The sequence below is a fragment of the Camellia sinensis genome, unplaced genomic scaffold, assembly GCF_055761805.1.
Source record: "Camellia sinensis isolate YWXY unplaced genomic scaffold, ASM5576180v1 Unanchor3, whole genome shotgun sequence".
NCBI lineage: Eukaryota > Viridiplantae > Streptophyta > Magnoliopsida > Ericales > Theaceae > Camellia > Camellia sinensis.
Window position 1 is genome coordinate 14,628,545 of NW_028129178.1, and position 285,109 is coordinate 14,913,653.

Genomic DNA, 285,109 nt, shown 5'->3' on the forward strand with positions numbered 1-285,109 from the left:
TAAGTCTGAAAAAAGTGCCTTTTTCGAGTTAGTTTTAAAACTGGGAGTCTTGTGCTAGTTTCGTAAGTTTTCACAACTTACATTGCTCCCTCCCGAGGTGTTTTAAGTGTTCTCGAGCCTTCTCATGGCTGTTACAAAATTTTGGCCACCGATGCCCTATTTTCAATCTTAAGTGTCATAAAAGTGCATTTTTTGACATAGTTTTCAAACTGGGAGTCCCGTGCTATTTCCGTAAGTTTTCACAACTTACATTGGTCCCTCCCAAGGTGTTTGATGTGTTCCCGGGGCTTTCTCGTGACTGTTACAAGATTTTGGCTCCCCAATGGCCTATTTTCAAGCTTAAGTTTGAGAAAAGTGCCTGTTTGGACTTAGTTTTCAAATCGGCAATCTTGTGCTAGTTCCGTAAGTTTTAGGTCCCGTCCGAGGTGTTTGAGGTGTTTCCCAGGATTTATCGCGACTGTTACACGATTTTGGCCCCCGATGGCCTATTTTCAAACTTAAGTGTGAAAAAAGTGTATTTTTTGACTTAGTTTTCAAACCGGGAGCCTCGTGCCAGTTCCGTAAGTTTTCACAACTTACATTGGTCCTTCCCGAGGTGTTTGTGGTGTTCCCTGAGCCTTCTCGTGACTGTTACACGATTTTGGCCCCCCGATGGCCTATTTTCAAGCTTAAGTCTGAAAAAAAGTTCATTTTTCGACTTAGTTTTTAAACCGGGACTCCTGTACTTGTTCCGTAAGTTTTCACAACTTACATTGCTCGCTCCCGAGATTTTTGAAGTGTTCCTCGGGCCTTCTCGTGACTGTTATATGATTTTGGCCCCCGATGGCCTATTTTCAACCTTAAGTGTGAAAAAAGTGCATTTTTCGACTTAGTTTTCAAATCGAGAATCCCGTGCCAGTTCTGTAAATTTTCACAACTTACATTGCTCCCTCCCAAGGTATTTGAGGTGTTCACCAGACGTTCTTGTGACTGTTACAAGATTTTGGCCTTCGACGGCCTATTTTTAACCTTTTGCTTTAGGGGGTTGGTTCACAGGTACAACCTTTGTAACTTCATGGTATACTCATGGATTGGCTAGTTCCTATTTGGAAGGCTGCAATTTCTTAACAGCCGCAGTTTCTACTCCTACTAATAGTTTAGCACATTCTTTGTTGTTTCTATGGGGTCTTGAAGCACAAGGAGATTTTACTCGTTGGTAAGTGTGAAAAAAATGCATTTTTTTACTTAGTTTTCAAACCAGGAGTCCCGTGCTAGTTCCGTTAGTTTCGACAACTTACATTGGTCCTTCCCGAGGTGTTTGGGTTGTTCCCGAGAGTTTTTGTGACTCTTACAAGATTTTGGACCCCGATGGCCTATTTTCAACCTTAAGTGTGAAAAAGTACATTTTTTGACTTAGTTTTCAAACTGGGAGTCTCGTGCCAGTTCCGTAAGTTTCCACAACTTACAATGCTCCCTCTCGATGTGTTTGAGGTGTTCTCCGAGTCTTCTCGTGACTGTTACACAGTTTTGGACCCCGATGGACTATTTTAAAGCTTAAGTGTGAAAAAAGTATCTTTTTTCACTTAGTTTTCAAACTAGGAGTCCCGCACTAGTTCTATAAGTTTCCACAACTTACATCGGTCCCTGTTGAGGTGTTCGCAGTGTTCCCCGGGCCTTCTTGTGACTGTTAACTGATTTTGGCCCACTTAAGTTAAAAACAAATAGTGGTCTAAGATATTTTGTTTAAGCTATTTTGTACCATGCAACAAAATAGCTAAGCCTAAACCTAAGCCTAACCTAAGCCTAAGACCTTGAGCTATAACTTGAGCTGAGGCTACAACTGTAGCTTGAGTTGTGCCTTGAATTTGTTGAACTGTGTGTTAATCCTCTTTATTTTGCTTTGCTTTTCATTTTCATTGGAATAGGTCATATCAAAACCTCAGGATAATAGTTTTCGTACCAATATGTGTGCCTTTCTTTTCAGTCGTACAACATGATAAGAGAGGTTTGAAACATAGGGACACGAGCATTTTGAGATAAAGGAACCAAACTCTGTCAACTTTAATAGCGTAGTCATAAGTTAAGTCCTTGTCCCAATGTTTATGTCATTTTTTTTCAAGCCTCTCTCTTAACTATATAAGATAAGATATTATTCACCCAAAAAAAAAAACTATATAAGATATTACTCACCTTGAGTAGGTTGATTTTCTTCCACAACGTTCGAACCTACACATTGCATATAAGCATACACATTGAAACATATTGTTTGAACCGAATAATTCATCTACTCTTTTCTAATCCAATTATTCATGATGGTTTCTTACTTATTAGTTCCTTAATGAGTCATAATTCATGCCTAGGAATGCTTAGAAGAAGATGGAAACGAAGATGCGAACACAAAACAACATCCCAAAATGTGCTGAAAATGACATGATCGCTCGAGCCACCAAATGGTCGCTCGAGCAGACTGCATGGATTTCAAAAATGCTGGGAAGGTTTGAAGTTGGCTTGAGCCAACACTCCATCGCTCAAGTGGTCCGATAACATACAAAGGGTTCGCTTGAGCCACATTTTGGTCTCTCGAGCGATTTGTAAAGATTGCAAAACTATTGGGAGCCCATGAAGTTCGCTCGAGCCACTAAACGGTCGCTCGAGCGGTCTGCAAAATTTCTAGGTACCAAGCTCAACAAAAATGGCTTCTAACAACTTTTCAAAACTTGGGGTCGTGCATGGTTTGTTCAAATACATGGAATAGTTTTAGAAAACTCAAATACAAGACCTTTGAAACATCCTTTATTCAAATCTTCATCAATTTGTCAAAGGTTTGAACTAAAATCCACGCATGCAAGAATTTCCAACTCTTCTCTCTTATTCTTCAAAAAATATGCAACGGTGCTTATAAATTCATGAGTTTCTGAAACAATATACAAGATATGAATTCACATGCATGCAAAGACTTCAAAACTCATACTTAGAATGATGAAATCAAAGATTAACTACTAAGAATGTACATGCAACTCATCTTCATGCTCAAAAATCCATTTTTTTACAACTCTCATGAAAGTAGCTCAATAACTTGATGAAATCATGACGCATAAAGGATTTACTACAGAAATTGTGTTCAAGATTCTTACCTAGAGCTTTGATTTCAGAAAATATGAGATGATCCTCCTTAGTTTCTTCAATCTCTAGCACAAAAATGGGTTTTTCTCTCTAAAGCTAGTCTTCAACTCTCACTCTCTTTCTAACTTGAGCTCTCAACACAAGGAGCCAAGGATGAACTCAATAAAACCAAAGAAATAATACAACATTCCCTCAACTCAGCAGAATACATATACAAACACTCTCACATCTTGACTCTCCTACACAAGATACGTGCACACACAACTCTTCTAAAGCTTCCAGCACAACACACACTCACGGATTTTAATCCTCTACACCCAACATTACAAAATTCTCATCTCATACTACACTAAATCTGATGTTGAATCAGAAATAGGATTAAATTAGATACTAATCATGTATTATCTTATATCATCTTAATTAAACACAAGTAGTCTTAATTAATCAAGGTTAGTATACAACTCAATTAACCCAAAATAGTTCAAATTAAGGCTCAATTTAATCACATGCGATTTTACTAAACTAAATCAATTTCTAATAAAAATTTTTCAAATGGTTCCAAAAATTCCAATTAGTCTATCCATGTGCTTAGTTTCAGTTTCTAAAAACATTTTGGCTATCAATTTCAGATTTAGAGCAGAAACCATGATAGATAATTTCCAAATCAGACAGATATGTACAAATTAATCACAAGGCACATATCACAGTTAATAAATAACATATAAGTAAATGAATATAATCATGATATGTATGTTGAGGTTATTATATCAGACTTGTAGAGGAAAATATTGGTTGCCTCAATTCACCGCTCAAGCAGTAACTCCACCGTTCAAGCGGTGCTTTATTTCTCCAAAACTATTATAATGTTTTTGGATTCTTCGACACAGATTATATGTCAACTTAACTCAACTCAAGGAAATGTTTGTGGTTTATTTGACACATATTGAGGAGCCCTCTTCACTAATGGTATCTAATTGAGCTCATTAGTTGTAGAGGCTCACTAGTCACTATGTATTTCATCATCATAGAACGAAAAAAGAAAAAGAAAAAAAAGAGAGAGCAATAAATGATAGGCATACTCCAAAATTCATCTTAAGCATTTGTCAAAAAGGCAATGCTATTATATGTAAGTTATAATATTTGTGGGGTTGATTATTACAAATGTCATAACTCAATTTGTTGGGAGTCAAAATTTAAAAATATTTATAAGGTATAACTAAAAAACGTTTGAATCATAACCAAAATAATGTCATAATCAATATTATAATGAGTCATGACTAACACTACAATAAATTATAACTAAATATTACAAAAATTATAACTAGAGATGCGTATGTATATACTATAAACTTTCCCTTGTGAAATATCTTTACCCTCTTTAATGAAGTGCATGACCAACCATCAGCAGTAGTTTGGAAGCAATTCTTTAGTAATTTTTAAAATTTTCAATTTTATTTTTGTTAATTTTAGTTTGGATTTTGATAAAAAGGTCACAGGGCCACCTAAAAACGTGTAGAAAGTATTTATTGTTTGTTGAAAGTGTGAATATTCGCACTTTAAAAAAAAATCGCATTATTTTTATTTAGAACAAGTGTAAAGTTTATTTATTTATTTTTTATTTGTTGCATTTCAAATATGTGAAATTTCACATTATTAGAAATTTAAATTTAAACTTTTTCAATTTAGAAACACTATGAAATTAGAAATTTAAATTTAAAATTTTTCAATTTAGAAACTATATGAATTTTAAAAATGTGAAATTTCGAAAGTTATACATTTTCATTCAAAAAGTGTATTTTTAAAAAAAAATAATTTTATATTCAATTGAGATATTTTTTTGATAGATCTTATCAAATAGTTTTAAAAAATGTAAATTTTATGAAAAATAAAGGTAACGGCCCAAATACTACTCTTAGTAAGGAGCTTTAGGCAATATTTGATCAATAATCAAGTAAGGAAAAATTGGTCTATAACCAATTATATATATGTTTTGTGCTATTAATTGTAAGATTAAAAAATTCATCAATTTTGTTAGATAATCATTGGAATCTAAACTGAATAATAAAATTTGCAACAAAATAATAAAATGTGAGTTTCATGTACCAATAATTCAAATATCATATTATAATTCATCTAATCAAATAAGGCAACTATAACAATTAAATTATTTAAATTAAAATAATAGATATGAAAATAAAATTTAAATCAAATTAGAAGGATAAAAAGTGTAATTAACACTTGTATTTATTTGATATATATATATATATATATATCAAAAATGCTTTAGACCACATGTGTTTTGTGCCTTGTTTTTTTTTTTTTTTTTTTTTTTCAATTGCCACCTCATTAATAGTGGTATTAGTGATGATAAATTAGTGTTCTATAGCACTGCTCTCTGTATATATATATACTATAGCATTGCTCTCTCTCTCTCTCTATATATATATATAAACATTATCATCAGCAGTTTTGTCTAAAACCCTTCTAAAGCCTCCTCCGCAGCTCGTGCTCTGTATTGGTTTGGGTTTAGGGTTTAAACGATCACTTGTCTCAAAACCCTAGAACGTGTTTGGTTGCTTAGAAAAATTTTCAGGTAAAATGGCACGACCTTCCAAGAAAATTTCAAACAAGAAATCTGAGCAGAAATTCCAGAAGTCATCTAAGAAATCATTCAAGCCCACAAGTAAAACAGACGAAACACAAGTATTGGCTATGCAACTCCAAGACGACGTCCCTGACTTCCCCAGAGCCACTGCCAGAGGTGGTTCGTGTATATATATATATATTACATGTATGTATGTATGTATGGTTTTAAATTTATTTATTGTTTTGTATGTGTTATTATTATTAGGTGGAAGAAGTTCACTTGGGAAAGAGGTCGATGAAGTTGATGGCGATGATGTTGATATGGAGTTTGAATCAGGAGAGAGGGAGTTGAATAATAATAATTATAAGAATAAGAATAAAAGGCTACAAAAGCGAAATCATTCAGCAGAAGAGGATGATTTGGGTTCTCTTTTTGGTGATGGCATTTCTGGAAACTACCTAGGTTTGCCAATAAGATCACCTTGAAGGTAAATATTTGTTAGATAATTGATTGTTTGTGTTTTAAGTTATTATATGTATGGAGATAGATTATTCTATCATTAGTGTGTACTACGGTTGGTTCTCTCGGATGCTATGCTATTGTTGACCCATCCTTGAATCATTATTATAATAGGGTTTTGATGTATAATTCATTCAAGTTTTCTTTTGTATTGTTGCTGCGACATCTGTTCTAAATGTCTGATTTTCCTAGTTTAGGAACTGGATACTCGAGTTATATGCTGAAAACAACAATGTGGTTTCGCAAGAAAACAAACAAACAAAAAAAATGGAGAGTAAGTGGGGGAATAAAAGAGGAAATGCATGAAAAGAAACAAGATTAGTAATGACTCAAACAATTGACAAGTTCGATTGGAGTTAGCCTATAAAATTGCATAATTACTAAGCTGAATAGGGAATTCACTGGGTGATGGAAGTAATAAGATGGTTGTTAACAGCCGTACTTAGGTGCTAATAGTGCTATTTCATTAAACTAAATTAAGTTACTGTATTTCCAGACTTGGTGAATTTTTGTTTAGTTGTTTGACAGGCCGAAAAACTGAAATCTGAGAACCTTTACATCTGTAATCTTGCCTTCACAATACTGAACTGACAATGTTTCAGCTTCATTCTCAGTTTGATCTATGAATTTAAGGTGCTTAGATTCCTTGAAAAAGGTACAAATAACAAGGGTGGGTTAACTTAGTTGGTTACCCTGGTACATTTCTATTTGAGAGGTTAGGGGGTCAATCCTTGCATTGAGCAAGGATTGATAATTTCTTCCCGCTCTTTCTTAATATTGTTCTCTTCTTCCCCAATATGGGGCATGTTTGTAGGTTGGTTGGTTGGTTAGGCTACTTGTTTCTTTCCTATTATAGGGGCTTTTCACTAGATTAGTTGTGGGGCTTCTATTCTATAGTTGTTGGACTATGTTTGCCCCTGATGTAATTCACTTCATATTGAAAAATTCTCTCTATCAATTGACCCAAAAAAAGAAAAAAGAAGAAGGGGGGAATGTTATATACATAGACACGTACATCCGTATGACTTGATCAAACTCAATCCATGTAAAATTTTAATTAATATATATTAAAGGGTGAATGAACCATGACCATAAAGTACTGAATACAAGGGGAGCTTAATTTCTAAAATTAAAGTTCTACTTGTGCTAAAATGGGAAAATAAAATTTACAAATCTGAGCCAGGTGGTTAGATTTTGTATTTCTTCCTTTAACTTGCCCCTGATTTCATGTGAAGTTAATGAACTACCCTGATGGAAGTTGTTGGATCAACTTAAGTGTCTAGGGTCTGCTAAACGTGTCAGCTGTGAGTCTTGTGACTACTTTTGCTATGCCCACTTGTTTTCTTCCTGATCATACTTTCTCCAACCCTACTTGTTTTCTTCCTGATCATACTTTCTCCAACCCTGATCATAATGTTATGATTGACTATATAGACCTTGTCCTGTCATACTATTTCATTTTCCCTTCTCTCGTTCCATATGTGAATGTTATCTATTATACTTCTTATTTATTTATTTTTGTGTATTTTCTTTCTTTATTTCTCTCTATTGAGACTGGGCAACCTGAGAATAGTACAGTGCGTGTAGACTTTATTTTGAAGATTTTAATAAAAATTGCATGAAATTTCAATAAAAGCCTAATATTGTTTTCAAAAATTCTTGTAATTATTGGTACTGCTACTTTTGTATTTCTAGCTTATCTACACTTTGAAGTAAACTTCATAGATGCCATCTGTTAATAATTTAGCATCTTAATTTTGGATATATTTTTTTTCCATATTAATTTGCTGTCTAATTTAAAGTTATGCTTTCTTTGTGCATTCCTAGAATATTTCTCCGGGAATGAAGCTTTGGGGAGTCATTGCTGAAGTAAATGAGAAAGATATCGTAATTAGTCTTCCAGGGGGCTTGCGTGGATTAGTTCGTGCAGGTGAAGCATTCGATCCTATTTCAGATAATAAAGTGAAGGTGGTGACTTGCTTCTTCTATAAAGAATATCCAAATAGTTCTTCCCTTGACATTTATTTTCTGTCTTTGTGCCATTATTATTCTATTGCTTTTGAACTAATTTTTCTCATTTAGATTTTCCCCCTCCTTCCGTACATTTATGTGTGCTTAAAATTGTTTGTTTTCATAATTTCAGTCTAAGAAGGTTTTATTTTCTATTATATCAGGATGTGGAGACTAATTTTCTTTCTAGCATTTATTATGTTGGGCAATTGGTTTCTTGCATTGTACTGCAACTGGGTGATGATAAGAAAAAGAGAAGGGGAAACGAAAGATCTGGCTTTCTTTGCGTCTTGCTTTGTTGCATAAGACCTTAACCTTGGATGTTATTCAAGAAGGAATGGTATGCATTTTTTCAAATATTTCATTGAAGATTTAATTTTTCTTTTTGCAAGAAAATGACTCTGATACTAATATGATACTTTCTTCTTATTTTTGGTTCCTTCCTGTTTTCATTCAACTTTTTTTGACCACAATCCTATAACAAATGAATATTAATTTTAATAATGAAAAATGTTACTAGTGAAAGGAAAAGGTGTAATAAAATATTTTGTGATGAGAAATTGAAATTTGATATTTTGTGAGTCGAGACATGTCACTTAAGACTAACGATGCCTTAACCTTAAGCCTAGGGCTTACAGACAATTAGTAAGGTACTTGTAATATGCTTATGTAAACGTGCTCAATATGCTCCTCTCTTGCGCGTCGCCTCCCTTGCTCTTGACGCCATGCTCGATGCCTTTTGTTTGGTGGTAGAGTGATTCTTTACTATAGTGTGTTTCACCTATGCTGCGTCCCCCCTTTTCCCCCAATGGCATCCAATGCTCCTACACTAGCCTAGGGACCTCTCTAGTAGAGTTTGTTCCACGATTACAGGGCAGTTGAGTAAGACCCTATGACCCTATGCAATACCTCTCAGGTCATGTGACTTGGTGGCTAGAATTAAAGGTTGATTAAGATGCTCTCTCCACTCTCCCTCGAGGGACTTGTGCTTTTGCTTGACTTAGAGAGCGAAAGAGATAGATCTCCAAAAGGAGATGACTCTATACCAAGATAAAGACATGTGATGTGCTTTGTAAACATCTGAAATCTGTGTATTGGTGATTTGGTGGTCCTAGTAGTTGAGGTCCCACTATTAATGAGGTGTTAGGATAGACAAAGGCAAACCACCTGTATCTTGTACCCACTTAGGCATATGTCCTTGCTTTTTTGTGATGTAGAATCAGTGCAAATTGCACTCTACTAACAGGAGTGACTCTTGTTCTCAAATGTATAGCAACAAAAAAAGTGCATGTGACTCTTTCAGTTAGTTTTAAAAAGCTAGATGAGTGAAAAAATACGAGGATTTTACGGTTTTAAAAGTGAAACAAAGGGTTGGGTTTTGAGATTGAAAAATATGAGTTTTGGGGATTGGTTTGGGCTTGTTCCTACCTTGTGAACAATATCCAAAAAATAGGAATACATGTTTATTTTGCAGTTCTTTATAGGGTTGCACTTGTGATGTGAGATGTTTGAGGGTTAAAGTGCTTTAAATAAATCTGGTTATTGGAATCACTTTTACAAGCCTTTGACATCGCACCTCGAGTTTGATTGCCACCACACCCTCTAGCTTGGCCACTCTCTCCTCTGATTTCTTGCTTATCTCCACAGCTTCTAGCTTTGCCTTCTCATCTGACGCAATAGAAGTCTTAGGCCAAGATGCCTCTTGCTCAGCCACCTTGGGGGTCCTCTTGGAATCCTCTAAAGTAGTCAAATCATCAATGATATGCATCCTTTGTACACATTGAAGAAGACAGTCAATTAGTTGCTAACAAGGGAGAGGAAAGACTTAAATATGTACAAAAACGCATTTCCACGGTTAGCATTTGGGCTATTCCCTTCATTATGTGGTTTCTTGAAGGAATGTTGTGGTTGGCCATGTCAAGTGGAAGAAGATCTTCGACAGATCGAAAGCCATCTCGCGTGAATTTACAACGGAGTTAGTGGTATTGATTAGTCGGCCAGTATGCATCAAAGGCTGTTCCCACAGCTCGGGCAACTCTTCGTTCCTTGGTCTTCAATATGGCATCAACTAGTTCTTCGCTAGTCTCCTTATGCCTCTTCGAGGACCTCTCGGTTTGGGAAAGGGGGGGACTTGTTTAGTTCAACCTCAGAATAAAATAAACGTTCTTCTCCTTCAAACAAATTTCTAAACAAGCCTCTCATACTACCTAGTCTAAGGAAAGGCAAGAGAGCTGTTCCTTGTGTAGATGTGGAATTGAGAACTTTGGTCTCCAAATCAAGCATCATTCTTTGCTTCAGCATGGTTATCTCCTTAGACAGTGCTATTGGGAGCTTGGCTCGAAGAACGGGTTGGAACAAAAGAAGAGGCACTTGTTATCTAATCGAGTTGATGCTTGTCTTTATGCTCAGGAGACTCTTGAAGATAATCAGTACTTTAACTTTCTTTGTGATAGTAAACCTATAGATTTGTATGTAACCGAGCAACTCTAGAGCTAAACGTTTTTTGTATTGAAATGTGGCCTTGATCGCTTCTACGTTCTCCGTGGTCGGCTGCCTCGTGTCAACTAGAACCTGAAAGGGGAACCAAACGAGTGACTTAGGCAAAATAATCAAGAATTTGAGATTAAAGGAGAGGTCAGTCCAAGACTTGGATGGCTATCGACTTGTGGTAGCCTCTCTATTTGGTCCTTAGTATCGGCTGAAAACTCCCAATTTCTCCTAACTTGAAGGAAGTCATCATTGTGCTTGTCCTTTATCAAAGAGCTTGGTAACTAGGTGCAACTCGGCCGATCAGACACACAAGTAATATGTAACTCGGCCGACCAAACACACAAGTAATATGTGCTATAATCCTTGTTGTGGAATAAACCATTGCAATGAAAGATGTCCCAGATTTCAAGGTTAAGTTTGAGCTTATGATTAAGGGTTGAGATTCCACAGACTATCCTAATGACATTAATAGAGACTTGCATCGAGGTAAGCATGACTTGATGGAAAAGCTGATGCAACCAAGTGTCTAATAAGAATCTAAGTCTGCCTTCAACAATGGATGCTATAAGGAAGGCGACTGTTGATTTGGTCCCTATCTGTTTAGCATCCATCATTGCCAACGATAATGTGACGTCATTAGCAACACTGTACTCATGATGGAATCGCATCATAGCAGCGGGAGTATCCACCTTACTCTGAAACTTGTCCATGGCGTTGAAACCTCACAAAGCACGGAAATAATAAACGGTGGGGAAATCATGGCAATAGTCACTAGAATCAATGGTGGACATCGAGAGAAACCAGAACAATATTGGAAATCTAAGGAACTAAGTGCGACTAGGAATCAAAGCTAGTGAGGAAGGACGACTTACAACAGATGGGCTTAAAGTTGGGGTTGGAACAGGCTTGTTGGAGCGGAATGATGGAATTGGAGTGAACAAAATCTGCGAGAGAGCTCTAGATCATTAGAAAGGGGAAGACCTTCTTGGAAGGAAGATGTAGTACTCATAGCTTTTGAACTAGAAGAGACATCCGAGTGTATTGGGAAACCAAAGGGTGTTATTTATTACTATCATTACTTGTTGGGGAAGATGAAAAAATACAACGGATCGTGTCACATTGAGCAAATCAAGCGGTTAAGGACAGGTTGGCTTCACCAATCGAAAAGCGCCACGTGTGCACAAGCAGTACACAAACGGATATTTGTGTCTGACCAGGGGGATGACTGAGCTAAGGAGGTAGACACTTAATATCACAAGGAGATTGCCCCTGAAGTTAGCTTCCTCTTCACTAAGTACCGGTGTTTTAAAAGGCGTTCGAGTTGCAATGAGGAGCAACCTTGCGCTTCGAACAGGTCAAGGCGAGGCGCAATATGGAAGGCGCAGCTTAGGTGCTGAGGCGAGGGCTCTTTTTTTGAGGCGCGAGGTGTGGGCTTTTTTTTGAGGCGCAAGACGTGAGCTCATACCTATTTTTCTACTCCAATTGTTGATTAAGTGCTTTTTTTGTGAGTATACCCACAGGGATTCAAAACTCTTCAATATAAAATGACAAAACGTGGTCAAAAGAGAGTGAAAAGTGATAAAAGATTGAATGTTATGCCTTATATCTTTCGTTGGATGTTATATTTCTAGTTTTTAGATTATTGAATGTTATGTTTAAAGATTATTGGAAATGGTTATGATTTCTAAAATTTTGTATATATTAGTTATGTTGAAAAGTTTGCCTATTTTATAATTTTGCTTTTCTTCTACTACTTGTGCTTCGCTTTGGTGAGGCGAGCGCCTTGCCTCGTGCCTTGTGCTTAGGCTATAGGAGACCTTGTCGCCTTGGTGCGCCTAGAGCCTTTTAAAACACTGCTAACTACAAGTGAAAGCTAAGGGGCAAATGAAGGTGGTTAATATGACCGAGGCAAGGCCTAGATTGGGCCGAACTCGTCACATGGGTTAAGCCCAACTAGCCTGCGTATGTGGTTAGATAAGGGCATAGGCCAAGTACACGAGATGGGCCAAACCTAGTCTAGCACCCTTGGATCGAGCCGAGCTTTGGGCTAAGGCTATGGCTAGGGCTAGGGCTAGATATCGTATATTGGAATTAGGGTTGTGCGTCGAGAATGTTAGAGTTGGTCCAGCCACTATTTGGGCCATGATAGGCAATGGCCGAGCATCTATAACTGGATCAGACCACTAAGATTATCATATTGGCCAAGCACAGAGTGGTTAGTGTGGAAGAGCTTGACCGTACAACTAAGGGAGCACTCCCAGAGAGAGAGGGCTACCTTTTGGACTAAGTAACAAGGCCTTGTCCTTGGACTCAACTCAAGGTTATAACAGAGGAATACATGTCATCAAAATCCCCAGGTGCTGGATTAAACAATTAGGGAAGAATCTTGCGTCACATAATAGGTGAGTTCACATGAAGGATGTGCCTAACAGCATTGTGGTTCCCGCACATAGGAATGATGATGACCAGTGCTAATTGTGGTAACCCTAGTCCTAGTGTTGTGAAAGGCGCACTTAGGCGTAGGGCGCAACTGGTGTCTTGAAGGGACCCAAGGCGAGGCACGTTGAATGAGTTGTGCGCCTTGGCCAGGCGCTGAAAGGCGCAAGGTGCAAGCCTAAGAGGGCTTTTTTTGTTTTTGCTTTTATTTCTGACGCTGATCTAACAGCTCTGATCTGTGTTCAAAAGGTTCTAACCCATAGGATTACAACTCATACAATACAACTCAACCCAAATCAGTCAACAACTTAAATCCCTAATCCATTGAAGAAATCTGTGTCGTCTTCTAGGCTCGTTTCTCTCGACTTCGACTTCGATTTCGATTGAGGACTTCAAAATCTTGAAGTCAGTTCTTCTTCTTCTTCTTCGTTAGTTGCTGTTAGGTGATTCGATTCAATTCGATTCGACTTTTTTTTTCCCCCTTGCTCTTTTTCTTCGCTGGTTGCTAGGTGACTTATTTTTTCTCCCCTCCTCCCTCCCCTTCTACTTTGTTGCTCTCTGTTTTTTTCTTTTCGACTTTGACTCTCTCTCTCTCTCTCTCTTCTTCTTCTTCCTCCTCTTTGCTGGGCAGGGTTCTTCTCTCTCTTCTTTTCTGTCTATTGCCGGGTTGGGTTTTTTTTCTTGTCATTTTTTTTTGCTTCTCTGTTTCATGGAATAATGCAAAAACGAGAATAATAGTTGTTTGTATAAGCAAGCACATGTCTTCTTTTTTTATTCTATGGTTTGAGAATTATTCGATAATTTGCCTTGGTTACTTTCTTCTTCTTCTTTTATTTATTTTTAATTTTTTAATTTTTTAAAATAATTTGTCTTAGTACTAGTATGAGTCATTAGTCTATGTTAATTTATTTATTTTTTACTAAGACTGCGTGCCTTGCTTCAATAAAGCCCGCACCTCACCTTGCGCCTTGCTCCTTGCGCCTAGGTCCTAAGAGACCTTTAGTGACTTGGTGCGCCTTGAGCCTTTAAAAACACTGCCTAATCCTCTATAGCAGAGGTATGCCAATACTCAAATTAAATCCTCCCTTTTCAATTACCCATGAAAAAATAAGACTCAAGTATTATTGCTACATTATTAATTATTATGTGTTCTTTTAGCTCTTTATTTGCTAGCTTTGAAGTTGTAAAATAAAAATTTTATTCCCTTATTTGCCTATATGACAAAGGAGGCTAGGTAAGGCACTCTTTTTGGTTTAATGTGGAGTCTGTTTCTTGCGAAATTGTGTTTGAGTTGAACACTCTACTCTTAACCATATCTTTTGTTTATCTCTCATGCTTATGTTCTGGTATGATTTTTTTTTTCTTTTTCTAATTGTGTATGATTTACAGGTTATCACTGCATATGTGAAGAGCATTGAAGACCACGGCTATATACTTCATTTTGGATTGCCTTCATTTACTGGGTTTATGTCGAAAAATAGTCAAGCTGGTAATCGCTAGTCATCCTAGCATATCCATTCTAGTCACTTTTTGTCCTTTAATTAATCTTTGTTACATCTTTTTTTATAAGTAAATATGTATTAGAAAAAAACAAAAGGGCAAAGGATACACAACCTGTATTCAAGAGTATCAAAGAAGGTTTGATGCCAAGTTGAGCTCCTGATGAAATCTACAGTAGACGAGGATTGACAAAAAATCTTTTACACCAACAAGGAAAACTATGCAAAAGACAAATCTTGAACATAAAAGTTGCTAACACTGTCATCATAAAAAATGCACCCATTTCTTTCTTTTCATAATACCACAAAATGTAGGGAGAAGCTTTCAATCAAGCTCTCTTTGTTCTCCTCCATTTGCAGCATTCCCAACTTTCCAACAACTCTCTTAATCAAGCAGGGATAACTCAAAGAACCCCAAAAATGTTCTAACAACAAATCCCAAAGCTCCCTAACCTTCTCGCAGTTGAGAAGCCAATGATCCAGAGCTTTGTTATCAGGATCTTACGATTCACGATTCGATTAACAATTTTTACAAAATCGATACAAATCTATGGATGAATCTATTTTGGAAGTGAGTCTCTAGTGAATCGCGCAATTCACAATTGATTTACAATTTGATTCACTTTTTATAATTCATGCAATTTTTGAAACTATCATGTTTGACATATTTCAATTTTTTTCTTCATTTTTTTAGTTAAAATGACATAATACAACTTCTCATAGGGTTTAGTGCGAAATAACCAATATATATACATGAATTTTTTTTTTTTTTAGATGAGGGAGTTTTTAATAGGATCCAATCAGATTCAGTCAGATCTAACATGTTTTTAATATTTTTTTCTCTCTTTTTTTTCTTTTTTTTTTTTTCCCCTTAAAAAAAAAGCAGAATGTATATTCTAAAAATGTTTAAGGTTAAAGTAATTTCCAATATGAATTCATCTATTGCTATTTCATTGAAATAAATATATTTTAATATTACATGGATGAGGTTAGTTAAACCTAATGGTTCTACAAGTTCGTTATTATTGGGTCATTGTTACTTGTAAAGGTATATATGATTATGAAATATCAACATCATTGTTAAGTTATTGTTTCTTGAAAATTAAGAGTTGATTTTAATTGAATAGATTGCTGAAATTGCAATAAAAGTATAGGGGACAAGTAGGGCTTGTTTAGGATAATATATGGTTAAGAGTTTAAGCATGAAAAGATGAGATTTGGCACTGTTTAGGGGTTGTTAAAGTACAGAAAATACAAAAGGGAAAGAAGGAGAAGAAGAAGATAGGTTACGGAATCACTCTTAGAATCTTATAGGCATTACACCTAGCATTTGATTGCATCACACAATCCGTGAAGAAGCTTCAAAAGCTTTGAAAATTTTCTTAAATATCAAATCTATTGAATTAGAAGACTTACATGACTTCATATAGACTTTAAAGACGTCCTATTCCAACTATAACAAGAAAAGTGAACTACTAAAAATTCTTTTACTTTCGAAACCAATTTAAGACCAAATAAGAAAATATGAATAAAATCCAATTCAGTAACTTGACCCACAGGCCAACCCCTACAACCCATGTTAGCAAATATGAAAATTACCAAAATACCGCTGCCTTAAAATCCTAGTAAATTAAAACTAGTCATAAAATAAGACTAATAATACTAGAGACATGATTATGTATCGATTTTTTTTTGAAATCATCCTAATTTTCAAATATCATCGCTTATTTAAATTTACTCTTCCTTGAGCATTTTATACTCAGCATCATGCTAGCTGGATGGAAAAGGCAATATCTATATAAGAGATTAGAATCACTCTTATTAAGGGTTCCCTAGCTTGCTTGCCTACATTGTGTATAGGGGGCTTTCATCATTTTTGCCTTTTTAATCTAGCCTTGTTGGGTAAATGACTTTGGATATTCGGAGAATAGAAAGACAATCTATGGAGAAGGGTGACAATAGAGGATGGTCTGACTTTGTCAAGCACATGAGCTTTGTGGTGATGGTCATAGTGACCTTGGATCTTCATAGTGTTGTTGTGAACTAGGAAACTTTGATAGCAGATTACATGAGACTCAGGAATGGTTTGGAAATATCTCTCATTAGATTGCTTTAGGACTAGTAATTGGAGGCTATAAATTATTTCTTTGAGCTTCTATACAGAATTACTGTTCATAGGAGTAAGATTGGTGGAATCATGGGAATGGGATTTTCATGGTAAAGTCATATTATTCTCTAACATTTGGTAGGGTGAGGATCTTATTTCCTTTTGAAGTGATTTGGGAGTTGGGAGCGCCAAAAAAGGTGGCATTCTTTGTATGGATGATTGCGTCAGACTCTTTTCTTACTATTGATAAACTAAAGAAGAAAGGATATGGGCTCACTAATCGCTTTATTAGTGTTGTGCTGCTTATGTTAGAAAGAGGAAACAATAAATAACTATTCCTTCTATTGATAACCTAAAGAAGGCAGGGTATATACATACCAATCATTGTCATTGCTTATATGAGAAAGAAGAGGAAACAATAAATTAGGAGTGTTAGCAGAGTGTCAGTGTCTGACATGACACTTCTTTCATAGAAGTGTTCCTACTTTTTGTGGATATATGGGAGCTTCTATTTGCACCCCAAAAAGTAGAATAGGCGCCCCAATTTAATGATATATTTTTTTATTACTATTAAGTCCCTATTTAAAATGACCAAAAAGTACTTGACTTTAGAAAAAGTGTAAATAAAAGTGTTTTGAAAACCCCATTCATCATCAGCCCCAATATTCATTTTCTCTATTCTTTTCCTACTTTTATCACTTTGCATCTTCATACCCAACCCTAACCCAACCCTATTTATTTTAATTCATCATTCTTGTATTCTATTTCATATTGAAATCAATCATGGACAATAAAGAAGACGTTTCCAAGCAATTTTCTATAGAGAAATTAAGTTTTTAATTGTTGTTCATCATTTTTCGTAGGTTAGTTTTCCGAATTGATTTGACACTGAGTATCCGAACAAACTTCACATGTTTGGAATTAAGTATCCGGACAAAATATTTTGTTCAGCACTGCGTATCCATATGAAACAACTGGCCGGAATAAACTTCACGTGTTTGGAATTAAGTATCCGGATAAATATATTTTGTTTGGCACTGAGTATCTATATGAAACAATCGGAATCAATTTTCTGTGGTTTGGGCTTGAGTATCCAAATAAACTTCATATGTTTGGAATTAAGTATGCGGTCAAATATATTTTGTTCCGCACTGAGTATCCATTTGAAACAATTGGGACCAGGTAGCCGCCGGTTAGGGGGTGTGCACGGTGCGGTTCGGGCAGCTTGAGAGTAAAATTATAAACCGAATGGCGGATTGACAGATTGATAGATTGGTAAATTGCGGTTTGAGTGGTTTTGGATAGATTGGCAGATTGAAGAATATTTTAGCCAATTATCAAGTTTTTGCATAATATAGAATACTAATTTGCATAATATTTTTCATATTTATGACACAAACTAATTTTACATAATATTTTTCATATATATAACTACTAATTTGTAATAAATTTCACATATTAAATATCTTTGACACTCATTTTTACTTTGATATTTTATTATAGGTTAAAAAATATATATGTATTAACTATAGCGGAGCAGAGCGGTTTCGAAGGCGGATTATAAATTTTAAAGTTTAAACCGCGGTTAGCAGATAATGTGGATCGATGCGGATCGGTGCGATTTTAACGGATTGGGCGATATTTTGCACAGCCCTACCGCTGGTAGATGTAGGAGTAGTAGTTTGCTTTGATAGACGGATTGCATTGAGGAGTAGAGAGAGACCCTCTTCGTCTCAGATGAATTTAGAATCCCTTTTCAATCGCTTGGAATTCCAGAGACTCCAAATATGGTTTTTGTTCCTCTGTTTATTGGTAATAGAGTGTACAAAGTAGATTTGTATAAGGTTTTAGAGCTTTTCCGATTAGGATAGGTATTATTTAGAGTGTCCAAACAAATAAATAAAATTTCAAATTTATTATTGGGGTGCTCAAAGTAATGGGGTCCTCAACCTACATTTTAGGGTGCAAATAGAAGCTCCCGTGGATATATATTAAAATATAGGGTAAATTACAAATATACCCCCTGAGGTTAATTTAAAATACGAATTTTGAAAATTACATTCCACCTCTTGAAGTTTTTAATTTCATAACAAATAGTCTCTTTTGTTAATAAATCATCAAATAAATTAACAGTTTTTAATGATGCCAGAAATTTATTTCAATTAATAATTCATGTAATTTTATTATTCTATAGAAGAGTAGTCAAAAATTTTATTTTTTTAGTTAATTCTGTTAAATAAAAAATTCTAACAAGAAGGTATTTGTAATTTTCCAAACTATAAGAGATAATCCATATTTTAAGTAAATCTTAGGAGGTGTATTTGTAATTTGCTCTAAAATATAATTATATTTATGAGAATTTATATGCTTAAGTTGAAGTTGCCCTTTTCCCACCCACCCCCTCCTGAACCTAATCAGATTCTACCTCCCCATTCCTAAACTCATCCCATTAAGGTTGGGATATTGTACCAAAAAAAGCATGGATGATTGTATCACGTGGTGGTTGTGGAGAGAGAGATGGATGCATGGTGGTGCAAAAATTAAAGATTTGTTTATTGCATAGTTCTCATTTTGGTATGAAGGATTTTTTTTTTTGTTTTTTTTTCAAATCCTCTTTTGCTCTAGTTAGTTGATAACAAGGTTTTAAAAAGCGGCCGCAACCGTTACGTAACGCCGTTACGTAACGGTTGTGGTGGTTACCGCCACCCGTTACGGCCGTTTCGGTGTTACGTAACGGCCGTAGCGGTACCGTAATAGCCGTAACGGTCCGTTACACACCGTTACACCCTTTTATAATATTCTGAACAACTTTCTTTTCCAAAAAAATAAATAAATAAAAGCTTACAAAAAATGAACAAATACTCAAGTGATCCAAATCCAAAGAAAAAAATCTTATGTGAATTTATTTCAAGGTTTCAAAATGCGTCGTTACGTAACGGTTGCAGTGTGATTGAGATTCACAAGTGTGGCGGCCGTAACAACCCATTATGCACTATTATGTAATGGTTCCAAATAGCTTCTTTCGAGAGAAAAAAATACTGAAAAGGTGAGAAGAGGGATAGAGAGAGAAGAGGGAAGATGAAGAGAGAAAATGGAGAAGTAAGAGATAGAGAGAGAGAAGATGGAAGATGAAGAATCTGTTATTGATTTGTTGAAGATAATGTTGCCAATTCATCTTGCAGGGAGGACTTCACTCAACCTTGTAATCTTTGTTTGAAAAAAAATAAATACTAATAATAATAATAAGTGTAATCATTATGTATTTGGCTTGATTAAAATATATATATATATATATTTAGGCTTTTATTTATTCTCTTTTTAGTTAGTAATTGATTATTTGTAAAATATCTAGAAAACATAACACTTATAATTATATATTAATACATATTTTATATATGCCAATTTTTGAAGAAAATTTTGCCACAACTTGTAATATGGATTTCTGACATATAAAGTCATTAATTATTAAAATAAAATGTAAAAAACTCAGTTGGTAGTGATTTAAAAATATGAAATATATTGGATCACACTTAAAAATTAACAAAAATTGATCAAAATTTATTTTAAAACCCAATAAATATGATTTTGGAAAAAAAATATGCGTATCGGTAAGTTTTTTTCAAATTGTGTGAAAAATAAAAAAAATTCACGGTTTCAATTACCGCAACCGTTACGCTACGGCCTTTACACCCTGCAACCGCAACCGTGCCATTGCTACCGTTACAGTGACCGCAACCGCTTTTCAGAACATTGATACCAATGTAATACAAGATCATATACTTTACCCCTTAATTATTTATCATTAAAATCTGTTCTATTTTGTTTCTTAAATTTTTTAATTTATTTCAATTTTATCATTTCTATAACATCTATAAAAGAATGAAAGCTGCTTGAATTTAACACAAAACGTCAAAATAATGAATCTAACACAAAACATCAAAATCATGTCCAATTGCCCAAAATTGCCTTTCATTTTTTAAGTTTAATTGTGTATGGTTTAAAAAAATTTGTAATCAAATTAAATTATTAAAATTATTCAATCAATTTGACCCAAATCATTTAAACACAATTTAGATGAATTTGGAATTACGTTTTTACATAATTTGTTCCTAAAAAAAATCATATAACATTATCAAAAAAATTTAACTTATCATAAATTTCTGAAACCCTAATTTCTGAAACCATAACCCTCATATTTCACAATTCAAAACCCTAACCCTAATTGAAAAATGATTTCACATTCATCAATTCAAAACCCTAATTCAAAACCAAATCCTTCATTTGTGATTTCACATTCAATAGAAAACCATAACCCTCATTTTCTCATTTCAAACATAATATTTAAATTTTTCTGAAACAGATTTCACACTTCTAAACAGATTTCACAAATTTTTAAACAGATTTCACAATTCAAAACCATAATTTCTCAAACCGTAATCGTAATTTCTAATTTCACCATTATAAACCCTAACCCTAATTTATGATTTATGATTTCACAACATTTTAACATTCATGAACCCTATTCTACCCACATTGTACCCACGTTCACATTTTCACAAACACAATAAACGCATAAAAATAGATCAACAGAGAGAGACATAAGCCATACCAACAAGAGAGAGCAACCCACGGACGGAGAGAGAGCACAGAGAGAGACTGAGAGCAAAATAAATTGAAAGACAGTGGCAGTTAATGCTGTGGATTGCATCAGTTCAGGCTACCCCGCAATTCTAAATTGAAAGACAGTGGCAGTGAGGCACGAAGGTGTTGGTTGTGATTGACAATGGATGATCCGGTGATTTGAGGCAGTGACAATGTGATGATGTTGATGCTGCTGACGGTTCATCAACACTTGAAACATTGGTGGTTTCCAACTGTTCGATGAACCTCTTGAATGAATGAGGGTGGCCAATGCCAGGATCTGACACCTAAATTGATGCAGGATCAATAAGAAAGAACGAAAAGAAAAGACGAGAAACATTAGGTTTGAACATTGAAGGAGTTTAGTTTCAGACATAGCAACAATCACCCTGGGCTTTTACATCAATCATAAGTCAAAACGATAATTATTAATTGTTTTCCAAGTCAGCTAAACCATTACATAAAAGATTTATTTATAAGCATGCCTAACTAATCCTAAACAAACTCGACTTCCTAAATAGATAAAATTCTTGGATAAATAGCTTGTAGATAAATAAAATTCATAGATAAATAGAACTTTTATTCTTATCCTTATCCCATGCATTCTCCATCACTTGAGTTGGACAATAAAGAGGCAATAGAACTTTTTTTCTTAAATTTTATGGCATGGTTATAGAAGTCACCCATGAGTCAGTATATCGGTCATTTGATGGTTTTGAGTCTCTGAATTTGTTTGAATTGGGTTATATAGGTTTTTTAGAACTTGATGCCTCAAGCTTTACATTTTGGAATCTTAATCTTTTGTTTGAATTGGGAGTTCTTTTAAGTCTGTATATAAGAGGTTGTGTCCTGGTGTGATGCAAGTGACATCCACCTTCAGCCTTGTGGCTCGGGTTCTAGTCATGGGAAAAATATGGGGGGAAGGTGTGCATTGGCCTCTTTGTGTTTATGGGTAGGTGTGTTAGCTTGTGCATGTTTTAATCATATTTTGTGCAGTTTGTTTAATTGATTGGAATTTCTTCTATAAGTATTACTGTTTCTTTCTCCTTATTCCTTTGGCCCCCATGCAATGGGAAAAAAAATAAAAAAGAGAGAGGAAGAAGAAAGAATTGTACCTGAAAAAAAAAAAAAGAATTATTATTTGTAGCAAATTTCTGATTGACTATTTGATGTTGTGTGTCCTTATCTGATTATCGAAAGAAACTAACTGATTGCATCTGACCCAGATCTGAGCTTGGTTTAGATCCTGGTGATGACCCAACTTCGCTGTGTCATGTTGAACAAGTTGTCAAATGCAGAGTTACAAGTTCTGTTCCTGCTTCACGGCGCATCAACCTTAGTTTTGTTATAACACCTGCAAGGTAATCTTTGACATCATTAGATGAAGTGTTTATTATTATAATTGGGTGCAAATTTTTCGCAAAATACCTAGCTTTATAATAAAACCATAACATAATTGAGCAGTCAGAATATTTTTTCATAATTTGATTCAATAGTTAATGCATGTTTGACATATAATGACACACAACTCACAAAGGATCAGGATCTTTTAACATAATCTGTGAAACCTTGAAAAGTAACTGAAAAAAAAAAGGAAAAAGAAAGAAGATATGATTTGTTTAGAATGATGAAACATATTTTTCATAGGAAAAGTGGTTGAAAATTTATGTCAGAAACAGTGCCTGGGTGTTGTAACTCGTGTGAAGGTTGTTTAAATAAGAAAAAAAAGAAAGAGATAAAGAGGGTGGAGAGTGAACAAGAAGGGTATGGGAGACCAACGCCATGGCTTCTGCACAACTCATTCATATTTTTCAGTCCTACCCTAGAATGGAAGGACATGATTTGCATTTTTGTAACTGGATACCTACGTGTGTAGTTAGTTGGCAGCAGAAACTGTATTTACTTGGTCAATAATTCAATGGCTACTATCTTTTGGTAAGGTAACTTGGTTGCATGAGTGTGAACTAATATTTGTATTACTTAGCAATTACCCCCTTTTTTTTTCCTCATGGAAAACTCGTTAGAATAGGAAATGTGCCTACTATTCATACATGTAATATGCATCCAATCTTATAGGAACCTGCACATTGTAAAAGAATTATGGACTGAAAATAACATTGCTTCATACGTGGACAGTTATCTTCTCAAACATTGTTTTGTGAGCCGCCTTCCTTAGAATGCTCTTTTATGCTTTGAACAGTAACACTCCGTTTGGATAGTGAGGTGAGAAAAGAAATGATTATGGTTTCTCACCATCTACCTTTCATCGATTTGGGTACGAGTGTCGGGTGCAGGTATATATTTAGAGGTCGGACTCAACAAACCTCTAAATGAGGGATACGCGGGTACGACTAAAAAGTACCCAAAAATTAGACACGGGTATCTGGATACGGTTAAACATGGATTTGCAAAAAAATATTTTGTATTTTTCTAATAAAATTTTATGTAATTTTTTGATAACATGGCGGTTCTATTATAATTTCTTCCCAAACCAAAAGTACCACACCTAATAATTTCTCTTAATAATATTTTTAATTTATCTATATATGTTATCTTTAATTGACATCTATATATATTATAAATAAAACATTATAACAAAATAAGAAATAACAAATTATGTTGAAAGAAACAAAAAATAAAAAATAGATGATTTGTTTGACTCACGAAATGGCCTTGGATAGAGTTGAGTGGAGAAGAAAGATTCATGTAGTCGACCCCATTTGATGGGACTTAAGGTTTGGTTTGGTTTGGTTATGATTTATTTTATAGATTTTTTATTATTATTATTATATATATATAATTTTATTAGTTTTTTTAAAAAAAAAAATAAATGATCTATTTTATTCATTATTATCTATTAAATAGATGATTTTATTAGGGTTTTATTTATTTATTTATTTATTATCAGAGAGAGAGAGAGAGAGTGAGAGAGAGAGAGAGAGAAAAGAAGAGGAGATAAATCGATTGAGAGAGAAGAGGAGATCGACAGAGAGAGAAAGAGAGAAGAAAATGAGACGAGACTCGTTGAAGACGAAGGGGAAGTTGAAGAGGAGATCGACAGAGAGAAGAAGAGATCAGTGTCTTCACCCTTTTGAAGTTGGCGACCAGGTTGTCTCCTTGCTCTCTCTTCTTTCTCTTTTGCAATTAGGGCTCTATCATATCTGTTTGTAAACAGTCGTGTCCCGGTCATATTCAGCACCCGTACTCGTGTTGTGTCATGTCAACACGGGTACCTCTTAAAAAACAGAGAGTTCGTGTAACGTAGCTCACCATTATATTTGGATGAATAAAAGAGAAGATAATGTGGTTTCTCACCTCTCTTGTTTGGATAGAGTAAATAAGAAAAAAGAAAGGAAAGTGTTGTGTTTCATTTTACTAAAATAACCTTCCATATTAATAAGCTATGTTTTTTCATAGGCAAATTTGGCTATAAACCCCTTTTACCTTCCTTTTATTGTTAAAAGGACTAAGAAAAAAATTATACTTTCTAAACCCCCTCATAATTATATAGTCTTGTATAAAGAACAAAATTTATTATTTAAATATTTTATTAGACTATTATACCCTCAACTAAATTTTCCCACTTTTTCCACCCACTCTCTCCCCACCTTCTCTATCTCTCTCCTTCCTCTTTCCTTTCTGACTTTGTTCTCCGCCGACGTGCTCCTCCTTCCAGATCTGAAGCTCTGTTTCTCGACAATTTTGGTAACTTCTTCTTCTTCGGCGATGATAGCAACGTCATCGTCATCACTCTCCTAGCCAAGTCCAATCAATTATCATGCGAAACTCCAGCGATCAACAATGCCGAAACCGATCTCTACAATGAACTCATCAAGAACATCAGGAACGAAATCAACTACGGGCCGAAAAATTGTCCTCCGGTGCCGGAATCGAAGGAGATCGTCTACAAGGAGAAACAGATCGTCTCTAAATTGAGGCATGTTTGGTGGAGTTGTTTGGTTATACATATTTTTTTAAACACAGATTTGAGTTTTGAATATATGTATATATATATATATATATATTTGTGTGTATGAGTGTTGTTGAACACATGTATTCTTTTCATTTAGATTTGTGATTGTTGATCGAGTTTTAGAAGTTTTTCTTCTCAATTAGATATGTTGATTTGTTGATTAATTTGTTTTGTTTTTGTTTGTTTGTTTGTTTGTTTTTTTATTTATTTTTGTTGTTTTTGATCTAATTTCATTTGACAGAACCAGAGTAAAATTTTACTCTGGTTCTATTGCGCTGTTTTTTGTTTCAGATAATGAGAGTAAAATTTTACTCTTGTTCTATTGCTCTGTTTTTTGTTTGAAAGAATTAGAGTAAAATTTTACTCTGGTGTTAGAATGACAGTAAAATTTTACTGTTAAGAGGTGGTCATTGCCAAACACTTCAGCCGCCACAAACACTGCCTTCGCTTTTTTACTTTTGTGCAGAGTAACATTTTACTTTTAGCTTCAGAATCTTACAGTTTACTCGTTTTTCAGAGTAAAATTTTACTTTTATACAGAGTAAAATTTTACTTTTGTGTAGAGTCTAACATTTTACTAGTTTTTCAGAGTAAAATTTTACTTTTATACAGAGTAAAATTTTACTTTAGCTTCAGAGTCTCACAATTTGCTCGTTTTTCAGAGTAAAATTTTACTTTTATACAGAGTAAAATTTTACTTTTGTGTAGAGTCTAACATTTTACTAGTTTTTCAGAGTAAAATTTTACTTTTATACAGAGTAAATTTTACTTTTATACAGAGTAAAATTTTACTCTGAAATACACTGTGAAGATGGCTTAATAGGAGAGCTGATAGATATGAGGGTAATATAGTAAAAGAAACAAGTTTTAAAATATTAAGGGGTTTGAAAGTACTTATATAATTCTTGTCCCTTTGAAAGACAAATTAAATAATGAGGGGGCTATCACCAAATCCCTCTTTTTTCATAAGGGTAATTTTGGTATTTTAGAAAAGTTTCATTAAACCAATTCCTTTCTCACCAAATCTCACCGCTTTTGGTGAGAAACAAAACATAAGTTTGGTGAGAATCCTTTTCTCATCATTTCTCACCTACTTAACCATCCAAACAAGTGAGCATCCAAAAAAAAAAAAAACTAAATTTATCGAGCGAGCATCAAGATGATGCAAAAGAATACAAAAAGAGCCTTGGCATGGGGTGAAAAACTAACACCTAAGCAATAACATCATCCAAAAAATCAAAAAAGAACAAACAAATCCGAACCTGTCCTCCTTTCCAACCAAACAAATAATAAACGACTCTAGCCAGGACACACAATGATGAACCTCTTGAAACGTTCGTCGATTCCGTTCCAACCAAACCAACCACATCAAACTTAGCGGCACCAACAACCAAACCCCCCGCCGCCACTGCCGACAAACATAAACACGTGCTTTGAGCCTCAATTTTTATATTAAAAAACCCTTAGGGATTGAGAAAAAGCCCTTGGATTGCAATATGGATATATGACTTTGGCATTGCTTTCAACGTAGTGAATTAGGACAACTTTGGGCCAATGATTGAAGCTATCAGGCAATTTGGTCCCGGTTTAAAATCAAAACCACTAAGGTACTATATGTTGCGAGTTTCTTATCTAAAAAAGAAGTGAATATAAATTAATGAAGGAAGATAGGTAGTATTGGATAAAGTAAGGTTGAATGTTATTTTTGAGAAATTTTTGGAACGTTGAATGTTATTTTTATGATTTTTAGAATATTGAAATTTCTATGTTTTTTGAAATTTTAGAAATAGTTGCTTATGTTGAAAACCTTGCCTATATTATAATTTTACTTATAGCCTACGACTTGTGCCTCACTTTGATGAGGCATGTGCCTCGCCTTGCACCTCACGCCTAGAGCTTTTTAAAACACTACTCTGGGGACATGCGAAGTATTTTTTTTTTCTCCCTTGCTTTAGTGCTTTTGATGTATGTTGGATGTTGAATGTTAATTTCTTTTTGCTTAGATTTAAATACTTCATATATCATCCATAAAAAAGATACAAACGACAAGTGTTAATTTAAAGGTGATTTATTTATTTATTTCAATATTGAATTAGTATTAGTTTTTGTTAATTTTGATTGTTTCCAGATGTAATATTAATCTACATAGAAAATTAAAATATATGAAAAATATTTTATTGCTTTTTCCCCGCAATATCCGTGTCCCCATTTTTTTAAAAATGAGCATGTCTTGTGTCTGCATCCTTATCTGTGTCTATGATTCTTTGCAAATGATAAATGAAATGGTTGGGTTGGGGAGTGGGGATTGTCTTTGTTAAGAGAAAAACTAAAAGTACTAGGGAAGAGGGGGAGAAGAAGATATATGTGAATACAGTAGAAGAGAATAAATAGCTCTATCATGTCCTGTTTCTATTCTCTTTATCTCTCTATTTCTCTATTCTACTTTCTCATATTTCTTTTATCACATTTGACATGTTTTGTTTGCTTCGAAACTTCTTGTTTCTTTTTCTTTACAAAATGGAAAAACACAAACAATTTTGGCTAAGGACTCCTAATGGGTCTCTAACAAATTGTTCCTGTGTATTTCGTAGTGTTTTGGTGAGTTTCAATGTGTTTTGGTGGAAACACTAGAATTTTGGTTTTCAACCAGTGTTGTGTTGGTTTCTTGGAAAACTGAAATGTTTCGGTCATTTTCATTGAAACAAAATGAAATCTTGTTCCTTGTCTGTTACATAAAATGTTGATACTCATAATCTACAGTCATGTATGGTAATGGAAATATATGTCAATTCCTGAATTGCATTTTTCACATTGAACAGTGTACTAATCTCAACTGAGATTTTCTACTGGCAGGGTTACTGATGATGATGTGGCCAAGTTGGGCACTATTGTTTCTAGAGTGGTTGAGCGAGTAACCCCTCATGCAGCAATAGTATGTGTCAATGCAAAAGGTTACACCAAGGGTACAATTTCTGCAGAACATTTGTCAGATCACCAAGGTATATTTTCTGTCTTCAAGAAGAAAGGGTTGTTTAAGGCTGCGTTCTTTCATTGTTTACTGACTTTCAAGGCACTGCTGCGCAGGGCTTGTGGGTTTGATGAAATCTGTCTTGAAGCCAGGATATGAGTTTGATCAACTATTGGTTCTTGGTACTCAGTTTCTTTCTTTTCAATACTTGTATCAAGGACACATCTTGTTTTCTCGTTAAATTGTTTTCCTTAGTTTTAATTTTTCTTTTGCTTTTGCTTTTATTATTATTATTATTATTATTATTTATGTTTTATGTTTCAATATGTACACTCTTTCTTATATTTTCAGTTTGTTTTATGCTTGTTCAAATAAGCCTTTTTATTATGACATAATAATGATACTGGTTGGTCTAAACAACTGGAAAAATTTTGTTTATGTTTATATGAATTTCAGTGAATGTCTATATCCAATAGGCCTGCAGGATTTTGAAAGCCAGTTTTTGTGCTTAGGATCAATTTCGTGTTATTTTTATGATTATTATTATTTCTTTAAACATGACAGTTAAATTAGGGCGAACAATTTAGTGGCCAGTATATCCTCTGGAAACATATTTATCAATTTGGTTTTTAGATCTGAGTTCAATGAATGCTGTACATTGTAGCCTGGTAGGCCACAGGATTGATATTTGTATAATTATATATATCTATTTGTAAATGAGTTTTAAAAATTGTGAGATAAACACACCATACAGGGGAAATAAATAAAAAAGGAAAACTGTTGAGGCAGCAACAATGGTTGAGTTCTTTGCTGATTGTGGAATAGGTGTTGGTTTCAACAGGTTTTAATGGAAATCAACACTCAACTTAAAATGAAAATAGACCTGCACAAATAATGATTTTGGAGTTGCTTGCTTTTGTAAGTACTTGTATTTAAGCCCACTTCCCCATGTCCCAACGGCCCAACATTGCAGGGAGAGAGTTGAACTTAATAAATTAATGCTATTATGGTTTTTGACTCTCTCTCTTTCTCTCTCTCTCACACACACACACACACACACACACACACACAGAGTTTTCCTTGACGAAGGTCTGGGATGCTATGCTTTTTTCTTATTTGCCCATTGTCTAATAGTTCCGATGTAATCCATATAAGGGACTAGAAAGAGTAAAATAAGAAAATTAGAAAAAATTTGTTGAAATTGACTTGATTTTAGGGTAGGGCCTATTTGAGACATTGCAATGGTCACATTTTTAGTCTTAGTGACATCTTGTTTTGTTGTTATCAGGTTGGTATGTTTGGATCAGTTTCTACATCTTTTGTTTGTTTTTTCAAATCAAAATATTTTCATATTTCTTAGTTTGCCTGACATCGGCTTTTTTTTTATTGGTCCATGCGATGTATTGGATCTTTAGTTGATGACTTTATACTGGTTATATGGATTGCACTAGCAAGCATATAAAATTTTAAATTTGGATTCTAAATCCTACCGAAGTTAGGATTCTATGTTACATTGACTAAAAAGAAACCAAATACTCATGTTGGACACCCGACACTTGGGCAATGGTGTGGGATATATGTCTGATACTTCTCATCGGACACTCCATACATATTTTTATTTAACACTGTTATTATATGTATATATTGTTGTATTATTGCTATAAAATAAATAAAATGCTTTTTTGACATTGTATGTTACATATAAGTTAACATTGTTTTATCTCATATAATAGATTAAAAATATAAAATATGACCTTTTATACCGAGTCAGTGTACCCTTAAATTTGAGGTTTGCTGGGTCTGACCTCTAGATACCCTCCCGCACCCGATACTTGTACCTGAGTCCGCGTAACATAGGTTAGGATTATCTACTAGTCTACATATAATACCTACTAGATGCATTCAGTTCAATAGAGAGAAGTTCTCGAGGAATTTTCTAGCAATTTATTAGGGAATGTGTGGTGCAATTCCAAGCCTAGGTCTGACCTTTAAGGATTTTTAAAATTGCCTCCTAGCATCTACTTCTACTGAAATTGTTTTTTTGGTCTTAGTTTATGACCCGTAACTACTTTTAACCCTTGTAAAATCTTCTCTGTTGAGCTTATTTGCTTTCCTTTTGAAATAATTAGCCATAGAAATGACACCAACTGTAATTGTCTGGGCACTGTTCACATCCTCAAAGTTTTGTATCTCTTTCTTGATTAAAGGCACCCAAACAAAATGTTTTTCTTTTGCTGTTTACCTCTTTTATTATTTTATGCTTCATTGAGGTTGTGTCCCCAAGTCAGTTGCTATTAGTTTGAACATTAAAGATTTATTAGTTTTAACATGGATAGTTCATTGGCCTTCAGAAATACATTCAAGATTTATTTTGCCCATTTGTTTTTGTATGTAAGAACAGAGGGAAGACAGTTGATCATCTCTTTACTGCTTGATTTAGTGAGCTATGGTCCCTTTATTTTTTTTCTCTCTTTGCACTCCCCTCCAAGAAACCATGATGAATTGGGACCAGCATTTGGGGAAGGGAATGGGTTCATTGAATTATCAGAGACTAGTATTAGGTGTTGGGAGGTTGTCAAGGGGTGAATACGTTAATGGAGCAGATGTTTGGAGTTGCACCCTTGCTGCTTGTGGGTGAATATCTGGAGAGGGGGAGAGAGCGAGTTTTTGGCAGTCATCATTTTTATTTCTTAGTCATTTTCTTCTTCTTGAAAGGATATTTCTTGTATTTATGCTTGTTTCCTGCTTAGATGCTATTAAATTTTCATTGCCAGAAAGTCTTTATGACAATTATGAATTGCTGATCCAAATTTTAAAATTTCCTCTTGAATGTTGTAGATGCTGAGAGCAACAATTTAATTCTCACCGCAAAGTATTCACTTATTAAATCTGCTAAACAACTTCCTGCGGAAGTTTCTCAAATTTGTCCTCACTCAGTAATCCATGTAAGAATTTATTTACTAGTTTATTTCTGAGCCCTGTTTTTTTCTATTTTTTTTTTATATATATATATATATTTGTAGGAAAACTCATCACATATTAATGCAGCCCCCTATTCTGCTGCATTTTTAAAAGTAATTTCTTAAAAAATATATATATTGAGGGAGAAGCTAGAGAATATGCATTGTTGGTTTCATTGGTTTTCAAAACAGAACTGAAAATGGCCAAAAAAAGAATGACATTATAAGATGATAGGATGAAAAAGAATGAAAAGTAAATCTTGTCAACCCCTTTTCACATTTTCTTCGTTTGTGTTTGCCTAAGCCCACCCCTTGTCTTCATTCTCTTCCAATCCTAAACCATTGCCGACCTTGCCCAATCTTCATTTATAAAATATTATACTCACACCTGCACTCTCCAACAAGAGAAAAAATTAAACTCCAGCTTGCCACTAGACTATTCAACCACTTAACTCCTCTATACAGTTCACACTCACTGTGTTCCCTTTGATTAACCCACTTCCCTTGCCAAACAACTGGATCATCATCTCCAACAACTTAGATTACCTACAGATGAAGCCCATGGAAAGTTGGAACTTAAAAGTATACGAAATATTATCAGCTGATGATGATGTAATGATTTCTTGAAATATGAGGTAATGATTTCTTGAAATAGCTGATGATGTTCACTGTACGCATAAAGTATATCAATTGCAAAAAAAAAAAAATGCACTGTTCAGGTCAATCGACCGGACGACCGGTGGGACAACGAGGCGTTTGACGTGTTCCCTGGGCCTTTTCGTGTCTGTTACACGATTTTGGCCCTCGACGGCTTATTTTCGAGCTTAAGTGTGAAAAAAATGCAATTTTTTATTTAGTTCTCAAACCGAGAGTCTCATGCTAGTTCCGTAAGTCTCCGCAACTTGCCTTGGACCCTCCCGAGGTGTTTGGGGCATTTTCCGGTCCTTCTCGTGACTGTTACCCGGTTTTGGCCCCCCCGGTGTCCTATTTCCAAGCTTAAGTGTGGAAAAAGTGTCTCTTTCCAACTTAGTTTTCAAACCGGGAGTCTCCGTGCTAGTTCCGTAAGTTTTCACAACTCGCGGTGGTCACTCCCGAAGTGTTTGAGGTGTTCCCGGCCCTTCTTGCGATTGTTACATGATTTTGGCCCCCTGATGGCCTACTTCCAAGCTTAAGTGTTAGAAAAGTGTAATTTCCGATCTAGTTTTGAAATCGGGAGCCCTGTGCCTGTTCGTTAAGTTTTCACAACTCAAATTGGTCCCTCCTGAGATGTTCGAGGTGTTTCCCAGGCCTTCTCGTGATTGTTACATGATTTCGGCCCGCTGAGGTTTATTTTCAAGCTTAAGTGTGAAAAAAGTACCTTTTCCGATCTAGTTTTCAAATCGGAAGTCCCGCGCTAGTTCCGTAAGTTTCCACAACTTACGCAAGTGTTTCACGGAATTGTTGGAGATGTTCCACAGGCCTTCTCGGGACTGTTACATGATTTTTTTGGCCCCCGATGGCCTATTTTCAAACTTAAGTGTTTAGGAAGTGCATTTTTTGACTTTGTTTCCAAACCGGGAGTCCCATGCGAGTATTTGGGAGGCTTAGCTTGATTTAGGTTGGAGTTTTCTATTTATTCGGGAGGCTTTTCTAGGAACAAATGAAATTACAATGGGCTTCATTTGATTGAAGGGTTGATATCATGTCTTTAACAAATTAGGAGCAATTGAAATAGGCGCATGCCTCGGATGCGCTTCGTTAATGTCATCTCACCTCAGGGATGGCAATGGATCGGGTTTTGAGTGTGATTTCTTGCTTTTAAACTTAATTAATTTAGTGATACAATTTTATACTTTACTTTACTATAAACCTGACAATTTTGACCTACCTACCGCTATAGTTTACCCTACCATGGCACAAATACAACCGGGCCGAGGAATTTTGCCATCCCTCAGGTGCACCTTACTGCACTTTGTGCCTAAGTGCGTGCCTAAGCACGCTTTTGATGGCATTGGCTTAGATTTTACACACATTCCATAAAACATACGGTGTCAATGATTAAGGATGTGCAGTCTACTACCATGTTGTGTTCTTAAGTATTGTTTTTTTCAACATATAGGAATTAGTAATGTTTTTTGTCAATTTTTTATAGATTATTCCTGATGCATCTAGAGAAGGGAACCCAAACTTAGATTAGGTTATTGACCATTGACCAAAATAAAATAAAGAGATTAACTTATTAGTAAGTTTTAGCATGTTGCACAAGATTTATAAGAATGTCTAAACATATGAGTGATGATAATGACGTATTTATGTCACGATGGACATAATGCTCTTCAAAAAATTTGATAAATATCCTTGAATTTCTGTAAAACATGGGAATAGCTAACGTGGAATATGATTTCAATTTTTAAAACATTCATGAATAAATAATGCAAATAATATTAATTTTTCTAAATTATTTCCAACATCTCACCAATTTAACCTGCATGGATAGCCTAGTTGTCAAAGGAGTGAACTCTTGGATGAGATATAAACTCAGATGCTTTGGGTTCAGCTCTTGCTGGCATCTAGACCCTGTCTTGGAGAGGTTCTTCATCATCCAAAAGGAAAAAAACCTCGCCAATTTTAAAATTTGGTATTGCTCCTCAGCATCTTAGGTAGACGTCCTAATTAGATACCTCTTTAAGTTTCAGCTGAAAATTCTTGGAATTACTTTATGGATTTAATGGCAACTACTGAACCTCTTCAAATTACTCGTCTCATTAATTTAGAAATTCCAAATTTGTTTTGGTTTCAGCTCTCGTTTCTTCTTCTCTGTTTCTTTCTCTCAACATCTTCTGCTTCCTTTGTCTCTCTCTTCTCTGCATATTTTTCTCTTTTCTGCATAGCTTAGCTTCGCTTCTTCTTCCTCTTCTTTACTGCTTTCTTCTTTTTCATCTTCCCAGCTGGTTTCTTCTTCCTCTCCTCAGCTGGTTTCTTCTTCCTCTCCTCTGTTGCTTTCTTTTTCTTCTTCTTCACTGATGTTGCTTCTATTCTCTGCTTCTTCTTTGAATCTATTATCTACTTCCCCGCGTTTGCTACTACTCCTACTACTGCTGATTTGTCTGTTCTCTACTGTAGCTGTTGTTTTCTCTTCTCCCTAACTGTTGTTGGATCTTTCCTCTGTCACTGATGTTGCCTTCTCTCTTTCTTCTCTACTGCTGCTGCTGATGATGATGATGATGAGGATTTCATCCGTGCCCAATTACTTAATTTGTTTACTCTTTGCTTGGTGCCACATATGTGTTTTGATGGAATTCCTGTGAGAAACCAGTTTACTTGTTTGGGAGTTTGGGCTGAATGTAGTAAAGTTCTCCATTTGAGTTATATCACTTGAAATTTTTTCTAACCAAAGTACCAAACTAAGCTAAATCCGAGAGTACATAGGAAGGAGAAACTTCGGAGCAATTTTTTGAAACGTAAACATCTCTTCAAACTCGAGATGGGTTTTCTTCGACAAGAGGGGTTTGATGTAATGTGGTCCCATAGGAAAAGATTAATTGCTGATTACTGGCATTGGATAAGCTTATTGCTGTATGTTTATTCCTTTGCTTTGATTCTCTGTTTTATGAACGTATCTCTGCAACATCTACATAAACTTGGGATTGTACACAGGGATGTAAAACCAGCAAATATTCTTGTAAACGTCATCACCATTTTCTAATTTGTTTTGTTTTGTTTTGTTTCTGATCTTTTTGTGGGTAAGATTTTGTGTTTCCTATTCAAGTGGTTGAATAATATGCTGCTGCCGCCTCTGTTTTTTTATTTGTTGGCAGCTTGACGAAAACCTTCGTCCACATCTGGCAGACTTTGGTTTAGCAGAGGAGAACTGGAGATCATCTGGAAAGCCAACTGGTGGTTTCCATAAAAAGAATATGGTCGGCACACTCATATATGGCACCTGAAATATTGAGAAAGGAGATACATAATGAAAAGTTAGATGTATATAGTTTCGGTGTGACAATAAAGTAAGAGTTTGACATAAAATTAATGTTTTTTCTATGCTCTCTGCCACTTTGAATTATAGCAAATCAAAATGCTGTTTTATCCTTTGTACCTGATGATGTTTTACGAGACGGACAAGAAGTTTTTTGAAATGCTATATGTTGATGACAAGTTAGTGATCGTAGAACTATGCTTTGATACTGAAATATATAGCCTGCACCTGTGCTTGTGGACTCTGGTAGCTCCAAAAGGTTTATTGAGTTTGCTCTACTAATTGTTGGCAGAAATTGCAGTCTTTAGTAGCTAGTACTTTGTCAGTTAACATTCTTGAGAAGTTGATGACAGATCCAATGATACATGTTGGACATTTCTTCATGTTAGATGCATGTCCAAATATGTCAATATTTTTTTAGATCCGGACACATTTTGGACACTCGGGGGACACGTGTGTCCATCACTTAGGAAAGGTGATAGGATTTTGTTAGTTAAATTAGTTATTGGACAAAATATAGTAAACGTTATTAGTGCTTACGCCCTCTAAGTAGGATTAGATGATTAGACTAAGAGAGATGATTAGATGATCAGACTAAGAGAGATTTTTTGGACCAAATGGATGAGGTATTACAGAAAATACCCGTATGAGAGAACCTTGTTATAGGTGAATATTTGAACAGCCATGCAGGAATAGATAAATTAGGTTATGAGAGGGTGCATGGTGGGTATGGTTTTGGTGAAATAATAAGACTGGAGAGAATATTTTAGTTTTTGCATTGGCTTCTGACCTAGAGGTAGCTAATACTATGTATAAGAAGAGAGCCTTTAAGAGTGTGTCAATTAGGAGCCAAATAGATTACTTTCTAGTAAGAAAAGTGGACCACTTAAAATGCAACAACTGTAAGTTGATTCCTAGAGAGAGCCTAACGTCTCAACATAGGATTTTTGGTATCAGATTTATGCTTTAAAGGGAAACACCAAGCTAGGAAGAATATTGAGCGCTGTAGGATGAGATGGTGGGTCCTAAAAGGGGATAAACTAGAAATATTTAAGAATAGAATGGACGATGAAGGTATTTGGGACTTGGAAGAAGATGCTAACATTATGTGGAACTCAATAGCCAATTTTATGAGGAGAATCTCAAGGGAAGTCCTTGGAGAGTCGAAAGGAAAGAGATCCAACTCTATGGAAAGGAGGAAGAGAAAAGAATATACAAACTTACTAAGATAAGAGAAAAGAAAATAAGAGATTTTAATCAGGTTAAGTGCATCAGAAGTGAGGACTCTAAGGTGTTGGTAAAGGATAAAGAGATTAAGAAGAGGTGGAAGAGCTATTTTAATAAGTTGTTAAATGAAGAACATGGAGGAAGGTCAAAAGGGGAGGAAGTAACCAGTAATAAGGAAAATCAAAACTAAGGCTTTAGGGCCTTTGAAGTGGAGATTGCACTTAAGAAGATGAAATTGAATAAGGCTTTAGGACCCAATGATATCCATGTTGAAGCTTGGAAATGTTTGGGTAAGAAGAGGGTTGCTTGGTTGAATAGGTTATTTAGCAAAATTTTGTTGACTAGGAAAATGGAGTGGTGGAAGAGTATTTTAGTGCCAATTTATAAGAATAAAGGAGATGCCTAGAATTGTAACAACTATAGAGGAATCAAGCTGATGTGTCATATAATGAAAGTGTGGGAGAGAGTAATGGAACGTTGATTGCGAGATATAATAGAGATGTCAGATAATTACTTTGGATTTATGCTCGATAGGTCAATAATGGAAGTGATCTATTTTTCAAGGAGAGTAATAGAAAAGTATAGAGCAAAGAAAAGATACATTTATATGTTTTTTGATCTTGAAAAAGCATATAATAGAGTCTCTCGGGATATAATCTAGTGGGTGTTAGAGAAGAAAAGAGTGACAAAATGTTATATTGATGTGATTAGGGATATGTATGAAGGTGTGGTGACCACTATTAGATTGTCGGTTGGAGAGACAAGTGAATTTCCAATTACTGTGGGGTTACACCAAGGATCAACCTTAAATCCTTATCTTTTTGCTTTAGTCATGGATGAGTTGACGAGAAATATTCAAGATGATGTGCCATGGTATATATTTTTTTGCAGATGATATCGTGTTAGTGGATGAGAGTAGAGGAGTTAACACTAAGTTGAAGACTTGGAGAGAAGCATTTGAATCTAAAGGATTTAGGATAAGCAGAAATAAGACAGAGTACATGGAGTATAATTTTAGTAATAGTAACGATGGAAATAGAGGAGAAGTGAATATTGAGAACCAAGAACTACCTAAGTGTGAACATTTTTATTATTTATGATCGATTATCACAACAACTAGGGAAGTTGGAGAAGATGTGGTTCATACAATTAAGACAGGGTGGCTTAAGTGGAGGAATGCGTATGGGGTACTGTGTGATAAACGAGTACCCACTAGATTAAAAGGAAGGTTCTATAGAATGACTACTAGAATAGCGATATTGTATGGGATAGAATGTTGGGCAACTAAGAAACAACATATAGATAAGATGAGTGTTGATGAGATGAGGATGCCAAGGTAGATGTGTGGCAAGACTAGAAAAGACAGAGTTAGAAATGAGTATATTCGTGAGTGGGTAGGAGTTTATACCGATAGAAGATAAGCTGAGAGATAATAGATTAAGATGGTTTGGTCATATACAATGAAAACTAACAGAGGCAGCAGTGAAAAGATGCAATATAGTAACGGTAGAGGGAAGTGTTAGGGGAAGGGGAAAACCTAAATTGACGTGGGCTAGTGTAGTAAATAGAGATATGAATCTCCTTAATTTGACTAACCAAATGGCTTTTGATAGACTCGAGTGGAGAATAAGGATTCATGTAGCTGACCCTATTTGATGAGACTTAAGGCTTGGCTTGGTTTGGTTTGGTTTGATTTGGTATTAATTAAAGTATTCATATGCATGGCATATAATAAATATATAAAACTATTTATTTTGCAGGTGTCCTTCACATGTTGCATCTTGCATTTTTTGAAATTTGTTGTGCTAGCGTGTCCATGTCATGTCTCTATCGTGTCTCTTGTCCATGTCCATACTTCTTAGAGTGTCTAATAATGGATTAAACACTATTTTCTTGGGCTGACTATTTTCATGTCGTACTTGTCAAAAAGCAAATAGAATGATTGGTCATCTTGATCATTCATGAATGCCTTAATTCACTTTATCTCACAAATTTCATTTCGTGGCAATGTAATAACAAGAAGGGTATGCATGTACTTTATATTGTTAGATTCGGGGATAACATTTCAATGCTAGATAGTATGTATAGACCAGTCTTTTGCTTTGTTATCTAGGTAGCTTATTTCTCTTATCTAGGTAGTGGAGTGGTGGCGATAGTAGTAGTAATGGTAGTCGTAGAGGTGAAGTGGCGACAGTGGAAGTAGTGGTGGTGGTGGAATGGCGTTTACAGTAGTGGTGAAGGTGGTAGAGGAGATGGGTGGTGAGAGAGAGAAATGAGTGAGAGACAGATAGAGAAGAGAGAGGAGAGAGAGAGAGACAGAGTGATGAGCGAGAGAGAGACAAAGTGGTCGTTAAAAGTGCATTTTCTTGTAGTGGATCGATAAATCGAGAGGGAGCTCAGTAAATAGAGAAGACGGGAGTGCTGTGAGCAACGCAAACACAGTGGGAGAGAGAGAAAGAGAAAGAGATAGAGAGTGAGAGACAGAAAAGAGACATAGAGAAAAGAGAGATGGATGAGAGAGGCAGAGAAAGATAGAGAGGAGAGATGAGCGAGAGACATAAAGAGAAGAGAGATGAACGAGAGAGACAGAGAGAAGGATAGAGAGAAGAGAGATGAGCGAAAGAGACAGAGAGAGAAAAGAGATGAGAGAAGAGATAGATGAGTGAGACACAGAGAGAGAGAGTCAGATAGACAAACGGACAGAGAGAGAAGAGTGATGAAGATGAAAAAATGGATGAAAAGATATAGACAGAGAGAGAGAGAGAAAGAGCGAAAAGAGATAAACGAGAGAGAGACAGAGAGAGATGAGCGAGAGAGATAAAGAATAAGAGAAGAGAAGAGAGAAAAGAGAGACAGAGAGAGAAGAGAGATAGCGAGAGAGAGAAGAGAGATAGAGAGAGAAGAAAGATGGACGAGAGACACAGAGAAAGAGAGAGACAGACAGACAGACAGAGAAGAGTGATGAGTGAGAGAGAGAGAGAGACAGACAGAGAAAGAAGAGTGATGAGTGATGAGTGAGAGAGAGAGAGAGAGAGAGATAAAAGAGACAGAGACACATAGAGAAAGAGAGAGACAGACAGACAGAGATGAGTGAGAGAGAGAAAGAGAAGAGAGACAGAGAGATAGAAAGATGAAAAAATGGGTGAAAAGAGAAATGTTCAAAAGAGTAAGACGACGTCGTTTTTATTTTTTTATTTTTTTTTGTAACAGAAAAATACCGTTGCATTTATTTAAACCATTTTATGACTATATATATATGAAGCCGTCTCAAAGCCACAATATATATATAGATATATATATATATTTTTTTATTTTTTAATTTTTTTTGCAACGGTACGTATTACAATCGCAAAAAACTCTTCCGTTTTCTTTTTTTTTTTTTGCGACTGCAGCTGGTACCTTTTTTTTTTTTGCGACAGCAATTTCTGTCGTCAGAAATACTCTTTTTTTTGCGACGGCAAGTTGTGCCGTCTCAAAAAGTCACATTTTTTTAGACGGGAAGTTGTGCCGTCTCCAAAAGTCACATTTTTTGCGACGGCAAGTTGTGCCATCTCAAAAAGTCACATTTTTTGAGACGGCAAGTAGTGCCGTCGCAAAAAGTCACATTTGTTGCAACGGCAAGTTGTGTCGTCTCAAAAAGTCACATTTTTTGAGACGGCAAGTTGTGTCGTCGCAAAAAGTTCCGTCTCATAAGCCCACTTTTCTTGTAGTGATACCATCCAGTGTTGTCTTGGGGATCCTTCGGTACTTGTGGGAGAAGGGAGACAATGGAGGACACTCACTTTCTTATGCCCCAATGTGCGGTGAGAAGGATATCCATGTGTTTGGAATCTTTGATGGTCATCGAGGTGCGTCATAAATTAAGAGCTACTTATTTTCATCCTATTGGTGTATTTGGTACCAAACTCAAGCAACAGTGGATTTTAATGAGAACTAAAGCTCATGTGGGTGATCACAATATTAATTAATAAACAATTGCTTGGGCATCACTTGAAGTGTTTCTTAATGAAACCAGAATGACATAATGAGCATTACAAAGCCCAACTATTACAAAATGGAATTGTTTTGGAAATTAGTTTTAAGAAATAAATGTTTAAATTCTTGAAGAATTCCTTTTTTTTTCTTTTTTTTAATAATTCTTTTTGGTTATTTCCAAACATAGCCTATGTGTCGTGCATTAGTTGCTCTAGATTACAATAAAAATGGCAAGATCAAATGCAGGTGCAGCAGCTGCTGAGTTTTCTGCTCGAGCTCTACCAGGATTTTTGCAAAGTCTTGGTTCCATAAAAAGGTTTCTTCCGTTCTATTATTCTTGTGGGCTCTTTACATTCTATAATCTATATATGAATCTAGTTAATAAGAAGTACATATTTTTATTTTGTATTTGATAACAATGCAGTCTGTCCGATGCATTACTAGAAGCATTTGTCAAGACAGATGTTGCATTCAGGAATGAATTGGATTCCCATCGTAAATCTAAGGGAGTTATTCAGAAAGACTGGCATCCTGGTTGCACAGCCATTGTGGCTCTTACAGTCAGAAACAAGCTTTTTGTTGCTAATGCTGGCGATTGCAGGGCAATGCTATGCCGAGCTGGCAGTGCTTATGCTCTAAGTAAGGTGAGATCGGACTTGATTTATCAACTAAATGACTGTGTAGTTGAAACATTCTATTAGAATAAAACATGGACCTTTTTAAACTTATTTTATTAAAAATTGTCTCCTTTGCTTACCCAAATGGGTTAAATTGTTCTCCAACTAATTCAACTTGATGCTGTAGGATCATGTTGCAAGTTGTCCCAAGGAGAGAGAACATATTATCAGTGAAGGGGGACAGGTCAAATGGCAAGTTGACACGTGGAGGGTTGGGCCTGCTGCTCTCCAGGTTTTCTTCTTATCCTTTGCTTAACGATATTCTAGAAAAATGTGTAGACTATTGTCTTCTAATATGGTTGTCTATTGTGAGGAAGTATATAATATAAACTTATTTGTTTCGTCAAATTCTTTTTGCACCAAGTGTTAAGACACATGGACCACCACTACAACCCATATCTAGGGATATCTTGAGCATTATGATTACCAAAAATACTTATGATCACTAAAACATGAGAGAAAATATAAAAGGTAAGGAGTTGGTCCTCGCATCCTACTCCAACTTCTGAGCGTAGCGAGGAGGCTCCTTGTGTCCTGCATCGGCTAGTAGTTATATGGAGGGTTCATCAGTTGTCACCATGAAGAGGAACATTATGCAAGTTGGGCTGAAAGCATTCGATGTGGTTGTTGATGAGGTTGATCGCAAGAAGATGTGGGTTGCGAAAAAGGGTACATCTCTGCAAAGATCCCTGATGTTGGGATTTGAAGTTCCTTTGTTGGCTCAAAAGAAGCTTCTTAATTCCTGAAGAGAGGTCTTTTGGGCAGTCTCAACCTCTCGGAGGGCGCATAGGCTTTTGGAGATCTAGAGACTGGTGAATAGGAGTGGTTGCGCCTTGAGGTTAGGATTTTTGGGGCAAATCAGTGGTAGGTTGTCACACCCCACCCCAATTTCATATTAGAAATCTAAGGCATGATGGTTAAGGGTTTAAGGCTAGTTAAGATTATTAAGTTAAAATAGTGAGATCTTCTATTGTAAGTTCATATTAGATTATTCACCCAAAAAAAAAAAGTTCATATTAGATGTGGACTGATTCAAAAGAGTAGGGTGATTAATGTATGTTTTAAAGCCTAATTTAGTGTTCAAGGGTTCAACAACAAAAATGGAAACGAATAGCAAAGCAAATGATTTAGATTTCAATAACCAGACTTGCTTCATATTGTGTGTGTTTATAATCCTAGTGTATAAAAGTAGCACACACCGAACTCTGTTTCCTCCCTACTCAAATCCCATTACATTACACGAAAGAAATAGTACAGGTACAACTTTCAGGTATATACATTACACTTTACAATCAGCTCACAACAGTACAGTAAAAAAATAGGGTAAATTACATTAAACATGACCTATTTTTGAGTTGCCCCCTTAATGTTTTAAAGGCAACACTTACCCCCTTTGAAGTATATGAATTACAAAAGTCATTAACACTGTTAACAGAAATTATTAAGTTACCCTTTTACCCTTCAATTGTATTGCTACCAGACTACCATTATCTTCTTCAACCACTACCTAATTTCTTCCAAACCCTATTCAAATCAATTCAATCCCAAACCCTTAATTCCACAGTGTCTCCACAATTCCGATTAACAAACACAACAAATTCATTTGACAAAGGGAGTAAAGTCAGCCACTGTGAATCACCACAACAATCCCATATTTTTGCAGGACCTAATGATCAACAAAGGGAGTGAAGTTTGGGGGTGGCAATGGAGATGGGGGTGTTGTTTAAGGGCTTGGGGTTTTGAACTCATTGAAGAGAGAGAGAGAGAGAGAGAGAGATGAGGGGTTGGCAATGGCTGCAACAGCTTACGGCAATGGCAATGGCAATGGCAACAACGGTGGTTGAAGACAATGGCCCACCTCTCTTCATCTCACTTGCCACATGCAACCCCTCTTCCAGCCTACACCAACTCCTTTTTTTTTCTTTCTTTAACCAATGGCATCTCCTTCATTGTTCCTCCCTCCTCCCATCTCTGCACCACCACCTAATTTCCCCCACCACTCACCACCTCCCCTTTCGATTCCCACCAAGCCGAAACCCCTTCCCCACAGCCTCCCTCCCACTGATCAAACACCCCAATACACTAAAAGCCCTATATTAATTCAACATATGTCCACTAAAATCCCCCCACCTAATCAACGTATCACCATCAAAACCCTCAATTCTTTTGCTGTGGAACTTTTTTATCAAATCATAATGGCTTGGCTAATAAGGGTCGTCTAGTTGGTATTAGCCATGAGAGTTTCTGGTTATGGCTTGGCATTTCTGGCCATGTAGAGTTGCTGGTTGTGTATATATATACGATGTATGTATATATAATAAGGCTTTTTTAGTCATAAATTTTTAATTACAATATGATACATTTATGCCAAATGACTACCGGTGTGATGACAGAAGAGGTGTGATGACAGAAGAGGTTTAGAGTTACAAAACAAAACTATAAGCGGGTTGAGTGTTGAATTTTTAAACATTGATTTTTAACTTGACAATGGGTCATAGTTGAGGGGGGTTTACTGTAATTTACCCTAAAAATATATATGTTGTTAGAATAGGAAATTGATAGAATAGGAAATTGATCAGAATTATCAATATAAAAGGGAATGAAGTCTAACTCATTCCCTAACTGTTTCTTTTCTCTAAACCTACATATGTGTATATATATGTATGTATGTATATATATATTAATATGATTTACCCTAAAACATTGATTTTGGTTCTCTGTGTGGTGTAGCTAAAATTAAATACAAGGTTGAGTATAGGAAGATTCATAGTTCTCAACCAAACTTGCTAGCATGTCCACCAACAAAGCACACCTACAGTAGGCAAACGTTTTTTCTTTAATTTGTTAAAGTTATATATTCCTTTATTTTTATTTTTCCTTCATGTCTTGGGAGGGCCTGAACCTTGCACCTTATCTTTTTGGGTATTAAGAGATAGCACTGAGCTAATAGCTGATATTTTATTTATTTTATTTTTTAAATTCTAAATAATGAATTAGAAACAAAAGGTTGGTTTCTATTTAATGAGGTTTCTGTAAACTAGATTTGAAAAATAAAGAAACAAGAAGAGGGTGGGTAAACAGGAACACATGGTCCCTGCCCGGCCCCACTCTTTGCCCGTGCTTCCAGTATTCAACATGATGTGAAAGCAATAATCAATAATTTGTGGTTGAATTTGAAGTTTATTAATCACATATTTTTTACAGGTTACACGGTCTATTGGTGACGATGATATGAAGCCTGTTGTAACTGCAGAACCTGAGATAACTGAGACCATACTGTATGTAGAAGATGAATACTTGGTAAGGTCCTTTGATCTGATAATCTTCTGTTATCTGGGGTTTGTTATTTGTGTGCTACGACAAACTAATAAATGGATTTGTGGCTTCTAAATAGACTTTTATGTACAGTTTCTAGGGAAATCAGAAATTTTCAATAACTGCAGTTGCATCTGCTTTAATCACTTTAAAAGCATTTGTTCTATATGCCATTACCAAACACAATTTTCTGTAGTGCCTGGATGATCATAGCACAATTCATGTTCTTACAATTTGAAATTTGTAGGCCCCCAATTTAGGAGGTCCCGTACTTGGAAATGTTATTAGCAAGACAATAGAATAATCCTGAGATATATTATTGAAGTTTGAAATCTGTAGCCTTACAGAACAAGATTTTCTCCAAGTGTTTCCCACAAACACTCCATTAATACCAATAGTTTAAAAACCCATTTACGAATGATGTGGAAAAGAAGTAACACAAGCTTTTAGAACAATAAACTCTTAAGAAGTTGAATTTAAACAACAAAGCTCAAATGCAAAAGAATATGGAAGTTGAAGCTCAAAACTTGAAAGATCTTGATGGGTATTACATTTAATCCTTCATCCCATGTTTGTAGACATGTAAAAATCTTGTTTTTATTGCCCTTCATCTCATTTTGGTCGTTCCAGTGCAGTAAATGCGTCTCTAGCAGTTGAAACGAAGTAGCTGTTGCATATTTTAGAATTTAAATTTTGCGAAGGAGTCAACTTATTTTGAATCTAGGTGAAATCTGAAGCTCTCAGAACTTTTCTTAAGGGATTCGATTTATTTTGTCAAGGAGTTGACTAATCCTTTTATCTGCACGACAATTGCAGTTCAGGGTCGACTCATTTATTTGAGGTCGACTCAAGACCTTCAATGTTTTTAAGATTTTCACGTGTTAAGCATCTCAAACTCATCCAAAACCCTTTCTAACTCCAAAATAATTTAGATAATGAACATTTAATCATAAAACAAATATCAAAGACTTATTTTGGAGCTTTTTAATCTCAATCATTACAGCAGGAAAAATGTAAAACTTTTAAAACACTTGTACTCCTTTTGTAATGAATTATTCATCAAATACTAATGACAAAATCATGTTACATTCTCATATTTCATTAAGCTATCCAATACCTAACACCAAAGGATATTGACAATTCAAAGTACAAGTTTAACATTTGCTAGCCACTCACTAATTTTGTATTGTGAAATATCAAACATATATCACTGTAAAACACAACCAACAAAAGCATCATAGACAATATCAAAACTAAACCATAGGTCTAATTTCTCTTTCATTTGAAGCATTTTGAGGCTTCTTGAATTCAACCCTTATTCTTTTGTTATGTTTACAGTTAAAAATAGAATACAAGTATCTTGGCAGACTAACCCCAAGGGGTTGGCCTAGTGGTCAAGACTTGAGCCTAGGGTGTGCTCCCTTCAAAATCTACTAAGTGCAAACAATTTCTCGAGACCAGTTCATATGGGACTTTGCCCGACCCCCCACTAGTGGATGTGGGATTGGTCTTCCGGAGTAGTCGGTCTAGTGGGCCAGATGCTAAGTTATCAAAAAAAAAAAAAAAAATTATCTTGGCAGACTTGTAATTATTCTAATTTGTATTATGCTTTTCGTTTGTTAGTGCATAACACAGGTAGGCACTCAGATCAAACTTATTCAAAAGAGATCGTATACCACAATTTGAACGATTATGGTTTATGCCTTTGTTTTTCGGTTCTAAAAATAAAAAAATTCTAGCGACCTTGCCCTATCTCTTCCCTCTCCATTCACACCTCATGGTTTCAAAGCATTGAAATAAGACAAAACAAGGAGGGTGTGGAACTACATGTAAAATGATACAGTCCATACCTAATATTTGGAAGATAACCTCTCTAGTATATTTGGGACTAGTTAAGTTTGAGATAATATTATAGTGTTAAAGATATCAGAATATATGAAGATCCATAATTGAAGGGATTTGATTGTATCTCCCACTATATATATGGTGTACCATGTAATCAAGAGGATTAACTAGTGTGAATAAAAGATGTAGCCCATAGGGCTTTGTATGTGTGGACGTAGGCCAAGATTGACTGAACCACATTAACTTTTTGTGTTCTTTCTTCTCTCTTTTCTATTTTTATTATCTCTTCATATTCAACTTTCTTGTCATATTACCAATATCAACTGTTAACACCTCCCTTCACATGCTTCTCATATTTTTGAACTTGGAGTTATATTATTTAGTTTAGTGATCTCTAAAAAATGATCTTTTGAAAAAAATTACAGTGGCTGAAAAGGGGGGTGGGAAGTAAAACCCTACATAATTTTGCGACCTTTATGCTTTTCCCAATAATTCTTATTTAATTCAAATGCATATGATGTATGTTTCATTTGTAATCAGACCATTTTCAAAATTTTGCTTTATTTATGACGGATGGTTGTGACTTGTTAGCATATCACATTTTTATAGAGAGAGTAACAATTTGTGTTCGACTGTCAGGTTATGGCTAGCGATGGCTCTGGGATGTTATGAGCAACGCAGAGATTGTTTGCATAATGAAGGACATAGTGAAAGAGCCTGGGATGTGCTCAAAGAGATTGGCAACCGAGGCTGCTGAACGTGGAAGCAAAGATAATATAATTGGTATTGTCGTTTTCCTGCATCCTGTATCTATTGCAGAGAGGATTTACTAGGTTTGATGGTATTCTCATACAAATTGTTTTGTATGTATGAAATTAATTTTAGTGAGACATGGAAATGAACCAGAGGTGGTAGGAAAAGGTTTACCTCCTCGTCTTGTGGAAATTGTATGCGTACATTTATTTTTACTGGGAAACTACACAAAGCATATGCTTGTATTATTGGATTTCAATGTGCATATATGGAATAATATTGCTAATAGATGTTTCATGTGTTCACAGTGCGCGCGCGCGCACACACACACTCTCTCTCTCCCCAAAAAGGCATGAACACTTCATTAAAATTAAACTGCACTACATGATCAAGGCAGGAATTTTTGATATGATAATACGATTCAAATCTACATGAATATGTATATGGCACAACTCGTTAGCACGAATATTAAATAGGTTGGATTATTGTCAAATTTGTATAGAACAAAGCTGACACGAATAATTGCTATAATGAAAAATTAGTTACATAGTTAATATTATTTCTATTAAAGGGTGTTATGACATTTTTTAATCTCTTATATAACTCCTATCTAACTAAGAAAAAAGCATGTAAAATAGGATTTGAAAGCTAATAAAGGTTTTGTTTTTGTTTTCAATTGAAAATTTATTTGTCTACTGTTTGAGTTAATTTAGTAAATATATATATATATATATATAATAATAAGATATTGTTTTTGTAAATTAAGAAAATCAAATTGAATTGAAATCAAATATTCTTATGAATAATTTCATTCAATATAGATTAGTTTCGTAAAAATTAAATTGTGAAGAATTTTTTTTTAATATTTTTTGTACACTCGATATTTTTAGCTTATGGTAAAAATATTTTTACATGACACATTAATACTATACAAATCGGATACAAATTAGAAATGACATGACACAATAACACGAAATAATACATGAGTTAGGTTATTATTAAGATAATTTTGACACATTCAAAATATCACGACACGAACACGACCCCGAAAGCATGCGAAGAAAGCAAGAAAACCTATATAACTATATTAGTAAAGCGTAAAGAGATTTTCTCTTCTTATTATCTTAGTATTGACCCTGAAACATTTGTACTAACTCAAATCCGGTTCATCCCTCTTTTGATTTATTAACTAGAGTTTCAGGCTTGTTGATATTATTATGGCCGTGAAAGGCCTCAAATGAGAGATTTTTCTTGCTTCACTCCCAGCATTGAAAATAGGCTCCTCAGCTTTCCGCTAGACCCACCCTCTAGCTGTAAAAATTAATGTCCGCCATTTATTTGTTTCATAACCATCACTACTATATCATAATCTAGGATCACAAAATTTCTAAACCAAGACAACTACTATACACAATTCTAAAAACAAAAAAACAAAAAATAACAACCACCACTATTCGTGATAATCAAACACAACTATAAATCATTAACCAAACATTCCTAATATTATTTTGGTTAATAAATTTGGTTGGAGATTTAGCAAATGAAAGGGAAAAAGTATGTAAAATACGAATAAAATATAGTTACATTTTATCGACATTTCACACAACTTTTTCTTTTTCTTTTCAAATCCTTACTAAAATTTATCAACCGAATACAACCTAAATATTTGGGGGAAATCAAAACAGTACACTTTTGGGATATTCTAAATAAATGCACTTTTTGACTTTTTATAAAATACGAGTTGGGTATGGGTTGGGTTTGAAGTGATGTGATAGAGAGGTGATATGACTTAAATAAGATGATATAACTTAAATAAGATAGTAACTTTTTGACTTTTTAATTTTTTTAGAGGATGACAAACAAGGACGGTAAGATTTTTCTTTACTCTAACCAGGGGCACGGCTATAGATTTTCTTGTAATTTTATTGTGCATAGCTTTAAACTATAAACGAACGAAATGATATTTGCAATGCTTTGTGATCGGGGAGAAGTTTGGTATTAAAATAGTTAAAAACTTATTCAAAAATCAAAAAGCTTAAAACTCATATAAAAAACAAAAACTCATTTTTTTATTTTTTTGCATATTTTCCATAAAAAATGAAATAAAAATTAGAGTCATTTACAAACACTTTCATTTTTCACTTCATATTTTAATCAAAAATTTACTAAAAATAAATCACTTCCCAAAAGAAAATTAAAAGATGGGAAGACGAGTAATGGTATTTGATTGTATTTGTACCAATGTAGTCACTATGTTAAACCACTTGCGTGGCTAGTCCTTTGGTCACTAAGTCTCTCTTAAGGAGAAATTTTGAGTTACACTCTTAGGAGTATAATAGGAGGCAAGACTTTAGTGTTTGTTAGGAGAAGGTGTGAGTTCAACTCCCTTAGATGTTAATCTAATAACTAATTACTAATTTTTGCTAATTAGAAAATAAAAAATAAAAGCAGAAAAACAATGAAAAAAGAAGGGTTGAAGATGGAAGAAAAAGTAAAAGGTGTGAGTTCAACTCCCTTAGATGTTAATCTAATAACTAATTACTAATTTTTGCTAATAAGAAAATAAAAAATAAAAGCAGAAAAACAATGAAAAAAGAAGGGTTGAAGATGGAAGAAAAAGTAAAATAAATGAGAAGAGAGGGGAAGGAAATAGCGAAAATATTGTACGTAAATATATTAAAATATACATTTTTATAATTATAAAAAAAAATTAAAAAAAGAATATCATTAAATATGCAATAATTTTCCCAATCAATATTAAAATAGATGTATATTTGCAAAACAAAAAATAGAAAAGAAAATAATATTATATAGATACTTTTTTCATATTATAGAACAAGTAGTGCTATATAAAAAATAAAAATAAAAAATTGTACGCAAATATTGCAATAAAAACAAAATAAGTAATTCTATATGGGTGTAATTTTTATCATTGTTACATCATTTTGAGAGTAAATTTTATATAAAAATTATGGCGACATATCATTTTTCTTGTAAAAACATTATGTTAATTTGGACCTAAACATCTAGAAATTCAAGAAATGACTAGTGTACACACCCTTTAAAAAAAATAATCACACCATAAGAATCTCTAATTCTGACCCTTAAATATTTGAAAATTAATGTGTCCATTTATGTGTTTCACAATTATCACCACTATATCATAATCTAGCATCACTAAATTTAAAAACAAAGACGACCACTACACTCAAATAAAAAAATAAAATAAAAATAAAAATAAAAAATTGTACGCAAATATTGCAATAAAAACAAAATAAGTAATTCTATATGGGTGTAATTTTTATCATTGTTACATCATTTTGAGAGTAAATTTTATATAAAAATTATGGCGACATATCATTTTTCTTGTAAAAACATTATGTTAATTTGGACCTAAACATCTAGAAATTCAAGAAATGACTAGTGTACACACCCTTTAAAAAAAAATAATCACACCATAAGAATCTCTAATTCTGACCCTTAAATATTTGAAAATTAATGTGTCCATTTATGTGTTTCACAATTATCACCACTATATCATAATCTAGCATCACTAAATTTAAAAACAAAGACGACCACTACACTCAAATAAAAAAATAAAATAAAAAAAAGGCAACCAATACACGTGATAATCAAACACCACTATAAATCATTAACAAAACATTCTTATGTATTTGGGGAAGAAAAAAAGATTGGGAACTCTAAATTAAGAGTTTTAATAGTTTTAATTGGTGTGTAGGTCTCATGTGATGTGATGTTTTGATTTTGCTTTTTTTTTTTTTCTTTTTTTTTATATTTCTCACATAATTAGTGCTCTTTTAGAACTCCCAAATTAAAGGGATGTATCATTACTGATTTGGGAAAAACCAAATCTGTACATTTAATAATGTAGAATTTTCTTTACTCTAGCAGGGCCCACAACTATAAATTTTCTTGTAATTTTATTGTGCATAGCTTTTAACTATAAATCAGCCAAATAATGTTTGCAATGCTTTTGTGATTGAAAAGAAATTGTTTTGTGTTAAAATAGTTAAAAACATATTTAAAAAAATAAAAAAGTTAAAAAATCATATAAAAAAATTTAAAATTCTTTTTCATTTCTTTTACACATTTATTCTAAAAAAAAATAAATTGAAGTGCTTTAATTTTCCAAATACTTTAATTTTTTCACATCATATTTTAACTTAAAAAATCACTTGACAAAAGAAAATTGAAAGATGGGAAGATAAGATTAATGGTATTTGGTTGTATTTATACCAAGTCATTGGTTAAACCATTAATCTAATCAAGGAGAGGGTGTGAGTTCTCCATGGTGTTAATCTAACAATTAATCACTAACTTTTGCAAATAAATAAATAAAAGCAAAAAAAACAATTAAAAATTAAAATTAAAGCAAAAGTAAAATAAATAAGGAGAGGGGGAAGGGAATGAGTGTAAAAATGGTCTGCCGGCCCGATATTCGACACAACCCGACCCCCCAGTCTAGGGCTTGGTCCATGCTTTTTTGGGCTTGACCTAGCCTGAACAGCCCAACCTGAGGCCCAAACTGTCTGACGCCCAACATCACTTGCAAGCTAAGCCCAAGACCAGGTCCAAACCCTGGCCCGAGGTCTGATTAACCCTAGGATTGGACTTGGGCCTAGGCCTAAATTTTTTGGAACTGGACTGGCCCCGGTCTGACCCTAATTTTTGGCAAGAGCCCGAGCAGGACCAAGCTAGACGGGCCAAGCCAGGCCGATTTTACACCCCTAGCAAAGGGTCGTTATCTGTATATCTATTTCTAAGAAGCTTTTGATTACATCATATAAATATCTCTTTCAATTTATACATAAAAGTCATTCTTTATAAGGTACAACTATGTAATGTATAAAAAAAATTAACTATCATCATCTTTTTTTTATTGAAATAACGCAATAGTGAAATATATATATATTAATCCACGATATCTCATGTTAGTTGTCCACTTCTAAATTCTCTTCTTTCTCTTTATCTTTTCTACATGACGGTCTGAAAGGGCTATGAATAACAAGAGACATCACATGCAAATGCTGTTAGGGTAATGCTAAAATATGTAGACCATATGCGCTTTTGTTATATATTTTTGTGATATATATATTACATATTTTTATGACAAATATTATATATTTTTTGCCTCAAAGTGGCCAAAAATAAAATGGGGTTTAAAAAGCACCAAATGGGCTTAAAGAGCACCAAAGCCCTACTGTTTGGCCCCATAACAAATTCGATTGTGCTCAGTAGGTACCCCTTCTTCCTAAAAGTTTGGGAGATTCTATTCTATGAGGTATACACCCATGAAAAGCAGAACTAATGGGAGCTCCATGGAGAAGAAGTGCGGGTGTTGATCATTTTTCATTTCCAAACCCTCTGGCTTCCAATGACACTGCCAACACCATCCCAACAGCTAGTCTTGTTTATCATCCATGTATCATATATAATATATACACATACATACTATATATATTGCAAAAAAATGCATGCCTGCCTGAGACCCAACCCGACCAGGCTCAAGGCCTAACCCCCCCAGGCTAGGGCTTGGGCCATGTTTTTTCTAGCCTTACTTAGCCCGAAGCCCGAGCTGCTTGACACCCAATGACAGCTGGAAGCTATTTTGGTGAAAATAACTAAATAAATAAATCAGGCCGAACACAAGCCTATGCCCAGGCCTGAAGCCCGATTACACCTGGGCATGGGATTTGACCTAGGCCTAGATTGTTACGAACTAGACCGACTCAATCTGGCCTAATTTTTTGCAAGAGCCCAAGCAGGGCCAGGTCAAATGGGCCTGGCTGGGATGATTTTAAACCCCTACTAAAGGGTCCTTATTTGTATATCTATTTCTAAGGAGCCTTTGATTACATCATATAAATATCTATTTACATTTCAACAGTGCTAGAGACCCCCACATGGGGGTGACCCTATCACCTCCACATACACGTGGTGGTCAAAGAGTGGAGAACAAAAAATAAAAAATAAATTTTTTTTGAGCCAATCAAAAATCAGTGGGGGTGGTGGGGGTCACCCCCACTGGAGGTCTAAGTCATTTTTTATTTACATTTATATATAAAATCCTTTCTTTATAATGTACAACTATGATAATGTATAAAGAAAATAAAAATTTAACTATCATAGCCTCTCTTTATTATTGAAATGACATAATAGTAAAATATATATACATATATATTAACCCACAATATTTCATGTTAGTTACCTACTACTAAATTCTATTTCTCCTCTTTATCTTTTCTACATAATAGTCTAAAAAGGTTATGAATTGACTGAGACATCACATGCAAAAGTTGTTAGGGTAAATGCTAAAAGGTGTGTACCATATACGCTTTTGTCATGTATTTTTGTGAAATATAATATTTATTTTTATAGTAAATGTTACGTATTTTTAGCCCAAAGCGGCCAAAAATCCAAAAAAAATAAATAAATAAATATCTTGAAAAGTACACCAAAGCATCACTGTTTGGCCCGATAGCAAATCTTGCTATACTCACAGGTACCCGTCCTCCCTATAAAGGTTGGGTGATTCTATTCTATGAGGCTCACAACCCATGAAAAGTAGAAGTAGTGAGAGCTCCACGGAGAAGAAGCGTGGGTGTTGGTCATTTTTCACTTGCAAAACCCTTTGACTTCAAAAGACACTTCCAACAGTATCCCAACAGTCAGTCTTGTTTATGATCTAGGTATGGTATATATTTATATTGCAAAACTGGCCTGACTAGGCCCGAGGCCCAATCCAGCCCAACCCTTTCAGACTAAAGCTTGGACCATGTTTTTCTTACTCAACCCTCCCCGAAGCCTAGGCCCAATGACACCTACAAGCTATTTTGGTGAAAGAAATTAAAAAATTAAAAAAATCAAGCTCGAACGAGAAATGACCAAAGCCTGTGCCCAGGCCCAAGCTGAGACCCGAAGCCTGATTATCCCTAAGCCTGGGCTTTGGCATGGGACTAGGTTTTTAAGAACTAGACCTACTTGGTTCAACCCGATTTTTTGCATGAGCCCAAGCAAGGCCAGGCTGTGATGATTTTATACTCCTAGGAACGGGTTGTTACCTGTATATCTATTTTCTAGGGAGTCTTTGGTTACATCATATAAATATCTATTTTCATTTATATATAAAAGCTTTTCTTCATAATGTACAACTATGATAATGTACAAAAATAAATAAATAAATAACTATTATAAAAAAATGACTTGTTAAATTTATTTAATTTTCTCCTTATGAAATATAACATAATTTTCACAAAGTTTAAGTAAGAAATTATATTCGATTAATCATATACTAAAACTAATTCAATTTTTTTTATCCACACCCTGGCCCTCTAGACATAATTTTTTATGCTGCCCCTACTAACATCTACCTTAATAGCTCATGTTAACAAACTTCATAAATCGAATGCTAGTCAATAATGGAATGCTAAGAAAAAGAAATGGAAAATTCACATAGAATTTGTTCAATTAAATACATATGGAGACCATGGACTTTTTGTAGAGAGTGATTAGACTAACAAAAAAAATTTGACATAGAATTTGTTCAATTGGATACATATAGAGACCACAGACCTTTGTATATAGTAATTCGATTAACAAAAGAATTTGTTCAATTAAATATCTATGGAGACCATGAACCTTTGTAGATGGTAATTTGACTAATAAAAAACTCACATACAATTTATTCAATTAAATACATGAGGAGACCAGTGACCTTTGTGGACACTAATTTGACTAACAAAAAAATTGAAATAGAATTTGTTCAATTAAATACATATGGAGACCATAGATCTTTATAGATAGTAATTTGACTAACAAAAGAATTGGCATAGAATTCGTTCAATTAAGTACATATGAAGAACACGAACCTTTGTAGACAGTAATTAGACTAACAAAAAAAATTGGCATAAAATTTGTTTAATTTTAGACGGTAATTTGACCAACAAAAAAAAATTGACATAAAATTTGTTCAACTAAATACATATGGAGACCATAGATCTTTATAGACGGTAATTTGATTGACAGAAAAATTGACATAGAATTTGTTCAATTAAATACATATGGAGACCACAAACCTTTCTAGACGATAATTTTTTATGCGACCTACAAAATATTGATATGGAATTGTTCAATTAGATGTATGCTATTAAGTATTAACCTATGTAACCCTTAGCTTGTTTATGGTTTGATTATCTATAAGGAATATGTGTAAATTTAAAGGTAATAAAAAGTTATATAATCTATCATAAGTGAAAATATTATGAGGGAAAGACTTTAACTAGGTTGCAAACGAGTAATAGTTTGTTCAACATTTGTTCGAAAACCTGTTCATTTTCAAAGCATATTCAAACTTGGTATATTTAAGTAACAAGTTTATCTCAAACAAATTTTTAACAAGTCAAATACGAGTTGAGCTCGAGTAACTTATTTGTTTTTATAGTGCACAAATATTTAACAACGATCAAACTTGGCTTATTTACATAACAAGTTAATCTTGAACAAATTTTTAACAAGTAGTAGAACAAGAGTCAAGCTCGAGCAATTTTTTTTAATAGTGCATAGTCGATAATAGGTTGTTTAAGATTGATTTGAAAACTTAATAAGATTTAAAATGTGTTTATAATTGGCTTGATTACATAAGGAGTTATCGAACGAACTTTTAACGAGTCAAATACTAGTCGAGCACAAACAACTTTCTTTGTTTTACAATCCTAACTTTAATTAATATGTAACAAAAAAAAATAGTTTAATTTGTTAAATCTAACTGGGGACTTTTACTTCCCTTTGGACTTGCCACTCTCCGAAACAAAAAGAGAAAGACAACTTATTTAATTTTTTAACTAAGTCCACGAAGAAGGAAAGTTACTACACCCACATAGAAAAGAAGGTGCAGAGAATACATTATAAGAACCCTAAATCTGCGAGAAAACTAAGAGCTAGTCGGAAGGAAAGAAAAGATATCCATTTGAATCCTTACTTGTGTACTCGTTGACAAAGTAGAATGATAACAAAAATAATACATGTAATTGACCTTACTCAATTGAGACACAACTAAGATTAATTTGGTTAAGATGTAAATTTATTTTCTTTATTGTAATATAAGTGATAAATAAGTTATAAATAAATTGGTAGATAGTACTAGCTTACCCATTACAACCCAACATTAAACATGCTACACATGTCAAATTAACCCAACACAATTTATTTATTAATTAATTAATTAGTTAAGTTGCTATTGAACTATTTTGTGTAATATATTTGTAAGTCAACATGACCCTACAAACCAGTTAATCGAACAGGCTTGACATTCCTAGACTATTCCAAATGAATCAAATAATTAAATAAATTACATATATGAAGAGTATTTTTTAAAGATACAAATTAATATTTGGTTTGAAGTATTTATTGTTGGAAATGGTTATAAAATTCTGGATAAAACCAGAATTTTTTCCTAAGTTCGGTCTATTTTTTAGGTGGGCCCCGAGTGTCGATTTACTCGGGTCAAAGTGGTAACGCGTTCTATGCCGCGTTGTGATTCACGTGGTATATTTGGTTGCTCAAAACCATTACCGAGTGAATGGGAAATTGAAGCCAAAGTGTGCTCCATGGAAATGGAGTTTTGGTGGAAATTCATTAAGGTTGTAAATTGGCTTGTCCCACATTGATTTGGTGGGAAGTTTTGAAAGGGTTTATAAGGCTTAGGGTGAGATACTTGGGGTGTGCCCCAAGGGGTACCCAAGTGTTTTAGAGGGAGAGGTTATGGGCAAAATGGGCTAGACCCATTGGACCTAAAAATCACCACACGCGCGCCGCCGTCCGTCCGGGCGGGTGCGTGGTGGGGTTGGGCTTCTAATCTTTTTGGGCCAAAAACATTTGAATTTAATTTTATTTTTTATTAAAATAAAATCCAAAATTCAAATTAAACTGTTTTGGATTTTTTGTTCATCCAAACAGGGCCCTTCCCGTTTTCAAACAGAAATAAACTGTTTTGGAATTAGTGCACACCCAAACAGGGCCCTTCCCGTTTTCAAACAGAATTAACAGGTTTCATACCTGTTCAATTCAAAACGAAAAGCCACCATAACATCTATAAATAGACTAGCCTCCCATTTGGATTTTACTAAGATTTTTCGTACTCCATCCTCTGCAAATTATATTCTTCATCTTGCTGCATTTTATTTCCGAAAGAAAGAGTGTAAACACTTAGTGTGTTCGTAAGGCAAACAATTTGTAGTGCTGCTATTGTTTGTGGTAGATCATTTCATCCTGAGAGATAGACGTCCAAATTCTGAAAGCACCGTGGAGAGGACGAATCTGTCTTAAGGACACAGTGTTTGTAAATGGATCAACCGCCGAAATTGGCCTAGATCTCCGCGATCCATTTGCAAAATAATTCAAACCCCCAATTATTTTGGCTTATATACAAAATTCCCGCCTGCGCTTGCCTTTTTCGAGTTTTAATCCTGGCCGCAGATCTAGGAGCGGCGCTTGCCTTTTTAGATTTTTAATCCTGGCCGCAGATTTGGGCGCGGAGCGGAGACACTAGCCGACAACACGCCTCAAAATGCGGAAGGGAGCACCAATCGGGGGACGACACGTGGCGCGGGGGGAGCGTCCCAGGTAATATTAGTGGGACGCTCCTGGGCACCTATATAACTCACTCCCTAACTCTCTTCCACCAGTATAGTTTTTCAGAGAGTGACTTGCGTCATCCGAGAGAGTAAGTGACGTCATCGAGAGTGAGTTATGGCATCAATGCGACGTCGTTTTAGAATCCAAAACAAGAACATTTTTCTCACGTATGCCCAATGTTCTATTCCTAAAGAGAGATTATTAGAGAAAATTAGAGCGTTGTTCACCACCAGGGGTCCAAATTATGTGAGGGTTGCACATGAATTACATGAGGATGGGCAACCACATCTCCATGCTCTTGTCCAGTTCCCATATCGTTTTCAGACGCAGGATCAACGGTTCTTCGACGTTACACACGATCGAAATAGTCGCCATTTCCATCCGAATGTACAGGGGGCATACAACCATCAGAATGTGCTGGAATACATCTCCAAACACGGGGATTACACGGAATGGGGTGAATTCCGTGAGAGGAGCCGCTGCGCTAACCAGAATAACAAAGACAATATATACCGGGATGCACTTGCAGCCGGCACCAAGGACGAAGCACTAGCAGTGGTACGAAATGGCGACCCAAAATGTTTCTGGTTAAATTATGACAAATTGTCATCAAATTATGACCGGATTTCATTTAATCCCCCATTGCCGTATGTTCATCCATTTACAGACACAGTATGGGTCGTTCCAGCAGCAATACAGCAATGGGTTGCAGACAATATAAGAGATGAAGCCCAAAGACCGCATAGGCCCAAGAGCATTATAATTGAAGGCCCATCTAGAATTGGGAAAACATGTTGGGCCCGGTCTTTGGGACCACATAATTATTATTCAGGCCACATCGACTTGAGGGACCACAAGAACGACGCTTTCTACAACATAATTGATGATGTGGCCCCACAATATTTAAAACACTGGCGCGAGTTTATTGGAGCGCAACGGGACTTTTTTTCAAATTGTAAATATGCCCGCCCAAAGAAAATAACGGGCGGGATCCCAAGTATTATATTATGCAACCCTGGAGCGGATTCCAGTTACAAAGAGTTTTTGGAAAAACATGAACACGCCGGGCTCAAAGCGTGGACGATCCGAAACGCAGAATTCTACACAATCGACGAGCCCCTGTTCGCCAGAGCCAATCAAGAAGAGGCATCATAATGCGAAGAAGAAGGCCCAACGCAGGAAGATATTCCACTTCCAATGCGGGTGTTCGTTATTCCACGTCAACGGATGTATCGAACCACATCCATTGGAGAGAGAAGACGCTATCAGGGGTCTTCTACGACACTTTGACGAACCCGATATGGTTCAGAGCAGTGGACTTCTCCATGCCGGGCAACGAGGGAGTGTACAAAATAGAGTGCCTGTTCAACTACAACCTCCGGAAAGCATTGGGAATCCGGACGTTTACAGCGACAATGTATACGTGGCTGACAGCCCCTGGTCGCAGAAGCCTCTCGGAGACTGTATTTACCCAGCTTATTGCACGCAGGATGAGGATCAAATTATCCAGCTTTGGGATTATTAGCCCTGTAAACTATTGTCTCGCACTGACCATTGTACTCGACGAGCTTTCATATTATGTAAAATATTGGCGATGGGACAATATTTATGTAAATTTTTATGATTAAATAAAAATGCAGTTTTATTGAATTTATGCGTCTTAATAAATTCCATTTCTGAGCAGGTTTAAGCTGGGTAAATGGGCTGTAATTGGTAAACAAACTAACGGCCCAATTACAACAATGAGGCCCATTTAATGTTTATTAGTTATTTTAAAATAGGCCCAGACATATGGTACATCAGCCCACTAGAGATAGGCCCATCAGTAAGCAACGCGGCCCAATAAACATAGGCCCAACCAAACTATGAAAGAAGTGGACACTAGAGAGAAGGCCCAAATTTTATTGCGATTAAGACAATTACAGAATAATAATTTACAATTATTTTTTATTATCTACACATCTAGAACCAGAACGCACGGGCTGATTTTCTGAAGGCGCGGTGATGTAGCAGACATCAGCGACGGAATATATGTCCAACGTCGCTTGGGTTTCTAGTTCGGAAACCGCTTTCATACCGGCGAATAGAGCATCTTCTTGCCGCTGTAAGGCGTTGATGAGCCGGATTAAATGTTCGGCGTTGTTTTCGCCGACGACCAAAAACTCTTTGTAACTGGAATCCGCTCCAGGGTTGCATAATATAATACTTGGGATCCCGCCCGTTATTTTCTTTGGGCGGGCATATTTACAATTTGAAAAAAAGTCCCGTTGCGCTCCAATAAACTCGCGCCAGTGTTTTAAATATTGTGGGGCCACATCATCAATTATGTTGTAGAAAGCGTCGTTCTTGTGGTCCCTCAAGTCGATGTGGCCTGAATAATAATTATGTGGTCCCAAAGACCGGGCCCAACATGTTTTCCCAATTCTAGATGGGCCTTCAATTATAATGCTCTTGGGCCTATGCGGTCTTTGGGCTTCATCTCTTATATTGTCTGCAACCCATTGCTGTATTGCTGCTGGAACGACCCATACTGTGTCTGTAAATGGATGAACATACGGCAATGGGGGATTAAATGAAATCCGGTCATAATTTGATGACAATTTGTCATAATTTAACCAGAAACATTTTGGGTCGCCATTTCGTACCACTGCTAGTGCTTCGTCCTTGGTGCCGGCTGCAAGTGCATCCCGGTATATATTGTCTTTGTTATTCTGGTTAGCGCAGCGGCTCCTCTCACGGAATTCACCCCATTCCGTGTAATCCCCGTGTTTGGAGATGTATTCCAGCACATTCTGATGGTTGTATGCCCCCTGTACATTCGGATGGAAATGGCGACTATTTCGATCGTGTGTAACGTCGAAGAACCGTTGATCCTGCGTCTGAAAACGATATGGGAACTGGACAAGAGCATGGAGATGTGGTTGCCCATCCTCATGTAATTCATGTGCAACCCTCACATAATTTGGACCCCTGGTGGTGAACAACGCTCTAATTTTCTCTAATAATCTCTCTTTAGGAATAGAACATTGGGCATACGTGAGAAAAATGTTCTTGTTTTGGATTCTAAAACGACGTCGCATTGATGCCATAACTCACTCTCGATGACGTCACTTACTCTCTCGGATGACGCAAGTCACTCTCTGAAAAACTATACTGGTGGAAGAGAGTTAGGGAGTGAGTTATATAGGTGCCCAGGAGCGTCCCACTAATATTACCTGGGACGCTCCCCCCGCGCCACGTGTCGTCCCCCGATTGGTGCTCCCTTCCGCATTTTGAGGCGTGTTGTCGGCTAGTGTCTCCGCTCCGCGCCCAGATCTGCGGCCAGGATTAAAAATCTAAAAAGGCAAGCGCCGCTCCTAGATCTGCGGCCAGGATTAAAACTCGAAAAAGGCAAGCGCAGGCGGGAATTTTGTATATAAGCCAAAATAATTGGGGGTTTGAATTAAAATAGGCCCAGACATATGGTACATCAGCCCACTAGAGATAGGCCCATCAGTAAGCAACGCGGCCCAATAAACATAGGCCCAACCAAACTATGAAAGAAGTGGACACTAGAGAGAAGGCCCAAATTTTATTGCGATTAAGACAATTACAGAATAATAATTTACAATTATTTTTTATTATCTACACATCTAGAACCAGAACGCACGGGCTGATTTTCTGAAGGCGCGGTGATGTAGCAGACATCAGCGACGGAATATATGTCCGACGTCGCTTGGGTTTCTAGTTCGGAAACCGCTTTCATACCGGCGAATAGAGCATCTTCTTGCCGCTGTAAGGCGTTGATGAGCCGGATTAAATGTTCGGCGTTGTTTTCGCCGACGACCAACAAGGACCAATGGCGACCCAAAATGTTTCTGGTTAAATTATGACAAATTGTCATCAAATTATGACCGGATTTCATTTAATCCCCCATTGCCGTATGTTCATCCATTTACAGACACAGTATGGGTCGTTCCAGCAGCAATACAGCAATGGGTTGCAGACAATATAAGAGATGAAGCCCAAAGACCGCATAGGCCCAAGAGCATTATAATTGAAGGCCCATCTAGAATTGGGAAAACATGTTGGGCCCGGTCTTTGGGACCACATAATTATTATTCAGGCCACATCGACTTGAGGGACCACAAGAACGACGCTTTCTACAACATAATTGATGATGTGGCCCCACAATATTTAAAACACTGGCGCGAGTTTATTGGAGCGCAACGGGACTTTTTTTCAAATTGTAAATATGCCCGCCCAAAGAAAATAACGGGCGGGATCCCAAGTATTATATTATGCAACCCTGGAGCGGATTCCAGTTACAAAGAGTTTTTGGAAAAACATGAACACGCCGGGCTCAAAGCGTGGACGATCCGAAACGCAGAATTCTACACAATCGACGAGCCCCTGTTCGCCAGAGCCAATCAAGAAGAGGCATCATAATGCGAAGAAGAAGGCCCAACGCAGGAAGATATTCCACTTCCAATGCGGGTGTTCGTTATTCCACGTCAACGGATGTATCGAACCACATCCATTGGAGAGAGAAGACGCTATCAGGGGTCTTCTACGACACTTTGACGAACCCGATATGGTTCAGAGCAGTGGACTTCTCCATGCCGGGCAACGAGGGAGTGTACAAAATAGAGTGCCTGTTCAACTACAACCTCCGGAAAGCATTGGGAATCCGGACGTTTACAGCGACAATGTATACGTGGCTGACAGCCCCTGGTCGCAGAAGCCTCTCGGAGACTGTATTTACCCAGCTTATTGCACGCAGGATGAGGATCAAATTATCCAGCTTTGGGATTATTAGCCCTGTAAACTATTGTCTCGCACTGACCATTGTACTCGACGAGCTTTCATATTATGTAAAATATTGGCGATGGGACAATATTTATGTAAATTTTTATGATTAAATAAAAATGCAGTTTTATTGAATTTATGCGTCTTAATAAATTCCATTTCTGAGCAGGTTTAAGCTGGGTAAATGGGCTGTAATTGGTAAACAAACTAACGGCCCAATTACAACAATGAGGCCCATTTAATGTTTATTAGTTATTTTAAAATAGGCCCAGACATATGGTACATCAGCCCACTAGAGATAGGCCCATCAGTAAGCAACGCGGCCCAATAAACATAGGCCCAACCAAACTATGAAAGAAGTGGACACTAGAGAGAAGGCCCAAATTTTATTGCGATTAAGACAATTACAGAATAATAATTCAAACCCCGTGTTGGTCGTCGGCGAATATTGCGATTAAAACATAGTTCCAGCAGCAATACAGCAATGGGTTGCAGACAATATAAGAGATGAAGCCCAAAGACCGCATAGGCCCAAGAGCATTATAATTGAAGGCCCATCTAGAATTGGGAAAACATGTTGGGCCCGGTCTTTGGGACCACATAATTATTATTCAGGCCACATCGACTTGAGGGACCACAAGAACGACGCTTTCTACAACATAATTGATGATGTGGCCCCACAATATTTAAAACACTGGCGCGAGTTTATTGGAGCGCAACGGGACTTTTTTTCAAATTGTAAATATGCCCGCCCAAAGAAAATAACGGGCGGGATCCCAAGTATTATATTATGTCAGGGCCCTTCCCGTTTTCAAACAGAATTAACAGGTTTCATACCTGTTCAATTCAAAACGAAAAGCCACCATAACATCTATAAATAGACTAGCCTCCCATTTGGATTTTACTAAGATTTTTCGTACTCCATCCTCTGCAAATTATATTCTTCATCTTGCTGCATTTTATTTCCGAAAGAAAGAGTGTAAACACTTAGTGTGTTCGTAAGGCAAACAATTTGTAGTGCTGCTATTGTTTGTGGTAGATCATTTCATCCTGAGAGATAGACGTCCAAATTCTGAAAGCACCGTGGAGAGGACGAATCTGTCTTAAGGACACAGTGTTAAACACTGGACTTGATCAGAAAAATTATTCATATAAATTAACCAAGTAAGTTGTTTAATTTAATTCTGTTTTTATTTGTTTATTTAATCAGATTTTAATTTTGTTTTTGTAACAAAATAAAATCTGTGTTTTTATTTATTTATTTTTATTTTGAGTTTGATTTTTGTAATCAAACAATTTCTCTCCTTTTCTTTATTTCTTTAAATTCTAATTGTTGTTGTGTACACAATAGAATTAAATCTGGTAAATACAGTGAAGATTGTCCAACATTTATTTCAAGGGAAAAGGTGTTTTGAGGTTATGCTCAGACACGTGGCACGGTATGATGCACTTAGATGTATGAATATGGTCCAAATAGGCTTTAAGTGATCTGGCATATGAGGGCGGACTCAAGAAATTAAATCAGAAAGACACTTATTAATTATTAAATTAAAAACTTTTACAAAAATATTTCACATAAATTTTTACGATTGACTTCAAGAAAAATAAAAAATAAAAAAAATAATGTTATTTGTAACTAGTTTATCATGGACCAAAAAAAAAAAAAAAAGTCGTGGATATAAGTTTTAAGATAAATTATATAATGATAAAGTAATTTTTATACCAAATATGAGTAAAAATTCAATATAATAGTAATATTGCGTCATCATTGACATGTGATATCACCAATCAATAGTAAAGAAATACATGGAGGATGAACAAAACATGTCAAAATGCAACTAACAATCCAATAAATTCCATATCTTTATTGAGATTAATTATTTTTCATGTCAATTATAATAGACATCACCACTATATTGAAATTTTCATAAACAATAATAAGACTTATTGTAGTCTCTTTATTTTCAATCAGAATAACCATTATTGTTATCATAATTTAAAAAATGTCATTGACATTTCACTCTAAATAACATTTTTATAATTTTTTTTATTTAAAGTATTTTTTTATGTTTGTAAAAAAAAAAAAAATCCAAAACTCAAGGGGGCACGTGACCCTTAGACCCTCTTTGCCTCCGCCGCTGACAACTACTGACAACTACCGATGTGGTTGGGCTTGTGGGGCTTACTACTGGAGGTCATTGAGATGGTACTAAAAGGCTAATCTGGCATATCAAATTATATGTGGTTAGTTGATCCTTCTTAAGCAGAGTGTACAAATATCGTTAGAGTTGTTAGACAGTGTTCAAGAAGCTTGAAAGGCTAGCCAAAATGCCTTTGGAAGGTTCCTAAATTACTGCTGAAGAAACACCTTTGGGTTCAGATGGAGTTGAGCACGATTCTTATGATGTTAGAGAGGCATGTTTAACGCCTACCATCCTCTATTTTCATCTACGAAAGTGTACAAGTGGTCTTACGCCTCAAAGAATGTGAATAATGCAGTTATTTAGGCTAAAATATAACATAATATTAACAGAATTAGCAGAAAAATAGCTGGTATAGTGTATTGTTAAGAACATATGTATAGAATATGTTACTGTTGAAAACTATAATGTAGTAGCAGAGATTTAGCTGTAAAACTCTCGTAGGAACAAAGAGACTAAGTTCAAAGATTAATTCAGATATAAAACATATGCAAAAAATGGTAAAAGGCTTTGTTTTGCTCAAAAAGAACTCTTAAAGCTAAATTTGTGAAGAACTGGAGCTTCTACTATGGAGATTTTCAAGAGAAAGAGCTTCCCCAATAAAGAAGAAGAAGAACCCCTTATTTATAGAGAAATAAGGCTTCTAAGATTTAGACAAATGTATAGACCAATAATTGCATATAGATACTAATATGATATATGCAAAAGTTTATTTCCATAATAGGAAAAGAAATTAATCTCACCATATATAGTAAATTTCAGGAGTAATAGTTGTCTGCCACTGCTACTGAACAAATTGAAAGATGGTTGAGATTACCTAATTAGACCTCCATCAATGAGAAAGTGACACTTAAGAGGTGACTACAGACACCTCTTTTTTGACCGACCCTAATACTTGAGCGCTTTCTTTTGATTACCCGATGATAAAAATAGGAATGTATTTCTCGCATAATTCTCAGTAAGAAATATAGAATTTATGTTTTAGTTCCAACCCTAAGTCTATTTTGGCCTAAGTGTTTAAGTCTTGTTCAAAACTCTCATTCGAAACCTTCTTTCCGCTCTTTGTTCCGAATATTTCGTAGTATTTCGAGGCTCACTTTTAAACTTCAAAATGAAACTTTTTTCTGAGGAAAACGAGCAAAGAACAGTGTAGAAATAGGAGGAAATGATGATAACTCTGTTGAAAAATCTTGTTTCGTGCAAAATAGTCAACCACAGCTAGCTTTTTTGGCCGGCCAGCCAATTAGTTTGCCAGCCAGCCAAGGTTTTTTGGCCGATCGGCTAATTTGCCCAGGAGTAGGGCAATTTCGACAAAATTCTTGTTGAAAGCGTATAGGTCATGCCATTTTAGATCTTTTGTTGATACATTCATGCACGATGTACACACCCACCCCCTCTATTATCCTCATTTGGCCTCTATTGTCAAAGGGTGATTGTCTTCTTCCCAAAAGAGAGCATCCAATACAACCACCCTTGTCACCCCATTATACTTGTCTCTCACCTTGTCTCCCACTTCCTTGACTTGGCCTTCCATCATTGGCTATATAGAGGAACAAAGGAATGAATGAAAGGGAAGAGGAATGAATTAAGAGAAAAAGAGAGATATATAGAGAGAAAGAGAGAAGTCTTCAACATTTGAGCTATAAGCTTCCATACACTGATATAGCATCTTCCATATATCAAAACTAGCCCAGAAATTCTGTAAGAGACATATTCTTGAGCATTAATCGAAAAGAGAGTGAGTGTTGTTGAAATTGAGAAAAACAGAAAGTTATATAACTCCCCACACACACACACTGTTAAACAACCCAAAAATACCATTCTAACTAGAATTTCAAATTTTCGAACTGAGAATTGAGAACACAATTCATAAACTTGAAAAGGAAGTTTGGAAATCAAATTCTTCTTTGGAAGGTAAATTTTACATAATTTTCATTTTCTTTACTTTCTTGCATTTTCTTTCTTATATTGCTTTTCTTGCTTCAACTTCATGTTATAAACCTGTTGTAAGTTAACTGGAAGTGGTTAGTTGAGCCACTTGCATATTTTTCATTTGTTTTTTTGGTGTTTGAACAAAATAGAGTTTTTGTCCTGATCTGATTGGCCGGCCGACTAACTTTTGGTCGGCTAGCCACCTCTTCTAGACAAAACCCAACAGCCTCCCGATGTCAAGAAAAACAGTCTCCGATGGTCTCAGAGGCCCCCTAAAGCTCCTATTTTTCTTTTATTTTAGTTAGAGAGAGTTGTGAGGATATTTTGCTGTAACATTTTTGTTGCTCTTCCCCCCAAATCTTATTTGTAATATTCAAAGCGTTGTAATAATTCCCTACTCCCACTTCATTCTATCACGTTCTTTTATTTGCTTTCCCTATCTGTACATATGTAGTATATCAAGCTTGTTATCATATCCATGCTTTGCATCCATGTTTTATACCTTAAGATCTGGCTAAATTTGCATATATGAGTTTAATCTTACTATGTGATTTTGTGCGCTATCTCATGTCTTGAGATGATTCATATGTCATATATTTTAGAAGTCGGATCTTTAGTTGAATTTCATGAATGAATTGCATTAGGATCTTGTATATAAGATCTTGTATATAGGTTCATGTATGTTTTATTAATTTTATTTTATAATTATTTGCAGGATGTCGGTAAATATGCAAGTTTTTGTGCTTTAACATCCCGCTTGTGTATTTTTCTTACTATGTTTAGTTAGTTGTGAAGGTGAAAGTTTAGTTAGTGTGAAGTGCAAGTTTAATTTGTGAGGGGTGCAAGTTGAATCTGTGTAGGGATGCAAGTCTAATTTATGTAAGACATGAGTTTAATGTATGTAGGGTGTAGGGTGCAAGTCTAATATGTGTAGGGATACAAGTCTAGTCTATGTGATGTGTAAGTTTAGTTTGTGTGGGGACAAATCTTACTTTGTGTGTGAGATCAAACATGGCCACTATTTTTTTTTTTATATTATTATTTCGGTTTGAGTTATTATTTGCGTGGTTTGAATTAATATATTTTTATTTACAATTGTATTATTCTAAACGTTTTCCCCTACCAATATATATATATATATATTAATTAGAAAAGTAATTTATTATTTATATTAACTTAAGTCATACAAATTATTTTAATTCTATAAATTTTTATATATTTTAGATTATTAATTTAAATTTTTATTAAATATGTGAAATATTAGTTGCATTTTAAAATTTTAAATATATTTTTAGAACAATATCAATTTTATAAAAATAGAATTTGTATATTAAATATTAAATATATTTCAATAAAATAAAATAAATTTAAAAATATAAAGATAATTTTTATTTTTATTTTTATTCAAAGAATGAGGTGAGTGTACGTGTGCTGGGATAGAACTAGGAGAAGATTATGAGAGGTCATGACCTTCTGTCTCTGTGAAAATTTTATTTTCCATAGTACTTCTAAATATATATATATATATATATGTATGTATTATTTTATAAATAAAATAGCATCTTAGTATAAAAGATATATACTTCATTCTTTTCTCATCTTTTATTCTCTATTATTTTTCTAAAAAAAAATTTATTCATTCTATTAGAGATTGTTTATATGATATTTAAATTTTTTTATGTGTATATGTATAATTTATATATCATATTGTACATATATGTGTATTTGTCTATACGGTAAAAAAATATTATTTATCTTTTAACCCCTGTAGTAATAAAATCCTAATTTCATCTCTGTATGAGAGAGAGAGAGAGAGAGAGAGAGAGAGAGAGAGTACGTGCAAGGCATATTAGTGAGTGTAAGAGTTAAAGGTAAAATCCATTTAGTTTAATTTTATAATTATGATTTAAGTGTAAAATTGTGATTTTAAGTGTGGAGTTGTGAGTTCAGTTTAAAAAAAATAAAAATTTATTTAGTTATGAGTTTTGAAAATATTTTTGATTTTTTGAATTTTGAATTTTGAAAAGAATTTTGAGTTTTGAAAAGAGTTTTAAGTTGTATTTTGAGTTTTAAATTTTTGAATTTTGAGTTGTATTTTGAAAATTTTCGAATTTATTTCTTTTAAATATTTAAAAACGTTTTAAGAAAAATTTATTTGTCATTTTAAATATTTTATTTCATTTTTGTAAAATTTTTAAATTCAAAACACAACTCCACACTCAAATCATAAGCAAACACATAACTCTAAACTCAATTCAAAAACTATTTTTAAAACTCATAATCAGACATATAACTCAAAACTCAAAACTCAATTCAAAAACTTTTTAATCAAAATATTTTTTTTTATTTTTATATTTTATTGAAAAATATTTTTTGTTATTTTTTGGGCAAATTACAAATACCCCTCGAGATTTGGTGAAAATATAGATTTCCCCTAAGGTTTGAGAAATTACAAATTGCCCCCTGAAGGTCAAATTTGCATAACAAATTAAGAGGAAATCTGTATGAAAATAAAAATCTCAGGGGGTAATTTGTTATGGAAATATAAATCTCAGGGGGCGGGATGTAATTTCTCAAACCTCAGGGGGAATCCGTATTTTCACCAAACCTCGATGGGTGTTTGTAATTTGCCCTTATTTTTTTAAGTATTGGCCAAATAATTTGTTATGGTTTAGATATATATATGGCCATCCAAATTTTTTTGAAATTAAAAAAAATTAAATATTTTAAAAAATAAAATCATTATTTTAAAATATAAAATAAAAAAATATTTTTTTAAATTTTTTTTAAATAAAATTTTAAAAAGAGTTTAGTTACGAGTTTTGAAAAAAATTTTAAATTAAATTTTGAATTGTGTGTTTGATTACACAATTGGAAAAGAATTTTGAATTTTTTTATTCGAATTACAATTTCAAAAGAATTTGGTTATCGGAATTTTTGTTAGAATTTTGAGGTGTGTTTTTGGTACCCAACAACGGCTATATCTTTTTATCCTCCTCTCTCCTCATTTGCGATTAAAGCTCGCATCCCGAACCCACTATCGCTCTCTTAACAGTTTTGGTTAGGGTTTCTCTCTCTCTCTCTAGAATCGACAGTGAGAACCCCTCCTCCTCCTCCTCCACTTTCTTCACATTCCCAACCAATCCGCCTCCATTCCTCGCCTTCTTCGGCAACGGAACCCCAATTCAACGTCCTCTCCGTTCTCTTCTCCCCAACGATAGATCCAGCATCGTCCCCCGTCAAATTATGTGAATTCACCATGTCTCTCACTCCATAAAGGTTGAAGATTCCCAAAACGGCTTCGAAGAAAGAGAGATTTGAAGAGAAACCTGCACAGAGAAGAGAGGTGAGAAGCCATGGGAGGGCAGGGAAACCCTAGAGAGAGAAACAGAGAGGGGGAGAGAGAGAGGGGGGGAACGGGGGAGGGGAGAGAGAGACGTTTAGGGGAAAAAAAATTTAAAAAAACGATTGGGAGGAAATCGCTTCTTCCTGCTGTGGCGGCATCCACCCGACCCGGATGTCGTCTGCGCTGATTCGGCGGCTGGGGATTGGGAGGTCACGGAACATGTCCATTTTCGCCACAATTGACAAGGTTAGTAATTTTACATACATAATATGTGCTATATATTTACATATATACATATTAATTGTGCCAAATTTAGTTGTTTGAATTCTCGACTTGTATCTGTAGAATTTGTGTGAAATTCTCGTAGAACATTCTGGTAGTCTCGTAAATTCCCAACTCTGAAATTGATTGCACTGTGGTTTCCTTTTCATTGATTTATTTATTTATTTTTCTTTTTTTCTTTGTGTCTGAAGGCAGTTTGCAAATATCTTTTATCTCTGTCTTGGCTGTTTAATTATTATTTAAGAGCTTGTTTAGTACATGATGTACATGATGACTCTAGTTTTGAATGATTCACCATATTAGGTGTCTCTATCTTTTGAAATGATCTTTGTTTAATTTGAAAGTGGTATTGCATTGCAGTTCTCTTTTTAGTTTGGTTTATACATTGTTTAACCCACATTACTTTCATATTCTGATCTGTTTTAGTGGCATTTGTTTTGTGTTTCTCTGGTACTTTAATTTTTTGGGAATCTTGAAACATTTATGTTTTTCATCTCAAAAGAATGATATGCTATGATTCTTTGAACGTTTTGGCTCATACTTGGCTGTTGAAGCTGGGGAGATCTTTAATTGTGCTGTGCTTACAATACTAGGCAGCATAGCCATATCATTGTGTTATTACTGCTTTTTTATGCGGAGGAAATTATTTATTTCGAGGCCTTTCTAGTTATGATTTTCTTATTTTTTAGATTGTGCTTTGATTTTCTGCATACGAGAATGGATACTATGCCCTGTTACTTGTATGGGTTATGATGTGGGTAATTTCATCCAGCAGATCAGGAAAGCTTTTGATCTTTGTTTTTATTTTTGTCTAATTTGTGTTCACTTTGATAATTTTCTCTGTTGACCATCTTGATGTTTAAAGTGTTGTTGTTTCATAGTATTAGTTAAAATGACATGAATGAAAAATGTTGTCTTCTAGTATTATTGTGAACATTCGAAGGGTAGTTTTTGACTCGCTAAAATGAACCTATTAAATTCCACAAATAGGGTCTTGTACCATGTTAGAGTTGTGCCGGCTTTTGTGATTGATTTTTGTGAAAATAGAACTGCTCTTTAAAATGCCATTGTTAGTGAGCCCCTCTTTGATTCGCACCATTTTGAATTTTTTTTTTTTTCTTTCTTTCTTTGTGTTTGAAGGCAGTTTGCAAGTATCTTTTATCTATGTCTTGGCTGTTTAATTATCAGTGTTAAGTATTTGAGAGCTTGTTTAGTACATGATGTACATCGAATTCTGTTCTTTTATTTTTTTAGCAAGAGAAAAAAAGCTCGATATATATATATATATATTGCATGAGAAGAACAACATGCTTTGTCCTCTTTTTGATAACCAAGTCTATTTATTTCATCCATGAAAGCCATTGACTTCCATTCTTAAATGAATGATCAAGTTATGTTGGCTTTCATTAGTGGGAGTTTTCAGAGGCCAACTGTTAATGGTGGACTGTGGAAGCATATGTGCCTTTGTTATTGATTTGTCTGATGTAACTCATGCTGTATTTCCATTTGCATATGAAGTTGGCAACTAAGATGTAGTGACTTGTGACTCCTCCCTCATCCTTGTGTTGTTTCGTAAATAATCCCACATTTGGTACTGCAAAAGTTGCTTAGAATAGCTAATCCCATGTGACCCCTTTACCTACATATGAGGGATTATTTTGTCCTAGGGGTGGGATAGTTAAACCGGGGATAACTCTTTTGCATGTGAATGACTAAAATGCCTTTGCCTGGCTTACACATTCGGGGGTATCTTATCTGCCTACTCCAAACCGAAATCAAACATAGCCGGTGTAAAGTGGTGATTGTGCTCCTTTTTTTGGCACCTTTCTAATATATTTACTTGTCAAAAAAAAGAGGGAAGAAGAAAGAAATGGGCCGGAGTCTTCAGTGATTTGTTTTTGGTGATGCATCTAGGAGCACAACAGGAGAATCTTTAATGGAGGTGTAGTTTTTATTTTGGAGTCGAAACATTTGATATTGATCCCTTTTTTGGATTACTAATGTGTTATGTCTTGATATTTTGAAAATTTCCTGTGTCGGCATGTTCGTATCATGCGTAGTTTATGGGCAATAACATGATCTTTACTGGTTTAGATAGTCTAGTTCCTTGAGTTGTTGGAGCTTCTGTATAATGGTGGCCCTAATTTTGTAAGTATCTCTTTTGAAAATGAGACTTTAAACAGTATGGTTTCAAAGCTTGGTCATATATGGCAATAGTGGACCAGAGTGATGGTCTCTATATTCATTTTAGCAGGGGAATTAGACAATGCATTTGACATCAAAGTTTCTTTGAATCTATTTTATCTGCACAGAAATGAAAATTCTCTTTGCATGGAATTAGCTGAATGTCTTTGCTTTCTAGTACAATAAAGCTTGGTTGCAAAACCAAAATGCTGATATTCATAAAAGTAAACTTTTCATAAAAAACTGAAAACTGCTCGTAAAATGTTTGGGATGGTTATTATTATTATTATTTTGAATTTATTGCCGACAGCAATATAGTCTAAAAAGAACAAAAGGTTATTATTCTTTTAGCCTTATTGTTGAGTTTTTAGAACCCAAAAGCATATGCATAAAAAATTCTCGAATTTCTTTGAGAATAAGTAGATAAGGAGAAGAGGTGAACCAATATCAGAATAACTGGAAGATCTTTTGGAATATTAGTTTCTAATTGCTATGACCTTTATTTTGAATTGTTTTACTTGTGTTAAAATGTTGAGTTCATATGACAATGTTATATTTTGTCTATGATTATTTTATAGTACAAAAGAATATCAGCTTTGAAACTGTTCTAAGTGTGCTTTTGCCGTAATAGCGCTGTTGGAAATTATTTTAATATGCATTAATAAATCTTCTTCTGTGCTTCAGGTGTTCACCTGTCTTTCAAAGTTTTTTTTGCTATTTCCATTGCATTTGCGGCATGTTTACTAGATATTCCTTTTTCGGAGTCTTTTTAAATGTCATGCTGCAACAAAATTTTGATCCTTGTGCATGATATTGCATTAGAAAGCATTGCAATTTTAGGCTATTTACCTTTGTGGAGATGTTTTTCTTCTTATTTTTGTGTCGATTTTTAATTAAGAATTTGGATTATCTTCTTTATTTTTATTTTGTATATTCTTTTCAATGATGACCAAAATTCTTTCAAACCTGATAGTCTCTTGTACAAACTTTATGAGAAAATAGGATTTTATAACAATGGAAAAAGGAAATGACAACTGCAATCCTTTGAATTTTTTTTTTGATAAATAATTTATCCTTTGAACTTTTCATCCTTGAGATCCCACTTATCTGCTAACTGGGGGTTGAAAAGTTGCATGGCCCATGGTTAGCCAAATTCTCCCCATGATTATTCTTAGATGGATGACGGTGGCATGAATATGCAAGTGGTTATTGGATTAGGAGTTGTTTCTGGATTTTATTTTTTGTTTTGTTGGAGATGCATTTTCTTTCTGTGTTTTCTTACTTGTAGAGGATGCCTCATCCTTGCCTCTTTTTTGATCTATTCAATAAATTCTGTTTTTGCTGATAAAAAAAAAAAAAAGTCCTGTCATTTGAATTCAGAGGTGGTTGATTGGTTTTGAATGGTATAATTTCTTCTTATCCTGATGTTTGTTGTTTTTTATTGTCTGAGGTGCATTCTTTACAGAAAGCTGTATAGGGTACAAGCTTCAGTTCACAAGTCAAGCTCACTTATAAATGGTGTAGAATTCAATTTATTTGATGAGCTTGCTAAGGCTTGGTTTGGCTTAGTAAGCCATGATTGCTTTGATGGTTTTATTTATATATTTAAGTCTTTATGTGGAATTTTCTTTGTACCATTTAAGTAGGAAAAGATTGATGCTACTTTTTTGCAGTGAAGCATTGTTAAATGAGATGAAGCCGGCCAAGTACAAGGAGCTTGAGCTTGGTTCAGTAGCATAGGAGCTAGGCTCAATCTCAGCTTAGACTTGTTTTGACAAGTAAAATTCATACAAAGCCGGTTTTTGGAGATAAGCCACTACTAATTCGATATTTCCTGGAGACGTTTCTTTGATTGACTTGAGTGTAGTTTTTGATTCTCTCTTCTTCTTCTTTTTTTTTTTTTTTTTTTTCACTTTTTATTTATTTTTTTACAAGATGTAGTTAAGAAGTTCAGCTTTTCTCTGCTTCTCTTTCTTTGGCTTCTTGCTTTGCACTGCAACTTTTCAATGAGAATCTTGAGGGTCCATTTGATTAGAGTAAAAAATATGATGGAAAACAATAGTGATAGATAGTGAAGTGAAAGAAAAGGTGAAAGGAAAATTTATTTTCTCATTTGCATTTGGTTTAATTTTTTGTGAGAAAGTTACAATAGTTGGCTACTTTAATGAGAGAAAAAAGTGACTGTATTTTTTTGTAAGAATCTAGAAGCAAAGTTGCCATTCTGGTGTGGGTTGTATAAGATATTTAACTTTGTTGTATTTTCCACCCTTCTCCTGCTAAACAAATACAAGAAATTAAATAGTTGAATTTTTGTTCTCTTTCCCCATCTTCATCCTGTTCAAACTCAGTCTGAGTGATTGTATGTTGTTTCTTCAGCAGTCACTTGCTTTGCTGACATCAACTGTTCGTTTGAAATTATTTTGCAGTTGTATCCTCCTAATGATTGGCTAGTGGGGTCATCCTTGCCCTCTAAATTCAGCCCAACCATTATTGAATCAGCACTCAATGAGCTTACCCCAAACAATGTTAGGTGAGTTCATTACTGCTCCGAGAAGCTCTAACTTACTATATTACTGATACATATGCTATTATTGACACGTCCTTCCCTTTATATATTTGTTTTGTCCAGGATGTACATTTAGTATCGATGATGCAAAATGTCCTTAATTTTGGCATTAGTAGACAGGCTAATGAAGTATCTGTTCAAAAACATGCTAATGAAGCATTTAGACTTCAGTTTACACAGAGCATACAAGATCACTCTGTGCATGCCTGCAATACTTGTTATACATTGCATGTTTGTTTTAGTTATTATTAGAGAGGTCCATTACATGCTATGAACAAATAACAGAGACAGGAGTTCGCAGCTCAGATAAATAAATGATTGTATGTTGTTCTTATATACCTACTTTATTGAAAAGACACATGGAAAATGCTTCATCTTCAGTTGGATCAGAAATTATCCAGAGAGTAATGTGACTAATAAAGTTTCTGATAGAATTGTTGTCTTTGCGAGTTAAATATCGTAAGTGTCAATATAGTCAATAATAAGACAATTTGCATGTCGCTGTGCATACAGGATCCAAATGCCATTGTTTCAAGCATACTCATAACATGTGGTTTGGCTGGCATAATATGAAAGCATGTTTAAGGTGAATGTTCATTTATTTCATCTAGAAATTTAGGATGCTAGGAACTATCCAGAAAGGATGGGAAAACTGAAATTTAGGCAATCAACAATGTCTTGCCTTGCTACTTGAAGGTTTGATTTCAGTAGAATATTCAAAAACTTGATTAACGTCTGCTAATTTGTCATTGGATTTTACAGTAATTATGGGTATTGTGAGTGCTCGATTCATCTTTCCCTCCTCTCCGTTTAGTACATAGCTAGTGTATTTACTGGTAAAACTTCATTAGTACACTTGCCCAAATGGAAGGTAATGATATTGAGGACATTTCTTTCACTTGGCAATTTTGATGTTGAATAGATGTTTAGACAATAATGAATACTTGTTGACTATGCTCTTATGTCCATTCTTGCCCAACAATTGTTGGGACACTTGCAAAAGTGTTCACCTTTATTGACTTAAGTACGTGCAGAAGTCCAAGGGCATTACTCCTCCTTGTCAAAGAATTTTTATATGGTTATTATTTTAGGTTAAGTATGCTATATAAGTGAATTCACTTTCATTATTGTACATCACATTCCATCCCACATCGTCTAGGTGGGAAAAGTTCCTGGGCTATATAAATGAGTTCATATTCCTTCCAAGTAACAACATGCTTTAAACCCTTGAGGGCCTAGCTTAAAGTGAACAATTGTTATGATTTGAGATGGGGGTGTTATAGTAGCAGAAGCTGTTAGAATATTTCCTTATTTCCTTATTTAGATTAGATTGTGATTGTGATTGTGATTGATTGATTGTGATTCTTTAATCAGTCAGTCAATCAATCAATATAAAAGGTGATTCCTTAATCAGTGCCTTAGGGCTTCCTTTTGTAATAGTTGATTGATTAATATAAAAGGTGATGATATCATAATCATCACTCAAGCTTTGTATTCTCTTAAATTATATGGTATTAGAGCCAAAACCCTAAAAACCGTCACTCACACAGCCGCTACCACCAACCAGCCATCACCTATCACCACCCATCCTGTATCGCTGGTCCCTGAGTCTCTGTCGGAACCAGCCAAGGTCCCATAGAGCTGTTTCGACTTCAGCCGAATGCCCCTCTGGCCTAGTCGACCCTCATGAGGGTTGTCCTAGCCTCTCTTTATGTATTTTGGCTCCTGTGGATGAGTGTTTGTGGGTTGCCCATCTTTTGTTGCCTCTGAGTCTCTGTCGGAACCAGCCAAGGTCCCACAGAGCTGTTTCTGGCCTAGTCGACCGTTGTGAGGGTTGTCCTAGCCTCTCTTTATGTATTTCGGCTCCTGTGGATGAGTGTTTGTGGGTTGCCCATCTTCTGTTGCCTCAAGTTTCTTTCCCTCTACCTATGTTACATGGACTCTTTGGAATTTAGAAGGTTCCTGTGTCGACACGACACGACACGGGTACAGGTGCGGGATACGGCTCCTTAGAAACGGATACGGCAGAAGAATCGAAAGAGAAGAGAGCAAGGAGAGAACCTGGCCTTCGACTTCAATCGGTTGCAGAGCATCGATCGATCTGTGAAGCTGATCGATCTGCGAAGCTTGATCTGCGAAGTCGATGTACTGTGCTTCGTCGTCTTCCCTTTTGAGCTCGATCTCGGACTCTCTTTGTCGTCTTCCCCTTCCGTCGTCTCTGCGAAGTCATTGCTCTACCAACCAATTTTCTAGGTCTTCCTCTTCCGTTGTCTCTGCGAAGCTAACACAATTTTTATTTCTATAGGTCTCTGACTTTTCTTTTTAATATAATTTGAATTATATATAATATAAATTATATTAATATAATATTATTCATATTATATAATATTATTTATTCAAAAAAATATTATATAATATAATATATCATAAATAACATAACTTTTATGCCTAAAATTAAAATAATTTATTTTATCATATATAATATAATTTATTTTATGTCTAAAATACTGTTTATAATTTTTATTTATTATTTATTTGTTATTTTTTTAATAAAATTTGTTATTTAAACTTTTTAAACTCATCTTCATATAATAAATATATTAAAAAATAATTATTTAACGTATCTCCATACCCGTATCCTAATTTGGATCCATATCCACGTATCCTTAATTTTTAATTTTAAAGTGTCCGACCCTTAGATACACACCCGTACCCGATACCCGCACCCGAGTCCGTGTAACGTAGATTACTATTAGGAATCTCTCTCTCTCTCTCTCTCTCTCTCTCTCTCTATTGATAAATACTATTAGGAATCTCTTTCTTTTGTTTCTTGATTGATTTTCCGGAAGAATTTAGCTTATGGGCTGATGTATAGTTTGGCCTTTTTCCCTCTTATGTAATTTTTGCCCGGGATTTCTCCTTGTGTCTCGTTCTGGATTTTATCTACCAGGAAGAGGAAAATTCTCCTTCATTATTCCCCCTTGAGATACAACATGAACAAAATAAAGTTGGTTGTCTTAAGGCTGGTCAGGTTGAATTCTCAGACTATTTAATCTTGGATTAGAAAACTTAGGCTGTCATTGATTTAGTAGTATTGGAGGGCTAACATCACTCATTATACTCCTATGTGTTGGAGGGCTAACAAGAATTTGAATCAAATGGAAATTGATTGGATGGGATTTTGGTGTGCTGAGAAGTTGATGTACAAATGCCTAGGAGGACTAGCTCCAACCTTCAAAATCACAATTGAAGAAATAATACCTATTGGGAGCAAATATCAATCATTTTATTCCTCCTTTGTGTCTGCTTAGCAAAATCATAGAAGAAATAATAATACATATTGGGAGCAACTAGAATGGAAAGAACCCTCCTTGTGTGACTTGACTGCTTAACAAAATCATAGAAGCAAAAATACATATGAAAGCAAGTCAAATCCAAACAAAAGTATAAAGAAAAATCTTAGCCACAACATGTCCAATTTTTTATAGGAAAACTTTTGACTTGAAGGATAGCTAAGGGACAAGCTTGAAAGAAAAAATCTTCCATTATATGAAAATTGTGAGTTTTCAATCAACTTTGTTTCCATCTATTAAAAAACTGAGATCTCAAGTGGAAGCAGACACCCAATCTATTAAAAAACTGAGATCTCATTTGGAAGCAGTCTCTAGGGATTTTCATGGCTCGAGCAGTGGCCAACGATTTTGCAAAGTCTAAGGTGGTTTTAACTTGGATTTTGGATGGGATTGGTCTTCAAGTCATCTCATTTATAAATACTCGTTCCATCCCCAACTGTTTGTCAATTTTCAGCATTCATGCCTTTTAGTAGGGTCAATAAATAATGTATTTTTTTTTCCTACAAATTGAAAGAAAGAATAAATAAAAAAACATAGATGATTTTTTTGGGATGTTTGGAATAGTTAAAATGGACCAGCAATTTCGTACGGGAGGAGAATTAAACTAGTTGTAACCAAAATAAATTTGTCAAATAAGAGAAGCATCCATATTCGCTTGCACTATCAATTGATTAATACATTTTAAGTTTGTTTTGGTGATTTCCTAGTCAATGGTGGATCGTGTTTAATTTGTGGTGAATTCACAGAGTATCATGGATGCTTGATACTCTACCAACCATTCAGGAACAAACATCACCGATTTCCAGTGGTATAAGAAACACGCTAACAAGTTTTAGGATTCAACACCTAAGGCACATGAACTGGGTTAGGGTTGGGTTGTTTCTATTTTTTTTTTCCCTTACTAATGGTGAATTGGTTGGCTACGGGGTCCTGTGGTTTTTGTCCGTTTTGATTTTCGACAGGAAGAAGGAAAAAAGAAAAGAAAAAGGGAATCCTTTTGCGTGTCTAATTGATTATTATATTGATTGCATAAAGCAAATTCGTACTGGTTTAATTGAATAAAATGAACAATTCATAATCTCTGTCATGTTATGTTATCAATCCTAAGCAAATTCTTTTCCATTTTGAGGGCTAAATCTCCTCTAGACCTTATTCAAGTGCCAAACAACATTTTAAGTGTGAAGCATTAGCACTTTATCTGAATCACTAGATCTTTAGCATTGTCAAATTAATTTTTTATTTGAAATGTTACTGCAATAGTCGTTTGACCATAAGATGTGAAATAAAACCCTGTTTATAGATGAGGGCTTATTAGGGTTATATTTTAAGCCTGGCTAAGAAAGATTTATACAAGTCAACTAAAATTTGGGATATACGTAGATTTTGTTCCCTAGGAATGGCACTGTATAGTTACCAAAAAGCATGACATTTTGCATTTGAACTTCATGAAACTTTCACTAGAGTAAATGTTCCCATAGAGTGGCTGCGATGATTTTTTCCACGGCAAAGCATGGCTGGTATTAAGGGCGATACATGTTAGATTAGCACAATGTAAGAATGGAGTGTCCGTGTCGTGTCCGTGTCATGTCCCGTGTCCGTGTCCGTGCTACATTTTGCCTCTGTCAGATGGCGTGTTTTATGCCAAAGTTTGTGTTAAGAGTTCTTGGACTCCAGTTGCTGGTCTAGAGTGAGCAAGTGAGGATGCAGTTTAAGAAGTGTGTCCTTAATGCCTCTTTTGTTGTCTATGGAAGGAGAGGTATAGGACTTCATTTCAAGGAGTGAGGTGTTTGTGACCATGGAAGCATTTTTTTCCCTTCTTTTAAGCAGTTTATTTGTGTGGCCTATAGTGGTTTGCTGCAATCATTGGACTTTTTTGGTTAATTCTAAAGATATTTTTTGTGTGTCATTTTTGCTTCTCTGCATGTACTCCGGTTTGCACCCTGTTGAAGCTCTTTTGGATTTTTCTTATTTACAAAACTATGTATATTTTTTGTTGGCTCTTCATGAGACTCATTGCCTTTTACGATTTTCTATAAAAAATGATCTTGTTAAAGTTGTAGATTGCTGTTTATTCTTCCATCCTTGGTCCATGCAAGTTAATACGGGACATTGGGACGTATATCACCTAAGTATGCATCTCTAAAAGTTCCCAACATGGTTTATTCAACAGGGAATGATCTCACAAGGTTGGATCTTCCTGTTTAAGTTAAACTACGTAAATTTTTTTTTACTTCTCTTGTCACCCTGTTCAAACTGCGTAAAAATGTTTTTACTACTCTTATCACTCCTTCCGTTTTTGAGAGACGCAACTAGTTGTTTTCTGAAAGTTAACATTGCAGATCCATTATCATTTGAATTGAGATTTTTTGGCATGGCAGTAAATGCAGTAGTTTTGACTATTAAGTTTCATACATTGTCAGTCTTATACTCTTGTTATGTTCTTTCGAGGCTGGCTATTATTTGGGATCAAATATTTATGCATACCATGTCCATTGAAGGTAAGCAAGGAACTAGTTATGTGCTAAGGCATAAACATTTTTTCATTAAAAGGAAGGCCGTAAACATAAGATTAGTGCGAATGTTGCTGCTAACTATAACATGTGTTTTGATTCATTCCAATATAGGAAGTGAATGCTTGGTAATAATGTATAAACTTGTTTCTAGATGATAGAATTTCCTGATCATTATCTTTGTTAGTAATTGATGCGTATCTACTTATTTTTCATTTCACGTTAGAATTGCAAGCTGGATTCATATGTTCGTTATTAATCTGTTACCCAATTATTTATTTTGCAGAAAGCAATTTGCAAGGACCCAACTGATTCAAAGGTTAGTATTGAACTACTCCTCTTCATGTATCATTCATTATTGTGTTAATTTTTTTAGAACTTTTTTTTTTTGAGTCGATAATCTATATTTTCTTTCTGAAGGCACTAGGGGAAGAAAAGGAGATAAAATATTGAATTTTATTTAATATATATCTATATTTATTTATTTTCTAGAAAATGGAGAGTTGTTTCAGCAATGACGTAATAGTCATATAAGCACTGTTGACTGGAAGTTGTTTTCTCAGCCGTCAATAATATGAATCTTATGATTCCAACGTTTATTGTAATCCTTTTCCTACATCCTATGTTTGAGTTGTTAGTTGGATGATATGTGGTTTGTACTCATTAATTGGGAGGGTCATGTCCTGTTGGAGTTCATGTTGCTGTAGTTGTGCATACTGAAAGGCTAGCATTGTGTTTCATTCTTTAGGGAAAACAAATTTTTTTGCAATGTGGTGTTTGTATTGGACATGAATGCCATTTTTCTTCTTCTTCTTCTTCTTCTTCTTCTTTTATCAAGGTGGTTGTGTTAAACACCATTTTGTAATGGATATTGACATGCCATTGTGTCCTTGATATGTGTTTCATGTTGCAGTATTTATCACATTCTAACATCTCACGTACGTAGATGCCTGAACCTCAGGCCTAGGTTTAATTACAGACCAATAGGCATAGTCAAAATTTCATATGTGGTGGTGTAGTATGTTTGTTCCTTAGGATTGATTGACATTTGTCATAGATTGGATATATTGATGATTCTAGTTTCCTAAAATCTATAATACACTATGCTGAATGTTTTCTTTTCTTCTGCTTTTCTTATATATATGATGTAGGAAGTTCCACCGCTCGATGTACCAGAACTTTTGGCATTTTTAGTTAGGCAATCTGGGCCATTCTTGGATCAAATTGGTGTTAGAAGAGGTAAGCAATTCTCTTGAGTTTTGATTTTGATTTTATAATGAAGTGATCAATAATATTTTGAACTTTATATTGATAAAATAAAGGTATATATAAATATATATATAGAAATACACATAGTTTAGTTCCTATTAATGGGGTTCTAGGCACAGAGCTGACCTTTAATCATTATGTACAAAGTAGCTGCCTTGTATTCACACTCACTACTTCAAGGTTATTAGGCCTGAATTTAAAACCACTAAACCAATCGTCCCCTTTAAAGTACACCCACTTCAGTCCCAATTAATGGAATATATATATATATGTTTGTCAAGATAATTTGTATTGAGGATGATTGATGTAGTTTCATATATGTCATGTGACAAAATCTTTGCTTCACAACTTTAGATGATCCTTTAGATAAGCTTTACTACACCAATTGAAACTAGTTTGCAATTCTTAGGCAGAAGTAAAATTCAGGACTGCAGCCTTATGTAATACAGATGCCTTACAATTGAAATTATCAGAAATGTGCTACAAATTTAAACACCAGAACTACATTACAAAATGGTTTTTTTCTTTATCAATGTATGATTGTCTGCTTTTTGCTATATTCTAGAACTATCTGATGCTTTAAGAAAATTAACGATGTGGATTTGGTATATAGAAAGGTTCAGGGGAATAACTGACCTGTTGGTTCCCCTTATTTAGATGGTTGGGTTATGTGAGTTCACAGGTATTAGATAAGCAGGCAACAAGTATCAAAACTTGAAATTTTTTATCTAGAACTGTCTTTGAGGGTCCGTTTGGGGTTGCTAGACCTATTTGAAGGTGCTTATTTAGGTACGCTGACAAAATTAGCTGGGAATGTGTTAGGCAAAGGTTGTTTAAAAAGTACTACAATTGGGTCACATATAGAATTATAACTTTTGCCAGGGGCCAAGTTTTAAAGTTAATATACTACAATGCAAGTATTTTTTTTTGTTGATAAATTCTTTTTTTGTTGTTGATAAATTCAATGCAAGTATCAGTGGGCCCAAAACAACCAATAAGCTAAGAGGCATGATTGGATGTTTTTCTGAAAAAGCTAACTTTTTGTTTAATTTGAAGTAGATCCACTTTAACCAAATGCCACAAATGGAGTTGTCTTGGTTCTAGTGTGGTTTGACTTGGAAAATTTTAAATTGTTCCAATTGACAATATGGAAGCAGCGTGTCATTTGGAGGTCTGAAGGGCTGTTCTTATATTAAGTATTCCACATGCTATTTGTAATATTTGGTTTATTTTCAAGGAATAGTTCCATGGTTTATAGCATATAATCCCTATTACTTAATTATTGACAAAAATGTTAGGACAACTAACAAGCATACCAACTAGACAAAATATTTGGTGAATCCCATACCAAGTGGTGGGACCTATGTACAAGCGCTCTGTTGGTATTTTTTTTTTTTAAGTGTTTCTAGCATTTTTGTATTATTGATAGTTCAGATGTTTCTTATACTCCAATGTACTGAACTCAGACTAATCATGGTTACTTGGGTTGAGGTTGGCAACATAGTTCCTCTTGCGTATGGTTGTTCGTAGAGTACACACACATACATACATATATATATATATATATATACATATATTTTTTTTTCAATTTTAGAATAACTATGTCCTTTCTCATGGTCTCAATTCTCTTTTTTTTTTTTTGTGTGTTTTTCTTCTGTAGGCACCTATAACTTAGTTTATGTTATTCCTTCTTGACAATATTTTATCCCTTCGTTGCTACTCTTAAACCATCCTGTGCTCCTTCACCTCATATTGTCTATGCTTCATGTTACTTGTAGCTCTAGAGAAATGTAGCACCTCATATTGTCTATGCTTCGTGCTACTTGTAGCTTTAGAGAAATGTAGTCATTTCTTATTGTTGTGCCCCCCTCCTGTCTGTGTCTGTGTCTATATCCTCATTTTTACATTTGCTTTTTATTGTCATCCAACATTTTGTACGGTATAGCATATGCCATGCAGCAGTCTTATGGAAATTTTCCATAAATTCCTATCCAATTACATGACTGCTTCAGAAGCACTTATCCACTTGTTATAGCTTTAGGACCATAATGAGCTGGAGCTGGCACAAAGCCTGCTTGTTCAGCCTGGAACTGGGGTTAAGCGTTAAATAATTTGGGGTTGAGGCAAGATACGTGTGCTTGGCTTAATTAGATTTGGTTCAAATTAGAAAGTTATAATTGGTTCAATAAGGTGTGTTGGTGATGTACAAGAAAGCACTTAATTAATCTGAACATTATGGATTAGTTCTCTCTCTCTCTCTCTCCCTCCCTCCACCAGACAAAGTGAATCAAAAGCATAGCAAGCAAACCAAATTGTATGTGTGTTTTCGACAGCCTCCAAAATATCCGTCCATCATCAAGGTGAACTACCATTATATCACCATCCTATTATCTCCAATTAAACCACCATTAATAACATAATCAACGATAGGTCACTACTCACATTCATGTCTCTATTCTTTGCTACCTACACTGATAGAGGGCTTCCTTCTTTATACTAAATAAGTATGTATGTATCTCTCTACTTGCGTATATTGATAGAGGGCTCGTGCTTAAGTGTTAGAAAAGTGTGTTTTCCGGCCTAGTTTTCAAATCGGGAGTCTTCGTGCCTGATCGTTAAGTTTTCACAACTCAAATTGGTCCCTTCTGAGATGTTCGGGGTGTTCCCTAGGCTTTCTCGTGATTGTTACACGATTCCGGCCCGTCGATACCTGTTTTCAAGCTTCAGTGTGAAAAAAGTACCTTTTCCGACCTAGTTTTCACACCGGAAGTCCTGCGCTAGATCTGTAAGTTACCACAACTTACATTGGTTTCTCCCGAGGTGTTGGAGGTGTTCCACGGGCCTTCTCGGGACTGTTACAGGATTTTTTTGGCCCCCGATGGCCTATTTTCAAATTTGAGTGTTTAGGAAGTGCATTTTTTGACTTAGTTTCCAAACCGGGAGTCCCATGCGAGTTTCGTAAGTTTTCACAACTCACGTTGGTCCCTCCCTAGGTGTTTTGAGGTGTTCCCCGGACCTTCTCTTGGCTGTCACCCGATTTTGGCCCCATCGATGGACTATTTTCAAGCTTAGGTGCGAGAAAAGTGCCGTTTCAGACTTAGTTTCCAAATCGGGAGTCCCGTGCTAGTTCCGTAAGTTTTCACAACTTACATCAGTCCCTCCCGGGGTGTTTGACGTGTTCCCCGGGCCTTCTCATGACTGTTACACGATTTTGGCCCCCGACGGTTTATTTTCGAGCTTAAGTGTGAAAAAAGTGCATTTTTTGATTTAATTCACAAGCCGAGAGTCCCGTGCTAGTTCTGTAAGTCTCCGCAACTTACCTCTTGGACCCTCCCGAGGTGTTTGGGGCATTTCCCGCTCCTTCTCGTGACTGTGACACGGTTTTGGCCCCCTCTCGGTGTCCTATTTCCAAGCCTAAGTGTGGAAAAAGTGTCTCTTTCCAACTTAGTTTTCAAACCGGGAGTCCCCGTGCTAGTTCCGTAAGCTTTCAACAATCTCGTCTGTCACTCTCGAGGTGTTTGAGGTGTTCCCGGCCCTTGTTGCGACTGTTATATGATTTTGGCCCCCAAATGGCCTACTTCTAAGCTTAAGTGTTAGAAAAATGTGTTTTCCGACCTAGTTTTCAAATCGGGAGTCCCCGTGCCTGTTCGTTATGTTTTCACGGCTCAAATTGGTCCCTCTTGAGATGTTTAGGGTGTTCCCCGGCCTTCTCGTGATTGTTACACGATTCCGGCCCGCCGAGGCCTGTTTTCAAGCTTCTGTGTGAAAAAAGTACCTTTTCCGACCTAGTTTTCAAATCAGAAGTCCCGCGCTAGTTTCCACAACTTACGTTGGTTTCTCTCGATGTGTTGGAGGTAATCCACGGGCCTTCTCGGGACTGTTGTAGGATTTTGTTGGGCCCTGATGGCCTATTTTCAAACTTAAGTGTTTAGGAAGTGCATTTTTTGACTAAGTTTCCAAACCGGGAGTCCCATGCGAGTTTCGTTAGTATCCACAACCCACGTTTGTCCCTCCCTAGGTGTTTTGAGGTGTTCCCCGGACCTTCTCTTGGCTGTCACCCGATTTTGGCCCACCCGATGCACTATTTTCAAGCTTAGGTGCGAGAAAAGTGCCGTTTCGGACTTAGTTTCCAAACCGGGAGTCCCGTGCTAGTTCCGTAAGTTTACACAACTTACATCGGTCCCTCCCGGGGTGTGTGACGTGTTCCCCGGGCCTTCTCGTGACTATTACACGATTTTGGCCCCCGACGGCTTATTTTCGAGCTTAAGTGTTAAAAAAGTGAATTTTTTGATTTAGTTCTCAAGCCGAGAGTCCCGTGCTAGTTCCGTAAGTCTCCGCAGCTTACCTCTTGGACCCTCCCGAGGTGTTTTGGGCATTTCTCGGTCCTTCTCGCGACTGTGACACGTTTTTTGCCTCTCCCCCGGTGTCCTATTTCCAAGCGTAAGCGTGGAAAAACTGTCTCTTTCCAACTTAGTTTTCAAACCGGGAGTCCCCGTGCTAGTTCCGTAAGCTTTCACAACTCGCGTCTGTCACTCCCGAGGTGTTTGAGGTGCTCCCGGCCCTTGTTGCGACTGTTGCATGATTTTAGGCCCCCGATGGCCTACTTCCAAGCTTAAGTGTTAGAAAAGTGTGTTTTCCGACCTAGTTTTCAAATCGGGAGTCCCCGTGCCTGTTCGTTATGTTTTCACGGCTCAAATTGGTCCCTCCTGAGATGTTCGGGATGTTCCCCGGGCCTTCTCGTGATTGTTACACGATTCCGGCCCGCCGAGGCCTGTTTTCAAGCTTCTGTGTGAAAAAGTACCTTTTCCGACCTAGTTTTCAAACCAGAAGTCCCGCGCTAGTTTCCACAACTTACGTTGGTTTCTCTCGATGTGTTGGAGGTAATCCACGGGCCTTCTCGGGACTATTGTAGGATTTTTTTGGGCCCCGATTGCCTATTTTTGAACTTAAGTGTTTAGGAAGTGCATCTTTTGACTAAGTTTCCAAACCAGGAGTCCCATGCGAGTTTCGTTAGTTTCCACAACCCACGTTTGTCCCTCCCTAGGTGTTTTGAGGTGTTTCCCGGACCTTCTCTTTGCTGTCACCCGATTTTGGCCCATCCGATGCACTATTTTCAAGCTTAGGTGCGAGAAAAGTGCCGTTTCGGACTTAGTTTCCAAACCGGGAGTCCCGTGCTACTTCCGTATGTCTTCACAACTTACATCGGTCCCTCCCGGGGTGTGTGACGTGTTCCCCGGGCCTTCTCGTGACTGTTACACGATTTTGGCCCCCGACGGCTTATTTTCGAGCTTACGTGTGAAAAAAGTGCAGTTTTTGATTTAGTTCTCAACCCGAGTGTCCCGTGCTAGTTCCGTAAGTCTCCGCAACTTACCTCTTGGACCCTCCCAAGGTCTTTGGGGCATTTCTCGGTCCTTCTCGCGACTGTGACACGGTTTTGGCCCCCCCTGCGTTCTTCTTCCAAGCTTAAGTGTTCGAAAAGTGTGTTTTCTGACCTAGTTTTCAAATCGAGAGTCCCCGTGCCTGTTCGTTATGTTTTCACGGCTTAAATTGGTCCTTCCTGAGATGTTCGGGGTGTTCCCCGGGCCTTCTCGTGATTGTTACACGATTCCGGCCCGCCGAGGCCTGTTTTCAAGCTTCAGTGTGCAAAGAGTACCTTTTCCGACCTAGTTTTCAAACCGGAAGTTCCGCGTTAGTTTCTACAGCTTAATTTGGTTTCTCTCGAGGTGTTAGAGGTGTTCCACGGGCCATCTCGGGACTGGTACAGGATTTTTTTGGCGCCCGATGGGCTATTTTCAAACTCAAGTTTTTAGGAAGTGCATTTTTTGACTAAGTTTCCAAACCGGGAAGCCCATGCGAGTTTCTTTAGTTTCCACAACCCACGTTTGTCCCTCCATAGGTGTTTTGAGGTGTTCCCCGGACCTTCTCTCGGCTGTCACCCGATTTTGGCCCACCCGATGCACTATTTTCAAGCTTAGGTGCGAGAAAAGTGCCGTTTCGGACTTAGTTTCCAAACCGGGAGTCCCATGCTAGTTCCATAAGTTTTCACAACTTACATCGGTCCCTCCCGGGGTGTGTGACGTGTTCCCCGGGCCTTCTCGTGACTGTTACACGATTTTGGCCCCCGACGGCTTATTTTCGAGCTTAAGTGGGAAAAAAGTGCATTTTTTGATTTAATTCTCAAGCCGAGAGTCCCGTGCTAGTCCCGTAAGTTTCCGCAGCTTACCTCTTGGCCCCTCCCGAGGTGTCTTGGGCATTTCTCGGTCCTTCTTGCGACTGTGACACGTTTTTGGCCTCCCTCCCGGTGTCCTATTTCCAAGCCTATGCGTGAAAAAGGTGTCTCTTTCAAACTTAGTTTTCAAACCGATAGTCCCCGTGCTAGTTCCGTCCGATTTCACAAGTCGCGTCTGTCACTCTCGAGGTGTTTGAGGTGTTCCCGGCCCTTGTTGCGACTGTTACATGATTTTGGCCCCCCGATGGCCTACTTCCAAGCTTAATTGTTAGAAAAGTGTGTTTTCCGACCTTGTTTTCAAATCGGGAGTCCCCGTGCCTGTTCGTTATGTTTTCACGGCTCAAATTGGTCCCTCCTGACATGTTCGGGGTGTTCCACGGGCCTTCTCGTGATTGTTACACGATTCCGGCCCGCCGAGGCCTGTTTTCAAGCTTCGGTGAGAAAAGAGTACCTTTTCCGACCTAGTTTTCAAACCGGAAGTCCCGCGCTAGTTTCCACAACGTACTTTGGTTTCTCTCGAGGTGTTGGAGGTGTTCCACGGGCCTTCTCGGGACTGGTACAGGATTTTTTACGCGCCCGATTGCCTTTTTTCAAACTTAAGTGTTTAGGAAGTGCATTTTTTGACTAAGTTTCCAAACCGGGAGTCCCATGCGAGTTTCGTTAGTATCCACAACCCACGTTTGTCCCTCCCTAGGTGTTTTGAGGTGTTCCCCGGACCTTCTCTTGGCTGTCACCCGATTTTGGCCCACCCGATGCACTATTTTCAAGCTTAGGTGCGAGAAAAGTGCCGTTTCGGACTTAGTTTCCAAACCGGGAGTCCCGTGCTAGTTCCGTAAGTTTACACAACTTACATCGGTCCCTCCCGGGGTGTGTGACGTGTTCCCCGGGCCTTCTCGTGACTGTTACACGATTTTGGTCCCCGACGGCTTATTTTCGAGCTTAAGTGTTAAAAAAGTGAATTTTTTGATTTAGTTCTCAAGCCGAGAGTCCCGTGCTAGTTCCGTAAGTCTCCGCAGCTTACCTCTTGGACCCTCCCGAGGTGTTTTGGGCATTTCTCGGTCCTTCTCGCGACTGTGACACGTTTTTTGCCTCTCCCCCGGTGTCCTATTTCCAAGCGTAAGCGTGGAAAAACTGTCTCTTTCCAACTTAGTTTTCAAACCGGGAGTCCCCGTGCTAGTTCCGTAAGCTTTCACAGCTCGCGTCTGTCACTCCCGAGGTGTTTGAGGTGCTCCCGGCCCTTGTTGCGACTGTTACATGATTTTAGGCCCCCGATGGCCTACTTCCAAGCTTAAGTGTTAGAAAAGTGTGTTTTCCGACCTAGTTTTCAAATCGGGAGTCCCCGTGCCTGTTCGTTATGTTTTCACGGCTCAAATTGGTCCCTCCTGAGATGTTCGGGGTGTTCCCCGGGCCTTCTCGTGATTGTTACACGATTCCAGCCCGCCGAGGCCTGTTTTCAAGCTTCTGTGTGAAAAAAGTACCTTTTCCGACCTAGTTTTCAAACCAAAAGTCCCGCGCTAGTTTCCACAACTTACGTTGGCTTCTCTCGATGTGTTGGAGGTAATCCACGGGCCTTCTCGGGACTGTTGTAGGATTTTTTTGGGCCCCGATTGCCTATTTTCGAACTTAAGTGTTTAGGAAGTGCATCTTTTCACTAAGTTTCCAAACCGGGAGTCCCATGCGAGTTTCGTTAGTTTCCACAACCCACGTTTGTCCCTCCCTAGGTGTTTTGAGGTGTTCCCCGGACCTTCTCTTGGCTGTCACCCGATTTTGGCCCATCCGATGCACTATTTTCAAGCTTAGGTGCGAGAAAAGTGCCGTTTCGGACTTAGTTTCCAAACCGGGAGTCCCGTGCTAGTTCCGTAAGTCTTCACAGCTTACATCGGTCCCTCCCGGGGTGTGTGACGTGTTCCCCGGGCCTTCTCGTGACTGTTACACGATTTTGGCCCCCGACGGCTTATTTTCGAGCTTACGTGTGAAAAAAGTGCAGTTTTTGATTTAGTTCTCAACCCGAGTGTCCCGTGCTAGTTCCGTAAGTCTCCGCAACTTACCTCTTGGACCCTCCCAAGGTGTTTGGGGCATTTCTCGGTCCTTCTCGCGACTGTGACACGGTTTTGGCCCCCCCCTGCGTCCTTCTTCCAAGCTTAAGTGTTCGAAAAGTGTGTTTTCTGACCTAGTTTTCAAATCGAGAGTCCCCGTGCCTGTTCGTTATGTTTTCACGGCTTAAATTGGTCCTTCCTGAGATGTTCGGGGTGTTCCCCGGGCCTTCTCGTGATGGTTACACGATTCCGGCCCGCCGAGGCCTGTTTTCAAGCTTCAGTGTGCAAAGAGTACCTTTTCCGACCTAGTTTTCAAACCGGAAGTCCCGCGCTAGTTTCCACAGCTTACTTTGGTTTCTCTCGAGGTGTTAGAGGTGTTCGACGGGCCATCTCGGGACCGGTACAGGATTTTTTTGGCGCCCGATGGGCTATTTTCAAACTCAAGTTTTTAGGAAGTGCATTTTTTGACTAAGTTTCCGAACCGGGAAGCCCATGCGAGTTTCTTTAGTTTCCACAACCCACGTTTGTCCCTCCCTAGGTGTTTTGAGGTGTTCCCCGAACCTTCTCTTGGCTGTCACCCGATTTTGGCCTGCCCGATGCACTATTTTCAAGCTTAGGTGCGAGAAAAGTGCCGTTTCGGACTTAGTTTCCAAACCGGGAGTCCCGTGCTAGTTCCGTAAGTTTTCACAACTTACATCGGTCCCTCCCGGGGTGTGTGACGTGTTCCCCGGGCCTTCTCGTGACTGTTACACGATTTTGGCCCCCGACGGCTTATTTTCGAGCTTAAGTGTGAAAAAAGTGCATTTTTTGATTTAGTTCTCAAGCCGAGAGTCCCGTGCTAGTTCTGTAAGTTTCCGCAGCTTACCTCTTGGACCCTCCCGAGGTGTGTTGGGCATTTCTCGGTCCTTCTTGCGACTGTGACACGTTTTTGGCCTCCCTCTCGGTGTCCTATTTCCAAGCCTATGCGTGAAAAAGGTGTCTCTATCCAACTTAGTTTTCAAACCGATAGTCCCCGTGCTAGTTCCGTCCGATTTCACAAGTCGCGTCTGTCACTCTCGAGGTGTTCGAGGTGTTCCCGGCCCTTGTTGCGACTGTTACATGATTTTGGCCCCCCGATGGCCTACTTCCAAGCTCAATTGTTAGAAAAGTGTGTTTTCCGACCTAGTTTTCAAATCGGGAGTCCCCGTGCCTGTTCGTTATGTTTTCACGGCTCAAATTGGTCCCTCCTGACATGTTCGGGGTGTTCCCCGGGCCTTCTCGTGATTGTTACACGATTCCGGCCCGCCGAGGCCTGTTTTCAAGCTTCGGTGAAAAAAGAGTACCTTTTCCGACCTAGTTTTCAAACCGGAAGTCCCGCGCTAGTTTCCACAACGTACTTTGGTTTCTCTCGAGGTGTTGGAGGTGTTCCACGGGCCTTCTCGGGACTGGTACAGGATTTTTTACGCGCCCGATGGCCGTTTTTCAAACTTAAGTGTTTAGGAAGTGCATTTTTTGACTAAGTTTCCAAACCGGGAGTCCCATGCGAGTTTCGTTAGTATCCACAACCCACGTTTGTCCCTCCCTAGGTGTTTTGAGGTGTTCCCCGGACCTTCTCTTGGCTGTCACCCGATTTTGGCCCACCCGATGCACTATTTTCAAGTTTAGGTGCGAGAAAAGTGCCGTTTCGGACTTAGTTTCCAAACCGGGAGTCCCGTGCTAGTTCCGTAAGTTTACACAACTTACATCGGTCCCTCCCGGGGTGTGTGACGTGTTCCCCGGGCCTTCTCGTGACTGTTACACGATTTTGGCCCCCGACGGCTTATTTTCGAGCTTAAGTGTTAAAAAAGTGAATTTTTTGATTTAGTTCTCAAGCCGAGAGTCCAGTGCTAGTTCTGTAAGTCTCCGCAGCTTACCTCTTGGACCCTTCCGAGGTGTTTTAGGCATTTCTCGGTCCTTCTCGCGACTGTGACACGTTTTTTGCCTCTCCCCCGGTGTCCTATTTCCAAGCGTAAGCGTGGAAAAACTGTCTCTTTCCAACTTAGTTTTCAAACCGGGAGTCCCCGTGCTAGTTCCGTAAGCTTTCACAACTCGCGTCTGCCACTCCCGAGGTGTTTGAGGTGCTCCCGGCCCTTGTTGCGACTGTTACATGATTTTGGCCCCCCGATGGCCTACTTCCAAGCTTAAGTGTTAGAAAAGTGTGTTTTCCGACCTAGTTTTCAAATCGGGAGTCCCCGTGCCTGTTCGTTATGTTTTCACGGCTCAAATTGGTCCCTCCTGAGATGTTCGGGGTGTTCCCCGGGCCTTCTCGTGATTGTTACACGATTCCGGCCCGCCGAGGCCTGTTTTCAAGCTTCGGTGAGAAAAGAGTACCTTTTCCGACCTAGTTTTCAAACCAGAAGTCCCGCGCTAGTTTCCACAACTTACGTTGGCTTCTCTCGATGTGTTGGAGGTAATCCACGGGCCTTCTCGGGACTGTTTTATGATTTTTTTGGGCCCCGATTGCCTATTTTCGAACTTAAGTGTTTAGGAAGTGCATCTTTTGACTAAGTTTCCAAACCGGGAGTCCCATGCGAGTTTCGTTAGTTTCCACAACCCACGTTTGTCCCTCCCTAGGTGTTTTGAGGTGTTCCCCGGACCTTCTCTTGGCTGTCACCCGATTTTGGCCCATCCGATGCACTATTTTCAAGCTTAGGTGCGAGAAAAGTGCCGTTTCGGACTTAGTTTCCAAACCGGGAGTCCCGTGCTAGTTCCGTAAGTCTTCACAACTTACATCGGTCCCTCCCGGGGTGTGTGACGTGTTCCCCGGGCCTTCTCGTGACTGTTACACGATTTTGGCCCCCGACGGCTTATTTTCGAGCTTACGTGTGAAGAAAGTGCAGTTTTTGATTTAGTTCTCAACCCGAGTGTCCCGTGCTAGTTCCGTAAACCTCCGCAACTTACCTCTTGGACCCTCCCAAGGTGTTTGGGGCATTTCTCGGTCCTTCTCGCGACTGTGACACGGTTTTGGCCCCCCCTGCGTCCTTCTTCCAAGCTTAAGTGTTCGAAAAGTGTGTTTTCTGACCTAGTTTTCAAATCGAGAGTCCCCGTGCCTGTTCGTTATGTTTTCACGGCTTAAATTGGTCCTTCCTGAGATGTTCGGGGTGTTCCCCGGGCCTTCTCGTGATTGTTACACGATTCCGGCCCGCCGAGGCCTGTTTTCAAGCTTCAGTGTGCAAAGAGTACCTTTTCCGACCTAGTTTTCAAACTGGAAGTCCAGCGCTAGTTTCCACAGCTTACTTTGGTTTCTCTCAAGGTGTTAGAGGTGTTCCACGGGCCATCTCGGGACTAGTACAGGATTTTTTTGGCGCGCGATGGGCTATTTTCAAACTCAAGTTTTTAGGAAGTGCATTTTTTGACTAAGTTTCCGAACCGAGAAGCCCATGCGAGTTTCTTTAGTTTCCACAACCCACGTTTGTCCCTCCCTAGGTGTTTTGAGGTGTTCCCCGGACCTTCTCTTGGCTGTCACCCGATTTTGGCCCACCCGATGCACTATTTTCAAGCTTAGGTGCGAGAAAAGTGCCGTTTCGGACTTAGTTTCCAAACCGGGAGTCCCGTGCTGGTTCCGTAAGTTTTCACAACTTACATCGGTCCCTCCCGGGGTGTGTGACGTGTTCCCCGGGCCTTCTCGTGACTGTTACACGATTTTGGCCCCTGACGGCTTATTTTCGAGCTTAAGTGTGAAAAAAGTGAATTTTTTGATTTAATTCTCAAGCCGAGAGTCCCGTGCTAGTTCCGTAAGTTTCCGCAGCTTACCTCTTGGACCCTCCCGAGGTGTCTTGGGCATTTCTCGGTCCTTCTTGCGACTGTGACACGTTTTTGGCCTCCCTCCCGGTTTCCTATTTCCAAGCCTATGCGTGAAAAAGGTGTCTCTTTCCAACTTAGTTTTCAAACCGATAGTCCCCGTGCTAGTTCCGTCCGATTTCACAAGTCGCGTCTGTCACTCTCGAGGTGTTGGAGGTGTTCCCGGCCCTTGTTGCGACTGTTACATGATTTTGGCCCCCCGATGGCCTACTTCCAAGCTTAATTGTTAGAAAAGTGTGTTTTCCGACCTAGTTTTCAAATCGGGAGTCCCCGTGCCTGTTCGTTATGTTTTCACGGCTCAAATTGGTCCCTCCTGACATGTTCGGGGTGTTCCCCGGGCCTTCTCGTGATTGTTACACGATTCCGGCCCGCCGAGGCTTGTTTTCAAGCTTCGGTGAGAAAAGAGTACCTTTGCCGACCTAGTTTTCAAACCGGAAGTACCGCGCTAGTTTCCACAACGTACTTTGGTTTCTCTCGAGGTGTTGGAGGTGTTCCACGGGCCTTCTCGGGACTGGTACAGGATTTTTTTGGGCCCCGATGGCCTTTTTTCAAACTTAAGTGTTTAGGAAGTGCATTTTTTGACTAAGTTTCCAAACCGGGAGTCCCATGCGAGTTTCGTTAGTATCCACAACCCACGTTTGTCCCTCCCTAGGTGTTTTGAGGTGTTCCCCGGACCTTCTCTTGGCTGTCACCCGATTTTGGCCCACCCGATGCACTATTTTCAAGCTTAGGTGCGAGAAAAGTGCCGTTTCGGACTTAGTTTCCAAACCGGGAGTCCCGTGCTAGTTCCGTAAGTTTACACAACTTACATCGGTCCCTCCCGGGGTGTGTGACGTGTTCCCCGGGCCTTCTCGTGACTGTTACACGATTTTGGCCCCCGACGGCTTATTTTCGAGCTTAAGTGTTAAAAAAGTGAATTTTTTGATTTAGTTCTCAAGCCGAGAGTCCCGTGCTAGTTCCGTAAGTCTCCGCAGTTTACCTCTTGGACCCTCCCGAGGTGTTTTGGGCATTTCTCGGTCCTTCTCACGACTGTGACACGTTTTTTGCCTCTCCCCCGGTGTCCTATTTCCAAGCCTAAGCGTGGAAAAACTGTCTCTTTCCAACTTAGTTTTCAAACCGGGAGTCCCCGTGCTAGTTCCGTAAGCTTTCACAACTCGCGTCTGTCACTCCCGAGGTGTTTGAGGTGCTCCCGGCCCTTGTTGCGACTGTTACATGATTTTAGGTCCCCGATGGCCTACTTTCAAGCTTAACTGTTAGAAAAGTGTGTTTTCCGACCTAGTTTTCAAATCGGGAGTCCCCGTGCCTGCTCGTTATGTTTTCACGGCTCAAATTGGTCCCTCCTGAGATGTTCGGGGTGTTCCCCGGGCCTTCTCGTGATTGTTACACGATTCCGGCCCGCGGAGGCCTGTTTTCAAGCTTCAGTGTGCAAAGAGTACCTTTTCCGACCTAGTTTTCAAACCAGAAGTCCCGCGCTAGTTTCCACAACTTACGTTGGTATCTCTCGATGTGTTGGAGGTAATCCACGGGCCTTCTCGTGACTGTTACACGATTTTGGCCCCCGACGGCTTATTTTCGAGCTTAAGTGTTAAAAAAGTGAATTTTTTGATTTAGTTCTCAAGCCGAGAGTCCCGTGCTAGTTCCGTAAGTCTCCGCAGTTTACCTCTTGGACCCTCCCGAGGTGTTTTGGGCATTTCTCGGTCCTTCTCGCGACTGTGAGACGTTTTTTGCCTCTCCCCCGGTGTCCTATTTCCAAGCCTAAGCGTGGAAAAACTGTCTCTTTCCAACTTAGTTTTCAAACCGGGAGTCCCCGTGCTAGTTCCGTAAGCTTTCACAACTCGCGTCTGTCACTCCCGAGGTGTTTGAGGTGCTCCCGGCCCTTGTTGCGACTGTTACATGATTTTAGGCCCCCGATGGCCTACTTTCAAGCTTAACTGTTAGAAAAGTGTGTTTTCCGACCTAGTTTTCAAATCGGGAGTCCCCGTGCCTGCTCGTTATGTTTTCACGGCTCAAATTGGTCCCTCCTGAGATGTTCGGGGTGTTCCCCGGGCCTTCTCGTGATTGTTACACGATTCCGGCCCGCGGAGGCCTGTTTTCAAGCTTCAGTGTGCAAAGAGTACCTTTTCCGACCTAGTTTTCAAACCAGAAGTCCCGCGCTAGTTTCCACAACTTACGTTGGTATCTCTCGATGTGTTGGAGGTAATCCACGGGCCTTCTCGTGACTGTTACACGATTTTGGCCCCCGACGGGCCTTCTCGGGACTGGTACAGGATTTTTTACGCGCCCGATGGCCTTTTTTCAAACTTAAGTGTTTAGGAAGTGCATTTTTTGACTAAGTTTCCAAACCGGGAGTCCCATGCGAGTTTCGTTAGTATCCACAACCCACGTTTGTCCCTCCCTAGGTGTTTTGAGGTGTTCCCCGGACCTTCTCTTGGCTGTCACCCGATTTTGGCCCACCCGATGCACTATTTTCAAGCTTAGGTGCGAGAAAAGTGCCGTTTCGGACTTAGTTTCCAAACCGGGAGTCCCGTGCTAGTTCCGTAAGTTTTCACAACTTACATCGGTCCCTCCCGGGGTGTGTGACGTGTTCCCCGGGCCTTCTCGTGACTGTTACACGATTTTGGCCCCCGACGGCTTATTTTCGAGCTTAAGTGTGAAAAAAGTGCATTTTTTGATTTAGTTCTCAAGCCGAGAGTCCCGTGCTAGTTCCGTAAGTTTCCGCAGCTTACCTCTTGGACCCTCCCGAGGTGTCTTGGGCATTTCTCGGTCCTTCTTGCGACTGTGACACGTTTTTGGCCTCCCTCCCGGTGTCCTATTTCCAAGCCTATGCGTGAAAAAGGTGTCTCTTTCCAACTTAGTTTTCAAACCGATAGTCCCCGTGCTAGTTCCGTCCGATTTCACAAGTCGCGTCTGTCAATCTCGAGGTGTTCGAGGTGTTCCCGGCCCTTGTTGCGACTGTTACATGATTTTGGCCCCCCGATGGCCTACTTCCAAGCTCAATTGTTAGAGAAGTGTGTTTTCCGACCTAGTTTTCAAATCGGGAGTCCCCGTGCCTGTTCGTTATGTTTTCACGGCTCAAATTGGTCCCTCCTGACGTGTTCGGGGTGTTCCCCGGGCCTTCTCGTGATTGTTACACGATTCCGGCCCGCCGAGGCCTGTTTTCAAGCTTCGGTGAGAAAAGAGTACCTTTTCCGACCTAGTTTTCAAACCGGAAGTCCCGCGCTAGTTTCCACAACGTACTTTGGTTTCTCTCGAGGTGTTGGAGGTGTTCCACGGGCCTTCTCGGGACTGGTACAGGATTTTTTACGCGCCCGATGGCCTTTTTTCAAACTTAAGTGTTTAGGAAGTGCATTTTTTGACTAAGTTTCCAAACCGGGAGTCCCATGCGAGTTTCGTTAGTATCCACAACCCACGTTTGTCCCTCCCTAGGTGTTTTGAGGTGTTCCCCGGACCTTCTCTTGGCTGTCACCCGATTTTGGCCCACCCGATGCACTATTTTCAAGCTTAGGTGCGAGAAAAGTGCCGTTTCGGACTTAGTTTCCAAACCGGGAGTCCCGTGCTAGTTCCGTAAGTTTTCACAACTTACATCGGTCCCTCCCGGGGTGTGTGACGTGTTCCCCGGGCCTTCTCGTGACTGTTACACGATTTTGGCCCCCGACGGCTTATTTTCGAGCTTAAGTGTGAAAAAAGTGCATTTTTTGATTTAGTTCTCAAGCCGAGAGTCCCGTGCTAGTTCCGTAAGTTTCCGCAGCTTACCTCTTGGACCCTCCCGAGGTGTCTTGGGCATTTCTCGGTCCTTCTTGCGACTGTGACACGTTTTTGGCCTCCCTCCCGGTGTCCTATTTCCAAGCCTATGCGTGAAAAAGGTGTCTCTTTCCAACTTAGTTTTCAAACCGATAGTCCCCGTGCTAGTTCCGTCCGATTTCACAAGTCGCGTCTGTCACTCTCGAGGTGTTCGAGGTGTTCCCGGCCCTTGTTGCGACTGTTACATGATTTTGGCCCCCCGATGGCCTACTTCCAAGCTCAATTGTTAGAGAAGTGTGTTTTCCGACCTAGTTTTCAAATCGGGAGTCCCCGTGCCTGTTCGTTATGTTTTCACGGCTCAAATTGGTCCCTCCTGACATGTTCGGGGTGTTCCCCGGGCCTTCTCGTGATTGTTACACGATTCCGGCCCGCCGAGGCCTCTTTTCAAGCTTCGGTGAGAAAAGAGTACCTTTTCCGACCTAGTTTTCAAACCGGAAGTCCCGCGCTAGTTTCCACACCGTACTTTGGTTTCTCTCGAGGTGTTGGAGGTGTTCCACGGGCCTTCTCGGGACTGGTACAGGATTTTTTACGCGCCCGATGGCCTTTTTTCAAACTTAAGTGTTTAGGAAGTGCATTTTTTGACTAAGTTTCCAAACCGGGAGTCCCATGCGAGTTTCGTTAGTATCCACAACCCACGTTTGTCCCTCCCTAGGTGTTTTGAGGTGTTCCCCGGACCTTCTCTTGGCTGTCACCCGATTTTGGCCCACCCGATGCACTATTTTCAAGCTTAGGTGCGAGAAAAGTGCCGTTTCGGACTTAGTTTCCAAACCGGGAGTCCCGTGCTAGTTCCGTAAGTTTTCACAACTTACATCGGTCCCTCCCGGGGTGTGTGACGTGTTCCCCGGGCCTTCTCGTGACTGTTACACGATTTTGGCCCCCGACGGCTTATTTTCGAGCTTAAGTGTGAAAAAAGTGCATTTTTTGATTTAGTTCTCAAGCCGAGAGTCCCGTGCTAGTTCCGTAAGTTTCCGCAGCTTACCTCTTGGACCCTCCCGAGGTGTCTTGGGCATTTCTCGGTCCTTCTTGCGACTGTGACACGTTTTTGGCCTCCCTCCCGGTGTCCTATTTCCAAGCCTATGCGTGAAAAAGGTGTCTCTTTCCAACTTAGTTTTCAAACCGATAGTCCCCGTGCTAGTTCCGTCCGATTTCACAAGTCGCGTCTGTCACTCTCGAGGTGTTCGAGGTGTTCCCGGCCCTTGTTGCGACTGTTACATGATTTTGGCCCCCCGATGGCCTACTTCCAAGCTCAATTGTTAGAGAAGTGTGTTTTCCGACCTAGTTTTCAAATCGGGAGTCCCCGTGCCTGTTCGTTATGTTTTCACGGCTCAAATTGGTCCCTCCTGACGTGTTCGGGGTGTTCCCCGGGCCTTCTCGTGATTGTTACACGATTCCGGCCCGCCGAGGCCTGTTTTCAAGCTTCGGTGAGAAAAGAGTACCTTTTCCGACCTAGTTTTCAAACCGGAAGTCCCGCGCTAGTTTCCACAACGTACTTTGGTTTCTCTCGAGGTGTTGGAGGTGTTCCACGGGCCTTCTCGGGACTGGTACAGGATTTTTTACGCGCCCGATGGCCTTTTTTCAAACTTAAGTGTTTAGGAAGTGCATTTTTTGACTAAGTTTCCAAACCGGGAGTCCCATGCGAGTTTCGTTAGTATCCACAACCCACGTTTGTCCCTCCCTAGGTGTTTTGAGGTGTTCCCCGGACCTTCTCTTGGCTGTCACCCGATTTTGGCCCACCCGATGCACTATTTTCAAGCTTAGGTGCGAGAAAAGTGCCGTTTCGGACTTAGTTTCCAAACCGGGAGTCCCGTGCTAGTTCCGTAAGTTTTCACAACTTACATCGGTCCCTCCCGGGGTGTGTGACGTGTTCCCCGGGCCTTCTCGTGACTGTTACACGATTTTGGCCCCCGACGGCTTATTTTCGAGCTTAAGTGTGAAAAAAGTGCATTTTTTGATTTAGTTCTCAAGCCGAGAGTCCCGTGCTAGTTCCGTAAGTTTCCGCAGCTTACCTCTTGGACCCTCCCGAGGTGTCTTGGGCATTTCTCGGTCCTTCTTGCGACTGTGACACGTTTTTGGCCTCCCTCCCGGTGTCCTATTTCCAAGCCTATGCGTGAAAAAGGTGTCTCTTTCCAACTTAGTTTTCAAACCGATAGTCCCCGTGCTAGTTCCGTCCGATTTCACAAGTCGCGTCTGTCACTCTCGAGGTGTTCGAGGTGTTCCCGGCCCTTGTTGCGACTGTTACATGATTTTGGCCCCCCGATGGCCTACTTCCAAGCTCAATTGTTAGAGAAGTGTGTTTTCCGACCTAGTTTTCAAATCGGGAGTCCCCGTGCCTGTTCGTTATGTTTTCACGGCTCAAATTGGTCCCTCCTGACGTGTTCGGGGTGTTCCCCGGGCCTTCTCGTGATTGTTACACGATTCCGGCCCGCCGAGGCCTGTTTTCAAGCTTCGGTGAGAAAAGAGTACCTTTTCCGACCTAGTTTTCAAACCGGAAGTCCCGCGCTAGTTTCCACACCGTACTTTGGTTTCTCTCGAGGTGTTGGAGGTGTTCCACGGGCCTTCTCGGGACTGGTACAGGATTTTTTACGCGCCCGATGGCCTTTTTTCAAACTTAAGTGTTTAGGAAGTGCATTTTTTGACTAAGTTTCCAAACCGGGAGTCCCATGCGAGTTTCGTTAGTATCCACAACCCACGTTTGTCCCTCCCTAGGTGTTTTGAGGTGTTCCCCGGACCTTCTCTTGGCTGTCACCCGATTTTGGCCCACCCGATGCACTATTTTCAAGCTTAGGTGCGAGAAAAGTGCCGTTTCGGACTTAGTTTCCAAACCGGGAGTCCCGTGCTAGTTCCGTAAGTTTTCACAACTTACATCGGTCCCTCCCGGGGTGTGTGACGTGTTCCCCGGGCCTTCTCGTGACTGTTACACGATTTTGGCCCCCGACGGCTTATTTTCGAGCTTAAGTGTTAAAAAAGTGCATTTTTTGATTTAGTTCTCAAGCCGAGAGTTCCGTGCTAGTTCCGTAAGTTTCCGCAGCTTACCTCTTGGACCCTCCCGAGGTGTCTTGGGCATTTCTCGGTCCTTCTTGCGACTGTGACACGTTTTTGGCCTCCCTCCCGGTGTCCTATTTCCAAGCCTATGCGTGAAAAAGGTGTCTCTTTCCAACTTAGTTTTCAAACCGATAGTCCCCGTGCTAGTTCCGTCCGATTTCACAAGTCGCGTCTGTCACTCTCGAGGTGTTCGAGGTGTTCCCGGCCCTTGTTGCGACTGTTACATGATTTTGGCCCCCCGATGGCCTACTTCCAAGCTCAATTGTTAGAGAAGTGTGTTTTCCGACCTAGTTTTCAAATCGGGAGTCCCCGTGCCTGTTCGTTATGTTTTCACGGCTCAAATTGGTCCCTCCTGATGTGTTCGGGGTGTTCCCCGGGCCTTCTCGTGATTGTTACACGATTCCGGCCCGCCGAGGCCTGTTTTCAAGCTTCGGTGAGAAAAGAGTACCTTTTCCGACCTAGTTTTCAAACCGGAAGTCCCGCGCTAGTTTCCACAACGTACTTTGGTTTCTCTCGAGGTGTTGGAGGTGTTCCACGGGCCTTCTCGGGACTGGTACAGGATTTTTTACGCGCCCGATGGCCTTTTTTCAAACTTAAGTGTTTAGGAAGTGCATTTTTTGACTAAGTTTCCAAACCGGGAGTCCCATGCGAGTTTCGTTAGTATCCACAACCCACGTTTGTCCCTCCCTAGGTGTTTTGAGGTGTTCCCCGGACCTTCTCTTGGCTGTCACCCGATTTTGGCCCACCCGATGCACTATTTTCAAGCTTAGGTGCGAGAAAAGTGCCGTTTCGGACTTAGTTTCCAAACCGGGAGTCCCGTGCTAGTTCCGTAAGTTTTCACAACTTACATCGGTCCCTCCCGGGGTGTGTGACGTGTTCCCCGGGCCTTCTCGTGACTGTTACACGATTTTGGCCCCCGACGGCTTATTTTCGAGCTTAAGTGTGAAAAAAGTGCATTTTTTGATTTAGTTCTCAAGCCGAGAGTCCCGTGCTAGTTCCGTAAGTTTCCGCAGCTTACCTCTTGGACCCTCCCGAGGTGTCTTGGGCATTTCTCGGTCCTTCTTGCGACTGTGACACGTTTTTGGCCTCCCTCCCGGTGTCCTATTTCCAAGCCTATGCGTGAAAAAGGTGTCTCTTTCCAACTTAGTTTTCAAACCGATAGTCCCCGTGCTAGTTCCGTCCGATTTCACAAGTCGCGTCTGTCACTCTCGAGGTGTTCGAGGTGTTCCCGGCCCTTGTTGCGACTGTTACATGATTTTGGCCCCCCGATGGCCTACTTCCAAGCTCAATTGTTAGAGAAGTGTGTTTTCCGACCTAGTTTTCAAATCGGGAGTCCCCGTGCCTGTTCGTTATGTTTTCACGGCTCAAATTGGTCCCTCCTGACGTGTTCGGGGTGTTCCCCGGGCCTTCTCGTGATTGTTACACGATTCCGGCCCGCCGAGGCCTGTTTTCAAGCTTCGGTGAGAAAAGAGTACCTTTTCCGACCTAGTTTTCAAACCGGAAGTCCCGCGCTAGTTTCCACACCGTACTTTGGTTTCTCTCGAGGTGTTGGAGGTGTTCCACGGGCCTTCTCGGGACTGGTACAGGATTTTTTACGCGCCCGATGGCCTTTTTTCAAACTTAAGTGTTTAGGAAGTGCATTTTTTGACTAAGTTTCCAAACCGGGAGTCCCATGCGAGTTTCGTTAGTATCCACAACCCACGTTTGTCCCTCCCTAGGTGTTTTGAGGTGTTCCCCGGACCTTCTCTTGGCTGTCACCCGATTTTGGCCCACCCGATGCACTATTTTCAAGCTTAGGTGCGAGAAAAGTGCCGTTTCGGACTTAGTTTCCAAACCGGGAGTCCCGTGCTAGTTCCGTAAGTTTTCACAACTTACATCGGTCCCTCCCGGGGTGTGTGACGTGTTCCCCGGGCCTTCTCGTGACTGTTACACGATTTTGGCCCCCGACGGCTTATTTTCGAGCTTAAGTGTGAAAAAAGTGCATTTTTTGATTTAATTCTCAAGCCGAGAGTCCCGTGCTAGTTCCGTAAGTTTCCGCAGCTTACCTCTTGGACCCTCCCGAGGTGTCTTGGGCATTTCTCGGTCCTTCTTGCGACTGTGACACGTTTTTGGCCTCCCTCCCGGTGTCCTATTTCCAAGCCTATGCGTGAAAAAGGTGTCTCTTTCCAACTTAGTTTTCAAACCGATAGTCCCCGTGCTAGTTCCGTCCGATTTCACAAGTCGCGTCTGTCACTCTCGAGGTGTTCGAGGTGTTTCCGGCCCTTGTTGCGACTGTTACATGATTTTGGCCCCCCGATGGCCTACTTCCAAGCTTAATTGTAAAAAAAGTGTGTTTTCCGACCTAGTTTTCAAATCGGGAGTCCCCGTGCCTGTTCGTTATGTTTTCACGGCTCAAATTGGTCCCTCCTGAGATGTTCGGGGTGTTCCCCGGGCCTTCTCGTGATTGTTACACGATTCCGGCCCGCCGAGGCCCCTTTTAAAGCTTCTGTGTGAAAAAAGTACCTTTTCCGACCTAGTTTTCAAACCAGAAGTCCCGCGCTAGTTTCCACAACTTACGTTGGCTTCTCTCGATGTGTTGGACGTAATCCACGGGCCTTCTCGGGACAGTTGTAGCATTTTTTTGGGCCCCGATTGCCTATTTTCGAACTTAAGTGTTTAGGAAGTGCTTCTTTTGACTAAGTTTCCAAACCGGGAGTCCCATGCGAGTTTCGTTAGTATCCACAACCCACGTTTGTCCCTCCCTAGGTGTTTTGAGGTGTTCCCCGGACCTTCTCTTGGCTGTCACCCGATTTTGGCCCACCCGATGCACTATTTTCAAGCTTAGGTGCGAGAAAAGTGCCGTTTCGGACTTAGTTTCCAAACCGGGAGTCCCGTGCTAGTTCCGTAAGTTTACACAACTTACATCGGTCCCTCCCGGGGCGTGTGACGTGTTCCCCCGGCCTTCTCGTGACTGTTACACGATTTTGGTCCCCGACGGCTTATTTTCGAGCTTAAGTGTTAAAAAAGTGAATTTTTTGATTTAGTTCTCAAGCCGAGAGTCCCGTGCTAGTTCCGTAAGTCTCCGTAGTTTACCTCTTGGACCCTCCCGAGGTGTTTTGGGCATTTCTCGGTCCTTCTCGCGACTGTGACACGTTTTTTGCCTCTCCCCCGGTGTCCTATTTCCAAGCCTAAGCGTGGAAAAACTGTCTCTTTCCAACTTAGTTTTCAAACCGGGAGTCCCCGTGCTAGTTCCGTAAGCTTTCACAACTCGCGTCTGTCACTCCCGAGGTGTTTGAGGTGCTCCCGGCCCTTGTTGCGACTGTTACATGATTTTAGGCCCCCGATGGCCTACTTTCAAGCTTAACTGTTAGAAAAGTGTGTTTTCCGACCTAGTTTTCAAATCGGGAGTCCCCGTGCCTGCTCGTTATGTTTTCACGGCTCAAATTGGTCCCTCCTGAGATGTTCGGGGTGTTCCCCGGGCCTTCTCGTGATTGTTACACGATTCCGGCCCGCCGAGGCCTGTTTTCAAGCTTCAGTGTTCAAAGAGTACCTTTTCCGACCTAGTTTTCAAACCAGAAGTCCCGCGCTAGTTTCCACAACTTACGTTGGTATCTCTCGGTGTGTTGGAGGTAATCCACGGGCCTTCTCGGGACAGTTGTAGGATTTTTTTGGGCCCCGATTGCCTATTTTCGAACTTAAGTGTTTAGGAAGTGCATCTTTTGACTAAGTTTCCAAACCGGGAGTCCCATGCGAGTTTCGTTAGTTTCCACAACCCACGTTTGTCCCTCCCTAGGTGTTTTGAGGTGTTCCCTGGACCTTCTCTTGGCTGTCACCCGATTTTGGCCCATCCGATGCACTATTTTCAAGCTTAGGTGCGAGAAAAGTGCCGTTTCGGACTTAGTTTCCAAACCGGGAGTCCCGTGCTAGTTCCGTAAGTCTTCACAACTTACATCGGTCCCTCCCGGGGTGTGTGACGTGTTCCCCGGGCCTTCTCGTGACTGTTACACGATTTTGGCCCCCGACGGCTTATTTTCGAGCTTACGTGTGAAAAAAGTGCAGTTTTTGATTTAGTTCTCAACCCGAGTGTCCCGTGCTAGTTCCGTAAGCCTCCGCAACTTACCTCTTGGACCCTCCCAAGGTGTTTGGGGCATTTCTCGGTCCTTCTCGCGACTGTGACACGGTTTTGGCCCCCCCTGCGTCCTTCTTCCAAGCTTAAGTGTTCGAAAAGTGTGTTTTCTGACCTAGTTTTCAAATCGAGAGTCCCCGTGCCTGTTCGTTATGTTTTCACGGCTTAAATTGGTCCTTCCTGAGATGTTCGGGGTGTTCCCCGGGGCTTCTCGTGATTGTTACACGATTCCGGCCCGCCGAGGCCTGTTTTCAAGCTTCAGTGTGCAAAGAGTACCTTTTCCGACCTAGTTTTCAAACCGGAAGTCCGGCGCTAGTTTCCACAGCTTACTTTGGTTTCTCTCGAGGTGTTAGAGGTGTTCCACGGGCCATCTCGGGACTGGTATAGGATTTTTTTGGCGCCCGATGGGCTATTTTCAAACTCAAGTTTTTAGGAAGTGCATTTTTTGACTAAGTTTCCGAACCGGGAAGCCCATGCGAGTTTCTTTAGTTTCCACAACCCACGTTTGTCCCTCCCTAGGTGTTTTGAGGTGTTCCCCGGACCTTCTCTTGGCTGTCACCCGATTTTGGCCCACCCGATGCACTATTTTCAAGCTTAGGTGCGAGAAAAGTGCCGTTTCGGACTTAGTTTCCAAACCGGGAGTCCCGTGCTAGTTCCGTAAGTTTTCACAACTTACATCGGTCCCTCCCGGGGTGTGTGACGTGTTCCCCGGGCCTTCTCGTGACTGTTACACGATTTTGGCCCTCGACGGCTTATTTTCGAGCTTAAGTGTGAAAAAAGTGCATTTTTTGATTTAATTCTCAAGCCGAGAGTCCCGTGCTAGTTCCGTAAGTTTCCGCAGCTTACCTCTTGGACCCTCCCGAGGTGTCTTGGGCATTTCGCGGTCCTTCTTGCGACTGTGACACGTTTTTGGCCTCCCTCCCGGTGTCCTATTTCCAAGCCTATGCGTGAAAAAGGTGTCTCTTTCCAACTTAGTTTTCAAGCCGATAGTCCCCGTGCTAGTTCCGTCCGATTTCACAAGTCGCGTCTGTCACTCTCGAGGTGTTTGAGGTGTTCCCGGCCCTTGTTGCGACTGCTACATGATTTTGGCCCCCCGATGGCCTACTTCCAAGCTCAATTGTTAGAAAACTGTGTTTTCCGACCTAGTTTTCAAATCGGGAGTCCCCGTGCCTGTTCGTTATGTTTTCACGGCTCAAATTGGTCCCTCCTGACATGTTCGGGGTGTTCCCCGGGCCTTCTCGTGATTGTTACACGATTCCGGCCCGCCGAGGCCTGTTTTCAAGCTTCGGTGAGAAAAGAGTACCTTTTCCGACCTAGTTTTCAAACCGGAAGTCCCGCGATAGTTTCCACAACGTACTTTGGTTTCTCTCGAGGTGTTGGAGGTGTTCCACGGGCCTTCTCGGGACTGGTACAGGATTTTTTACGCGCCCGATGGCCTTTTTTCAAACTTAAGTGTTTAGGAAGTGCATTTTTTGACTAAGTTTCCAAACCGGGAGTCCCATGCGAGTTTCGTTAGTATCCACAACCCTCGTTTGTCCCTCCCTAGGTGTTTTGAGGTGTTCCCCGGACCTTCTCTTGGCTGTCACCCGATTTTGGCCCACCCGATGCACTATTTTCAAGCTTAGGTGCGAGAAAAGTGCCGTTTCGGACTTAGTTTCCAAACCGGGAGTCCCGTGCTAGTTCCGTAAGTTTTCACAACTTACATCGGTCCCTCCCGGGGTGTGTGACGTGTTCCCCCGGCCTTCTCGTGACTGTTACACGATTTTGGCCCCCGACGGCTTATTTTCGAGCTTAAGTGTGAAAAAAGTGCATTTTTTGATTTAATTCTCAAGCCGAGAGTCCCGTGCTAGTTCCGTAAGTTTCCGCAGCTTACCTCTTGGACCCTCCCGAGGTGTCTTGGGCATTTCTCGGTCCTTCTTGCGACTGTGACACGTTTTTGGCCTCCCTCCCGGTGTCCTATTTCCAAGCCTATACGTGAAAAAGGTGTCTCTTTCCAACTTAGTTTTCAAACCGATAGTCCCCGTGCTAGTTCCGTCCGATTTCACAAGTCGCGTCTATCACTCTCGAGGTGTTTGAGGTGTTCCCGGCCCTTGTTGCGACTGTTACATGATTTTGGCCCCCCGATGGCCTACTTCCAAGCTTAATTGTAAAAAAAGTGTGTTTTCCGACCTAGTTTTCAAATCGGGAGTCCCCGTGCCTGTTCGTTATGTTTTCACGGCTCAAATTGGTCCCTCCTGAGATGTTCGGGGTGTTCCCCGGGCCTTCTCGTGATTGTTACACGATTTCGGCCCGCCGAGGCCTGTTTTAAAGCTTCTGTGTGAAAAAAGTACCTTTTCCGACCTAGTTTTCAAACCAGAAGTCCCGCGCTAGTTTCCACAACTTACGTTGGCTTCTCTCGATGTGTTGGTCGTAATCCACGGGCCTTCTCGGGACAGTTGTAGCATTTTTTTGGGCCCCGATTGCCTATTTTCGAACTTAAGTGTTTAGGAAGTGCTTCTTTTGACTAAGTTTCCAAACCGGGAGTCCCATGCGAGTTTCGTTAGTATCCACAACCCACGTTTGTCCCTCCCTAGGTGTTTTGAGGTGTTCCCCGGACCTTCTCTTGGCTGTCACCCGATTTTGGCCCACCCGATGCACTATTTTCAAGCTTAGGTGCGAGAAAAGTGCCGTTTCGGACTTAGTTTCCAAACCGGGAGTCCCGTGCTAGTTCCGTAAGTTTACACAACTTACATCGGTCCCTCCCGGGGTGTGTGACGTGTTCCCCGGGCCTTCTCGTGACTGTTACACGATTTTGGCCCCCGACGGCTTATTTTCGAGCTTAACTGTTAAAAAAGTGAATTTTTTGATTTAGTTCTCAAGCCGAGAGTCCCGTGCTAGTTCTGTAAGTCTCCGCAGTTTACCTCTTGGACCCTCCCGAGGTGTTTTGGGCATTTCTCGGTCCTTCTCGCGACTGTGACACGTTTTTTGCCTCTCCCCCGGTGTCCTATTTCCAAGCCTAAGCGTGGAAAAACTGTCTCTTTCCAACTTAGTTTTCAAACCGGGAGTCCCCGTGCTAGTTCCGTAAGCTTTCACAACTCGCGTCTGTCACTCCCGAGGTGTTTGAGGTGCTCCCGGCCCTTGTTGCGACTGTTACATGATTTTAGGCCCCCGATGGCCTACTTTCAAGCTTAACTGTTAGAAAAGTGTGTTTTCCGACCTAGTTTTCAAATCGGGAGTCCCCGTGCCTGCTCGTTATGTTTTCACGGCTCAAATTGGTCCCTCCTGAGATGTTCGGGGTGTTCCCCGGGCCTTCTCGTGATTGTTACACGATTCCGGCCCGCCGAGGCCTGTTTTCAAGCTTCAGTGTGCAAAGAGTACCTTTTCCGACCTAGTTTTCAAACCAGAAGTCCCGCGCTAGTTTCCACAACTTACGTTGGTATCTCTCGGTGTGTTGGAGGTAATCCACGGGCCTTCTCGGGACAGTTGTAGGATTTTTTTGGGCCCCGATTGCCTATTTTCGAACTTAAGTGTTTAGGAAGTGCATCTTTTGACTAAGTTTCCAAACCGGGAGTCCCATGCGAGTTTCGTTAGTTTTCACAACCCACGTTTGTCCCTCCCTAGGTGTTTTGAGGTGTTCCCCGGACCTTCTCTTGGCTGTCACCCGATTTTGGCCCATCCGATGCACTATTTTCAAGCTTAGGTGCGAGAAAAGTGCCGTTTCGGACTTAGTTTCCAAACCGGGAGTCCCGTGCTAGTTCCGTAAGTCTTCACAACTTACATCGGTCCCTCCCGGGGTGTGTGACGTGTTCCCCGGGCCTTCTCGTGACTGTTACACGATTTTGGCCCCCGACGGCTTATTTTCGAGCTTACGTGTGAAAAAAGTGCATTTTTTGATTTAGTTCTCAACCCGAGTGTCCCGTGCTAGTTCCGTAAGCCTCCGCAACTTACCTCTTGGACCCTCCCAAGGTGTTTGGGGCATTTCTCGGTCCTTCTCGCGACTGTGACACGGTTTTGGCCCCCCCTGCGTCCTTCTTCCAAGCTTAAGTGTTCGAAAAGTGTGTTTTCTGACCTAGTTTTCAAATCGAGAGTCCCCGTGCCTGTTCGTTATGTTTTCACGGCTTAAATTGGTCCTTCCTGAGATGTTCGGGGTGTTCCCCGGGCCTTCTCGTGATTGTTACACGATTCCGGCCCGCCGAGGCCTGTTTTCAAGCTTCAGTGTGCAAAGAGTACCTTTTCCGACCTAGTTTTCAAACCGGAAGTCCGGCGCTAGTTTCCACAGCTTACTTTGGTTTCTCTCGAGGTGTTAGAGGTGTTCCACGGGCCATCTCGGGACTGGTATAGGATTTTTTTGGCGCCCGATGGGCTATTTTCAAACTCAAGTTTTTAGGAAGTGCATTTTTTGACTAAGTTTCCGAACCGGGAAGCCCATGCGAGTTTCTTTAGTTTCCACAACCCACGTTTGTCCCTCCCTAGGTGTTTTGAGGTGTTCTCCGGACCTTCTCTTGGCTGTCACCCGATTTTGGCCCACCCGATGCACTATTTTCAAGCTTAGGTGCGAGAAAAGTGCCGTTTCGGACTTAGTTTCCAAACCGGGAGTCCCGTGCTAGTTCCGTAAGTTTTCACAACTTACATCGGTCCCTCCCGGGGTGTGTGACGTGTTCCCCGGGCCTTCTCGTGACTGTTACACGATTTTGGCCCCCGACGGCTTATTTTCGAGCTTAAGTGTGAAAAAAGTGCATTTTTTGATTTAATTCTCAAGCCGAGAGTCCCGTGCTAGTTCCGTAAGTTTCCGCAGCTTACCTCTTGGACCCTCCCGAGGTGTCTTGGGCATTTCGCGGTCCTTCTTGCGACTGTGACACGTTTTTGGCCTCCCTCCCGGTGTCCTATTTCCAAGCCTATGCGTGAAAAAGGTGTCTCTTTCCAACTTAGTTTTCAAACCGATAGTCCCCGTGCTAGTTCCGTCCGATTTCACAAGTCGCGTCTGTCACTCTCGAGGTGTTCGAGGTGTTCCCGGCCCTTGTTGCGACTGTTACATGATTTTGGCCCCCCGATGGCCTACTTCCAAGCTCAATTGTTAGAAAAGTGTGTTTTCCGACCTAGTTTTCAAATCGGGAGTCCCCGTGCCTGTTCGTTATGTTTTCACGGCTCAAATTGGTCCCTCCTGACATGTTCGGGGTGTTCCCCGGGCCTTCTCGTGATTGTTACACGATTCCGGCCCGCCGAGGCCTGTTTTCAAGCTTCGGTGAGAAAAGAGTACCTTTTCCGACCTAGTTTTCAAACCGGAAGTCCCGCGCTAGTTTCCTCAACGTACTTTGGTTTCTCTCGAGGTGTTGGAGGTGTTCCACGGGCCTTCTCGGGACTGGTACAGGATTTTTTACGCGCCCGATGGCCTTTTTTCAAACTTAAGTGTTTAGGAAGTGCATTTTTTGACTAAGTTTCCAAACCGGGAGTCCCTTGCGAGTTTCGTTAGTATCCACAACCCACGTTTGTCCCTCCCTAGGTGTTTTGAGGTGTTCCCCGGACCTTCTCTTGGCTGTCACCCGATTTTGGCCCACCCGATGCACTATTTTCAAGCTTAGGTGCGAGAAAAGTGCCGTTTCGGACTTAGTTTCCAAACCGGGAGTCCCGTGCTAGTTCCGTAAGTTTTCACAACTTACATCGGTCCCTCCCGGGGTGTGTGACGTGTTCCCCGGGCCTTCTCGTGACTGTTACACGATTTTGGCCCCCGACGGCTTATTTTCGAGCTTAAGTGTGAAAAAAGTGCATTTTTTGATTTAATTCTCAAGCCGAGAGTCCCGGGCTAGTTCCGTAAGTTTCCGCAGCTTACCTCTTGGACCCTCCCGAGGTGTCTTGGGCATTTCTCGGTCCTTCTTGCGACTGTGACACGTTTTTGGCCTCCCTCCCGGTGTCCTATTTCCAAGCCTATGCGTGAAAAAGGTGTCTCTTTCCAACTTAGTTTTCAAACCGATAGTCCCCGTGCTAGTTCCGTCCGATTTCACAAGTCGCGTCTGTCACTCTCGAGGTGTTCGAGGTGTTCCCGGCCCTTGTTGCGACTGTTACATGATTTTGGCCCCCCGATGGCCTACTTCCAAGCTCAATTGTTAGAAAAGTGTGTTTTCCGACCTAGTTTTCAAATCGGGAGTCCCCGTGCCTGTTCGTTATGTTTTCACGGCTCAAATTGGTCCCTCCTGAGATGTTCGGGGTGTTCCCCGGGCCTTCTCGTGATTGTTACACGATTCCGGCCCGCCGAGGCCTGTTTTAAAGCTTCTGTGTGAAAAAAGTACCTTTTCCGACCTAGTTTTCAAACCAGAAGTCCCGCGCTAGTTTCCACAACTTACGTTGGCTTCTCTCGATGTGTTGGACGTAATCCACGGGCCTTCTCGGGACAGTTGTAGCATTTTTTTGGGCCCCGATTGCCTATTTTCGAACTTAAGTGTTTAGGAAGTGCTTCTTTTGACTAAGTTTCCAAACCGGGAGTCCCATGCGAGTTTCGTTAGTATCCACAACCCACGTTTGTCCCTCCCTAGGTGTTTTGAGGTGTTCCCCGGACCTTCTCTTGGCTGTCACCCGATTTTGGCCCACCCGATGCACTATTTTCAAGCTTAGGTGCGAGAAAAGTGCCGTTTCGGACTTAGTTTCCAAACCGGGAGTCCCGTGCTAGTTCCGTAAGTTTACACAACTTACATCGGTCCCTCCCGGGGTGTGTGACGTGTTCCCCGGGCCTTCTCGTGACTGTTACACGATTTTGGCCCCCGACGGCTTATTTTCGAGCTTAAGTGTTAAAAAAGTGAATTTTTTGATTTAGTTCTCAAGCCGAGAGTCCCGTGCTAGTTCTGTAAGTCTCCGCAGTTTACCTCTTGGACCCTCCCGAGGTGTTTTGGGCATTTCTCGGTCCTTCTCGCGACTGTGACACGGTTTTTGCCTCTCCCCCGGTGTCCTATTTCCAAGCCTAAGCGTGGAAAAACTGTCTCTTTCCAACTTAGTTTTCAAACCGGGAGTCCCCGTGCTAGTTCCGTAAGCTTTCACAACTCGCGTCTGTCACTCCCGAGGTGTTTGAGGTGCTCCCGGCCCTTGTTGCGACTGTTACATGATTTTAGGCCCCCGATGGCCTACTTTCAAGCTTAACTGTTAGAAAAGTGTGTTTTCCGACCTAGTTTTCAAATCGGGAGTCCCCGTGCCTGCTCGTTATGTTTTCACGGCTCAAATTGGTCCCTCCTGAGATGTTCGGGGTGTTCCCCGGGCCTTCTCGTGATTGTTACACGATTCCGGCCCGCCGAGGCCTGTTTTCAAGCTTCAGTGTGCAAAGAGTACCTTTTCCGACCTAGTTTTCAAACCAGAAGTCCCGCGCTAGTTTCCACAACTTACGTTGGTATCTCTCGGTGTGTTGGAGGTAATCCACGGGCCTTCTCGGGACAGTTGTAGGATTTTTTTGGGCCCCGATTGCCTATTTTCGAACTTAAGTGTTTAGGAAGTGCATCTTTTGACTAAGTTTCCAAACCGGGAGTCCCATGCGAGTTTCGTTAGTTTCCACAACCCACGTTTGTCCCTCCCTAGGTGTTTTGAGGTGTTCCCCGGACCTTCTCTTGGCTGTCACCCGATTTTGGCCCATCCGATGCACTATTTTCAAGCTTAGGTGCGAGAAAAGTGCCGTTTCGGACTTAGTTTCCAAACCGGGAGTCCCGTGCTAGTTCCGTAAGTCTTCACAACTTACATCGGTCCCTCCCGGGGTGTGTGACGTGTTCCCCGGGCCTTCTCGTGACTGTTACACGATTTTGGCCCCCGACGGCTTATTTTCGAGCTTACGTGTGAAAAAAGTGCAGTTTTTGATTTAGTTCTCAACCCGAGTGTCCCGTGCTAGTTCCGTAAGCCTCCGCAACTTACCTCTTGGACCCTCCCAAGGTGTTTGGGGCATTTCTCGGTCCTTCTCGCGACTGTGACACGGTTTTGGCCCCCCCTGCGTCCTTCTTCCAAGCTTAAGTGTTCGAAAAGTGTGTTTTCTGACCTAGTTTTCAAATCGAGAGTCCCCGTGCCTGTTCGTTATGTTTTCACGGCTTAAATTGGTCCTTCCTGAGATGTTCGGGGTGTTCCCCGGGCCTTCTCGTGATTGTTACACGATTCCGGCCCGCCGAGGCCTGTTTTCAAGCTTCAGTGTGCAAAGAGTACCTTTTCCGACCTAGTTTTCAAACCGGAAGTCCGGCGCTAGTTTCCACAGCTTACTTTGGTTTCTCTCGAGGTGTTAGAGGTGTTCCACGGGCCATCTCGGGACTGGTATAGGATTTTTTTGGCGCCCGATGGGCTATTTTCAAACTCAAGTTTTTAGGAAGTGCATTTTTTGACTAAGTTTCCGAACCGGGAAGCCCATGCGAGTTTCTTTAGTTTCCACAACCCACGTTTGTCCCTCCCTAGGTGTTTTGAGGTGTTCCCCGGACCTTCTCTTGGCTGTCACCCGATTTTGGCCCACCCGATGCACTATTTTCAAGCTTAGGTGCGAGAAAAGTGCCGTTTCGGACTTAGTTTCCAAACCGGGAGTCCCGTGCTAGTTCCGTAAGTTTTCACAACTTACATCGGTCCCTCCCGGGGTGTGTGACGTGTTCCCCGGGCCTTCTCGTGACTGTTACACGATTTTGGCCCCCGACGGCTTATTTTCGAGCTTAAGTGTGAAAAAAGTGCATTTTTTGATTTAATTCTCAAGCCGAGAGTCCCGTGCTAGTTCCGTAAGTTTCCGCAGCTTACCTCTTGGACCCTCCCGAGGTGTCTTGGGCATTTCGCGGTCCTTCTTGCGACTGTGACACGTTTTTGGCCTCCCTCCCGGTGTCCTATTTCCAAGCCTATGCGTGAAAAAGGTGTCTCTTTCCAACTTAGTTTTCAAACCGATAGTCCCCGTGCTAGTTCCGTCCGATTTCACAAGTCGCGTCTGTCACTCTCGAGGTGTTCGAGGTGTTCCCGGCCCTTGTTGCGACTGTTACATGATTTTGGCCCCCCGATGGCCTACTTCCAAGCTCAATTGTTAGAGAAGTGTGTTTTCCGACCTAGTTTTCAAATCGGGAGTCCCCGTGCCTGTTCGTTATGTTTTCACGGCTCAAATTGGTCCCTCCTGACGTGTTCGGGGTGTTCCCCGGGCCTTCTCGTGATTGTTACACGATTCCGGCCCGCCGAGGCCTGTTTTCAAGCTTCGGTGAGAAAAGAGTACCTTTTCCGACCTAGTTTTCAAACCGGAAGTCCCGCGCTAGTTTCCACAACGTACTTTGGTTTCTCTCGAGGTGTTGGAGGTGTTCCACGGGCCTTCTCGGGACTGGTACAGGATTTTTTACGCGCCCGATGGCCTTTTTTCAAACTTAAGTGTTTAGGAAGTGCATTTTTTGACTAAGTTTCCAAACCGGGAGTCCCTTGCGAGTTTCGTTAGTATCCACAACCCACGTTTGTCCCTCCCTAGGTGTTTTGAGGTGTTCCCCGGACCTTCTCTTGGCTGTCACCCGATTTTGGCCCACCCGATGCACTATTTTCAAGCTTAGGTGCGAGAAAAGTGCCGTTTCGGACTTAGTTTCCAAACCGGGAGTCCCGTGCTAGTTCCGTAAGTTTTCACAACTTACATCGGTCCCTCCCGGGGTGTGTGACGTGTTCCCCGGGCCTTCTCGTGACTGTTACACGATTTTGGCCCCCGACGGCTTATTTTCGAGCTTAAGTGTGAAAAAAGTGCATTTTTTGATTTAATTCTCAAGCCGAGAGTCCCGGGCTAGTTCCGTAAGTTTCCGCAGCTTACCTCTTGGACCCTCCCGAGGTGTCTTGGGCATTTCTCGGTCCTTCTTGCGACTGTGACACGTTTTTGGCCTCCCTCCCGGTGTCCTATTTCCAAGCCTATGCGTGAAAAAGGTGTCTCTTTCCAACTTAGTTTTCAAACCGATAGTCCCCGTGCTAGTTCCGTCCGATTTCACAAGTCGCGTCTGTCACTCTCGAGGTGTTCGAGGTGTTCCCGGCCCTTGTTGCGACTGTTACATGATTTTGGCCCCCCGATGGCCTACTTCCAAGCTCAATTGTTAGAAAAGTGTGTTTTCCGACCTAGTTTTCAAATCGGGAGTCCCCGTGCCTGTTCGTTATGTTTTCACGGCTCAAATTGGTCCCTCCTGACATGTTCGGGGTGTTCCCCGGGCCTTCTCGTGATTGTTACACGATTCCGGCCCGCCGAGACCTGTTTTCAAGCTTCGGTGAGAAAAGAGTACCTTTTCCGACCTAGTTTTCAAACCGGAAGTCCCGCGCTAGTTTCCACAACGTACTTTGGTTTCTCTCGAGGTGTTGGAGGTGTTCCACGGGCCTTCTCGGGACTGGTACAGGATTTTTTACGCGCCCGATGGCCTTTTTTCAAACTTAAGTGTTTAGGAAGTGCATTTTTTGACTAAGTTTCCAAACCGGGAGTCCCATGCGAGTTTCGTTAGTATCCACAACCCACGTTTGTCCCTCCCTAGGTGTTTTGAGGTGTTCCCCGGACCTTCTCTTGGCTGTCACCCGATTTTGGCCCACCCGATGCACTATTTTCAAGCTTAGGTGCGAGAAAAGTGCCGTTTCGGACTTAGTTTCCAAACCGGGAGTCCCGTGCTAGTTCCGTAAGTTTTCACAACTTACATCGGTCCCTCCCGGGGTGTGTGACGTGTTCCCCGGGCCTTCTCGTGACTGTTACACGATTTTGGCCCCCGACGGCTTATTTTCGAGCTTAAGTGTGAAAAAAGTGCATTTTTTGATTTAATTCTCAAGCCGAGAGTCCCGTGCTAGTTCCGTAAGTTTCCGCAGCTTACCTCTTGGACCCTCCCGAGGTGTCTTGGGCATTTCTCGGTCCTTCTTGCGACTGTGACACGTTTTTGGCCTCCCTCCCGGTGTCCTATTTCCAAGCCTATACGTGAAAAAGGTGTCTCTTTCCAACTTAGTTTTCAAACCGATAGTCCCCGTGCTAGTTCCGTCCGATTTCACAAGTCGCGTCTATCACTCTCGAGGTGTTTGAGGTGTTCCCGGCCCTTGTTGCGACTGTTACATGATTTTGGCCCCCCGATGGCCTACTTCCAAGCTTAATTGTAAAAAAAGTGTGTTTTCCGACCTAGTTTTCAAATCGGGAGTCCCCGTGCCTGTTCGTTATGTTTTCACGGCTCAAATTGGTCCCTCCTGAGATGTTCGGGGTGTTCCCCGGGCCTTCTCGTGATTGTTACACGATTCCGGCCCGCCGAGGCCTGTTTTAAAGCTTCTGTGTGAAAAAAGTACCTTTTCCGACCTAGTTTTCAAACCAGAAGTCCCGCGCTAGTTTCCACAACTTACGTTGGCTTCTCTCGATGTGTTGGACGTAATCCACGGGCCTTCTCGGGACAGTTGTAGCATTTTTTTGGGCCCCGATTGCCTATTTTCGAACTTAAGTGTTTAGGAAGTGCTTCTTTTGACTAAGTTTCCAAACCGGGAGTCCCATGCGAGTTTCGTTAGTATCCACAACCCACGTTTGTCCCTCCCTAGGTGTTTTGAGGTGTTCCCCGGACCTTCTCTTGGCTGTCACCCGATTTTGGCCCACCCGATGCACTATTTTCAAGCTTAGGTGCGAGAAAAGTGCCGTTTCGGACTTAGTTTCCAAACCGGGAGTCCCGTGCTAGTTCCGTAAGTTTACACAACTTACATCGGTCCCTCCCGGGGTGTGTGACGTGTTCCCCGGGCCTTCTCGTGACTGTTACACGATTTTGGCCCCCGACGGCTTATTTTCGAGCTTAAGTGTTAAAAAAGTGAATTTTTTGATTTAGTTCTCAAGCCGAGAGTCCCGTGCTAGTTCCGTAAGTCTCCGCAGTTTACCTCTTGGACCCTCCCGAGGTGTTTTGGGCATTTCTCGGTCCTTCTCGCGACTGTGACACGTTTTTTGCCTCTCCCCCGGTGTCCTGTTTCCAAGCCTAAGCGTGGAAAAACTGTCTCTTTCCAACTTAGTTTTCAAACCGGGAGTCCCCGTGCTAGTTCCGTAAGCTTTCACAACTCGCGTCTGTCACTCCCGAGGTGTTTGAGGTGCTCCCGGCCCTTGTTGCGACTGTTACATGATTTTAGGCCCCCGATGGCCTACTTTCAAGCTTAACTGTTAGAAAAGTGTGTTTTCCGACCTAGTTTTCAAATCGAGAGTCCCCGTGCCTGCTCGTTATGTTTTCACGGCTCAAATTGGTCCCTCCTGAGATGTTCGGGGTGTTCCCCGGGCCTTCTCGTGATTGTTACACGATTCCGGCCCGCCGAGGCCTGTTTTCAAGCTTCAGTGTGCAAAGAGTACCTTTTCCGACCTAGTTTTCAAACCAGAAGTCCCGCGCTAGTTTCCACAACTTACGTTGGTATCTCTCGGTGTGTTGGAGGTAATCCACGGGCCTTCTCGGGACAGTTGTAGGATTTTTTTGGGCCCCGATTGCCTATTTTCGAACTTAAGTGTTTAGGAAGTGCATCTTTTGACTAAGTTTCCAAACCGGGAGTCCCATGCGAGTTTCGTTAGTTTCCACAACCCACGGTTGTCCCTCCCTAGGTGTTTTGAGGTGTTCCCCGGACCTTCTCTTGGCTGTCACCCGATTTTGGCCCATCCGATGCACTATTTTCAAGCTTAGGTGCGAGAAAAGTGCCGTTTCGGACTTAGTTTCCAAACCGGGAGTCCCGTGCTAGTTCCGTAAGTCTTCACAACTTACATCGGTCCCTCCCGGGGTGTGTGACGTGTTCCCCGGGCCTTCTCGTGACTGTTACACGATTTTGGCCCCCGACGGCTTATTTTCGAGCTTACGTGTGAAAAAAGTGCATTTTTTGATTTAGTTCTCAACCCGAGTGTCCCGTGCTAGTTCCGTAAGCCTCCGCAACTTACCTCTTGGACCCTCCCAAGGTGTTTGGGGCATTTCTCGGTCCTTCTCGCGATTGTGACACGGTTTTGGCCCCCCCTGCGTCCTTCTTCCAAGCTTAAGTGTTCGAAAAGTGTGTTTTCTGACCTAGTTTTCAAATCGAGAGTCCCCGTGCCTGTTCGTTATGTTTTCACGGCTTAAATTGGTCCTTCCTGAGATGTTCGGGGTGTTCCCCGGGCCTTCTCGTGATTGTTACACGATTCCGGCCCGCCGAGGCCTGTTTTCAAGCTTCAGTGTGCAAAGAGTACCTTTTCCGACCTAGTTTTCAAACCGGAAGTCCGGCGCTAGTTTCCACAGCTTACTTTGGTTTCTCTCGAGGTGTTAGAGGTGTTCCACGGGCCATCTCGGGACTGGTATAGGATTTTTTTGGCGCCCGATGGGCTATTTTCAAACTCAAGTTTTTAGGAAGTGCATTTTTTGACTAAGTTTCCGAACCGGGAAGCCCATGCGAGTTTCTTTAGTTTCCACAACCCACGTTTGTCCCTCCCTAGGTGTTTTGAGGTGTTCCCCGGACCTTCTCTTGGCTGTCACCCGATTTTGGCCCACCCGATGCACTATTTTCAAGCTTAGGTGCGAGAAAAGTGCCGTTTCGGACTTAGTTTCCAAACCGGGAGTCCCGTGCTAGTTCCGTAAGTTTTCACAACTTACATCGGTCCCTCCCGGGGTGTGTGACGTGTTCCCCGGGCCTTCTCGTGACTGTTACACGATTTTGGCCCCCGACGGCTTATTTTCGAGCTTAAGTGTGAAAAAAGTGCATTTTTTGATTTAATTCTCAAGCCGAGAGTCCCGTGCTAGTTCCGTAAGTTTCCGCAGCTTACCTCTTGGACCCTCCCGAGGTGTCTTGGGCATTTCGTGGTCCTTCTTGCGACTGTGACACGTTTTTGGCCTCCCTCCCGGTGTCCTATTTCCAAGCCTATGCGTGAAAAAGGTGTCTCTTTCCAACTTAGTTTTCAAACCGATAGTCCCCGTGCTAGTTCCGTCCGATTTCACAAGTCGCGTCTGTCACTCTCGAGGTGTTCGAGGTGTTCCCGGCCCTTGTTGCGACTGTTACATGATTTTGGCCCCCCGATGGCCTACTTCCAAGCTCAATTGTTAGAAAAGTGTGTTTTCCGACCTAGTTTTCAAATCGGGAGTCCCCGTGCCTGTTCGTTATGTTTTCACGGCTCAAATTGGTCCCTCCTGACATGTTCGGGGTGTTCCCCGGGCCTTCTCGTGATTGTTACACGATTCCGGCCCGCCGAGGCCTGTTTTCAAGCTTCGGTGAGAAAAGAGTACCTTTTCCGACCTAGTTTTCAAACCGGAAGTCCCGCGCTAGTTTCCACAACGTACTTTGGTTTCTCTCGAGGTGTTGGAGGTGTTCCACGGGCCTTCTCGGGACTGGTACAGGATTTTTTACGCGCCCGATGGCCTTTTTTCAAACTTAAGTGTTTAGGAAGTGCATTTTTTGACTAAGTTTCCAAACCGGGAGTCCCATGCGAGTTTCGTTAGTATCCACAACCCACGTTTGTCCCTCCCTAGGTGTTTTGAGGTGTTCCCCGGACCTTCTCTTGGCTGTCACCCGATTTTGGCCCACCCGATGCACTATTTTCAAGCTTAGGTGCGAGAAAAGTGCCGTTTCGGACTTAGTTTCCAAACCGGGAGTCCCGTGCTAGTTCCGTAAGTTTTCACAACTTACATCGGTCCCTCCCGGGGTGTGTGACGTGTTCCCCGGGCCTTCTCGTGACTGTTACACGATTTTGGCCCCTGACGGCTTATTTTCGAGCTTAAGTGTGAAAAAAGTGCATTTTTTGATTTAATTCTCAAGCCGAGAGTCCCGGGCTAGTTTCGTAAGTTTCCGCAGCTTACCTCTTGGACCCTCCCGAGGTGTCTTGGGCATTTCTCGGTCCTTCTTGCGACTGTGACACGTTTTTGGCCTCCCTCCCGGTGTCCTATTTCCAAGCCTATGCGTGAAAAAGGTGTCTCTTTCCAACTTAGTTTTCAAACCGATAGTCCCCGTGCTAGTTCCGTCCGATTTCACAAGTCGCGTCTGTCACTCTCGAGGTGTTCGAGGTGTTCCCGGCCCTTGTTGCGACTGTTACATGATTTTGGCCCCCCGATGGCCTACTTCCAAGCTCAATTGTTAGAAAAGTGTGTTTTCCGACCTAGTTTTCAAATCGGGAGTCCCCGTGCCTGTTCGTTATGTTTTCACGGCTCAAATTGGTCCCTCCTGACATGTTCGGGGTGTTCCCCGGGCCTTCTCGTGATTGTTACACGATTCCGGCCCGCCGAGACCTGTTTTCAAGCTTCGGTGAGAAAAGAGTACCTTTTCCGACCTAGTTTTCAAACCGGAAGTCCCGCGCTAGTTTCCACAACGTACTTTGGTTTCTCTCGAGGTGTTGGAGGTGTTCCACGGGCCTTCTCGGGACTGGTACAGGATTTTTTACGCGCCCGATGGCCTTTTTTCAAACTTAAGTGTTTAGGAAGTGCATTTTTTGACTAAGTTTCCAAACCGGGAGTCCCATGCGAGTTTCGTTAGTATCCACAACCCACGTTTGTCCCTCCCTAGGTGTTTTGAGGTGTTCCCCGGACCTTCTCTTGGCTGTCACCCGATTTTGGCCCACCCGATGCACTATTTTCAAGCTTAGGTGCGAGAAAAGTGCCGTTTCGGACTTAGTTTCCAAACCGGGAGTCCCGTGCTAGTTCCGTAAGTTTTCACAACTTACATCGGTCCCTCCCGGGGTGTGTGACGTGTTCCCCGGGCCTTCTCGTGACTGTTACACGATTTTGGCCCCCGACGGCTTATTTTCGAGCTTAAGTGTTAAAAAAGTGCATTTTTTGATTTAATTCTCAAGCCGAGAGTCCCGTGCTAGTTCCGTAAGTTTCCGCAGCTTACCTCTTGGACCCTCCCGAGGTGTCTTGGGCATTTCTCGGTCCTTCTTGCGACTGTGACACGTTTTTGGCCTCCCTCCCGGTGTCCTATTTCCAAGCCTATACGTGAAAAAGGTGTCTCTTTCCAACTTAGTTTTCAAACCGATAGTCCCCGTGCTAGTTCCGTCCGATTTCACAAGTCGCGTCTATCACTCTCGAGGTGTTTGAGGTGTTCCCGGCCCTTGTTGCGACTGTTACATGATTTTGGCCCCCCGATGGCCTACTTCCAAGCTTAATTGTAAAAAAAGTGTGTTTTCCGACCTAGTTTTCAAATCGGGAGTCCCCGTGCCTGTTCGTTATGTTTTCACGGCTCAAATTGGTCCCTCCTGACATGTTCGGGGTGTTCCCCGGGCCTTCTCGTGATTGTTACACGATTCCGGCCCGCCGAGGCCTGTTTTAAAGCTTCTGTGTGAAAAAAGTACCTACTCCGACCTAGTTTTCAAACCAGAAGTCCCGCGCTAGTTTCCACAACTTACGTTGGCTTCTCTCGATGTGTTGGACGTAATCCACGGGCCTTCTCGGGACAGTTGTAGCATTTTTTTGGGCCCCGATTGCCTATTTTCGAACTTAAGTGTTTAGGAAGTGCTTCTTTTGACTAAGTTTCCAAACCGGGAGTCCCATGCGAGTTTCGTTAGTATCCACAACCCACGTTTGTCCCTCCCTAGGTGTTTTGAGGTGTTCCCCGGACCTTCTCTTGGCTGTCACCCGATTTTGGCCCACCCGATGCACTATTTTCAAGCTTAGGTGCGAGAAAAGTGCCGTTTCGGACTTAGTTTCCAAACCGGGAGTCCCGTGCTAGTTCCGTAAGTTTACACAACTTACATCGGTCCCTCCCGGGGTGTGTGACGTGTTCCCCGGGCCTTCTCGTGACTGTTACACGATTTTGGCCCCCGACGGCTTATTTTCGAGCTTAAGTGTTAAAAAAGTGAATTTTTTGATTTAGTTCTCAAGCCGAGAGTCCCGTGCTAGTTCTGTAAGTCTCCGCAGTTTACCTCTTGGACCCTCCCGAGGTGTTTTGGGCATTTCTCGGTCCTTCTCGCGACTGTGACACGGTTTTTGCCTCTCCCCCGGTGTCCTATTTCCAAGCCTAAGCGTGGAAAAACTGTCTCTTTCCAACTTAGTTTTCAAACCGGGAGTCCCCGTGCTAGTTCCGTAAGCTTTCACAACTCGCGTCTGTCACTCCCGAGGTGTTTGAGGTGCTCCCGGCCCTTGTTGCGACTGTTACATGATTTTAGGCCCCCGATGGCCTACTTTCAAGCTTAACTGTTAGAAAAGTGTGTTTTCCGACCTAGTTTTCAAATCGGGAGTCCCCGTGCCTGCTCGTTATGTTTTCACGGCTCAAATTGGTCCCTCCTGAGATGTTCGGGGTGTTCCCCGGGCCTTCTCGTGATTGTTACACGATTCCGGCCCGCCGAGGCCTGTTTTCAAGCTTCAGTGTGCAAAGAGTACCTTTTCCGACCTAGTTTTCAAACCAGAAGTCCCGCGCTAGTTTCCACAACTTACGTTGGTATCTCTCGGTGTGTTGGAGGTAATCCACGGGCCTTCTCGGGACAGTTGTAGGATTTTTTTGGGCCCCGATTGCCTATTTTCGAACTTAAGTGTTTAGGAAGTGCATCTTTTGACTAAGTTTCCAAACCGGGAGTCCCATGCGAGTTTCGTTAGTTTCCACAACCCACGTTTGTCCCTCCCTAGGTGTTTTGAGGTGTTCCCCGGACCTTCTCTTGGCTGTCACCCGATTTTGGCCCATCCGATGCACTATTTTCAAGCTTAGGTGCGAGAAAAGTGCCGTTTCGGACTTAGTTTCCAAACCGGGAGTCCCGTGCTAGTTCCGTAAGTCTTCACAACTTACATCGGTCCCTCCCGGGGTGTGTGACGTGTTCCCCGGGCCTTCTCGTGACTGTTACACGATTTTGGCCCCCGACGGCTTATTTTCGAGCTTACGTGTGAAAAAAGTGCAGTTTTTGATTTAGTTCTCAACCCGAGTGTCCCGTGCTAGTTCCGTAAGCCTCCGCAACTTACCTCTTGGACCCTCCCAAGGTGTTTGGGGCATTTCTCGGTCCTTCTCGCGACTGTGACACGGTTTTGGCCCCCCCTGCGTCCTTCTTCCAAGCTTAAGTGTTCGAAAAGTGTGTTTTCTGACCTAGTTTTCAAATCGAGAGTCCCCGTGCCTGTTCGTTATGTTTTCACGGCTTAAATTGGTCCTTCCTGAGATGTTCGGGGTGTTCCCCGGGCCTTCTCGTGATTGTTACACGATTCCGGCCCGCCGAGGCCTGTTTTCAAGCTTCAGTGTGCAAAGAGTACCTTTTCCGACCTAGTTTTCAAACCGGAAGTCCCGCGCTAGTTTCCACAGCTTACTTTGGTTTCTCTCGAGATGTTAGAGGTGTTCCACGGGCCATCTCGGGACTGGTATAGGATTTTTTTGGCGCCCGATGGGCTATTTTCAAACTCAAGTTTTTAGGAAGTGCATTTTTTGACTAAGTTTCCGAACCGGGAAGCCCATGCGAGTTTCTTTAGTTTCCACAACCCACGTTTGTCCCTCCCTAGGTGTTTTGAGGTGTTCCCCGGACCTTCTCTTGGCTGTCACCCGATTTTGGCCCACCCGATGCACTATTTTCAAGCTTAGGTGCGAGAAAAGTGCCGTTTCGGACTTAGTTTCCAAACCGGGAGTCCCGTGCTAGTTCCGTAAGTTTTCACAACTTACATCGGTCCCTCCCGGGGTGTGTGACGTGTTCCCCGGGCCTTCTCGTGACTGTTACACGATTTTGGCCCCCGACGGCTTATTTTCGAGCTTAAGTGTGAAAAAAGTGCATTTTTTGATTTAATTCTCAAGCCGAGAGTCCCGTGCTAGTTCTGTAAGTTTCCGCAGCTTACCTCTTGGACCCTCCCGAGGTGTCTTGGGCATTTCGCGGTCCTTCTTGCGACTGTGACACGTTTTTGGCCTCCCTCCCGGTGTCCTATTTCCAAGCCTATGCGTGAAAAAGGTGTCTCTTTCCAACTTAGTTTTCAAACCGATAGTCCCCGTGCTAGTTCCGTCCGATTTCACAAGTCGCGTCTGTCACTCTCGAGGTGTTCGAGGTGTTCCCGGCCCTTGTTGCGACTGTTACATGATTTTGGCCCCCCGATGGCCTACTTCCAAGCTCAATTGTTAGAAAAGTGTGTTTTCCGACCTAGTTTTCAAATCGGGAGTCCCCGTGCCTGTTCGTTATGTTTTCACGGCTCAAATTGGTCCCTCCTGACATGTTCGGGGTGTTCCCCGGGCCTTCTCGTGATTGTTACACGATTCCGGCCCGCCGAGGCCTGTTTTCAAGCTTCGGTGAGAAAAGAGTACCTTTTCCGACCTAGTTTTCAAACCGGAAGTCCCGCGCTAGTTTCCACAACGTACTTTGGTTTCTCTCGAGGTGTTGGAGGTGTTCCACGGGCCTTCTCGGGACTGGTACAGGATTTTTTACGCGCCCGATGGCCTTTTTTCAAACTTAAGTGTTTAGGAAGTGCATTTTTTGACTAAGTTTCCAAACCGGGAGTCCCATGCGAGTTTCGTTAGTATCCACAACCCACGTTTGTCCCTCCCTAGGTGTTTTGAGGTGTTCCCCGGACCTTCTCTTGGCTGTCACCCGATTTTGGCCCACCCGATGCACTATTTTCAAGCTTAGGTGCGAGAAAAGTGCCGTTTCGGACTTAGTTTCCAAACCGGGAGTCCCGTGCTAGTTCCGTAAGTTTTCACAACTTACATCGGTCCCTCCCGGGGTGTGTGACGTGTTCCCCGGGCCTTCTCGTGACTGTTACACGATTTTGGCCCCCGACGGCTTATTTTCGAGCTTAAGTGTGAAAAAAGTGCATTTTTTGATTTAATTCTCAAGCCGAGAGTCCCGGGCTAGTTCCGTAAGTTTCCGCAGCTTACCTCTTGGACCCTCCCGAGGTGTCTTGGGCATTTCTCGGTCCTTCTTGCGACTGTGACACGTTTTTGGCCTCCCTCCCGGTGTCCTATTTCCAAGCCTATGCGTGAAAAAGGTGTCTCTTTCCAACTTAGTTTTCAAACCGATAGTCCCCGTGCTAGTTCCGTCCGATTTCACAAGTCGCGTCTGTCACTCTCGAGGTGTTCGAGGTGTTCCCGGCCCTTGTTGCGACTGTTACATGATTTTGGCCCCCCGATGGCCTACTTCCAAGCTCAATTGTTAGAAAAGTGTGTTTTCCGACCTAGTTTTCAAATCGGGAGTCCCCGTGCCTGTTCGTTATGTTTTCACGGCTCAAATTGGTCCCTCCTGACATGTTCGGGGTGTTCCCCGGGCCTTCTCGTGATTGTTACACGATTCCGGCCCGCCGAGGCCTGTTTTAAAGCTTCTGTGTGAAAAAAGTACCTTTTCCGACCTAGTTTTCAAACCAGAAGTCCCGCGCTAGTTTCCACAACTTACGTTGGCTTCTCTCGATGTGTTGGACGTAATCCACGGGCCTTCTCGGGACAGTTGTAGCATTTTTTTGGGCCCCGATTGCCTATTTTCGAACTTAAGTGTTTAGGAAGTGCTTCTTTTGACTAAGTTTCCAAACCGGGAGTCCCATGCGAGTTTCGTTAGTATCCACAACCCACGTTTGTCCCTCCCTAGGTGTTTTGAGGTGTTCCCCGGACCTTCTCTTGGCTGTCACCCGATTTTGGCCCACCCGATGCACTATTTTCAAGCTTAGGTGCGAGAAAAGTGCCGTTTCGGACTTAGTTTCCAAACCGGGAGTCCCGTGCTAGTTCCGTAAGTTTACACAACTTACATCGGTCCCTCCCGGGGTGTGTGACGTGTTCCCCGGGCCTTCTCGTGACTGTTACACGATTTTGGCCCCCGACGGCTTATTTTCGAGCTTAAGTGTTAAAAAAGTGAATTTTTTGATTTAGTTCTCAAGCCGAGAGTCCCGTGCTAGTTCCGTAAGTCTCCGCAGTTTACCTCTTGGACCCTCCCGAGGTGTTTTGGGCATTTCTCGGTCCTTCTCGCGACTGTGACACGTTTTTTGCCTCTCCCCCGGTGTCCTATTTCCAAGCCTAAGCGTGGAAAAACTGTCTCTTTCCAACTTAGTTTTCAAACCGGGAGTCCCCGTGCTAGTTCCGTAAGCTTTCACAACTCGCGTCTGTCACTCCCGAGGTGTTTGAGGTGCTCCCGGCCCTTGTTGCGACTGTTACATGATTTTAGGCCCCCGATGGCCTACTTTCAAGCTTAACTGTTAGAAAAGTGTGTTTTCCGACCTAGTTTTCAAATCGGGAGTCCCCGTGCCTGCTCGTTATGTTTTCACGGCTCAAATTGGTCCCTCCTGAGATGTTCGGGGTGTTCCCCGGGCCTTCTCGTGATTGTTACACGATTCCGGCCCGCCGAGGCCTGTTTTCAAGCTTCAGTGTGCAAAGAGTACCTTTTCCGACCTAGTTTTCAAACCAGAAGTCCCGCGCTAGTTTCCACAACTTACGTTGGTATCTCTCGGTGTGTTGGAGGTAATCCACGGGCCTTCTCGGGACAGTTGTAGGATTTTTTTGGGCCCCGATTGCCTATTTTCGAACTTAAGTGTTTAGGAAGTGCATCTTTTGACTAAGTTTCCAAACCGGGAGTCCCATGCGAGTTTCGTTAGTTTCCACAACCCACGTTTGTCCCTCCCTAGGTGTTTTGAGGTGTTCCCCGGACCTTCTCTTGGCTGTCACCCGATTTTGGCCCATCCGATGCACTATTTTCAAGCTTAGGTGCGAGAAAAGTGCCGTTTCGGACTTAGTTTCCAAACCGGGAGTCCCGTGCTAGTTCCGTAAGTCTTCACAACTTACATCGGTCCCTCCCGGGGTGTGTGACGTGTTCCCCGGGCCTTCTCGTGACTGTTACACGATTTTGGCCCCCGACGGCTTATTTTCGAGCTTACGTGTGAAAAAAGTGCAGTTTTTGATTTAGTTCTCAACCCGAGTGTCTCGTGCTAGTTCCGTAAGCCTCCGCAACTTACCTCTTGGACCCTCCCAAGGTGTTTGGGGCATTTCTCGGTCCTTCTCGCGACTGTGACACGGTTTTGGCCCCCCCTGCGTCCTTCTTCCAAGCTTAAGTGTTCGAAAAGTGTGTTTTCTGACCTAGTTTTCAAATCGAGAGTCCCCGTGCCTGTTCGTTATGTTTTCACGGCTTAAATTGGTCCTTCCTGAGATGTTCGGGGTGTTCCCCGGGGCTTCTCGTGATTGTTACACGATTCCGGCCCGCCGAGGCCTGTTTTCAAGCTTCAGTGTGCAAAGAGTACCTTTTCCGACCTAGTTTTCAAACCGGAAGTCCGGCGCTAGTTTCCACAGCTTACTTTGGTTTCTCTCGAGGTGTTAGAGGTGTTCCACGGGCCATCTCGGGACTAGTATAGGATTTTTTTGGCGCCCGATGGGCTATTTTCAAACTCAAGTTTTTAGGAAGTGCATTTTTTGACTAAGTTTCCGAACCGGGAAGCCCATGCGAGTTTCTTTAGTTTCCACAACCCACGTTTGTCCCTCCCTAGGTGTTTTGAGGTGTTCCCCGGACCTTCTCTTGGCTGTCACCCGATTTTGGCCCACCCGATGCACTATTTTCAAGCTTAGGTGCGAGAAAAGTGCCGTTTCGGACTTAGTTTCCAAACCGGGAGTCCCGTGCTAGTTCCGTAAGTTTTCACAACTTACATCGGTCCCTCCCGGGGTGTGTGACGTGTTCCCCGGGCCTTCTCGTGACTGTTACACGATTTTGGCCCCCGACGGCTTATTTTCGAGCTTAAGTGTGAAAAAAGTGCATTTTTTGATTTAATTCTCAAGCCGAGAGTCCCGTGCTAGTTCCGTAAGTTTCCGCAGCTTACCTCTTGGACCCTCCCGAGGTGTCTTGGGCATTTCGCGGTCCTTCTTGCGACTGTGACACGTTTTTGGCCTCCCTCCCGGTGTCCTATTTCCAAGCCTATGCGTGAAAAAGGTGTCTCTTTCCAACTTAGTTTTCAAACCGATAGTCCCCGTGCTAGTTCCGTCCGATTTCACAAGTCGCGTCTGTCACTCTCGAGGTGTTCGAGGTGTTCCCGGCCCTTGTTGCGACTGTTACATGATTTTGGCCCCCCGATGGCCTACTTCCAAGCTCAATTGTTAGAAAAGTGTGTTTTCCGACCTAGTTTTCAAATCGGGAGTCCCCGTGCCTGTTCGTTATGTTTTCACGGCTCAAATTGGTCCCTCCTGACATGTTCGGGGTGTTCCCCGGGCCTTCTCGTGATTGTTACACGATTCCGGCCCGCCGAGGCCTGTTTTCAAGCTTCGGTGAGAAAAGAGTACCTTTTCCGACCTAGTTTTCAAACCGGAAGTCCCGCGCTAGTTTCCTCAACGTACTTTGGTTTCTCTCGAGGTGTTCCACGGGCCTTCTCGGGACTGGTACAGGATTTTTTACGCGCCCGATGGCCTTTTTTCAAACTTAAGTGTTTAGGAAGTGCATTTTTTGACTAAGTTTCCAAACCGGGAGTCCCTTGCGAGTTTCGTTAGTATCCACAACCCACGTTTGTCCCTCCCTAGGTGTTTTGAGGTGTTCCCCGGACCTTCTCTTGGCTGTCACCCGATTTTGGCCCACCCGATGCACTATTTTCAAGCTTAGGTGCGAGAAAAGTGCCGTTTCGGACTTAGTTTCCAAACCGGGAGTCCCGTGCTAGTTCCGTAAGTTTTCACAACTTACATCGGTCCCTCCCGGGGTGTGTGACGTGTTCCCCGGGCCTTCTCGTGACTGTTACACGATTTTGGCCCCCGACGGCTTATTTTCGAGCTTAAGTGTGAAAAAAGTGCATTTTTTGATTTAATTCTCAAGCCGAGAGTCCCGGGCTAGTTCCGTAAGTTTCCGCAGCTTACCTCTTGGACCCTCCCGAGGTGTCTTGGGCATTTCTCGGTCCTTCTTGCGACTGTGACACGTTTTTGGCCTCCCTCCCGGTGTCCTATTTCCAAGCCTATGCGTGAAAAAGGTGTCTCTTTCCAACTTAGTTTTCAAACCGATAGTCCCCGTGCTAGTTCCGTCCGATTTCACAAGTCGCGTCTGTCACTCTCGAGGTGTTCGAGGTGTTCCCGGCCCTTGTTGCGACTGTTACATGATTTTGGCCCCCCGATGGCCTACTTCCAAGCTCAATTGTTAGAAAAGTGTGTTTTCCGACCTAGTTTTCAAATCGGGAGTCCCCGTGCCTGTTCGTTATGTTTTCACGGCTCAAATTGGTCCCTCCTGAGATGTTCGGGGTGTTCCCCGGGCCTTCTCGTGATTGTTACACGATTCCGGCCCGCCGAGGCCTGTTTTAAAGCTTCTGTGTGAAAAAAGTACCTTTTCCGACCTAGTTTTCAAACCAGAAGTCCCGCGCTAGTTTCCACAACTTACGTTGGCTTCTCTCGATGTGTTGGACGTAATCCACGGGCCTTCTCGGGACAGTTGTAGCATTTTTTTGGGCCCCGATTGCCTATTTTCGAACTTAAGTGTTTAGGAAGTGCTTCTTTTGACTAAGTTTCCAAACCGGGAGTCCCATGCGAGTTTCGTTAGTATCCACAACCCACGTTTGTCCCTCCCTAGGTGTTTTGAGGTGTTCCCCGGACCTTCTCTTGGCTGTCACCCGATTTTGGCCCACCCGATGCACTATTTTCAAGCTTAGGTGCGAGAAAAGTGCCGTTTCGGACTTAGTTTCCAAACCGGGAGTCCCGTGCTAGTTCCGTAAGTTTACACAACTTACATCGGTCCCTCCCGGGGTGTGTGACGTGTTCCCCGGGCCTTCTCGTGACTGTTACACGATTTTGGCCCCCGACGGCTTATTTTCGAGCTTAAGTGTTAAAAAAGTGAATTTTTTGATTTAGTTCTCAAGCCGAGAGTCCCGTGCTAGTTCCGTAAGTCTCCGCAGTTTACCTCTTGGACCCTCCCGAGGTGTTTTGGGCATTTCTCGGTCCTTCTCGCGACTGTGACACGTTTTTTGCCTCTCCCCCGGTGTCCTATTTCCAAGCCTAAGCGTGGAAAAACTGTCTCTTTCCAACTTAGTTTTCAAACCGGGAGTCCCCGTGCTAGTTCCGTAAGCTTTCACAACTCGCGTCTGTCACTCCCGAGGTGTTTGAGGTGCTCCCGGCCCTTGTTGCGACTGTTACATGATTTTAGGCCCCCGATGGCCTACTTTCAAGCTTAACTGTTAGAAAAGTGTGTTTTCCGACCTAGTTTTCAAATCGGGAGTCCCCGTGCCTGCTCGTTATGTTTTCACGGCTCAAATTGGTCCCTCCTGAGATGTTCGGGGTGTTCCCCGGGCCTTCTCGTGATTGTTACACGATTCCGGCCCGCCGAGGCCTGTTTTCAAGCTTCAGTGTGCAAAGAGTACCTTTTCCGACCTAGTTTTCAAACCAGAAGTCCCGCGCTAGTTTCCACAACTTACGTTGGTATCTCTCGGTGTGTTGGAGGTAATCCACGGGCCTTCTCGGGACAGTTGTAGGATTTTTTTGGGCCCCGATTGCCTATTTTCGAACTTAAGTGTTTAGGAAGTGCATCTTTTGACTAAGTTTCCAAACCGGGAGTCCCATGCGAGTTTCGTTAGTTTCCACAACCCACGTTTGTCCCTCCCTAGGTGTTTTGAGGTGTTCCCCGGACCTTCTCTTGGCTGTCACCCGATTTTGGCCCATCCGATGCACTATTTTCAAGCTTAGGTGCGAGAAAAGTGCCGTTTCGGACTTAGTTTCCAAACCGGGAGTCCCGTGCTAGTTCCGTAAGTCTTCACAACTTACATCGGTCCCTCCCGGGGTGTGTGACGTGTTCCCCGGGCCTTCTCGTGACTGTTACACGATTTTGGCCCCCGACGGCTTATTTTCGAGCTTACGTGTGAAAAAAGTGCAGTTTTTGATTTAGTTCTCAACCCGAGTGTCCCGTGCTTGTTCCGTAAGCCTCCGCAACTTACCTCTTGGACCCTCCCAAGGTGTTTGGGGCATTTCTCGGTCCTTCTCGCGACTGTGACACGGTTTTGGCCCCCCCTGCGTCCTTCTTCCAAGCTTAAGTGTTCGAAAAGTGTGTTTTCTGACCTAGTTTTCAAATCGAGAGTCCCCGTGCCTGTTCGTTATGTTTTCACGGCTTAAATTGGTCCTTCCTGAGATGTTCGGGGTGTTCCCCGGGCCTTCTCGTGATTGTTACACGATTCCGGCCCGCCGAGGCCTGTTTTCAAGCTTCAGTGTGCAAAGAGTACCTTTTCCGACCTAGTTTTCAAACCGGAAGTCCCGCGCTAGTTTCCACAGCTTACTTTGGTTTCTCTCGAGGTGTTAGAGGTGTTCCACGGGCCATCTCGGGACTGGTATAGGATTTTTTTGGCGCCCGATGGGCTATTTTCAAACTCAAGTTTTTAGGAAGTGCATCTTTTGACTAAGTTTCCGAACCGGGAAGCCCATGCGAGTTTCTTTAGTTTCCACAACCCACGTTTGTCCCTCCCTAGGTGTTTTGAGGTGTTCCCCGGACCTTCTCTTGGCTGTCACCCGATTTTGGCCCACCCGATGCACTATTTTCAAGCTTAGGTGCGAGAAAAGTGCCGTTTCGGACTTAGTTTCCAAACCGGGAGTCCCGTGCTAGTTCCGTAAGTTTTCACAACTTACATCGGTCCCTCCCGGGGTGTGTGACGTGTTCCCCGGGCCTTCTCGTGACTGTTACACGATTTTGGCCCCCGACGGCTTATTTTCGAGCTTAAGTGTGAAAAAAGTGCATTTTTTGATTTAATTCTCAAGCCGAGAGTCCCGTGCTAGTTCCGTAAGTTTCCGCAGCTTACCTCTTGGACCCTCCCGAGGTGTCTTGGGCATTTCGCGGTCCTTCTTGCGACTGTGACACGTTTTTGGCCTCCCTCCCGGTGTCCTATTTCCAAGCCTATGCGTGAAAAAGGTGTCTCTTTCCAACTTAGTTTTCAAACCGATAGTCCCCGTGCTAGTTCCGTCCGATTTCACAAGTCGCGTCTGTCACTCTCGAGGTGTTCGAGGTGTTCCCGGCCCTTGTTGCGACTGTTACATGATTTTGGCCCCCCGATGGCCTACTTCCAAGCTCAATTGTTAGAAAAGTGTGTTTTCCGACCTAGTTTTCAAATCGGGAGTCCCCGTGCCTGTTCGTTATGTTTTCACGGCTCAAATTGGTCCCTCCTGACATGTTCGGGGTGTTCCCCGGGCCTTCTCGTGATTGTTACACGATTCCGGCCCGCCGAGGCCTGTTTTCAAGCTTCGGTGTGAAAAAAGTACCTTTTCCGACCTAGTTTTCAAACCGGAAGTCCCGCGCTAGTTTCCACAACGTACTTTGGTTTCTCTCGAGGTGTTGGAGGTGTTCCACGGGCCTTCTCGGGACTGGTACAGGATTTTTTACGCGCCCGATGGCCTTTTTTCAAACTTAAGTGTTTAGGAAGTGCATTTTTTGACTAAGTTTCCAAACCGGGAGTCCCTTGCGAGTTTCGTTAGTATCCACAACCCACGTTTGTCCCTCCCTAGGTGTTTTGAGGTGTTCCCCGGACCTTCTCTTGGCTGTCACCCGATTTTGGCCCACCCGATGCACTATTTTCAAGCTTAGGTGCGAGAAAAGTGCCGTTTCGGACTTAGTTTCCAAACCGGGAGTCCCGTGCTAGTTCCTTAAGTTTTCACAACTTACATCGGTCCCTCCCGGGGTGTGTGACGTGTTCCCCGGGCCTTCTCGTGACTGTTACACGATTTTGGCCCCCGACGGCTTATTTTCGAGCTTAAGTGTGAAAAAAGTGCATTTTTTGATTTAATTCTCAAGCCGAGAGTCCCGGGCTAGTTCCGTAAGTTTCCGCAGCTTACCTCTTGGACCCTCCCGAGGTGTCTTGGGCATTTCTCGGTCCTTCTTGCGACTGTGACACGTTTTTGGCCTCCCTCCCGGTGTCCTATTTCCAAGCCTATGCGTGAAAAAGGTGTCTCTTTCCAACTTAGTTTTCAAACCGATAGTCCCCGTGCTAGTTCCGTCCGATTTCACAAGTCGCGTCTGTCACTCTCGAGGTGTTCGAGGTGTTCCCGGCCCTTGTTGCGACTGTTACATGATTTTGGCCCCCCGATGGCCTACTTCCAAGCTCAATTGTTAGAAAAGTGTGTTTTCCGACCTAGTTTTCAAATCGGGAGTCCCCGTGCCTGTTCGTTATGTTTTCACGGCTCAAATTGGTCCCTCCTGACATGTTCGGGGTGTTCCCCGGGCCTTCTCGTGATTGTTACACGATTCCGGCCCGCCGAGACCTGTTTTCAAGCTTCGGTGAGAAAAGAGTACCTTTTCCGACCTAGTTTTCAAACCGGAAGTCCCGCGCTAGTTTCCACAACGTACTTTGGTTTCTCTCGAGGTGTTGGAGGTGTTCCACGGGCCTTCTCGGGACTGGTACAGGATTTTTTACGCGCCCGATGGCCTTTTTTCAAACTTAAGTGTTTAGGAAGTGCATTTTTTGACTAAGTTTCCAAACCGGGAGTCCCATGCGAGTTTCGTTAGTATCCACAACCCACGTTTGTCCCTCCCTAGGTGTTTTGAGGTGTTCCCCGAACCTTCTCTTGGCTGTCACCCGATTTTGGCCCACCCGATGCACTATTTTCAAGCTTAGGTGCGAGAAAAGTGCCGTTTCGGACTTAGTTTCCAAACCGGGAGTCCCGTGCTAGTTCCGTAAGTTTTCACAACTTACATCGGTCCCTCCCGGGGTGTGTGACGTGTTCCCCGGGCCTTCTCGTGACTGTTACACGATTTTGGCCCCCGACGGCTTATTTTCGAGCTTAAGTGTGAAAAAAGTGCATTTTTTGATTTAATTCTCAAGCCGAGAGTCCCGTGCTAGTTCCGTAAGTTTCCGCAGCTTACCTCTTGGACCCTCCCGAGGTGTCTTGGGCATTTCTCGGTCCATCTTGCGACTGTGACACGTTTTTGGCCTCCCTCCCGGTGTCCTATTTCCAAGCCTATGCGTGAAAAAGGTGTCTCTTTCCAACTTAGTTTTCAAGCCGATAGTCCCCGTGCTAGTTCCGTCCGATTTCACAAGTCGCGTCTGTCACTCTCGAGGTGTTTGAGGTGTTCCCGGCCCTTGTTGCGACTGTTACATGATTTTGGCCCCCCGATGGCCTACTTCCAAGCTCAATTGTTAGAAAAGTGTGTTTTCCGACCTAGTTTTCAAATCGGGAGTCCCCGTGCCTGTTCGTTATGTTTTCACGGCTCAAATTGGTCCCTCCTGACATGTTCGGGGTGTTCCCCGGGCCTTCTCGTGATTGTTACACGATTCCGGCCCGCCGAGGCCTGTTTTCAAGCTTCGGTGAGAAAAGAGTACCTTTTCCGACCTAGTTTTCAAACCGGAAGTCCCGCGCTAGTTTCCTCAACGTACTTTGGTTTCTCTCGAGGTGTTGGAGGTGTTCCACGGGCCTTCTCGGGACTGGTACAGGATTTTTTACGCGCCCGATGGCCTTTTTTCAAACTTAAGTGTTTAGGAAGTGCATTTTTTGACTAAGTTTCCAAACCGGGAGTCCCATGCGAGTTTCGTTAGTATCCACAACCCACGTTTGTCCCTCCCTAGGTGTTTTGAGGTGTTCCCCGGACCTTCTCTTGGCTTTCACCCGATTTTGGCCCACCCGATGCACTATTTTCAAGCTTAGGTGCGAGAAAAGTGCCGTTTCGGACTTAGTTTCCAAACCGGGAGTCCCTTGCTAGTTCCGTAAGTTTTCACAACTTACATCGGTCCCTCCCGGGGTGTGTGACGTGTTCCCCGGGCCTTCTCGTGACTGTTACACGATTTTGGCCCCCGACGGCTTATTTTCGAGCTTAAGTGTGAAAAAAGTGCATTTTTTGATTTAATTCTCAAGCCGAGAGTCCCGTGCTAGTTCCGTAAGTTTCCGCAGCTTACCTCTTGGACCCTCCCGAGGTGTCTTGGGCATTTCTCGGTCCTTCTTGCGACTGTGACACGTTTTTGGCCTCCCTCCCGGTGTCCTATTTCCAAGCCTATACGTGAAAAAGGTGTCTCTTTCCAACTTAGTTTTCAAACCGATAGTCCCCGTGCTAGTTCCGTCCGATTTCACAAGTCGCGTCTGTCACTCTCGAGGTGTTTGAGGTGTTCCCGGCCCTTGTTGCGACTGTTACATGATTTTGGCCCCCCGATGGCCTACTTCCAAGCTTAATTGTAAAAAAAGTGTGTTTTCCGACCTAGTTTTCAAATCGGGAGTCCCCGTGCCTGTTCGTTATGTTTTCACGGCTCAAATTGGTCCCTCCTGAGATGTTCGGGGTGTTCCCCGGGCCTTCTCGTGATTGTTACACGATTCCGGCCCGCCGAGGCCTGTTTTAAAGCTTCTGTGTGAAAAAAGTACCTTTTCCGACCTAGTTTTCAAACCAGAAGTCCCGCGCTAGTTTCCACAACTTACGTTGGCTTCTCTCGATGTGTTGGACGTAATCCACGGGCCTTCTCGGGACAGTTGTAGCATTTTTTTGGGCCCCGATTGCCTATTTTCGAACTTAAGTGTTTAGGAAGTGCTTCTTTTGACTAAGTTTCCAAACCGGGAGTCCCATGCGAGTTTCGTTAGTATCCACAACCCACGTTTGTCCCTCCCTAGGTGTTTTGAGGTGTTCCCCGGACCTTCTCTTGGCTGTCACCCGATTTTGGCCCACCCGATGCACTATTTTCAAGCTTAGGTGCGAGAAAAGTGCCGTTTCGGACTTAGTTTCCAAACCGGGAGTCCCGTGCTAGTTCCGTAAGTTTACACAACTTACATCGGTCCCTCCCGGGGTGTGTGACGTGTTCCCCGGGCCTTCTCGTGACTGTTACACGATTTTGGCCCCCGACGGCTTATTTTCGAGCTTAAGTGTTAAAAAAGTGAATTTTTTGATTTAGTTCTCAAGCCGAGAGTCCCGTGCTAGTTCCGTAAGTCTCCGCAGTTTACCTCTTGGACCCTCCCGAGGTGTTTTGGGCATTTCTCGGTCCTTCTCGCGACTGTGACACGTTTTTTGCCTCTCCCCCGGTGTCCTATTTCCAAGCCTAAGCGTGGAAAAACTGTCTCTTTCCAACTTAGTTTTCAAACCGGGAGTCCCCGTGCTAGTTCCGTAAGCTTTCACAACTCGCGTCTGTCACTCCCGAGGTGTTTGAGGTGCTCCCGGCCCTTGTTGCGACTGTTACATGATTTTAGGCCCCCGATGGCCTACTTTCAAGCTTAACTGTTAGAAAAGTGTGTTTTCCGACCTAGTTTTCAAATCGGGAGTCCCCGTGCCTGCTCGTTATGTTTTCACGGCTCAAATTGGTCCCTCCTGAGATGTTCGGGGTGTTCCCCGGGCCTTCTCGTGATTGTTACACGATTCCGGCCCGCCGAGGCCTGTTTTCAAGCTTCAGTGTGCAAAGAGTACCTTTTCCGACCTAGTTTTCAAACCAGAAGTCCCGCGCTAGTTTCCACAACTTACGTTGGTATCTCTCGGTGTGTTGGAGGTAATCCACGGGCCTTCTCGGGACAGTTGTAGGATTTTTTTGGGCCCCGATTGCCTATTATCGAACTTAAGTGTTTAGGAAGTGCATCTTTTGACTAAGTTTCCAAACCGGGAGTCCCATGCGAGTTTCGTTAGTTTCCACAACCCACGTTTGTCCCTCCCTAGGTGTTTTGAGGTGTTCCCCGGACCTTCTCTTGGCTGTCACCCGATTTTGGCCCATCCGATGCACTATTTTCAAGCTTAGGTGCGAGAAAAGTGCCGTTTCGGACTTAGTTTCCAAACCGGGAGTCCCGTGCTAGTTCCGTAAGTCTTCACAACTTACATCGGTCCCTCCCGGGGTGTGTGACGTGTTCCCCGGGCCTTCTCGTGACTGTTACACGATTTTGGCCCCCGACGGCTTATTTTCGAGCTTACGTGTGAAAAAAGTGCAGTTTTTGATTTAGTTCTCAACCCGAGTGTCCCGTGCTAGTTCCGTAAGCCTCCGCAACTTACCTCTTGGACCCTCCCAAGGTGTTTGGGGCATTTCTCGGTCCTTCTCGCGACTGTGACACGGTTTTGGCCCCCCCTGCGTCCTTCTTCCAAGCTTAAGTGTTCGAAAAGTGTGTTTTCTGACCTAGTTTTCAAATCGAGAGTCCCCGTGCCTGTTCGTTATGTTTTCACGGCTTAAATTGGTCCTTCCTGAGATGTTCGGGGTGTTCCCCGGGCCTTCTCGTGATTGTTACACGATTCCGGCCCGCCGAGGCCTGTTTTCAAGCTTCAGTGTGCAAAGAGTACCTTTTCCGACCTAGTTTTCAAACCGGAAGTCCCGCGCTAGTTTCCACAGCTTACTTTGGTTTCTCTCGAGGTGTTAGAGGTGTTCCACGGGCCATCTCGGGACTGGTATAGGATTTTTTTGGCGCCCGATGGGCTATTTTCAAACTCAAGTTTTTAGGAAGTGCATCTTTTGACTAAGTTTCCGAACCGGGAAGCCCATGCGAGTTTCTTTAGTTTCCACAACCCACGTTTGTCCCTCCCTAGGTGTTTTGAGGTGTTCCCCGGACCTTCTCTTGGCTGTCACCCGATTTTGGCCCACCCGATGCACTATTTTCAAGCTTAGGTGCGAGGAAAGTGCCGTTTCGGACTTAGTTTCCAAACCGGGAGTCCCGTGCTAGTTCCGTAAGTTTTCACAACTTACATCGGTCCCTCCCGGGGTGTGTGACGTGTTCCCCGGGCCTTCTCGTGACTGTTACACGATTTTGGCCCCCGACGGCTTATTTTCGAGCTTAAGTGTGAAAAAAGTGCATTTTTTGATTTAATTCTCAAGCCGAGAGTCCCGTGCTAGTTCCGTAAGTTTCCGCAGCTTACCTCTTGGACCCTCCCGAGGTGTCTTGGGCATTTCGCGGTCCTTCTTGCGACTGTGACACGTTTTTGGCCTCCCTCCCGGTGTCCTATTTCCAAGCCTATGCGTGAAAAAGGTGTCTCTTTCCAACTTAGTTTTCAAACCGATAGTCCCCGTGCTAGTTCCGTCCGATTTCACAAGTCGCGTCTGTCACTCTCGAGGTGTTCGAGGTGTTCCCGGCCCTTGTTGCGACTGTTACATGATTTTGGCCCCCCGATGGCCTACTTCCAAGCTCAATTGTTAGAAAAGTGTGTTTTCCGACCTAGTTTTCAAATCGGGAGTCCCCGTGCCTGTTCGTTATGTTTTCACGGCTCAAATTGGTCCCTCCTGACATGTTCGGGGTGTTCCCCGGGCCTTCTCGTGATTGTTACACGATTCCGGCCCGCCGAGGCCTGTTTTCAAGCTTCGGTGAGAAAAGAGTACCTTTTCCGACCTAGTTTTCAAACCGGAAGTCCCGCGCTAGTTTCCTCAACGTACTTTGGTTTCTCTCGAGGTGTTCCACGGGCCTTCTCGGGACTGGTACAGGATTTTTTACGCGCCCGATGGCCTTTTTTCAAACTTAAGTGTTTAGGAAGTGCATTTTTTGACTAAGTTTCCAAACCGGGAGTCCCTTGCGAGTTTCGTTAGTATCCACAACCCACGTTTGTCCCTCCCTAGGTGTTTTGAGGTGTTCCCCGGACCTTCTCTTGGCTGTCACCCGATTTTGGCCCACCCGATGCACTATTTTCAAGCTTAGGTGCGAGAAAAGTGCCGTTTCGGACTTAGTTTCCAAACCGGGAGTCCCGTGCTAGTTCCGTAAGTTTTCACAACTTACATCGGTCCCTCCCGGGGTGTGTGACGTGTTCCCCGGGCCTTCTCGTGACTGTTACACGATTTTGGCCCCCGACGGCTTATTTTCGAGCTTAAGTGTGAAAAAAGTGCATTTTTTGATTTAATTCTCAAGCCGAGAGTCCCGGGCTAGTTCCGTAAGTTTCCGCAGCTTACCTCTTGGACCCTCCCGAGGTGTCTTGGGCATTTCTCGGTCCTTCTTGCGACTGTGACACGTTTTTGGCCTCCCTCCCGGTGTCCTATTTCCAAGCCTATGCGTGAAAAAGGTGTCTCTTTCCAACTTAGTTTTCAAACCGATAGTCCCCGTGCTAGTTCCGTCCGATTTCACAAGTCGCGTCTGTCACTCTCGAGGTGTTCGAGGTGTTCCCGGCCCTTGTTGCGACTGTTACATGATTTTGGCCCCCCGATGGCCTACTTCCAAGCTCAATTGTTAGAAAAGTGTGTTTTCCGACCTAGTTTTCAAATCGGGAGTCCCCGTGCCTGTTCGTTATGTTTTCACGGCTCAAATTGGTCCCTCCTGACATGTTCGGGGTGTTCCCCGGGCCTTCTCGTGATTGTTACACGATTCCGGCCCGCCGAGGCCTGTTTTAAAGCTTCTGTGTGAAAAAAGTACCTTTTCCGACCTAGTTTTCAAACCAGAAGTCCCGCGCTAGTTTCCACAACTTACGTTGGCTTCTCTCGATGTGTTGGACGTAATCCACGGGCCTTCTCGGGACAGTTGTAGCATTTTTTTGGGCCCCGATTGCCTATTTTCGAACTTAAGTGTTTAGGAAGTGCTTCTTTTGACTAAGTTTCCAAACCGGGAGTCCCATGCGAGTTTCGTTAGTATCCACAACCCACGTTTGTCCCTCCCTAGGTGTTTTGAGGTGTTCCCCGGACCTTCTCTTGGCTGTCACCCGATTTTGGCCCACCCGATGCACTATTTTCAAGCTTAGGTGCGAGAAAAGTGCCGTTTCGGACTTAGTTTCCAAACCGGGAGTCCCGTGCTAGTTCCGTAAGTTTACACAACTTACATCGGTCCCTCCCGGGGTGTGTGACGTGTTCCCCGGGCCTTCTCGTGACTGTTACACGATTTTGGCCCCCGACGGCTTATTTTCGAGCTTAAGTGTTAAAAAAGTGAATTTTTTGATTTAGTTCTCAAGCCGAGAGTCCCGTGCTAGTTCCGTAAGTCTCCGCAGTTTACCTCTTGGACCCTCCCGAGGTGTTTTGGGCATTTCTCGGTCCTTCTCGCGACTGTGACACGTTTTTTGCCTCTCCCCCGGTGTCCTATTTCCAAGCCTAAGCGTGGAAAAACTGTCTCTTTCCAACTTAGTTTTCAAACCGGGAGTCCCCGTGCTAGTTCCGTAAGCTTTCACAACTCGCGTCTGTCACTCCCGAGGTGTTTGAGGTGCTCCCGGCCCTTGTTGCGACTGTTACATGATTTTAGGCCCCCGATGGCCTACTTTCAAGCTTAACTGTTAGAAAAGTGTGTTTTCCGACCTAGTTTTCAAATCGGGAGTCCCCGTGCCTGCTCGTTATGTTTTCACGGCTCAAATTGGTCCCTCCTGAGATGTTCGGGGTGTTCCCCGGGCCTTCTCGTGATTGTTACACGATTCCGGCCCGCCGAGGCCTGTTTTCAAGCTTCAGTGTGCAAAGAGTACCTTTTCCGACCTAGTTTTCAAACCAGAAGTCCCGCGCTAGTTTCCACAACTTACGTTGGTATCTCTCGGTGTGTTGGAGGTAATCCACGGGCCTTCTCGGGACAGTTGTAGGATTTTTTTGGGCCCCGATTGCCTATTTTCGAACTTAAGTGTTTAGGAAGTGCATCTTTTGACTAAGTTTCCAAACCGGGAGTCCCATGCGAGTTTCGTTAGTTTCCACAACCCACGTTTGTCCCTCCCTAGGTGTTTTGAGGTGTTCCCCGGACCTTCTCTTGGCTGTCACCCGATTTTGGCCAATCCGATGCACTATTTTCAAGCTTAGGTGCGAGAAAAGTGCCGTTTCGGATTTAGTTTCCAAACCGGGAGTCCCGTGCTAGTTCCGTAAGTCTTCACAACTTACATCGGTCCCTCCCGGGGTGTGTGACGTGTTCCCCGGGCCTTCTCGTGACTGTTACACGATTTTGGCCCCCGACGGCTTATTTTCGAGCTTACGTGTGAAAAAAGTGCAGTTTTTGATTTAGTTCTCAACCCGAGTGTCCCGTGCTAGTTCCGTAAGCCTCCGCAACTTACCTCTTGGACCCTCCCAAGGTGTTTGGGGCATTTCTCGGTCCTTCTCGCGACTGTGACACGGTTTTGGCCCCCCCTGCGTCCTTCTTCCAAGCTTAAGTGTTCGAAAAGTGTGTTTTCTGACCTAGTTTTCAAATCGAGAGTCCCCGTGCCTGTTCGTTATGTTTTCACGGCTTAAATTGGTCCTTCCTGAGATGTTCGGGGTGTTCCCCGGGGCTTCTCGTGATTGTTACACGATTCCGGCCCGCCGAGGCCTGTTTTCAAGCTTCAGTGTGCAAAGAGTACCTTTTCCGACCTAGTTTTCAAACCGGAAGTCCCGCGCTAGTTTCCACAGCTTACTTTGGTTTCTCTCGAGGTGTTAGAGGTGTTCCACGGGCCATCTCGGGACTGGTATAGGATTTTTTTGGCGCCCGATGGGCTATTTTCAAACTCAAGTTTTTAGGAAGTGCATTTTTTGACTAAGTTTCCGAACCGGGAAGCCCATGCGAGTTTCTTTAGTTTCCACAACCCACGTTTGTCCCTCCCTAGGTGTTTTGAGGTGTTTCCCGGACCTTCTCTTGGCTGTCACCCGATTTTGGCCCACCCGATGCACTATTTTCAAGCTTAGGTGCGAGAAAAGTGCCGTTTCGGACTTAGTTTCCAAACCGGGAGTCCCGTGCTAGTTCCGTAAGTTTTCACAACTTACATCGGTCCCTCCCGGGGTGTGTGACGTGTTCCCCGGGCCTTCTCGTGACTGTTACACGATTTTGGCCCCCGACGGCTTATTTTCGAGCTTAAGTGTGAAAAAAGTGCATTTTTTGATTTAATTCTCAAGCCGAGAGTCCCGTGCTAGTTCCGTAAGTTTCCGCAGCTTACCTCTTGGACCCTCCCGAGGTGTCTTGGGCATTTCACGGTCCTTCTTGCGACTGTGACACGTTTTTGGCCTCCCTCCCGGTGTCCTATTTCCAAGCCTATGCGTGAAAAAGGTGTCTCTTTCCAACTTAGTTTTCAAACCGATAGTCCCCGTGCTAGTTCCGTCCGATTTCACAAGTCGCGTCTGTCACTCTCGAGGTGTTCGAGGTGTTCCCGGCCCTTGTTGCGACTTTTACATGATTTTGGCCCCCCGATGGCCTACTTCCAAGCTCAATTGTTAGAAAAGTGTGTTTTCCGACCTAGTTTTCAAATCGGGAGTCCCCGTGCCTGTTCGTTATGTTTTCACGGCTCAAATTGGTCCCTCCTGACATGTTCGGGGTGTTCCCCGGGCCTTCTCGTGATTGTTACACGATTCCGGCCCGCCGAGGCCTGTTTTCAAGCTTCGGTGAGAAAAGAGTACCTTTTCCGACCTAGTTTTCAAACCGGAAGTCCCGCGCTAGTTTCCACAACGTACTTTGGTTTCTCTCGAGGTGTTGGAGGTGTTCCACGGGCCTTCTCGGGACTGGTACAGGATTTTTTACGCGCCCGATGGCCTTTTTTCAAACTTAAGTGTTTAGGAAGTGCATTTTTTGACTAAGTTTCCAAACCGGGAGTCCCTTGCGAGTTTCATTAGTATCCACAACCCACGTTTGTCCCTCCCTAGGTGTTTTGAGGTGTTCCCCGGACCTTCTCTTGGCTGTCACCCGATTTTGGCCCACCCGATGCACTATTTTCAAGCTTAGGTGCGAGAAAAGTGCCGTTTCGGACTTAGTTTCCAAACCGGGAGTCCCGTGCTAGTTCCGTAAGTTTTCACAACTTACATCGGTCCCTCCCGGGGTGTGTGACGTGTTCCCCGGGCCTTCTCGTGACTGTTACACGATTTTGGCCCCCGACGGCTTATTTTCGAGCTTAAGTGTGAAAAAAGTGCATTTTTTGATTTAATTCTCAAGCCGAGAGTCCCGGGCTAGTTCCGTAAGTTTCCGCAGCTTACCTCTTGGACCCTCCCGAGGTGTCTTGGGCATTTCTCGGTCCTTCTTGCGACTGTGACACGTTTTTGGCCTCCCTCCCGGTGTCCTATTTCCAAGCCTATGCGTGAAAAAGGTGTCTCTTTCCAACTTAGTTTTCAAACCGATAGTCCCCGTGCTAGTTCCGTCCGATTTCACAAGTCGCGTCTGTCACTCTCGAGGTGTTCGAGGTGTTCCCGGCCCTTGTTGCGACTGTTACATGATTTTGGCCCCCCGATGGCCTACTTCCAAGCTCAATTGTTAGAAAAGTGTGTTTTCCGACCTAGTTTTCAAATCGGGAGTCCCCGTGCCTGTTCGTTATGTTTTCACGGCTCAAATTGGTCCCTCCTGACATGTTCGGGGTGTTCCCCGGGCCTTCTCGTGATTGTTACACGATTCCGGCCCGCCGAGGCCTGTTTTAAAGCTTCTGTGTGAAAAAAGTACCTTTTCCGACCTAGTTTTCAAACCAGAAGTCCCGCGCTAGTTTCCACAACTTACGTTGGCTTCTCTCGATGTGTTGGACGTAATCCACGGGCCTTCTCGGGACAGTTGTAGCATTTTTTTGGGCCCCGATTGCCTATTTTCGAACTTAAGTGTTTAGGAAGTGCTTCTTTTGACTAAGTTTCCAAACCGGGAGTCCCATGCGAGTTTCGTTAGTATCCACAACCCACGTTTGTCCCTCCCTAGGTGTTTTGAGGTGTTCCCCGGACCTTCTCTTGGCTGTCACCCGATTTTGGCCCACCCGATGCACTATTTTCAAGCTTAGGTGCGAGAAAAGTGCCGTTTCGGACTTAGTTTCCAAACCGGGAGTCCCGTGCTAGTTCCGTAAGTTTTCACAACTTACATCGGTCCCTCCCGGGGTGTGTGACGTGTTCCCCGGGCCTTCTCGTGACTGTTACACGATTTTGGCCCCCGACGGCTTATTTTCGAGCTTAAGTGTGAAAAAAGTGCATTTTTTGATTTAATTCTCAAGCCGAGAGTCCCGGGCTAGTTCCGTAAGTTTCCGCAGCTTACCTCTTGGACCCTCCCGAGGTGTCTTGGGCATTTCTCGGTCCTTCTTGCGACTGTGACACGTTTTTGGCCTCCCTCCCGGTGTCCTATTTCCAAGCCTATGCGTGAAAAAGGTGTCTCTTTCCAACTTAGTTTTCAAGCCGATAGTCCCCGTGCTAGTTCCGTCCGATTTCACAAGTCGCGTCTGTCACTCTCGAGGTGTTTGAGGTGTTCCCGGCCCTTGTTGCGACTGTTACATGATTTTGGCCCCCCGATGGCCTACTTCCAAGCTCAATTGTTAGAAAAGTGTGTTTTCCAACCTAGTTTTCAAATCGGGAGTCCCCGTGCCTGTTCGTTATGTTTTCACGGCTCAAATTGGTCCCTCCTGAGATGTTCGGGGTGTTCCCCGGGCCTTCTCGTGATTGTTACACGATTCCGGCCCGCCGAGGCCTGTTTTCAAGCTTCGGTGAGAAAAGAGTACCTTTTCCGACCTACTTTTCAAACCAGAAGTCCCGCGCTAGTTTCCACAACGTACTTTGGTTTCTCTCGAGGTGTTGGAGGTGTTCCACGGGCCTTCTCGGGACTGGTACAGGATTTTTTATGCGCCCGATGGCCTTTTTTCAAACTTAAGTGTTTAGGAAGTGCATTTTTTGACTAAGTTTCCAAACCGGGAGTCCCATGCGAGTTTCGTTAGTATCCACAACCCACGTTTGTCCCTCCCTAGGTGTTTTGAGGTGTTCCCCGGACCTTCTCTTGGCTTTCACCCGATTTTGGCCCACCCGATGCACTATTTTCAAGCTTAGGTGCGAGAAAAGTGCCGTTTCGGACTTAGTTTCCAAACCGGGAGTCCCGTGCTAGTTCCGTAAGTTTTCACAACTTACATCGGTCCCTCCCGGGGTGTGTGACGTGTTCCCCGGGCCTTCTCGTGACTGTTACACGATTTTGGCCCCCGACGGCTTATTTTCGAGCTTAAGTGTGAAAAAAGTGCATTTTTTGATTTAATTCTCAAGCCGAGAGTCCCGTGCTAGTTCCGTAAGTTTCCGCAGCTTACCTCTTGGACCCTCCCGAGGTGTCTTGGGCATTTCTCGGTCCTTCTTGCGACTGTGACACGTTTTTGGCCTCCCTCCCGGTGTCCTATTTCCAAGCCTATACGTGAAAAAGGTGTCTCTTTCCAACTTAGTTTTCAAACCGATAGTCCCCGTGCTAGTTCCGTCCGATTTCACAAGTCGCGTCTGTCACTCTCGAGGTGTTCGAGGTGTTCCCGGCCCTTGTTGCGACTGTTACATGATTTTGGCCCCCCGATGGCCTACTTCCAAGCTCAATTGTTAGAAAAGTGTGTTTTCCGACCTAGTTTTCAAATCGGGAGTCCCCGTGCCTGTTCGTTATGTTTTCACGGCTCAAATTGGTCCCTCCTGACATGTTCGGGGTGTTCCCCGGGCCTTCTCGTGATTGTTACACGATTCCGGCCCGCCGAGGCCTGTTTTAAAGCTTCTGTGTGAAAAAAGTACCTTTTCCGACCTAGTTTTCAAACCAGAAGTCCCGCGCTAGTTTCCACAACTTACGTTGGCTTCTCTCGATGTGTTGGACGTAATCCACGGGCCTTCTCGGGACAGTTGTAGCATTTTTTTGGGCCCCGATTGCCTATTTTCGAACTTAAGTGTTTAGGAAGTGCTTCTTTTGACTAAGTTTCCAAACCGGGAGTCCCATGCGAGTTTCGTTAGTATCCACAACCCACGTTTGTCCCTCCCTAGGTGTTTTGAGGTGTTCCCCGGACCTTCTCTTGGCTGTCACCCGATTTTGGCCCACCCGATGCACTATTTTCAAGCTTAGGTGCGAGAAAAGTGCCGTTTCGGACTTAGTTTCCAAACCGGGAGTCCCGTGCTAGTTCCGTAAGTTTACACAACTTACATCGGTCCCTCCCGGGGTGTGTGACGTGTTCCCCGGGCCTTCTCGTGACTGTTACACGATTTTGGCCCCCGACGGCTTATTTTCGAGCTTAAGTGTTAAAAAAGTGAATTTTTTGATTTAGTTCTCAAGCCGAGAGTCCCGTGCTAGTTCCGTAAGTCTCCGCAGTTTACCTCTTGGACCCTCCCGAGGTGTTTTGGGCATTTCTCGGTCCTTCTCGCGACTGTGACACGTTTTTTGCCTCTCCCCCGGTGTCCTATTTCCAAGCCTAAGCGTGGAAAAACTGTCTCTTTCCAACTTAGTTTTCAAACCGGGAGTCCCCGTGCTAGTTCCGTAAGCTTTCACAACTCGCGTCTGTCACTCCCGAGGTGTTTGAGGTGCTCCCGGCCCTTGTTGCGACTGTTACATGATTTTAGGCCCCCGATGGCCTACTTTCAAGCTTAACTGTTAGAAAAGTGTGTTTTCCGACCTAGTTTTCAAATCGGGAGTCCCCGTGCCTGCTCGTTATGTTTTCACGGCTCAAATTGGTCCCTCCTGAGATGTTCGGGGTGTTCCCCGGGCCTTCTCGTGATTGTTACACGATTCCGGCCCGCCGAGGCCTGTTTTCAAGCTTCAGTGTGCAAAGAGTACCTTTTCCGACCTAGTTTTCAAACCAGAAGTCCCGCGCTAGTTTCCACAACTTACGTTGGTATCTCTCGGTGTGTTGGAGGTAATCCACGGGCCTTCTCGGGACAGTTGTAGGATTTTTTTGGGCCCCGATTGCCTATTATCGAACTTAAGTGTTTAGGAAGTGCATCTTTTGACTAAGTTTCCAAACCGGGAGTCCCATGCGAGTTTCGTTAGTTTCCACAACCCACGTTTGTCCCTCCCTAGGTGTTTTGAGGTGTTCCCCGGACCTTCTCTTGGCTGTCACCCGATTTTGGCCCATCCGATGCACTATTTTCAAGCTTAGGTGCGAGAAAAGTGCCGTTTCGGACTTAGTTTCCAAACCGGGAGTCCCGTGCTAGTTCCGTAAGTCTTCACAACTTACATCGGTCCCTCCCGGGGTGTGTGACGTGTTCCCCGGGCCTTCTCGTGACTGTTACACGATTTTGGCCCCCGACGGCTTATTTTCGAGCTTACGTGTGAAAAAAGTGCAGTTTTTGATTTAGTTCTCAACCCGAGTGTCCCGTGCTAGTTCCGTAAGCCTCCGCAACTTACCTCTTGGACCCTCCCAAGGTGTTTGGGGCATTTCTCGGTCCTTCTCGCGACTGTGACACGGTTTTGGCCCCCCCTGCGTCCTTCTTCCAAGCTTAAGTGTTCGAAAAGTGTGTTTTCTGACCTAGTTTTCAAATCGAGAGTCCCCGTGCCTGTTCGTTATGTTTTCACGGCTTAAATTGGTCCTTCCTGAGATGTTCGGGGTGTTCCCCGGGGCTTCTCGTGATTGTTACACGATTCCGGCCCGCCGAGGCCTGTTTTCAAGCTTCAGTGTGCAAAGAGTACCTTTTCCGACCTAGTTTTCAAACCGGAAGTCCCGCGCTAGTTTCCACAGCTTACTTTGGTTTCTCTCGAGGTGTTAGAGGTGTTCCACGGGCCATCTCGGGACTGGTATAGGATTTTTTTGGCGCCCGATGGGCTATTTTCAAACTCAAGTTTTTAGGAAGTGCATTTTTTGACTAAGTTTCCGAACCGGGAAGCCCATGCGAGTTTCTTTAGTTTCCACAACCCACGTTTGTCCCTCCCTAGGTGTTTTGAGGTGTTCCCCGGACCTTCTCTTGGCTGTCACCCGATTTTGGCCCACCCGATGCACTATTTTCAAGCTTAGGTGCGAGAAAAGTGCCGTTTCGGACTTAGTTTCCAAACCGGGAGTCCCGTGCTAGTTCCGTAAGTTTTCACAACTTACATCGGTCCCTCCCGGGGTGTGTGACGTGTTCCCCGGGCCTTCTCGTGACTGTTACACGATTTTGGCCCCCGACGGCTTATTTTCGAGCTTAAGTGTGAAAAAAGTGCATTTTTTGATTTAATTCTCAAGCCGAGAGTCCCGTGCTAGTTCCGTAAGTTTCCGCAGCTTACCTCTTGGACCCTCCCGAGGTGTCTTGGGCATTTCGCGGTCCTTCTTGCGACTGTGACACGTTTTTGGCCTCCCTCCCGGTGTCCTATTTCCAAGCCTATGCGTGAAAAAGGTGTCTCTTTCCAACTTAGTTTTCAAACCGATAGTCCCCGTGCTAGTTCCGTCCGATTTCACAAGTCGCGTCTGTCACTCTCGAGGTGTTCGAGGTGTTCCCGGCCCTTGTTGCGACTGTTACATGATTTTGGCCCCCCGATGGCCTACTTCCAAGCTCAATTGTTAGAAAAGTGTGTTTTCCGACCTAGTTTTCAAATCGGGAGTCCCCGTGCCTGTTCGTTATGTTTTCACGGCTCAAATTGGTCCCTCCTGACATGTTCGGGGTGTTCCCCGGGCCTTCTCGTGATTGTTACACGATTCCGGCCCGCCGAGGCCTGTTTTCAAGCTTCGGTGAGAAAAGAGTACCTTTTCCGACCTAGTTTTCAAACCGGAAGTCCCGCGCTAGTTTCCTCAACGTACTTTGGTTTCTCTCGAGGTGTTCCACGGGCCTTCTCGGGACTGGTACAGGATTTTTTACGCGCCCGATGGCCTTTTTTCAAACTTAAGTGTTTAGGAAGTGCATTTTTTGACTAAGTTTCCAAACCGGGAGTCCCTTGCGAGTTTCGTTAGTATCCACAACCCACGTTTGTCCCTCCCTAGGTGTTTTGAGGTGTTCCCCGGACCTTCTCTTGGCTGTCACCCGATTTTGGCCCACCCGATGCACTATTTTCAAGCTTAGGTGCGAGAAAAGTGCCGTTTCGGACTTAGTTTCCAAACCGGGAGTCCCGTGCTAGTTCCGTAAGTTTTCACAACTTACATCGGTCCCTCCCGGGGTGTGTGACGTGTTCCCCGGGCCTTCTCGTGACTGTTACACGATTTTGGCCCCCGACGGCTTATTTTTGAGCTTAAGTGTGAAAAAAGTGCATTTTTTGATTTAATTCTCAAGCCGAGAGTCCCGGGCTAGTTCCGTAAGTTTCCGCAGCTTACCTCTTGGACCCTCCCGAGGTGTCTTGGGCATTTCTCGGTCCTTCTTGCGACTGTGACACGTTTTTGGCCTCCCTCCCGGTGTCCTATTTCCAAGCCTATGCGTGAAAAAGGTGTCTCTTTCCAACTTAGTTTTCAAACCGATAATCCCCGTGCTAGTTCCGTCCGATTTCACAAGTCGCGTCTGTCACTCTCGAGGTGTTCGAGGTGTTCCCGGCCCTTGTTGCGACTGTTACATGATTTTGGCCCCCCGATGGCCTACTTCCAAGCTCAATTGTTAGAAAAGTGTGTTTTCCGACCTAGTTTTCAAATCGGGAGTCCCCGTGCCTGTTCGTTATGTTTTCACGGCTCAAATTGGTCCCTCCTGACATGTTCGGGGTGTTCCCCGGGCCTTCTCGTGATTGTTACACGATTCCGGCCCGCCGAGGCCTGTTTTAAAGCTTCTGTGTGAAAAAAGTACCTTTTCCGACCTAGTTTTCAAACCAGAAGTCCCGCGCTAGTTTCCACAACTTACGTTGGCTTCTCTCGATGTGTTGGACGTAATCCACGGGCCTTCTCGGGACAGTTGTAGCATTTTTTTGGGCCCCGATTGCCTATTTTCGAACTTAAGTGTTTAGGAAGTGCTTCTTTTGACTAAGTTTCCAAACCGGGAGTCCCATGCGAGTTTCGTTAGTATCCACAACCCACGTTTGTCCCTCCCTAGGTGTTTTGAGGTGTTCCCCGGACCTTCTCTTGGCTGTCACCCGATTTTGGCCCACCCGATGCACTATTTTCAAGCTTAGGTGCGAGAAAAGTGCCGTTTCGGACTTAGTTTCCAAACCGGGAGTCCCGTGCTAGTTCCGTAAGTTTACACAACTTACATCGGTCCCTCCCGGGGTGTGTGACGTGTTCCCCGGGCCTTCTCGTGACTGTTACACGATTTTGGCCCCCGACGGCTTATTTTCGAGCTTAAGTGTTAAAAAAGTGAATTTTTTGATTTAGTTCTCAAGCCGAGAGTCCCGTGCTAGTTCCGTAAGTCTCCGCAGTTTACCTCTTGGACCCTCCCGAGGTGTTTTGGGCATTTCTCGGTCCTTCTCGCGACTGTGACACGTTTTTTGCCTCTCCCCCGGTGTCCTATTTCCAAGCCTAAGCGTGGAAAAACTGTCTCTTTCCAACTTAGTTTTCAAACCGGGAGTCCCCGTGCTAGTTCCGTAAGCTTTCACAACTCGCGTCTGTCACTCCCGAGGTGTTTGAGGTGCTCCCGGCCCTTGTTGCGACTGTTACATGATTTTAGGCCCCCGATGGCCTACTTTCAAGCTTAACTGTTAGAAAAGTGTGTTTTCCGACCTAGTTTTCAAATCGGGAGTCCCCGTGCCTGCTCGTTATGTTTTCACGGCTCAAATTGGTCCCTCCTGAGATGTTCGGGGTGTTCCCCGGGCCTTCTCGTGATTGTTACACGATTCCGGCCCGCCGAGGCCTGTTTTCAAGCTTCAGTGTGCAAAGAGTACCTTTTCCGACCTAGTTTTCAAACCAGAAGTCCCGCGCTAGTTTCCACAACTTACGTTGGTATCTCTCGGTGTGTTGGAGGTAATCCACGGGCCTTCTCGGGACAGTTGTAGGATTTTTTTGGGCCCCGATTGCCTATTATCGAACTTAAGTGTTTAGGAAGTGCATCTTTTGACTAAGTTTCCAAACCGGGAGTCCCATGCGAGTTTCGTTAGTTTCCACAACCCACGTTTGTCCCTCCCTAGGTGTTTTGAGGTGTTCCCCGGACCTTCTCTTGGCTGTCACCCGATTTTGGCCCATCCGATGCACTATTTTCAAGCTTAGGTGCGAGAAAAGTGCCGTTTCGGACTTAGTTTCCAAACCGGGAGTCCCGTGCTAGTTCCGTAAGTCTTCACAACTTACATCGGTCCCTCCCGGGGTGTGTGACGTGTTCCCCGGGCCTTCTCGTGACTGTTACACGATTTTGGCCCCCGACGGCTTATTTTCGAGCTTACGTGTGAAAAAAGTGCAGTTTTTGATTTAGTTCTCAACCCGAGTGTCCCGTGCTAGTTCCGTAAGCCTCCGCAACTTACCTCTTGGACCCTCCCAAGGTGTTTGGGGCATTTCTCGGTCCTTCTCGCGACTGTGACACGGTTTTGGCCCCCCCTGCGTCCTTCTTCCAAGCTTAAGTGTTCGAAAAGTGTGTTTTCTGACCTAGTTTTCAAATCGAGAGTCCCCGTGCCTGTTCGTTATGTTTTCACGGCTTAAATTGGTCCTTCCTGAGATGTTCGGGGTGTTCCCCGGGGCTTCTCGTGATTGTTACACGATTCCGGCCCGCCGAGGCCTGTTTTCAAGCTTCAGTGTGCAAAGAGTACCTTTTCCGACCAAGTTTTCAAACCGGAAGTCCCGCGCTAGTTTCCACAGCTTACTTTGGTTTCTCTCGAGGTGTTAGAGGTGTTCCACGGGCCATCTCGGGACTGGTATAGGATTTTTTTGGCGCCCGATGGGCTATTTTCAAACTCAAGTTTTTAGGAAGTGCATTTTTTGACTAAGTTTCCGAACCGGGAAGCCCATGCGAGTTTCTTTAGTTTCCACAACCCACGTTTGTCCCTCCCTAGGTGTTTTGAGGTGTTCCCCGGACCTTCTCTTGGCTGTCACCCGATTTTGGCCCACCCGATGCACTATTTTCAAGCTTTGGTGCGAGAAAAGTGCCGTTTCGGACTTAGTTTCCAAACCGGGAGTCCCGTGCTAGTTCCGTAAGTTTTCACAACTTACATCGGTCCCTCCCGGGGTGTGTGACGTGTTCCCCGGGCCTTCTCGTGACTGTTACACGATTTTGGCCCCCGACGGCTTATTTTCGAGCTTAAGTGTGAAAAAAGTGCATTTTTTGATTTAATTCTCAAGCCGAGAGTCCCGTGCTAGTTCCGTAAGTTTCCGCAGCTTACCTCTTGGACCCTCCCGAGGTGTCTTGGGCATTTCGCGGTCCTTCTTGCGACTGTGACACGTTTTTGGCCTCCCTCCCGGTGTCCTATTTCCAAGCCTATGCGTGAAAAAGGTGTCTCTTTCCAACTTAGTTTTCAAACCGATAGTCCCCGTGCTAGTTCCGTCCGATTTCACAAGTCGCGTCTGTCACTCTCGAGGTGTTCGAGGTGTTCCCGGCCCTTGTTGCGACTGTTACATGATTTTGGCCCCCCGATGGCCTACTTCCAAGCTCAATTGTTAGAAAAGTGTGTTTTCCGACCTAGTTTTCAAATCGGGAGTCCCCGTGCCTGTTCGTTATGTTTTCACGGCTCAAATTGGTCCCTCCTGACATGTTCGGGGTGTTCCCCGGGCCTTCTCGTGATTGTTACACGATTCCGGCCCGCCGAGGCCTGTTTTCAAGCTTCGGTGAGAAAAGAGTACCTTTTCCGACCTAGTTTTCAAACCGGAAGTCCCGCGCTAGTTTCCTCAACGTACTTTGGTTTCTCTCGAGGTGTTCCACGGGCCTTCTCGGGACTGGTACAGGATTTTTTACGCGCCCGATGGCCTTTTTTCAAACTTAAGTGTTTAGGAAGTGCATTTTTTGACTAAGTTTCCAAACCGGGAGTCCCTTGCGAGTTTCGTTAGTATCCACAACCCACGTTTGTCCCTCCCTAGGTGTTTTGAGGTGTTCCCCGGACCTTCTCTTGGCTGTCACCCGATTTTGGCCCACCCGATGCACTATTTTCAAGCTTAGGTGCGAGAAAAGTGCCGTTTCGGACTTAGTTTCCAAACCGGGAGTCCCGTGCTAGTTCCGTAAGTTTTCACAACTTACATCGGTCCCTCCCGGGGTGTGTGACGTGTTCCCCGGGCCTTCTCGTGACTGTTACACGATTTTGGCCCCCGACGGCTTATTTTCGAGCTTAAGTGTGAAAAAAGTGCATTTTTTGATTTAATTCTCAAGCCGAGAGTCCCGGGCTAGTTCCGTAAGTTTCCGCAGCTTACCTCTTGGACCCTCCCGAGGTGTCTTGGGCATTTCTCGGTCCTTCTTGCGACTGTGACACGTTTTTGGCCTCCCTCCCGGTGTCCTATTTCCAAGCCTATGCGTGAAAAAGGTGTCTCTTTCCAACTTAGTTTTCAAACCGATAGTCCCCGTGCTAGTTCCGTCCGATTTCACAAGTCGCGTCTGTCACTCTCGAGGTGTTCGAGGTGTTCCCGGCCCTTGTTGCGACTGTTACATGATTTTGGCCCCCCGATGGCCTACTTCCAAGCTCAATTGTTAGAAAAGTGTGTTTTCCGACCTAGTTTTCAAATCGGGAGTCCCCGTGCCTGTTCGTTATGTTTTCACGGCTCAAATTGGTCCCTCCTGACATGTTCGGGGTGTTCCCCGGGCCTTCTCGTGATTGTTACACGATTCCGGCCCGCCGAGGCCTGTTTTAAAGCTTCTGTGTGAAAAAAGTACCTTTTCCGACCTAGTTTTCAAACCAGAAGTCCCGCGCTAGTTTCCACAACTTACGTTGGCTTCTCTCGATGTGTTGGACGTAATCCACGGGCCTTCTCGGGACAGTTGTAGCATTTTTTTGGGCCCCGATTGCCTATTTTCGAACTTAAGTGTTTAGGAAGTGCTTCTTTTGACTAAGTTTCCAAACCGGGAGTCCCATGCGAGTTTCGTTAGTATCCACAACCCACGTTTGTCCCTCCCTAGGTGTTTTGAGGTGTTCCCCGGACCTTCTCTTGGCTGTCACCCGATTTTGGCCCACCCGATGCACTATTTTTAAGCTTAGGTGCGAGAAAAGTGCCGTTTCGGACTTAGTTTCCAAACCGGGAGTCCCGTGCTAGTTCCGTAAGTTTACACAACTTACATCGGTCCCTCCCGGGGTGTGTGACGTGTTCCCCGGGCCTTCTCGTGACTGTTACACGATTTTGGCCCCCGACGGCTTATTTTCGAGCTTAAGTGTTAAAAAAGTGAATTTTTTGATTTAGTTCTCAAGCCGAGAGTCCCGTGCTAGTTCCGTAAGTCTCCGCAGTTTACCTCTTGGACCCTCCCGAGGTGTTTTGGGCATTTCTCGGTCCTTCTCGCGACTGTGACACGTTTTTTGCCTCTCCCCCGGTGTCCTATTTCCAAGCCTAAGCGTGGAAAAACTGTCTCTTTCCAACTTAGTTTTCAAACCGGGAGTCCCCGTGCTAGTTCCGTAAGCTTTCACAACTCGCGTCTGTCACTCCCGAGGTGTTTGAGGTGCTCCCGGCCCTTGTTGCGACTGTTACATGATTTTAGGCCCCCGATGGCCTACTTTCAAGCTTAACTGTTAGAAAAGTGTGTTTTCCGACCTAGTTTTCAAATCGGGAGTCCCCGTGCCTGCTCGTTATGTTTTCACGGCTCAAATTGGTCCCTCCTGAGATGTTCGGGGTGTTCCCCGGGCCTTCTCGTGATTGTTACACGATTCCGGCCCGCCGAGGCCTGTTTTCAAGCTTCAGTGTGCAAAGAGTACCTTTTCCGACCTAGTTTTCAAACCAGAAGTCCCGCGCTAGTTTCCACAACTTACGTTGGTATCTCTCGGTGTGTTGGAGGTAATCCACGGGCCTTCTCGGGACAGTTGTAGGATTTTTTTGGGCCCCGATTGCCTATTATCGAACTTAAGTGTTTAGGAAGTGCATCTTTTGACTAAGTTTCCAAACCGGGAGTCCCATGCGAGTTTCGTTAGTTTCCACAACCCACGTTTGTCCCTCCCTAGGTGTTTTGAGGTGTTCCCCGGACCTTCTCTTGGCTGTCACCCGATTTTGGCCCATCCGATGCACTATTTTCAAGCTTAGGTGCGAGAAAAGTGCCGTTTCGGACTTAGTTTCCAAACCGGGAGTCCCGTGCTAGTTCCGTAAGTCTTCACAACTTACATCGGTCCCTCCCGGGGTGTGTGACGTGTTCCCCGGGCCTTCTCGTGACTGTTACACGATTTTGGCCCCCGACGGCTTATTTTCGAGCTTACGTGTGAAAAAAGTGCAGTTTTTGATTTAGTTCTCAACCCGAGTGTCCCGTGCTAGTTCCGTAAGCCTCCGCAACTTACCTCTTGGACCCTCCCAAGGTGTTTGGGGCATTTCTCGGTCCTTCTCGCGACTGTGACACGGTTTTGGCCCCCCCTGCGTCCTTCTTCCAAGCTTAAGTGTTCGAAAAGTGTGTTTTCTGACCTAGTTTTCAAATCGAGAGTCCCCGTGCCTGTTCGTTATGTTTTCACGGCTTAAATTGGTCCTTCCTGAGATGTTCGGGGTGTTCCCCGGGGCTTCTCGTGATTGTTACACGATTCCGGCCCGCCGAGGCCTGTTTTCAAGCTTCAGTGTGCAAAGAGTACCTTTTCCGACCAAGTTTTCAAACCGGAAGTCCCGCGCTAGTTTCCACAGCTTACTTTGGTTTCTCTCGAGGTGTTAGAGGTGTTCCACGGGCCATCTCGGGACTGGTATAGGATTTTTTTGGCGCCCGATGGGCTATTTTCAAACTCAAGTTTTTAGGAAGTGCATTTTTTGACTAAGTTTCCGAACCGGGAAGCCCATGCGAGTTTCTTTAGTTTCCACAACCCACGTTTGTCCCTCCCTAGGTGTTTTGAGGTGTTCCCCGGACCTTCTCTTGGCTGTCACCCGATTTTGGCCCACCCGATGCACTATTTTCAAGCTTAGGTGCGAGAAAAGTGCCGTTTCGGACTTAGTTTCCAAACCGGGAGTCCCGTGCTAGTTCCGTAAGTTTTCACAACTTACATCGGTCCCTCCCGGGGTGTGTGACGTGTTCCCCGGGCCTTCTCGTGACTGTTACACGATTTTGGCCCCCGACGGCTTATTTTCGAGCTTAAGTGTGAAAAAAGTGCATTTTTTGATTTAATTCTCAAGCCGAGAGTCCCGTGCTAGTTCCGTAAGTTTCCGCAGCTTACCTCTTGGACCCTCCCGAGGTGTCTTGGGCATTTCGCGGTCCTTCTTGCGACTGTGACACGTTTTTGGCCTCCCTCCCGGTGTCCTATTTCCAAGCCTATGCGTGAAAAAGGTGTCTCTTTCCAACTTAGTTTTCAAACCGATAGTCCCCGTGCTAGTTCCGTCCGATTTCACAAGTCGCGTCTGTCACTCTCGAGGTGTTCGAGGTGTTCCCGGCCCTTGTTGCGACTGTTACATGATTTTGGCCCCCCGATGGCCTACTTCCAAGCTCAATTGTTAGAAAAGTGTGTTTTCCGACCTAGTTTTCAAATCGGGAGTCCCCGTGCCTGTTCGTTATGTTTTCACGGCTCAAATTGGTCCCTCCTGACATGTTCGGGGTGTTCCCCGGGCCTTCTCGTGATTGTTACACGATTCCGGCCCGCCGAGGCCTGTTTTCAAGCTTCGGTGAGAAAAGAGTACCTTTTCCGACCTAGTTTTCAAACCGGAAGTCCCGCGCTAGTTTCCACAACGTACTTTGGTTTCTCTCGAGGTGTTGGAGGTGTTCCACGGGCCTTCTCGGGACTGGTACAGGATTTTTTACGCGCCCGATGGCCTTTTTTCAAACTTAAGTGTTTAGGAAGTGCATTTTTTGACTAAGTTTCCAAACCGGGAGTCCCTTGCGAGTTTCGTTAGTATCCACAACCCACGTTTGTCCCTCCCTAGGTGTTTTGAGGTGTTCCCCGGACCTTCTCTTGGCTGTCACCCGATTTTGGCCCACCCGATGCACTATTTTCAAGCTTTGGTGCGAGAAAAGTGCCGTTTCGGACTTAGTTTCCAAACCGGGAGTCCCGTGCTAGTTCCGTAAGTTTTCACAACTTACATCGGTCCCTCCCGGGGTGTGTGACGTGTTCCCCGGGCCTTCTCGTGACTGTTACACGATTTTGGCCCCCGACGGCTTATTTTCGAGCTTAAGTGTGAAAAAAGTGCATTTTTTGATTTAATTCTCAAGCCGAGAGTCCCGGGCTAGTTCCGTAAGTTTCCGCAGCTTACCTCTTGGACCCTCCCGAGGTGTCTTGGGCATTTCTCGGTCCTTCTTGCGACTGTGACACGTTTTTGGCCTCCCTCCCGGTGTCCTATTTCCAAGCCTATGCGTGAAAAAGGTGTCTCTTTCCAACTTAGTTTTCAAACCGATAGTCCCCGTGCTAGTTCCGTCCGATTTCACAAGTCGCGTCTGTCACTCTCGAGGTGTTCGAGGTGTTCCCGGCCCTTGTTGCGACTGTTACATGATTTTGGCCCCCCGATGGCCTACTTCCAAGCTCAATTGTTAGAAAAGTGTGTTTTCCGACCTAGTTTTCAAATCGGGAGTCCCCGTGCCTGTTCGTTATGTTTTCACGGCTCAAATTGGTCCCTCCTGAGATGTTCGGGGTGTTCCCCGGGCCTTCTCGTGATTGTTACACGATTCCGGCCCGCCGAGACCTGTTTTCAAGTTTCGGTGAGAAAAGAGTACCTTTTCCGACCTAGTTTTCAAACCGGAAGTCCCGCGCTAGTTTCCACAACGTACTTTGGTTTCTCTCGAGGTGTTGGAGGTGTTCCACGGGCCTTCTCGGGACTGGTACAGGATTTTTTACGCGCCCGATGGCCTTTTTTCAAACTTAAGTGTTTAGGAAGTGCATTTTTTGACTAAGTTTCCAAACCGGGAGTCCCATGCGAGTTTCGTTAGTATCCACAACCCACGTTTGTCCCTCCCTAGGTGTTTTGAGGTGTTCCCCGGACCTTCTCTTGGCTGTCACCCGATTTTGGCCCACCCGATGCACTATTTTCAAGCTTAGGTGCGAGAAAAGTGCCGTTTCGGACTTAGTTTCCAAACCGGGAGTCCCGTGCTAGTTCCGTAAGTTTTCACAACTTACATCGGTCCCTCCCGGGGTGTGTGACGTGTTCCCCGGGCCTTCTCGTGACTGTTACACGATTTTGGCCCCCGACGGCTTATTTTCGAGCTTAAGTGTGAAAAAAGTGCATTTTTTGATTTAATTCTCAAGCCGAGAGTCCCGTGCTAGTTCCGTAAGTTTCCGCAGCTTACCTCTTGGACCCTCCCGAGGTGTCTTGGGCATTTCTCGGTCCTTCTTGCGACTGTGACACGTTTTTGGCCTCCCTCCCGGTGTCCTATTTCCAAGCCTATGCGTGAAAAAGGTGTCTCTTTCCAACTTAGTTTTCAAGCCGATAGTCCCCGTGCTAGTTCCGTCCGATTTCACAAGTCGCGTCTGTCACTCTCGAGGTGTTTGAGGTGTTCCCGGCCCTTGTTGCGACTGTTACATGATTTTGGCCCCCCGATGGCCTACTTCCTAGCTCAATTGTTAGAAAAGTGTGTTTTCCGACCTAGTTTTCAAATCGGGAGTCCCCGTGCCTGTTCGTTATGTTTTCACGGCTCAAATTGGTCCCTCCTGACATGTTCGGGGTGTTCCCCGGGCCTTCTCGTGATTGTTACACGATTCCGGCCCGCCGAGGCCTGTTTTCAAGCTTCGGTGAGAAAAGAGTACCTTTTCCGACCTAGTTTTCAAACCGGAAGTCCCGCGCTAGTTTCCACAACGTACTTTGGTTTCTCTCGAGGTGTTGGAGGTGTTCCACGGGCCTTCTCGGGACTGGTACAGGATTTTTTACGCGCCCGATGGCCTTTTTTCAAACTTAAGTGTTTAGGAAGTGCATTTTTTGACTAAGTTTCCAAACCGGGAGTCCCATGCGAGTTTCGTTAGTATCCACAACCCACGTTTGTCCCTCCCTAGGTGTTTTGAGGTGTTCCCCGGACCTTCTCTTGGCTTTCACCCGATTTTGGCCCACCCGATGCACTATTTTCAAGCTTAGGTGCGAGAAAAGTGCCGTTTCGGACTTAGTTTCCAAACCGGGAGTCCCGTGCTAGTTCCGTAAGTTTTCACAACTTACATCGGTCCCTCCCGGGGTGTGTGACGTGTTCCCCGGGCCTTCTCGTGACTGTTACACGATTTTGGCCCCCGACGGCTTATTTTCGAGCTTAAGTGTGAAAAAAGTGCATTTTTTGATTTAATTCTCAAGCCGAGAGTCCCGTGCTAGTTCCGTAAGTTTCCGCAGCTTACCTCTTGGACCCTCCCGAGGTGTCTTGGGCATTTCTCGGTCCTTCTTGCGACTGTGACACGTTTTTGGCCTCCCTCTCGGTGTCCTATTTCCAAGCCTATACGTGAAAAAGGTGTCTCTTTCCAACTTAGTTTTCAAACCGATAGTCCCCGTGCTAGTTCCGTCCGATTTCACAAGTCGCGTCTGTCACTCTCGAGGTGTTTGAGGTGTTCCCGGCCCTTGTTGCGACTGTTACATGATTTTGGCCCCCCGATGGCCTACTTCCAAGCTTAATTGTAAAAAAAGTGTGTTTTCCGACCTAGTTTTCAAATCGGGAGTCCCCGTGCCTGTTCGTTATGTTTTCACGGCTCAAATTGGTCCCTCCTGAGATGTTCGGGGTGTTCCCCGGGCCTTCTCGTGATTGTTACACGATTCCGGCCCGCCGAGGCCTGTTTTAAAGCTTCTGTGTGAAAAAAGTACCTTTTCCGACCTAGTTTTCAAACCAGAAGTCCCGCGCTAGTTTCCACAACTTACGTTGGCTTCTCTCGATGTGTTGGACGTAATCCACGGGCCTTCTCGGGACAGTTGTAGCATTTTTTTGGGCCCCGATTGCCTATTTTCGAACTTAAGTGTTTAGGAAGTGCTTCTTTTGACTAAGTTTCCAAACCGGGAGTCCCATGCGAGTTTTGTTAGTATCCACAACCCACGTTTGTCCCTCCCTAGGTGTTTTGAGGTGTTCCCCGGACCTTCTCTTGGCTGTCACCCGATTTTGGCCCACCCGATGCACTATTTTCAAGCTTAGGTGCGAGAAAAGTGCCGTTTCGGACTTAGTTTCCAAACCGGGAGTCCCGTGCTAGTTCCGTAAGTTTACACAACTTACATCGGTCCCTCCCGGGGTGTGTGACGTGTTCCCCGGGCCTTCTCGTGACTGTTACACGATTTTGGCCCCCGACGGCTTATTTTCGAGCTTAAGTGTTAAAAAAGTGAATTTTTTGATTTAGTTCTCAAGCCGAGAGTCCCGTGCTAGTTCCGTAAGTCTCCGCAGTTTACCTCTTGGACCCTCCCGAGGTGTTTTGGGCATTTCTCGGTCCTTCTCGCGACTGTGACACGTTTTTTGCCTCTCCCCCGGTGTCCTATTTCCAAGCCTAAGCGTGGAAAAACTGTCTCTTTCCAACTTAGTTTTCAAACCGGGAGTCCCCGTGCTAGTTCCGTAAGCTTTCACAACTCGCGTCTGTCACTCCCGAGGTGTTTGAGGTGCTCCCGGCCCTTGTTGCGACTGTTACATGATTTTAGGCCCCCGATGGCCTACTTTCAAGCTTAACTGTTAGAAAAGTGTGTTTTCCGACCTAGTTTTCAAATCGGGAGCCCCCGTGCCTACTCGTTATGTTTTCACGGCTCAAATTGGTCCCTCCTGAGATGTTCGGGGTGTTCCCCGGGCCTTCTCGTGATTGTTACACGATTCCGGCCCGCCGAGGCCTGTTTTCAAGCTTCAGTGTGCAAAGAGTACCTTTTCCGACCTAGTTTTCAAACCAGAAGTCCCGCGCTAGTTTCCACAACTTACGTTGGTATCTCTCGGTGTGTTGCAGGTAATCCACGGGCCTTCTCGGGACAGTTGTAGGATTTTTTTGGGCCCCGATTGCCTATTTTCGAACTTAAGTGTTTAGGAAGTGCATCTTTTGACTAAGTTTCCAAACCGGGAGTCCCATGCGAGTTTCGTTAGTTTCCACAACCCACGTTTGTCCCTCCCTAGGTGTTTTGAGGTGTTCCCCGGACCTTCTCTTGGCTGTCACCCGATTTTGGCCCATCCGATGCACTATTTTCAAGCTTAGGTGCGAGAAAAGTGCCGTTTCGGACTTAGTTTCCAAACCGGGAGTCCCGTGCTAGTTCCGTAAGTCTTCACAACTTACATCGGTCCCTCCCGGGGTGTGTGACGTGTTCCCCGGGCCTTCTCGTGACTGTTACACGATTTTGGCCCCCGACGGCTTATTTTCGAGCTTACGTGTGAAAAAAGTGCAGTTTTTGATTTAGTTCTCAACCCGAGTGTCCCGTGCTAGTTCCGTAAGCCTCCGCAACTTACCTCTTGGACCCTCCCAAGGTGTTTGGGGCATTTCTCGGTCCTTCTCGCGACTGTGACACGGTTTTGGCCCCCCCTGCGTCCTTCTTCCAAGCTTAAGTGTTCGAAAAGTGTGTTTTCTGACCTAGTTTTCAAATCGAGAGTCCCCGTGCCTGTTCGTTATGTTTTCACGGCTTAAATTGGTCCTTCCTGAGATGTTCGGGGTGTTCCCCGGGCCTTCTCGTGATTGTTACACGATTCCGGCCCGCCGAGGCCTGTTTTCAAGCTTCAGTGTGCAAAGAGTACCTTTTCCGACCAAGTTTTCAAACCGGAAGTCCCGCGCTAGTTTCCACAGCTTACTTTGGTTTCTCTCGAGGTGTTAGAGGTGTTCCACGGGCCATCTCGGGACTGGTATAGGATTTTTTTGGCGCCCGATGGGCTATTTTCAAACTCAAGTTTTTAGGAAGTGCATTTTTTGACTAAGTTTCCAAACCGGGAAGCCCATGCGAGTTTCTTTAGTTTCCACAACCCACGTTTGTCCCTCCCTAGGTGTTTTGAGGTGTTCCCCGGACCTTCTCTTGGCTGTCACCCGATTTTGGCCCACCCGATGCACTATTTTCAAGCTTAGGTGCGAGAAAAGTGCCGTTTCGGACTTAGTTTCCAAACCGGGAGTCCCGTGCTAGTTCCGTAAGTTTTCATAACTTACATCGGTCCCTCCCGGGGTGTGTGACGTGTTCCCCGGGCCTTCTCGTGACTGTTACACGATTTTGGCCCCCGACGGCTTATTTTCGAGCTTAAGTGTGAAAAAAGTGCATTTTTTGATTTAATTCTCAAGCCGAGAGTCCCGTGCTAGTTCCGTAAGTTTCCGCAGCTTACCTCTTGGACCCTCCCGAGGTGTCTTGGGCATTTCTCGGTCCTTCTTGCGACTGTGACACGTTTTTGGCCTCCCTCCCGGTGTCCTATTTCCAAGCCTATGCGTGAAAAAGGTGTCTCTTTCCAACTTAGTTTTCAAACCGATAGTCCCCGTGCTAGTTCCGTCCGATTTCACAAGTCGCGTCTGTCACTCTCGAGGTGTTCGAGGTGTTCCCGGCCCTTGTTGCGACTGTTACATGATTTTGGCCCCCCGATGGCCTACTTCCAAGCTCAATTGTTAGAAAAGTGTGTTTTCCGACCTAGTTTTCAAATCGGGAGTCCCCGTGCCTGTTCGTTATGTTTTCACGGCTCAAATTGGTCCCTCCTGACATGTTCGGGGTGTTCCCCGGGCCTTCTCGTGATTGTTACACGATTCCGGCCCGCCGAGGCCTGTTTTCAAGCTTCGGTGAGAAAAGAGTACCTTTTCCGACCTAGTTTTCAAACCGGAAGTCCCGCGCTAGTTTCCACAACGTACTTTGGTTTCTCTCGAGGTGTTGGAGGTGTTCCACGGGCCTTCTCGGGACTGGTACAGGATTTTTTACGCGCCCGATGGCCTTTTTTCAAACTTAAGTGTTTAGGAAGTGCATTTTTTGACTAAGTTTCCAAACCGGGAGTCCCATGCGAGTTTCGTTAGTATCCACAACCCACGTTTGTCCCTCCCTAGGTGTTTTGAGGTGTTCCTCGGACCTTCTCTTGGCTGTCACCCGATTTTGGCCCACCCGATGCACTATTTTCAAGCTTAGGTGCGAGAAAAGTGCCGTTTCGGACTTAGTTTCCAAACCGGGAGTCCCGTGCTAGTTCCGTAAGTTTTCACAACTTACATCGGTCCCTCCCGGGGTGTGTGACGTGTTCCCCGGGCCTTCTTGTGACTGTTACACGATTTTGGCCCCCGACGGCTTATTTTCGAGCTTAAGTGTGAAAAAAGTGCATTTTTTGATTTAATTCTCAAGCCGAGAGTCCCGTGCTAGTTCCGTAAGTTTCCGCAGCTTACCTCTTGGACCCTCCCGAGGTGTCTTGGGCATTTCTCGGTCCTTCTTGCGACTGTGACACGTTTTTGGCCTCCCTCCCGGTGTCCTATTTCCAAGCCTATACGTGAAAAAGGTGTCTCTTTCCAACTTAGTTTTCAAGCCGATAGTCCCCGTGCTAGTTCCGTCCGATTTCACAAGTCGCGTCTATCACTCTCGAGGTGTTTGAGGTGTTCCCGGTCCTTGTTGCGACTCTTACATGATTTTGGCCCCCCGATGGCCTACTTCCAAGCTTAATTGTAAAAAAAGTGTGTTTTCCGACCTAGTTTTCAAATCGGGAGTCCCCGTGCCTGTTCGTTATGTTTTCACGGCTCAAATTGGTCCCTCCTGAGATGTTCGGGGTGTTCCCCGGGCCTTCTCGTGATTGTTACACGATTCCGGCCCGCCGAGGCCTGTTTTCAAGCTTCTGTGTGAAAAAAGTACTTTTTCCGACCTAGTTTTCAAACCAGAAGTCCCGCGCTAGTTTCCACAACTTACGTTGGCTTCTCTCGATGTGTTGGAGGTAATCCACGGGCCTTCTCGGGACAGTTGTAGCATTTTTTTGGGCCCCGATTGCCTATTTTCGAACTTAAGTGTTTAGGAAGTGCTTCTTTTGACTAAGTTTCCAAACCGGGAGTCCCATGCGAGTTTCGTTAGTTTCCACAACCCACGTTGTTCCCTCCCTAGGTGTTTTGAGGTGTTCCCCGGACCTTCTCTTGGCTGTCACCCGATTTTGGCCCATCCGATGCACTATTTTCAAGCTTAGGTGCGAGAAAAGTGCCGTTTCGGACTTAGTTTCCAAACCGAGAGTCCCGTGCTAGTTCCGTAAGTTTACACAACTTACATCGGTCCCTCCCGGGGTGTGTGACGTGTTCCCCGGGCCTTCTCGTGACTGTTACACAATTTTGGCCCCCGACGGCTTATTTTCGAGCTTACGTGTGAAGAAAGTGCAGTTTTTGATTTAGTTCTCAACCCGAGTGTCCCGTGCTAGTTCCGTAAGTCTCCGCAACTTACCTCTTGGACCCTCCCAAGGTGTTTGGGGCATTTCTCGGTCCTTCTCGCGACTGTGACACGGTTTTGGCCCCCCCTGCGTCCTTCTTCCAAGCTTAAGTGTTCGAAAAGTGTGTTTTCTGACCTAGTTTTCAAATCGAGAGTCCCCGTGCCTGTTCGTTATGTTTTCACGGCTTAAATTGGTCCTTCCTGAGATGTTCGGGGTGTTCCCCGGGCCTTCTCGTGATTGTTACACGATTCCGGCCCGCCGAGGCCTGTTTTCAAGCTTCAGTGTGCAAAGAGTACCTTTTCCGACCTAGTTTTCTCACCGGAAGTCCCGCACTAGTTTCCACAGCTTACTTTGGTTTCTCTCGAGGTGTTAGAGGTGTTCCACGGGCCATCTCGGGACTGGTACAGGATTTTTTTGGCGCCCGATGGGCTATTTTCAAACTCAAGTTTTTAGGAAGTGCATTTTTTGACTAAGTTTTCGAACCGGGAAGCCCATGCGAGTTTCTTTAGTTTCCACAACCCACGTTTGTCCCTCCCTAGGTGTTTTGAGGTGTTCCCCGGACCTTCTCTTGGCTGTCAGCCGATTTTGGCCCACCCGATGCACTATTTTTAAGCTTAGGTGCAAGAAAAGTGCCGTTTCGGACTTAGTTTCCAAACCGGGAGTCCCGTGCTAGTTCCGTAAGTTTTCACAACTTACATCGGTCCCTCCCGGGGTGTGTGACGTGTTCCCCGGGCCTTCTCGTGACTGTTACACGATTTTGGCCCCTGACGGCTTATTTTCGAGCTTAAGTGTGAAAAAAGTGCATTTTTTGATTTAATTCTCAAGCCGAGAGTCCCGTGCTAGTTCCGTAAGTTTCCGCAGCTTACCTCTTGGACCCTCCCGAGGTGTTTTGGGCATTTCTCGGTCCTTCTTGCGACTGTGACACGTTTTTGGCCTCCCTCCCGGTTTCCTATTTCCAAGCCTATGCGTGAAAAAGGTGTCTCTTTCCAACTTAGTTTTCAAACCGATAGTCCCCGTGCTAGTTCCGTCCGATTTCACAAGTCGCGTCTGTCACCCTCGAGGTGTTTGAGGTGTTCCCGGGCCTTGTTGCGACTGTTACATGATTTTGGCCCCCCGATGGCCTACTTCCAAGCTTAATTGTTAGAAAAGTGTGTTTTCCGACCTAGTTTTCAAATCGGGAGTCCCCGTGCCTGTTCGTTATGTTTTCACGACTCAAATTGGTCCCTCCTGACATGTTCGGGGTGTTCCCCGGGCCTTCTCGTAATTGTTACACGATTCCGGCCCGCCGAGGCCTGTTTTCAAGCTTCGGTGAGAAAAGAGTACCTTTGCCGACCTAGTTTTCAAACCGGAAGTACCGCGCTAGTTTCCACAACGTACTTTGGTTTCTCTCGAGGTGTTGGAGGTGTTCCACGGGCCTTCTCGGGACTGGTACAGGATTTTTTTGGGCCCCGATGGCCTTTTTTCAAACTTAAGTGTTTAGGAAGTGCATTTTTTGACTAAGTTTCCAAACCGGGAGTCCCATGCGAGTTTCGTTAGTATCCACAACCCACGTTTGTCCCTCCCTAGGTGTTTTGAGGTGTTCCCCGGACCTTCTCTTGGCTGTCACCCGATTTTGGCCCACCCGATGCACTATTTTCAAGCTTAGGTGCGAGAAAAGTGCCGTTTCGGACTTAGTTTCCAAACCGGGAGTCCCGTGCTAGTTCCGTAAGTTTACACAACTTACATCGGTCCCTCCCGGGGTGTGTGACGTGTTCCCCGGGCCTTCTCGTGACTGTTACACGATTTTGGCCCCCGACGGCTTATTTTCGAGCTTAAGTGTTAAAAAAGTGAATTTTTTGATTTAGTTCTCAAGCCGAGAGTCCCGTGCTAGTTCCGTAAGTCTCCGCAGTTTACCTCTTGGACCCTCCCGAGGTGTTTTGGGCATTTCTCGGTCCTTCTCGCGACTGTGACACGTTTTTTGCCTCTCCCCCGGTGTCCTATTTCCAAGCCTAAGCGTGGAAAAACTGTCTCTTTCCAACTTAGTTTTCAAACCGGGAGTCCCCGTGCTAGTTCCGTAAGCTTTCACAACTCGCGTCTGTCACTCCCGAGGTGTTTGAGGTGCTCCCGGCCCTTGTTGCGACTGTTGCATGATTTTAGGCCCCCGATGGCCTACTTCCAAGCTTAAGTGTTAGAAAAGTGTGTTTTCCGACCTAGTTTTCAAATCGGGAGTCCCCGTGCCTGTTCTTTATGTTTTCACGGCTCAAATTGGTCCCTCCTGAGATGTTCGGGGTGTTCCCCGGGCCTTCTCGTGATTGTTACACGATTCCGGCCCGCCGAGGCCTGTTTTCAAGCTTCTGTGTGAAAAAAGTACCATTTCCGACCTAGTTTTCAAACCAGAAGTCCCGCGCTAGTTTCCACAACTTACGTTGGCTTCTCTCGATGTGTTGGAGGTAATCCACGGGCCTTCTCGGGACTGTTGTAGGATTTTTTTGGGCCCCGATTGCCTATTTTCGAACTTAAGTGTTTAGGAAGTGCATCTTTTGACTAAGTTTCCAAACCGGGAGTCCCATGCGAGTTTCGTTAGTTTCCACAACCCACGTTTGTCCCTCCCTAGGTGTTTTGAGGTGTTCCCCGGACCTTCTCTTGGCTGTCACCCGATTTTGGCCCATCCGATGCACTATTTTCAAGCTTAGGTGCGAGAAAAGTGCCGTTTCGGACTTAGTTTCCAAACCGGGAGTCCCGTGCTAGTTCCGTAAGTCTTCACAACTTACATCGGTCCCTCCCGGGGTGTGTGACGTGTTCCCCGGGCCTTCTCGTGACTGTTACACGATTTTGGCCCCCGACGGCTTATTTTCGAGCTTACGTGTGAAAAAAGTGCAGTTTTTGATTTAGTTCTCAACCCGAGTGTCCCATGCTAGTTCCGTAAGCCTCCGCAACTTACCTCTTGGACCCTCCCAAGGTGTTTGGGGCATTTCTCGGTCCTTCTCAGGACTGTGACACGGTTTTGGCCCCCCCTGCGTCCTTCTTCCAAGCTTAAGTGTTCGAAAAGTGTGTTTTCTGACCTAGTTTTCAAATCGAGAGTCCCCGTGCCTGTTCGTTATGTTTTCACGGCTTAAATTGGTCCTTCCTGAGATGTTCGGGGTGTTCCCCGGGCCTTGTCGTGATTGTTACACGATTCCGGCCCGCCGAGGCCTGTTTTCAAGCTTCAGTGTGCAAAAAGTACCTTTTCCGACCTAGTTTTCAAACCGGAAGTCCCACGCTAGTTTCCACAGCTTACTTTGGTTTCTCTCGAGGTGTTAGAGGTGTTCCACGGGCCATCTCGGGACTGGCACCGGATTTTTTTGGCGCCCGGTGGCCTATTTTCAAACTTAAGTGTTTAGGAAGTGCATCTTTTGACTAAGTTTCCAAACCGGGAGTCCCATGCGAGTTTCGTTAGTTTCCACAACCCACGTTTGTCCCTCCCTAGGTGTTTTGAGGTGTTCCCCGAACCTTCTCTTGGCTGTCAGCCGATTTTGGCCCACCCGATGCACTATTTTCAAGCATAGGTGCAAGAAAAGTGCCGTTTCAGACTTAGTTTCCAAACCGGGAGTCCCGTGCTAGTTCTGTAAGTTTTCACAACTTACATCGGTCCCTCCCGGGGTGTGTGACATGTTCCCCGGGCCTTCTCGTGACTGTTACACGATTTTGGCCCCCGACGGCTTATTTTCGAGCTTACGTGTGAAAAAAGTGCAGTTTTTGATTTAGTTCTCAAGCCGAGAGTCCCGTGCTAGTTCCGTAAGTCTCCGCAGCTTACCTCTTGGACCCTCCCCCCCGGTGTCCTATTTCCAAGCCTAAGCATGGAAAAAGTGTCTCTTTCCAACTTAGTTTTCAAAACGGGAGTCCCCGTGCTAGTTCCGAAGCTTTCACAACTCGCGTCTGTCACTCCCGAGGTGTTTGGGGTGTTCTCGGCCCTTGTTGCGACTGTCACATGATTTTGGCCCCCTGATGGCCTACTTCCAAGCTTAAGTGTTAGAAAAGTGTGTTTTCCGACCTAGTTTTCAAATCGGCAGTCCCCGTGCCTCTTCGTTATCTTTTTACGGCTCAAATTGGTCTGTCCTGAGATGTTCGAGGTGTTTTTCGTGCTTTCTCGTGATTGTTACACGATTCCGGTCCGCTAAGGCCTGTTTTCAAGCTTCAGTGTGAAAAAAGTACCTTTTCCGACCTAGTTTTCAAACCGGAAGTCCCGCGCTAGTTTCCACAACTTACATTGGTTTCTCCCGAGGTGTTGGAGGTGTTCCGCGGGCTTTCTCGGGACTGCTACAGTATTTTTTTGGCCCCCGATGGCCTATTTTCAAACTTAAGTGTTTAGGAAGTGCATTTTTTGACTTAGTTTCCAAACCGGGAGTCCCATGCGAGTTCCGTAAGTTTCCACAACTCACGTTGGTCCCTCCCTGGGTGGTTTGAGGTGTTCCCAGGACCTTCTCTTGGCTGTCACCCGATTTTGGCCCCCCCGATGGACTATTTTCAAGCTTAGGTGCGAGAAAAGTGCAGTTTCGGACTTAGTTTCCAAACCGGGAGTCCCGTGCTAGTTCCATAAGTTTTCACAACTTACATCGGTCCCTCCCGGGGTGTTTGACGTGTTCCCTGGGCCTTCTCGTGACTGTTACACGATTTTGGCCCCCGACGGCTTATTTTCGAGCTTAAGTGTGAAAAAAGTGCATTTTTTGATTTAGTTCTCAAGCGGAGAGTCCAGTGCTAGTTCCGTCAGTCTCCGCAACTTACCTCTTGGACCGTCCTTAGGTGTTTGTGGCATTTCCCGGTCCTTCTCGCGACTGTGACACGGTTTCGGCCCCTCCCCCCGGTGTCCTATTTCCAAGCCTAAGCCAAAAGTGTCGCTTTCCAACTTAGTTTTCAAACCGAGAGTCCCCGTGTTAGTTCCGTAAGCTTTCACACCTCGCGTCTGTCACTCCTGAGGTGTTTGAGGTGTTCCCGTCCCTTTGTTGCGACTGTTACATGATTTTGTCCCCCCGATGGCCTACTTCCAAGCTTAAGTGTTAGAAAAGTGTGTTTTCCGACCTAGTTTTCAAATCGGCAGTCCCGTGTGAGTTTCGTTAGTTTCCATAACTCACGTTTGTCCCTCCCTAGGTGTTTTGAGGTGTTCCCCGGACCTTCTCTTGGTTGTCACCCGATTTTGGCCCCCCCGATGCACTATTTTCAAGCTTTGGTGCGAGAAAAGTGCCGTTTCGGACTTAGTTTCCTAACCGGGAGTCCCGTGCTAGTTCCGTAAGTTTTCACAACTTACATTGGTCCCTCCCGGGGTGTTTGACGTGTTCCCTGGGCCTTCTCGTGACTGTTACACGATTTTGGCCCCCAACGGCTTATTTTCGAGCTTAAGTGTGAAAAAAGTGCATTTTTTGATTTAGTTCTCAAGCCGAGGGTCCCGTGCTAGTTCCATAAGTCTTCGAAACTTACCTCTTGGACCCTCCCGAGGTGTTTTGGGCATTTCTCGGTCCTTCTCGCGACTGTGACACGTTTTTGGCCTCCCCCCGGTGTCTTATTTCCAAGCCTAAGCGTGCAAAAAGTGTCTCTTTCCAGCTTAGTTTTCAAAACGGGAGTCCCCGTGCTAGTTCCGAAGCTTTCATAACTCGCGTCTGTCACTCCCGAGGGGTTTGGGGTGTTCTCGGCCCTTGTTGCGACTGTCACACGATTTTGGCCCCCCGATGGCCTACTTCCAAGCTTAAGTGTTAGAAAAATGTGTTTTCCGACCTAGTTTTCAAATCGGCAGTCCCCGTGCCTCTTCGTTATGTTTTTACGGCTCAAATTGGTCCCTCCTGAGATGTTCGGGGTGTTTCCCGTGCTTTCTCGTGATTGTTACACGATTCCGGTCCGCTAAGGCCTGTTTTCAAGCTTCAGTGTGAAAAAAGTACCTTTTCCGACCTAGTTTTCAAACCAGAAGTCCCGCGCTAGTTTCCACAACTTACATTGGTTTCTCCCGAGGTGTTGGAGGTGTTCCGCGAGCCTTCTCAGGACTGTTACAGGATTTTTTTGGCCCCCGATGGCCTATTTTCAAACTTAAGTGTTTAGGAAGTGCATTTTTTGACTTAGTTTCCAAACCGGGAGTCCCATGCGAGTTCCGTAAGTTTCCACAACTCACGTTGGTCCCTCCCTAGGTGTTTTGAGGTGTTCCCCGGACCTTCTCTTGGCTGTCACCCGATTTTGGCCCCCCCGATGGACTATTTTCAAGCTTAGGTGCGAGAAAAGTGCCGTTTCGGACTTAGTTTCAAAACCGGGAGTCCCGTGCTAGTTCCGTAAGTTTTCACAACTTGCATCGGTCCCTCCCGGGGTGTTTGACGTGTTCCCTGGGCCTTCTCGTGACTGTTACACGATTTTGGCCGCCCGACAGCTTATTTTCGAGCTTAAGTGTGAAAAAAGTGCATTTTTTGATTTAGTTCTCAAGCCGAGAGTCTAATGCTAGTTCCGTCAGTCTCCGCAACTTACCTCTTGGACCCTCCTGAGGTGTTTGTGGCATTTCCCGGTCCTTCTCGCGACTGTGACACGGTTTCGGCCCCTCCCCCCGGTGTCCTATTTCCAAGCCTAAGCGTGGAAAAAGTGTCACTTTCCAACTTAGTTTTCAAACCGGGAGTCCCCGTGTTAGTTCCGTAAGCTTTCACACCTCGCGTCTGTCACTCCCGAGGTGTTTGGGGTGTTCTCGGCCCTTGTTGCGACTGTCACATGATTTTGGCCCCCCGATAGCCTACTTCCAAGCTTAAGTGTTAGAAAAATGTGTTTTCCGACCTAGTTTTCAAATCGGCAGTCCCCCTGCCTCTTCGTTATGTTTTTACGGCTCAAATTGGTCCCTCCTGAGATGTTCGGGGTGTTTCCCGTGCTTTCTCGTGATTGTTACACGATTCCGGTCCGCTAAGGCCTGTTTTCAAGCTTCAGTGTGAAAAAAGTACCTTTTCCGACCTAGTTTTCAAACCGGATGTCCCGCGCTAGTTTCCACAACTTACATTGGTTTCTCCCGAGGTGTTGGAAGTGTTCCGCGGGCCTTCTCAGGACTGTTACAGGATTTTTTTGGCCCCCGATGGCCTATTTTCAAACTTAAGTGTTTAGGAAGTACATTTTTTGACTTAGTTTCCAAACCGGAAGTCCCATGCGAGTTCCGTAAGTTTCCACAACTCACGTTGGTCCCTCCCTAGGTGTTTTGAGGTGTTCCCTGGACCTTCTCTTGGCTGTCACCCGATTTTGGCCCCCCCGATGGACTATTTTCAAGCTTAGGTGCGAGAAAAGTGCAGTTTCGGACTTAGTTTCCAAACCGGGAGTCCCGTGCTAGTTCCGTAAGTTTTCACAACTTACATCGGTCCCTCCCGAGGTGTTTGACGTGTTCCCTGGGCCTTCTCGTGACTGTTACACGATTTTGGCCTCCCGACGGCTTATTTTCGAGCTTAAGTGTGAAAAAAGTGCATTTTTTGATTTAGTTCTCAAGCCGAGAGTCTAATGCTAGTTCCGTCAGTCTCCGCAACTTACCTCTTGGACCGTCCTTAGGTGTTTGTGGCATTTCCCGGTCCTTCTCGCGACTGTGACACGGTTTCGGCCCCTGCCCCCGGTGTCCTATTTCCAAGCCTAAGCGTGGAAAAAGTGTCACTTTCCAACTTAGTTTTCAAACCGGGAGTCCCCGTGTTAGTTCCGTAAGCTTTCACACCTCGCGTCTGTCACTCCCGAGGTGTTTGAGGTGTTCCCGTCCCTTTGTTGCGACTGTTACATGATTTTGTCCCCCCGATGGCCTACTTCCAAGCTTAAGTGTTAGAAAAGTGTGTTCTCCAACCTAGTTTTCAAATCGGGAGTCCCCGTGCCTGTTCGTTAAGTTTTCACGGCTCAAATTGGTCCCTCCTGAAATGTTCGAGGTGTTGGGCCTTCTCGTGATTGTTACACGATTCCGGCCCGCCGAGGCCTGTTTTCAAGCTTCAGTGTGAAAAAAGTACATTTTCCAACCTAGTTTTCAAACCGGAAGTCCCGCGCTGGTTTCCACAACTTACATTGGTTTCTCCCGAGGTGTTGGAGGTGTTCCACGGGCCTTCTCGGGACTGTTACAGGAATTTTTTTGGCCCCCGATGGCCTATTTTCAAACTTAAGTGTTTAGGAAGTGCATTTTTTTGACTTAGTTTCCAAACCGGGAGTCCCGTGCGAGTTTCGTTAGTTTCCACAACTCACGTTTGTCCCTCCCTAGGTGTTTTGAGGTGTTCCCCGGACCTTCTCTTGGCTGTCACCCGATTTTGGCCCCCCCGTTGCCCTATTTTCAGGCTTAGTTGCGAGAAAAGTGCCGTTTAGAACTTAGTTTCCAAACCGGGAGTCCCGTGCTAGTTCCGTAAGTTTTTACAACTTACATCGGTTCCTCCCGGGGTGTTTGACATGTTCCCTGGGCTTTCTCGTGACTGTTACACGATTTTGGCCCCCGACAGCTTATTTTCGAGCTTAAGTGTGATAAAAGTGCATTTTTTGATTTAGTTCTCAGTTCGAGAGTCCCGTGCTAGTTCCGTAAGTCTCCGCAACTTACCTCTTGGACCCTCCCGAGGTGTTTTTGGCATTTCTCGGTCCTTCTTGTGACTGTGACACGTTTTGGGCCTCCTCCCCGGTGTCCTATTTCCAAGCCTAAGCATGGAAAAAGTGTCTCTTTCCAACTTAGTTTTCAAACCGGGAGTCCCCGTGCTAGTTCCGTAAGCTTTCACAACTCGCGTCTGTCACTCCCGAGGTGTTTGAGGTGTTCCCGGCACTTGTTGCGACCGTTACGTGATTTTAGCCCCCCGATGGTCTACTTCCAAGCTTAAGTGTTAGAAAAGTGTGTTTTCCGACCTAGTTTTCAAATCGGGAGTCCCCGTGCCTGTTCGTTATGTTTTCCGACCGATGGCCTTTTTGCAAGCTTCAGTGTGAAAAAATTACCTTTTCCGACCTAGTTTTCAAACCGGAAGGCCCGCGCTAGTTTCCACAACTTACATTGGTTTCTCTCGAGGTGTTGGAGGTGTTCCACGGGCCTTTTCGTGAGTGTTACCGGATTGTTTTGGCCCCCGATGGCCTATTTTCAAACTTAAGTGTTTAGGAAGTGCATTTTTTGACATAGTTTCCAAACCGAGAGTCCCATGCGAGTTTCGTTAGTTTCCACAACTCACGTTTGTCCCTCCCTAGGTGTTTTGAGGTGTTCCCCGGACCTTCTCTTGGCTGTCACCCAATTTTGGCCCCCGCGATGCACTATTTTCAAGCTTAGGTGCGACAAAAGTGCCGTTTCGGACTTAGTTTCCAAACCGGGAGTCCCGTGCTAGTTCCGTAAGTTTTCACAACTTACATCAGTCCCTCCCGGGGTGTTTGACGTGTTTCTCGGGTGTTCTCGTGACTGTTACACGATTTTGGCCCCCGACGGCTTATTTTCGAGCTTAAGTGTGAAAAAAGTGCATTTTTTGATTTAGTTCTCAAGCCGAGAGTCCTGTACTAGTTCCATAAGTCTTCGCAACTTACCTCTTGGACCCTCCCGAGGTGTTTTGGGCATTTCTCGGTCCTTCTCGCGACTGTGACACGTTTTTGGCCTCCCCCCCGGTGTCCTATTTCCATGCCCAAGCGTGCAAAAAGTGTCTCTTTTCAACTTAGTTTTCAAACCGGGAGTCCCCGTGTTAGTTTCGTAAGCTTTCACCACTCCCGTCTGTCACTCCCGAGGTGTTTGAGGTGTTCCCGGCCCTTGTCGCGACTGTTACATGATTTTGGCCCCCCAATGGCCTACTTCAAAGCTTAAGTGTTAGAAAAGTGTGTTTTCCGACCTAGTTTTCAAATCGGGAGTCCCCGTGCCTGTTCGTTAAGTTTTCACGGCTCAAATTGGTCCCTCCTGAGATGTTCGGGGTGTTCCCTGGGCTTTCTCGTGATTGTTACACGATTCTGGCCTGCCGAGGCCTGTTTTCAAGCTTCACTATGAAAAAAGTACCTTTTCCGACCTAGTTTTCAAACCGGAAGTCCCGCGCTAGTTTTCACAACTTACATTGGTTTCTCCCGAGGTGTTTGAGGTGATCCACGGGCTTTCTCGGGACTGTTGCAGAATTTTTTTGGGCCCCGATTGCCTATTGTCAAACTTAAGTGTTTAGGAAGTGCATTTTTTGACTTAGTTTCTAAACTGGGAGTCCCATGCAAGTTCCGTAAGTTTCCATAGCTCACGTTGGTCCGTCCCTAGGTGTTTTTAGGTGTTCCTCGGACCTTCTCTTGGCTGTCGCCCGATTTTGGCCCCCCCGATTGACTATTTTCAAACTTAAGGTGCAAGAAAAGTGTCGTTTCGGACATAGTTTCCAAACCGGGAGTCCCGTGCTAATTCCGTAAGTTTTCACAACTTACATCGGTTCCTCCCGGGGTGTTTGACGTGTTCCCCGGGCCTTCTCGTGACTGTTACACGATTTTGGCCCCCGACGGCTTATTTTCGAGCTTAAGTGTGAAAAAAGTGCATTTTTTGATTTAGTTCTCAAGCCTAGTGTCCCGTGCTAGTTCCGTAAGTCTCCGCAACTTACCTCTTGGACCCTCTCGAGGCGTTTGGGTCATTTCCCGGTCCTTCTCGCGACTGTGACACGGTTTTGGCCCCCCACCCCGGTGTCCTATTTCCAACCCTAAGCGTGGAAAAAGTGTCTCTTTCCAACTTAGTTTTCAAACCAAGAGTCCCCGTGCTTGTTCCGTCAGCTTTCACAACTCGCGTCTGTCACTCCCGAGGTGTTTGAGGTGCTCCCGGCCCTTGTGGCGACTGTTACATGATTTTAGGCCCCCGATGGCCTACTTCCAAGCTTAAGTGTTAGAAAAGTGTGTTTTCCGACCTTGTTTTCAAATCGGGAGTCCCCGTGCCTGTTTGTTATGTTTTCACAGCTCAAATTGGTCCCTCCTGAGATGTTCGGGGTGTTCCCCGGTCCTTCTCGTGATTGTTACACGATTCCGGCCCGCCGAGGCCTGTTTTCAAGCTTCAGTGTGAAAAAAGTACCTTTTCCGACCTAGTTTTCAAACCGGAAGTCCCGCGCTAGTTTCCACAACTTACGTTGGTTTCTCCCGATGTGTTTGGAGGTGATCCACGGGCCTTCTCGGGACTGTTGTAGGATTTTTTTGGGCCCCGATTGCCTATTTTCAAACTTAAGTGTTTAGGAAGTGCATTTTTTGACTTAGTTTCCAAACCGTGAGTCCCATGCGAGTTCCGTAAGTTTTCACTGCTCACGTTTGTCCCTCCCTAGGTGTTTTGAGGTGTTCCCCGGACCTTCTCTTGGCTGTCACCCGATTTTGGCCCCCCGATGGACTATTTTCTAGCTTAAATGCAAGAAAAGTGCCGTTTCGGACTTAGTTTCCAAACCGGGAGTCCCGTGCTAGTTCCGTAAGTTTTCACAACTTACATCGGTCCCTCCCGAGGTGTTTGACGTGTTCCCCGGGCCTTCTCGTGACTGTTATACGATTTTGGCCCCCGACGGCTTATTTTCGAGTTTAAGTGTGAAAAAAGTGCATTTTTTGATTTAGTTCTCAAGCCGAAAGTCCCGTGCTAATTTCGTAAGTGTCCGCAACTTACCTCTTGGACCCTCCTGAAGTGTTTGGGGCATTTCCCAGTCCTTTTCGCGACTGTGACACGGTTTTGGCCCACCCTCGGTGTCCTATTTCCTAGCCTAAGCGTGGAAAAATTCTCTCTTTCCAACTTAGTTTTCAAACCGGGAGTCCCCGTGCTAGTTTCGTAAGCTTTCACAACTCGCGTCTCACTCCCGAGGTGTTTGAGGTGTTCCCGGCCCTTGTTGCGACTGTTACATGACTTTGGCCCCCCGATGGCCTACTTCCAAGCTTAAGTGTTAGAAAAGTGTGTTTTTCAACCTAGTTTTCAAATCGGGAGTCCCCGTGTTTGTTCGTTATGTTTTCACGGCTCAAATTGGTCCCTCCTGAGATGTTCGAGGTGTTCCCAGGGCCTTCTCGTGATTGTTACACGATTCCGGTCCGCCAAGGCCTGTTTTCAAGCTTCAGTGTGAAAAAAGTACCTTTTCCGACCTAGTTTTCAAACCGAAAGTCCCGCGCTAGTTTCCACAACTTACATTGGTTTCTCCCGAGGTGTTGGAGGTGTTCCACGGGCCTTCTCGGGACATTTACAAGATTTTTTTGGCCCCCGATGGCCTATTTTCAAACTGAAGTGTTTAGGAAGTGCATTTTTTGACTTAGTTTCCAAACCGGGAGTCCCATGCGAGTTCCGTAAGTTTCCACAACTCCCATTGGTCCCTCCCTAGGTGTTTTGAGGTGTTCCCCGGACCTTCTCTTGGCTGTCACCCGATGTTGGCCCCCCCAATGGGCTATTTTCAAGCTTAGGTGTGAGAAAAGTGCCGTTTCGGACTTAGTTTTCAAACCGGGAGTCACGTGCTAGTTCCGTAAGTTTTCACAACTTACATCGGTCCCTCCCGGGGTGTTTGACGTGTTCCCCGGGCCTTCTCGTGACTGTTGCACGATTTTGACTCCCGACGGCTTATTTTCGAGCTTAAGTGTGAAAAAAGTGCATTTTTTGATTTAGTTCTCAAGCCGAGAGTCCCGTGCTAGTTCCGTAAGTCTCCGCAACTTACCTCTTGGACCCTCCCGAGGTGTTTGGGGCATTTCCCAGTCCTTCTCGCGACTGTGACACGGTTTTGGGCCCCCTCTGTGTCCTATTTCCAAGCCTAAGCGTGGAAAAAGTATCTCTTTCCAACTTAGTTTTCAAACCGGGGGTCCCCGTGCTAGCTCTGTAAGCTTTCACAACTCGCGTCTGTCACTGCCGCGGTGTTTAAGGTGTTCCCGGCCCTTGTTGCGACTGTTACATGATTTTGGGCCCCCGATGGCCTACTTTCAAGCTTAAGTGTTAGAAAAGTGTGTTTTCTGACCTAGTTTTCAAATCGGTAGTCCCGATGGCCTACGTTTGAAGGAGTGTAAACTTAATCAACAGAATTATACGAGACAGATTATTTCGTGCTCGTACAATTTTAATAAAATAAAATAAAAATTCAACTTTTTAACCGACCTACCAAAATAATCTATCTTCATCCTCTCCATCCCAGCCCAACCCGAAGCTTCGTTTTTCCACCCTCTTCTACATATACATAAACATATAAATATATACATGGGAGAGAGAGAGAGAGAGAGAGAGATATGGGGGTGGAGATTGTGGAGTCAAACACATGCATTCGGGGTTGCTGCCGGAGCGACTCAATTCCTCTGCATCTCCCACCTTCTTCCTATCTCTGCCTTACGTGAATTCCAAATTAGCAAAACCCCTTTTTGTGTGTATATACATGTGTGTGTGTGTCTCACTATGTAAGTAACCAACTATAGTGCGATGATCAAGGCCTACCCTGAGTTGTTGGAGCCCTAAGAGGACTCTTGAAATTGGAGCCTTTTATATATAATCATTAAAAAAATTGCATGTAAAATAGTAAGTATTTACATTTTATATATATATATATATATATATATATTTAAATTTGCTATTACCCACACAAATTTAGCTTGCAGATATAATTACTAAAATTTAACTTACACAAATTAAGACACGAAGAAAAATCATTACAAGAGCTCAAAATTATAAGAATATTGTCTTGTTAGTTTTATAATTTGACCAAATTCAGTTTACAAAAAGGTATCAGTTAAATAATACCAAATAAAAATTGAACCAACTACAACAGTGTATCAGTTAAATATTACTTTTCTCACATTTTTTAATGCAAAATTACTAATTAAGCTTGCATAATCTATAAGGACCCTTTAGTTTAGATTGTGAACTTAGATTAGTTGTACTGAATCCTTATTTTTGAGCCTACTAATGCTATAAGAGTTAAAATTAATTAGGGCCCCTAAATTTTGTTAAAATTTGGAGGCCCTTGGTGGTCTTGCCTCAAGGTTGGGGCTGGCCATGATGCATTTGGGGGAGGAGAGGGATATTGGTTCTGGAAAAGGATGTTGAGGTGGTTTTAGGTAGTTTTACCATTTTATCATTCTGTGCAAATCAAAATAGAATCCAAAGATGTTTGAGCACGGGGTAATTCAGGCATACTAAAAATCTGTCAGGGACATCAATCAAGGTGTTTCCTTCTAATAATAGTATAAAATATGCGCTTATATATGAATTTATGTGTGTAGATGTTTATGTATGTGTATTTGGTTTGTTTATTTGAATGTCTACATGTGATATGCAGGATTCTTTTTTGACAATTTGGTTATATGATGTGTTGATGAAGCAAGTTAGATCATCTAGGAATCGCCACATTGGTTGCAGCACATGCAAAGCCTCCAAATTACATGTTTTTCTTCAAATTCTACGAGTCCCTAAATTTGGCAGAGAAACTACACGTGGAAGAGTGGAATCCAACTTTTGATCAAGTGCTCACCATCTCAGTCCAGTTAGGTATGTCTTTGATGATCTTGGCTTCATTTGAGTTTGTTTTAATTTTGTGAAGTAAACCTTAATTCCTTACTCGTCATTGAAATTCTTTGTATTTTCTTTGTGATATTATGTGCAAAATTCCTCTTATTAAGGGTAAATAAGTAGTGTAGATTAGGCTGAACATGACACTCATAGACTCATAGTGTTTTATTACCTGTTATGATTTGTTTAGGTAATATGAAATACTTGAGATGATTCTTATAGGTGCTTAGTTCACATTGATGACATGTTAGTGATGTGGTGTAGATTTCAGGTTTAGGTTTCTAAGTACTGTAAAGTTATATAGTAAATCTTTCCATTGGTGTTTTTCTTGCTTGAAGTCTCTTTTTACTTTGAGTGTTGCTAATGGTACTACTCGTGCTCTGTCACAATTATTACAAATGATAAATTTTCGAAATTCTTGGACATTTAGTCTTTTTTGGAAAAATAATAAATAAAAGAAATGTAGTAAATCCTTTAAACAGAGCCTTCTATTGAACCTAAATTGTTTTCAAAGCATCTTTTCAATTCTGGACGAAACAAAAATTTTAGTCCTAGTTTTTGTTTAGATGCAATTGAAGGAGTAAAATTGTAACTTAAATCATAGATTTGTGTCAGGAGCAAAACTCCAACAACCCCTAGCAATAATAATAATAATAATAATGATAATAATAATATTTATCAAAAAAAATAATAATAACAATTATAAAAATTAAGCCATTAAACAATAAACACCTATGAAGTACGATACTCCAAAAATGGTGTCGTACGAGTACTGGGTACGAGTACTGGGTACTTACCGAGTGCGGGTACGAGTACCGGTACAGCAGTACATGTACCGGGTACGCCGAATACATGCCGTGTACGGCAAATACATTTGGGTACGTCATGGGTACATTGTGGGTACGGCATGGGTACGACACCAGTACGGCAAAATGAAATTTTTTTTTTTTCCCCTTAGATGCTAGAATTTATTGCAACCTTTATTATTATTCTTTCAATTTTGAAAATATCAAGTAATTTATTTCCAACACTCTTTACCTATGAGTCATGGTTTTGGTCTCTTTTGTATCCTGTTTTAGACAATCAAAAAAGAAAAAAAAATAATTGTATAACTTTTTAGACAAGTTAGTTGTTCTCTTTTTAGTTTTGATATTGAAATTTTGATTTGTATGTTGGATGTTTGGCTATAAATTTTTAAAAAAATTAAAAAAAATTGATGTACCCAGCCGTACTAGTACCCTACTTTTTAAAGAATTTTTCGTATCGGTGTACCCGTATCGTACCCGTACCCGCACCCATGCTTCATAGATAAACACTTAAGGCTGCAAATTACTATTTGACGATTGTCACCGTCTAGAGGGAAAAAAGGTAATAAAAAAATTTTAAAAAATGATATGAAAGTCAAAATGTAAATGCTTTGGTATGTAACTTTATTTTGTTGATTAAGGTTGGAGTTTTCTATTTATTCGAGAGGCTTTTATAGGAACAAATGAAATTACAATGGACTTCATTTGATCGAAGGGTTGATATCATGTCTTTAACAAATTAGGAGCAATTGAAATAGGCGCATGCCTCGGATGCGCTTGGTTAATGTCATCTCACCTCAAGGATGGCAATGGATCGGGTTTTGAGTGTGAATTCTTGCTTTTAAACTTAATTAATTTAGTGATACAATTTTATACTTTACTTTACTATAAACCTGACAATTTTGACCTACCTACCGCTATAGTTTACCCTACCCTGGCCCTCAGGTGCACCTTACTACACTTTGTGCCTAGGTGCGTGCCTAAGCACGCTTTTGATAGCATTGGCTTAGATTTTACACACATTCCATAAAACATACGTTGTCAATGATTAAGGATGTGCAATCTACTACCATGTTGTGTTCTTAAGTATTGTTTTTTTCAACATATAGGAATTAGTAGTGTTTTTTGTCAATTTTGAATAGATTATTCCTGATGCATCTAGAGAAGGGAACCCAAACTTAGATTAGGTTATTGACCGTTGACCAAAATAAAATAAAGAGATTAACTTATTGGTAAGTTTTAGCATGTTGCACAAGATTTATAAGAATGTCTAAACATATGAGTGATGATAATGAAGTATTTATGTCACGATGGACATAATGCTCTTCAAAAATTTTGATAAATATCCTTGAATTTCTGTAAAACATGGGAATAGCTAACGTGGAATATGATTTCAATTTTTAAAACATTCATGAATAAATAATGCAAATAATATTAATTTTTCTAAATTATTTCCAACATCTCACCAATTTAACCTGCATGGATAGCCTAGTAGTCAAAGGAGTGAGATATAAACTCAGATGTTTTGGGTTCAACTCTTGCTGGCATCTAGACCCTGTCTTGGAGAGGTTCTTCATCATCCAAAAGGAAAAAAACCTCGCCAATTTTAAAATTTGGTATTGCTACTCAGCATCTTAGGTAGACGTCCTAATTAGATACCTCTTTAAGTTTCAGCTGAAAATTCTTGGAATTACTTTATGGATTTAATGGTAACTACTGAACCTCTTCAAATTACTTGTCTCATTAATTTAGAAATTCCAAATTTGTTTTGGTTTCAGCTCTCGCTGTTTCTTCTCTGTTTCTTTCTCTCAACATCTTCTGCTTCCTTTGTGTCTCTCTTCTCTGCATATTCTTCTCTTTTCTGCATCTTCCCTGGTTCTTTCTCCTTCTCTGCATAGCTTAGCTTCGCTTCTTCTTCCTCTTCTTTACTGCTTTCTTCTTCTTCATCTTCCCAGCTGGTTTCTTCTTCCTCTCCCCTGTTGCTTTCTCTTTCTTCTTCTTCACTGATGTTGCTTCTATTCTCTGCTTCTTCTTTGAATCTATTATCTACTTCCCCGCGTCTGCTATTACTCCTGCTACTGCTGATCTGTCTGTTCTCTGTTGTAGCTGTTGTTTTCTCTTCTCCGTAACTGTTGTTGGATCTTTCCTCTGTCACTGATGTTGCCTTCTCTCTTTCTTCTCTACTGCTGCTGCTGCTGATGATGATGATGAGGAGGAGGATTTCATCCGTGTCCAATTACTTAATTTGTTTACTCTTTGCTTGGTACCACATATGTGTTTTGATGGAATTCCTGTGAGAAACCAATTTACTTGTTTGGGAGTTTGGGCTGAATGTAGTAAAGTTCTCCATTTGAGTTATATCACTTGAAATTTTTTCTAACCAAAGTACCAAACTAAGCTAAATCCGAGTACATAGGAAGGAGAAACTTTGCACTATTATGTAATGGTTCCAAATAGCTTCTTTCGAGAGAAAAAAATACTGAAAAGGTGAGAAGAGGGATAGAGAGAGAAGAGGGAAGATGAAGAGAGAAAATGGAGAAGTAAGAGATAGAGAGAGAGAAGATGGAAGATGAAGAATCTGTTATTGATTTGTTGAAGATAATGTTGCCAACCTTGTAATCTTTGTTTGAAAAAAAATAAATACTAATAATAATAATAAGTGTAATCATTATGTATTTGGCTTGATTAAAATATATATATATATATATATATTTAGGCTTTTATTTATTCTCTTTTTAGTTAGTAATTGATTATTTGTAAAATATCTAGAAAACATAACACTTATAATTATATATTAATACATATTTTATATATGCCAATTTTTGAAAAAAATTTTGCCACAACTTGTAATATGGATTTCTGACATATAAAGTCATTAATTATTAAAATAAAATGTAAAAAACTCAGTTGGTAGTGATTTAAAAATATGAAATATATTGGATCACACTTAAAAATTAACAAAAATTGATCAAAATTTGTTTTAAAACCCAATAAATATGATTTTGGAAAAAAAATATGCGTATCGGTAAGTTTTTTTCAAATTGTGTGAAAAATAAAAAAAATTCACGGTTTCGATTACCGCAACCGTTACGCTACGGCCTTTACACCCTGCAACCGCAACCGTGCCATTGCTACCGTTACAGTGACCGCAACCGCTTTTCAGAACATTGATACCAATGTAATACAAGATCATATACTTTACCCCTTAATTATTTATCATTAAAATCTGTTCTATTTTGTTTCTTAAATTTTTTAATTTATTTCAATTTTATCATTTCTATAACATCTATAAAAGAATGAAAGCTGATTGAATTTAACACAAAACGTCAAAATAATGAATCTAACACAAAACATCAAAATCATGTCCAATTGCCCAAAATTGCCTTTCATTTTTTAAGTTTAATTGTGTATGGTTTAAAAAAATTTGTAATCAAATTAAATTATTAAAATTATTCAATCAATTTGACCCAAATCATTTAAACACAATTTAGATGAATTTGGAATTACGTTTTTACATAATTTGTTCCTAAAAAAAATCATATAACATTATCAAAAAAATTTAACTTATCATAAATTTCTGAAACCCTAATTTCTGAAACCATAACCCTCATATTTCACAATTCAAAACCCTAACCCTAATTGAAAAATGATTTCACATTCATCAATTCAAAACCCTAATTCAAAACCAAATCCCTCATTTGTGATTTCACATTCAATAGAAAACCATAACCCTCATTTTCTCATTTCAAACATAATATTTAAATTTTTCTGAAACAGATTTCACAATTATAAACAGATTTCACACTTCTAAACAGATTTCACAAATTTTTAAACAGATTTCACAATTCAAAACCATAATTTCTCAAACCGTAATCGTAATTTCTAATTTCACCATTATAAACCCTAACCCTAATTTATGATTTATGATTTCACAACATTTTAACATTCATGAACCCTATTCTACCCACATTGTACCCACGTTCACATTTTCACAAACACAATAAACGCATAAAAATAGATCAACAGAGAGAGACATAAGCCATACCAACAAGAGAGAGCAACCCACGGACGGAGAGAGAGCACAGAGAGAGACTGAGAGCAAAATAAATTGAAAGACAGTGGCAGTTAATGCTGTGGATTGCATCAGTTCAGGCTACCCCGCAATTCTAAATTGAAAGACAGTGGCAGTGAGGCACGAAGGTGTTGGTTGTGATTGACAATGGATGATCCGGTGATTTGAGGCAGTGACAGTGTGATGATGTTGATGCTGCTGACGGTTCATCAACACTTGAAACATTGGTGGTTTCCAACTGTTCGATGAACCTCTTGAATGAATGAGGGTGGCCAATGCCAGGATCTGACACCTAAATTGATGCAGGATCAATAAGAAAGAACGAAAAGAAAAGACGAGAAACATTAGGTTTGAACATTGAAGGAGTTTAGTTTCAGACATAGCAGCAATCACCCTGGGCTTTTACATCAATCATAAGTCAAAACGATAATTATTAATTGTTTTCCAAGTCAGCTAAACCATTACATAAAAGATTTATTTATAAGCATGCCTAACTAATCCTAAACAAACTCGACTTCCTAAATAGATAAAATTCTTGGATAAATAGCTTGTAGATAAATAAAATTCATAGATAAATAGAACTTTTATTCTTATCCTTATCCCATGCATTCTCCATCACTTGAGTTGGACAATAAAGAGGCAATAGAACTTTTTTTCTTAAATTTTATGGCATGGTTATAGAAGTCACCCATGAGTCAGTATATCGGTCATTTGATGGTTTTGAGTCTCTGAATTTGTTTGAATTGGGTTATATAGGTTTTTTAGAACTTGATGCCTCAAGCTTTACATTTTGGAATCTTAATCTTTTGTTTGAATTGGGAGTTCTTTTAAGTCTGTATATAAGAGGTTGTGTCCTGGTGTGATGCAAGTGATATCCACCTTCAGCCTTGTGGCTCGGGTTCTAGTCATGGGAAAAATATGGGGGGAAGGTGTGCATTGGCCTCTTTGTGTTTATGGGTAGGTGTGTTAGCTTGTGCATGTTTTAATCATATTTTGTGCAGTTTGTTTAATTGATTGGAATTTCTTCTATAAGTGTTACTGTTTCTTTCTCCTTATTCCTTTGGCCCCCATGCAATGGGAAAAAAAATAAAAAAGAGAGAGGAAGAAGAAAGAATTGTACCTGAAAAAAAAAAAAAAGAATTATTATTTGTAGCAAATTTCTGATTGACTATTTGATGTTGTGTGTCCTTATCTGATTATCGAAAGAAACTAACTGATTGCATCTGACCCAGATCTGAGCTTGGTTTAGATCCTGGTGATGACCCAACTTCGCTGTGTCATGTGGAACAAGTTGTCAAATGCAGAGTTACAAGTTCTGTTCCTGCTTCACGGCGCATCAACCTTAGTTTTGTTATAACACCTGCAAGGTAATCTTTGACATCATTAGATGAAGTGTTTATTATTATAATTGGGTGCAAATTTTTCGCAAAATACCTAGCTTTATAATAAAACCATAACATAATTGAGCAGTCAGAATATTTTTTCATAATTTGATTCAATAGTTAATGCATGTTTGACATATAATGACACACAACTCACAAAGGATCAGGATCTTTTAACATAATCTGTGAAACCTTGAAAAGTAACTGAAAAAAAAAAGGAAAAGGAAAGAAGATATGATTTGTTTAGAATGATGAAACATATTTTTCATAGGAAAAGTGGTTGAAAATTTATGTCAGAAACAGTGCCTAGGTGTTGTAACTCGTGTGAAGGTTGTTTAAATAAGAAAAAAAAGAAAGAGATAAAGAGGGTGGAGAGTGAACAAGAAGGGTATGGGAGACCAACGCCATGGCTTCTGCACAACTCATTCATATTTTTCAGTCCTACCCTAGAATGGAAGGACATGATTTGCATTTTTGTAACTGGATACCTACGTGTGTAGTTAGTTGGCAGCAGAAACTGTATTTACTTGGTCAATAATTCAATGGCTACTATCTTTTGGTAAGGTAACTTGGTTGCATGAGTGTGAACTAATATTTGTATTACTTAGCAATTACCCCCTTTTTTTTTTCCTCATGGAAAACTCGTTAGAATAGGAAATGTGCCTACTATTCATACATGTAATATGCATCCAATCTTATAGGAACCTGCACATTGTAAAAGAATTATGGACTGAAAATAACATTGCTTCATACGTGGACAGTTATCTTCTCAAACATTGTTTTGTGAGCTGCCTTCCTTAGAATGCTCTTTTATGCTTTGAACAGTAACACTCCGTTTGGATAGTGAGGTGAGAAAAGAAATGATTATGGTTTCTCACCATCTACATTTCATCGATTTGGGTACGAGTGTCGGGTGCAGGTATATATTTAGAGGTCGGACTCAACAAACCTCTAAATGAGGGATACGCGGGTACGACTAAAAAGTATCCAAAAATTAGACACGGGTATCTGGATACGGTTAAACATGGATTTGCAAAAAAATATTTTGTATTTTTCTAATAAAATTTTATGTAATTTTTTGATAACATGGCGGTTCTATTATAATTTCTTCCCAAACCAAAAGTACCACACCTAATAATTTCTCTTAATAATATTTTTAATTTATCTATATATGTTATCTTTAATTGACATCTATATATATTATAAATAAAACATTATAACAAAATAAGAAATAACAAATTATGTTGAAAGAAACAAAAAATAAAAAATAGATGATTTGTTTGACTCACGAAATGGCCTTGGATAGAGTTGAGTGGAGAAGAAGGATTCATGTAGTCGACCCCATTTGATGGGACTTAAGGTTTGGTTTGGTTTGGTTTGGTTTGGTTATGATTTATTTTATAGATTTTTTATTATTATTATTATATATATATAATTTTATTAGTTTTTTTTAAAAAAAAATAAATGATCTATTTTATTCATTATTATCTATTAAATAGATGATTTTATTAGGGTTTTATTTGTTTATTTATTTATTATCAGAGAGAGAGAGAGAGAAAAGAAGAGGAGATAAATCGATTGAGAGAGAAGAGGAGATCGACAGAGAGAGAAAGAGAGAAGAAAATGAGACGAGACTCGTTGAAGACGAAGGGGAAGTTGAAGAGGAGATCGACAGAGAGAAGAAGAGATCAGTGTCTTCACCCTTTTGAAGTTGGCGACCAGGTTGTCTCCTTGCTCTCTCTTCTTTCTCTTTTGCAATTAGGGCTCTATCATATCTGTTTGTAAACAGTCGTGTCCCGGTCATATTCAGCACCCGTACTCGTGTTGTGTCATGTCAACACGGGTACCTCTCAAAAAACAGAGAGTTCGTGTAACGTAGCTCACCATTATATTTGGATGAATAAAAGAGAAGATAATGTGGTTTCTCACCTCTCTTGTTTGGATAGAGTAAATAAGAAAAAAGAAAGGAAAGTGTTGTGTTTCATTTTACTAAAATAACCTTCCATATTAATAGGCTATGTTTTTTCATAGGCAAATTTGGCTATAAACCCCTTTTACCTTCCTTTTATTGTTAAAAGGATTAAGAAAAAAATTATACTTTCTAAACCCCCTCATAATTATAAAGTCTTGTATAAAGAACAAAATTTATTATTTAAATATTTTATTAGACTATTATACCCTCAACTAAATTTTCCCACCTTTTCCACCCACTCTCTCCCCACCTTCTCTGTCTCTCTCCTTCCTCTTTCCTTTCTGACTTTGTTCTCCGCCGACGTGCTCCTCCTTCCAGATCTGAAGCTCTGTTTCTCGACAATTTTGGTAACTTCTTCTTCTTCGGCGATGATAGCAACGTCATCATCATCACTCTCCTAGCCAAGTCCAGTCAATTATCATGCGAAACTCCGGCGATCAACAATGCCGAAACCGATCTCTACAATGAACTCATCAAGAACATTAGGAACGAAATCAACTACGGGCCGAAAAATTGTCCTCCGGTGCCGGAATCGAAGGAGATCGTCTACAAGGAGAAACAGATCGTCTCTAAATTGAGGCATGTTTGGTGGAGTTGTTTGGTTATACATATTTTTTTAAACACAGATTTGAGTTTTGAATATATGTATATATATATATATATTTGTGTGTATGAGTGTTGTTGAACACATGTATTCTTTTCATTTAGATTTGTGATTGTTGATCGAGTTTTAGAAGTTTTTCTTCTCAATTAGATATGTTGATTTGTTGATTAATTTGTTTTGTTTTTGTTTGTTTGTTTGTTTGTTTGTTTGTTTTTTTTTTATTTATTTTTGTTGTTTTTGATCTAATTTCATTTGACAGAACCAGAGTAAAATTTTACTCTGGTTCTATTGCGCTGTTTTTTGTTTCAAATAATGAGAGTAAAATTTTACTCTTGTTCTATTGCTCTGTTTTTTGTTTGAAAGAATTAGAGTAAAATTTTACTCTGGTGTTAGAATGACAGTAAAATTTTACTGTTAAGAGGTGGTCATTGTGTTAAAATTGATGTATTCTTATTGATTGATATCTGATTGTTATATTTAGTACAAATGTGAGAGGCTCCTTATATAGGAGATATAGGTGTAGTAGGTGAAGTGGAGGTGGTAGTGGTGTAGGTGAAGTGGAGGTGGTAGTGGTGTAGTGGGTTAGGTTTAGTGGAGTAGGTGAGGTGGTAGTGGTGTAGGTGAAGGTAAATTCTAACAGCCCCCCGCAAACTCAAGGAGGATAGAAACTAACCAACTTGAGTTTGAAGAGAGGAACAAAACAAGAAAATACATAAAAATAAAAGAGGATAAGAGACACTGTATGGTCGTGTCAGACCATTGGTGAAGACACTGGATGGTGGTGTCATAACGTTGTAGAGGACACTGTATGGGGGTGTCATAACCATGTAGAGGACACTGTATGGTGGTGTCAAACCGATGTAGAAGACAGTTTATGGGGTCATGTCGGACCGTTGTAGCAGACAATGTTGTAACAGTTGTTGTGACAGTTTACGGAGTCTTGCTGGACCCTTGTAGAAACTAACCGGAATCAATGTCGGGACAGTTTACAAAGTCTTGTCGGACCCATGAAGGAGCTAACCGGAATCAATGTCGGGACAGTTTACAGAGTCTTGTCGGACCCTTGTAGAAACTAACCGGAATCAATGTCGGGACAGTTTACAGAGTCTTGTCGGACCCTTGTAGAAACTAACCGGAATCTATGTCGGGACAGTTTACAGAGTCTTGTCGGACCCATAAAGGAGCTAACCGGAATCAATGTCGGGACAGTTTACAGAGTCTTGTCGGACCCCTTAAAAAATCGCATCCTCAAAAGGTGCGCCCAATTTTTCAAAAGGCGTGCCATCAAAAGGCGTGCCCAATCCATAAAAAAGGCGTGCCATCAAAAGGCGTGCCCAATTCATCAAAAGGTGTGCCGGACATGATGGCGAGGCACGTGGGCGCCTTGGCTTGCGTGCCCGTTTGTCGGCTGGTGGCAAGAGGCGCGCGATGCGCGTGGCTGCCTTGGCTATTTAACCAAGGTTGATGCTGAGGCTGAGGCAGAGAAAAGCTGCGAAAAACCTCTGAAAAAAAACTTCGTTGTGCTGAGAGAGAGAGTCTGAAAAACTCTTCGTTGTGCGCTGAGAGAGAGTCTGTAAACTCTTCGTTGTGCTGAGAGAGAGAGGCTGTAACACTGTTGTGCTGAGAGAGAGAGTCTGTAACACTCTGTTGCGAGAGAAAATGGCTTCGTCGTCCCGTGGTCTGCTGACCCTCTTTCCCGACCTCAACGAGTCAACAAGAGAGATAACGGGTGCGGTGTCCCGTGAACCTCAACCAAACACCACTGGGTTTGCTCCGTTGAACTTTCCGATGCAGTCGGTGGAGCAAAAAATGGCGGTGCAAACGGATGTGGAGGCTATTCAGTATACTCTGAAGGCATGTGTGGAAAGCATGACGGCGGTCACAAACTTGTCGAACCGGCTACAGAGTAGGACAAATGAAGTGCAACAGTTAAACTCCCAGCTGGCTCTGCTCCAACGCATGTATAAGGATGCGCGAGCAGAGATAAGTGTGCTGAAGGCAGAAAACAAGGAGCTGAAGCGGAAGGCCACCGTGATGTTCCGATTTGGAGGTCCGCCATATGCTGCAGTGGAGGAGTATGGGGGAGTGAACGTGCTTGGTGGACAAGGAAACACGGAGGCAACACCGTCAAGGGCCGCCCAGGACGGAGGCAAGAAGAAGAGACCGGCGGCAGAGTAGGGCAGTGGGTGGCCGTCTGCAGAAAAGAAAACAAAGCTGTTGTTGTTGTGATTTTTGTGTATTTTTGTTGTTGTTGTATTTTTTTTTTTTTTTTTTTTTTTTTTTTTTTGGTGTAAAAATGTGGATCAGGGTTGATCTTGATATGAATAAAATGAGTGTATTGTGTTTTTTTTTTTTTATTATTTTATTTTTATTTTATTTATTTCTTTATTTATTTATTTATTTTTTTATCTTTTTTTTTTTATTTAAAAAAATAAATAAATAAATAAAGAAAGTGGAGCAATAGGAGTGGACAGCTGGCCCATTACTTTGGTGAAAACCAAAAAAGCAGAAGATGGTTGGGTGATATAGTTTTAATATTTCAGTGAGTGGGATGCATGATGGGTTATATGAAAAGATGGGATTTGAGAAAATGCTCTGGACGGGAGGGTATAGGATAAAGAGAATAAAAAAGTAAAATAAATAAATAAAAGAAAAAGTGTGCTTGTGAGTGTGGGTTGTATCAGTCAACAAAGGGACACACTGTAGAGAGATTGGAGAATGCGCTGAAGGAACTGGTAAGATTGCCAGTTAAGATTGACATTCTCCACCACTCGTTTTCCAATTAGGTAGCTGCGGAGGATTGTTCAGTGAATTGTAGATAACCTGAAGAGCTTGAACGTCAGACGAATCAGTAGTCCCTTCAACAACACGGAGAGCGAAGATCGCCGTCGCGATTAACAGAACAAAATCAGCGAAAAACCGAGAGTGAGCTCTACTACTCTTCTCCATTTCAGTTCCTTTTTTTTTTTTTTTTTTTTTTACAGTTGGAAAAGAACTTGTGCTGACCTAGAAAACATGCGAGACTGCAGAGAGGAGGACTTGGCCTGGAGAGAAAGAAACTCTCCGGCAGTCCGAGCTTGAACCGGAATCCGAAACCAGAGAGCTGCCCTTCCGTCCAGCTGGAGCAACAGATTCATCAACTAGGAAGCAGTGGTGGAAAGGTATGGGTAGAAAATTTTAGCAGACTAGGTTGAGATCCGGCGGGCGGCCAAGGCGAGGTTGCCGCCCGCCGGTGAAGCGAGAAATACTAAGATCTTAACCTTGCTCTGATACCATGTTAAAATTGATGTATTCTTATTGATTGATATCTGATTGTTATATTTAGTACAAATGTGAGAGGCTCCTTATATAGGAGATATAGGTGTAGTAGGTGAAGTGGAGGTGGTAGTGGTGTAGGTGAAGTGGAGGTGGTAGTGGTGTAGTGGGTTAGGTTTAGTGGAGTAGGTGAGGTGGTAGTGGTGTAGGTGAAGGTAAATTCTAACACATTGCCAAACACTTCAGCCGCCACAAACACTGCCTTCGCTTTTTTACTTTTGTGTAGAGTAACATTTTACTTTTAGCTTCAGAATCTTACAGTTTACTCGTTTTTCAGAGTAAAATTTTACTTTTATACAGAGTAAAATTTTACTTTTGTGTAGAGTCTAACATTTTACTAGTTTTTCAGAGTAAAATTTTACTTTTATACAGAGTAAAATTTTACTTTAGCTTCAGAGTCTCACAATTTGCTCGTTTTTAAGAGTAAAATTTTACTTTTATACAGAGTAAAATTTTACTTTTATACAGAGTAAAATTTTACTTTAGCTTCAGAGTCTCACAATTTGCTCGTTTTTCAGAGTAAAATTTTACTTTTATACAGAGTAAAATTTTACTTTTGTGTAGAGTCTAACATTTTACTAGTTTTTCAGAGTAAAATTTTACTTTTATACAGAGTAAAATTTTACTTTTAGTTTCAGAGTGTAACATTTTACTTTTATTCAGATTAAAATTTTACTTTTATACAGAGTAAAATTTTACTCTGAAATACACTGTGAAGATGGCTTAATAGGAGAGCTGATAGATATGAGGGTAATATAGTAAAAGAAACAAGTTTTAAAATATTAAGGGGTTTGAAAGTACTTATATAATTCTTGTCCCTTTGAAAGACAAATTAAATAATGAGGGGGCTATCACCAAATCCCTCTTTTTTCATAAGGGTAATTTTGGTATTTTAGAAAAGTTTCATTAAACCAATTCCTTTCTCACCAAATCTCACCGCTTTTGGTGAGAAACAAAACATAAGTTTGGTGAGAATCCTTTTCTCATCATTTCTCACCTACTTAACCATCCAAACAAGTGAGCATCCAAAAAAAAAAAAAACTAAATTTATCGAGCGAGCATCAAGATGATGCAAAAGAATACAAAAAGAGCCTTGGCATGGGGTGAAAAACTAACACCTAAGCAATAACATCATCCAAAAAATCAAAAAAGAACAAACAAATCCGAACCTGTCCTCCTTTCCAACCAAACAAATAATAAACGACTCTAGCCAGGATACACAATGATGAACCTCTTGAAACGTTCGTCGATTCCGTTCCAACCAAACCAACCACATCAAACTTAGCGGCACCAACAACCAAACCCCCCGCCGCCACTGCCGACAAACATAAACACGTGCTTTGAGCCTCAATTTTTATATTAAAAAACCCTTAGGGATTGAGAAAAAGCCCTTGGATTGCAATATGGATATATGACTTTGGCATTCCTTTCAACGTAGTGAATTAGGACAACTTTGGGCCAATGATTGAAGCTATCAGGCAATTTGGTCCCGGTTTAAAATCAAAACCACTAAGGTACTATATGTTGCGAGTTTCTTATCTAAAAAAGAAGTGAATATAAATTAATGAAGGAAGATAGGTAGTATTGGATAAAGTAAGGTTGAATGTTATTTTTGAGAAATTTTCGGAACGTTGAATGTTATTTTTATGATTTTTAGAATATTGAAATTTCTATGTTTTTTGAAATTTTAGAAATAGTTGCTTATGTTGAAAACCTTGCCTATATTATAATTTTACTTATAGCCTACGACTTGTGCCTCACTTTGATGAGGCATGTGCCTCGCCTTGCACCTCACGCCTAGAGCTTTTTAAAACACTACTCTGGGGACATGCGAAGTATTTTTTTTTCTCCCTTGCTTTAGTGCTTTTGATGTATGTTGGATGTTGAATGTTAATTTCTTTTTGCTTAGATTTAAATACTTCATATATCATCCATAAAAAAGATACAAACGACAAGTGTTAATTTAAAGGTGATTTATTTATTTATTTCAATATTGAATTAGTATTAGTTTTTGTTAATTTTGATTGTTTCCAGATGTAATATTAATCTACATAGAAAATTAAAATATATGAAAAATATTTTATTGCTTTTTCCCCGCAATATCCGTGTCCCCATTTTTTTAAAAATGAGCATGTCTTGTGTCTGCATCCTTATCTGTGTCTATGATTCTTTGCAAATGATAAATGAAATGGTTGGGTTGGGGAGTGGGGATTGTCTTTGTTAAGAGAAAAACTAAAAGTATTGGTGCTCCAAATGTGGTTTTGGTGTTATTGGTGCTCCAAATGTGGGCTATCTGTTCTGTTTTGGTTTTCCTTGTTTCTTCTTCCTTTGTTTTGTTTGGCTCGTTGGTTTCTCACCAACTTGGAGGTTGGAGCTTGTTTTAAGCTCCAAGCTCCCCCTTTATTGATGTAATCTTTGTTTTTCCATCAATAAAGTATTCTTTTTGCCGATCAAAAAAAAAAAAAAAAAAAAAAAGAGAAAAACTAAAAGTACTAGGGAAGAGGGGGAGAAGAAGATATATGTGAATACAGTAGAAGAGAATAAATAGCTCTATCATGTCCTGTTTCTATTCTCTTTATCTCTCTATTTCTCTATTCTACTTTCTCATATTTCTTTTATCACATTTGACATGTTTTGTTTGCTTCGAAACTTCTTGTTTCTTTTTCTTTACAAAATGGAAAAACACAAACAATTTTGGCTAAGGACTCCTAATGGGTCTCTAACAAATTGTTCCTGTGTATTTCGTAGTGTTTTGGTGAGTTTCAATGTGTTTTGGTGGAAACACTAGAATTTTGGTTTTCAACCAGTGTTGTGTTGGTTTCTTGGAAAACTGAAATGTTTCGGTCATTTTCATTGAAACAAAATGAAATCTTGTTCCTTGTCTGTTACATAAAATGTTGATACTCATAATCTACAGTCATGTATGGTAATGGAAATATATGTCAATTCCTGAATTGCATTTTTCACATTGAACAGTGTACTAATCTCAACTGAGATTTTCTACTGGCAGGGTTACTGATGATGATGTGGCCAAGTTGGGCACTATTGTTTCTAGAGTGGTTGAGCGAGTAACCCCTCATGCAGCAATAGTATGTGTCAATGCAAAAGGTTACACCAAGGGTACAATTTCTGCAGAACATTTGTCAGATCACCAAGGTATATTTTCTGTCTTCAAGAAGAAAGGGTTGTTTAAGGCTGCGTTCTTTCATTGTTTACTGACTTTCAAGGCACTGCTGCGCAGGGCTTGTGGGTTTGATGAAATCTGTCTTGAAGCCAGGATATGAGTTTGATCAACTATTGGTTCTTGGTACTCAGTTTCTTTCTTTTCAATACTTGTATCAAGGACACATCTTGTTTTCTCGTTAAATTGTTTTCCTTAGTTTTAATTTTTCTTTTGCTTTTGCTTTTATTATTATTATTATTATTATTATTATTATTATTATTATTTATGTTTTATGTTTCAATATGTACACTCTTTCTTATATTTTCAGTTTGTTTTATGCTTGTTCAAATAAGCCTTTTTATTATGACATAATAATGATACTGGCTGGTCTAAACAACTGGAAAAATTTTGTTTATGTTTATATGAATTTCAGTGAATGTCTATATCCAATAGGCCTGCAGGATTATGAAAGCCAGTTTTTGTGCTTAGGATCAATTTCGTGTTATTTTTATGATTATTATTATTTCTTTAAACATGACAGTTAAATTAGGGCGAACAATTTAGTGGCCAGTATATCCTCTGGAAACATATTTATCAATTTGGTTTTTAGATCTGAGTTCAATGAATGCTGTACATTGTAGCCTGGTAGGCCACAGGATTGATATTTGTATAATTATATATATCTATTTGTAAATGAGTTTTAAAAATTGTGAGATAAACACACCATACAGGGGAAATAAATAAAAAAGGAAAACTGTTGAGGCAGCAACAATGGTTGAGTTCTTTGTTGATTGTGGAATAGGTGTTGGTTTCAACAGGTTTTAATGGAAATCAACACTCAACTTAAAATGAAAAAAGACCTGCACAAATAATGATTTTGGAGTTGCTTTCTTTTGTAAGTACTTGTATTTAAGCCCACTTCCCCATGTCCCAACGGCCCAACATTGCAGGGAGAGAGTTGAACTTAATAAATTAATGCTATTATGGTTTTTGACTCTCTCTCTCTCTCTCTCACACACACACACACACAGAGTTTTCCTTGACGAAGGTCTGGGATGCTATGCTTTTTTCTTATTTGCCCATTGTCTAATAGTTCCGATGTAATCCATATGAGGGACTAGAAAGAGTAAAATAAGAAAATTAGAAAAAATTTGTTGAAATTGACTTGATTTTAGGGTAGGGCCTATTTGAGACATTGCAATGGTCACATTTTTAGTCTTAGTGACATCTTGTTTTGTTGTTATCAGGTTGGTATGTTTGGATCAGTTTCTACATCTTTTGTTTGTTTTTTCAAATCAAAATATTTTCATATTTCTTAGTTTGCCTGACATCGGCTTTTTTTTTATTGGTCCATGCGATGTATTGGATCTTTAGTTGATGACTTTATACTGGTTATATGGATTGCACTAGCAAGCATATAAAATTTTAAATTTGGATTCTAAATCCTACCGAAGTTAGGATTCTATGTTACATTGACTAAAAAGAAACCAAATACTCATGTTGGACACCCGACACTTGGGCAATGGTGTGGGATATATGTCTGATACTTCTCATCGGACACTCCATACATATTTTTATTTAACACTGTTATTATATGTATATATTGTTGTATTATTGCTATAAAATAAATAAAATGCTTTTTTGACATTGTATGTTACATATAAGTTAACATTGTTTTATCTCATATAATAGATTAAAAATATAAAATATGACCTTTTATACCGAGTCAGTGTACCCTTAAATTTGAGGTTTGCTGGGTCTGACCTCTAGATACCCTCCCGCACCCGATACTTGTACCTGAGTCCGCGTAACATAGGTTAGGATTATCTGCTAGTCTACATATAATACCTACTAGATGCATTCAGTTCAATAGAGAGAAGTTCTCGAGGAATTTTCTAGCAATTTATTAGGGAATGTGTGGTGCAATTCCAAGCCTAGGTCTGACCTTTAAGGATTTTTAGAATTGCCTCCTAGCATCTACTTCTACTGAAATTGTTTTTTTGGTCTTAGTTTATGACCCGTAACTACTTTTAACCCTTGTAAAATCTTCTCTGTTGAGCTTATTTGCTTTCCTTTTGAAATAATTAGCCATAGAAATGACACCAACTGTAATTGTCTGGGCACTGTTCACATCCTCAAAGTTTTGTATCTCTTTCTTGAATAAAGGCACCCAAACAAAATGTTTTTCTTTTGCTGTTTACCTCTTTTATTATTTTATGCTTCATTGAGGTTGTGTCCCCAAGTCAGTTGCTATTAGTTTGAACATTAAAAATTTATTAGTTTTAACATGGATAGTTCATTGGCCTTCAGAAATACATTCAAGATTTATTTTGCCCATTTGTTTTTGTATGTAAGAACAGAGGGAAGACAGTTGATCATCTCTTTACTGCTTGATTTAGTGAGCTATGGTCCCTTTATTTTTTTTCTCTCTTTGCACTCCCCTCCAAGAAACCATGATGAATTGGGACCAGCATTTGGGGAAGGGAATGGGTTCATTGAATTATCAGAGACTAGTATTAGGTGTTGGGAGGTTGTCAAGGGGTGAATACGTTAATGGAGCAGATGTTTGGAGTTGCACCCTTGCTGCTTGTGGGTGAATATCTGGAGAGGGGGAGAGAGCGAGTTTTTGGCAGTCATCATTTTTATTTCTTAGTCATTTTCTTCTTCTTGAAAGGATATTTCTTGTATTTATGCTTGTTTCCTGCTTAGATGCTATTAAATTTTCATTGCCAGAAAGTCTTTATGACAATTATGAATTGCTGATCCAAATTTTAAAATTTCCTCTTGAATGTTGTAGATGCTGAGAGCAACAATTTAATTCTCACCGCAAAGTATTCACTTATTAAATCTGCTAAACAGCTTCCTGCGGAAGTTTCTCAAATTTGTCCTCACTCAGTAATCCATGTAAGAATTTATTTACTAGTTTATTTCTGAGCCCTGTTTTTTTCTATTTTTTTTATATATATATATATATATTTGTAGGAAAACTCATCACATATTAATGCAGCCCCCTATTCTGCTGCATTTTTAAAAGTAATTTCTTAAAAAATATATATATTGAGGGAGAAGCTAGAGAATATGCATTGTTGGTTTCATTGGTTTTCAAAACAGAACTGAAAATGGCCAAAAAAAAGAATGACATTATAAGATGATAGGATGAAAAAGAATGAAAAGTAAATCTTGTCAACCCCTTTTCACATTTTCTTCGTTTGTGTTTGCCTAAGCCCACCCCTTGTCTTCATTCTCTTCCAATCCTAAACCGTTGCCGACCTTGCCCAATCTTCATTTATAAAATATTATACTCACACCTGCACTCTCCAACAAGAGAAAAAATTAAACTCCAGCTTGCCACTAGACTATTCAGCCACTTAACTCCTCCATACAGTTCACACTCACTGTGTTCCCTTTGATTAACCCACTTCCCTTGCCAAACAACTGGATCATCATCTCCAACAACTTAGATTACCTGTAGATGAAGCCCATGGAAAGTTGGAACTTAAAAGTATACGAAATATTATCAAAGTGTCCCATAGCTTTAAAAGATCAATTGTTTTGTAGTTGAGTTTTATTGACTAATACTACTTCAGATGTTTGAACCAGGGGTATGTGTGTAACTTGATTGAATCTGGTTGTTTTGTTCGATATATTGACCGTTTAACTGGTTTTGCTCCTAGAAGCAAGGTAGTAACCTTCTTTATTTCTGGTTCGCTGAACTGATAAAAACATGAGGTAATGATTTCTTGAAATAGCTGATGATGTTCACTGTACGCATAAGGTTCTTGAAACAGCTGACGAAAGGTTTACTAGTGGACTAACTTATATCAGCTTCTGAATTGCTCTATGATGGGAAAAAGTTGCGCTTCCACTACAGGTTTGAGGGCTTACAATGGCCAGCAAAAGCAGTTTTATTTATTATCTATATTTTTTGTGAGTAAAAGATTTATTAGAGAAAGCATTAAAGGGGTACTGACCAATAGCAACAGTCAGACTTGTCACAAAAGCCAAAATGCCTATTAGCACTCCTCAGTTATCTAGCGCTCTACAAAAACAGGAAGAATTGTGAATGTGATAGAAATTGAAGGACACCAAAAACGATTGTCATGCTGTAAGGCTAACTATGTCATTTTCTTGTAGTATTGCTCATGAGTTAGCACAGGAAATGTATCAATGTACACTATAGGAAAATTGTCTAAACTATTCCTAATTGCGCATGCAGAATTGTCTTAAATATACTTCTTTTTATTTATTTATTTATTTATATTATTATTAAAGTTGCCATCAAAGTTTTAGGGTTGGAAAGTGGTTCAAGGTGGACAAGGAAAGGGTGGTATTTCTTTTTGTTATGTTTGATCTGATCTGACGTCATTTGCGAATGAATTTTCCTTTGAAATCTTAGGTTGCGTTTGGTAGAGCTTTGTAACTATGATTTGAGAGTAGGAGTTGTATTTTGAGTCTGTGAGTTTTGGAATTATGATTTGAGTGTGGAAAATTTGTTTGGTGAAAGAGTTTTGAATTGAGTGGGAAATTTTTTATGTGACATTTGATATTTGATACAAAAATTTACAACTTATAACCAAACATACAACTCAAAATTCTATTAAAACACAAAAAAAATTTAAAAATTCAGAAAATATTTTTTTCAAATATATAAAAATTAAAGTATGTCAATTGCAAAAACAAAAAAAAAAAAAAAAAAAATGCACTGTTGAGGTCAATCGGCCGGACGACCGGTGGGACAACGAGGCGTTTGACATGTTCCCTGGGCCTTTTCGTGTCTGTTACACGATTTTGGCCCTCGACGGCTTATTTTCGAGCTTAAGTGTGAAAAAAATGCATTTTTTTATTTAGTTCTCAAACCGAGAGTCTCATGCTAGTTCCGTAAGTCTCCGCAACTTGCCTTGGACCCTCCCGAGCTTCAGAACGAAGTAGCTGTTGCATATTTTAGAATTTAAATTTTGCGAAGGAGTCAACTTATTTTGAATCTAGGTGAAATCTGAAGCTCTCAGAACTTTTCTTAAGGGATTCGATTTATTTTGTCAAGGAGTTGACTAATCCTTTTATCTGCACGACAATTGGAGTTCAGGGTCGACTCATTTATTTGAGGTCGACTCAAGACCTTCAATGTTTTTAAGATTTTCACGTGTTAAGCATCTCAAACTCATCCAAAACCCTTTCTAACTCCAAAATAATTTAGATAATGAACATTTAATCATAAAACAAATATCAGAGACTTATTTTGGAGCTTTTTAATCTCAATCATTACAGCAGGAAAAATGTAAAACTTTTAAAACACTTGTACTCCTTTTGTAATGAATTATTCATCAAATACTAATGACAAAATCATGTTACATTCTCATATTTCATTAAGCTATCCAATACCTAACACCAAAGGATATTGACAATTCAAAGTACAAGTTTAACATTTGCTAGCCACTCACTAATTTTGTATTGTGAAATATCAAACATATATCACTGTAAAACACAACCAACAAAAGCATCATAGACAATATCAAAACTAAACCACAGGTCTAATTTCTCTTTCATTTGAAGCATTTTGAGGCTTCTTGAATTCAACCCTTATTCTTTTGTTATGTTTACAGTTAAAAATAGAATACAAGTATCTTGGCAGACTAACCCCAAGGGGTTGGCCTAGTGGTCAAGACTTGAGCCCAGGGTGTGCTCCCTTCAAAATCTACTAAGTGCAAACAATTTCTCGAGACCAGTTCATATGGGACTTTGCCCGACCCCCCACTAGTGGATGTGGGATTGGTCTTCCGGAGTAGTCGGTCTAGTGGGCCAGATGCTAAGTTATCAAAAAAAAAAAAAAAATTATCTTGGCAGACTTGTAATTATTCTAATTTGTATTATGCTTTTCGTTTGTTAGTGCATAACACAGGTAGGCACTCAGATCAAACTTATTCAAAAGAGATCGTATACCACAATTTGAACGATTATGGTTTATGCCTTTGTTTTTCGGTTCTAAAAATAAAAAAATTCTAGCGACCTTGCCCTATCTCTTCCCTCCCCATTCACACCTCATGGTTTCAAAGCATTGAAATAAGACAAAACAAGGAGGGTGTGGAACTACATGTAAAGTGATACAGTCCATACCTAATATTTGGAAGATAACCTCTCTAGTATATTTGGGACTAGTTAAGTTTGAGATAATATTATAGTGTTAAAGATATCAGAATATATGAAGATCCATAATTGAAGGGATTTGATTGTATCTCCCACTATATATATGGTGTACCATGTAATCAAGAGGATTAACTAGTGTGAATAAAAGATGTAGCCCATAGGGCTTTGTATGTGTGGACGTAGGCCAAGATTGACTGAACCACATTAACTTTTTGTGTTCTTTCTTCTCTCTTTTCTATTTTTATTATCTCTTCATATTCAACTTTCTTGTCATATTACCAATATCAACTGTTAACACCTCCCTTCACATGCTTCTCATATTTTTGAACTTGGAGTTATATTATTTAGTTTAGTGATCTCTAAAAAATGATCTTTTGAAAAAAATTACAGTGGCTAAAAAGGGGGGTGGGAAGTAAAACCCTACATAATTTTGCGACCTTTATGCTTTTCCCAATAATTCTTATTTAATTCAAATGCATATGATGTATGTTTCATTTGTAATCAGACCATTTTCAAAATTTTGCTTTATTTATGACGGATGGTTGTGACTTGTTAGCATATCACATTTTTATAGAGAGAGTAACAATTTGTGTTCGACTGTCAGGTTATGGCTAGCGATGGCTCTGGGATGTTATGAGCAACGCAGAGATTGTTTGCATAATAAAGGACATAGTGAAAGAGCCTGGGATGTGCTCAAAGAGATTGGCAACCGAGGCTGCTGAACGTGGAAGCAAAGATAATATAATTGGTATTGTCGTTTTCCTGCATCCTGTATCTATTGCAGAGAGGATTTACTAGGTTTGATGGTATTCTTATACAAATTGTTTTGTATGTATGAAATTAATTTTAGTGAGACATGGAAATGAACCAGAGGTGGTAGGAAAAGGTTTACCTCCTCGTCTTGTGGAAATTGTATGCGTACATTTATTTTTACTGGGAAACTACACAAAGCATATGCTTGTATTATTGGATTTCAATGTGCATATATGGAATAATATTGCTAATAGATGTTTCATGTGTTCACAGTGCGCGCGCGCGCACACACACTCTCTCTCTCCCCAAAAAGGCATGAACACTTCATTAAAATTAAACTGCACTACATGATCAAGGCAGGAATTTTTGATATGATAATACGATTCAAATCTACATGAATATGTATATGGCACAACTCGTTAGCACGAATATTAAATAGGTTGGATTATTGTCAAATTTGTATAGAACAAAGCTGACACGAATAATTGCTATAATGAAAAATTAGTTACATATTTAATATTATTTCTATTAAAGGGTGTTATGACATTTTTTAATCTCTTATATAACTCCTATCTAACTAAGAAAAAAGCATGTAAAATAGGATTTGAAAGCTAATAAAGGTTTTGTTTTTGTTTTCAATTGAAAATTTATTTGTCTACTGTTTGAGTTAATTTAGTAAAAATATATATATATATATATATATATATAATAATAATAATAAGATATTGTTTTTGTAAATTAAGAAAATCAAATTGAATTGAAATCAAATATTCTTATGAATAATTTCATTCAATATAGATTAGTTTCGTAAAAATTAAATTGTGAAGAATTTTTTTTTAATATTTTTTGTACACTCGATATTTTTAGCTTATGGTAAAATATTTTTACATGACACATTAATACTATACAAATCGGATACAAATTAGAAATGACATGACACAATAACACGAAATAATAGATGAGTTAGGTTATTATTAAGATAATTTTGACACATTCAAAATATCACGACACGAACACGACCCCGAAAGCATGCGAAGAAAGCAAGAAAACCTATATAACTATATTAGTAAAGCGTAAAGAGATTTTCTCTTCTTATTATCTTAGTATTGACCCTGAAACATTTGTACTAACTCAAATCCGGTTCATCCCTCTTTTGATTTATTAACTAGAGTTTCAGGCTTGTTGATATTATTATGGCCGTGAAAGGCCTCAAATGAGAGATTTTTCTTGCTTCACTCCCAGCATTGAAAATAGGCTCCTCAGCTTTCCGCTAGACCCACCCTCTAGCTGTAAAAATTAATGTCCGCCATTTATTTGTTTCATAACCATCACTACTATATCATAATCTAGGATCACAAAATTTCTAAACCAAGACAACTACTATACACAATTCTAAAAACAAAAAAACAAAAAATAACAACCACCACTATTCGTGATAATCAAACACAACTATAAATCATTAACCAAACATTCCTAATATTATTTTGGTTAATAAATTTGGTTGGAGATTTAGCAAATGAAAGGGAAAAAGTATGTAAAATACGAATAAAATATAGTTACATTTTATCGACATTTCACACAACTTTTTCTTTTTCTTTTCAAATCCTTACTAAAATTTATCAACCGAATACAACCTAAATATTTGGGGGAAATCAAAACAGTACACTTTTGGGATATTCTAAATAAATGCACTTTTTGACTTTTTATAAAATACGAGTTGGGTATGGTTTGGGTTTGAAGTGATGTGATAGAGAGGTGATATGACTTAAATAAGATGATATAACTTAAATAAGATAGTAACTTTTTGACTTTTTAATTTTTTTAGAGGATGACAAACAAGGACGGTAAGATTTTTCTTTACTCTAACCAGGGGCACGGCTATAGATTTTCTTGTAATTTTATTGTGCATAGCTTTAAACTATAAACGAACGAAATGATATTTGCAATGCTTTGTGATCGGGGAGAAGTTTGGTATTAAAATAGTTAAAAACTTATTCAAAAATCAAAAAGCTTAAAACTCATATAAAAAACAAAAACTCATTTTTTTATTTTTTTGCATATTTTCCATAAAAAATGAAATAAAAATTAGAGTCATTTACAAACACTTTCATTTTTCACTTCATATTTTAATAAAAAATTTACTAAAAATAAATCACTTCCCAAAAGAAAATTAAAAGATGGGAAGACGAGTAATGGTATTTGATTGTATTTGTACCAATGTAGTCACTATGTTAAACCACTTGCGTGGCTAGTCCTTTGGTCACTAAGTCTTTCTTAAGGAGAAATTTTGAGTTACACTCTTAGGAGTATAATAGGAGGCAAGACTTTAGTGTTTGTTAGGAGAAGGTGTGAGTTCAACTCCCTTAGATGTTAATCTAATAACTAATTACTAATTTTTGCTAATTAGAAAATAAAAAATAAAAGCAGAAAAACAATGAAAAAAGAAGGGTTGAAGATGGAAGAAAAAGTAAAAGGTGTGAGTTCAACTCCCTTAGATGTTAATCTAATAACTAATTACTAATTTTTGCTAATAAGAAAATAAAAAATAAAAGCAGAAAAACAATGAAAAAAGAAGGGTTGAAGATGGAAGAAAAAGTAAAATAAATGAGAAGAGAGGGGAAGGAAATAGCGAAAATATTGTACGTAAATATATTAAAATATACATTTTTATAATTATAAAAAAAAATTAAAAAAAGAATATCATTAAATATGCAATAATTTTCCCAATCAATATTAAAATAGATGTATATTTGCAAAACAAAAAATAGAAAAGAAAATAATATTATATAGATACTTTTTTCATATTATAGAACAAGTAGTGCTATATAAAAAATGAAAATAAAAAATTGTACGCAAATATTGCAATAAAAACAAAATAAGTAATTCTATATGGGTGTAATTTTTATCATTGTTACATCATTTTGAGAGTAAATTTTATATAAAAATTATGGCGACATATCATTTTTCTTGTAAAAACATTATGTTAATTTGGACCTAAACATCTAGAAATTCAAGAAATGACTAGTGTACACACCCTTTAAAAAAAAATAATCACACCATAAGAATCTCTAATTCTGACCCTTAAATATTTAAAAATTAATGTGTCCATTTATGTGTTTCACAATTATCACCACTATATCATAATCTAGCATCACTAAATTTAAAAACAAAGACGACCACTACACTCAAATAAAAAAATAAAATAAAAAAAAGGCAACCAATACACGTGATAATCAAACACCACTATAAATCATTAACAAAACATTCTTATGTATTTGGGGAAGAAAAAAAGATTGGGAACTCTAAATTAAGAGTTTTAATAGTTTTAATTGGTGTGTAGGTCTCATGTGATGTGATGTTTTGATTTTGCTTTTTTTTTTTTCTTTTTTTTTATATTTCTCACATAATTAGTGCTCTTTTAGAACTCCCAAATTAAAGGGATGTATCATTACTGATTTGGGAAAAACCAAATCTGTACATTTAATAATGTAGAATTTTCTTTACTCTAGCAGGGCCCACAACTATAAATTTTCTTGTAATTTTATTGTGCATAGCTTTTAACTATAAATCAGCCAAATAATGTTTGCAATGCTTTTGTGATTGAAAAGAAATTGTTTTGTGTTAAAATAGTTAAAAACATATTTAAAAAAATAAAAAAGTTAAAAAATCATATAAAAAAATTTAAAATTCTTTTTCATTTCTTTTACACATTTATTCTAAAAAAAAATAAATTGAAGTGCTTTAATTTTCCAAATACTTTAATTTTTTCACATCATATTTTAACTTAAAAAATCACTTGACAAAAGAAAATTGAAAGATGGGAAGATAAGATTAATGGTATTTGGTTGTATTTATACCAAGTCATTGGTTAAACCATTAATCTAATCAAGGAGAGGGTGTGAGTTCTCCATGGTGTTAATCTAACAATTAATCACTAACTTTTGCAAATAAATAAATAAAAGCAAAAAAAACAATTAAAAATTAAAATTAAAGCAAAAGTAAAATAAATAAGGAGAGGGGGAAGGGAATGAGTGTAAAAATGGTCTGCCGGCCCGATATTCGACACAACCCGACCCCCCAGTCTAGGGCTTGGTCCATGCTTTTTTGGGCTTGACCTAGCCTGAACAGCCCAACCTGAGGCCCAAACTGTCTGACGCCCAACATCACTTGCAAGCTAAGCCCAAGACCAGGTCCAAACCCTGGCCCGAGGTCTGATTAACCCTAGGATTGGACTTGGGCCTAGGCCTAAATTTTTTGGAACTGGACTGGCCCCGGTCTGACCCTAATTTTTGGCAAGAGCCCGAGCAGGACCAAGCTAGAGGGGCCAAGCCAGGCCGATTTTACACCCCTAGCAAAGGGTCGTTATCTGTATATCTATTTCTAAGAAGCTTTTGATTACATCATATAAATATCTCTTTCAATTTATACATAAAAGTCATTCTTTATAAGGTACAACTATGTAATGTATAAAAAAAATTAACTATCATCGTCTTTTTTTTATTGAAATAACGCAATAGTGAAATATATATATTAATCCACGATATCTCATGTTAGTTGTCCACTTCTAAATTCTCTTCTTTCTCTTTATCTTTTCTACATGACGGTCTGAAAGGGCTATGAATAACAAGAGACATCACATGCAAATGCTGTTAGGGTAATGCTAAAATATGTAGACCATATGCGCTTTTGTTATATATTTTTGTGATATATATATTACATATTTTTATGACAAATATTATATATTTTTTGCCTCAAAGTGGCCAAAAATAAAATGGGGTTTAAAAAGCACCAAATGGGCTTAAAGAGCACCAAAGCCCTACTGTTTGGCCCCATAACAAATTCGATTGTGCTCAGTAGGTACCCCTTCTTCCTAAAAGTTTGGGAGATTCTATTCTATGAGGTATACACCCATGAAAAGCAGAACTAATGGGAGCTCCATGGAGAAGAAGTGCGGGTGTTGATCATTTTTCATTTGCAAACCCTCTGGCTTCCAATGACACTGCCAACACCATCCCAACAGCTAGTCTTGTTTATCATCCATGTATCATATATAATATATACACATACATACTATATATATTGCAAAAAAATGCATGCCTGCCTGAGACCCAACCCGACCAGTCTCAAGGCCTAACCCCCCCAGGCTAGGGCTTGGGCCATGTTTTTTCTAGCCTTACTTAGCCCGAAGCCCGAGCTGCTTGACACCCAATGACAGCTGGAAGCTATTTTGGTGAAAATAACTAAATAAATAAATCAGGCCGAACACAAGCCTATGCCCAGGCCTGAAGCCCGATTACACCTGGGCATGGGATTTGACCTAGGCCTAGATTGTTACGAACTAGACCGACTCAATCTGGCCTAATTTTTTGCAAGAGCCCAAGCAGGGCCAGGTCAAATGGGCCTGGCTGGGATGATTTTAAACCCCTACTAAAGGGTCCTTATTTGTATATCTATTTCTAAGGAGCCTTTGATTACATCATATAAATATCTATTTACATTTCAACAGTGCTAGAGACCCCCACATGGGGGTGACCCTATCACCTCCACATACACATGGGGGTCAAAGAGTGGAGAACAAAAAATAAAAAATAAATTTTTTTTGAGCCAATCAAAAATCAGTGGGGGTGGTGGGGGTCACCCCCACTGGAGGTCTAAGTCATTTTTTATTTACATTTATATATAAAATCCTTTCTTTATAATGTACAACTATGATAATGTATAAAGAAAATAAAAATTTAACTATCATAGCCTCTCTTTATTATTGAAATGACATAATAGTAAAATATATATACATATATATTAACCCACAATATTTCATGTTAGTTACCTACTACTAAATTCTATTTCTCCTCTTTATCTTTTCTACATAATAGTCTAAAAAGGCTATGAATTGACTGAGACATCACATGCAAAAGTTGTTAGGGTAAATGCTAAAAGGTGTGTACCATATACGCTTTTGTCATGTATTTTTGTGAAATATAATATTTATTTTTATAGTAAATGTTACGTATTTTTAGCCCAAAGCAGCCAAAAATCCAAAATAAATAAATAAATAAATATCTTGAAAAGTACACCAAAGCATCACTGTTTGGCCCGATAGCAAATCTTGCTATACTCACAGGTACCCGTCCTCCCTATAAAGGTTGGGTGATTCTATTCTATGAGGCTCACAACCCATGAAAAGTAGAAGTAGTGAGAGCTCCATGGAGAAGAAGCGTGGGTGTTGGTCATTTTTCACTTGCAAAACCCTTTGACTTCAAAAGACACTTCCAACAGTATCCCAACAGTCAGTCTTGTTTATGATCTAGGTATGGTATATATTTATATTGCAAAACTGGCCTGACTAGGCCCGAGGCCCAATCCAACCCAACCCTTTCAGACTAAAGCTTGGACCATGTTTTTCTTACTCAACCCTCCCCGAAGCCTAGGCCCAATGACACCTACAAGCTATTTTGGTGAAAGAAATTAAAAAATTAAAAAAATCAAGCTCGAACGAGAAATGACCAAAGCCTGTGCCCAGGCCCAAGCTGAGACCCGAAGCCTGATTATCCCTAAGCCTGGGCTTTGGCATGGGACTAGGTTTTTAAGAACTAGACCTACTTGGTTCAACCCGATTTTTTGCATGAGCCCAAGCAAGGCCAGGCTGTGATGATTTTATACTCCTAGGAACGGGTTGTTACCTGTATATCTATTTTCTAGGGAGTCTTTGGTTACACCATATAAATATCTATTTTCATTTATATATAAAAGCTTTTCTTCATAATGTACAACTATGATAATGTACAAAAATAAATAAATAAATAACTATTATAAAAAAATGACTTGTTAAATTTATTTAATTTTCTCCTTATGAAATATAACATAATTTTCACAAAGTTTAAGTAAGAAATTATATTCGATTAATCATATACTAAAACTAATTCAATTTTTTTTATCCACACCCTGGCCCTCTAGACATAATTTTTTATCCTGCCCCTACTAACATCTACCTTAATAGCTCATGTTAACAAACTTCATAAATCGAATGCTAGTCAATAATGGAATGCTAAGAAAAAGAAATGGAAAATTCACATAGAATTTGTTCAATTAAATACATATGGAGACCATGGACTTTTTGTAGAGAGTGATTAGACTAACAACAAAAATTTGACATAGAATTTGTTCAATTGGATACATATAGAGACCACAGACCTTTGTATACAGTAATTCGATTAACAAAAGAATTTGTTCAATTAAATATCTATGGAGACCATGAACCTTTGTAGATGGTAATTTGACTAATAAAAAACTCACATACAATTTATTCAATTAAATACATGAGGAGACCAGTGACCTTTGTGGACACTAATTTGACTAACAAAAAAATTGAAATAGAATTTGTTCAATTAAATACATATGGAGACCATAGATCTTTATAGATAGTAATTTGACTAACAAAAGAATTGGCATAGAATTCATTCAATTAAGTACATATGAAGAACACGAACCTTTGTAGATAGTAATTAGACTAACAAAAAAAATTGGCATAAAATTTGTTTAATTTTAGACGGTAATTTGACCAACAAAAAAAAATTGACATAAAATTTGTTCAACTAAATACATATGGAGACCATAGATCTTTATAGACGGTAATTTGATTGACAGAAAAATTGACATAGAATTTGTTCAATTAAATACATATGGAGACCACAAACCTTTCTAGACGATAATTTTTTATGCGACCTACAAAATATTGATATGGAATTGTTCAATTAGATGTATGCTATTAAGTATTAACCTATGTAACCCTTAGCTTGTTTATGGTTTGATTATCTATAAGGAATATGTGTAAATTTAAAGGTAATAAAAAGTTATATAATCTATCATAAGTGAAAATATTATGAGGGAAAGACTTTAACTAGGTTGCAAACGAGTAATAGTTTGTTCAACATTTGTTCGAAAACCTGTTCATTTTCAAAGCATATTCAAACTTGGTATATTTAAGTAACAAGTTTATCTCAAACAAATTTTTAACAAGTCAAATACGAGTTGAGCTCGAGTAACTTATTTGTTTTTATAGTGCACAAATATTTAACAACGATCAAACTTGGCTTATGTACATAACAAGTTAATCTTGAACAAATTTTTAACAAGTAGTAGAACAAGAGTCAAGCTCGAGCAATTTTTTTTAATAGTGCATAGTCGATAATAGGTTGTTTAAGATTGATTTGAAAACTTAATAAGATTTAAAATGTGTTTATAATTGGCTTGATTACATAAGGAGTTATCAAACGAACTTTTAACGAGTCAAATACTAGTCGAGCACAAACAACTTTCTTTGTTTTACAATCCTAACTTTAATTAATATGTAACAAAAAAAAATAGTTTAATTTGTTAAATCTAACTGGGGACTTTTACTTCCCTTTGGACTTGCCACTCTGCGAAACAAAAAGAGAAAGACAACTTATTTAATTTTTTAACTAAGTCCACGAAGAAGGAAAGTTACTACACCCACATAGAAAAGAAGGTGCAGAGAATACATTATAAGAATCCTAAATCTGCGAGAAAACTAAGAGCTAGTCGGAAGGAAAGAAAAGATATCCATTTGAATCCTTACTTGTGTACTCGTTGACAAAGTAGAATGATAACAAAAATAATACATGTAATTGACCTTACTCAATTGAGACACAACTAAGATTAATTTGGTTAAGATGTAAATTTATTTTCTTTATTGTAATATAAGTGATAAATAAGTTATAAATAAATTGGTAGATAGTACTAGCTTACCCATTACAACCCAACATTAAACATGCTACACATGTCAAATTAACCCAACACAATTTATTTATTAATTAATTAATTAGTTAAGTTGCTATTGAACTATTTTGTGTAATATATTTGTAAGTCAACATGACCCTACAAACCAGTTAATCGAACAGGCTTGACATTCCTAGACTATTCCAAATGAATCAAATAATTAAATAAATTACATATATGAAGAGTATTTTTTAAAGATACAAATTAATATTTGGTTTGAAGTATTTATTTCAAGGGAAAAGGTGTTTTGAGGTTATGCTCAGACACGTGGCACGGTATGATGCACTTAGATGTATGAATATGGTCAAAATAGGCTTTAAGTGATCTGGCATATGAGGGCGGACTCAAGAAATTAAATCAGAAAGACACTTATTAATTATTAAATTAAAAACTTTTACAAAAATATTTCACATAAATTTTTACGATTGATTTCAAGAAAAATAAAAAATAAAAAAAATAATGTTATTTGTAACTAGTTTATCATGGACCAAAAAAAAAAAAAAAGTCGTGGATATAAGTTTTAAGATAAATTATATAATGATAAAGTAATTTTTATACCAAATATGAGTAAAAATTCAATATAATAGTAATATTGCGTCATCATTGACATGTGATATCACCAATCAATAGTAAAGAAATACATGGAGGATGAACAAAACATGTCAAAATGCAACTAACAATCCAATAAATTCCATATCTTTATTGAGATTAATTATTTTTCATGTCAATTATAATAGACATCACCACTATATTGAAATTTTCATAAACAATAATAAGACTTATTGTAGTCTCTTTATTTTCAATCAAAATAACCATTATTGTTATCATAATTTAAAAAATGTCATTGACATTTCACTCTAAATAACATTTTTATAATTTTTTTTATTTAAAGTATTTTTTTATGTTTGTAAAAAAAAAAAAATCCAAAACTCAAGGGGGCACGTGACCCTTAGACCCTCTTTGCCTCCGCCGCTGACAACTACTGACAACTACCGATGTGGTTGGGCTTGTGGGGCTTACTACTGGAGGTCATTGAGATGGTACTAAAAGGCTAATCTGGCATATCAAATTATATGTGGTTAGTTGATCCTTCTTAAGCAGAGTGTACAAATATCGTTAGAGTTGTTAGGCAGTGTTCAGGAAGCTTGAAAGGCTAGCCAAAATGCCTTTGGAAGGTTCCTAAATTACTGCTGAAGAAACACCTTTGGGTTCAGATGGAGTTGAGCACGATTCTTATGATGTCAGAGAGGCATGTTTAACGCCTACCATCCTCTATTTTCATCTACGAAAGTGTACAAGTGGTCTTACGCCTCAAAGAATGTGAATAATGCAGTTATTTAGGCTAAAATATAACATAATATTAACAGAATTAGCAGAAAAATAGCTGGTATAGTGTATTGTTAAGAACATATGTATAGAATATGTTACTGTTGAAAACTATAATGTAGTAGCAGAGATTTAGCTGTAAAACTCTCGTAGGAACAAAGAGACTAAGTTCAAAGATTAATTCAGATATAAAACATATGCAAAAAATGGTAAAAGGCTTTGTTTTGCTCAAAAAGAACTCTTAAAGCTAAATTTGTGAAGAACTGGAGCTTCTACTATGGAGATTTTCAAGAGAAAGAGCTTCCCCAATAAAGAAGAAGAAGAACCCCTTATTTATAGAGAAATAAGGCTTCTAAGATTTAGACAAATGTATAGACCAATAATTGCATATAGATACTAATATGATATATGCAAAAGTTTATTTCCATAATAGGAAAAGAAATTAATCTCACCATATATAGTAAATTTCAGGAGTAATAGTTGTCTGCCACTGCTACTGAACAAATTGAAAGATGGTTGAGATTACCTAATTAGACCTCCATCAATGAGAAAGTGACACTTAAGAGGTGACTACAGACACCTCTTTTTTGACCGACCCTAATATTTGAGCGCTTTCTTTTGATTACCCGATGATAAAAATAGGAATGTATTTCTCGCATAATTCTCAATAAGAAATATAGAATTTATGTTTTAGTTCCAACCCTAAGTCTATTTTGGCCTAAGTGTTTAAGTCTTGTTCAAAACTCTCATTCGAAACCTTCTTTCCGCTCTTTGTTCCGAATATTTCGTAGTATTTCGAGGCTCACTTTTAAACTTCAAAATGAAACTTTTTTCTGAGGAAAACGAGCAAAGAACAGTGTAGAAATAGGAGGAAATGATGATAACTCTGTTGAAAAATCTTGTTTCGTGCAAAATAGTCAACCACAGCTAACTTTTTTGGCCGGCCAGCCAATTAGTTTGCCAGCCAGCCAAGGTTTTTTGGCCGATCGGCTAATTTGCCCAGGAGTAGGGCAATTTCGACAAAATTCTTGTTGAAAGCGTATAGGTCATGCCATTTTAGATCTTTTGTTGATACATTCATGCACGATGTACACACCCACCCCCTCTATTATCCTCATTTGGCCTCTATTGTCAAAAGGTGATTGTCTTCTTCCCAAAAGAGAGCATCCAATACAACCACCCTTGTCACCCCATTATACTTGTCTCTCACCTTGTCTCCCACTTCCTTGACTTGGCCTTCCATCATTGGCTATATAGAGGAACAAAGGAATGAATGAAAGGGAAGAGGAATGAATTAAGAGAAAAAGAGAGATATATAGAGAGAAAGAGAGAAGTCTTTAACATTTGAGCTATAAGCTTCCATACACTGATATAGCATCTTCCATATATCAAAACTAGCCCAGAAATTCTGTAAGAGACATATTCTTGAGCATTAATCGAAAAGAGAGTGAGTGTTGTTGAAATTGAGAAAAACAGAAAGTTATATAACTCCCCACACACACACACTGTTAAACAACCCAAAAATACCATTCTAACTAGAATTTCAAATTTTCGAACTGAGAATTGAGAACACACTTCATAAACTTGAAAAGGAAGTTTGGAAATCAAATTCTTCTTTGGAAGGTAAATTTTACATAATTTTCATTTTCTTTACTTTCTTGCATTTTCTTTCTTATATTGCTTTTCTTGCTTCAACTTCATGTTATAAACCTGTTGTAAGTTAACTGAAAGTGGTTAGTTGAGCCACTTGCATATTTTTCATTTGTTTTTCTGGTGTTTGAACAAAATAGAGTTTTTGTCCTGATCTGATTGGCCGGCCGACTAACTTTTGGTCGGCTAGCCACCTCTTCTAGACAAAACCCAACAGCCTCCCGATGTCAAGAAAAACAGTCTCCGATGGTCTCAGAGGCCCCCTGAAGCTCCTATTTTTCTTTTATTTTAGTTAGAGAGAGTTGTGAGGATATTTTGCTGTAACATTTTTGTTGCTCTTCCCCCCAAATCTTATTTGTAATATTCAAAGCGTTGTAATAATTCCCTACTCCCACTTCATTCTATCACGTTCTTTTATTTGCTTTCCCTATCTGTACATATGTAGTATATCAAGCTTGTTATCATATCCATGCTTTGCATCCATGTTTTATACCTTAAGATCTGGCTAAATTTGCATATATGAGTTTAATCTTACTATGTGATTTTGTGCGCTATCTCATGTCTTGAGATGATTCATATGTCATATATTTTAGAAGTCGGATCTTTAGTTGAATTTCATGAATGAATTGCATTAGGATCTTGTATATAAGATCTTGTATATAGGTTCATGCATGTTTTATTAATTTTATTTTATAATTATTTGCAGGATGTCGGTAAATATGCAAGTTTTTGTGCTTTAGCATCCCGCTTGTGTATTTTTCTTACTATGTTTAGTTAGTTGTGAAGGTGAAAGTTTAGTTAGTGTGAAGTGCAAGTTTAATTTGTGAGGGGTGCAAGTTGAATCTGTGTAGGGATGCAAGTCTAATTTATGTAAGACATGAGTTTAATGTATGTAGGGTGTGGGGTGCAAGTCTAATATGTGTAGGGATACAAGTTTAGTCTATGTGATGTGTAAGTTTAGTTTGTGTGGGGACAAATCTTACTTTGTGTGTGAGATCAAACATGGCCACTATTTTTTTTTTTATATTATTATTTCGGTTTGAGTTATTATTTGCGTGGTTTGAATTAATATATTTTTATTTACAATTGTATTATTCTAAACGTTTTCCCCTACCAATATATATATATATATATATATATATATTAATTAGAAAAGTAATTTATTATTTATATTAACTTAAGTCATACAAATTATTTTAATTCTATAAATTTTTATATATTTTAGATTATTAATTTAAATTTTTATTAAATATGTGAAATATTAGTTGCATTTTAAAATTTTAAATATATTTTTAGAACAATATCAATTTTATAAAAATAGAATTTGTATATTAAATATTAAATATATTTCAATAAAATAAAATAAATTTAAAAATATAAAGATAATTTTTATTTTTATTTTTATTCAAAGAATGAGGTGAGTGTACGTGTGCTGGGATAGAACTAGGAGAAGATTATGAGGGGTCATGACCTTCTGTCTCTGTGAAAATTTTATTTTCCATAGTACTTCTAAATATATATATATATATGTATGTATTATTTTATAAATAAAATAGCATCTTAGTATAAAAGATATATACTTCATTCTTTTCTCATCTTTTATTCTCTATTATTTTTCTAAAAAAAAATTTATTCATTCTATTAGAGATTGTTTATATGATATTTAAATTTTTTTATGTGTATATGTATAATTTATATATCATATTGTACATATATGTGTATTTGTCTATACGGTAAAAAAATATTATTTATCTTTTAACCCCTGTAGTAATAAAATCCTAATTTCATCTCTGTATGAGAGAGAGAGAGAGAGAGAGAGAGAGAGAGAGAGAGAGAGAGTACGTGCAAGGCATATTAGTGAGTGTAAGAGTTAAAGGTAAAATCCATTTAGTTTAATTTTATAATTATGATTTAAGTGTGAAATTGTGATTTTAAGTGTGGAGTTGTGAGTTCAGTTTAAAAAAAATAAAAATTTATTTAGTTATGAGTTTTGAAAATATTTTTGATTTTTTGAATTTTGAATTTTGAAAAGAATTTTGAGTTTTGAAAAGAGTTTTAAGTTGTATTTTGAGTTTTAAATTTTTGAATTTTGAGTTGTATTTTGAAAATTTTCGAATTTATTTCTTTTAAATATTTAAAAACGTTTTAAGAAAAATTTATTTTTCATTTTAAATATTTTATTTCATTTTTGTAAAATTTTTAAATTCAAAACACAACTCCACACTCAAATCATAAGCAAACACATAACTCTAAACTCAATTCAAAAACTATTTTTAAAACTCATAACCAGACATATAACTCAAAACTCAAAACTCAATTCAAAAACTTTTTTAATCAAAATATTTTTTTTTATTTTTATATTTTATTGAAAAATATTTTTTGTTATTTTTTGGGCAAATTACAAATACCCCTCGAGATTTGGTGAAAATATAGATTTCCCCTAAGGTTTGAGAAATTACAAATTGCCCCCTGAAGGTCAAATTTGCATAACAAATTAAGAGGAAATCTGTATGAAAATAAAAACCTCAGGGGGTAATTTGTTATGGAAATATAAATCTCAGGGGGCGGGATGTAATTTCTCAAACCTCAGGGGAATCCGTATTTTCACCAAACCTCGATGGGTGTTTGTAATTTGCCCTTATTTTTTTAAGTATTGGCCAAATAATTTGTTATGGTTTAGATATATATATGGCCATCCAAGTTTTTTTGAAATTAAAAAAAATTAAATATTTTAAAAAATAAAATCATTATTTTAAAATATAAAATAAAAAAATATTTTTTTAAATTTTTTTTTAAATAAAATTTTAAAAAGAGTTTAGTTACGAGTTTTGAAAAAAATTTTAAATTAAATTTTGAATTGTGTGTTTGATTACACAATTGGAAAAGAATTTTGAATTTTTTTATTCGAATTACAATTTCAAAAGAATTTGGTTATCGGAATTTTTGTTAGAATTTTGAGGTGTGTTTTTGGTACCCAACAACGGCTATATCTTTTTATCCTCCTCTCTCCTCATTTGCGATTAAAGCTCGCATCCCGAACCCACTATCGCTCTCTTAACAGTTTTGGTTAGGGTTTCTCTCTCTCTCTAGAATCGACAGTGAGAACCCCTCCTCCTCCTCCTCCACTTTCTTCACATTCCCAACCAATCCGCCTCCATTCCTCGCCTTCTTCGGCAACGGAACCCCCAATTCAACGTCCTCTCCGTTCTCTTCTCCCCAACGATAGATCCAGCATCGTCCCCCGTCAAATTATGTGAATTCACCATGTCTCTCACTCCATAAAGGTTGAAGATTCCCAAAACGGCTTCGAAGAAAGAGAGATTTGAAGAGAAACCTGCACAGAGAAGAGAGGTGAGAAGCCATGGGAGGGCAGGGAAACCCTAGAGAGAGAAACAGAGAGGGGGAGAGAGAGAGGGGGGGAACGGGGGAGGGGAGAGAGAGACGTTTAGGGGAAAAAAAATTTAAAAAAACGATTGGGAGGAAATCGCTTCTTCCTGCTGTGGCGGCATCCACCCGACCCGGATGTCGTCTGCGCTGATTCGGCGGCTGGGGATTGGGAGGTCACGGAACATGTCCATTTTCGCCACAATTGACAAGGTTAGTAATTTTACATACATAATATGTGCTATATATTTACATATATACATATTAATTGTGCCAAATTTAGTTGTTTGAATTCTCGACTTGTATCTGTAGAATTTGTGTGAAATTCTCGTAGAACATTCTGGTAGTCTCGTAAATTCCCAACTCTGAAATTGATTGCACTGTGGTTTCCTTTTCATTGATTTATTTATTTATTTTTCTTTTTTTCTTTGTGTCTGAAGGCAGTTTGCAAATATCTTTTATCTCTGTCTTGGCTGTTTAATTATTATTTAAGAGCTTGTTTAGTACATGATGTACATGATGACTCTAGTTTTGAATGATTCACCATATTAGGTGTCTCTATCTTTTGAAATGATCTTTGTTTAATTTGAAAGTGGTATTGCATTGCAGTTCTCTTTTTAGTTTGGTTTATACATTGTTTAACCCACATTACTTTCATATTCTGATCTGTTTTAGTGGCATTTGTTTCGTGTTTCTCTGGTACTTTAATTTTTTGGGAATCTTGAAACATTTATGTTTTTCATCTCAAAAGAATGATATGCTATGATTCTTTGAACGTTTTGGCTCATACTTGGCTGTTGAAGCTGGGGAGATCTTTAATTGTGCTGTGCTTACAATACTAGGCAGCATAGCCATATCATTGTGTTATTACTGCTTTTTTATGCGGAGGAAATTATTTATTTCGAGGCCTTTCTAGTTATGATTTTCTTATTTTTTAGATTGTGCTTTGATTTTCTGCATACGAGAATGGATACTATGCCCTGTTACTTGTATGGGTTATGATGTGGGTAATTTCATCCAGCAGATCAGGAAAGCTTTTGATCTTTGTTTTTATTTTTGTCTAATTTGTGTTCACTTTGATAATTTTCTCTGTTGACCATCTTGATGTTTAAAGTGTTGTTGTTTCATAGTATTAGTTAAAATGACATGAATGAAAAATGTTGTCTTCTAGTATTATTGTGAACATTCGAAGGGTAGTTTTTGACTCGCTAAAATGAACCTATTAAATTCCACAAATAGGGTCTTGTACCATGTTAGAGTTGTGCCGGCTTTTGTGATTGATTTTTGTGAAAATAGAACTGCTCTTTAAAATGCCATTGTTAGTGAGCCCCTCTTTGATTCGCACCATTTTGAATTTTTTTTCTTTTTCTTTCTTTCTTTCTTTGTGTCTGAAGGCAGTTTGCAAGTATCTTTTATCTATGTCTTGTTTGTTTAATTATCAGTGCTAAGCATTTGAGAGCTTGTTTAGTACATGATGTACATCGAATTCTGTTCTTTTATTTTTTTAGCAAGAGAAAAAAAGCTCGATATATATATATATATATATATTGCATGAGAAGAACAACATGCTTTGTCCTCTTTTTGATAACCAAGTCTATTTATTTCATCCATGAAAGCCATTGACTTCCATTCTTAAATGAATGCTCAAGTTATGTTGGCTTTCATTAGTGGGAGTTTTCAGAGGCCAACTGTTAATGGTGGACTGTGGAAGCATATGTGCCTTTGTTACTGATCTGTCTAATGTAACTCATGCTGTATTTCCATTTGCATATGAAGTTGGCAACTAAGATGTAGTGACTTGTGACTCCTCCCTCATCCTTGTGTTGTTTCGTAAATAATCCCACATTTGGTACTGCAAAAGTTGCTCAGAATAGCTAATCCCACGTGACCCCTTTACCTACATATGAGGGATTATTTTGTCCTAGGAGTGGGATAGTTTAACCGGGGATAACTCTTTTGCATGTGAATGACTAAAATGCCTTTGCCTGGCTTACACATCCAAACCGAAATCAAACATAGCCGGTGTAAAGTGGTGACTGTGCTCCTTTTTTTGGCACCTTTCTAATATATTTACTTGTCAAAAAAAAGAGGGAAGAAGAAAGAAATGGGCCGGAGTCTTTAGTGATTTGTTTTTGGTGATGCATCTAGGAGCACAACAGGAGAATCTTTAATGGAGGTGTAGTTTTTATTTTGGAGTCGAAACATTTGATATTGATCCCTTTTTTGGATTACTAATGTGTTATGTCTTGATATTTTGAAAATTTCCTGTGTCGGCATGTTCGTATCATGCGTAGTTTATGGGCAATAACATGATCTTTACTGGTTTAGATAGTCTAGTTCCTTGAGTTGTTGGAGCTTCTGTATAATGGTGGCCCTAATTTTGTAGGTATCTCTTTTGAAAATGAGACTTTAAACAGTATGGTTTCAAAGCTTGGTCATATATGGCAATAGTGGACCAGAGTGATGGTCTCTATATTCATTTTAGCAGGGGAATTAGACAATGCATTTGACATCAAAGTTTCTTTGAATCTATTTTATTTGCACAGAAATGAAAATTCTCTTTGCATGGAATTAGCTGAATGTCTTTGCTTTCTAGTACAATAAAGCTTGGTTGCAAAACCAAAATGCTGATATTCATAAAAGTAAACTTTTCATAAAAAACTGAAAACTGCTCGTAAAATGTTTGGGATGGTTATTATTATTATTATTTTGAATTTATTGCCGACAGCAATATAGTCTAAAAAGAACAAAAGGTTATTATTCTTTTAGCCTTATTGTTGAGTTTTTAGAACCCAAAAGCATATGCATAAAAAATTCTCGAATTTCTTTGAGAATAAGTAGATAAGGAGAAGAGGTGAACCAATATCAGAATAACTGGAAGATCTTTTGGAATATTAGTTTCTAATTGCTATGACCTTTATTTTGAATTGTTTTACTTGTGTTAAAATGTTGAGTTCATATGACAATGTTATATTTTGTCTATGATTATTTTATAGTACAAAAGAATATCAGCTTTGAAACTGTTCTAAGTGTGCTTTTGCCGTAATAGCGCTGTTGGAAATTATTTTAATATGCATTAATAAATCTTCTTCTGTGCTTCAGGTGTTCACCTGTCTTTCAAAGTTTTTTTTGCTATTTCCATTGCATTTGCGGCATGTTTACTAGATATTCCTTTTTCGGAGTCTTTTTAAATGTCATGCTGCAACAAAATTTTGATCCTTGTGCATGATATTGCATTAGAAAGCATTGCAATTTTAGGCTATTTACCTTTGTGGAGATGTTTTTCTTCTTATTTTTGTGTCGATTTTTAATTAAGAATTTGGATTATCTTCTTTATTTTTATTTTGTATATTCTTTTCAATGATGACCAAAATTCTTTCAAACCTGATAGTCTCTTGTACAAACTTTATGAGAAAATAGGATTTTATAACAATGGAAAAAGGAAATGACAACTGCAATTTCATTTTTAACATATGGTTCCCACCATACTTATAAAAGTAGCATGTGCAACCCTCTTCAAATTCTTTTGTCGACAGAATGTTCATTTTTTTGGATGTTGTACCAGTCTCGGTTACCATCCTTGTGCTATGTGTCTTGATAGTCTTCTTCTTTTTTTAATCTTCTTTCCAAGAGGATGAAATAATGAATAAGCTGCCCATCTTTTGATTTGTCCTTTGAATTTTTTTTTTGATAAATAATTTATCCTTTGAACTTTTCATCCTTGAGATCCCACTTATCTGCTAACTGGGGGTTGAAAAGTTGCATGGCCCATGGTTAGCCAAATTCTCCCCATGATTATTCTTAGATGGATGACGGTGGCATGAATATGCAAGTGGTTATTGGATTAGGAGTTGTTTCTGGATTTTATTTTTTTTTTTGTTGGAGATGCATTTTCTTTCTGTGTTTTCTTACTTGTAGAGGATGCCTCATCCTTGCCTCTTTTTTGATCTATTCAATAAATTCTGTTTTTGCTAATAAAAAAAAAAAAAAAAAGTCCTGTCATTTGAATTCAGAGGTGGTTGATTGGTTTTGAATGGTATAATTTCTTCTTATCCTGATGTTTGTTGTTTTTTATTGTCTGAGGTGCATTCTTTACAGAAAGCTGTATAGGGTACAAGCTTCAGTTCACAAGTCAAGCTCACTTATAAATGGTGTAGAATTCAATTTATTTGATGAGCTTGCTAAGGCTTGGTTTGGCTTAGTAAGCCATGATTGCTTTGATGGTTTTATTTATATATTTAAGTCTTTATGTGGAATTTTCTTTGTACCATTTAAGTAGGAAAAGATTGATGCTACTTTTTTGCAGTGAAGCATTGTTGGAGGATAATTTAAGAGCAACCCACCACTTGCCTTGATGAGTTTGGATCATTGAATATTAAGCAAGCTGAGTCAATTTATTATGCTAACATGTGCTAGATGAAGGTGAAGGTTCCCACTTCATCTAGACTGTAAATGAGATGAAGCCAGCCAAGTACAAGGAGCTTGAGCTTGGTTCAGTAGCATAGGAGCTAGGCTCAATCTCAGCTTAGACTTGTTTTGACAAGTAAAATTCATACAAAGCCGCTTTTTGGAGATAAGCCACTACTAATTCGATATTTCCTGGAGACGTTTCTTTGATTGACTTGAGTGTAGTTTTTGATTCTCTCTTCTTCTTCTTTTTTTTTTTTTTTTTTTTTTCACTTTTTATTTATTTTTTTACAAGATGTAGTTAAGAAGTTCAGCTTTTCTCTGCTTCTCTTTCTTTGGCTTCTTGCTTTGCACTGCAACTTTTCAATGAGAATCTTGAGGGTCCATTTGATTAGAGTAAAAAATATGATGGAAAACAATAGTGATAGATAGTGAAGTGAAAGAAAAGGTGAAAGGAAAATTTATTTTCTCGTTTGCATTTGGTTTAATTTTTTGTGAGAAAGTTACAATAGTTGGCTACTTTAATGAGAGAAAAAAGTGACTGTATTTTTTTGTAAGAATCTAGAAGCAAAGTTGCCATTCTGGTGTGGGTTGTATAAGATATTTAACTTTGTTGTATTTTCCACCCTTCTCCTGCTAAACAAATACAAGAAATTAAATAGTTGAATTTTTGTTCTCTTTCCCCATCTTCATCCTGTTCAAACTCAGTCTGAGTGATTGTATGTTGTTTCTTCAGCAGTCACTTGCTTTGCTGACATCAACTGTTCGTTTGAAATTATTTTGCAGTTGTATCCTCCTAATGATTGGCTAGTGGGGTCATCCTTGCCCTCTAAGTTCAGCCCAACCATTATTGAATCAGCACTCAATGAGCTTACCCCAAACAATGTTAGGTGAGTTCATTACTGCTCCGAGAAGCTCTAACTTACTATATTACTGATACATATGCTATTATTGACACGTCCTTCCCTTTATATATTTGTTTTGTCCAGGATGTACATTTAGTATCGATGATGCAAAATGTCCTTAATTTTGGCATTAGTAGACAGGCTAATGAAGTATCTGTTCAAAAACATGCTAATGAAGCATTTAGACTTCAGTTTACACAGAGCGCATACAAGATCACTCTGTGCATGCCTGCAATACTTGTTATACATTGCATGTTTGTTTTAGTTATTATTAGAGAGGTCCATTACATGCTATGAACAAATAACAGAGACAGGAGTTCGCAGCTCAGATAAATAAATGATTGTATGTTGTTCTTATATACCTACTTTATTGAAAAGACACATGGAAAATGCTTCATCTTCAGTTGGATCAGAAATTATCCAGAGAGTAATGTGACTAATAAAGTTTCTGATAGAATTGTTGTCTTTGCGAGTTAAATATCGTAAGTGTCAATATAGTCAATAATAAGACAATTTGCATGTCGCTGTGCATACAGGATCCAAATGCCATTGTTTCAAGCATACTCATAACATGTGGTTTGGCTGGCATAATATGAAAGCATGTTTAAGGTGAATGTTCATTTATTTCATCTAGAAATTTAGGATGCTAGGAACTATCCAGAAAGGATGGGAAAACTGAAATTTAGGCAATCAACAATGTCTTGCTTTGCTACTTGAAGGTTTGATTTCAGTAGAATATTCAAAAACTTGATTAACGTCTGCTAATTTGTCATTGGATTTTACAGTAATTATGGGTATTGTGAGTGCTCGATTCATCTTTCCCTCCTCTCCGTTTAGTACATAGCTAGTGTATTTACTGGTAAAACTTCATTAGTACACTTGCCCAAATGGAAGGTAATGATATTGAGGACATTTCTTTCACTTGGCAATTTTGATGTTGAATAGATGTTTAGACAATAATGAATACTTGTTGACTATGCTCTTATGTCCATTCTTGCCCAACAATTGTTGGGACACTTGCAAAAGTGTTCACCTTTATTGACTTAAGTACGTGCAGAAGTCCAAGGGCATTACTCCTCCTTGTCAAAGAATTTTTATATGGTTATTATTTTAGGTTAAGTATGCTATATAAGTGAATTCACTTTCATTATTGTACATCACATTCCATCCCACATCGTCTAGGTGGGAAAAGTTCCTGGGCTATATAAATGAGTTCATATTCCTTCCAAGTAACAACATGCTTTAAACCCTTGAGGGCCTAGCTCAAAGTGAACAATTGTTATGATTTGAGATGGGGGTGTTATAGTAGCAGAAGCTGTTAGAATATTTCCTTATTTCCTTATTTAGATTAGATTGTGATTGTGATTGTGATTGATTGATTGTGATTCTTTAATCAGTCAGTCAATCAATCAATATAAAAGGTGATTCCTTAATCAGTGCCTTAGGGCTTCCTTTTGTAATAGTTGATTGATTAATATAAAAGGTGATGATATCATAATCATCACTCAAGCTTTGTATTCTCTTAAATTATATGGTATTAGAGCCAAAACCCTAAAAACCGTCACTCACACAGCCGCTACCACCAACCAGCCATCACCTATCACCACCCATCCTGTATCGCTGGTCCCTGAGTCTCTGTCGGAACCAGCCAAGGTCCCATAGAGCTGTTTCGACTTCAGTCGAATGCCCCTCTGGCCTAGTCGACCCTCATGAGGGTTGTCCTAGCCTCTCTTTATGTATTTTGGCTCCTGTGGATGAGTGTTTGTGGGTTGCCCATCTTTTGTTGCCTCTGAGTCTCTGTCGGAACCAGCCAAGGTCCCACAGAGCTGTTTCTGGCCTAGTCGACCGTTGTGAGGGTTGTCCTAGCCTCTATGTATTTCGGCTCCTGTGGATGAGTGTTTGTGGGTTGCCCATCTTCTGTTGCCTCAAGTTTCTTTCCCTCTACCTATGTTACATGGACTCTTTGGAATTTAGAAGGTTCCTGTGTCGACACGACACGACACGGGTACAGGTGCGGGATACGGCTCCTTAGAAACGGATACGGCAGAAGAATCGAAAGAGAAGAGAGCAAGGAGAGAACCTGGCCTTCGACTTCAATCGGTTGCAGAGCATCGATCGATCTGTGAAGTTGATCGATCTGCGAAGCTTGATCTGCGAAGTCGATGTACTGTGCTTCGTCGTCTTCCCTTTTGAGCTCGATCTCGGACTCTCTTTGTCGTCTTCCCCTTCCGTCGTCTCTGCGAAGTCATTGCTCTACCAACCAATTTTCTAGGTCTTCCTCTTCCGTCGTCTCTGCGAAGCTAACACAATTTTTATTTCTATAGGTCTCTGACTTTTCTTTTTAATATAATTTGAATTATATATAATATAAATTATATTAATATAATATTATTCATATTATATAATATTATTTATTCAAAAAAATATTATATAATATAATATATCATAAATAACATAACTTTTATGCCTAAAATTAAAATAATTTATTTTATCATATATAATATAATTTATTTTATGTCTAAAATACTGTTTATAATTTTTATTTATTACTTATTTGTTATTTTTTTAATAAAATTTGTTATTCCTTAAACTTTTTAAACTCATCTTCATATAATAAATATATTTAAAAATAATTATTTAACGTATCTCCATACCCGTATCCTAATTTGGATCCATATCCACGTATCCTTAATTTTTAATTTTAAAGTGTCCGACCCTTAGATACACACCCGTACCCGATACCCGCACCCGAGTCCGTGTAACGTAGATTACTATTAGGAATCTCTCTCTCTCTCTCTCTCTCTCTCTCTCTCTCTATTGATAAATACTATTAGGAATCTCTTTCTTTTGTTTCTTGATTGATTTTCCGGAAGAATTTAGCTTATGGGCTGATGTATAGTTTGGCCTTTTTCCCTCTTATGTAATTTTTGCCCGGGATTTCTCCTTGTGTCTCGTTCTGGATTTTATCTACCAGGAAGAGGAAAATTCTCCTTCATTATTCCCCCTTGAGATACAACATGAACAAAATAAAGTTGGTTGTCTTAAGGCTGGTCAGGTTGAATTCTCAGACTATTTAATCTTGGATTAGAAAACTTAGGCTGTCATTGATTTAGTAGTATTGGAGGGCTAACATCACTCATTATACTCCTATGTGTTGGAGGGCTAACAAGAATTTGAATCAAATGGAAATTGATTGGATGGGATTTTGGTGTGCTGAGAAGTTGATGTACAAATGCCTAGGAGGACTAGCTCCAACCTTCAAAATCACAATTGAAGAAATAATACCTATTGGGAGCAAATATCAATCATTTTATTCCTCCTTTGTGTCTGCTTAGCAAAATCATAGAAGAAATAATAATACATATTGGGAGCAACTAGAATGGAAAGAACCCTCCTTGTGTGACTTGACTGCTTAACAAAATCATAGAAGCAAAAATACATATGAAAGCAAGTCAAATCCAAACAAAAGTATAAAGAAAAATCTTAGCCACAACATGTCCAATTTTTTATAGGAAAACTTTTGACTTGAAGGATAGCTAAGGGACAAGCTTGAAAGAAAAAATCTTCCATTGTATGAAAATTGTGAGTTTTCAATCAACTTTGTTTCCATCTATTAAAAAACTGAGATCTCAAGTGGAAGCAGACACCCAATCTATTAAAAAACTGAGATCTCATTTGGAAGCAGTCTCTAGCGATTTTCATGGCTCGAGCAGTGGCCAACGATTTTGCAAAGTCTAAGGTGGTTTTAACTTGGATTTTGGATGGGATTGGTCTTCAAGTCATCTCATTTATAAATACTCGTTCCATCCCCAACTGTTTGTCAATTTTCAGCATTCATGCCTTTTAGTAGGGTCAATAAATAATGTATTTTTTCCCCTACAAATTGAAAGAAAGAATAAATAAAAAAACATAGATGATTTTTTTGGGATGTTTGGAATAGTTAAAATGGACCAGCAATTTCGTACGGGAGGAGAATTAAACTAGTTGTAACCAAAATAAATTTGTCAAATAAGAGAAGCATCCATATTCGCTTGCACTATCAATTGATTAATACATTTTAAGTTTGTTTTGGTGATTTCCTAGTCAATGGTGGATCGTGTTTAATTTGTGGTGAATTCACAGAGTATCATGGATGCTTGATACTCTACCAACCATTCAGGAACAAACATCACCGATTTCCAGTGGTATAAGAAACACACGCTAACAAGTTTTAGGATTCAACACCTAAGGCACATGAACTGGGTTAGGGTTGGGTTGTTTCTATTTTTTTTTTCCCTTACTAATGGTGAATTGGTTGGCTACGGGGTCCTGTGGTTTTTGTCCGTTTTGATTTTCGACAGGAAGAAGGAAAAAAGAAAAGAAAAAGGGAATCCTTTTGCGTGTCTAATTGATTATTATATTGATTGCATAATTGATTGGCATAAAGCAAATTCGTACTGGTTTAATTGAATAAAATGAACAATTCATAATCTCTGTCATGTTATGTTATCAATCCTAAGCAAATTCTTTTCCATTTTGAGGGCTAAATCTCCTCTAGACCTTATTCAAGTGCCAAACAACATTTTAAGTGTGAAGCATTAGCACTTTATCTGAATCACTAGATCTTTAGCATTGTCAAATTAATTTTTTATTTGAAATGTTACTGCAATAGTCGTTTGACCATAAGATGTGAAATAAAACCCTGTTTATAGATGAGGGCTTATTAGGGTTATATTTTAAGCCTGGCTAAGAAAGATTTATACAAGTCAACTAAAATTTGGGATATACGTAGATTTTGTTCCCTAGGAATGGCACTGTATAGTTACCAAAAAGCATGACATTTTGCATTTGAACTTCATGAAACTTTCACTAGAGTAAATGTTCCCATAGAGTGGCTGCGATGATTTTTTCCACGGCAAAGCATGGCTGGTATTAAGGGCGATACATGTTAGATTAGCACAATGTAAGAATGGAGTGTCCGTGTCGTGTCCGTGTCATGTCCCGTGTCCGTGTCCGTGTCCGTGCTACATTTTGCCTCTGTCAGATGGCGTGTTTTATGCCAAAGTTTGTGTTAAGAGTTCTTGGACTCCAGTTGCTGGTCTAGAGTGAGCAAGTGAGGATGCAGTTTAAGAAGTGTGTCCTTAATGCCTCTTTTGTTGTCTATGGAAGGAGAGGTATAGGACTTCATTTCAAGGAGTGAGGTGTTTGTGACCATGGAAGCATTTTTTTCCCTTCTTTTAAGCAGTTTATTTGTGTGGCCTATAGTGGTTTGCTGCAATCATTGGACTTTTTTGGTTAATTCTAAAGATATTTTTTGTGTGTCATTTTTGCTTCTCTGCATGTACTCCGGTTTGCACCCTGTTGAAGCTCTTTTGGATTTTTCTTATTTACAAAACTATGTATATTTTTTGTTGGCTCTTCATGAGACTCATTGCCTTTTACGATTTTCTATAAAAAATGATCTTGTTAAAGTTGTAGATTGCTGTTTATTCTTCCATCCTTGGTCCATGCAAGTTAATACGGGACATTGGGACGTATATCACCTAAGTATGCATCTCTAAAAGTTCCCAACATGGTTTATTCAACAGGGAATGATCTCACAAGGTTGGATCTTCCTGTTTAAGTTAAACTACGTAAATTTTTTTTTACTTCTCTTGTCACCCTGTTCAAACTGCGTAAAAATGTTTTTACTACTCTTATCACTCCTTCCGTTTTTGAGAGACGCAACTAGTTGTTTTCTGAAAGTTAACATTGCAGATCCATTATCATTTGAATTGAGATTTTTTGGCATGGCAGTAAATGCAGTAGTTTTGACTATTAAGTTTCATACATTGTCAGTCTTATACTCTTGTTATGTTCTTTCGAGGCTGGCTATTATTTGGGATCAAATATTTATGCATACCATGTCCATTGAAGGTAAGCAAGGAACTAGTTATGTGCTAAGGCATAAACATTTTTTCATTAAAAGGAAGGCCGTAAACATAAGATTAGTGCGAATGTTGCTGCTAACTATAACATGTGTTTTGATTCATTCCAATATAGGAAGTGAATGCTTGGTAATAATGTATAAACTTGTTTCTAGATGATAGAATTTCCTGATCATTATCTTTGTTAGTAATTGATGCGTATCTACTTATTTTTCATTTCACGTTAGAATTGCAAGCTGGATTCATATGTTCGTTATTAATCTGTTACCCAATTATTTATTTTGCAGAAAGCAATTTGCAAGGACCCAACTGATTCAAAGGTTAGTATTGAACTACTCCTCTTCATGTATCATTCATTATTGTGTTAATTTTTTTAGAACTTTTTTTTTTTGGGTCGATAATCTATATTTTCTTTCTGAAGGCACTAGGGGAAGAAAAGGAGATAAAATATTGAATTTTATTTAATATATATCTATATTTATTTATTTTCTAAAAAATGGAGAGTTGTTTCAGCAATGACGTAATAGTCATATAAGCACTGTTGACTGGAAGTTGTTTTCTCAGCCGTCAATAATATGAATCTTATGATTCCAACGTTTATTGTAATCCTTTTCCTACATCCTATGTTTGAGTTGTTAGTTGGATGATATGTGGTTTGTACTCATTAATTGGGAGGGTCATGTCCTGTTGGAGTTCATGTTGCTGTAGTTGTGCATACTGAAAGGCTAGCATTGTGTTTCATTCTTTAGGGAAAACAAATTTTTTTGCAATGTGGTGTTTGTATTGGACATGAATGCCATTTTTCTTCTTCTTCTTCTTCTTCTTCTTCTTCTTCTTCTTCTTCTTCTTTTATCAAGGTGGTTGCGTTAAACACCATTTTGTAATGGATATTGACATGCCATTGTGTCCTTGATATGTGTTTCATGTTGCAGTATTTATCACATTCTAACATCTCACGTACGTAGATGCCTGAACCTCAGGCCTAGGTTTAATTACAGACCAATAGGCATAGTCAAAATTTCATATGTGGTGGTGTAGTATGTTTGTTCCTTAGGATTGATTGACATTTGTCATAGATTGGATATATTGATGATTCTAGTTTCCTAAAATCTATAATACACTATGCTGAATGTTTTCTTTTCTTCTGCTTTTCTTATATATATGATGTAGGAAGTTCCACCGCTCGATGTACCAGAACTTTTGGCATTTTTAGTTAGGCAATCTGGGCCATTCTTGGATCAAATTGGTGTTAGAAGAGGTAAGCAATTCTCTTGAGTTTTGATTTTGATTTTATAATGAAGTGATCAATAATATTTTGAACTTTATATTGATAAAATAAAGGTATATATAAATATATATATATATATTTATATATAGAAATACACATAGTTTAGTTCCTATTAATGGGGTTCTAGGCACAGAGCTGACCTTTAATCATTATGTACAAAGTAGCTGCCTTGTATTCACACTCACTACTTCAAGGTTATTAGGCCTGAATTTAAAACCACTAAACCAATCGTCCCCTTTAAAGTACACCCACTTCAGTCCCAATTAATGGAATATATATATATATATATATATGTTTGTCAAGATAATTTGTATTGAGGATGATTGATGTAGTTTCATATATGTCATGTGACAAAATCTTTGCTTCACAACTTTAGATGGTCCTTTAGATAAGCTTTACTACACCAATTGAAACTAGTTTGCAATTCTTAGGCAGAAGTAAAATTCAGGACTGCAGCCTTATGTAATACAGATGCCTTACAATTGAAATTATCAGAAATGTGCTACAAATTTAAACACCAGAACTACATTACAAAATGGTTTTTTTCTTTATCAATGTATGATTGTCTGCTTTTTGCTATATTCTAGAACTATCTGATGCTTTAAGAAAATTAACGATGTGGATTTGGTATATAGAAAGGTTCAGGGGAATAACTGACCTGTTGGTTCCCCTTATTTAGATGGTTGGGTTATGTGAGTTCACAGGTATTAGATAAGCAGGCAACAAGTATCAAAACTTGAAATTTTTTATCTAGAACTGTCTTTGAGGGTCCGTTTGGGGTTGCTAGACCTATTTGAAGGTGCTTATTTAGGTACGCTGACAAAATTAGCTGGGAATGTGTTAGGCAAAGGTTGTTTAAAAAGTACTACAATTGGGTCACATATAGAATTATAACTTTTGCCAGGGGCCAAGTTTTAAAGTTAATATACTACAATGCAAGTATTTTTTTTTTGTTGATAAATTCTTTTTTTGTTGTTGATAAATTCAATGCAAGTATCAGTGGGCCCAAAACAACCAATAAGCTAAGGGGCATGATTGGATGTTTTTCTGAAAAAGCTAACTTTTTGTTTAATTTGAAGTAGATCCACTTTAACCAAATGCCACAAATGGAGTTGTCTTGGTTCTAGTGTGGTTTGACTTGGAAAATTTTAAATTGTTCCAATTGACAATATGGAAGCAGCGTGTCATTTGGAGGTCTGAAGGGCTGTTCTTATATTAAGTATTCCACATGCTATTTGTAATATTTGGTTTATTTTCAAGGAATAGTTCCATGGTTTATAGCATATAATCCCTATTACTTAATTATTGACAAAAATGTTAGGACAACTAACAAGCATACCAACTAGACAAAATATTTGGTGAATCCCATACCAAGTGGTGGGACCTATGTACAAGCGCTCTGTTGGTATTTTTTTTTTTAAGTGTTTCTAGCATTTTTGTATTATTGATAGTTCAGATGTTTCTTATACTCCAATGTACTGAACTCAGACTAATCATGGTTACTTGGGTTGAGGTTGGCAACATAGTTCCTCTTGCGTATGGTTGTTCGTAGAGTACACACACATACATACATATATATATATATACATATATTTTTTTTTCAATTTTAGAATAACTATGTCCTTTCTCATGGTCTCAATTCTCTTTTTTTTTTTTTGTGTGTGTTTTTCTTCTGTAGGCACCTATAACTTAGTTTATGTTATTCCTTCTTGACAATATTTTATCCCTTCGTTGCTACTCTTAAACCATCCTGTGCTCCTTCACCTCATATTGTCTATGCTTCATGTTACTTGTAGCTCTAGAGAAATGTAGCACCTCATATTGTCTATGCTTCGTGCTACTTGTAGCTTTAGAGAAATGTAGTCATTTCTTATTGTTGTGCCCCCCTCCTGTCTGTGTCTGTGTCTATATCCTCATTTTTACATTTGCTTTTTATTGTCATCCAACATTTTGTACGGTATAGCATATGCCATGCAGCAGTCTTATGGAAATTTTCCATAAATTCCTATCCAATTACATGACTGCTTTAGAAGCACTTATCCACTTGTTATAGCTTTAGGACCATAATGAGCTGGAGCTGGCACAAAGCCTGCTTGTTCAGCCTGGAACTGGGGTTAAGCGTTAAATAATTTGGGGTTGAGGCAAGATACGTGTGCTTGGCTTAATTAGATTTGGTTCAAATTAGAAAGTTATAATTGGTTCAATAAGGTGTGTTGGTGATGTACAAGAAAGCACTTAATTAATCTGAACATTATGGATTAGTTCTCTCTCTCTCTCTCTCCCTCCCTCCACCAGACAAAGTGAATCAAAAGCATAGCAAGCAAACCAAATTGTATGTGTGTTTTCGACAGCCTCCAAAATATCCGTCCATCATCAAGGTGAACTACCATTATATCACCATCCTATTATCTCCAATTAAACCACCATTAATAACATAATCAACGATAGGTCACTACTCACATTCATGTCTCTATTCTTTGCTACCTACACTGATAGAGGGCTTCCTTCTTTATAATAAATAAGTATGTATGTATCTCTCTACTTGCGTATATTGATAGAGGGCTCGTGCTTAAGTGTTAGAAAAGTGTGTTTTCCGGCCTAGTTTTCAAATCGGGAGTCTCCGTGCCTGATCGTTAAGTTTTCACAACTCAAATTGGTCCCTCCTGAGATGTTCGGGGTGTTCCCTAGGCTTTCTCGTGATTGTTACACGATTCCGGCCCGTCGATACCTGTTTTCAAGCTTCAGTGTGAAAAAAGTACCTTTTCCGACCTAGTTTTCACACCGGAAGTCCTGCGCTAGATCTGTAAGTTACCACAACTTACATTGGTTTCTCCCGAGGTGTTGGAGGTGTTCCACGGGCCTTCTCGGGACTGTTACAGGATTTTTTTGGCCCCCGATGGCCTATTTTCAAATTTGAGTGTTTAGGAAGTGCATTTTTTGACCTAGTTTCCAAACCGGGAGTCCCATGCGAGTTTTGTAAGTTTTCACAACTCACGTTGGTCCCTCCCTAGGTGTTTTGAGGTGTTCCCCGGACCTTCTCTTGGCTGTCACCCGATTTTGGCCCCCTCGATGGACTATTTTCAAGCTTAGGTGCGAGAAAAGTGCCGTTTCAGACTTAGTTTCCAAATCGGGAGTCCCGTGCTAGTTCCGTAAGTTTTCACAACTTACATCAGTCCCTCCCGGGGTGTTTGACGTGTTCCCCGGGCCTTCTCATGACTGTTACACGATTTTGGCCCCCGACGGTTTATTTTCGAGCTTAAGTGTGAAAAAAGTGCATTTTTTGATTTAATTCACAAGCCGAGAGTCCCGTGCTAGTTCTGTAACTCTCCGCAACTTACCTCTTGGACCCTCCCGAGGTGTTTGGGGCATTTCCCGGTCCTTCTCGTGACTGTGACACGGTTTTGGCCCCCTCTCGGTGTCCTATTTCCAAGCCTAAGTGTGGAAAAAGTGTCTCTTTCCAACTTAGTTTTCAAACCGGGAGTCCCCGTGCTAGTTCCGTAAGCTTTCAACAATCTCGTCTGTCACTCTCGAGGTGTTTGAGGTGTTCCCGGCCCTTGTTGCGACTGTTATATGATTTTGGCCCCCAGATGGCCTAATTCTAAGCTTAAGTGTTAGAAAAATGTGTTTTCCGACCTAGTTTTCAAATCGGGAGTCCCCGTGCCTGTTCGTTATGTTTTCACGGCTCAAATTGGTCCCTCCTGAGATGTTTAGGGTGTTCCCCGGGCCTTCTCGTGATTGTTACACGATTCCGGCCCGCCGAGGCCTGTTTTCAAGCTTCTGTGTGAAAAAAGTATCTTTTCCGACCTAGTTTTCAAATCAGAAGTCCCGCGCTAGTTTCCACAACTTACGTTGGTTTCTCTCGATGTGTTGGAGGTAATCCACGGGCCTTCTCGGGACTGTTGTAGGATTTTGTTGGGCCCTGATGGCCTATTTTCAAACTTAAGTGTTTAGGAAGTGCATTTTTTGACTAAGTTTCCAAACCGGGAGTCCCATGCGAGTTTGGTTACTATCCACAACCCACGTTTGTCCCTCCCTAGGTGTTTTGAGGTGTTCCCCGGACCTTCTCTTGGCTGTCACCCGATTTTGGCCCACCCGATGCACTATTTTCAAGCTTAGGTGCGAGAAAAGTGCCGTTTCGGACTTAGTTTCCAAACCGGGAGTCCCGTGCTAGTTCCGTAAGTTTACACAACTTACATCGGTCCCTCCCGGGGTGTGTGACGTGTTCCCCGGGCCTTCTCGTGACTATTACACGATTTTGGCCCCCGACGGCTTATTTTCGAGCTTAAGTGTTAAAAAAGTGAATTTTTTGATTTAGTTCTCAAGCCGAGAGTCCCGTGCTAGTTCCGTAAGTCTCCGCAGCTTACCTCTTGGACCCTCCCGAGGTGTTTTGGGCATTTCTCGGTCCTTCTCGCGACTGTGACACGTTTTTTGCCTCTCCCCCGGTGTCCTATTTCCAAGCCTAAGCGTGGAAAAACTGTCTCTTTCCAACTTAGTTTTCAAACCGGGAGTCCCCGTGCTAGTTCCGTAAGCTTTCACAACTCGCGTCTGTCACTCCCGAGGTGTTTGAGGTGCTCCCGGCCCTTGTTGCGACTGTTACATGATTTTAGGCCCCCGATGGCCTACTTTCAAGCTTAACTGTTAGAAAAGTGTGTTTTCCGACCTAGTTTTCAAATCGGGAGTCCCCGTGCCTGCTCGTTATGTTTTCACGGCTCAAATTGGTCCCTCCTGAGATGTTCGGGGTGTTCCCCGGGCCTTCTCGTGATTGTTACACGATTCCGGCCCGCCGAGGCCTGTTTTCAAGCTTCAGTGTGCAAAGAGTACCTTTTCCGACCTAGTTTTCAAACCAGAAGTCCCGCGCTAGTTTCCACAACTTACGTTGGTATCTCTCGGTGTGTTGGAGGTAATCCACGGGCCTTCTCGGGACAGTTGTAGGATTTTTTTGGGCCCCGATTGCCTATTTTCGAACTTAAGTGTTTAGGAAGTGCATCTTTTGACTAAGTTTCCAAACCGGGAGTCCCATGCGAGTTTCGTTAGTTTCCACAACCCACGTTTGTCCCTCCCTAGGTGTTTTGAGGTGTTCCCCGGACCTTCTCTTGGCTGTCACCCGATTTTGGCCCATCCGATGCACTATTTTCAAGCTTAGGTGCGAGAAAAGTGCCGTTTCGGACTTAGTTTCCAAACCGGGAGTCCCGTGCTAGTTCCGTAAGTCTTCACAACTTACATCGGTCCCTCCCGGGGTGTGTGACGTGTTCCCCGGGCCTTCTCGTGACTGTTACACGATTTTGGCCCCCGACGGCTTATTTTCGAGCTTACGTGTGAAAAAAGTGCAGTTTTTGATTTGGTTCTCAACCCGAGTGTCCCGTGCTAGTTCCGTAAGCCTCCGCAACTTACCTCTTGGACCCTCCCAAGGTGTTTGGGGCATTTCTCGGTCCTTCTCGCGACTGTGACACGGTTTTGGCCCCCCCTGCGTCCTTCTTCCAAGCTTAAGTGTTCGAAAAGTGTGTTTTCTGACCTAGTTTTCAAATCGAGAGTCCCCGTGCCTGTTCGTTATGTTTTCACGGCTTAAATTGGTCCTTCCTGAGATGTTCGGGGTGTTCCCCGGGCCTTCTCGTGATTGTTACACGATTCCGGCCCGCCGAGGCCTGTTTTCAAGCTTCAGTGTGCAAAGAGTACCTTTTCCGACCTAGTTTTCAAACCGGAAGTCCCGCGCTAGTTTCCACAGCTTACTTTGGTTTCTCTCGAGGTGTTAGAGGTGTTCCACGGGCCATCTCGGGACTGGTACAGGATTTTTTTGGCGCCCGATGGGCTATTTTCAAACTCAAGTTTTAGGAAGTGCATTTTTTGACTAAGTTTCCAAACCGGGAAGCCCATGCGAGTTTCTTTAGTTTCCACAACCCACGTTTGTCCCTCCCTAGGTGTTTTGAGGTGTTCCCCGGACCTTCTCTTGGCTGTCACCCGATTTTGGCCCACCCGATGCACTATTTTCAAGCTTAGGTGCGAGAAAAGTGCCGTTTCGGACTTAGTTTCCAAACCGGGAGTCCCGTGCTAGTTCCGTAAATTTTCACAACTTACATCGGTCCCTCCCGGGGTGTGTGACGTGTTCCCCGGGCCTTCTCGTGACTGTTACACGATTTTGGCCCCCGACGGCTTATTTTCGAGCTTAAGTGGGAAAAAAGTGCATTTTTTGATTTAATTCTCAAGCCGAGAGTCCCGTGCTAGTCCCGTAAGTTTCCGCAGCTTACCTCTTGGACCCTCCCGAGGTGTCTTGGGCATTTCTCGGTCCTTCTTGCGACTGTGACACGTTTTTGGCCTCCCTCCCGGTGTCCTATTTCCAAGCCTATGCGTGAAAAAGGTGTCTCTTTCCAACTTAGTTTTCAAACCGATAGTCCCCGTGCTAGTTCCGTCCGATTTCACAAGTCGCGTCTGTCACTCTCGAGGTGTTTGAGGTGTTCCCGGCCCTTGTTGCGACTGTTACATGATTTTGGCCCCCCGATGGCCTACTTCCAAGCTTAATTGTTAGAAAAGTGTGTTTTCCGACCTAGTTTTCAAATCGGGAGTCCCCGTGCCTGTTCGCTATGTTTTCACGGCTCAAATTGGTCCCTCCTGACATGTTCGGGGTGTTCCCCGGGCCTTCTCGTGATTGTTACACGATTCCGGCCCGCCGAGGCCTGTTTTCAAGCTTCGGTGAGAAAAGAGTACCTTTTCCGACCTAGTTTTCAAACCGGAAGTCCCGCGCTAATTTCCACAACGTACTTTGGTTTCTCTCGAGGTGTTGGAGGTGTTCCACGGGCCTTCTCGGGACTGGTACAGGATTTTTTACGCGCCCGATGGCCTTTTTTCAAACTTAAGTGTTTAGGAAGTACATTTTTTGACTAAGTTTCCAAACTGGGAGTCCCATGTGAGTTTCGTTAGTATCCACAACCCACGTTTGTCCCTCCCTAGGTGTTTTGAGGTGTTCCCCGGACCTTCTCTTGGCTGTCACCCGATTTTGGCCCACCCGATGCACTATTTTCAAGCTTAGGTGCGAGAAAAGTGCCGTTTCAAACTTAGTTTCCAAACCGGGAGTCCCGTGCTAGTTCCGTAAGTTTACACAACTTACATCGGTCCCTCCCGGGGTGTGTGACGTGTTCCCCGGGCCTTCTCGTGACTGTTACACGATTTTGGCCCCCGACGGCTTATTTTCGAGCTTAAGTGTTAAAAAAGTGAATTTTTTGATTTAGTTCTCAAGCCGAGAGTCCCGTGCTAGTTCCGTAAGTCTCCGCAGCTTACCTCTTGGACCCTCCCGAGGTGTTTTGGGCATTTCTCGGTCCTTCTCGCGACTGTGACACGTTTTTTGCCTCTCCTCCGGTGTCCTATTTCCAAGCCTAAGCGTGGAAAAACTGTCTCTTTCCAACTTAGTTTTCAAACCGGGAGTCCCCGTGCTAGTTCCGTAAGCTTTCACAACTCGCGTCTGTCACTCCCGAGGTGTTTGAGGTGCTCCCGGCCCTTGTTGCGACTGTTACATGATTTTAGGCCCCCGATGGCCTACTTCCAAGCTTAAGTGTTAGAAAAGTGTGTTTTCCGACCTAGTTTTCAAATCGGGAGTCCCCGTGCCTGCTCGTTATGTTTTCACGGCTCAAATTGGTCCCTCCTGAGATGTTCGGGGTGTTCCCCGGGCCTTCTCGTGATTGTTACACGATTCCGGCCCGCCGAGGCCTGTTTTCAAGCTTCAGTGTGCAAAGAGTACCTTTTCCGACCTGGTTTTCAAACCAGAAGTCCCGCGCTAGTTTCCACAACTTACGTTGGTTTCTCTCGATGTGTTGGAGGTAATCCACGGGCCTTCTCGGGACAGTTGTAGGATTTTTTTGGGCCCCGATTGCCTATTTTCGAACTTAAGTGTTTAGGAAGTGCATCTTTTGACTAAGTTTCCAAACCGGGAGTCCCATGCGAGTTTCGTTAGTTTCCACAACCCACGTTTGTCCCTCCCTAGGTGTTTTGAGGTGTTCCCCGGACCTTCTCTTGGCTGTCACCCGATTTTGGCCCATCCGATGCACTATTTTCAAGCTTAGGTGCGAGAAAAGTGCCGTTTCGGAATTAGTTTCCAAACCGGGAGTCCCGTGCTAGTTCCGTAAGCCTTCACAACTTACATCGGTCCCTCCCGGGGTGTGTGACGTGTTCCCCGGGCCTTCTCGTGACTGTTACACGATTTTGGCCCCCGACGGCTTATTTTCGAGCTTACGTGTGAAAAAAGTGCAGTTTTTGATTTAGTTCTCAACCCGAGTGTCCCGTGCTAGTTCCGTAAGTCTCCGCAACTTACCTCTTGGACCCTCCCAAGGTGTTTGGGGCATTTCTCGGTCCTTCTCGCGACTGTGACACGGTTTTGGCCCCCCCTGCGTCCTTCTTCCAAGCTTAAGTGTTCGAAAAGTGTGTTTTTTGACCTAGTTTTCAAATCGAGAGTCCCCGTGCCTGTTCGTTATGTTTTCATGGCTTAAATTGGTCCTTCCTGAGATGTTCGGGGTGTTCCCCGGGCCTTCTCGTGATTGTTACACGATTCCGGCCCGCCGAGGCCTGTTTTCAAGCTTCAGTGTGCAAAGAGTACCTTTTCCGACCTAGTTTTCAAACCGGAAGTCCCGCGCTAGTTTCCACAGCTTACTTTGGTTTCTCTCGAGGTGTTAGAGGTGTTCCACGGGCCATCTCGGGACTGGTACAGGATTTTTTTGGCGCCCGATGGGCTATTTTCAAACTTAAGTTTTTTGGAAGTGCATTTTTTGACTAAGTTTCCAAACCGGGAAGCCCATGCGAGTTTCTTTAATTTCCACAACCCACGTTTGTCCCTCCCTAGGTGTTTTGAGGTGTTCCCCGGACCTTCTCTTGGCTGTCACCCGATTTTGGCCCACCCGATGCACTATTTTCAAGCTTAGGTGCGAGAAAAGTGCCGTTTCGGACTTAGCTTCCAAACCGGGAGTCCCGTGCTAGTTCCGTAAGTTTTCACAACTTACATCGGTCCCTCCCGGGGTGTGTGACGTGTTCCCCGGGCCTTCTCGTGACTGTTACACGATTTTGGCCCCCGACGGCTTATTTTCGAGCATAAGTGGGAAAAAAGTGCATTTTTTGATTTAATTCTCAAGCCGAGAGTCCCGTGCTAGTTCCGTAAGTTTCCGCAGCTTACCTCTTGGACCCTCCCGAGGTGTCTTGGGCATTTCTCGGTCCTTCTTGCGACTGTGACACGTTTTTGGCCTCCCTCCCGGTGTCCTATTTCCAAGCCTATGCGTGAAAAAGGTGTCTCTTTCCAACTTAGTTTTCAAACCGATAGTCCCCGTTCTAGTTCCGTCTGATTTCACAAGTCGCGTCTGTCACTCTCGAGGTGTTTGAGGTGTTCCCGGCCCTTGTTGCGACTGTTACATGATTTTGGCCCCCCGATGGCCTACTTCCAAGCTTAATTGTTAGAAAAGTGTGTTTTCCGACCTAGTTTTCAAATCGGGAGTCCCCGTGCCTGTTCGTTATGTTTTCACGGCTCAAATTGGTCCCTCCTGACATGTTCGGGGTGTTCCCCGGGCCTTCTCGTGATTGTTACACGATTCCGGCCCGCCGAGGCCTGTTTTCAAGCTTCGGTGAGAAAAGAGTACCTTTTCCGACCTAGTCTTCAAACCGGAAGTCCCGCGCTAGTTTCCACAACGTACTTTGGTTTCTCTCGAGGTGTTCCATGGGCCTTCTCGGGACTGGTACAGGATTTTTTACGCGCCCGATGGCCTTTTTTCAAACTTAAGTGTTTAGGAAGTGCATTTTTTGACTAAGTTTCCAAACCGGGAGTCCCATGCGAGTTTCGTTAGTATCCACAACCCACGTTTGTCCCTCCCTAGGTGTTTTGAGGTGTTCCCCGGACCTTCTCTTGGCTGTCACCCGATTTTGGCCCACCCGATGCACTATTTTCAAGCTTAGGTGCGAGAAAAGTGCGGTTTCGGACTTAGTTTCCAAACCGGGAGTCCCGTGCTAGTTCCGTAAGTTTACACAGCTTACATCGGTCCCTCCCGGGGTGTGTGACGTGTTCCCCGGGCCTTCTCGTGACTGTTACACGATTTTGGCCCCCGACGGCTTATTTTCGAGCTTAAGTGTTAAAAAAGTGATTTTTTTGATTTAGTTCTCAAGCCGAGAGTCCCGTGCTAGTTCCGTAAGTCTCGGCATCTTACCTCTTGGACCCTCCCGAGGTGTTTTGGGCATTTCTCGGTCCTTCTCGCGACTGTGACACGTTTTTTGCCTCTCCCCCGGTGTCCTATTTCCAAGCCTAAGCGTGGAAAAACTGTCTCTTTCCAACTTAGTTTTCAAACCGGGAGTCCCCGTGCTAGTTCCGTAAGCTTTCACAACTCGCGTCTGTCACTCCCGAGGTGTTTGAGGTGCTCCCGGCCCTTGTTGCGACTGTTACATGATTTTAGGCCCCTGATGGCCTACTTCCAAGCTTAAGTGTTAGAAAAGTGTGTTTTCCGACCTAGTTTTCAAATCGGGAGTCCCCGTGCCTGCTCGTTATGTTTTCACGGCTCAAATTGGTCCCTCCTGAGATGTTCGGGGTGTTCCCCGGGCCTTCTCGTGATTGTTACACGATTCCGGCCCGCCGAGGCCTGTTTTCAAGCTTCAGTGTGCAAAGAGTACCTTTTCCGACCTAGTTTTCAAACCAGAAGTCCCGCGCTAGTTTCCACAACTTACGTTGGTTTCTCTCGATGTGTTGGAGGTAATCCACGGGCCTTCTCGGGACAGTTGTAGGATTTTTTTGGGCCCCGATTGCCTATTTTCGAACTTAAGTGTTTAGGAAGTGCATCTTTTGACTAAGTTTCCAAACCGGGAGTCCCATGCGAGTTTCGTTAGTTTCCACAACCCACGTTTGTCCCTCCCTAGGTGTTTTGAGGTGTTCCCCGGACCTTCTCTTGGCTGTCACCCGATTTTGGCCCATCCGATGCACTATTTTCAAGCTTAAGTGCGAGAAAAGTGCCGTTTCGGACTTAGTTTCCAAACCGGGAGTCCCGTGCTAGTTCCGTAAGTCTTCACAACTTACATCGGTCCCTCCCGGGGTGTGTGACGTGTTCCCCGGGCCTTCTCGTGACTGTTACACGATTTTGGCCCCCGACGGCTTATTTTCGAGCTTACGTGTGAAAAAAGTGCAGTTTTTGATTTGGTTCTCAACCCGAGTGTCCCGTGCTAGTTCCGTAAGCCTCCGCAAGTTACCTCTTGGACCCTCCCAAGGTGTTTGGGGCATTTCTCGGTCCTTCTCGCGACTGTGACACGGTTTTGGCCCCCCCTGCGTCCTTCTTCCAAGCTTAAGTGTTCGAAAAGTGTGTTTTCTGACCTAGTTTTCAAATCGAGAGTCCCCGTGCCTGTTCGTTATGTTTTCACGGCTTAAATTGGTCCTTCCTGAGATGTTCGGGGTGTTCCCCGGGCCTTCTCGTGATTGTTACACGATTCCGGCCCGCCGAGGCCTGTTTTCAAGCTTCAGTGTGCAAAGAGTACCTTTTCCGACCTAGTTTTCAAACCGGAAGTCCCGCGCTAGTTTCCACAGCTTACTTTGGTTTCTCTCGAGGTGTTAGAGGTGTTCCACGGGCCATCTCGGGACTGGTACAGGATTTTTTTGGCGCCCGATGGGCTATTTTCAAACTCAAGTTTTTAGGAAGTGCATTTTTTGACTAAGTTTCCAAACCGGGAAGCCCATGCGAGTTTCTTTAGTTTCCACAACCCACGTTTGTCCCTCCCTAGGTGTTTTGAGGTGTTCCCCGGACCTTCTCTTGGCTGTCACCCGATTTTGGCCCACCCGATGCACTATTTTCAAGCTTAGGTGCGAGAAAAGTGTCGTTTCGGACTTAGTTTCCAAACCGGGAGTCCCGTGCTAGTTCCGTAAGTTGTTTCACAACTTACATCGGTCCCTCCCGGGGTGTGTGACGTGTTCCCCGGGCCTTCTCGTGACTGTTACACGATTTTGGCCCCCGACGGCTTATTTTCGAGCTTAAGTGTGAAAAAAGTGCATTTTTTGATTTAATTCTCAAGCCGAGAGTCCCGTCCTAGTTCCGTAAGTCTCCGCAGCTTACCTCTTGGACCCTCCCTAGGTGTTTGGGGCATTTCTCGGTCCTTCTCGCGACTGTGACACGTTTTTTGCCTCTCCCCCGGTGTCCTATTTCCAAGCCTAAGCGTTGAAAAACTGTCTCTTTCCAACTTAGTTTTCAAACCGGGAGTCCCCGTGCTAGTTCCGTAGGCTTTCACAACTCGCGTCTGTCACTCCCGAGGTGTTTGAGGTGCTCCCGGCCCTTGTCGGGACTGTTACATGATTTTAGGCCCCCGATGGCCTACTTCCAGGATTATGTGTTAGAAAAGTGTGTTTTCCGATCTAGTTTTCAAATCGGGAGTCCCCGTGCCTGTTCGTTATGTTTGCACGGCTCAAATTGGTCCCTCCTGAGATGTTCGGGGTGTTCCCCGGGCCTTCTCGTGATTGTTACACGATTCCGGCCCGCCGAGGCCTGTTTTCAAGCTTCTGTGTGAGAAAAGTACCTTTTCCGACCTAGTTTTCAAACCAGAAGTCCCGCGCTAGTTTCCACAACTTACGTTGGTTTCTCTCGATGTGTTGGAGGTAATCCACGGGCCTTCTCGGGACTGTTGTAGGATTTTTTTGGGCCCCGATTGCCTATTTTCGAACTTAAGTGTTTAGGAAGTGCATCTTTTGACTAAGTTTCCAAACCAGGAGTCCCATGCGAGTTTCGTTAGTTTCCACAACCCACGTTTGTCCCTCCCTAGGTGTTTTGAGGTGTTCCCCGGACCTTCTCTTGGCTGTCACCCGATTTTGGCCCATCCGATGCACTATTTTCAAGCTTAGGTGCGAGAAAAGTGCCGTTTCGGACTTAGTTTCCAAACCGGGAGTCCCGTGCTAGTTCCGTAAGTCTTTACAACTTACATCGGTCCCTCTCGGGGTGTGTGACGTGTTCCCCGGGCCTTCTCGTGACTGTTACACGATTTTGGCCCCCGACGGCTTATTTTGGAGCTTACGTGTGAAAAAAGTGCAGTTTTTGATTTAGTTCTCAACCCGAGTGTCCCGTGCTAGTTCCGTAAGCCTCCGCAACTTACCTCTTGGACCCTCCCAAGGTGTTTGGGGCATTTCTCGGTCCTTCTCGCGACTGTGACACGGTTTTGGCCCCCCCTGCGTCCTTCTTCCAAGCTTAAGTGTTCGAAAAGTGTGTTTTCTGACCTAGTTTTCAAATCGAGAGTCCCCGTGCCTGTTCGTTATGTTTTCACGGCTTAAATTGGTCCTTCCTGAGATGTTCGGGGTGTTCCCCGGGCCTTCTCGTGATTGTTACACGATTCCGGCCCGCCGAGGCCTGTTTTCAAGCTTCAGTGTGCAAAGAGTACCTTTTCCGACCTAGTTTTCAAACCGGAAGTCCCGCGCTAGTTTCCACAGCTTACTTTGGTTTCTCTCGAGGTGTTAGAGGTGTTCCACGGGCCATCTCGGGACTGGTACAGGATTTTTTTGGCGCCCGATGGGCTATTTTCAAACTCAAGTTTTTAGGAAGTGCATTTTTTGACTAAGTTTCCAAACCGGGAAGCCCATGCGAGTTTCTTTAGTTTCCACAACCCACGTTTGTCCCTCCCTAGGTGTTTTGAGGTGTTCCCCGGACCTTCTCTTGGCTGTCACCCGATTTTGGCCCACCCGATGCACTATTTTCAAGTTTAGGTGCGAGAAAAGTGCCGTTTCGGACTTAGTTTCCAAACCGGGAGTCCCGTGCTAGTTCCGTAAGTTGTTTCACAACTTACATCGGTCCCTCCCGGGGTGTGTGACGTGTTCCCCGGGCCTTCTCGTGACTGTTACACGATTTTGGCCCCCGACGGCTTATTTTCGAGCTTAAGTGTGAAAAAAGTGCATTTTTTGATTTAATTCTCAAGCCGAGAGTCCCGTGCTAGTTCCGTAAGTTTCCGCAGCTTACCTCTTGGACCCTCCCGAGGTGTCTTGGGCATTTCTCGGTCCTTCTTGCGACTGTGACACGTTTTTGGCCTCCCTCCCGGTGTCCTATTTCCAAGCCTATGCGTGAAAAAGGTGTCTCTTTCCAACTTAGTTTTCAAACCGATAGTCCCCGTGCTAGTTCCGTCCGATTTCACAAGTCGCGTCTGTCACTCTCGAGGTGTTTGAGGTGTTCCCGGCCCTTGTTGCGACTGTTACATGATTTTGGCCCCCCGATGGCCTACTTCCAAGCTTAATTGTTAGAAAAGTGTGTTTTCCGACCTAGTTTTCAAATCGGGAGTCCCCGTGCCTGTTCGCTATGTTTTCACGGCTCAAATTGGTCCCTCCTGACATGTTCGGGGTGTTCCCCGGCCCTTCTCGTGATTGTTACACGATTCCGGCCCGCCGAGGCCTGTTTTCAAGCTTCTGTGTGAAAAAAGTACCTTTTCCGACCTAGTTTTCAAACCAGAAGTCCCGCGCTAGTTTCCACAACTTACGTTGGTTTCTCTCGATGTGTTGGAGGTAATCCACGGGCCTTCTCGGGACTGTTGTAGGATTTTTTTGGGCCCCGATTGCCTATTTTTCGAACTTAAGTGTTTAGGAAGTGCATCTTTTGACTAAGTTTCCAAACCGGGAGTCCCATGCGAGTTTCGTTAGTTTCCACAACCACGTTTGTCCCTCCCTAGGTGTTTTGAGGTGTTCCCCGGACCTTCTCTTGGCTGTCACCCGATTTTGGCCCATCCGATGCACTATTTTCAAGCTTAGGTGCGAGAAAAGTGCCGTTTCGGACTTAGTTTCCAAACCGGGAGTCCCGTGCTAGTTCCGTAAGTCTTCACAACTTACATCGGTCCCTCCCGGGGTGTGTGACGTGTTCCCCGGGCCTTCTCGTGACTGTTACACGATTTTGGCCCCCGACGGCTTATTTTCGAGCTTACGTGTGAAAAAAGTGCAGTTTTTGATTTAGTTCTCAACCCGAGTGTCCCGTGCTAGTTCCGTAAGCCTCCGCAACTTACCTCTTGGACCCTCCCAAGGTGTTTGGGGCATTTCTCGGTCCTTCTCGCGACTTTGACACGGTTTTGGCCCCCCCTGCGTCCTTCTTCCAAGCTTAAGTGTTCGAAAAGTGTGTTTTCTGACATAGTTTTCAAATCGAGAGTCCCCGTGCCTGTTCGTTTTGTTTTCACGGCTTAAATTGGTCCTTCCTGAGATGTTCGGGGTGTTCCCCGGGCCTTCTCGTGATTGTTACACGATTCCGGCCCGCCGAGGCCTGTTTTCAAGCTTCCGTGTGCAAAGAGTACCTTTTCCGACCTAGTTTTCAAACCGGAAGTCCCGCGCTAGTTTCCACAGCTTACTTTGGTTTCTCTCGAGGTGTTAGAGGTGTTCCACGGGCCATCTCGGGACTGGTACAGGATTTTTTTGGCGCCCGATGGGCTATTTTCAAACTCAAGTTTTTAGGAAGTGCTTTTTTTGACTAAGTTTCCAAACCGGGAAGCCCATGCGAGTTTCTTTAGTTTCCACAACCCACGTTTGTCTCTCCCTAGGTGTTTTGAGGTGTTCCCCGGACCTTCTCTTGGCTGTCACCCGATTTTGGCCCACCCGATGCACTATTTTCAAGCTTTGATGCGAGAAAAGTGCCGTTTCGGACTTAGTTTCCAAACCGGGAGTCCCGTGCTAGTTCCGTAAGTTGTTTCACAACTTACATCGGTCCCTCCCGGGGTGTGTTACGTGTTCCCCGGGCCTTCTCGTGACTGTTACACGATTTTGGCCCCCGACGGCTTATTTTCGAGCTTAAGTGTGAAAAAAGTGCATTTTTTGATTTAATTCTCAAGCCGAGAGTCCCGTGCTAGTTCCGTAAGTTTCCGCAGCTTACCTCTTGGACCCTCCCGAGGTGTCTTGGGCATTTCTCGGTCCTTCTTGCGACTGTGACACGTTTTTGGCCTCCCTCCCGGTGTCCTATTTTCAAGCCTATGCGTGAAAAAGGTGTCTCTTTCCAACTTAGTTTTCAAACCGATAGTCCCCGTGCTAGTTCCGTCCGATTTCACAAGTCGCGTCTGTCACTCTCGAGGTGTTTGAGGTGTTCCCGGCCCTTGTTGCGACTGTTACATGATTTTGGCCCCCCGATGGCCTACTTCCAAGCTTAATTGTTAGAAAAGTGTGTTTTCCGACCTAGTTTTCAAATCGGGAGTCCCCGTGCCTGTTCGTTATGTTTTCACGGCTCAAATTGGTCCCTCCTGACATGTTCGGGGTGTTCCCCGGGCCTTCTCGTGATTGTTACACGATTCCGGCCCGCCGAGGCCTGTTTTCAAGCTTCGGTGAGAAAGTAGTACCTTTTCCGACCTAGTTTTCAAACCGGAAGTCCCGCGCTAGTTTCCACAACGTACTTTGCTTTCTCTCAAGGTGTTCCACGGGCCTTCTCGGGACTGGTACAGGATTTTTTACGCGCCCGATGGCCTTTTTTCAAACTTAAGTGTTTAGGAAGTGCATTTTTTGACTAAGTTTCCAAACCGGGAGTCCCATGCGAGTTTCGTTAGTATCCACAACCCACGTTTGTCCCTCCCTAGGTGTTTTGAGGTGTTCCCCGGACCTTTTCTTGGCTGTCACCCGATTTTGGCCCACCCGATGCACTATTTTCAAGCTTAGGTGCGAGAAAAGTGCCGTTTCGGACTTAGTTTCCAAACCGGGAGTCCCGTGCTAGTTCCGTAAGTTTACACAACTTACATCGGTCCCTCCCGGGGTGTGTGACGTGTTCCCCGGGCCTTCTCGTGACTGTTACACGATTTTGGCCCCCGACGGCTTATTTTCGAGCTTAAGTGTTAAAAAAGTGAATTTTTTGATTTAGTTCTCAAGCCGAGAGTCCCGTGCTAGTTCCGTAAGTCTCCGCAGCTTACCTCTTGGACCCTCCCGAGGTGTTTTGGGCATTTCTCGGTCCTTCTCGCGACTGTGACACGTTTTTTGCCTCTCCCCCGGTGTCCTATTTCCAAGCCTAAGCGTGGAAAAACTGTCTCTTTCCAACTTAGTTTTCAAACCGGGAGTCCCCGTGCTAGTTCCGTAAGCTTTCACAACTCGCGTCTGTCACTCCCGAGGTGTTTGAGGTGCTCCCGGCCCTTGTTGCGACTGTTACATGATTTTAGGCCCCCGATGGCCTACTTCCAAGATTATGTGTTAGAAAAGTGTGTTTTCCGACCTAGTTTTCAAATCGGGAGTCCCCGTGCCTGTTCGTTATGTTTTCACGGCTCAAATTGGTCCCTCCTGAGATGTTCGGGGTGTTCCCCGGGCCTTCTCGTGATTGTTACACGATTCCGGCCCGCCGAGGCCTGTTTTCAAGCTTCTGTGTGAGAAAAGTACCTTTTCCGACCTAGTTTTCAAACCAGAAGTCCCGCGCTAGTTTCCACAACTTACGTTGGTTTCTCTCGATGTGTTGGAGGTAATCCACGGGCCTTCTCGGGACTGTTGTAGGATTTTTTTGGGCCCCGATTGCCTATTTTCGAACTTAAGTGTTTAGGAAGTGCATCTTTTGACTAAGTTTCCAAACCAGGAGTCCCATGCGAGTTTCGTTAGTTTCCACAACCCACGTTTGTCCCTCCCTAGGTGTTTTGAGGTGTTCCCCGGACCTTCTCTTGGCTGTCACCCGATTTTGGCCCATCCGATGCACTATTTTCAAGCTTAGGTGCGAGAAAAGTGCCGTTTCGGACTTAGTTTCCAAACCGGGAGTCCCGTGCTAGTTCCGTAAGTCTTTACAACTTACATCGGTCCCTCTCGGGGTGTGTGACGTGTTCCCCGGGCCTTCTCGTGACTGTTACACGATTTTGGCCCCCGACGGCTTATTTTCGAGCTTACGTGTGAAAAAAGTGCAGTTTTTGATTTAGTTCTCAACCCGAGTGTCCCGTGCTAGTTCCGTAAGCCTCCGCAACTTACCTCTTGGACCCTCCCAAGGTGTTTGGGGCATTTCTCGGTCCTTCTCGCGACTGTGACACGGTTTTGGCCCCCCCTGCGTCCTTCTTCCAAGCTTAAGTGTTCGAAAAGTGTGTTTTCTGACCTAGTTTTCAAATCGAGAGTCCCCGTGCCTGTTCGTTATGTTTTCACGGCTTAAATTGGTCCTTCCTGAGATGTTCGGGGTGTTCCCCGGGCCTTCTCGTGATTGTTACACGATTCCGGCCCGCCGAGGCCTGTTTTCAAGCTTCAGTGTGCAAAGAGTACCTTTTCCGACCTAGTTTTCAAACCGGAAGTCCCGCGCTAGTTTCCACAGCTTACTTTGGTTTCTCTCGAGGTGTTAGAGGTGTTCCACGGGCCATCTCGGGACTGGTACAGGATTTTTTTGGCGCCCGATGGGCTATTTTCAAACTCAAGTTTTTAGGAAGTGCATTTTTTGACTAAGTTTCCAAACCGGGAAGCCCATGCGAGTTTCTTTAGTTTCCACAACCCACGTTTGTCCCTCCCTAGGTGTTTTGAGGTGTTCCCCGGACCTTCTCTTGGCTGTCACCCGATTTTGGCCCACCCGATGCACTATTTTCAAGCTTAGGTGCGAGAAAAGTGCCGTTTCGGACTTAGTTTCCAAACCGGGAGTCCCGTGCTAGTTCCGTAAGTTGTTTCACAACTTACATCGGTCCCTCCCGGGGTGTGTGACGTGTTCCCCGGGCCTTCTCGTGACTGTTACACGATTTTGGCCCCCGACGGCTTATTTTCGAGCTTAAGTGTGAAAAAAGTGCATTTTTTGATTTAATTCTCAAGCCGAGAGTCCCGTGCTAGTTCCGTAAGTTTCCGCAGCTTACCTCTTGGACCCTCCCGAGGTGTCTTGGGCATTTCTCGGTCCTTCTTGCGACTGTGACACGTTTTTGGCCTCCCTCCCGGTGTCCTATTTCCAAGCCTATGCGTGAAAAAGGTGTCTCTTTCCAACTTAGTTTTCAAACCGATAGTCCCCGTGCTAGTTCCGTCCGATTTCACAAGTCGCGTCTGTCACTCTCGAGGTGTTTGAGGTGTTCCCGGCCCTTGTTGCGACTGTTACATGATTTTGGCCCCCCGATGGCCTACTTCCAAGCTTAATTGTTAGAAAAGTGTGTTTTCCGACCTAGTTTTCAAATCGGGAGTCCCCGTGCCTGTTCGTTATGTTTTCACGGCTCAAATTGGTCCCTCCTGACATGTTCGGGGTGTTCCCCGGGCCTTCTCGTGATTGTTACACGATTCCGGCCCGCCGAGGCCTGTTTTCAAGCTTCGGTGAGAAAAGAGTACCTTTTCCGACCTAGTCTTCAAACCGGAAGTCCCGCGCTAGTTTCCACAACGTACTTTGGTTTCTCTCGAGGTGTTCCACGGGCCTTCTCGGGACTGGTACAGGATTTTTTACGAGCCCGATGGCCTTTTTTCAAACTTAAGTGTTTAGGAAGTGCATTTTTTGACTAAGTTTCCAAACTGGGAGTCCCATGCGAGTTTCGTTAGTATCCACAACCCACGTTTGTCCCTCCCTAGGTGTTTTGAGGTGTTCCCCGGACCTTCTCTTGGCTGTCACCCGATTTTGGCCCACCCGATGCACTATTTTCAAGCTTAGGTGCGAGAAAAGTGCCGTTTCGGACTTAGTTTCCAAACCGGGAGTCCCGTGCTAGTTCCGTAAGTCTTCACAACTTACATCGGTCCCTCCCGGGGTGTGTGACGTGTTCCCCGGGCCTTCTCGTGACTGTTACACGATTTTGGCCCCCGACGGCTTATTTTCGAGCTTAAGTGTTAAAAAAGTGAATTTTTTGATTTAGTTCTCAAGCCGAGAGTCCCGTGCTAGTTCCGTAAGTCTCCGCAGCTTACCTCTTGGACCCTCCCGAGGTGTTTTGGGCATTTCTCGGTCCTTCTCGCGACTGTGACACGTTTTTTGCCTCTCCCCCGGTGTCCTATTTCCAAGCCTAAGCGTGGAAAAACTGTCTCTTTCCAACTTAGTTTTCAAACCGGGAGTCCCCGTGCTAGTTCCGTAAGCTTTCACAACTCGCGTCTGTCACTCCCGAGGTGTTTGAGGTGCTCCCGGCCCTTGTTGCGACTGTTACATGATTTTAGGCCCCCGATGGCCTACTTCCAAGCTTAAGTGTTAGAAAAGTGTGTTTTCCGACCTAGTTTTCAAATCGGGAGTCCCCGTGCCTGCTCGTTATGTTTTCACGGCTCAAATTGGTCCCTCCTGAGATGTTCGGGGTGTTCCCCGGGCCTTCTCGTGATTGTTACACGATTCCGGCCCGCCGAGGCCTGTTTTCAAGCTTCAGTGTGCAAAGAGTACCTTTTCCGACCTGGTTTTCAAACCAGAAGTCCCGCGCTAGTTTCCACAACTTACGTTGGTTTCTCTCGATGTGTTGGAGGTAATCCACGGGCCTTCTCGGGACAGTTGTAGGATTTTTTTGGGCCCCGATTGCCTATTTTCGAACTTAAGTGTTTAGGAAGTGCATCTTTTGACTAAGTTTCCAAACCGGGAGTCCCATGCGAGTTTCGTTAGTTTCCACAACCCACGTTTGTCCCTCCCTAGGTGTTTTGAGGTGTTCCCCGGACCTTCTCTTGGCTGTCACCCGATTTTGGCCCATCCGATGCACTATTTTCAAGCTTAGGTGCGAGAAAAGTGCCGTTTCGGACTTAGTTTCCAAACCGGGAGTCCCGTGCTAGTTCCGTAAGTCTTCACAACTTACATCGGTCCCTCCCGGGGTGTGTGACGTGTTCCCCGGGCCTTCTCGTGACTGTTACACGATTTTGGCCCCCGACGGCTTATTTTCGAGCTTACGTGTGAAAAAAGTGCAGTTTTTGATTTGGTTCTCAACCCGAGTGTCCCGTGCTAGTTCCGTAAGCCTCCGCAAGTTACCTCTTGGACCCTCCCAAGGTGTTTGGGGCATTTCTCGGTCCTTCTCGCGACTGTGACACGGTTTTGGCCCCCCCTGCGTCCTTCTTCCAAGCTTAAGTGTTCGAAAAGTGTGTTTTCTGACCTAGTTTTCAAATCGAGAGTCCCCGTGCCTGTTCGTTATGTTTTCACGGCTTAAATTGGTCCTCCCTGAGATGTTCGGGGTGTTCCCCGGGCCTTCTCGTGATTGTTACACGATTCCGGCCCGCCGAGGCCTGTTTTCAAGCTTCAGTGTGCAAAGAGTACCTTTTCCGACCTAGTTTCAAACCGGAAGTCCCGCGCTAGTTTCCACAGCTTACTTTGGTTTCTCTCGAGGTGTTAGAGGTGTTCCACGGGCCATCTCGGGACTGGTACAGGATTTTTTTGGCGCCCGATGGGCTATTTTCAAACTCAAGTTTTTAGGAAGTGCATTTTTTGACTAAGTTTCCAAACCGGGAAGCCCATGCGAGTTTCTTTAGTTTCCACAACCCACGTTTGTCCCTCCCTAGGTGTTTTGAGGTGTTCCCCGGACCTTCTCTTGGCTGTCACCCGATTTTGGCCCACCCGATGCACTATTTTCAAGCTTAGGTGCGAGAAAAGTGCCGTTTCGGACTTAGTTTCCAAACCGGGAGTCCCGTGCTAGTTCCGTAAGTTGTTTCACAACTTACATCGGTCCCTCCCGGGGTGTGTGACGTGTTCCCCGGGCCTTCTCGTGACTGTTACACGATTTTGGCCCCGGACGGCTTATTTTCGAGCTTAAGTGTGAAAAAAGTGCATTTTTTGATTTAATTCTCAAGCCGAGAGTCCCGTGCTAGTTCCGTAAGTTTCCGCAGCTTACCTCTTGGACCCTCCCGAGGTGTCTTGGGCATTTCTCGGTCCTTCTTGCGACTGTGACACGTTTTTGGCCTCCCTCCCGGTGTCCTATTTCCAAGCCTATGCGTGAAAAAGGTGTCTCTTTCCAACTTAGTTTTCAAACCGATAGTCCCCGTGCTAGTTCCGTCCGATTTCACAAGTCGCGTCTGTCACTCTCGAGGTGTTTGAGGTGTTCCCGGCCCTTGTTGCGACTGTTACATGATTTTGGCCCCCCGATGGCCTACTTCCAAGCTTAATTGTTAGAAAAGTGTGTTTTCCGACCTAGTTTTCAAATCGGGAGTCCCCGTGCCTGTTCGTTATGTTTTCACGGCTCAAATTGGTCCCTCCTGACATGTTCGGGGTGTTCCCCGGGCCTTCTCGTGATTGTTACACGATTCCGGCCCGCCGAGGCCTGTTTTCAAGCTTCGGTGAGAAAAGAGTACCTTTTCCGACCTAGTCTTCAAACCGGAAGTCCCGCGCTAGTTTCCACAACGTACTTTGGTTTCTCTCGAGGTGTTCCACGGGCCTTCTCGGGACTGGTACAGGATTTTTTACGCGCCCGATGGCCTATTTTCAAACTTAAGTGTTTAGGAAGTGCATTTTTTGACTAAGTTTCCAAACCGGGAGTCCCATGCGAGTTTCGTTAGTATCCACAACCCACGTTTGTCCCTCCCTAGGTGTTTTGAGGTGTTCCCCGGACCTTCTCTTGGCTGTCACCCGATTTTGGCCCACCCGATGCACTATTTTCAAGCTTAGGTGCGAGAAAAGTGCCGTTTCGGACTTAGTTTCCAAACCGGGAGTCCCGTGCTAGTTCCGTAAGTCTTCACAACTTACATCGGTCCCTCCCGGGGTGTGTGACGTGTTCCCCGGGCCTTCTCGTGACTGTTACACGATTTTGGCCCCCGACGGCTTATTTTCGAGCTTAAGTGTTAAAAAAGTGAATATTTTGATTTAGTTCTCAAGCCGAGAGTCTCGTGCTAGTTCCGTAAGTCTCCGCAGCTTACCTCTTGGACCCTCCCGAGGTGTTTTGGGCATTTCTCGGTCCTTCTCGCGACTGTGACACGTTTTTTGCCTCTCCCCCGGTGTCCTATTTCCAAGCCTAAGCGTGGAAAAACTGTCTCTTTCCAACTTAGTTTTCAAACCGGGAGTCCCCGTGCTAGTTCCGTAAGCTTTCACAACTCGCGTCTGTCACTCCCGAGGTGTTTGAGGTGCTCCCGGCCCTTGTTGCGACTGTTACATGATTTTAGGCCCCCGATGGCCTACTTCCAAGCTTAAGTGTTAGAAAAGTGTGTTTTCCGACCTAGTTTTCAAATCGGGAGTCCCGTGTGAGTTTCGTTAGTTTCCATAACTCACGTTTGTCCCTCCCTAGGTGTTTTGAGGTGTTCCCCGGACTTTCTCTTGGTTGTCACCCGATTTTGTCCCCCCCGATGCACTATTTTCAATCTTAGGTGCGAGAAAAGTGCCGTTTCGGACTTTGTTTCCTAACCGGGAGTCCCGTGCTAGTTCCGTAAGTTTTCACAACTTGCATTGGTCCCTCTCGGGGTGTTTGACGTGTTCCCTGGGCCTTCTCGTGACTGTTACACGATTTTGGCCCGCCGACGGCTTATTTTCGAGCTTAAGTGTGAAAAAAGTGCATTTTTTGATTTAGTTCTCAAGCCGAGAGTCTAGTGCTAGTTCCGTCAATCTCCGCAACTTACCTCTTGGACCCTCCTGAGGTGTTTGTGGCATTTCCCGGTCCTTCTCGCGACTGTGACACGGTTTCGGCCCCTCCCCCCGGTGTCCTATTTCCAAGCCTAAGCGTGGAAAAAGTGTCACTTTCCAACTTAGTTTTCAAACCGGGAGTCCCCGTGTTAGTTCCGTAAGCTTTCACACCTCGCGTCTGTCACTCCCGAGGGGTTTGGGGTGTTCTCGGCCCTTGTTGCGACTGTCACACGATTTTGGCCCCCCGATGGCCTACTTCCAAGTTTAAATGTTAGAAAAATGTGTTTTCCGACCTAGTTTTCAAATCGGCAGTCCCCGTGCCTCTTCGTTATGTTTTTACGGCTCAAATTGGTCCCTCCTGAGATGTTCGGGGTGTTTCCCGTGCTTTCTCGTGATTGTTACACGATTCCGGTCCGCTAAGGCCTGTTTTCAAGCTTCAGTGTGAAAAAAGTACCTTTTCCGACCTAGTTTTCAAACCAGAAGTCCCGCGCTAGTTTCCACGACTTACATTGGTTTCTCCCGAGGTTTGGAGGTGTTCCGCGAGCCTTCTCAGGACTGTTACAGGATTTTTTTGCTCCCCGATGGCCTATTTTCAAACTTAAGTGTTTAGGAAGTGCATTTTTTGACTTAGTTTCCAAACCGGGAGTCCCATGCGAGTTCCGTAAGTTTCCACAACTCACGTTGGTCCCTCCCTAGGTGTTTTGAGGTGTTCCCCGGACCTTCTCTTGGCTGTCACCCGATTTTGGCCCCCCCGATGGACTATTTTCAAGCTTAGGTGCGAGAAAAGTGCCGTTTCGGACTTAGTTTCAAAACTGGGAGTCCCGTGCTAGTTCCGTAAGTTTTCACAGCTTACATCGGTCCCTTCCGGGGTGTTTGACGTGTTCCCTGGGCCTTCTCGTGACTGTTACACGATTTTGGCCCCCCGACGGCTTATTTTCGAGCTTAAGTGTGAAAAAAGTGCATTTTTTGATTTAGTTCTCAAGCGGAGAGTCCAGTGCTAGTTCCGTCAGTCTCCGCAACTTACCTCTTGGACCCTCCTGAGGTGTTTGTGGCATTTCCCGGTCCTTCTCGCGACTGTGACACGGTTTCGGCCCCTCCCCCCGGTGTCCTATTTCCAAGCCTAAGCGTGGAAAAAGTGTCACTTTCCAACTTAGTTTTCAAACCGGGAGTCCCCGTGTTAGTTCCGTAAGCTTTCACACCTCGCGTCTGTCACTCCCGAGGTGTTTGAGGTGTTCCCGTCCCTTTGTTGCGACTGTTACATGATTTTGTCCCCCCGATGGCCTACTTCCAAGCTTAAGTGTTTGAAAAGTGTGTTTTCCGACCTAGTTTTCAAATCGGCAGTCCCGTGTGAGTTTCGTTAGTTTCCATAACTCACGTTTGTCCCTCCCTAGGTGTTTTGAGGTGTTCCCCGGACCTTCTCTTGGTTGTCACCCGATTTTGGCCCCCCCGATGCACTATTTTCAAGTTTTGGTGCGGGAAAAGTGCCGTTTCGGACTTTGTTTCCCAACCGGGAGTCCCGTGCTAGTTCCGTAAGTTTTCACAACTTACATTGGTCCCTCCCGGGGTGTTTGACGTGTTCCCTGGGCCTTCTCGTGACTGTTACACGATTTTGGCCCCTGACGGCTTATTTTCGAGCTTAAGTGTGAAAAAAGTGCATTTTTTGATTTAGTTCTCAAGCCGAGAGTCCCGTGCTAGTTCCATAAGTCTTCGAAACTTACCTCTTGGGCCCTCCCAAGGTGTTTTGGGCATTTCTCGGTCCTTCTCGCGACTGTGACACGTTTTTGGCCTCCCCCCCGGTGTCCTATTTCCAAGCCTAAGCGTGCAAAAAGTGTCTCTTTCCAGCTTAGTTTTCAAAACGGGAGTCCCCGTGCTAGTTCCGAAGCTTTCACAACTCGCGTCTGTCACTCCCGAGGTGTTTGGGGTGTTCTCGGCCCTTGTTGCGACTGTCACATGATTTTGGCCCCCCGATGGCCTACTTCCAAGCTTAAGTGTTAGAAAAATGTGTTTTCCGACCTAGTTTTCAAATCGGCAGTCCCCGTGCCTCTTCGTTATGTTTTTACGGCTCAAATTGGTCCCTCTTGAGATGTTCGGGGTGTTTCCCGTGCTTTCTCGTGATTGTTACACGATTCCGGTCCGCTAAGGCCTGTTTCAAGCTTCAGTGTGAAAAAGTACCTTTTCCGACCTAGTTTTGAAACCGGAAGTCCCGCGCTAGTTTCCACAACTTACATTGGTTTCTCCCGAGGTGTTGGAGGTGTTCCGCGGGCCTTCTCAGGACTGTTACAGGATTTTTTTACCCCCCGATGGCCTATTTTCAAACTTAAGTGTTTAGGAAGTGCATTTTTTGACTTAGTTTCCAAACCGGGAGTCCCATGCGTGTTCCGTAAGTTTCCACAACTCACGTTGGTCCCTCCCTAGGTGTTTTGAGGTGTTCCCCGGACCTTCTCTTGGTTGTCACCCGATTTTGGCCCCCCCGATGCACTATTTTCAAGCTTAGGTTTGAGAAAAGTGCCGTTTCGGACTTAGTTTCCAAACCGGGAGTCCCGTGCTAGTTCCGTAAGTTTTAACAACTTACATCGGTCCCTCCCGGGGTGTTTGACGTGTTCCCTGGGCCTTCTCGTGACTTTTACACGATTTTGGCCCCCCGACGGCTTATTTTCGAGCTTAAGTGTGAAAAAAGTGCATTTTTTGATTTAGTTCTCAAGCGGAGAGTCTAGTGCTAGTTCCGTCAGTCTCCGCAACTTACCTCTTGGACCCTCTTGAGGTGTTTGTGGCATTTCCCGGTCCTTCTCGCGATTGTGACACGGTTTCGGCCCCTCCCCCCGGTGTCCTATTTCCAAGCCTAAGCGTGGAAAAAGTGTCACTTTCCAACTTAGTTTTCAAACCGGGAGTCCCCATGTTAGTTCCGTAAGCTTTCACACCTCGCGTCTATCACTCCCGAGGTGTTTGAGGTGTTCCCGTCCCTTTGTTGCGACTGTTACATGATTTTGTCCCCCCGATGGCCTACTTCCAAGCTTAAGTGTTAGAAAAGTGTGTTTTCCGACCTAGTTTTCAAATCGGCAGTCCCGTGTGAGTTTCGTTAGTTTCCATAACTCACGTTTGTCCCTCCCTAGGTGTTTTGAGGTGTTCCCCGGACTTTCTCTTGGTTGTCACCCGATTTTGTCCCCCCCGATGCACTATTTTCAATCTTAGGTGCGAGAAAAGTGCCGTTTCGGACTTTGTTTCCTAACCGGGAGTCCCGTGCTAGTTCCGTAAGTTTTCACAACTTGCATTGGTCCCTCCCGGGGTGTTTGACGTGTTCCCTGGGCCTTCTCGTGACTGTTACACGATTTTGGCCCCCGACGGCTTATTTTCGAGCTTAAGTGTGAAAAAAGTGCATTTTTTGATTTAGTTCTGAAGACGAAAGTCCCGTGCTAGTTCCATAAGTCTTCGAAACTTACCTCTTGGGCCCTCCCGAGGTGTTTTGGGCATTTCTCGGTCCTTCTCGCGACTGTGACACGTTTTTGGCCTCCCCTCCGATGTCCTATTTCCAAGCCTAAGCGTGCAAAAAGTGTCTCTTTCCAGCTTAGTTTTCAAAACGGGAGTCCCCGTGCTAGTTCCGAAGCTTTCACAACTCGCGTCTGTCACTCCCGAGGTGTTTGGGGTGTTCTCGGCCCTTGTTGCGACTGTCACATGATTTTGGCCCCCCGATGGCCTACTTCCAAGCTTAAGTGTTAGAAAAATGTGTTTTCCGACCTAGTTTTCAAATCGGCAGTCCCCGTGCCTCTTCGTTATGTTTTTACGGCTCAAATTGGTCCCTCCTGAGATGTTCGGGGTGTTTCCCGTGCTTTCTCGTGATTGTTACACGATTCCGGTCCGCTAAGGCCTGTTTTAAAGCTTCAGTGTGAAAAAAGTACCTTTTCCGACCTAGTTTTGAAACCGGAAGTCCCGCGCTAGTTTCCACAACTTACATTGGTTTCTCCTGAGGTGTTGGAGGTGTTCCGCGGGCCTTCTCAGGACTGTTACAGGATTTTTTTGGCCCCCGATGGCCTATTTTCAAACTTAAGTGTTTAGGAAGTGCATTTTTTGACTTAGTTTCCAAACCGGGAGTCCCATGCGAGTTCCGTAAGTTTCCACAACTCACGTTGGTCCCTCCCTAAGTGTTTTGAGGTGTTCCCCGGACCTTCTCTTGGCTGTCACCCGATTTTGGCCCCCCCGATGGACTATTTTCAAGCCTAGGTGCGTGAAAAGTGCCGTTTCGGACTTAGTTTCCAAACCGGGAGTCCCGTGCTTGTTCCGTAAGTTTTCACAACTTACATCGGTCCCTCCCAGTGTGTTTGACGTGTTCCCTGGGCCTTCTCGTGACTGTTACACGATTTTGGCCCCCCGACGGCTTATTTTCGAACTTAAGTGTGAAAAAAGTGCATTTTTTGATTTAGTTCTCAAGCGGAGAGTCCAGTGCTAGTTCCGTCAGTCTCCGCAACTTACCTCTTGGACCCTCTTGAGGTGTTTGTGGCATTTCCCGGTCCTTCTCGCGACTGTGACACGGTTTCGGCCCCTCCCCCCGGTGTCCTATTTCCAAGCCTAAGCGTGGAAAAAGTGTCACTTTCCAACTTAGTTTTCAAACCGGGAGTCCCCGTGTTAGTTCCGTAAGCTTTCACACCTCGCGTCTGTCACTCCCGAGGTGTTTGAGGTGTTCCCATCCCTTTGTTGCGACTGTTACATGATTTTGTCCCCCCGATGGCCTACTTCCAAGCTTAAGTGTTTGAAAAGTGTGTTTTCCGACCTAGTTTTCAAATCGGCAGTCCCGTGTGAGTTTCGTTAGTTTCCATAACTCACGTTTGTCCCTCCCTAGGTGTTTTGAGGTGTTCCCCGGACCTTCTCTTGGTTGTCACCCGATTTTGGCCCCCCCGATGCACTATTTTCAAGCTTTGGTGCGAGAAAAGTGCCGTTTCGGACTTAGTTTCCTAACCGGGAGTCCCGTGCTAGTTCCGTAAGTTTTCACAACTTACATTGGTCCCTCCCGGGGTGTTTGACGTGTTCCCTGGGCCTTCTCGTGACTGTTACACGATTTTGGCCCCCGACGGCTTATTTTCGAGCTTAAGTGTGAAAAAAGTGCATTTTTTGATTTAGTTCTCAAGCCGAGGGTCCCGTGCTAGTTCCATAAGTCTTCGAAACTTACCTCTTGGACCCTCCCGAGGTGTTTTGGGCATTTCTCGGTCCTTCTCGCGACTGTGACACGTTTTTGGCCTCCCCCCCGGTGTCCTATTTCCAAGCCTAAGCGTGCAAAAAGTGTCTCTTTCCAGCATAGTTTTCAAAACGGGAGTCCCCGTGCTAGTTCCGAAGCTTTCACAACTCGCGTCTGTCACTCCCGAGGGGTTTGGGGTGTTCTCGGCCCTTGTTGCGACTGTCACACGATTTTGGCCCCCCGATGGCTTACTTCCAAGCTTAAGTGTTAGAAAAATGTGTTTTCCGACCTAGTTTTCAAATCGGCAGTCCCCGTGCCTCTTCGTTATGTTTTTACGGCTCAAATTGGTCCCTCCTGAGATGTTCGGGGTGTTTCTCGTGCTTTCTCGTGATTGTTACACGATTCCGGTCCGCTAAGGCCTGTTTTCAAGCTTCAGTGTGAAAAAAGTACATTTTCCGACCTAGTTTTCAAACCAGAAGTCCCGCGCTAGTTTCCACAACTTACATTGGTTTCTCCCGAGGTTTGGAGGTGTTCTGCGGGCCCTCTCAGGACTGTTACAGGATTTTTTTGGCCCCCGATGGCCTATTTTCAAACTTAAGTGTTTAGGAAGTGCATTTTTTGACTTAGTTTCCAAACCGGGAGTCCCATGCGAGTTCCGTAAGTTTCCACAACTCACGTTGGTCCCTCCCTAGGTGTTTTGAGGTGTTCCCCGGACCTTCTCTTGGCTGTCACCCGATTTTGGCCCCCCCGATGGACTATTTTCAAGCTTAGGTGCGAGAAAAGTGCAGTTTCGGACTTAGTTTCCAAATCGGGAGTCCCGTGCTAGTTCCGTAAGTTTTCACAACTTGCATCGGTCCCTCCCGGGGTGTTTGACGTGTTCCCTGGGCCTTCTCGTGACTGTTACACGATTTTGGCCCCCGACGGCTTATTTTCGAGCTTAAGTGTGAAAAAAGTGCATTTTTTGATTTAGTTCTCAAGCCGAGAGTTTAGTGCTAGTTCCGTCAATCTCCGCAACTTACCTCTTGGACCCTCCTGAGGTGTTTGTGGCATTTCCCGGTCCTTCTCGCGACTGTGACACGGTTTCGGCCCCTCCCCCCGGTGTCCTATTTCCAAGCCTAAGCGTGGAAAAAGTGTCACTTTCCAACTTAGTTTTCAAACCGGGTCCCCGTGTTAGTTCCGTAAGCTTTCACACCTCGCGTCTGTCACTCCCGAGGGGTTTGGGGTGTTCTCGGCCCTTGTTGCGACTGTCACATGATTTTGGCCCCCCGATGGCCTACTTCCAAGCTTAAGTGTTAGAAAAATGTGTTTTCCGACCTAGTTTTCAAATCGGCAGTCCCCATGCCTCTTCGTTATGTTTTTACGGCTCAAATTGGTCCCTCCTGAGATGTTCGGGGTGTTTCCCCTGCTTTCTCGTGATTGTTACACGATTCCGGTCCGCTAAGGCCTGTTTTCAAGCTTCAGTGTGAAAAAAGTACCTTTTCCGACCTAGTTTTCAAACCGGATGTCCCCCGCTAGTTTCCACAACTTACATTGGTTTCTCCCGAGGTGTTGGAGGTGTTCCGCGGGCCTTCTCAGGACTGTTACAGGATTTTTTTGGCCCCCGATGGCCTATTTTCAAACTTAAGTGTTTAGGAAGTGCATTTTTTGACTTAGTTTCCAAACCGGGAGTCCCATGCGAGTTCCGTAAGTTTCCACAACTCACGTTGGTCCCTCCCTAGGTGTTTTGAGGTGTTCCCCGGACCTTCTCTTGGCTGTCACCCGATTTTGGCCCCCCGATGGACTATTTTCGTGCTTAAGTGTGAAAAAAGTGCATTTTTTGATTTAGTTCTCAAGCCGAGAGTCTAATGCTAGTTCCGTCAGTCTCCGCAACTTACCTCTTGGACCCTCCTGAGGTGTTTGTGGCATTTCCCGGTCCTTCTCGCGACTGTGACACGGTTTCGGCCCCTTCCCCCGGTGTCCTATTTCCAAGCCTAAGCATGGAAAAAGTGTCACTTTCCAACTTAGTTTTCAAATCGGGAGTCCCCGTGTTAGTTCCGTATGCTTTCACACCTCGCGTCTGTCACTCCCGAGGTGTTTGAGGTGTTCCCGTCCCTTTGTTGCGACTGTTACATGATTTTGTCCCCCCGATGGCCTACTTCCAAGCTTAAGTGTTAGAAAAGTGTGTTCTCCAACCTAGTTTTCAAATCGGGAGTCCCCGTGCCTGTTCGTTACGTTTTCACGGCTCAAATTGGTCCCTCCTGAAATGTTCGAGGTGTTGGGCCTTCTCGTGATTGTTACACAATTCCGGCCCGCCGAGGCCTGTTTTCAAGCTTCAGTGTGAAAAAAGTACATTTTCCGACCTAGTTTTCAAACCGGAAGTCCCGCGCTGGTTTCCACAACTTACATTGGTTTCTCCCGAGGTGTTGGAGGTGTTCCACGGGCCTTCTCGGGACTGTTACAGGAATTTTTTTGGCCCCCGATGGCCTATTTTCAAACTTAAGTGTTTAGGAAGTGCATTTTTTTGACTTAGTTTCCAAACCGGGAGTCCCGTGCGAGTTTCGTTAGTTTCCACAACTCACGTTTGTCCCTCCCTAGGTGTTTTGAGGTGTTCCCCGGAACTTCTCTTGGCTGTCACCCGATTTTGGCCCCCCCGTTGCCCTATTTTCAGGCTTAGTTGCGAGAAAAGTGCCGTTTAGAACTTAGTTTCCAAACCGGGAGTCCCGTGCTAGTTCCGTAAGTTTTTACAACTTACATCGGTTCCTCCCGGGGTGTTTGACATGTTCCCTGGGCTTTCTCGTGACTGTTACACGATTTTGGCCCCCGACAGCTTATTTTCGAGCTTAAGTGTGATAAAAGTGCATTTTTTGATTTAGTTCTCAGTTCGAGAGTCCCGTGCTAGTTCCGTAAGTCTCCGCAACTTACCTCTTGGACCCTCCCGAGGTGTTTTTGGCATTTCTCGGTCCTTCTTGTGACTGTGACACGTTTTGGGCCTCCTCCCCGGTGTCCTATTTCCAAGCCTAAGCATGGAAAAAGTGTCTCTTTCCAACTTAGTTTTCAAACCGGGAGTCCCCGTGCTAGTTCCGTAAGCTTTCACAACTCGCGTCTGTCACTCCCGAGGTGTTTGAGGTGTTCCCGGCACTTGTTGCGACCGTTACGTGATTTTAGCCCCCCGATGGTCTACTTCCAAGCTTAAGTGTTAGAAAAGTGTGTTTTCCGACCTAGTTTTCAAATCGGGAGTCCCCGTGCCTGTTCGTTATGTTTTCCGACCGATGGCCTTTTTGCAAGCTTCAGTGTGAAAAAATTACCTTTTCCGACCTAGTTTTCAAACTGGAAGGCCCGCGCTAGTTTCCACAACTTACATTGGTTTCTCTCGAGGTGTTGGAGGTGTTCCACGGGCCTTTTCGTGACTGTTACCGGATTGTTTTGGCCCCCGATGGCCTATTTTCAAACTTAAGTGTTTAAGAAGTGCATTTTTTGACATAGTTTCCAAACCGGGAGTCCCATGCGAGTTTCGTTAGTTTCCACAACTCACGTTTGTCCCTCCCTAGGTGTTTTGAGGTGTTCCCCGGACCTTCTCTTGGCTGTCACCCAATTTTGGCCCCCCCGATGCACTATTTTCAAGCTTAGGTGCGACAAAAGTGCCGTTTCGGACTTAGTTTCCAAACCGGGAGTCCCGTGCTAGTTCCGTAAGTTTTCACAACTTACATCAGTCCCTCCCGGGGTGTTTGACGTGTTTCCCGGGCGTTCTCGTGACTGTTACACGATTTTGGCCCCCGACGGCTTATTTTCGAGCTTAAGTGTGAAAAAAGTGCATTTTTTGATTTAGTTCTCAAGCCGAGAGTCCTATACTAGTTCCATAAGTCTTCGCAACTTACCTCTTGGACCCTCCCGAGGTGTTTTTGGCATTTCTCGGTCCTTTTCGCGACTGTGACACGTTTTTGCCTCCCCCCTGGTGTCCTATTTCCATGCCCAAGCGTGCAAAAAGTATCTCTTTTCAACTTAGTTTTCAAACCGGGAGTCCCCGTGTTAGTTTCGTAAGCTTTCACCACTCCCGTCTGTCACTCCCGAGGTGTTTGAGGTGTTCTCGGCCCTTGTCGCGACTGTTACATGATTTTGGCCCCCCGATGGCCTACTTCAAAGCTTAAGTGTTAGAAAAGTGTGTTTTCCGACCTAGTTTTCAAATCGGGAGTCCCCGTGCCTGTTCGTTAAGTTTTCACGGCTCAAATTGGTCCCTCCTGAGATGTTCGGGGTGTTCCCTGGGCTTTCTCGTGATTGTTACACGATTCCGGCCTGCTGAGGCCTGTTTTCAAGCTTCACTGTGAAAAAAGTACCTTTTCCGACCTAGTTTTCAAACCGGAAGTCCCGCGCTAGTTTCCACAACTTACATTGGTTTCTCCCGAGGTGTTTGAGGTGATCCACGGGCTTTCTCGGGACTGTTGCAGAATTTTTTTGGGCCCCGATTGCCTATTGTCAAACTTAAGTGTTTAGGAAGTGCATTTTTTGACTTAGTTTCTAAACTGGGAGTCCCATGCAAGTTCCGTAAGTTTCCACAGCTCACGTTGGTCCGTCCCTAGGTGTTTTTAGGTGTTCCTCGGACCTTCTCTTGGCTGTCGCCCGATTTTGGCCCCCCCGATTGACTATTTTCAAACTTAGGTGCAAGAAAAGTGTCGTTTCGGACATAGTTTCCAAACCGGGAGTCCCGTGCTAATTCCGTAAGTTTTCACAACTTACATCGGTTCCTCCCGGGGTGTTTGACGTGTTCCCTGGGCCTTCTCGTGACTGTTACACGATTTTGGCCCCCGACGGCTTATTTTCGAGCTGAAGTGTGAAAAAAGTGCATTTTTTGATTTAGTTCTCAAGCCTAGTGTCCCGTGCTAGTTCCATAAGTCTCCGCAACTTACCTCTTGGACCCTCTCGAGGTGTTTGGGTCATTTCCCGGTGCTTCTCGCGACTGTAACACGGTTTTGGCCCCCCCCCGGTGTCCTATTTCCAACCCTAAGCGTGGAAAAAGTGTCTCTTTCCAACTTAGTTTTCAAACCGAGAGTCCCCGTGCTTGTTCCGTCAGCTTTCACAACTCGCGTCTGTCACTCCCGAGGTGTTTGAGGTGCTCCCGGCCCTTGTGGCGACTGTTACATGATTCACAACTTAGTTTTCCGACCTTGTTTTCAAATCGGGAGTCCCTGTGCCTGTTTGTTATGTTTTCACAGCTCAAATTGGTCCCTCCTGAGATGTTCGGGGTGTTCCCCGGTCCTTCTCGTGATTGTTACACGATTCCGGTCCTTCTCGTGATTGTTACACGATTCCGGCCCGCCGAGGCCTGTTTTCAAGCTTCAGTGTGAAAAAAGTACCTTTTCCGACCTAGTTTTCAAACTGGAAGTCCCGCGCTAGTTTCCACAACTTACGTTGGTTTCTCCCAATGTGTTTGGAGGTGATCCACGGGCCTTCTCGGGACTGTTGTAGGATTTTTTTGGGCCCCGATTGCCTATTTTCAAACTTAAGTGTTTAGGAAGTGCATTTTTTGACTTAGTTTCCAAACCGTGAGTCCCATGCGAGTTCCGTAAGTTTTCACTGCTCACGTTTGTCCCTCCCTAGGTGTTTTGAGGTGTTCCCCGGACCTTCTCTTGGCTGTCACCCGATTTTGGCCCCCCGATGGACTATTTTCTAGCTTAAATGCAAGAAAAGTGCCGTTTCGGACTTAGTTTCCAAACCGGGAGTCCCGTGCTAGTTCCGTAAGTTTTCACAACTTACATCGGTCCCTCCCGAGGTGTTTGACGTGTTCCCCGGGCCTTCTCGTGACTGTTACACGATTTTGGCCCCCGACGGCTTATTTTCGAGTTTAAGTGTGAAAAAAGTGCATTTTTTGATTTAGTTCTCAAGCCGAAAGTCCCGTGCTAATTTCGTAAGTGTCCGCAACTTACCTCTTGGACCCTCCTGAAGTGTTTGGGGCATTTCCCGGTCCTTTTCGCGACTGTGACACGGTTTTGGCCCACCCTCGGTGTCCTATTTCCTAGCCTAAGCGTGGAAAAATTCTCTCTTTCCAACTTAGTTTTCAAACCGGGAGTCCCCGTGCTAGTTTCGTAAGCTTTCACAACTCGCGTCTCACTCCCGAGGTGTTTGAGGTGTTCCCGGCCCTTGTTGCGACTGTTACATGATTTTGGCCCCCCGATGGCCTACTTCCAAGCTTAAGTGTTAGAAAAGTGTGTTTTTCAACCTAGTTTTCAAATCGGGAGTCCCCGTGTTTGTTCGTTATGTTTTCACGGCTCAAATTGGTCCCTCCTGAGATGTTCGAGGTGTTCCCAGGGCCTTCTCGTGATTGTTACACGACTCCGGTCCGCCAAGGCCTGTTTTCAAGCTTCAGTGTGAAAAAAGTACCTTTTCCGACCTAGTTTTCAAACCGAAAGTCCCGCGCTAGTTTCCACAACTTACATTGGTTTCTCCCGAGGTGTTGGAGGTGTTCCACGGGCCTTCTCGGGACATTTACAAGATTTTTTTGGCCCCCGATGGCCTATTTTCAAACTGAAGTGTTTAGGAAGTGCATTTTTTGACTTAGTTTCCAAACCGGGAGTCCCATGCAAGTTCCGTAAGTTTCCACAACTCCCGTTGGTCCCTCCCTAGGTGTTTTGAGGTGTTCCCCGGACCTTCTCTTGGCTGTCACCCGATTTTGGCCCCCCCAATGGGCTATTTTCAAGCTTAGGTGTGAGAAAAGTGCCGTTTCGGACTTAGTTTTCAAACCGGGAGTCACGTGCTAGTTCCGTAAGTTTTCACAACTTACATCGGTCCCTCCCGGGGTGTTTGATGTGTTCCCCGGGCCTTCTCGTGACTGTTGCACGATTTTGACTCCCGACGGCTTATTTTCGAGCTTAAGTGTGAAAAAAGTGCATTTTTTGATTTAGTTCTCAAGCCGAGAGTCCCGTGCTAGTTCTGTAAGTCTCCGCAACTTACCTCTTGGACCCTCCCGAGGTGTTTGGGGCATTTTCCAGTCCTTCTCGCGACTGTGACACGGTTTTGGGCCCCCTCTGTGTCCTATTTCCAAGCCTAAGCGTGGAAAAAGTATCTCTTTCCAACTTAGTTTTCAAACCGGGGGTCCCCGTGCTAGCTCCGTAAGCTTTCACAACTCGCGTCTGTCACTGCCGCGGTGTTTAAGGTGTTCCCGGCCCTTGTTGCGACTGTTACATGATTTTGGGCCCCCGATGGCCTACTTCCAAGCTTAAGTGTTAGAAAAGTGTGTTTTCTGACCTAGTTTTCAAATCGGTAGTCCCGATGGCCTACGTTTGAAGGAGTGTAAACTTAATCAACAGAATTATACAAGACAGATTATTTCGTGCTCGTACAATTTTAATAAAATAAAATAAAAATTCAACTTTTTAACCGACCTACCAAAATAATCTATCTTCATCCTCTCCATCCCAGCCCAACCCAAAGCTTCGTTTTTCCACCCTCTTCTACATATACATAAACATATAAATATATACATGGGTGAGAGGCGAGAGAGAGAGAGAGAGAGAGAGAGAGATATGGGGGTGGAGATTGTGGAGTCAAACACATGCATTCGGGGTTGCTGCCGGAGCGACTCAATTCCTCTGCATCTCCCACCTTCTTCCTATCTCTGCCTTACGTGAATTCCAAATTAGCAAAACCCCTTTTTGTGTGTATATACGTGTGTGTGTCTCACTATGTAAGTAACCAACTATAGTGCGATGATCAAGGCCTACCCTGAGTTGTTGGAGCCCTAAGAGGACTCTTGAAATTGGAGCCTTTTATATATAATCATTAAAAAAATTGCATGTAAAATAGTAAGTATTTACATTTTATATATATATATATATATATTTAAATTTGCTATTACCCACACAAATTTAGCTTGCAGATATAATTACTAAAATTTAACTTACACAAATTAAGACACGAAGAAAAATCATTACAAGAGCTCAAAATTATAAGAATATTGTCTTGTTAGTTTTATAATTTGACCAAATTCAGTTTACAAAAAGGTATCAGTTAAATAATACCAAATAAAAATTGAACCAACTACAACAGTGTATCAGTTAAATATTACTTTTCTCACATTTTTTAATGCAAAATTACTAATTAAGCTTGCATAATCTATAAGGACCCTTTAGTTTAGATTGTGAACTTAGATTAGTTGTACTGAATCCTTATTTTTGAGCCTACTAATGCTATAAGAGTTAAAATTAATTAGGGCCCCTAAATTTTGTTAAAATTTGGAGGCCCTTGGTGGTCTTGCCTCAAGGTTGGGGCTGGCCATGATGCATTTGGGGGAGGAGAGGGATATTGGTTCTGGAAAAGGATGTTGAGGTGGTTTTAGGTAGTTTTACCATTTTATCATTCTGTGCAAATCAAAATAGAATCCAAAGATGTTTGAGCACGGGGTAATTCAGGCATACTAAAAATCTGTCAGGGACATCAATTAAGGTGTTTCCTTCTAATAATAGTATAAAATATGCGCTTATATATGAATTTATGTGTGTAGATGTTTATGTATGTGTATTTGGTTTGTTTATTTGAATGTCTACATGTGATATGCAGGATTCTTTTTTGACAATTTGGTTATATGATGTGTTGATGAAGCAAGTTAGATCATCTAGGAATCGCCACATTGGTTGCAGCACATGCAAAGCCTCCAAATTACATGTTTTTCTTCAAATTCTACGAGTCCCTAAATTTGGCAGAGAAACTACACGTGGAAGAGTGGAATCCAACTTTTGATCAAGTGCTCACCATCTCAGTCCAGTTAGGTATGTCTTTGATGATCTTGGCTTCATTTGAGTTTGTTTTAATTTTGTGAAGTAAACCTTAATTCCTTACTCGTCATTGAAATTCTTTGTATTTTCTTTGTGATATTATGTGCAAAATTCCTCTTATTAAGGGTAAATAAGTAGTGTAGATTAGGCTGAACATGACACTCATAGACTCATAGTGTTTTATTACCTGTTATGATTTGTTTAGGTAATATGAAATACTTGAGATGATTCTTATAGGTGCTTAGTTCACATTGATGACATGTTAGTGATGTGGTGTAGATTTCAGGTTTAGGTTTCTAACTACTGTAAAGTTATATAGTAAATCTTTCCATTGGTGTTTTTCTTGCTTGAAGTCTCTTTTTACTTTGAGTGTTGCTAATGGTACTACTCGTGCTCTGTCACAATTATTACAAATGATAAATTTTCGAAATTCTTGGACATTTAGTCTTTTTTGGAAAAATAATAAATAAAAGAAATGTAGTAAATCCTTTAAACAGAGCCTTCTATTGAACCTAAATTGTTTTCAAAGCATCTTTTCAATTCTGGACGAAAACAAAAATTTTAGTCCTAGTTTTTGTTTAGATGCAATTGAAGGAGTAAAATTGTAACTTAAATCATAGATTTGTGTCAGGAGCAAAACTCCAACAACCCCTAGCAATAATAATAATAATAATAATGATAATAATAATATTTATCAAAAAAAATAATAATAACAATTATAAAAATTAAGCCATTAAACAATAAACACCTATGAAGTACGATACTCCAAAAATGGTGTCGTACGAGTACTGGGTACGAGTACTGGGTACTTACCGAGTGCGGGTACGAGTACCGGTACAGCAGTACATGTACCGGGTACGCCGAATACATGCCGTGTACGGCAAATACATTTGGGTACGTCATGGGTACATTGTGGGTACGGCATGGGTACGACACCAGTACGGCAAAATGAATTTTTTTTTTTTTCCCCTTAGATGCTAGAATTTATTGCAACCTTTATTATTATTCTTTCAATTTTGAAAATATCAAGTAATTTATTTCCAACACTCTTTACCTATGAGTCATGGTTTTGGTCTCTTTTGTATCCTGTTTTAGACAATCAGAAAAGAAAAAAAAATAATTGTATAACTTTTTAGACAAGTTAGTTGTTCTCTTTTTAGTTTTGATATTGAAATAATTTTTAAAAAAATTAAAAAAAATTGATGTACCCAGCCGTACTAGTACCCTACTTTTTAAAGAATTTTTCGTATCGGTGTACCCGTATCGTACCCGTACCCGCACCCATGCTTCATAGATAAACACTTAAGGCTGCAAATTACTATTTGACGATTGTCACCGTCTAGAGGGAAAAAAGGTAATAAAAAAATTTAAAAAAATGATATGAAAGTCAAAATGTAAATGCTTTGGTATGTAACTTTATTTTGTTGATTAAGGTTGGAGTTTTCTATTTATTCGAGAGGCTTTTATAGGAACAAATGAAATTACAATGGACTTCATTTGATCGAAGGGTTGATATCATGTCTTTAACAAATTAGGAGCAATTGAAATAGGCGCATGCCTCGGATGCGCTTCGTTAATGTCATCTCACCTCAAGGATGGCAATAGATCGGGTTTTGAGTGTGAATTCTTGCTTTTAAACTTAATTAATTTAGTGATACAATTTTATACTTTACTTTACTATAAACCTGACAATTTTGACCTACCTACCGCTATAGTTTACCCTACCCTGGCCCTCAGGTGCACCTTACTACACTTTGTGCCTAGGTGCGTGCCTAAGCACGCTTTTGATAGCATTGGCTTAGATTTTACACACATTCCATAAAACATACGTTGTCAATGATTAAGGATGTGCAATCTACTACCATGTTGTGTTCTTAAGTATTGTTTTTTTCAACATATAGGAATTAGTAGTGTTTTTTGTCAATTTTGAATAGATTATTCCTGATGCATCTAGAGAAGGGAACCCAAACTTAGATTAGGTTATTGACCGTTGACCAAAATAAAATAAAGAGATTAACTTATTGGTAAGTTTTAGCATGTTGCACAAGATTTATAAGAATGTCTAAACATATGAGTGATGATAATGAAGTATTTATGTCACGATGGACATAATGCTCTTCAAAAATTTTGATAAATATCCTTGAATTTCTGTAAAACATGGGAATAGCTAACGTGGAATATGATTTCAATTTTTAAAACATTCATGAATAAATAATGCAAATAATATTAATTTTTCTAAATTATTTCCAACATCTCACCAATTTAACCTGCATGGATAGCCTAGTAGTCAAAGGAGTGAGATATAAACTCAGATGTTTTGGGTTCAACTCTTGCTGGCATCTAGACCCTGTCTTGGAGAGGTTCTTCATCATCCAAAAGGAAAAAAACCTCGCCAATTTTAAAATTTGGTATTGCTACTCAGCATCTTAGGTAGACGTCCTAATTAGATACCTCTTTAAGTTTCAGCTGAAAATTCTTGGAATTACTTTATGGATTTAATGGTAACTACTGAACCTCTTCAAATTACTTGTCTCATTAATTTAGAAATTCCAAATTTGTTTTGGTTTCAGCTCTCGCTGCTTCTTCTCTGTTTCTTTCTCTCAACATCTTCTGCTTCCTTTGTCTCTCTCTTCTCTGCATATTCTTCTCTTTTCTGCATCTTCCCTGGTTCTTTCTCCTTCTCTGCATAGCTTAGCTTCGCTTCTTCTTCCTCTTCTTTACTGCTTTCTTCTTCTTCATCTTCCCAGCTGGTTTCTTCTTCCTCTCCCCTGTTGCTTTCTCTTTCTTCTTCTTCACTGATGTTGCTTCTATTCTCTGCTTCTTCTTTGAATCTATTATCTACTTCCCCGCGTCTGCTATTACTCCTGCTACTGCTGATCTGTCTGTTCTCTGTTGTAGCTGTTGTTTTCTCTTCTCCGTAACTGTTGTTGGATCTTTCCTCTGTCACTGATGTTGCCTTCTCTCTTTCTTCTCTACTGCTGCTGCTGCTGATGATGATGATGATGAGGAGGATTTCATCCGTGTCCAATTACTTAATTTGTTTACTCTTTGCTTGGTACCACATATGTGTTTTGATGGAATTCCTGTGAGAAACCAATTTACTTGTTTGGGAGTTTGGGCTGAATGTAGTAAAGTTCTCCATTTGAGTTATATCACTTGAAATTTTTTCTAACCAAAGTACCAAACTAAGCTAAATCCGAGTACATAGGAAGGAGAAACTTTGGAGCAATTTTTTGAAACGTAAACATCTCTTCAAACTCGAGATGGGTTTTCTCCGACAAGAGGGGTTTGATGTAATGTGGTCCCATAGGAAAAGATTGATTGCTGAGTACTGGCATTGGATAAGCTTATTGCTGTATGTCTGTCCCTTTGTTTTGATTCTCTGTTTTATGAACGTATGATAAGGTTTATACTAAAGTTATAATGATCATGTTTCCTATTTTACAGCTAAAGCTCTGCAACATCTACATAAACTTGGGATTGTACACAGGGATGTAAAACCAGCAAATATTCTTGTAAAGGCCATCTACATAAGCTTATTGTTTTGTTTTGTTTTGTTTCTGATCTTTTTGTGGGTAAGATTTTGTGTTTCCTATTGAAGTGGTTGAATAATATGCTGCTGGTGCCTCTGTTTTTTTTTTTTTTTGGCAGCTTGATGAAAACCTTCATCCACATCTGGCAGACTTTGGTTTAGCAGAATATAAGAAAGATCTTAAACGAGTTTCTATGGAGAACTGGAGGTCATTTGGAAAGCCAACTGGTGGTTTCCATAAAAAGAATATGGTCGGCACACTCATTTATATGGCGCCTGAAATATTGAGAAAGGAGATACATAATGAAAAGTCAGATGTATATAGTTGCAGGTATCCTTCACGTGTTGCATCTTGCATTTTTTGAAATTTGTTGTGCTAGCGTGTCCATGTCATATCTCTATCGTGTCCCTTGTCCATGTCCATACTTCTTAGAGTGTCTAATAATGGATTAAACACTATTTTCTTGCGCTGACTATTTTCATGTCGTACTTGTCGAAAAGCAAATAGAATGATTGGTCATCTTGATCATTCATGAATGCCTTAATTCACTTTATCTAACAAATTTCGTGGCAATGTAATAACAAGAAGGGTATGCATGTACTTTATATTGTTAGATTCGGGGATAACATTTCAATGCTAGATAGTATGTATAGACCGAGTCTTTTGCTTTGTTATCTAGGCAGCTTATTTCTCTTACAGTCCTACCTTGTCGTAGAACTTGGGATTTGATAGATCATTATCATTTGCAATGACATGTAGAAGAATTTATTTTATATAATTTCATATAAACATGAAATTTGATTTCGATGTGTTGCAGTGAACTGCTTACTGGTGTTGTCCCATATACTGATCTTCGTGCAGAAGCGCAGGTTTGACTTTTTCCTTTTACTATAACTCACTGTTTACATGGCTATATGGCTGTTAAATTATCACTCTTGCGAGTGGAGGTGTAGAAATGTGTGTGGGCCAGTAATAGCATAGATGAAGTAAATGTCTGAGGAGTTTGGCACCTCCTTGATGTTGATGTTACGTGCCCCGAAAGTGCTGGTGATGTAAGGGGTGCTAACTCCTATTTATAAGAGGGGGGTCACAAGACCCATAACAAATTTCCTAGATATTTCTGTATTCCATTAGGATATGCCACAACATGTGGCTGTGTATCAATCCCTTAGGATTTGCCTTGATCCCTGAGCATCCACACAAAAGGTCCAATGGTGTGGTATCTCTCTCTCAGTAAGGCTGGCAGAAGTGGCACTCACAGGGGTGTCGTAGTGATCAACACTTTAGTCTCTAGCCACCAAACCACAAAATCTTCCGAGGTGCTATGTTGAATACTTCAGCATATATATATAAGTCCTGCCTCTTTGACTTGGCTATTGGACGAATGGCACAGTGTTACTATCGCAGAGTTGAAGGACATGTAGTTTGACCACCATGGTGATTAAGACAAGTGGAACACTTGAATCCTGCAGTTTAACCACAGCAGTTTCAGGCAAGCGTGGCATGAACTCATTTTCTGGGACTTGGGGTATATTTCCTGCCACTCTGTGTTGAAGGTCATGTAGTTTGACCACCACGCTAAGCTCTCTCATTTTCAGCCACTCTGTGTTGTTCAATCTCATTTAACATCTAGTGGGATTTCTCTTCCTGCTTTCTAGATTACTTCTCATACCATTCCTCATTTTTCTTGTCATTCAGTTTATGAGCACACATATGTTCATGCATATAACTGCTTATCAGGGTTCAGGTTTCCCATATAATTTTCATATTCTAAAAATTGTATTAAAAAAAAAAGGTTTCTGTTGAAGTTAAGTTTCTTCTGGACGTCCAATTCTTCACAGATAATATCTTACATCTTAATCTGACTGAATGCCCCCTAATCATTTGACCTGTCAACTATGCTTTTTAACATGGTTGTGCATCATGTGATCTGCTTGCAGGCCCACGCTGTGCTGGAAATGAACTGTACTGAACAGCAACTTACAGCAGCCGTGGTGTCTGAAGGATTGCGACCTGCTCTTGCTGGTCACAGCTCGTCTGCACCAACAGGTTTCCCGTCCTTGATACAGAGATGTTGGGATGCAAACCCCCAAAATAGGCCTTCTTTTGATGATATTATTCTGGAACTTGATCCCATCTTGGAATGCAGAAAGAGAGTAGAGGAAGACAAAAAGGAAAAGGCACTTGTTGACCCCTCTATCCCTCTTGGTGATGAGGGCATCCCGAGCCTTCTTGCTTATCAAAAAAGTATTAACTGGTTTACTGAGGATGAAAACCTGTCAAAGAGATCTTGTCTCGCAGCTGATTCTGGTGTCAGAATTTGGCCTGATCCTTTTACTGATCCTTCAGCACACCATCCAGTGTTGTCTTGGGGATCCTTCGGTACTTGTGGGAGAAGGGAGACAATGGAGGACACTCACTTTCTTATGCCCCATATGTGCGGTGAGAAGGATATCCATGTGTTTGGAATCTTTGATGGTCATCGAGGTGCGTCATAAATTAAGAGCTACTTATTTTCATCCTATTGGTGTATTTGGTACCAAACTCAAGCAACAGTGGATTTTAATGAGAACTAAAGCTCATGTGGGTGATCACAATATTAATTAATAAACAATTGCTTGGGCATCACTTGAAGTGTTTCTTAATGAAACCAGAATGACATAATGAGCATTACAAAGCCCAACTATTACAAAATGGAATTATTTGGAAATTAGTTTTAAGAAATTAATGTTTAAATTCTTGAAGAATTCCTTTTTTTTTTTCTTTTTTTTTTTATGATTCTTTTTGGTTGTTTCCAAACATAGCCTATGTGTCGTGCATTAGTTGCTCTAGATTACAATAAAAATGGCAAGATCAAATGCAGGTGCAGCAGCTGCTGAGTTTTCTGCTCGAGCTCTACCAGGATTTTTGCAAAGTCTTGGTTCCATAAAAAGGTTTCTTCCATTCTATTATTCTCGCGGGCTCTTTACATTCTATAATCTATATATGAATGTATTTAATAAGAAGTACATATTTTTATTTTGTATTTGATAACAATGCAGTCCGTCCGATGCATTACTAGAAGCATTTGTCAAGACAGATGTTGCATTCAGGAATGAATTGGATTCCCATCGTAAATCTAAGGGAGTTATTCAGAAAGACTGGCATCCTGGTTGCACAGCCATTGTGGCTCTTATAGTCAGAAACAAGCTTTTTGTTGCTAATGCTGGCGATTGCAGGGCAATGCTATGCCGAGCTGGCAGTGCTTATGCTCTAAGTAAGGTGAGATCGGACTTGATTTATCAACTAAATGACTGTGTAGTTGAAACATTCTATTAGAATAAAACATGGACCTTTTTTTTAACTTATTTTATTAAAAATTGTCTCCTTTGCTTACCCAAATGGGTTAAATTGTTCTCCAACTAATTCAACTTGACGCTGTAGGATCATGTTGCAAGTTGTCCTGAGGAGAGAGAACGTATTATCAGTGAAGGGGGACAGGTCCAATGGCAAGTTGACACGTGGAGGGTTGGGCCTGCTGCTCTCCAGGTTTTCTTCTTATCCTTTGCTTAACGATATTCTAGAAAATTGTGTAGACTATTGTCTTCTAATATGGTTGTCTATTGTGAGGAAGTATATAATATAAACTTATTTGTTTCGTCAAATTCTTTTTGCACCAAGTGTTAAGACCCATGAACCACCACTACAACCCATATCTAGGGCTATCTTGAGCATTATGATTATCAAAAATACTTATGATCACTAAAACATGAGCGAAAATATAAAAGGTAAGGAGTTGGTCCTCGAATCCTACTCCAGCTTCTGAGCGTAGCGAGGAGGCTCCTTGTGTCCTGCATCGGCTGGTAGTTGTATGGAGGGTTCATCAGTTGTCACCATGAAGAGGAACATTATGCAAGTTGGGCTCAAAGCATTCGATGTGGTTGTTGACGGGGTTGATCGCAAGAAGATGTGGGTCGCAAAAAAGGGTAGATCTCTGCAAAGGTCCCTGATGTTGGGATTTGAAGTTCCTTTGTTGGCTCAAAAGAAGCTTCTTAATTCCTGAAGAGAGGTCTTTCGGGCAGTCTCAACCTCTTGGAGAGCGCATAGGCTTTTGGAGGTCTAGAGACTGGTGAATAGGAGTGGTTGCTCCTTGAGGTTAGGATTTTTGGGGCAAATCAGTGGCAGGTTGTCACACCCCAATTTCAGATTAGAAATCTAAGGCATGATGGTTAAGGGTTTAAGGCTAGTTAAGATTATTAAGTTAAAATAGTGAGATCTTCTATTGTAAGTTCATATTAGATGTGGACTGATTCAAAAGAGTAGGGTGATTGATGTATGTTTTAAAGCCTAATTTAGTGTTCAAGGGTTCAACAACAAAAATGGAAACGAATAGCAAAGCAAATGATTTAAATTTCAATAACAAGACTTGCTTCATATGTGTGTGTGTTTATAATCCTAGTGTATAAAAGTAGCACACACCGAACTCTCTTTCCTCCCTACTTAAATCCCATTACATTACACAAAAGAAATAGTACAGGTACAACTTTCAGGTATATACATTACACTTTACAATCAGCTCACAACAGTACAATAAAAAAATACGGTAAATTACGTTAAACCCCCCTCAACTATGACCTATTTTTGAGTTGCCCCCTGAATGTTTTAAAGGCAACACTTAACCCCCCTTGAAGTATATGAATTGCAAAAGTCATTAACACTGTTAACAGAAATTATTAAGTTACCCTTTTACCCTTCAATTGTATTGCTACCAGACTATCATTATCTTCTTCAACCACTACCTAATTTCTTCCAAACCTCAATTCAATCCCAAACCCTTAATTCCACAGTGTCTCCACAATTCCGATTAACAAACACAACAAATTCATTTGACAAAGGGAGTAAAGTCAGCCACTGTGAATCACCACAACAATCCCATATTTTTGCAGGACCTAATGATCAACAAAGGGAGTGAAGTTTGGGGGTGGCAATGGATATAGGGGTGTTGTTTAAGGGCTTGGGGTTTTGAACTCATTGAAGAGAGAGAGAGAGAGAGAGAGAGAGAGAGAGATGAGGGGTTGGCAGTGGCTACAACAGCTTATGGCAATGGCAATGGCAATGGCGACAACGGTGGTTGAAGACAATGGCCCACCTCTCTTCATCTCACTCGCCACATGCAACTCCTCTTCCAGCCTACACCAACTCCTTTTTTTTTCTTTCTTTAACCAATGGCATCTCCTTCATTGTTCCTCCCTCCTCCCATCTCTGCACCACCACCTTATTTCCCCCACCACTCACCACCTCCCCTTTCAATTCCCACCAAGCCGAAACCCCTTGCCCACAGCCTCCCTCCCACTGATCAAACACCCCAATACACATTGAAACCCCTCAACACTAAAAGCCCTATATTAATTCAACATATGTCCACTAAAATCCCCCCACCTAATCAACGTATCGCCATCAAAACCCTCAATTCTTTTGCTGTGAAACTTTTTTATCAAATCATAATGGCTTGGCTAATAAGGGTTCTCTAGTTGGTATTAGCCATGAGAGTTTCTAGTTATGGCTTGGCATTTCTGGCCATGTAGAGTTGCTGGTTGTGTATATATATACAATGTATGTATATATAATAAGGCTTTTTTAGTCATAAATTTTTAATTACAGTATGATACATTTATGCCAAATGACTACCGGTGTGATGACAGAAGAGGTTTAGAGTTACAAAACAAAACTATAAGCGGGTTGAGTGTTGAATTTTAAACATTGATTTTTAACTTGACAATGGGTCATAGTTGAGAGGGGTTTACTGTAATTTACCCTAAAAATATATATGTTGTTAGAATAGGAAAATAATGAATTGTATTCTTATTTATTCCTTTTTTAGTTGCTTGAATTATGCCTGTAATTGATCAGAATTATCAATATAAAAGGGAATGAAGTCTAACTCATTCCCTAACTCTTTCTTTTCTCTAAACCTACATATGTGTATATATATGTATGTATGTATGTATATATATTAATATAATTTACCCTAAAACATTGATTTTTGTTCTTTGTGTGGTGTAGCTAAAATTAAATACAACAATAGGTTGAGTTAGGAAGATTCATAATTCTCAACCAAACTTGCTAGCATGTCCACCAACAAAGCACACCTACAGTAGGCAAACATTTTTTCTTTAATTTGTTAAAATTATATATTCCTTTATTTTTATTTTTCCTTCATGTCTTGTGAGGGCCTGAACCTTGCACCTTATCTTTTTGGGTATTAAGAGATAGCACTGAGCTAATACTGATATTTTATTTATTTTATTTTTTAAATTCTAAATAATGAATTAGAAACAAAAGGTTGGTTTCTATTTAATGAGGTTTCTGTAAACTAGATTTAAAAAATAAAGAAACAAGAAGAGGATGGGTAAACAGGAACACATGGTCCCTGCCCGGCCCCACTCTTTGCCCGTGCTTCCAGTATTCAACATGATGTGAAAGCAATAATCAATAATTTGTGGTTGAATTTGAAGTTTATTAATTACATATTTTTTACAGGTTACGCGGTCTATTGGTGATGATGATCTGAAGCCTGCTATGATTGCAGAACCTGAGATAACTGAGACCATACTGTTTGTAGAAGATGAATGCTTGGTAAGGTCCTTTGATCTGATAATCTTCTGTTATCTGGGGTTTATTATTTGTGTGCTACGAGAAACTAATAAATGGATTTGTGGCTTCTAAATAGACTTTTATGTACAGTTTCCAGGGAAATCAGAAATTTTAAATAACTGCAGTTGCATCTGCTTTAATCACTTTAAAAGCATTTGTTCTATATGCCATTACCAAACACAATTTTCTGTAGTGCCTGGATGATCATAGCACAATTCATGTTCTTGCAATTTGAAATTTGTAGGCCCCCAATTTAGGAGGTCCCGTACTTGGAAATGTTATTAGCAAGACAATTGAATAATCCTGAGATATATTATTGAAGTTTGAAATCTGTAGCCTTACAGAACAAGATTTTCTCTAAGTGTTTCCCACAAACACTCCATTAATCCCAATAGTTTAAAAACCCTTTTACGAATGATGTGGGAAAGAAGTAACACAAGGTTTTAGAACAATAAACTTTTAAGGAGTTGAATTTAAACAACAAAGCTCAAAAGCAAAAGAATATGGAAGTTGAAGCTCAAAACTTGAAAGATCTTGATGGGTATTACATTTAATCCTTCATCCCATGTTTGTAGACATGTAAAAATCTTGTTTTATAGCCCTTCGTCTCATTTTGGTCATTCCAGTGCAGTAAATGCGTCTCTAGCAGTTGAAACGAAGTAGCTGTTGCATATTCTAGAATTTAAATTTTGCGACGAAGGAGTCAACTTATTTTGAATCTAGGTGAAATCTGAAGCTCTCAGAACTTTTCTTAAGGGATTCGATTTATTTTGTCAAGGAGTCGACTAATCCTTTTATCTGCACGACAACTGGAGTTCAGGGTCGAATCATTTATTTGAGGTCGACTCAAGACCTTCAATGTTTTTAAGATTTTCACGTGTTAAGCATCTCAAACTCATCCAAAACCCTTTCTAACTCCAAAATAATTTAGATAATGAACATTTAATCATAAAACAAATATCAAAGACTTATTTTGGAGCTTTTTAATCTCAATCATTACAGCAGGAAAAATGTAAAACTTTTAAAACACTTGTACTCCTTTTGCAATGAATTATTCATCAAATACTAATGACAAAATCATGTTACATTCTCATATTTCATTAAGCTATCCAATAGCTAACACCAAAGGATATTGACAATTCAAAGTACAAGTTTATCATTTGCTAGCCACTCACTAATTTTGTATTGTGAAATATCAAACATATATCACTGTAAAACACAACCAACAAAAGCATCATAGACAATATCAAAACTAAACTATAGGTCTAATTTCTCTTTCATTTGAAGCATTTTGAGGCTTCTTGAATTCAATCCTTATTCTTTTGTTATGTTTACAGTTAAAATAGAATACAAGTATCTTGGCAGACTAACCCCAAGGGGTTGGCCTAGTGGTCAAGACCTGGGCCTAGGGTGTGCTCCCTTCAAAATCTTCTAAGTGCAAACAATTTCTGGGACTTTGCCCCGACCCCCCACTAGTGGATGGTGAGATTGGTCTTCCGGAGTAGTCGGTCTAGTGGGCCAGATGCTGAGTTATCAAAAAAAAAAAAAAAAATTATCTTGGCAGACTTGTAATTATTCTAATTTGTATTATGCTTTTCGTTTGTTAGTGCATAACACAGGTAGGCACTCAGATCAAACTTATTCAAAAGAGATCGTATACCACAATTTGAACGATTATGGTTTATGCCTTTGTTTTTCGGTTCTAAAAATAAAAAAATTCTAGCGGCCTTGCCCTATCTCTTCCCTCCCCATTCACACCTCATGGTTTCAAAGCATTGAAATAAGACAATACAAGGAGGGTGTGGAGTAAGCCTAGAATGAGAGAGTGTTCTGACGATTGAACTTCCATAGAACTACATGTAAAGTGAGACAGTCCATACCTAATATTAGGAAGATAACCTCTCTAGTATATTTGGGACTGGTTAAGTTTGAGATAACATTATAGTGTTAAAGATATCAGAATATATGAAGATACATAACTGAAGGGATTTGATTGTATCTCCCACTTTATATATATGGTGTACCATGTAATCAGGAGGATTAAGTAGTGCGAATAAAAGATGTAGCCCATAGGGCTTTGTATGTGTGGACGTAGGCCAAGATTGACTGAACCACATTAACTTTTTGTGTTCTTTCTTCTCTCTTTTCTATTTTTATTATCTCTTCATATTCAACCTTCTTGTCATATTACCAATATCAACTATTAACACCTACCTTCACATGCTTCTCATATTTCTGAACTTGGAGTTATATTCTTTTAGTTTAGTGATCTCTAAAAAATGATCTTTTGAAAAAAATTACAGTGGCTGAAAAGGGGGGTAGGAAGTAAAACCCTAGATAATTTTGCGACCTTTATGCTTTTCCCAATAATTCTTATTTAATTCAAATGCTTATGATGTATGTTTCATTTGTAATCAGACCATTTTCAAAATTTTGCTTTATTTATGATGGATGGTTGTGACTTGTTAGCATATCACATTTTTATAGAGAGAGTAACAACATGTGTTCGACTGTCAGGTTATGGCTAGCGATGGCTCTGGGATGTTATGAGCAACGCAGAGATTGTTTGCATAATAAAGGACACAGTGAAAGAGCCTAGGATGTGCTCAAAGAGATTGGCAACCGAGGCTACTGAACGTGGAAGCAAAGATAATATAACTGTTATTGTCGTTTTCTTGCATCCTGTATCTACTGCAGAGAGGATTTACTAGGTTTGATGGTATTCTTATACAAATTGTTTTGTATCTATGAAATTAATTTTAGTGAGACATGGAAATGAACCAGAGGTGGTAGGAAAAGGTTTACCTCCTCGTCTTGTGGAAATTATATGTGTACATTTATTTTTAGTGGGAAACTACACAAAGCATATGCTTGTATTGTTGGATTTCAATGTGCATATATGGAATAATATTGTTAATAGATGTTTAATATGTTCACAGTGTGCGCGCGCACACACTCTCTCTCTCTCCCCCAAAAAGGCATGAACACTTCATTAAAATTAAACTGTACTACATGATTAAAGCAGGAATTTTTGATATGATAATACGATTCAAATCTACATGAATATATGTATATGGCACGACTCATTAGCACGAATATTAAATAGGTTGGATTACTGTCGAATTTGTATAGAACAAAGCTGACACGAATAATCGGTATAATGAAAAATTAGTCACATATTTAATATTATTTCTATTAAAGGGTGTTATGACATTTTTTAATCTCTTATATAACTCCATCTAACTAAGAAAAAAGCATGTAAAATAGGATTTTAAAGCTAATAAAGGTTTTTGTTTTTGTTTTCAATTGAAAATTTATTTGTCTACTGTTTGAGTTAATTTAGTAAAAAAAAAAATATATATATATATATAATAAGATATTGTTTTTGTAAATTAAGAAAATCAAATTGAATTGAAATCAAATATTCTTATGAATAATTTCATTCAATATAGATTAGTTTCATAAAAATTAAATTGTGAAGAATTTTTTTTTTTTTTTTTTTTGTACGCTTGATATTTTTAGCTTATGGTAAAATATTTTTACATGACACGTTAATACTATACAAATCGAATACAAATCAGAAATGACATGACACAATAACACGAAATAATACATGAGTTAGGTTATTATTAAGATAATTTTGACACATTCAAAATGTCACGACACGAACACGACGCTGAAAGCATGCGAAGAAAGTAAGAAACCCTATATAATTATATTAGTAAAGCGTAAAGATATTTCCTCTTCTTATTATCTCTCAGGCTCATCCCTCTTTTGATTTATTAACTAGAGTTTCAGGCTTGTTGATATTATTATGGCTGTGAAAGGCCTCAAATGAGAGATTTTTCTTGCTTCACTCCCAGCATTGAAAATAGGCAGCCTTGTGTCAATATGAGCTCGTCCGAAGATCGTGATTTAGCTGTTGCGAACTCCTCAGCTTTCCGCTAGAGCCACCCTCTAGCTGTAAAAATTAATGTCTGCCATTTATTTGGTTCATAACCATCACTACTATATCATAATCTAGGATCACAAAATTTCTAAACCAAGACAACTACTATACACAATTCTAAAAACAAAAAAAACAAAAAATAACAACCACTACTATTCGTGATAATCAAACACAACTATAAATCATTAACCAAACATTCCTAATGTTGTCTTGGTTAATAAATTTGGTTGGAGATTTAGCAAATGAAAGGGAAAAAGTATGTAAAATGCGAATAAAATATAGTTACATTTTATCTACATTTCACAAAACTTTCCTTTTTCTTTTCAAATCCTTACTAAAATTTATCAACCGAATACAACCTAAATATTTGGGGAAAATCAAAACAATACACTTTTAGGATATTCTAAATAAGTGTACTTTTTTATTTTTTATAAAATATGAGTTGGATATGGGTTGAGTTTAAGGTGATGTGATAGAGAGGTGATATGACTTCTAAATAAGTGCATTTTTTGACTTTTTATAAAATATGAGTTGGGTATGGGTTGGGTTTGAAGTGATGTGATAGAGAGTTGATATGACTTAAATAAGATGATATGACTTAAATAGGATAGTGACTTTTTGACTTTTTAATTTTTTTAGAGGATGACAAACAAGGACGACAAGATTTTTCTTTACTCTAACCAGGGGCACGACTATAAATTTTCTTGTAATTTTATTGTGCATAGCTTTAAACTATAAACGACCGAAATGATATTTGCAATGCTTTGTGATCGGGGAGAAGTTTGGTATTAAAATAGTTAAAAACTTATTAAAAAATCAAAAAGCTTAAAAGTCATATAAAAAATAAAAACTCATTTTTTATTTTTTTGCATATTTTCTATAAAAAATAAAATAAAAATTAGTCATTTACAAACACTTTCATTTTTCACTTCATATTTTAATAAAAAAATTACTAAAAATAAATCACTTCCCAAAAGAAAATTAAAAGATGGAAAGACGAGTAATGGTATTTGTACCAATGTAGTCACTATGTTAAACCACTTGCGTGGCTAGTCCTTTGGTCACTAAGTCTCTCTTAAGGAGAAATTTTGAGTTACACTCTTAGGAGTATAATAGGAGGCAAGACTTAGTGTTTTGTTAGGAGAAGGTGTGAGTTCAACTCCCTTAGATGTTAATCTAATAACTAATTACTAATTTTTGCTAATAAGAAAATAAAAAATAAAAGCAGAAAAACAATGAAAAAAGAAGGGTTGAAGATGGAAGAAAAAGTAAAAGGTGTGAGTTCAACTCCCTTAGATGTTAATCTAATAACTAATTATTAATTTTTGCTGATAAGAAAATAAAAAATAAAAGCAGAAAAACAATGAAAAAAGAAGGGTTGAAGATGGAAGAAAAAGTAAAATAAATGAGAAGAGAGGGGAAGGAAATAGCGAAAATATTGTACGTAAATATATTAAAATATACATTTTTATAATTATAAAAAAAAAATTAAAAAAAGAATATCATTAAATTTGCAATAATTTTCCCAATCAATATTAAAATAGATGTATATTTGGAAAACAAAAAATAGAAAAGAAAATAATATTATATGGATACTTTTTTCATATTATAGAACAAGTAGTGCTATATAAAAAATAAAAATAAAAAATTGTACACAAATATTGCAATAAAAACAAAATAAGTAATGCTATATGGGTGTAATTTTTATCATTGTTACATCATTTTGAGAGTAAATTTTATATAAAAATTATGGTGACATATCATTTTTCTTGTAAAAACATTATGTTAATTTGGACCTAAACATCTAAAAATTCAAGAAATGACTAGTGTACACACCCTTTAAAAAAAATAATCACACCATAAGAATCTCTAATTCTAACCCTTAAATATTTGAAAATTAATGTGTCCATTTATGTGTTTCACAACTATCACCACTATATCATAAGCTAGCATCACTAAATTTAAAAACAAAGACGACCACTACACTCAAATAAAAAAATAAAAAACAAAAAAGGCAACCAATACACGTGATAATCAAACACCACTATAAATCATTAACAAAACATTCTTATGTATTTGGGGAAGAAAAAAAGATTGGGAACTCTAAATTAAGAGTTTTAATAGTTTTAATTGGTGTGTAGGTCTCATGTGATGTGATTTTTGATTTTGGTTTTTTTTTTTATTTTTTTTATTTATTTTATTTCTCACATTATTAGTGCTCTTTTAGAACTCCCAAATTAAAGGGATGTATCATTACTGATTTGGGAAAAACCAAATCTGTACATTTAATAATGCAGAATTTTCTTTATCTAGCAGGGCCCACAACTATAAATTTTCTTGTAATTTTATTGTGCATAGCATTTAACTATAAATCAGCCAAATAATGTTTGCAATGCTTTTGTGATTGAAAATAAATTGTTTGGTGTTAAAATAGTTAAAAACATATTGAAAAAAATAAAAAAGTTAAAAAATCATATAAAAAATTTTAAAATTCTTTTTCATTTCTTTTACACATTTATTCTAAAAAAAAAAATTGAAGTGCTTTAATTTTCCAATTACTTTAATTTTTTCACATCATATTTTAACTTAAAAAATTTACTAAAAAAATCACTTGCCAAAGGAAAATTGAAAGATGGGAAGATAAGATTAATGGTATTTGGTTGTATTCGTACCAAGTCATTGGTTTAACCATTAATCTAATCAAGGAGAGGGTGTGAGTTCTCCATGGTGCTAATCTAACAATTAATCACTAACTTTTGCAAATAAATAAATAAAAGCAAAAAAAAACAATTAAAAAAATTAAAATTAAAGCAAAAGCAAAATAAATAAGGAGAGGGGGAAGGGAATGAGTGTAAAAATGGTCTGTTGGCCCGATATTCGACACAACCCGACCCCCCAATCTAGGGCTAGGTCCATGCTTTTTTGGGCTTGACCTAGCCTGAACAGCCCAACTTGAGGCCCAAACCGTCTGACGCCCAACATCACTTGCAAGCTAAGCCCAAGACCAAGTCCAAACCCAGGCTCGAGGTCTAATTAACCCTAGGATTGGACTTGGGCCTAGGCCTAAATTTTTTTGAACTGGACTGGCCCCGATCTGACCCTAATTTTTGGCAAGAGCCCGAGCAGGACCAAGCTAGACGGGCCAAGCCAGGCCGATTTTACACCCCTAGCAAAGGGTCGTTATCTGTATATCTATTTCTAAGAAGCTTTTGATTACACCATATAAATATCTCTTTCAATTTATACATAAAAGTCATTCTTTATAAGGTAGAACTATGTAATGTATAAAAAAAATTAACTATCATCGTCTTTTTTTTATTGAAATAACGCAATAGTGAAATATATATATATATATATATATTAATCCACGATATCTCGTGTTAGTAGCACCAAAGCGATACTGTTTGGCCCCATAACAAATTCGATTGTGCTCAGCAGGTACCCCTTCTTCCTAAAAGTTCGGGAGATTCTATTCTATGAGGTATACCCCTTCTTCACATTCTGATTGTCATCATCAGGTAATCAAAAGAAAGCGCCCAAGTCTTAGGGCCGGTCAAAATGGGGTGTCTACAATATTATGTATTTTTTTTCCCCGTGACTAATTTTTACAACTATTTATAAAATTGAAATATGTTGAACGATTAATTTTTTTAAACTAGTTTTAGGTTTGAAACGTAAACTGTTTGGTTGAATTTTTAAATTTTGTCTTTTATTTTTTTTAAAAAAAATTAAAAGTAGCTTGATAAAAAAAATATCGTTTTCATTTTCATATGATTCTATTTTTGTTTTTAATTAAAATAATATTTGTATGTTTGAATAATATTTTTATATTAATTGTATAATTTGAGTTAATATTTTTATTAGTCTCTACGTTTTTTCTTCGCAGATAAAATAATATTTTTTATTTAAAAATTAATTTTAAAAAAATAATATAAAATATTAGAAATATTTTTGTAATATCTTTTTCATTTATAAATAACTCAGATGTATATATATTTTTTATAGTACTTTGTAGGGTGCAAGTCTATTATGTGTGGGGGTACATGTTCATTATGTGTAGGTGCAAGTTTAGTATGTGTGGTGTCCAAGTTAAACCTATGTAGTGGTGCAAGTCTAGTCTGTGTTAGCATGCAAGTCGAATCTACGTAAGGGTGCAAGTTTAGTCTATGTGGTATGCAAGTCAAATCTTTGTAGTTACGCAAGTCTAGTCTGTGTTGGCGTGCAAGTCAAATCTATATGGGAGTACAAGCTTAGTCTGTGTAGGGTGCAATTAAATCTATGAAGGGTGCAAGTTGAATTTGTGTAAGGGTGCAAATCTAATTTGTGTGGGGTGCATGTTTAAGCCGCGTTTGGGAACAAGCTTTTTTAGTAATTTTTGACTTTTTGGCTAAAATATGACATAAAAAAAACTAGAATGTTTGGGATGAGTTTTTAGTTTTTTTATGAAAAGATGTGCAATAAATAGAGAGGAAAATGAAATCTTTGACTTTTTTATATAAGTTGTTGATTTTTTGATTTTTTTAGTGACTTTTTGACTTTTTGACTAAAATCACCACTTGCCAAACGAGACCTTAGTCTATGTAGGGATGCATATTCAGTATGCGTAGGGTGTGCAAGTCAAATCTGTGTAGTAGTGCAAGTCTAGTCTATGTTGGTGTGTATGTTGAATCTGTGTGGAGGTGAAAGTTTAGTTAGTGTGAAGTGCAAGTTTAATTTGTGAGGGGTGCAAGTTGAATCTGTGTAGGGATGCAAGTCTAATCTATGTAGGACACGAGTTTAATCTATGTAGAGTGTGGGGTGTAAGTCTAATATGCGTAGGGATACAAGTCTAGTCTATGTGAAGTGTAAGTTTAGTTTGTGTGGGTGTAAGTCTTACTTTGTGTGTGGGATCAAACATGGCCCCTATTTTTTTTATTATATTATTATTTTGGTTTGAGTTATTATTTGCGTGGTTTGAATTAATATATTTTTATTTACAATTGTATTATTCTAAACGTTTTCTCCTACCAATATATATATATATATATATTAATTAGAAAAGTAATTTATTATTTATATTAACTTAAGTCATACAAATTATTTTAATTCTATAAATTTTTATATATTTTAGATTATTAATTTAAATTTTTATTAAATATGTGAAATATTAGTTGCATTTTAAAATTTTAAATATATTTTTAGAACAATATCAATTTTATAAAAATAGAATTTGTATATTAAATATTAGATATATTTTAATAAAATAAAATAAATTTAAAAATATAAAGATAATTTTTTTTTTATTAAAAGAATGAAGTGAGTGTATGAGTGCTGGGATAGAACTAGGAGAAGATTATGAGGGGTCATGACCCTTCTGTCTCTGTGAAAATTTTATTTTCCGTAGTACTTCTAAATATATATATATATATATATATATGTATGTATTATTTTATAAATAAAATAGCATCTTAGTATAAAAGATATATACTTCATTCCTTTCTCATCTTTTATTCTCTGTTATTTTTCTAGAAAAAAATTTATTCATTCTATTAGGGATTGTTTATATGATATTTAAATTTTTTTATGTGTATATATATAAATTATATATCATATTGCACATATATGTGTATTTGTCTATACAGTAAAAAAATATTATTTATCTTTTAACCCCTGTAGTAATAAAATCCTAATTTCATCTCTGTATGAGAGAGAGAGAGAGAGAGAGAGAGAGAGAGAGAGAGAGAGAGAGAGAGAGAGTATGTGTAAGGCATATTAGTGAGTGTAAGAGTTAAGGGTAAAATCCGTTTAGTTTAATTTTATAATTATGATTTAAATGTGAAATTGTGATTTTAAGTGTGGAGTTGTGAGTTCAGTTTTTAAAAAATAAAAATTTATTTGGTTATGAGTTTTGAAAATATTTTTGAGTTTTTGAATTTTGAATTTTGAAAAGAATTTTGAGTTTTGAAAAGAGTTTTAAGTTGTATTTTTGAGTTTTAAATTTTTGAATTTTGAGTTGTATTTTGAAATTTTTCGAATTTATTTCTTTTAAATATTTAAAAACGTTTAAGAAAAATTTATTTTTTATTTTAAATATTTTATTTCATTTTTGTAAATTTTTTAAA

The 285,109-nt window shown here is 41.3% G+C and overlaps 4 protein-coding genes, 2 long non-coding RNA genes and 1 pseudogene across 24 annotated transcripts; 6 read left to right on the forward strand and 1 right to left on the reverse strand.

The window, feature by feature from the left end:
- Nucleotides 1-5,567: 5,567 nt before the first annotated feature.
- On the forward strand, nucleotides 5,568-6,048 carry LOC145816176 (uncharacterized). The gene is made up of 2 exons (XR_014358629.1): nucleotides 5,568-5,863; nucleotides 5,954-6,048. It is a non-coding gene; the product is annotated as an uncharacterized LOC145816176 (long non-coding RNA).
- Nucleotides 6,049-8,420: 2,372 nt separating this feature from the next.
- On the forward strand, nucleotides 8,421-31,290 carry LOC145816175 (uncharacterized). Its single transcript, XR_014358628.1, has 6 exons — nucleotides 8,421-8,558; nucleotides 14,534-14,633; nucleotides 22,618-22,752; nucleotides 28,218-28,363; nucleotides 28,449-28,514; nucleotides 31,171-31,290. It is a non-coding gene; the product is annotated as an uncharacterized LOC145816175 (long non-coding RNA).
- Nucleotides 31,291-40,679: 9,389 nt separating this feature from the next.
- On the forward strand, nucleotides 40,680-44,651 carry LOC145816103 (protein kinase and PP2C-like domain-containing protein). Its single transcript, XM_082912345.1, has 4 exons — nucleotides 40,680-40,768; nucleotides 40,877-41,096; nucleotides 41,257-41,361; nucleotides 44,334-44,651. The coding sequence occupies exons 1-4, from the start codon at nucleotides 40,680-40,682 to the stop codon at nucleotides 44,517-44,519; spliced, it is 600 nt and encodes a 199-aa protein (XP_082768471.1). The 3' UTR covers nucleotides 44,520-44,651.
- A 13,158-nt stretch (nucleotides 44,652-57,809) lies between these two features.
- Nucleotides 57,810-58,850, forward strand: LOC145816105 (uncharacterized). The gene has a single exon (XM_082912346.1). The coding sequence runs from the start codon at nucleotides 57,810-57,812 to the stop codon at nucleotides 58,848-58,850; it is 1,041 nt and encodes a 346-aa protein (XP_082768472.1).
- Nucleotides 58,851-59,635: 785 nt separating this feature from the next.
- LOC145816106 (uncharacterized) lies at nucleotides 59,636-60,784 on the reverse strand. The gene has a single exon (XM_082912347.1). The coding sequence runs from the start codon at nucleotides 60,782-60,784 to the stop codon at nucleotides 59,636-59,638; it is 1,149 nt and encodes a 382-aa protein (XP_082768473.1).
- An 8,785-nt stretch (nucleotides 60,785-69,569) lies between these two features.
- On the forward strand, nucleotides 69,570-200,258 carry LOC114304640 (rRNA biogenesis protein RRP5-like). Of its 18 annotated transcripts, XM_082912473.1 has the most exons (13): nucleotides 69,570-70,208; nucleotides 74,855-74,958; nucleotides 81,144-81,176; nucleotides 82,009-82,096; nucleotides 177,568-177,776; nucleotides 183,908-184,042; nucleotides 185,600-185,779; nucleotides 192,959-193,104; nucleotides 193,190-193,255; nucleotides 195,909-196,015; nucleotides 196,712-196,792; nucleotides 196,887-196,982; nucleotides 199,857-200,258. In XM_082912473.1, the coding sequence occupies exons 9-12, from the start codon at nucleotides 193,204-193,206 to the stop codon at nucleotides 196,941-196,943; spliced, it is 297 nt and encodes a 98-aa protein (XP_082768599.1). In that variant the 5' UTR covers nucleotides 69,570-70,208; nucleotides 74,855-74,958; nucleotides 81,144-81,176; nucleotides 82,009-82,096; nucleotides 177,568-177,776; nucleotides 183,908-184,042; nucleotides 185,600-185,779; nucleotides 192,959-193,104; nucleotides 193,190-193,203; the 3' UTR covers nucleotides 196,944-196,982; nucleotides 199,857-200,258. The 18 variants fall into 18 exon arrangements, 7 of the variants coding, with proteins under 7 accessions (XP_082768599.1, XP_082768596.1, XP_082768600.1 ...); XR_014358619.1 differs by lacking the exon at nucleotides 185,600-185,779 and having other exon boundaries at nucleotides 196,699-196,792; XR_014358622.1 differs by lacking the exon at nucleotides 199,857-200,258 and having other exon boundaries at nucleotides 196,699-196,792; nucleotides 196,887-197,286.
- Nucleotides 200,259-264,381: 64,123 nt separating this feature from the next.
- Nucleotides 264,382-277,980, forward strand: LOC145789262 (protein kinase and PP2C-like domain-containing protein; annotated as a pseudogene). The gene is made up of 10 exons (XR_014358616.1): nucleotides 264,382-264,887; nucleotides 268,341-268,408; nucleotides 268,545-268,756; nucleotides 269,244-269,295; nucleotides 270,367-270,913; nucleotides 271,290-271,359; nucleotides 271,468-271,687; nucleotides 271,850-271,954; nucleotides 274,946-275,041; nucleotides 277,577-277,980. The product of XR_014358616.1 is annotated as a protein kinase and PP2C-like domain-containing protein (transcript).
- The last annotated feature ends 7,129 nt before the right edge of the window (nucleotides 277,981-285,109 follow it).

Coding starts and splice junctions, on each gene's coding strand:
- LOC145816103 (XM_082912345.1), top strand. CDS start 40,680: ATGGCAAGATCAAATGCAGGTGCAGCAGCTGCTGAGTTTTCTGCTCGA. Junction 40,769..40,876: donor AGTCTTGGTTCCATAAAAAG/GTTTCTTCCGTT, acceptor ATAACAATGCAG/TCTGTCCGATGCATTACTAG. Junction 41,362..44,333: donor TTGGGCCTGCTGCTCTCCAG/GTTTTCTTCTTA, acceptor TATTTTTTACAG/GTTACACGGTCTATTGGTGA.
- LOC145816105 (XM_082912346.1), top strand. CDS start 57,810: ATGGCATCAATGCGACGTCGTTTTAGAATCCAAAACAAGAACATTTTT.
- LOC145816106 (XM_082912347.1), bottom strand. CDS start 60,784: ATGGCATCAATGCGACGTCGTTTTAGAATCCAAAACAAGAACATTTTT.
- LOC114304640 (XM_082912473.1), top strand. CDS start 193,204: ATGAAATCTGTCTTGAAGCCAGGATATGAGTTTGATCAACTATTGGTT. Junction 193,256..195,908: donor TGATCAACTATTGGTTCTTG/GTACTCAGTTTC, acceptor TGAATGTTGTAG/ATGCTGAGAGCAACAATTTA. Junction 196,016..196,711: donor GTCCTCACTCAGTAATCCAT/GTAAGAATTTAT, acceptor TGTTTGAACCAG/GGGTATGTGTGTAACTTGAT.